The sequence below is a fragment of the Aythya ferina genome, assembly GCF_964211825.1.
Source record: "Aythya ferina genome assembly, chromosome: 14".
NCBI lineage: Eukaryota > Metazoa > Chordata > Aves > Anseriformes > Anatidae > Aythya > Aythya ferina.
The window spans coordinates 11719138-11951664 of NC_140312.1; the positions used below are offsets into that span (position 1 = coordinate 11719138).

The 232527-nt window shown below is 47.3% G+C and overlaps 2 protein-coding genes and 8 pseudogenes across 14 annotated transcripts; all 10 read left to right on the plus strand.

Moving 5' to 3' along the window:
* Positions 1 to 9330: 9330 nt before the first annotated feature.
* Positions 9331 to 13773, plus strand: LOC311444615 (protocadherin-10-like; the record flags this gene model as incomplete). Its single annotated transcript, XM_084535896.1, has 4 exons — positions 9331 to 11808; positions 12955 to 13013; positions 13103 to 13191; positions 13425 to 13773. The coding sequence occupies 4 exons, from the start codon at positions 9331 to 9333 to the stop codon at positions 13682 to 13684; spliced, it is 2886 nt and encodes a 961-aa protein (XP_084392022.1). The 3' UTR covers positions 13685 to 13773.
* A 17934-nt stretch (positions 13774 to 31707) lies between these two features.
* Positions 31708 to 35019, plus strand: LOC311444622 (protocadherin alpha-2 pseudogene; annotated as a pseudogene). Its single transcript has one exon. The product of its transcript is annotated as a protocadherin alpha-2 pseudogene (transcript).
* Positions 35020 to 40829: 5810 nt separating this feature from the next.
* Positions 40830 to 45763, plus strand: LOC311444818 (protocadherin alpha-6 pseudogene; annotated as a pseudogene). The gene is made up of 2 exons: positions 40830 to 43398; positions 45680 to 45763. The product of its transcript is annotated as a protocadherin alpha-6 pseudogene (transcript).
* Positions 45764 to 49925: 4162 nt separating this feature from the next.
* Positions 49926 to 53212, plus strand: LOC311444380 (protocadherin alpha-2 pseudogene; annotated as a pseudogene). Its single transcript has 2 exons — positions 49926 to 52629; positions 53177 to 53212. The product of its transcript is annotated as a protocadherin alpha-2 pseudogene (transcript).
* Positions 53213 to 60582: 7370 nt separating this feature from the next.
* Positions 60583 to 208487, plus strand: LOC311444612 (protocadherin alpha-C2-like). 5 transcript variants are annotated; one of them, XM_084535894.1, is made up of 6 exons: positions 157800 to 160369; positions 160537 to 160566; positions 169054 to 169112; positions 171188 to 171276; positions 206089 to 206190; positions 206631 to 208487. In XM_084535894.1, exons 1-6 carry the CDS (start codon positions 157814 to 157816, stop codon positions 206699 to 206701), a joined length of 2907 nt encoding a protein of 968 aa, XP_084392020.1. In that variant the 5' UTR covers positions 157800 to 157813; the 3' UTR covers positions 206702 to 208487. The 5 variants fall into 5 exon arrangements, with proteins under 5 accessions (XP_084392019.1, XP_084392021.1, XP_084392020.1 ...); XM_084535891.1 differs by having other exon boundaries at positions 206089 to 208487; XM_084535893.1 differs by lacking the exons at positions 157800 to 160369; positions 160537 to 160566 and adding an exon at positions 60583 to 63118 and having other exon boundaries at positions 206089 to 208487.
* On the plus strand, positions 72018 to 74816 carry LOC311444620 (protocadherin alpha-2 pseudogene; annotated as a pseudogene). The gene has a single exon. The product of its transcript is annotated as a protocadherin alpha-2 pseudogene (transcript).
* LOC311444381 (protocadherin alpha-2 pseudogene) lies at positions 81455 to 85459 on the plus strand (annotated as a pseudogene). The gene is made up of 2 exons: positions 81455 to 83993; positions 85385 to 85459. The product of its transcript is annotated as a protocadherin alpha-2 pseudogene (transcript).
* Positions 91210 to 94252, plus strand: LOC311444617 (protocadherin alpha-6 pseudogene; annotated as a pseudogene). Its single transcript has one exon. The product of its transcript is annotated as a protocadherin alpha-6 pseudogene (transcript).
* LOC311444382 (protocadherin alpha-6 pseudogene) lies at positions 99093 to 101943 on the plus strand (annotated as a pseudogene). The gene has a single exon. The product of its transcript is annotated as a protocadherin alpha-6 pseudogene (transcript).
* Positions 107481 to 116975, plus strand: LOC311444383 (protocadherin alpha-3 pseudogene; annotated as a pseudogene). Its single transcript has 3 exons — positions 107481 to 110025; positions 110594 to 110638; positions 116850 to 116975. The product of its transcript is annotated as a protocadherin alpha-3 pseudogene (transcript).
* Positions 208488 to 232527: the final 24040 nt, after the last annotated feature.

The window sequence follows — 232527 nt, forward strand, 5'->3', positions numbered from 1 at the left end:
TGTTTTTCCTTGTGTTTTGTGCCATAACTTTGATATCTTTGATCCAAAGGAGAAATTCCTCCCCAGGACTGATCTAGGATAGAGCAAATAAAAAAAAAAAAAACTGTGTGCACAATTTGCCCAAAATAAACTGATAGTTTTAATTGGCCCGTTGGTGGGAGTTTTATTCCTTCCTTGTTTTGAGAGCTTCTGCCTCCATGTGAGAAAAGTTGCTGATGTCTCCTGAGGTGCACAGAGCTAGTGGTAGTTTTCTGGGGCCCTCAGAAGATGCAAAGGTAGGGCTTGTCTGCCCTCTCCCGAAGCAGGTACTTGCTTCCCTGTGCAGGCAGTTGCTGCCATTTTTTGCATTTTAAAGTAGTTCTGGAGAGGCATGTAAGAAACTGGGAGAGGGAAGGGAAGCGTGGACAACGCTGGGGACCTGCATTTCCATTAGGCAATCCAAGAGCAGACTGGGCTGCATTCCAGAATTTACCAGCCTTCATATATCAAGGGGCACTTTTACCCTGTCTACTGGCTTTCAGTGTCGTTTCACCTCTGCCCTCCCCTGAATCCACTTCATTTCTGCTTTTATTTACTTCAGTCAAGCCGTGTGTGACTCATTTCCGTCTCCAGTTAGGATTTACATTTTGCGTGGCTGGGTTTTCATAGCTCCGTCTCGCTCCCTCTCTCTTTTACGTATATTGATGAGATCCTTGTTCTTGCCCTTCTCTGTACTTTTATGAAATTTCTGACCCAAGGAAGGCTGAAGTGCGTTTAGCCTGCTCTTTCTAATACATCTAGAACAAATCCTGTAATGCTCTGCTGCTGTTTTAATTCCTTAATCTTAGACTGCTGACAGCTTCATTGCCTCGGGTCTTTCCACTTCAATTCAGATTATAATCCCCGTTGAAGATGCTATTGAAATGATATATAGCCACTCAGATACAACTGTCCTTGGAGATTTGACCCTTTTAACTCGGCAATCCTTTGACTTCAGCAAACACTCCCCAAGCACTCGAGCTGCGAGGTGACTTTCATTCTAGCCACGTACCCAGCGCTGCTCAGACTGCGGCACGTGGCTCCAGCTGAATGGGAGAGAGAAGACGCCTGTGCCTTTGTGCCCTCTGGGGCAGCAAAGGGACGCTGCCGCGGTTCCATTTCATACGCATTACAAGTTTAGGTTGTTTCAGACAAGGTTTAGTAGCAGCCATTTTATCCCAGCCACCAGCTCTGCAGAATCCAGACCCTTGGTGCAGCCTGAATTAAGTTTGGACAAATGCTGCTGAGCTCTGCTGTGGTCCCGTAGAGGGAAAGGGCAGAGGCTGCACCGCACCCTTCAGCTTTCCCAGCTTGTTGCCTTGGTTTCCCTATGGTGCATGCAGCCCCTGCAAGGGGTGAGGTGCTCCTGCATGCCTTCCTCTCCTCTCCTTGATTGTGCAGCTCCCTACGGCTGGGTCAGAGCCTGCCTGGAGCTGACTGAGCCTTTTGCACCCTCAGCTTGCCGCTGCCTGCAATTCACCACCCTGCCCCTTGCTTGGGAGAGGGAGAAGGAAATCCCTCTGCAGTACAGCAGCGTGGGAGAGGATTTTCTTTAAGAGATTCTTCCCAACCTTCTGCTAAAGCCTGATCCCTAAACTCAAGCCCAAGGCCATCTGCAGCCCCGGGCCGAGCACCCTCCTCCCGGTGCCATCATCTCCTCGCTGCCGCTGCGGCCCCGGCGCTGCCCCTGGGGAGCGCGGCTTTGTCCGCCCGCTTGCTGGGAGCACTGGCGTGTGCAGGAGCAGATACAAGCTCTTGCCGGATTCCCAGCAGCAGGAGCTGCCTCTAGCCAAGGATGAAAAGCTAGTTTCATGGGAGGAAATAATATTTAGAGGAGAGACAGATAGCATTCTCTGCGCGCTCTGGGTTAACCCTTTGCTCCCACCACTGCTCAGTGCTGCTGGGGACTCTTTAACACTTCGTTCGCTGCCCCCAGCACAGGAGCAGGATGGTCCTTGGCTCTTCGTTAGCACTTCTCATCTCTTGCTGGTGCTGCACATGCCCTTGTAGATCTTAGGGTTTTGTCTGGGTAGGTCTCAGCTCTGCAGCTCTCTGGCCTGCTTCCTGCCAGCAGCAAACGGTGCCCTGCTGCTCTGCGCCTGCTGCTTCCCACTTCACTCTTGCCCTACCCGCAGCCCCTTTTTGCTCTTCCCCAGCTTAAAACTGGGCCAACTGGGGGCTGGTGGAGGAAGGAGAGGCGATTCTTATGGCTCTCATACCCAACCTGCCATAACCTGTCTGATATCTCAGTGTTCAGAGCGTGGCTCTTGCTCTCAGCACCTGGCAGAGGGTGCAAGGCTCTGCCCTGGCCGTGGAGCAGTTGCTCACGGCGTGCAGGATCCCCCCAAACCTGCGTGCACCTCAGCCCCTGCCAGGCTGGGGGCTGCGGTCAGCCTCAGCCTGCCTATTACTGCTCCATCCAATTAAATATTGATGGCAGTGTTTGGAGAAGCGCTCAGGCGTCACAGCAGACTCCAGAGAAAACAAAAATCCATCTTGCTCTCACCATGTCTTCTCTCACAGATATCTTCTTCCCTGATCCCCTACTGGGGAAGGGGGGAGGGGGGACTGAAGCCCTATGGAGGGGCTGAGCACCACGTGCAGCATGAAGCTGCTTTCCCCCTTTCTTCCTACCTTCAGAGGCAACGGGGGGGCTGCTGTGCACCCTCCTCCCTCCCTTCTCTGCTACCACAGCCTGGGCAAGGCTGGCTCTGTTGCTATCTCCAGGCCGTGTTTAGGACCAGAGCAGCAGCAGCCAGATCCAGCCCCGCATCCCCACTATCCCAATAAAATGCCAGGGTTTGCCCCCGCATCAGGGAAACTGGGGAAGAGATTCAGATGAAGGGGGTCCCAGCCTGGCCCCATGCACTGACCAGCTGAGCCGTTCTGCTCCGACACCTCCCCACAGCACCTTGGTCTTTCTGCTTGCCCACAGCCCACCGGCTCTGTGGCCACCCTGTTCCCTAAATGCCACCTCCATCCTGGTGGGCCTGTGCCCTCTGTTCCATGGAGGCCACTGAGATGGCAGCTCGGCCACCAGTGTCCCCTCCCAGGCTCCATCCACCTGAGCCCAACCTGCCCCTGCTTTCCTCAGCCACGGGGAGGAGGTGTCCCTTGGGGGGACCTTAAATACCTGCAAGGTGGGGGTATTTAGGACCCCTGGCTGGGGCTGGTGTGTCCAGAGAAGGGACGGAAGACCGTGGTATGGGAAGGTAGAGACGTGGGGGGGCTTCACTGAGGTGGGAGGTGTTTGCTTCCCATCCAGCTTGGATGCCACCATTTTCCAGATGGGAAGCAGGGAGCAGCGGATGCCTACACCGAGGTCGTGCTTGTCCTGGAGACCCGAGCAAGCTGGGCCACCCTCCACACACTCAATGCTCAAGGCTGAGCCAGGTTAGGCCAAGAGGGAAGCGACGGTGCTCTTGAGTGCTCTAGAGGGGAGGAAGGAGGTGGCTCCAGTGGCTCCCCCATGCCACCAGATCTGCTCCTGCAGCTGCATGCGGCTGGTGGGCTCGGTGGAGGGGCTCGTGAGCAAAAGGGAGCTGCTGCTTTATTGCAAGCCAAGTAAAAATCTTCATCAGCTGGAGAACCAACAGCTCCAGGCTGAAGAAGGGCAGTGATGGGGAGCAGCAGGGGAGCACCAGGACTGGGCATCCACAGGACCTCTTCGGGGGATTTGTGCTCTCGGAGCAGATTTCTGCTGCTGGAAGCGTCCGCCCAGATCCCACGTGTGCTGGTGCTGCTCGGCTGTGCTGGGCACCTCGGGGAGCTGGAGCTCCTCTGCGGAGTGGGAATATGGTCCCTGCTCTCAGCAGCATGTGATCCACCAGGCAGCAGTGAGCCCAGGGGCACGGACATGCCTTTGTTCCTCCTTCTCTTTCTTTTCCGCCTCCAGATTTTCTCCTCTGCTTCCAGCCTGCTGTGTATGCATCACCCCCCTTCCTACCCACAGCTCCTGTCTGATTTTCCTTCCCCTCTACAAATATGTGCTCCCTCGTGCTGCTCTTCCTCCACAGGCTCCTTCCCGTCCTCTTTCCCTCGCCAGCTCTGCCTCCCCAACTCATTCTCCTCTCCCTTCCCTTTGCTCCCTGTTTCCCCGCGTGCCCTCCTCTTCCCTCCCTGCCTGCTCCTCTCCCCTTCCCCAGCCTCTCATTCTCTGTCTCCCCTTCCCTGACAGTTTGGGGGAATCTGTCTGTGTCAACGCACAAATTCCATTATTTATTGGCTGAATGAGGCAAGGTCCTACACTCATCTGTAATTGTCTGCAGATCAAAGCGCCTGCTGATGGCAGCTTCGCCTTCTCGCAGCATAACACCACCCCCAGCCTCCCGGGGGGGTCGCAGGCTGCGTGTCGTCGGCACCCTCAGAGACTGATCTCCCCGACAGGGAGGAAAGAAGTAGGGCTGGGGCGGGGGGAGAAAGATGTGGGGAGCTGCCTGGGGGCAGGCAGGGATGCTGGGGGCATCTCAGAGGGCCTGACAGGGGGTCGGGGGGAAGGTAGGGGTGGTCGCTGTCCTGGGAGCAGGGACACAAAAGGAACGAGGGGGGCACTTGGGAGCAGGAAACGTTCCCATGGGTGTCCAGCACTGGAAGAACTGCAATTTATTCTACAGAGATGCATCCCCAGAGATCCAGGATGGCTCCGTAGGAGCAGAAGGCTATGAAACAGAAGTGGGGACCGAGGAGAATGTGCTGTTTTCTGCCTTCCTTAAACCTCCAACCTAACCCAGAGAAACAGGGGGATGGGAGAGGAGAGGAGAGGAGAGGAGAGGAGAGGAGAGGAGAGGAGAGGAGAGGAGAGGAGAGGAGAGGAGAGGAGAGGAGAGGAGAGGAGAGGAGAGGAGAGGAGAGGAGAGGAGAGGAGAGGAGAGGAGAGGAGAGGAGAGGAGAGGAGAGGAGAGGAGAGGAGAGGAGAGGAGAGGAGAGGAGAGGAGAGGAGAGGAGAGGAGAGGAGAGGAGGATGAAGATGAAGGATGCGAGGTCTACCTGAACCCCTCTTCCCTGCAGCAATCTTTCCATTTCGTCATGATGCATTGGGGAACCTCGGCTTGATGAACCCAAATTTTCTGTTCTACAGACACCAAGAGACAGACACCATCATCAGTCCTGACAGCATGATCCCCTCACAGTGACCAATGCATGAAGTTGTCTGGCTCAGGCCATGGGTTTTTATGCCTTTAGCTATTCTCTTGTCCCCAGCATTTCCTCCTTGTAGCACCTCCCTGGCTCTACGATCAAACCTCCTCCTCCTTATTCCTGCACAGAGTTCAGGCAGTTTCACTTAAGCTTTTCCCTGTAAGTTAGTTTTTCCAAGCCTTTAATCTTTTTTTTTTTTTTTTTTTTTAAATCTTCTGACAAAACTTCAGACACAGGCAGTGTACAGTGTTCCAGGAATGGCCATGCTGCTGCCTGATAGAGCAGAGGCATCATCACCTCTTTCCCAAAGCCTCTTCCATTCTCCCATGCAAGCATCTTACCACTCTCCACCCTTACTTTTCTCCTCACTGACCACCCCTTCCTTCTCAGTCCTTCCCAGAGTCCCAGGAGAGGACATGTTCTCACAGGGCATTTTAGGGGAGACCTCTGAGAAGGTGTCCAGGAGAGGACCAGTGCCAGCCCCAGCACAATGGGGACCCAGCCCTGCTGATATGGATCTGATGTTCCAGAGGAGCAAAGCAAGGAACAAGCTCCTTGTGCGGGCTTGGGCTTGCAAGAAAATCTCCCTCTCTGAAGCAGGAGCAGAGACATTGGCTTTCTGAGTTGCCATGAAGTTTATGTCCCATATGGAGGACACAAGAAAACTCCACTGACACAGCCAGCGTCCCTCGCCTCGGTGGCCACGTCACCTCTGAGCAGGGTGGGCTGTTACAGACTGGGGCGTTCAGAACTCCGGTGTAATTCTGCTCACTCTGGACCTCCGGATGTCTTTTTTCCTAATACCTGACATGAATTTCCCTTGGCCATCCTGTGCTCATAGCTTCTCATTCTCTCCCTGAAAGGAGATAGACTCCATCTTTCCTTCAGGGAGCTGAGGGGGGCAATCAGCTCCTCAGCTGTGCTCTTTCCTCCAGCCTAACGAGGAAATTAGGCTCTCAGCCTCTCCTCACACCATGTGCACTCCAGACTCTGGCTGTATCAGTGACCTCCACTGCACTTGCTCCATTTTATCAGTGTCTTTCTCATACTGGGGAGACCAATATAGTCCTATCATGGTTTGATACCTGCTTAGTGCTTCATGTACCAGCACCCAAGGGCAGGCACGGTGCCCCACTAGCCCTGATAAACACATGGAGATGGCCACCATCCCCTTCAGGGCACTGTTTTTTCTCCCCAGGGGAAGTCAGGGAGCAAAAGCTTCAGCAGGGAGGGAGCCTTGTGGCTTCAGAGAGCTGAGCCTCTGGCATCTGACCCTGCTCAGGCAACGGGGGAGTGTTGTACAAGCTGCAGGGCCAGCAAACAACCGGGCTTGTTCTCATCTTCCAGTGGGAGCCCCCCCCTGCTGCGGTTTCCCTCGTGGGCAATGCGAACTATAGCTGCTCTCGCTTCCAGCAAGAAGGGAGCAACAAGCCCACATGCATGGCTGGGCACACGGGTGCCTTGGGGAGCTGGGGGAAGGGATATACGGTCAGACGGGGACGGCTTCACTTTCAGACCCTTCTTCTGCCCCACAACGCAGCGGAGAGGGCAACAGAGCGACAGCGGCGGCTGGGCACGGCTTGGTGCTGGCGGGCAGCTGGCTGCCTGCCCCCCCTTTGCTCTCTGCATGGCTTTTCCAAGGCGGCTCAACCTGCGGCACCTCCTGCTGCATCCCATCCCGATCTCCCTGGCCGGCCTGCCAAGGCACATCAGCGTTGACCTGCGGCAACTGGCCACCCACCCGCTGTGCCAAGACATCTCACAGCAAGCCAAGCCCCCCCCCCCTTCTCCCAGCTTCCAGTGTTTTCCAAAACCAAGCTTATAGCCCTGCTTCCTTACCCCAAGAGAGCAGGGGTGACAGCTGAATGCTGGCCTGGATGATAAGAGGAAATGTAAAATCCAAAGGATGGGAACTGGGTGTGAGGTGGGGTGCCGGGCTGTCCCCATGCCGTATCCCCCATCCAGCTGCCCTCTGCTATGAACCTCCCCCCCAACAGAAGGGTGATTTTTGGGTCCTCGTCCCTCTGCAGCACCCCCAGTCATCCCCAGCCTGTGCCATTCCCCCAGGATCCTCAGGACAGCTTATGCCCCCCCCTCCCCAGTTGTCCCTTTTGACCTTGGCCCACTGCAGTTCTGGACATGGGGGAGAGGAGGGTCCGGAGGGGCTGGGGCTGGGCAAGCAGCAGGAGTTTTGGTGGCTGGTAAAGCACGAACACTGGGGGGTCTCAGTGCAGGGGCTGGGCACGGATGGAGGATGGGGGGGCAGGAAGGGACCCCAAGGTTGGGGGCAGGTGAGGAAGAGGAGCAGGATGGCGCTGTCCCATTACTTCCATTAGGGGAGGGAATCAAGGGGGGAGAGGGACAGATTACCCCCCCCCCCCAAAGGAAGCAGTGATGAGCTGCACGGGGGGGCTTCACCCAGCAGAGCCGGAGAAGCACAGACAGGATTGAGTGGGGGAGATGGCGGGGGGGGGTGGCGGGGGGGGGCTGTCAGATCCTGCCGGGAGCAGATTGAACCCTTGGTGGGGAGAATGAATATTTAAATCTGAATTAAACAAAAGGGTGAGAACAGTTCTGAGGATTTCCCGGAACACACTTGGTTGGAGGTGGGAGAGGAGTGGAATGGAAGGAAGGAGACCCCCGTAAATCCCCCCTCTCCCCAGTACCTCCCTGTCCTGAGCACCCCTCAGAGCGCTCCCGGCGCAGCACCGGGAGGGCTGGGGGAAACACAGAGCAGCCACGGAGGGACAGAGCGGGGGGGGGGACGGATCGGAGATTGCAGGGGGAGCAGATCGAGGGTTGCGGGGTCACATCAGGGATGAGAAAGAAACAGATCGAAATGGGGAGGGGGGTGGCAACGGCGACGCCGGGGCTTGGAAGATGGTGCAGGGAACGGGCTGGCAGTGATCGGCGCCTCCGATACAGCTCGGGCTTCACTTACCGGGAGTCGTCCCGATTCTAGCGCTCCCACTCGAGACCGAACACACGCGTGACCCGGCGGCGCCTCTTGTCACCTGTCCGTCCCGTGGTGTCACCCCGCTGCCACCCCACCCCTCCCCACGTCTCTCCCTAAGCGGCAGCCCCACGAGCGGCACGTCCCGCGTGGGTCGCGCTGCGCTCCCAGGGGCCAAGCCCCCCCATCCCCGGCCCCATAACCCCCCCCAGCCCCGCTGCCGCCGGGCTCGCCCCCGCATCCTGCCGCCCACGCCGGGCTCTCGGGGGGCGGCCGGTGCCGGCGGTTCCCTTCCCCGGGAGCCCACTGGGGACCGGGAGGCAGAGACAAAGGCGGTAAAATATCCGTGCGCAGCTCCAGCCGCTCCGAGCCCCGCCGATCCCTTGACTAGATCGTGAGGGGATTATCCAGGACCTCATCATTGGGGTCGGAGCGTCCGCCCCGTCCCGATACCGGGCGCCTACGGACGGCGCCGGCGGAGCTACCGGAGAGCTGGGGGGGGCAGCGAGGAGCGTCCAGCGGCGGCACCGGGCCGGTACCGGGGCGGGGCGGGGGTCGCCCTGTGGGGGTCGGACGGGAAACGGGGCTCGGTCCGCGGCCGGCGGAAAGTTTCTGCCGGTGTCCCCCCCCCTCGCTGCGGGGGGAGCCCGGAGCCCGGTCCCCGGCGGGATCGCGGCCGAGGGCAGGAGGGGTCGGGGGCGGAGGCAGGCGGGGGCCGGGGGGAGTGTGGGGGGGGTCTCTCGGTGCGTCCGCGCTGCTGGGCTCAGCTTTATCCGGGGCTGTAATCCCCCCTGCTCCGGTAATTAAAAACTCCGCATTACAAGGGAAACGGTGTGCGGGGAAATGTAATCAAGTCCGGAGGGGCTTAACCATCTGCTGAAGGTTAGGACCGGCACGGCGGGGGGACGCAGCCGGGGGATTTGGCAGCCGCCGCGATCCGGGCTCCTCTTAATACACCGCGGGGACCAGCGCTGCATCCGCGGGGTAACACCGGCTCCCGGGGCTCAGGGGGCAGCTCTCGGTCCGCCGCGGGCTCCCCCCGCCTTTAACGCGGCTCCGGGGCCGCGGCGGGGAAGGGGTTAAGCGGCGGCCGCGGCTGGGGCCGGCACTGCGGTGCCGAAACCCCGGGGGCCCCCCCCCGCCGCCCCCAAAACTCCTTGGAAGTGCAAGGGGCTCGGAAGGACGAGCGCGGCGGGTGGGCGCCGAAGGGGGTCTGCGGGGCCATGGGGGCCGGGGCAGGCTGCGGGCGGGGGCAGCTCTTCCTCCCCTCCCTCCTCCTCCTCCTCTTCCTCCTGGCCGCTCCGCGCTCCGCGGGCGGGCAGCTGCGCTACGCCGTGCCCGAGGAGCTGGAGCACGGCGCCTTCGTGGCCAACCTCGGCGAGGACCTGGGGCTGGACGTGTCCACGCTGTCGGCGCGGCGGTTCCGCATCGTGGCCCGGGCCGGGGCCAGGCAGCACCTGGAGGTGAACCTGGAGAACGGGATCCTCTTCGTGAACGAGCGGATCGACCGGGAGGAGGTGTGCGAGGCGGGGGGCACCTGCCTGCTCCACCTGCAGCTGCTCGTCGAGAGCCCGCTGGAGCTGTACCGCGTGGAGGTGGAGGTGCTGGACATCAACGACCACGCGCCCACGTTCCCCTGGCAAGAGTACGTGCTGGAGGTGGCCGAGTCTGCCGTGCTCGGTGCCCGCTTCCCACTCGAGAGCGCCCAGGATCCTGACGTGGGTACCAACTCGGTGCACACCTACCAGCTCAGCCCCAACGGCTTCTTCTCACTCGAGGTGCAGACGCGCAGCGACGCCAGCAAGTTTGCAGAGCTGGTGCTGGAGCGCGCCCTGGACCGCGAGCAGCAACGCACGCACCGGGTGCTGCTCACTGCTCTCGATGGCGGCATCCCCAGGCGCTCAGGCACAGCCCACATCCTCATCACAGTGCTGGACGCTAATGACAACGTGCCTGCCTTCGATCAGCCCTCATACAGAGTGAGCCTGCCTGAGGATGCCCCTGCCGGTACCCTGGTCATCCAGCTGAATGCCACTGACCTGGATGAGGGTCCCAATGGGGAGATCGAGTACTCCTTCAGTGGGCACGCACCACCCCGCGTCCGGGAGCTCTTCCGTGTGGAGCCCCGCAGTGGGCAGGTGCTGCTGAAAGGACCCCTGGACTATGAGCGGGCAAGCCTCCATGAGCTCTACGTGCAAGCCAAGGACCGCGGACCCTCGGCTGTGGCTGTGCACTGTCGGGTGCTTGTGCACCTCCTTGACGTGAATGACAACGCGCCAGAGGTGACCCTCACCTCTGTGTCCACGCCTGTGCAGGAGGATGCCCCAACAGGCACCGTCATCGCGGTCATCAGCGTTCTGGACCGGGACTCTGGGGACAATGGGCGCGTGAGCTGTGAGATCAGCCCCAACGTGCCTTTCGAGCTCCGCTCCTCCTTCCGCAACTATTACACCCTGGTGACCACAGAGGCGTTGGACCGGGAGGTAGTGCCTGAGTATAATGTAAGCATCACAGCACGGGACATGGGCTCCCCTGCCCTGCTGACCCGCAGCACCCTCACCATCCCGGTGTCCGATGTGAATGACAACGCCCCACGCTTCCTCCAGCCCTCCTACAGCGTGTACGTGATGGAGAACAATGCACCAGGAGCCTCCATCTGCTCCGTCAGTGCCTTGGACCCCGACTGTCAACAGAACGCCTATCTGTCCTACTCCATCGCTGATGGGCACATCCATGGCATGCCAGTGGGCACCTATGTGTCCATCAACTCGGACAGCGGGCACATGTACGCCCTGCGCTCCCTGGATTATGAGCAAATCCGCAGCTTCCAGATCCAGGTGCAAGCGCAGGACGCAGGCTTCCCCCCGCTCAGTGCCAACGTCACTGTTCACATCTTCGTGCTGGACCAGAACGACAACGCTCCTGTCATTGTGTCCCCCATGCCACGCAACGGCTCTGTGGCTACCGAGCTGGTGCCGCGGTCAGCTGGGCCTGGCTACCTGGTGGGCACGGTGTCAGCAGTGGACGCGGATGCAGGGCTGAACTCCCGCCTCTCCTACCAGCTCCTCCAAGCCACCGACTTCACCCTCTTCAGCCTGGCGCCGGACACGGGCGAGCTGCGCACCCTCCGCTCCTTTCTGGAGCAGGACGCAGCCCGGCAGCGGCTGGTGGTGCAGGTGCGTGACGGGGGGCAGCCAGCGCTCTCAGCCACCATGTCCCTCCTGCTTTCTGTGGTGGAGACCATGCCTCAGACTCTCTCTGACTTCAGCAACTTCAGCCTCCCCCCAGAGGACTCTTCCTCCTCCCCACTCACACTCTACCTCCTTGTCTCCTTGGGCTCCATCTCCTTCACCTTCCTCCTGGCCATCCTCATCCTCACAGCCATTCGGTGCCGTGGAGAGCAGCACTCCTGGAGACGTGGCTGCCGCTGCTGTCCCAGGCCCAGGTCCTCCCCTGATAGCCTCAAGACATCCAACCTCACAGCACAGCCCACCGCAAACACAGCCGCCCACCTTGATGTCCCTGATGGTGGCCCCCCGGGCTACTGCTACAAGCTTTGCCTCGGTCCCGAGTCTGCCCAGAGCGACTTCATGTTCCTCAAACCCTGCAGCCTGCCCCGCAACAACGAGAAAGGCCCCGGGAACCTGCCGGCTGCTGGGAAGCAATCCTGTCCCGGCCAGCAATTCCATGTCTCCAAGCAGGTAAGGGGGGCATGCTGGGCTCACCGAACTCCTCTGGGACCCCTGGTCCCACCCCTGAGAGGTCTCATCCCTAAACCTGTGGGAGAAAACAGGCACTGATTTACCCAGAAGAAAACTGGTACCTTTGATCAGTGCAGGAATCAGGATTAGGCTGTGGGAACCCTCCACTGAGCCTTCCCCCATGGGTGCAACCACCAGGGGAAGCTAGGCTGGGGTGAGAGGAAATCTCCTCCCCACCACCTTTAGCATGCATGAGAGGCAATGGAGCTGCACTGGTGCCTGGGGATGGGATGGTGGAAGTGGCATCTCCTTTGTGTCAGCAATTTGCCGTGGGACACCTCTCTGCTTCCCCCATGCCAGTGAGGGGGCCATAGTGTCCCAGGGCAGGACCAGGGGCCAGTCCCAGCCCCACTGGCACTGATTGTGTCCCGATTCTGGCACCCAACCCCTGGGCCGTGCCACTGGGGAGGGAGTGGGCAGTTCGGGGAGAGATTTTGATGTCAACATTTGTTAGGTACTGAAATGAGGAATGTCTAATTTTCATGATGAGAAGCTCTTCCCAAAACACGATTACAAGGATGGAGTGATGAGGCATCTAATCCACTTATATCTGACTTAATAAAACAGCCCTTCCAAGGAGAGCACAGGACTCTGCCAACAGGCTCCCCCTGTGCTTCACCTTGCACTGCTGGACTCACTTGTCTTAACGTGTTAATGGGACTTTCCCCTGGTTGTTTTCAGCCCCCCAGGACACTGGGTGTGCAGACAATTTCTGAACCTCTCACCCTTTTGTGCCTGAGACCCAGGTTAAGCTGTCATCACACCTGCAGGAAAGGTTTTTAAAAGTAACAGAAATAGGAGAAGCCCTGCTCTCTTCTCAGAAGGACAGAACTTGGCAATTGAACTCCCACAGGTGGAGAGCAAGTGTCACCATCTGTGACAACCCCAGTGTCTCAGGAGGGCGGAGAAGCCTGGGAGCAAGCAGACTGGATCAGCTGTGCCTCAGTTTCCCTGTCTATAAAATGGGAGTGTGCTGCTGGCTTCCCCACAAAAAGAGGGCAGAGAAGAGACAGGGTCTTACCCCCCTGCTCACTGAAGATTAAGAGTTGTTCCCAGTAACGCATCTTCCCCCTCTGTGTTTTGCAGGTCAAGCAGCCCAACACGGACTGGCTGCCCCCCAGCATGCAGCGACCTGCCCTGAAGAGGTACCAAACCCAGCGGGTGTGGGTGGAAGGGGATGTGGGGACTGGGAGGTTCTCGCTGATGCAGCATTGAATTGGTCTCTTCCCTTTAGCTCCCAGAGCCTGGAGGACATGGGGGAAATCCGCAGAGCCCTGCAGAAGGAGCATGAGAGGCTGTGCACGTTGGTGACCCCTGTCTCCGGTTAGTGCTGGGGGTCTGGGGTGGGGAAGGCCAGACCCACTTGGTGTCCCTGGGCAGAGATGCAGTGGCCCACGCACATCCCTGCTCCTAGCAGTGTGCCCAGGGATGCCCAGGCCCCCGGGAAGGAGGGAGGGTGGTGACACATGGCTGTAGGCTTGCATCCTGGGACAGACGTGTCCTGAGCAGTGGCTGTGCCCTCCCCCAAGCCAGTCTCACCCACCCCTTTCTTCCAGAGTTTCAGAAGGCCTCGGCAGGTGCCAACAGCATCTGGGCACCCCAGCACAGCCCCTTGTACCCGGGGCACATCCCGGCCCTGGATTATCAGCACAACGTCTACATCCCCGGCACCCCCACTCTGCTTTCCAGCAAAGACGGGCCCCTTTTCCCAGGCCGGGAGAACAGAAACAGCTTCTCCACCTTTGGCAAGAGGAAGAAGATGACAACTTACTGCGACATGCCTGACAGCGTGGTCATCAACAACGACCTGAAATAGTGACCAGTGCTGGGCCTGGATCACCTGCATTGTTTCAGCTGCTGGGTCCATCTGCAGCACACAGCTCCACATGTGGAACACCTGGGAGTTTGCAGGGCTGCTGAGATGGTGGCTCACCAAGGTGTGGAGAAAGGAGCAAGAGACTGGGAGAGGGTAGGGCAGGGGGAGCGGGTGTGTTTCTCCCATCTCCTTCTGCAGAGCTGCTGGCAGCAGGTGCTGCTGGGGGTCCGGACAACCAGATTTCAGCAAATCTGCCTTGAGTTTTCCCATTCCTATCCATCTCTGTAAATGTTGTCACTTTTTGTCTTGTCTGGCTGTGTGAATATATTGAGCTGCATGCCTGTATTTCTGCCCCAGGAGGCACGGACAATTTGCACAGACCAAGCCTGGTCCAGGCAAGCCTGGTGCTACGAACGAGGGCAGCAACCACTGCTCTGCCCTGAGACCCAGCGGGATGCATTGCATGTCCAGAGCACAAGTTGGTGTCTGGCTTCTCCAGAAAGTGAGTGCAAGACCCAGCCATTACAGGGGCTTCCCTTTAAACCATGACCTGACACTAGCAGGGCTGGAGACCAGAAATCCAGGACACAGCCAAGCCTTGCTCTGAAAACAGCACGGGATGGCCAGAAGAGCTGTCAGTATAGGCAGCTGAGAGATGCACAAGATGAGGCTCTGCTGGGTAACTCTCTAGCCCAAGGCAACCCCATGTGAAAGGCAGAGTTTCCAGACATTGGAGGGGCCCAGCACAGCAATGGGTCCTCTCCCCTTCTTCTGCCTTCACCTGCAACTCGTTTTTCTGAGCGCCTCGGACAACCGCCTTGGGGCCCCACCTGCACAGGACACATGCCTCCCACTGCTCCCTGCTCCTCTTCAAGGTCTTCTACCAGGCTGCCAGGAGCCCTCAGGGGCCGGACTCCAGCCCCAGAACTGTCTCTCCCCCACCCTGCTCACCCCCCACCTGTCCACCCAGTCTGTCTGCCAGCGTTGCCAACCGCTCACCTGTCACCAACCCATCTGTGCAGAACATGACAGCTCTTTCTAGACCAAGTTTGTTTCACGGTGTCTGATTTGTACCAATAAATTGTATTTTAATAGCTCACCCTGGCTCCTGGCTGTCCCTGAGCCCCAGCTGCACCCCATGCAGGGGTCATGGCCGAGCTGTCGGAGCAGGGCTCTCAGCTCCAGCACACGTGTGTATCCCTCGGGCCCCCTTCACTGCTGGAGTGGCTCATGAGAGCTCATTTCATTCACTTCACCCAGAGGCTGGGGGCTTGAGGTCTCCTCTCTGTATTCAGGAGCACTTTGGGGTCACGGCCAGGCATGGGCGGAGAGTCATTAAAGGTAACAGAGATGCCTTGAACTGCTGGGGATAGGGGCTGGATCTGGTAATGGCTTATTGTTATTATTGTGCATTGCTTTCTATGGCTCATTTGAGCTTTCCCCTAGATGCTTGCCACCCACCAGCTTGCCACAAGAGCAGCAGGAATGCAGGAGGAGATGTGTGTCTGGGGTAGGCAACGAATGGGAACAGGCAAACCTGTATCTGCTGGGGGGCTCTTGGCTGGGTGGGGGAAGGAGCTCACCTTTGGATGAGGTCCTGAGAAGGTCACGCTGTGGCTGTCCTCCTCCTACCACCTGCTTGCTCAGTGTTGGGCTTGGGGAGGCTGCAGTGTGGCTTTTGGGATTAACCCAGAAAAGTCCTTGTCTGCAAGCAGGTAATGTGCTCTCTGGTGGCGGCGGGGGCGGGCAAGAACTTGTAAAGGGGCCCTTGGGAATCAGAGCGGCAGGAGGACCGGGCTTTGGACATGAAAGAGACAAGGCTGCTGCTGGTGGCTTCAGTCCCAGCTCACATCTGCCTGTCTGTGAGCAGACTGAAGATTCCCTGTCCCAGTTAGAAGGTAGAGTGAAGGATTTGATGCTGCCAAGTGGATTCTGCAATGGCCTCTGCAGTGTGTTAAGGATAAAAAAAGAACACAAAACAGCTACTGCCTGAGATCCTGTACTGCATTAGCCTGTTTCACTGCTTCAAAAGACAAGAGAATTATGCAAAGTGATACAATAAAATTAATAACAGCCTCAAGAAGTAATAAAAACATCAAATGGACTTGACTCCTTGAGGGAGCAGCAAGCATCTCCCTCTCCCAGATTAGCTCTGGTAATAACTTCCCTGCCATTTTCAGGTGGTGCTGGCTGGGTGTTAGGAGAGTACTGCAGCCCCTCTGCAACTCATGCAAACAATTTACTTGGTGTGTGAGCCCCACAGCACCCAGGATCTAAAAGAATGCATGGAGCCATTGAATTGGAGTCACAGGTGATGGTTCCCAAAGGGAGGTCTCAAAAGTTAGCACCTAAGCCATAGGCATTGGAAATGAACAGTTAGCACACCTGTCCTTGGGAATTCATAACCTTTGCCACCTCCCCAGGACTGTGTCACTCTCCAGAGCATTTCATTGGCATCTCTTTTACCCCTACCAAAGTTAAACCAACCATCAGGAAGTCGCCTCCCTCCGCTCTCCATTGCTCTGGGACATCCTCACCCAGGAGATGTCACAGGTACACATACACACACACATCTGTGCCTCTTGCTGATCCCTGGGTGGCACCACAGCTCGGGGCAAGTATCCTCCAAACAGTGTTTGGGGGTTAGCACACCCCTGGCCCAGGCCCCAGCACCCCTCTTCCCTAAGCATCTCTTGCTACTTTGTTGGAGGAAATCCTGCACTAACATTCTTCAATTTCAGTCTCTCTCCTGGATCAACATATCAATGAAAAGGACAATAAAAAGGGATTTGCTTTAGTGGAGGTAGCACTTAAACCTAACTACAACTGCACTGCTATGCCTTCCTCAGAGTGTATGCTTGGTCAGAATGGTCGCTCTAAAGCATCTTCCTCTGATGATCTTCCATAGGGACAGGTCGTCATTAAAAATGCAAGGTCTTTGCCCTGCAACCAGTTATTTTTACAACTTTTCCTGTGCTTACACTCCTGCACAGTTCATGAGCATTAGCTGATTTCTGCAGCCTGGTAATGCACTGGGCACGAGAGCTGCTTCAGAGACATGCTCAATGCTCTCTATATGCTCTACTCATACCTCCCAGCTCTCTCAGAGATCCAGAGGCAAATCTGGCTTTCAGGGGCCTGCCAACCTGCTTGAGCTTTGCTTCTACAACAGTGGGAAAGCTGCCATGTGGTGCAGTTGGCTGCAAAATGCTGCAGGCCATGTTAAGCAGGCACATCGTGCTTCTGGGCAACAGCACAAGTAGGGCTTTCTTTGTGCTCTTGCTATTGCTGAGTAGACTCTTAGGTAGGAAAGATTACTTACTTCTTTGTAATGACTTAAAAGTGTATAGCAGAGAGATGAATCTAGAGGCAGAGAGAAAAGTGGTCAGAAAGGACATGGAGAGGCTGGTGCTCAGCTCTGCCCAGATCTGCAGTGCACGGAGTCAAGCCACAAAGAGTAAAGCCCCAGGAAGCCCTCATGGAGATCCAGCACTCGGCTGGGTCAGGTGGGGTAGAGCCAGGAGCGTGTGTGGTCTCAGCTCCCCAGAGGGATCCGTGTCAGCAGGACAGACCTACAGTCCCCGAGGACCAGGGGGTGCACTGACCTTGGAGGGGTCTGGATCCAGTCGAAGTCCATGGCACTCAGTGGTTAATTCCAGGCTCTGGTGATGCTATGCCTTCATTTTCTTTTCTTCTGTTCTGACCTGGAGAAGATGCAGAACGATCATTCTTTAATTTAGTCAAGAATGGGTCCAGGCCCTTCCTGATTTCTTTTCAAATTGCCTCAGTGTCTTAAATATCTCCCTGGACTCATCCTACAGAGCAGCCCGCTGCTCTTGGCTGCACACACACACACACCTCTTTTTGTTTGCAGAAATAAACACCCTCTAGCTTTTGTCATAATAATTTAGCCTCTGCCACTCTGAAAAATCATCTGCATGATTGTCATGTGTTGATTTTCTCTGCTCCTTTGCACCTTTTCTTTCTTTCTTTTTTTTTTTTTCTTTCCTTTTTTTCTTTTCTTCTTTTTTTACTGCTCTGAAAACATCAATTTCTGCCTCCTCCGCAGAGATCAGATGAAGAAACCGGCCTGGGCTAAGTGAGGCTTTTGCCTCCCCAGCTTCTGTATAATGTGTTTTCAATCTAAGTGGTGGAAATGTCACTGACTCTGTTTGCAGCGTTCACTCAAGTGGAATTAATGTTTCTTGTTAGTGATAATATGACTTAATCATCTTAATCATTTTGAGACAGAAGCAGACACCTTTGTGTATTGAATAACTTATGACACACTGGACCAAAAAGCACAAAAGAAGGCTTTGAAAATAAATTAAATATGACCTCTAGTACAGCCTGCACTTCAACTAATGATTCCTCTCCCATGCAATTCAATGATTTACAAATCTTACATTTGAATAAATGATAGATTTTTGCATGTTTTAAACAATAGCAGCAATTTTTATTTCAGCATTTGGAATTCAAAGTGTTTCTCCAATGCCAGGAAGCAGGGTAAACATGTTCATGTTAAACGGATTGAAAAATAAAACATTTGTGCAGTCAACCATCAGAAATACATCAAGAGGATCTGGAGGCAATTGTGATGAGATATTTATTTTAATTCATTGCTAGGAATACCTACAAAAACAGGTGAAAAAAATGCATTGGAAGAAATGAAGTGAGAGCAAAGATTCTCAGAAGGGTCTCTAAGGTCTTCACATCAAATCTGTTCATTCCAGTAATGTCTACAACAGAAATGTCATCAAATAGCTCCAGAAATGTCTTATCATACATTTTGCCTGCACAGAAAATAAATCCTATTTATACAAAGGAAAGAGAAGAAGAAAAAGCAACCGTCAATCAAGAAAAACATAATGAGTATTAGCAGGATTTCAGATAGGCCAAGATGTAGAGAGTCTGTAACTGAGGGCTGCATGTGAAATACGAGAGTGGGGTTTAAATAGCTATGTGAACCCAGAGAAAAGATGAGCTGTCTAAATTGGTTCTGTTCTGCTGCAATGAATCATTGGATGTCTGTATCCAAATTTTTCCCTAAAAAGCACTGGAGTTCACTGTGGTGCAAACAATAAAGCAGATATCTCTAGGGGGATTTGTTTCAACCCAAGTCTATCTGCAATTCAGAGGTCAGTTTAGACTCTAGCATCACAGAGACATTTAAATTTCTTTCTGCAAGTTTCAGGGGATGGAGGGGGGGGAGAGGGAGGGGACGAGGACAGTTGCCTGAACTGCTAATTGGGTTAGGTTGAGTTAATGGTGTTAACAAAGCAAACTTTGCCATGAACTTTGCCCCTCTTGCTCCTGCAGTGCTCAGTGCTGTAGCGCCCCAGCAGGTTCAGGAGTGTCCCAGTTTGCAGCCTTCCTTCACCACAAGGATGCTCTGCTCCCTCCTGTTAATGAGGTATTTCCAGACAGGTCACTTGTTGCAGTCGGGGCTGCACTATCGCTAGCCTGTCCCAGGCCACTGGTTTTGTTCTGTGCTCCCTGCACACCATTTCCACATCTTCTGCACTTCCCTGGAAGCCTGTGACTTACTCTGTGGGACTATCCCACCTTTTTCTAAGCCCACATCAATTTATAATTTCATGAGTCTCCTCTTAGTTCTCATGTCCATTATTTCTTGGTGTTTTAGCTAAAAGAAAAATTTTGTTTTGGTTTGTTTTCCAAAATTTCAAGGACCCTAGGATTTATTTCTTGTGTCAAAGAGACATTCTTGTTTTTCATCCAGCTTATTGCAGCTCTTGCTCTTCAGTTGTTCACTCTGTATTGACTAAATCTCCAAATTTCCCCTGAGTGCAGATGGAACAACTCTACCCAGCTCACTTGAATACATACACTTTCAGTGATCCAAACATGCAGAGTTTGATCTGGGGCTGAATCTCATCCCTAGGATCCCACTTGTCCCCAGTCTCTTCCTTAACTATCATTTATCAGAAGTGGAGATAAAGCCCTGTGTGTACAGCACCTGTCTGTCACCAACATTTTAGCAGAGACCAGAGGAACAGATCTCCTATTTGCTTTGAGTCTCCCCTAGAAAACCAAACTTCAGGAATGCAATCGTGGAATCAGTTGCTAAAGGTAAAGCTTTGTTTTTCTGGTGCCAGGTGATGCAATGTTATACTCAGTTTGCTTTCCTAAACCTGCTTTCTTCCCTTTAATTTCCCTCTGTAAAGCTCTCTGAGAGTTGCCCCAGTATCTACAGAGCTCTTTAGCCAGCCCTGAATCCTTTTCCCACGTTCCCCAGGAGCTCTCTTGGCTGGTTATGCCACATGGAATGAGCCATTTGATGCCATCAGTGCCTGTCAGATGACATTCACCGTGACTGTCATGTTCCTTTGATGTCTGGACAGCCTTCAGCTTCATCCTCCCTTCACTGCTGGGTCCACACTCATCCCTGCTTTCCTGCCTCTCCTTTCTTTTGGCTCAAGTTTTACAGCTGCTGTTGTTTCCTAGTGAGGCTGGATCAAACCTAACTCTGCTTTGAGTAGGAGGCTGACCTAAAGGCTGCCAGACATCCCTTTCAGCTTCAGTAATCATGTGAATCCATGAAGACTCCTGCAACCTGCTAAATCCCTGGTGAAACTGTGCCACTCACATGTCACCCCCCTGCTGCACCCCACCACCAGCACCCAGTCAGGACAGACACATCCTATCTGCTATGCTTGTGTCTGATGACCCTCTCCTGGGCAGCACGGTGCTGTCTGCACATCTCCCTGAGGTGGGGGTCAGCTCCTCGTATATATTCTGTGGTTTCACAACTTTCCTTCACCAGTTCAGTGACTTACACCCCAGAAGTGTCACTACTCATGATAGCTGCTGGTGACCAGAACAGAGGCCTGGGGAGGGAGGCTTTGCCTTGGCACGGTCTGACGACCCTGAGCCATGCCACAGGGAGCTCTGTGCTGGGCATCACTGCTGACCAGCAAGATGCTTCCAATCTTGCAAGGCAGGAGCCAGAAATTCACTTTTGCTCCTCTTACCTTGGAAACCAGTAAGGGCAAGTTAAAGGCTTTGTGTTAGCTATGCATTCTTTACAAAGATTAAAAATAAATTAAAATCTGGGATCAGAATTGTGGGGTGGGACAGTCTGGAAACATGATGTAGACCCTCATGTCTTCCCCCAAGGAAGGGGAAGCAGTGTCTGCTGCAGGAACGAGGAGGGAAGACCACTCTGAGAGCCACTTGTAAAAGGGTCGATTTTGCTGGCATGGAGAAGTTTCTTTGCAAAAAGACCTCCCTGTACAGATAGTAAATGGAAATGGAGTGAGAAATGAGCACAGCAAAACATCACTAAAGTTTGCTGCTGCCTGCAGGGGAAATTCAAGTTAAAAAGATTAAAGCAAACAAACAACAAACAGACAACCTCCTTTCCACGTAGATTACATTGCTGGAGAAGCTCTGAGCCCTGCAAGGCATAAGAGTTGCCTGCCTTAAGGTTCCTTCCCTGGGGACTCTGCCTGGGATAGCTCCATCCATTTATCCCTGACTCCTGGCATCTACATAACACACTCACAGAGAGAGTTATTAGTTTAATTTTCTTGTGAATTACAACAGGGGCACAGAGAATTAGAAAGGACTTTTTTTTTTTTTTTTTTTTTTTTTTTTTTATTATCATTACTTTTTGTTTTCCAGTTGAGAGATTGTAAATGAGGCTATTCATCCTGCTAGCATCAGTAGGGACCCAAACCCAAGCCTTTCTGGAGTAATTGGTTTCTGATGAGCAATCGCTTGTAAAACCAATAGCAAAAGCAGGAAGCAAAATATAAATTCTCCCTCTACATGCCGAGCTTTTCATTAGGTTTGTGTGTCTGGCCTCTTTCTGGGATTCGGTGGAAAAGCCAAAAAGTGGTAAACAAGGCAGCAGCCTAAGCCTGAGAAGGATCTTGTACGAGCAAAAAACTGGGAGAACATCATTGTCCAGCGCCCCTGGGGACAGATAAAGCAGTCACAGAAACTCTCAAGCTACATCTTTCCAAGCCAGAGAGAACAGATCTCAGAAGCATGTTTCCACGTGGGGCAGACCTTGATGCAGTGCTGCCCAACAGAGAACAAAAGACTGAAGAAGGCAAAGAAAAATTAGAGACCAGGGACAGGTGTCTGAGCTGCACATGGAACCAAGGAGGGCTGTCTGGTGGAAATTTGCAGCCTTTGGTATCCTGCATATGCAAAATATAATGGACCTTGCTGTTTGGATTTGTTACAAGGGTTGAGACTGTGAGTCTGGCTTCAGTTATCTTTTTTTTTTTTTTCCTAGTTCCAACTGAGGAGGCTGCTAATCTGCCCTGGCTTTTGTTTCCCTGATGAATGCTATGGTGCTTAAAGCTTGATCTGTTTATTTATTTTGGTGGCAAATTACATATCAATCCAGAAGCAGCTTTCAGTGTTTTCTAGGTTGGGATTACGAGACTCTTGTTCATTGGCTTAACTGGATTGCTTGCTGCTTTATTATTCAGTAAAATCTGTTGGCACACATACAGCTGGTTGTTGCCTTAAAGACGAGTGGAGAATAGCAGGGCTGACAAAGACAGAACATTTTTAAACTCATGTACACAAAAAAATATTTCACATGCACCAAAAGAATGATGTAGGCATATTTTTAACAAAGCAAACAAATAAAACAAAACCCTCCAAACAAACACCTTTTTTCATGTTTCTGATGCTGAAAGCTGATCCCAAGGAAACCAACAACCAACAAGTAGTCAGATCACTGATTAGACCCAGACCTGGGCAGCCAGCTTAAAGCAAAGAGGAGTGGAGCAGGTGATGCCCAGCCATCTCTTCCCAACTCCATTCTGTGATTCTGTGATCACAACAGGTCAGCTTTTCACTTTTCTTCACCCTATAGTGATGGAGGTGTCATTGTGGCTGCAGCAAAAGCTCAGACAATACAGAGATTTCCATATTTCCATCTGATTTGCTTGCAACATGTATGCCAGTGCAACACTGTGGAGCAGTCAGATAAACCAGTCTCTGCTTATCCCATTTGCAGCCAAGCTCTACAGGAGTCCTGGATGTACCCAGTCCTAACCATGCCTTGCTACTTGTCTCACACCAGCAGGGCTCTGATGACTGCCCTGGTTTTTGATCTCCTTCCCTCAAACATCAGGCAACATTGTAATCTTGGTACTGTTTGAGCAAATGTTGTTCTGTGACAATACCCAGCATCAGTTACTCAAGCTTAACCACTGGGAGTTTGGGAATTACAAGACATAGAGAAGAGCAGAACATAGCTCAGAGCGTAGTGTGACCCAGGAGAGCTGGAAGAGGACAAGCCATTCCCAGCAGCTTTTCAAATGGCACAAGTCCCTGGAATTGCTGATCACCCAAGCCTTTTTGCCTGCTGTGCGGGCAGGGGCTGTACCAGATTTGTACCCTAGAGACCAAAGTGTGCGACGGGAGGCTTGTGCCTTCCTGCCAAACTGCACAAGGGCAACACCAGGGCATGACCCTGCACTGTTGGTACCTGTGTAGAAGTCTGCATGAACAGGAGAGTCTGCAGGCAAGGAAGCTTTTTCCCTACTCCAAACAGCTGGCCCATGAACCCTGCTTCCCTTTGCTTTCTCTCTTCCCCATACACTTCCAAGTGCCCTTACTCCTGTCAGAGCCGAAGTTCCCAAATGACTCTTACATGTACATGCAGGCTGAGCTTCTGAGCACACTCCCATTTGGTTTTTACTGGGATGTGTCTGTCCTGAGCTGATGGCTGATCCTTTCACTCTCAAGGTGATTATATGTGATGGTTTTACTCAGGTGGGCATAGAGATGAGGATGACAGTTGAGAGAAGTAACAGGCAAAACATGGACTGGATGTTTTTTATGAATGCAGCATTTGTGAAGAATTCAAGAAAGTAGTAATTATGAGGAATATGTTCCATACTAGTGTGGTGAAGGGACAAGGGGTGGAGTGTGTGTAAATTGTCCACTTTGTCGGTGTTGTGATGACATTATGTTTATTTTGGTGTGGGGAATTCTTTTTCTTTTTGATGTAATTGAACTTCGTGAAAACTGTGATGATTGTGACGAAAGAGTATATTGTGATTATTCTTAAATATGCTTATCACAGAGGCGAGGGGTGGAATGAAATGGGTTTACATGGCAAAGTTTTTGGAACTGGGGGACCATAGAGGTGGCTTCTGTGAGAAGAATCAAGAAGCTGCTCCATGTTAGATAAGGGCCCTGCTGATGGCCAGCACCAAGCCAGTAAGTGATGCTGTTTGCTCCTCTGTGGGAAAGGAAAGGAAAGGAAAGGAAAGGAAAGGAAAGGAAAGGAAAGGAAAGGAAAGGAAAGGAAAGGAAAGGAAAGGAAAGGAAAGGAAAGGAAAGGAAAGGAAAGGAAAGGAAAGGAAAGGAAAGGAAAGGAAAGGAAAGGAAAGGAAAGGAAAGGAAAGGAAAGGAAAGGAAAGGAAAGGAAAGGAAAGGAAAGGAAAGGAAAGGAAAGGGCTGCTGGGAAGCAACAGCTGGGAGAGAGAGACAATCTGGGAGTGAGAACAAGCCCTGAAGGCACCAAGGTCAGCAAAGAATCAGGAGGAGAGGTGCTCCAGGTGCCAGAACAGAAGTCCCCTGTGGCCTGTGGTGAGGACCCTGGTGAAGCAGGCTGCCCCTCTGCAGCCCATGGAGTACCACAGTGGAGCAGGTGGACCTGTACTGAAGGAGGCTGTAGCCTGTGGAGGACCCCCACCGGAGCAGGCCCCAGGCTGGATCTGTCGCCTGTGGAGAGGAGCCCACACAGGAGTCGGTGACCTGGCAGGAGCTGCTGCCTGTGGGGGACGCAGGTTGGAGCAGAGTGCTCCTGATGGATGGACCCCATGGTATGGACCCATATGGGAGCAGTTCTTGAAGAGCTGCTGCCTGTGTGAAGCCCACACAGGATCAGTTTGGGAAGGACGGCATCCCGTGGGAGGGATCCCACGTGGAGCAGGGACAGAGAGGGACTGAGAAGGAGCAGCAGAGACCAAGTGCTATAGACTTATCACAACCCCCATTCCCCTGTTCCCTTGTGCCACTCGGAGTGGATGGAGGGAAGGTGTTTTGGGTTTCTTTCCTTTGTTTCTCACTTCTCCAGCTTGTTTGTAATAGGCAATAAATTTTATTATCTCCCTACTCTGAGTCTGTTTTGCCCATCATGATAATTGTTGAGTGAGCTCCCTGTCCTTATCTCAGCCCTTGAGCCCCTTGCATTGTATTTTCTCCTCCTTTCCCTTTGAGGAGGGGGAGTGAGAGAATGGTTGTGGTGGAGCTCAGCTGCCCACCCAAGTAAACCCACCACATTATAATTAAAAAAAAAAAAAAAAAAAAAAAAAAGCAGAAAGCGAATCCTTCACACTTTGGTTTTGTTTTGTTTTTTCTTGTTTGTTTGTTTGCTTTGTTACTAGGTTCTACTTTGTAAGTTTCATTATTTTGGCTATGTCTCATATTTCCCTCTTTCCAAATTCAGCAATGAAGAGGTCAAGATTGAAAAATTCACGTAATAAGGGATCATATCATTATGCATTCCTTTTAAATGCATGTTATTTAAAAATATTTACTCACTGGTGACAATTTCTCAAAGGCTTGAAGTGGTGCATGAAAGAAAAACTTCTTTTATGAAGTCAGACAACATTTTTGTTGCTGTTGTTGGTTTTGCTCTTTTTGTGCTTTATGTTGTGACCTGGTCTAGGAAACTCAGTGAGGACATAGGTATTTGGGAAGTCAGTGAGAGGAAAAAGGAGATGGTGCTCATGGCTTGCAGAGCTTCTGCACAGAAAAGGAGAGTGGAAGAAAAAAAATAGTTGTGGTGAGAGATTTGTCTAAATGAACAGTCTATGAGAATTCCTGAACTGGGGGAATATTTGCAGTTGATGTTACAGAAAGATGGCAGAAAGATGGAGAAAATATGAGGGAAACTGAATAAAATACCCAGTGGGAACCCTTTACCAGTGTTGAAATTTCCCTCCACTCCCTTTTGGGTGGACTTTTGGGGGGATGTGTGGTACTAGGGGAACCTATAGATAGGAACTGAAGTTTCAGGGTGCAAGGCCTTCTACAGCTTCCTCCTGAAACTGCGGGGGGTTCTTCCGTACCATCTTAACACAACACCCCCAGCTTTTGCACCCCAATTTTCCTTTCTACAGCAAGCCCAGCTGGCATTATCTTGTCCAGTTGTTCTTTATTGCCGTAGAGCAAGGAGGAAAGAGGTGGGTTTTTTTGTTTTGTTTTGTTTTGTTTTGTTTCCCCCTGTAATTGCTTAATTCTCTCACTGCACTTAGAAAGGTTGAAATAAAGAAAATGCATCCCTGCACAAAGTATTTTGGGCATAGGGAGCACGGTGAAGGCAAGGAAGTGGAATTATACTGCAAATGTCAGGAGCTATGAAAAATGTAACAGACTTTAATATTCTTCTGCTGTTACTGCTGAGAGTGTCTCTTACCTGCATTCACAGTAAGTGAAATGCCTTTTATTGAGCCCAGCTGCCACTGAGCAGAAAAGATTTCTATGCTTCCTATATTTATTTTAAAGCTACACTGTGGCATGCACTCTGATAATAAATGTTTTTTCTCTACAAACTCTCACTTAGCCTTCAACTTTAAGATTAGTTTATGCCTTTAAGATTAACCCCTGCACCATGCTCCACTGAACTTCAGCCCCAAATGCCCGGCTACTTATACCTTAGAATGGATTTCTGCATTCCAAATTGTAACCACCTGTGATACCTAATGCTAACTGGTGCTGTGCCAGCAACTTGGATGCTGCTCTGAAGATGTAAAACATTAACCACGCATTTCTCTGTAGCTCACTTCCCCACGGGATTACTTTTCAAGGTAAGTGGTTTGTATAAGATCCCTCAGAGACCTGCATTTAGTTTATTCAGTAGTATAAACAACCTGCTGCTTTTGTGTTTCTCTCTGCAGACCAAAGAAAAACCCATTTTACACATTAAAATTGAAAGTAGCATTGCTGAAAGGGCCGTGATGGCTCAGAGCATCTTGTCTAGCTCTGGGAGGGGTCTCACGAGGTGCAAGCAGCCTCTCAACCCGCATCCCCCTCCTGTCTTGAGACCTTCTGCCTGGCGGAGATGGGGTCAGCAGCCTCCATTTCTGCCTGTCTCATTGCCCCTGCCCAAGGCAGGGGCACGGGGGCTGTATTGTTTTTCTTGATGGGCTGCTTAATTTCCCCTTGATAAAGCCATCCCCATGGCTTGGAAAACAGCTCCGGGAGGGTGGATCCTGTCTCCCTGCAACCCAATTAGCGAAACCCTGGGGAGTAACGGGCACGAACCCCAGCCCCCGTCGTTTTACCGGGAGTCGCTCCCTGCCGGCCACCGGCGAGGCGGGGAACCAACTGTGCTGGTGCGGCACAGACAGCAGCGGTGGGAGATAAACGAGCAGCTCCCCCGCGCCGGGATTTGAGCAATCAGGAAATATAATCCGGGCTGGAAAGTGCCCGAGCATCTGCTGGGTTATTAATAAATTGTATGCAATCTGTCCGCGGTGAACCCGGGGCGGAGGGAACCATCTGCTCCCGAGCTGTAGCTCTGATGGGATCTGGGGAATGAAGTCGGCGGGGTGCCTCGCCGCCGCCGGGGGCAGCGGAGCTGGCGGGGCCGCAGGTCCCCAAGCGGGGACGTGGCGGAGGGCGCGGGCTGAGCACCCCGGGGTGCCTGCTCCGCGCACCGCTTTCCTTGGGCCACGGCTAATTGCTCCCCTAGACCTTATTCTTCACGTTTTATTCTGCGCCAGCAGCCGAGGTCCAGCCCGCCGCCGGGTCCCCGTGCCCGTTTGCACCGGGGTATGTGGGGACTCGTGAGGTGCTGCTACAAACGTCGCCATGTGGTTTGCAGAAGGCTGGGGCGCGGAGAGGTTATTGCATGAGCTGTCTCCACAGATTGAGGAGCCAAAATGATAATGCCTGAAGGATGTCTCGGCATCGCCGCGGTCGTCCTGAGGAGGTGGGCTCTGACACGGGATGGGGTGGGCTTCCCCTGGAGCAAGAACCCGGGGCTGCACAGCGCATCCCTAAGATATTGGCACGTGACAAACACTGTCTTCCATTACAGCACTCGGTGCAGCGCTATCCTAAACAAAGGCGAGCTGTGGACAAAGCCTCCAGCGACAAGAGAGATGCAGAAAAAGAGCTGCTGCGGCTGGCCATGCGAAGCCAAACCCTTGCCGGACTCCAGCTCTCGGATCAAGGCACGGCCGCCGCCAGCCTCCGGCGCCTGCCCGGCGCCACTCCGTGCTCACGGTGTCGCTGTCGCCCGCTAGAAGCCGCCGCGGCGCTGCCGGGATATTTCCTGTGCTGGAGGAAGAGCGAAGAGGAAGAAAAAAGCAGATTTTCGTCTGCTCCCCCGCAAACGCTGCGGATCCCCGTTTGGGGGGAAGCCTACCCCGCCGAGGAGGAAGGGCTTAGAAGAGGCGGATTTTCCCCCAGCTCTCCGGCCGGGACCATTGCTCGGTGCCGGAGCGCAGCAGGGCGACAGCGGAAGGCTTTTGGCTGGCCCTGCGACACGTCCTGTCACCGCGCGAGTGACAGGCTGAGCGCCGGCAGCGACCACCCGGCGGCCGGGCACAAAGCAATGGACATCGCCGGCAGCTTCCCTAAAAATGCGGGGAGAGGAAGGCTCTGGATCTGCCAAGGTCCTGAAGACAGAGGCGGAAAGGGACGGATTTGTCGCCCGTTCCCCGCTCTGGGATCCTGGTTGCCGAAGGCGAAGCGCGGAGCAAACCCCGCAGTGCCTCCGGCCCCCGAGCGACCGCTCAGTGCCCGCCGTGCCCCCAGACCGCCGGATGGTTCCTTTCCCCGTGCTTAGGGCACTTCTGGATTTAAACGTTTTCGGTCTCGGGAAGGCTTTGAAACCCGATCTTCGCTTTTCTGGGCCGTGCTCGAGCATCCAGGCTGTGTCAAAGAGGCGTGAGGGACCCGCTCCGCGGGATGCGGCTGTGAGCGCTTTCTTCAGTGCTACTCGACTGCTCCACATCGTTTTCCAGACCGAACCACGAGGCTAATTAGCTCATGTTTGGAATCCTAATATTTTATACAGATCAACATCACTTCCAACCGACACAGACCCTCACCAGTTGACATACTCACGGAAATCAAAAATTTCTTTGTTTACTGGCCCTTCAGGAGGCAACAGGCTCTTCGTCCCGGATCCCCGTCGATGGGGACAGTCACCCTGTGCCGGCTGGTCCGGAGCTGCTGCTCGGCCCTTTCCATCTCGGTGATGGAAAAAGTCCTGGGTCACAGCACCGACTGCCGGAGCTGCGGCTTTTCTCCCTCCTCCAATTCTTCATCTCTTGTCTCAGAGCGTAATTAAAGTCACGCTTTGAGTTCAGTGGGGGCCGCCATAGGGCTCTCCAAATCTCCCTGGAAAAGTCTGTCCGTCTTCACTGACTAAAGGACAGGCAGAGGCGAACCTCCCAGCCAGTCTGAGCTGCTCCAAATCCCTGCCGTTGGGCTGTACTTGCTCTTCTAAAAATCCAGCGCTCACTCCGTGATCTCTGATGATGGATAAACTGAGCTTGGGAGGCCGAGACTCCTGGTTATTTCACACCCCTTTAGCGAGGCAGTCACCCCTTCTGTCTAATGCAGGAGGCTCGGAGAGCAACGCCCAAGCCCTCAGTCAGCCGTCGGGTCCTCAGGGCGAGCAACATTCCTCCCCTGATGCTCAGTCCGTGGCACAGCGCACATTCTGAGACTCAGCAGAGTCGGAAGAGGGAAACTAAGCTGTTAGACAATAGAAACTCCACCAGCTCGAGTGCTTTTTTTGCAGAATCTTCTCAGTTTCTCCCTATGAACTTGGTGGCTTCACATTACAGATACAGGTGTTGTAAAAGGCAAATTAGTTGTGCATCTGTGTTTACAATGCAATGCAATGCTACAGTGCTTGAGGATTTGCCTTAACCTCTGCAGAAGCTGGATTTAATCAGAAAGTGAGAATCCCACGTGGGCTGGATTTGAATAAGCACGAATCTCTTCCAACTTGTAGGTTATCTGGGATAGTTTGTTTCTTTGCTTCCAGAAACATCTTTATCCCTAGCAAAGCTCAGATCTCTGCAATCGTGGGACCATTTATTGGAGCTGCTTGGTGGATATAGAAATTATATAGAAATGATGCAGACGACTACTCATAACACAGGAGGAAGGACACCGTGTCCTCTGTTCTTGGTAGTAATGCATGTTTTCTCTTTAGCAATTGTCTTACCGATTAAAACATGCTACTACGTTTTTTAAAGCAGTCTTTTAGACCTTAGCACAGCTCTAAGATACTTGAAAGTAAACCAGTGCTGTTTTTGCCAACAACGGTATTATATACTCATCCCTATGAATATGGCAGGAAACTATTTGTCCAGAGGCGATCTACTTATTCCAGGTAAGTGGATGAATTTGGCAAGCGGGTAAGCAAGAAAAAATACATATATCCCGCTTAAACACATCTCGTCCTGGATTCACGTGGAATGATCTCGATGGCTTTGTTGATAGACAATCTGTCCCAGCATCTCTTTCTATGCACGAGTCAAGATGCTGATCTCCACCTAAACCCTTACTTCCTTTTACTACACGAAACTGAAACAAACAAACCAAAGACCAACTCTACATTTAGATCTTATTTTCCAGGAATTTCAGCAGTCGGGAACGTGTCTCTGGATTAATTTTGCAAAATCGTGCCTTGTACATTCTTACTCGTGGAATTCCTCTGTTTGATAACAGAGTAACCATCTGCCTTCGCCTGGAAAAGTCAACAAAACACATTTACACTGAACGGGATAGATTTTGTTTCCATCTGCGGTAGTAACAGAGTGAGCCGCAGAAAATACCTAAACTTGAAGAATGGAAAAAAAGGAAAAAACGTGCTGTGTTACATTCTGGGTGTGGCAGAAACGTGTCCATGGGTTTAGGGAGTCGCAGTCCCGGCTGCGGTAGTGTCTGCCAGAGGTCACGATTACCGTTCTCCCTGGGCTGCTCCGCTGGGGAGCAGCGCCGAAGGGAAAGACTTCTTCTTCGGGGGCTGAAAATCCACTGTGCTCCATGTGGAAGGATTTGGGATAGGAAACGTGGTGTCTCTGAGTGACTTCCTCGGGGCGATGAGTCTGTCGTGGGCAGGGATTAAAAAACAACAAAACAAAACAAAACAAAACAAAACAAAACAAAAAAAAAAAAAAAAACAGTAAAGGTGCTAAGACGCAGGAGGAAGAAGCATTCATCTTTTGCCTTTTGAGTTTCAACCGAATAAAGGCAAGACGGCATAAACCAAATACAGCGGGCATCAAGGACTGGATGCGGATCTGGACTCGAGACATGATTGCTGTTCCTAGAAAGCCTGACTACCTTCAGCGGTGGATTTCCGCATGCGTCTGCGAGAAGCCGGAGAGCAGAGAGGTCAGCAGGCACAGCCGTGGTCAGTGCTCCTGAACCAAGTTCTGTGTGCGGGATCTGCAGGGATAAGGCAGCGACTTGCCCCCGGCTTTAGCGCGGCTGCTGCCGGTGCGCGAGGCAGGTGACGGCGGATGCAAAGTTGGGCAGAGAAGAGCTATGTAGGCAGGTGGTGGGCTTTGCCCTGGAGCTTCAGAGGGTGGTCAAGAATCCTCTCAGTGCAGCGCACCGGGCTTTGCCGGGGACTGGGAGTGGGTACCGAGGGGTGACACTGAGCCGCCAGCGGCAGCATCCCGCCCCGCCGGCGTGCCTGCAGAAGACGGCGAGCACGAACGGCGAAGATACCCTTAAAAGCAGAAAATTTCAGCCCTGTCTCGTCTGAAGGAAGGATCTCGCCGGTAACACGACTCTTCCGCTTTCTCCCAAGGGACTGCAGCATCCACGCGTAATGTGCTTGTCTCCTCTCCCTTCTGCTCTCCTATGGCCCCCACTCCGAGAGGTTTAGAACTAGCGCTTGTGAGAGTTTGCTCTCACCTCGTGTCTCCTTTCCTTTGAGCGTTTCACAGCAAGGTTACTACGACCCTGCACTGTCAGCAGAGCGGGCAGGAAACGGGGAATCTCCCCCGGGAAGGAGCTGTCGCAGAACCTCACAGTTCCCACTGAAGGAAGCCGTGGAGAGGACCCAGCGACCGCGAGTGGAAGAAGGGGATCTGTTTCCCTGTTTCGACTTCGCCCCCTGCTCACAGTCCTTGTAAGAGTTACTCGATCAGTCTGAGAATCCGCTTCCGGGTGTTTTGTCTACAAGAGAGGTTTAGATTTATTTGGTTGTAAAGTATGAATAGAACGGCATTAAATAGAGCATGTTTTCAGAAACACTTCATTTAGACCTCAAGGTTTCTAACAGGAACACCGATCACGGTGATTTTGGGAGCTGTCAAATACATTCAGCACATTTCAGGGCATAATAGTGTCACTTGGAAAAGAACTGTGAATGATTAGTTAGCGTCACATTGTAAAGAAAACTATATGCACTTCTTCTGAACTAGTACAGTGAAAAGCGTTGCAGGTGAGTACTCGGCAACAACCTCAAACAGAAGTGCGTGGAATGGAAAATGGCAAAACCGGAGCTAATTAAGGGCGATATGCAGAGCACGGTAAGAGGCAATACCTACAGACTGCCACATGATGCCGCTCTGACATAATAAACGCATGATGAAAAAGGGGGAGGATGAGGGGAACACCTTCCGGTACCCGTGAGAAATAACGCAGATGACAGAAAGAGCTGCAAGGAAGAGGACGCGCAGCCATTGCAAGAAGATCCTGATACCGAGTGCAGCCAGAAACGATAAATATACACATCAGTAACTACATGGTGGAGAGAAGAGGAAATTGGTGACAGCAATGGGCGTTTGCAGACCAGCACGGCTGAGGTGGGGGCCTGTGGTGCGGGTGCTGGTGCTGCAGGCGGCCTGGGCGCTGGGCGGCGGGCAGGTGCGCTACTCGGTGCCGGAGGAAGCCAAGGGCGGCACGGTGGTGGGGCGGCTGGCGCAGGACCTGGGCCTGGAGGCGGGCGAGGCGGAGGCGCGGCGGCTGCGGCTGGTGGCGCAGGGCCGGCGGGCGAGCGTGGAGGTGAGCGGGGCGAGCGGGGCGCTGGTGGTGAGCTCGCGGCTGGACCGGGAGGAGCTGTGCGGGAAGAGCGCGCCCTGCGCCCTGCGCCTGGAGGTGCTGCTGGAGCGGCCGCTGCGCGTCTTCCACGTGGAGGTGGAGGTCACCGACATCAACGACAATGCCCCGATCTTCCCCGCCTCTCTGGTAAACCTCAGTTTACCGGAAAACTCGCCTCCCGATTCCCGCTTCCCGCTGGAGGGCGCTTCGGATGCGGACATCGGAGCCAACGCGCAGCTCTCCTATACCCTCAGCCCCAGCGAGCACTTCGCTTTGGACGTGAAATCTTCAGATGAAAATATGAAGTCGCTGTTCCTGGTGCTGACGAAAGGTCTGGACCGCGAGTCGTCGGCTGAGCACCGTCTGGTGCTGACGGCGATTGACGGGGGCAGGCCGGCACTGACAGGCACGGTGGAGCTGTTGGTGTTGGTGCTGGATGCGAACGACAACGCGCCCCAGTTCAACCAGTCCGTGTATAGAGTGCGGCTGCCGGAGAACGCGACAGAGGGAACGTTGGTGGCTCAAGTGGGAGCCACCGACCCGGACGAGGGAATTAATCACGACTTGTCTTTCAGCATCGTGAGTTTAGTTCCTGCTACCAAGAGAGATGTCTTTAGCATTGATCCGCAAACGGGGGAGATCCGTCTGCGGGGACCTTTGGACTTTGAAGAAGTGCGCTTTTATGAATTACAAATCGCGGCGAGAGACAAGGGCGTTCCGCCTTTATCAGGGCACTGCAGCGTGATGCTGGAGGTGCTGGACGTGAACGACAACGCGCCCGAGGTGTGGGTGACGTCGCTGTCGGTGCCGGTGCCCGAGGACGCGTCGGTGGGGACGGTGGTGGCGCTGCTGAGCGTGTCGGACCGGGACTCGGGGGCGAACGGGCGGGTGCGCTGCGCGGTGTGGCCGCCGGCGCCGTTCGGGCTGGTGGCGACGTTCGCGGGCTCGTACTCGCTGGTGCTGCGGGAGGCGCTGGACCGGGAGCGGGTGTCGGAGTACGAGGTGGAGGTGCGGGCGGAGGACGGCGGGGCGCCGCCGCTGCGCGCCAGCCGCGGGCTGCGGGTGCCGGTGTCGGACGTGAACGACAACGCGCCGGCGTTCGCGCAGGCCGTGTACACGGTGCTGGCGCGGGAGAACAACGCGGCGGGCGCGGAGCTGGCGCGGCTGTGGGCGCGGGACCCGGACGAGGCGGGCAACGGGCGCGTGAGCTACTCGGTGGCGGAGGGCGGCGCGGGGTCGGGGTCGGGGTCGGGGTGGCGTCCGGCGTCGAGCTACGTGTCGGTGGACGCGGAGAGCGGGCGGCTGTGGGCGCTGCGGCCCCTGGACTACGAGGAGCTGCAGGTGCTGCAGTTCGAGGTGCGTGCGGTGGACGCGGGCGAGCCGCCGCTGTGCGGCAACGCCACGGTGCAGCTGTTCGTGGTGGACGAGAACGACAACGCGCCGGCGCTGCTCCCGCCTGCCGGCGGCGGGCCGGGGCCCTGGGCTGCGGGCGAGGCGTCGGCGCCGGGGTCGGCGCCGGGGTCGCTGTGGGCGTGGGCGGCGTGGGGGGCGCCGGCGGGGCAGGTGGTGGCGAAGATCCGCGCGGTGGACGCGGACTCGGGCTACAACGCGTGGCTGCGCTACGAGCTGTGGGAGCCGCGGGGCAAGGGCCCGTTCCGCGTGGGGCTGTACAGCGGCGAGGTGAGCACGGCGCGGGCGCTGGAGGAGGCGGACGGCCCGCGGCAGAGGCTGCTGATCGTGGTGCGGGACCACGGGGAGCCGTCGCGCTCGGCCACGGCCACGCTGAGCGTGTCGCTGGTGGAGGGCGCCGAGGCGGCGCTGTCAGCATCGTCGTCGTCGGGGGCGGGGCTGCGGCCGGCGGCGGGCGCGGAGGGCGGCGCGGCGGCGGCGGCGGCGGCGGCGGCGACGAACGTGTGGCTGGTGGTGGCCATCTGCGCGGTGTCGAGCCTGTTCCTGCTGGCGGTGGTGCTGTACGGGGCGTCGCGCTGGGCGCCGCGGGCGGCCGTGCTGGCGGGGCCCGGGCCGGCGACGCTGGTGTGCGCCAGCGAGGTGGGCAGCTGGTCGTACTCGCAGCGCCAGAGCCGGAGCCTGTGCGTGGCGGACGGCGCGGGCAAGAGCGACCTGATGGTTTTCAGCCCCAACTGCCCGCCGCCGCCCGGCCCCGCGGCAGAAAACGGTTCTGCCGAGAAGGGACCTTCGCTCTCCCCGTACTCCTCAGGCACGGTAGGTTGCCCCTTGTTGTTGTTTTTTTTTTTTTTTTTTTTTTTTTTTCCCCACTTCTTCTGTTTTGTTTTCCAATGATATTTCACGGTACGTAGGTCATTGAAAAGATGTGGATGTGGAAGTAATTTTACTTGGATTTTCCTCACAACATGGTCTCTGCAAATCTTCTTGGTTACTGGTGTGTAGCATTTCTGTTTGAGACTGATGAAGGACTGTAGTCCAGGAAGGACCAACATGGTCTGGTTGTGACTGTGCACCCAGTACTATTGAAAGCTCAGTAAGTAGCTGAATGCTACGTCTACTGTAGTTGTTCTTTTGTTTTCTTCAGGGCTATTCTGGAAACCTATGTGTAGTTGGAAAAGCAGAACAATCTTGGCCTCATGTATTCGGATAAGTGATGCTGTGAAGTCCTCTATCCATGCAGGATGCTGCAAAGCTCTTGTACTGTCTGACACCGATGGCATGATGTTTGTGTCTCACTCCTTCCCCAACAGGGTTGTCATCTCTCAGAATGAAGTCAATACCCATTGATGTTAGCTGTCATTACATCTCTGTTTGAAAGAGGCACACTGGCCAATTTTGATGTTCTTTCAGTGAATCTGCAAGATGGTCCCTGTGCAAATGGGACCATTGGCAGGGTTTTGCAGGTTTCAGATCTGTCATTGCTGGGAAGGGTGTGTGAAAGTTGGAGTGAGCATTGTGTTGGGAAGGGAAAGTGTGTCACCTGGCAGAGGTGAATGTGGCAATGACACTGAATGGGACCTGGCCTTATTCTGAAGTGAACCGTGACCTTTGTGGGGAAGTCCCACTGCCTCAGGAAAAAGGAAATCAATAGTCTGCATTGCATGCCATAAGAGAATGAGGAGAGATGTCTACTTGTGTTGAAAACACACATTCGAGAAAGGGGGACCAAGGGTGCCTAAAGTGAATCCGTGAGCAGAGTGGTCTCAGAGTGTTCCTGGGCAAGACCCTTTTCCAGGCTTGAAGTGACATGATTTGAAGGTCCTGCCTATCTTGAGAAGAAAATCAGTGGTGATTGTGCTTAGAGGTTTCATGACATGGGTTCCATGAATGTTGCTTCTTACTGGTATGCAGTATTTCCACCTGAGATTTCTGAAGGACTGGTGATATGAACAGTGGTGGTGGTCCTGTAGGCACTACTCTTTCTCATTCAGTTCATACTTGAAACCTGTGTAGCAAAAATGGTTTTATAGTTTGTTTGTTATTTGATGGGTGGGGTGGTAATCTGCTAATCATGGTTTTTGAGATTCTCCGTCTGCGTTAGCATGCATCCAAGTGCTCCTCAATCCTGGTTTGGAAATTCTGTCGTAGATATCTGATTTCACAGGGTGAAGGATAGAGTATACCAGAGGACTACATGGAGAAGAAGCCTGGCACACTGTGCTCTTCAGCCAGGAGCCTCTCCGAATTCCCATAAATTCAGCTGTGAGCTCTTTCTGAGGATGAGAGGCAGTGTGTTATTCATGCTTCCACATGCCTTCCTTGTTCTGTGTTTCGAGTCTTTGCCTGGTATTTTCCCTGCGGATCCCCTTCTTGCCTGTGGATGAAGCTTGAGTAAGTTGAGAGCATGGCAGCATGGTTTATGTAGAATGGAACCTCAGGGGCCTCCAGTCAAGTGACTGGAGACAGCAAGGCCATATATGAAGAACGATGAGCTTCCTCAGGGTCCTGTGCAATAAAGTTCTGCTTGTTCTCACTCCCTGTTGTTGTGATGTTTCTGCTTGTGAAGGTATCTTCATGGGCACCTTTAATCATGTCTGTCTGAAGGTGGAGTGTTGTTGGTCAGGCAGGAGCTTTTCCCACTACTGATGATTCTTCCCGAGTTGTCAAAATGTCACTGCAGTCTTCCCTCTGGTTGTATTCTTGAGATAGACAGGAAGAAGTGCTGTCTGTATTCTCAATGTTGTCCAGAGCTTGTGTTTCAATGAAGTGGACTGGAATACTATAGTTTTCATCTCTCCTGCAATGAAAATGTCCGACTCCCTACTCTACTGTTTTTCGTCTCCCATATTGGAATTCCGTTGGTAACAGTGGATGAGATGTAGTCTGTTGAGTTGTGGCTGCTGACTGAGGGCAGACACTTGTGTAGTTGGCCGTGTGTGTGTTGGTGCTGTTTTTTGCACTGTTCAGAGTGGAGGTTGTTGTTGAGAGAATGTCATTGGCTTTCAGGTCTGCCTCTTGCTTCCCATGTGATAGGATCTTAAGGTACCTCATGTTGAAGGTGGCACATGGATGTCTGTGGTTTCCTTGCTGAGAGCAGGATGAACACTGCAGTTAGATGAGGCTGGTGAGGGCCTCATCCTGTGAAGGTCTGTGTGTCTCCAAGGAAGGCAATTTGTGTCAATTCCTGGCCTGATGTTCCAGGGCCTCGCCAGGTTCTACGTAGAGTTTTGTTTTTGTCTGTCCACTTGGTTTTCCTTCATCTCACTGTTCTGTACTATAGTCCAGCTTTTTCAGTGATCTGTCAGATGACCTTTGACTCCTGTGTTCCTGAGCATGAGGAGTGTCTGCTCCAGCAGAAGCTGCTGTAAATGTTGTTCATTGGGCCAGCTTTCTCCATTTCCATCTGAGATTTCTGAGCCAGTTTAATGCCTTTAGAGTGCCGTTTGTGCATCCTTGCTGTGGCGGGAGCAGGGAAGGCTGTGCAGAGGGTGATGTTCAGAGCTGGGTTTGGAGCTGGATTCTTTTGGTGGGGTGGAACAACATCCATCAGGTGTTGTGGCGGTAGTTTTGCAAGGAGCATGGAGTGTGGGTGGGCATTTGGCAATGGGCAGGATGGTGTTGAGTAGGAAAAGAGCCATGTGTGTGGGAAACGGAGATGCTGGATGGAAGCTGGAGTGTGGCCTTTGCCAAGAATGGAGAGGAGAGGAAGAAGCGATCACTGTCTTCATGTTGTTGGCAAAGCTCGTGTTTTGCTGAAGTGGGAATGGGATCCTTTGGTTTTCTTCTCTCCTACATGGTAGCTTCCTGTGTGATAGCTCCATGTCAGGAAGCACAGTGCACTCTCCCATGATTGGGGATCTTTTGCTAAACTTGATGATTTCTGTTCAGTCCAGCTTCCCTAGAAATCACTGAAAACTTTAAATGAAATTTTCCCTTTTATACAAATTCTCCATCCACAAGTCTATTCCTTTTTCTGAGCAAGCAACCACTGATGCTACTGGTAAGTTATTCATATGCAAAAAATATTTATTTGAGAGACAGATGTATGTTTTTTTTACTGTTTAGTTGTGTTCCCGTTATGTTGGATGGACTGACCAGTTCCTGGGGAATGCCTGTATGATTGGAACCTTCAGACAAGCATGTTGGTACCAATGGGGAGAACAGTTTCTCCCATGTGCAAGAGTCCCTTCCCCTGGTGTCTGCCTGGTATCAGAAATGTTGGACATTTCTAAGGAGACATGATGGGGTGCATGTAATCTTTGTGCATTTGACTTCCCCAGTCTGTGCTCTTGCATAGTTGGCCTTGGTCAAGATGGTGCGTCTCTTGTAGCATGGCTCATTCTAAAACATGAACATTGGTATGGGAGCAGTGCGTGGTGTCTAATGACTTCCAAGGTGTTACGTATCTGAAGGAAAATTTCCATCCATCTTCCCCAGAAATCTCTGATAGCTTTTAAAGAAATTGTGCTTTAGAAGCCATTCTCCTGTCATAGAAACTCTTCTTTTTCTAAGCAAGCAAGCACTGATCCTATAGGTAAGTGGCTCGTACTCCGAGAAGATGTTTTCAAGAGAGCTATACAAGATTTCTGCTATTCAACAGCAATAAGTTCGTGTTGGATGGATGGAATCTAGCCTAGGTTTGGAGGCTGTAGGCTGTAGGTTTGGAGCAGCAGAGTCCTGTTGCCTGATCTCATTCCTTTCCCTTTTCTTCGCAGCTCAGTGTGAGCAGGTGGCCAGAAAGACATGTAAAGGAGGGATCATACTGTATTTCTCTGTGGGGGAGGGGGGTGTTGGTGGTCAAGGTATTTTTTTTCAGAGAAAAAGCAGTGGTGTTACCTTTGTGGAGTTGTTGGGTTGTGTGATGGTTAGCTCACATTACAGATGAGATGTTTCTGGTGGGAGTAATTGCCCTGGGTCCAGAGGATCTTCCTGCTGGATTGTTCTGGCAGTGGATGTGTACCTGAAAAGGAAAGCAAGAGCTTACCACTCAGCATGTGGGTGGCAAGTGAGTGCCAACTAATGCATCTTCCCTGAGGTGTGTGGGAGTGCAAGCGAACTGTGGTTGCCCTGTGGTTTTTTTTTTTTTTTCATTTTTGGAGGATTTGTGAACTGGGGTGTGCTAGGTTTGAGTTGCCGAATGAAAGACGCACCTGAGCTGTGTGGAGTCCTTGGATCCTGTTTGCAGTGGGCATCCTGGTATCCTGGTCTGCAGTGGCCTATTGAGAGGAGGAGAGCGAATTCTCTGGAGGAGTAATTCCTGGGGGGATGTTGTCCTCATGAGTGCTGAGGAACACTGTACAGAGCTCAATGAAAGGCCATGACGAAGATGAAGAAGAGAGCTTGTCTGAGGTCATGTCTGTGCTTGATAGTGCGCTTGATATTGTAGGCATTTGGACAGCGTTTTGATTTAGGAGGGGAAAAACGTGAAGGAAGAAAAAAAAAGGGCAAGGAGGGAAATGGAAAGGTTATGAAGGCTAATATAAGGAAGGGAAACATGAGAAGTGAAGAGGAGAGCGAGAAAAGCAGATGGATAGGAGGAGTGAAGGAAAGAAGGAAACCAGGAATAAGTTGTAAGACTGAAAGAAGGAATTGAAAGACTGAAAGAAAATAAAAGAAAAAAAAAAAAGGAAGGAGCATAGAAAGAAAAAGAAAAAAGAAATCGAATTAGAAAATAATAATAATAAAAAAAGAATAACGATGGAAAAGAGAAAGAATGAAGGTATCTCAAGGAATGAAGTTTCAGAAAGAAGGAAAGTAATGAAAAAAGAAAAGAAGATGTCGAGAAGAACTCAGGCAAGGAAGAAGCAAGCAAGCGAGAGAATGGAGGAGAAGCAAAGGAGGAGAGAGACGAGAAAGAAAGGAAGGAAGCAAGCAAGCAAGTAAAGAATCAAGGAGGAGCCTCCATTGGCGTAATGCATGCAGGGCTGGCAGCCTGTCGATATGCAAGAGTGGCACACACACCACTCCAGACTGCAAGGAAGACTGAAAGGAAGTAAAAGAAAAAAGGAAATAATATAAGAATTTAAAAAGGAAGAAGAAATCGAATAAAAAAAAAAAAAAAAAAAAGGAGTAATAATGGAACAGAGAGAAAGAATGAAGATACATGAAGAAGGAAATAAGGTTCAGAAAGAAGGAAAGAAGTGAAAGAAGGAACAAAGTGAAAGAAGGAAAAAAGTGTGAGAAGGAAAGAAGTGGAAGAAGAAAATGGGAGAAAGAAGGAAAGAAGTATGCATGCAGAAGAAAGAATGCAAGCAAGAAGGAAGCAGGAAAGCAAGCAAGAGAGAGAATGGAGGAGAAGAAAAGGAGGAGGGAGACGTGAAAAGAAGCAAGCAAGGGCTGGGAGGAGTCGGTCGGTGTGCGGGGAGCGGCGTGTGGAGCGCGGCGCTGCGGGGCTGTTGCCCCCCGGTTGTCGCTGCTGTCTCGGGCTGTGCTGGGGTGGGTGTCGGTGTCGGCGCCGTGGGCGTGGCGTGTCCCGCGAGTGGCGGGGGTGTCGTGTCCCGCGCGGCGGTGTCGGTGTCGGTGTCGGTGTCGGTGTCGCTGGCGTGCTGTCGGCGGCGGGCGCGAGTGAGGCGTCGGAGCACACGGTGTCGCTGCAGGCTCAGGAACGGCGCGGGAGCGGCGGGAGGGCGGCTCCGCCCCGGGGCGGCGGGAAGGGCGGCTGTGCGCGCGGGGGGAGCGGCGCGGGGCGGGCAGGAGAGCGGCGGCGGCGGCGTTGGGAGCCGTGCGGGGCGCGGGCGGCGGCGGCGGCCATGGTGGTGTGCGTGCGGGCCGTGGTGCGGGTGCTGGTGCTGCAGGCGGCCTGGGCGCTGGGCGGCGGGCAGGTGCGCTACTCGGTGCCGGAGGAAGCCAAGGGCGGCACGGTGGTGGGGCGGCTGGCGCAGGACCTGGGCCTGGAGGCGGGCGAGGCGGAGGCGCGGCGGCTGCGGCTGGTGGCGCAGGGCCGGCGGGCGAGCGTGGAGGTGAGCGGGGCGAGCGGGGCGCTGGTGGTGAGCTCGCGGCTGGACCGGGAGGAGCTGTGCGGGAAGAGCGCGCCCTGCGCCCTGCGCCTGGAGGTGCTGCTGGAGCGGCCGCTGCGCGTCTTCCACGTGGAGGTGGAGGTCACCGACATCAACGACAATGCCCCGCTCTTCCCCGCCGCCACCAAAAACCTCAGCATAGCGGAATTGTCGCTGCCAGGATCCCGCTTCCCGCTGGAGGGCGCGTCGGATGCGGACATCGGAGCCAACGCGCAGCTCTCCTATATCCTCAGCCCCAGCGAGCACTTCGCTTTGGATATGAAATCTTCAGATGATAGGAAGTCGCTGTTCCTGGTGCTGACGAAAGGTCTGGACCGCGAGTCGCTGGCCGAGCACCGTCTGGTGCTGACGGCGACTGATGGGGGCAGTCCGGCTCTGACGGGCACGGTGGAGCTGTTGGTGTCGGTGCTGGATGCGAACGACAACGCGCCCCAGTTCAACCAGTCGGTGTATAAAGTGCAGGTGCGGGAGAGCGCAGTGGAAGGGACATTGGTGGCACGGGTGGGAGCCACCGACCCGGACGAGGGAATTAATCACGAGTTCTCGTTCAGCATCGTCAGTTTAGTTCCTGCTACCAAGAGAGATGTCTTCAGCATTGATCCGCAGACGGGGGAGATCCGTCTGCGGGGACCTCTGGACTTTGAAGAAGTGCGCTTATACGAGTTGCAAATCGAAGCGCAAGATAAGGGGACGCCCCCGCTGTCGGGTCACTGCGAGGTGGTGGTGGAGGTGCTGGACGTGAACGACAACGCGCCCGAGGTGTGGGTGACGTCGCTGTCGGTGCCGGTGCCCGAGGACGCGTCGGTGGGGACGGTGGTGGCGCTGCTGAGCGTGTCGGACCGGGACTCGGGGGCGAACGGGCGGGTGCGCTGCGCGGTGTGGCCGCCGGCGCCGTTCGGGCTGGTGGCGACGTTCGCGGGCTCGTACTCGCTGGTGCTGCGGGAGGCGCTGGACCGGGAGCGGGTGTCGGAGTACGAGGTGGAGGTGCGGGCGGAGGACGGCGGGGCGCCGCCGCTGCGCGCCAGCCGCGGGCTGCGGGTGCCGGTGTCGGACGTGAACGACAACGCGCCGGCGTTCGCGCAGGCCGTGTACACGGTGCTGGCGCGGGAGAACAACGCGGCGGGCGCGGAGCTGGCGCGGCTGTGGGCGCGGGACCCGGACGAGGCGGGCAACGGGCGCGTGAGCTACTCGGTGGCGGAGGGCGGCGCGGGGTCGGGCGCGGGGTCGGGCGCGGGGTCGGGCGCGGGGTCGGGCGGGGGGTCGGGGTCGGGGTGGCGTCCGGCGTCGAGCTACGTGTCGGTGGACGCGGAGAGCGGGCGGCTGTGGGCGCTGCGGCCCCTGGACTACGAGGAGCTGCAGGTGCTGCAGTTCGAGGTGCGTGCGGTGGACGCGGGCGAGCCGCCGCTGTGCGGCAACGCCACGGTGCAGCTGTTCGTGGTGGACGAGAACGACAACGCGCCGGCGCTGCTCCCGCCTGCCGGCGGCGGGCCGGGGCCCTGGGCTGCGGGCGAGGCGTCGGCGTCGGCGTCGGCGCCGGGGTCGCTGTGGGCGTGGGCGGCGTGGGGGGCGCCGGCGGGGCAGGTGGTGGCGAAGATCCGCGCGGTGGACGCGGACTCGGGCTACAACGCGTGGCTGCGCTACGAGCTGTGGGAGCCGCGGGGCAAGGGCCCGTTCCGCGTGGGGCTGTACAGCGGCGAGGTGAGCACGGCGCGGGCGCTGGAGGAGGCGGACGGCCCGCGGCAGAGGCTGCTGATCGTGGTGCGGGACCACGGGGAGCCGTCGCGCTCGGCCACGGCCACGCTGAGCGTGTCGCTGGTGGAGGGCGCCGAGGCGGCGCTGTCGGCGGCGGCGGCGGGGGCGGGGGCGGGGGCGTCGTCGTCGGGGGCGGGGCTGCGGCCGGCGGCGGGCGCGGAGGGCGGCGCGGCGGCGGCGGCGGCGGCGGCGGCGACGAACGTGTGGCTGGTGGTGGCCATCTGCGCGGTGTCGAGCCTGTTCCTGCTGGCGGTGGTGCTGTACGGGGCGTCGCGCTGGGCGCCGCGGGCGGCCGTGCTGGCGGGGCCCGGGCCGGCGACGCTGGTGTGCGCCAGCGAGGTGGGCAGCTGGTCGTACTCGCAGCGCCAGAGCCGGAGCCTGTGCGTGGCGGACGGCGCGGGCAAGAGCGACCTGATGGTTTTCAGCCCCAACTGCCCGCCGCCGCCCGGCCCCGCGGCAGAAAACGGTTCTGCCGAGAAGGGACCTTCGCTCTCCCCGTACTCCTCAGGCACGGTAGGTTGCCCCTTGTTGTTTTATTTTATTATTATTTTTGGTACTTCTGTTCTGTTTTCCGATGATATTTCATGGCACGTTGGTCATTGAAACGATGTTGTTGTGGAAGTAATTTTACTTGGATTTTCATCACAGCATGGTCTCTGCCAATCTTGTTTACTGATGTGTAACATTTCTGAATGTTACTGTTTCTGAATAAGGACTGCAGTCCAGGAAGACATGGTCTGGTTGTGACTGTGCAGCAGGCAATGTTGAAAGCCCTTTAAGTAGCTGACTGCTGGGCCTACTGTTGTTAGGTTGTTTTCTTCAGGGCCATTTAGGAAACACCTTGTGTAGCTGGAAAAGCGGAACAGTCTTGGCCTCATGTTTTCGGATAAGTGATGCTGTGAAGTCCTCTATCCATGCAGGATGCTGCAAAGCTATTGCAACGTCTGACACTGATGCCATGAAAGTGGCACACTGGCCTGTTTTGATGTTCTTTCATTGAATCTGCAAGTGAATCTGCAAGATGGTCCCTGTGCATATGGGGCCATTGGCAGGGTTTTGCAGGTTTCAGATCTGTCATTGCTGGGAAGGGTGTGTGAAAGTTGGAGTGAGCATTGTGCTGGGAAGGGAAAGTGTGTCACCTGGCGGAGGTGAATGTGGCAATGGCACTGAATGGGACCTGACCTTATTCTGAAGCTCTTTAATCTTGCCCTCTTTTCCTCCCTTTCCTTCCCTGCCCCATCTCCCGGCCGCCTCCTCGTAATCGGTTGTGGTAGCCAGGCACAGCCCCTGGGTCCATGGCGTCTCGGTGTTTGTCAGATGCTCGAGCTGCTAGTGCGAACAGCAGTAGGACATGAGTCTGGGGCCCAGTGCGGGTCCTGTCAATAGCTGTTGTGCTCGGAGCCCTGCTCCTGCTGTCGGGACAGGGCTCTTCTGAAAACCTCTGGTGTTCAGGAACACCTGAACACTTGCTGATGAATGTTTTCGTCGTGTTTTTTGGTCAAGATGTTGTTAAGGGGTCAGCTGTGACGTCTTCACTTCATGCGTGATGCTGGAAAGTCATTGTACTGTCAGATGCTGATGATACTATGACATTGGTGCCTTGCACCTTCACACACACTTTTAGAAATGGGATGTGGGGCAGGTGAACACTGTTGGTGCCTGTTTAACTTATTCTACTTGTGGCCATGTATGCCTGGTGCTATTTTGGGGTATTGTGTGTAATCAGGTGGTGAAGTTAATTTTCCTCTTGTGTAGATTTAGCACCTGGACACTTTTCTCCTGGTGTTTTTGTGAAAGATGCTTTCTGTGGCAGGGTTCAGCTCTGAAGTCTGCTCTCCATTTGTGATGTTGCTTAGTTGTAGTGGGTGATGTTATTGACACCATGCTGTTGGTGTCTTACTATTTCTCACAAAGGGTTGTTAATAGAACAAGTGTAAAAGATGAAGTGTGTTCTATGCCCCTTGAAAGTGTACAATATTTTTTACAATTAGATTGTTTTGGAAAGCCATAATGCAGTATGAAGCATGTTATACTTCCCCTTTTGTGAGTATGCCTTTTGGGTGCTTTGGAATACGGAGGTAGAAGAGCACACTGGGAGATCGGGGCAAGAAACAGAGAACTGTTTTTCTGCATCATCCAAAGCATTTTGTTCAAGGACAATTTCAGAAGATCTGACTCTAGGCTGCCTCCTCAGAAGCGGTTGTGGCAGCCGGGTGCAGGCCCTGGGCCCACGGCTGCTCAGTGCTCATCAGGTTCTTGAGCTGCGAGTGCCGACAGCGCTGTGGCCAGGGTCTGTGCCCCAGTGTGGGGCCTGGCAAGTGCCGGTATGCTTGTATTCCTGCTCCTGCTGCCAGGACAGGGCCTTTCTGTGGACCTCTCATGCTGTACAGGGTCTGCTGTGAAATCTTCTCTCCATGCATGATGGTAGAAAGTCATTCTCATGTCTAATTCCTATGGTACTTCAATATTGGTGTCTTATTCCTCTTACACACTGTTGCCAATGTGCCATGGGGCCGGTGAGCACCATTTGTGTCTGTTCAAGTTGTTCTAGTTGTGTCCATGTCTGCCTGGTCCTATTATTGTGCTACTGTCTGTAATCAGCTGATGGCGGCATTTGCATCTCTCTATTTGTGTCTCCAAGATCTCCTCATCTCTTGCTTTGGGACATCATATTGAAACCAGTTGTTCAGTTTTTCTCAGAGAGAATGAAATCAATGCCGATTTTCATTAGAGCTTTCACGACATGGTTTCCGTAAGTCCTGTTGGTTATTGATTTTTTGCATTTCTGCTCTAGAGTGTTGAAGGACTGCAGGCCAGGAAGAGTCGGTCAGGTGGTGACTCTCCAGCAGACACTACTGAAAGCCCTTTAAGTAGCTGAATGACAAGCCTGCTATTACCATTGTGCAGTGTTTTGTTTTTGTTCTTGTTGAGAACTTTGTTTTTGTGTGTTTTGATTGTCCTGTCAAGAAGAAGTGATGAAGGTGACATTTGGGTCTTTGGGCTTTTCTGACTGTGGATTTGTATTCCTTGTTAGGGAAGTGGCATTTCACACAGAGCCCTGCTTAGAAGTTATTATAAAGAGTCTGCCAGACATGATGGATTTGGTACCATTGGAATATATATATATTTTTGTAGCTGTGATTGATGGGAAGGGTCTGTGAAAGCTGCAGTGATGCATGGGGTGGGAAGGGAAATGATGTAATCAGGTGGGGATGAATGTGGCAATGGCAGTGAATGGGACCTGGCCATTCCCTGATGTGAGTGATGAAGTTGAAAAGGATCTGCATTGCTTGCCATAACAGAAGAAGAGATTCCGGTTTGTGTTAAGAACACGTGTCCCAGAATGGTGGATCATGGGTGTCTAAAGCAAAGCCTGAGGGAGAATGGTCCCAGAGTGTTGCTGTGGAAGACCCTTTCCCAGACTCCAAGACACAAGATTTGAAGGTCTTCAAGAACTTGAGGCAATAAGTGGTGTTGAAATGGTCTGGATGTCATTTGAGGCATATTGCCTTCCATCAGTTGTGAATCCCTCTTTCTCCTCTGGGACATGTTGAACGAGATGGAAAAAGTTCAGACATAGCAGAGAAATGGGCCAGGAAGTAGAGTGGGTGATTTCCCTTGAGGAGAATCCCTTGAGGTGTGTTGTCCTTGTGTGGAGGGCTGGAATTGTGTTAGATGAAATTGCAGAGGGCCTTGTCTTGTGCAGGTCAGAGTATGTCAGAGGAAGGCATTTTGACTCCCTCGCTATCCTGCTGTTGCATGGATTCTGTGTAGAGTTGTAATTGCTTGTGATCACCATTTCGCTGCTCTCTGCATGCTATTCTTGTGACCCCCATCTTTTTCTATGCTCTTTGAAGATACATCGACTTTTTCACTCTCTTTACCACCAGAAATCAGTTTTGAAAGAGAAGATGCATCTGAAACCATGTTATACTTTTTCCCTCTATGAGTATGCCACTAGCGTGCTTTGCAATACAGAGGTAGAAGAGCACAGCCAGAAGTCAGGAGAAGAAAGAAACTGGTTTGATGCACGAGCCAAGGTGTTTTGTTTGAGGATGGCTTCAGAGGATCTGACTGTGCCAGTTGTATGCATTCTCTGATGACTGGCCTGTCTTGTGTCCTCGGAGTACTGGTAAATGTAGCGTGATTGTTTCCTTGTGCCCAGCTCATGGTCATTGCAGCTGGGTGCAGTTGGTGGGTTGTCCAATGCTCATGATACAGCGATGTTGGAGTCTTGCTCCTTCACACACAGGCCTTGTAAAGAAACATGAGATAGGCGAGCACCGTTGATGTTTGTTCAACTCCTTCTTGTATGCTACTGCTGTTGGTTTTATGGACTTACAATCCCCTTATGTGTAATCCCCTTATTATTAGTATTTTTTCTTTTTTAATTTTCACGTCTCTGTTGGCGTGCATCTAGGAGGTCCTCAGCTCCTTGTTTGGAACATCTTGCTGAGGCTAGTTGTTCAGTATCTGAGGTTTTCTCTGACAGAATAAAACCAATACCGATTTAGCTTTGAGCTGTCAGGACATGAGGTCAACAAATGCTGTTTTATTTTGTTGTGCATCATTTACACCTGAGATTGCTGAAGGAGTGCAAGACACGACGGATGGTGATGGTGATCCTGAAGGCACTATTCTTTGTCATTCAGTGTGCCCTTGAAACCTTTCAAATGAAAATGTCTTTGGTTGTTTGGTTGTTTTTTTGGGTAGGGACCTTGTGAAATCTTCATGGTATGTGGGGTTCCAGAAGCATGCCTGAAACTGTAGAGCTGCTGGTGTTGTGATGTTGACACATAGCTCAGAAACGCATTCGACAGAGGCACATGAAACAATTGTGCTCTCGTCTTTGCCTAATTATGGCCTTTAGTTCCTGAGCAGAGAAATGGTTTGACATACGGTGTCCTGATTTCATGTGCTTTCAACATTGACAGTCACAACCACCTCTTCAAAAGCCCCAGAACTTTTCATTGAAAGATGTAACACATACATGCATAGAGTTGATGTTATCCATAAGAGTGCTTTGCTTGTCAACATCTGGGGTGTCCTTTCACAAAATGAAATGAGCACCCTTTGCCTTTTGGGCTGTCACACCATCACCTTTAGGAATACAGTTCCTTACACACCTGCAATGTTTGCATCTGAGATTGCTGAAGCACAGAGAAGTGGAAGGGTCAGCTGCAGAGGGTGTGCTGGAGACAGTGTCTATGTGATTCTATTTGTATGTTTCTTTGTGGTGCTTTCATTGATGGGAAGGTTCTGCAAAAGCTGGAGTCAGCCTTGGGTTGTGGTGAGCAAGTGTGGAATCTGGTGGAGGTGAACGTGTCAGTGGCACTGAGTAGGACTGGGCCATTTTGGATATTTTCAGGGTGATCTTGAGCAGGGCGATCTTGCCTTGTGTTTGCTTGCAACTTGCTAGAAGGTGGTGTTTTCCTGGGATGACCTCCCTTTTTGCAATGGAAGTGAATGACGAGGACCTTAAGGTACCTTGTGCTGAAGGTGACACGTGGACGTCCGTGGTTCCCTTGCTGAGAGTAGGACGAACACTGCAGTTAGATGAGGCTGGTCAGGGCCTCATCCTGTCAAGGTCTGTCTGTCTCCAAGGAAGGCAATTTAGTTTAACCCCTGGCCCAGTGTTCCAGGGCCTCCTCAGGTTCTGTGTAGAATTTTGTTTTTCTTTGCCCACTTGGTTTTCCTTCATCTCACTGTTCTGTACCATAGGCCTGGATTTGCAGCAGTCTGTCAGATGGCCTTTGACTCCTGTGTTCCTGAGCATGAGGAGTGGCTGCTCCAGCAGAAGCTGCTGTAAATGTTGTCTATCAGGTCAGCTTTCTCCATTTCCATCTGAGATTGCTGAACCAGTGCAAAACATTAAGAGTGCCGTTTGTGCAGGGGGGGAAGATCCTGACAGTGGTGGGAGAAGTTGAGGCTCTGCAGAGTCTTGTTATGTTGTTCATATGCAAAATATGTTTTTGAGAGAGAGATGTATGTATTTTTTGCTGTTAAAAAAATAACAAAATGAGTGAAAAACTTACCTAAGCTGTATGGAGGTCTTGGTGCCTGTTTGCAGTGGGCATCCAGGTCCTTTGGTGTGCAGTGGCTTATCAGGGAAATTCCTTGGGGGAACATGGCCATCTTGAGTGCTAAGGGATGATGTACATTGCAGAATGGAAGGCGGTGAGGAAGAGGAAGAAGAGGTCTTGCATTAGAGCAAGTCTTATCTTGATTGGAAGAGTGGTGTAGGCATTTGGAAAGCATTTTGAGAATGGAAAAAAAAAAAAAGGAAAAGTAAAGAGGAGAGGAAGAGAAGCAGATGGATTGAAGGAGTGAAGGAAAGAAAGGAAGCATGAAGATACTGTAGGGTGACTGAAAGAAGTAAGAGAAAAGGAAAGAAGGAACTGAAAGGATGAATCAAGTAAAAAGGAAGGACGTCACTGAAAGAATGAATGAACTGGAAGAGAGGTAGAGAATGAGTGAAGAAAGAACATGAGAGAAAGCAGGACAGAAGGAAGGAAGACATCGAGAAGAATGTAGGCAAGCAAGAAGCAACCAAGAGTGAGAATGGAAGAGAAACAAAAGAGGAAAGAGAATAGAAGGAAGGAAAGGAATCAAGAAAGAAATGAAAGGAAGGAAATTTAGGAAAATACGGAAAGGAAGGAAGCAAAGAAGCAAAGACGGAAGGAGGAAAGAAGTGAAAGATGGATAGTAGTGAAGGTTGGAAAGAAGACATTGAGAAGAAAATATGCAAGCAAAAGAAGCAAGCAAGACCGGGAATGGAGTAAAAGAAAAGGAGAAGAGAGATGGGAAAGATAGCAAGCACAGGCTGGGATTCGGTCGGTGTGCGGGGAGCGGCGTGTGGAGCGCGGCGCAGCGGGGCTGTTGCCCCCCGGTTGTCGCTGCTGTCTCGGGCTGTGCTGGGGTGGGTGTCGGTGTCGGCGCCGTGGGCGTGGCGTGTCCCGCGAGTGGCGGGGGTGTCGTGTCCCGCGCGGCGGTGTCGGTGTCGGTGTCGGTGTCGGTGTCGCTGGCGTGCTGTCGGCGGCGGGCGCGAGTGAGGCGTCGGAGCACACGGTGTCGCTGCAGGCTCAGGAACGGCGCGGGAGCGGCGGGAGGGCGGCTCCGCCCCGGGGCGGCGGGAAGGGCGGCTGTGCGCGCGGGGGGAGCGGCGCGGGGCGGGCAGGAGAGCGGCGGCGGCGGCGTTGGGAGCCGTGCGGGGCGCGGGCGGCGGCGGCGGCCATGGTGGTGTGCGTGCGGGCCGTGGTGCGGGTGCTGGTGCTGCAGGCGGCCTGGGCGCTGGGCGGCGGGCAGGTGCGCTACTCGGTGCCGGAGGAAGCCAAGGGCGGCACGGTGGTGGGGCGGCTGGCGCAGGACCTGGGCCTGGAGGCGGGCGAGGCGGAGGCGCGGCGGCTGCGGCTGGTGGCGCAGGGCCGGCGGGCGAGCGTGGAGGTGAGCGGGGCGAGCGGGGCGCTGGTGGTGAGCTCGCGGCTGGACCGGGAGGAGCTGTGCGGGAAGAGCGCGCCCTGCGCCCTGCGCCTGGAGGTGCTGCTGGAGCGGCCGCTGCGCGTCTTCCACGTGGAGGTGGAGGTCACCGACATCAACGACAATGCGCCGCTCTTCCCCGCCGCCACCAAAAACCTCAGCATAGCGGAATTGTCGCTGCCAGGATCCCGTTTCCCGCTGGAGGGCGCGTCGGATGCAGATATCGGAGCCAACGCACAGCTCTCCTATACCCTCAGCCCCAGCGAGCACTTCGCTCTGGAAATAGGAAAAGAGAATGAACGGAATATCATACCTTATCTTGTATTAAAGAAATCTCTGGACCGCGAGTCGTTGGCCGAGCACCGTCTGGTGCTGACGGCGAGCGATGGGGGCAGACCGTCGCTGACAGGCACGGTGGAGCTGTCGGTGTCGGTGCTGGATGCGAACGACAACGCGCCCCAGTTCAACCAGTCGGTGTATAAAGTGCAGGTACTGGAAAGCGCAGCGGAGGGTACGCTGGTGGCCCGAGTCGGCGCCACGGACCCAGACGAAGGAATTAACAGTGAAGTGACCTACAGCGCAAGCAACTTTATTCCCCCGAGTGGAAGAGATGTGATTTCGGTTAATCCGCAGACGGGCGAGATCCGACTAGTCGGTCCCCTGGACTTTGAGGAAGTCAGTGTATTTGACTTTAGCATTGAAGCGAAAGACAAGGGGACGCCCTCGTTATCAGGGCACTGCAGAGTGGAGCTGGAGGTGCTGGACGTGAACGACAACGCGCCCGAGGTGTGGGTGACGTCGCTGTCGGTGCCGGTGCCCGAGGACGCGTCGGTGGGGACGGTGGTGGCGCTGCTGAGCGTGTCGGACCGGGACTCGGGGGCGAACGGGCGGGTGCGCTGCGCGGTGTGGCCGCCGGCGCCGTTCGGGCTGGTGGCGACGTTCGCGGGCTCGTACTCGCTGGTGCTGCGGGAGGCGCTGGACCGGGAGCGGGTGTCGGAGTACGAGGTGGAGGTGCGGGCGGAGGACGGCGGGGCGCCGCCGCTGCGCGCCAGCCGCGGGCTGCGGGTGCCGGTGTCAGACGTGAACGACAACGCGCCGGCGTTCGCGCAGGCCGTGTACACGGTGCTGGCGCGGGAGAACAACGCGGCGGGCGCGGAGCTGGCGCGGCTGTGGGCGCGGGACCCGGACGAGGCGGGCAACGGGCGCGTGAGCTACTCGGTGGCGGAGGGCGGCGCGGGGTCGGGCGCGGGGTCGGGCGCGGGGTCGGGCGCGGGGTCGGGCGGGGGGTCGGGGTCGGGGTGGCGTCCGGCGTCGAGCTACGTGTCGGTGGACGCGGAGAGCGGGCGGCTGTGGGCGCTGCGGCCCCTGGACTACGAGGAGCTGCAGGTGCTGCAGTTCGAGGTGCGTGCGGTGGACGCGGGCGAGCCGCCGCTGTGCGGCAACGCCACGGTGCAGCTGTTCGTGGTGGACGAGAACGACAACGCGCCGGCGCTGCTCCCGCCTGCCGGCGGCGGGCCGGGGCCCTGGGCTGCGGGCGAGGCGTCGGCGTCGGCGTCGGCGCCGGGGTCGCTGTGGGCGTGGGCGGCGTGGGGGGCGCCGGCGGGGCAGGTGGTGGCGAAGATCCGCGCGGTGGACGCGGACTCGGGCTACAACGCGTGGCTGCGCTACGAGCTGTGGGAGCCGCGGGGCAAGGGCCCGTTCCGCGTGGGGCTGTACAGCGGCGAGGTGAGCACGGCGCGGGCGCTGGAGGAGGCGGACGGCCCGCGGCAGAGGCTGCTGATCGTGGTGCGGGACCACGGGGAGCCGTCGCGCTCGGCCACGGCCACGCTGAGCGTGTCGCTGGTGGAGGGCGCCGAGGCGGCGCTGTCGGCGGCGGCGTCGTCGTCGGGGGCGGGGCTGCGGCCGGCGGCGGGCGCGGAGGGCGGCGCGGCGGCGGCGGCGGCGGCGGCGACGAACGTGTGGCTGGTGGTGGCCATCTGCGCGGTGTCGAGCCTGTTCCTGCTGGCGGTGGTGCTGTACGGGGCGTCGCGCTGGGCGCCGCGGGCGGCCGTGCTGGCGGGGCCCGGGCCGGCGACGCTGGTGTGCGCCAGCGAGGTGGGCAGCTGGTCGTACTCGCAGCGCCAGAGCCGGAGCCTGTGCGTGGCGGACGGCGCGGGCAAGAGCGACCTGATGGTTTTCAGCCCCAACTGCCCGCCGCCGCTCGGCCCCGCGGCAGAAAACGGTTCTGCCGAGAAGGGACCTTCGCTCTCCCCGTACTCCTCAGGCACGGTAGGTTGCCCCTTGTTGTTTTATTTTATTATTATTTTTGGTACTTCTGTTCTGTTTTCCGATGATATTTCATGGCACGTTGGTCATTGAAACGATGTGCTTGTGGAAGTAATTTTACTTGGATTTTCATCACAACATGGTCTCTGCCAATCTTGTTGTTTACTGATGTGTAACATTTCTGAATGTTACTGTTTCTGAATAAGGACTGCAGTCCAGGAAGACATGGTCTGGTTGTGCCTGTGCAGCAGGCACTATTGCAAGCCCTTTAAGTAGCTGACTGCTGGGCCTACTGTTGTTACGTTGTTTTCTTAATGGCCATTTAGGAAACACCTTGTGTAGCTGGAAAAGCAGAACAGTCTTGGCCTCATGTTTTCGAATAAGTGATGCTGTGAAGCCCTCTATCCATGCAGGATGCTGCAAAGCTCTTGCACCGTCTGACACCGATGCCATGATGTTTGTGTCTCACTCCTTCCCCAACAGGGTTGTCATCTCTCAGAATGAAGTCAATACCCATTGACGTTAGCTGTCATTCCATCTCTTTTTGAAGGAGGCACACTGGCCTGTTTTAATGTTCGTCCTGTGAATCTGCAAGATGGTCTCTGTGCATATGGGACCATTGGCAGGGTTTTTCAGGTTTCAGATCTGTCATTGCTGGGAAGGGTGTGTGAAAGTTGGAGTGAGCATTGTGTTGGGAAGGGAAAGTGTGTCACCTGGCAGAGGTGAATATGGCAATGGCACTGAATGGGACCTGGCCTTATTCTGAAGTGAACCGTGACCTCTGGGGGGGAAGTCCCACTGCCTTAGGGAAAAGGAAATCAATAGTCTGCATTGCATGCCATAAGAGAAGAAGAGGTGCCTACTTGTGTTGAAAACACACATTCGAGAATGGGGGACCAAGGGTGCCTAAAATGAATCCGTAGGCAAAATTGTCTCAGAGTGTTCCTGGGCAGGGCCATTTGCCAGCCTCCAAGAGACACGATTTGAAAGTCTTGCCTATGTGGAGAATGGTATGTGGTATTGAAATGTCCAGAATATCATTTGAGGTATATGCCTTGTGAGAATTTTCACTGCATAGTTGTGAATCTCTCTCTCTCATCTGAGTTGTGTTGAACAAGATGGAAAAAAAATCACTCATTGCAGAGAAGTGGACCAGGAAGTGGAATGGGTGATTTCCCTTGACACAGGGATGTGTTTTGTGTGGAGGGCTGAAGTTGAGTTAGATGATGTTGTAGAGGGCCTTGTCTTGTGCAGGTCAGAATATGTGAAAGGAAGGCATTTTGAGTCCTTCCATATCCTGCTGTTACATGGATTCTGTGTAGATCTGCATTTGCTTGCGATCACTTTGTCTCTGCTCTCAGCAAGGCATGCCAGTTTCCCCTGTCTTTTCCCATGCTCCATGAAGCTAGATAAACTTTTCCACTCTGTTTACTTCCAGAAACTCATTGTTAAAAGGGAAGATGCAGCAAAAATCATATAATATTTATCCCATTTTGAGCATGCTATTTGTGTAGTTTGCAATAGAGAGGTAGAAGAGCTGAGCATGAGGACAGAGCAATAAACAGAGCAACAGAGAACCAATTTTTTTGCATCTGGCAAAGTGTTTTGTTTGAGGACAGCTTTAGAGGCTCTGACTGTGCCAGTTATATGCGTTCCGTGGTGACTGGCCTGTCCTGTGTCCTGGGAATGCTGGTAAATATGATCGGATGGTTTCCCTGTGCCCAGCTCATGCTCATTGCAGCTGGGTGCAGTTGGTGGGTTGTCTGATGCTCATGAGACAGCGGTGTTGGAGTCTTCGTACTTTTCACACAAGTCTTGTAATGGACTGGGAGATGGGAGAACACCTTTGGTGTTCTACTCATTCTACTTCCACTGCATTGCTGTTCCTTTTTATGGAATTGTTGTGTGTAGTCCCCTCACGATGTTTTTTTTTTTTAACTGTCGTAAATATGTTGATCTCCTCAGTTCCTGGTTTGGAATTTCTTATGGAGGCTAGCTGTTCAGTTTTTGATTTTTTATTTCTTCTGGTAGAATAAAATCAGTGCAGACTGCGCTTAGTGCTTTCACGACCTTCGCTCTCCCCGTACTCTTCAGGCACAGTAAGTTGCCCATTGTATTTTTATTTTTTTTCTTTACCAGTTTTTCTGTTCTGTTTTCTGATGATATTTCATGGCACGTAGGTAATTGAAACGATGTGGATGTGGAAGTAATTTTACTTGGATTTTCATCACCACATGGTCTCTGCAAATGTTGTTGGTTACTGGTGTGTAGCATTTCTGTTTGAGACTGATGAAGGACTGTAGTCCAGGAAGGACCAACATGGTCTGGTTGTGACTGTGCACCCAGTACTATTGAAAGCTCAGTAAGTAGCTGAATGCTACGTCTACTGTAGTTGTTCTTTTGTTTTCTTCAGGGCTATTCTGTAAACCTATGTGTAGTTGGAAAAGCAGAACAATCTTGGCCTCATGTGTTCGGATAAGTGATGCTGTGAAGTCCTCTATCCATGCAGGATTCTGCAAAGCTATTGCACCATCTGACACCGATGGCATGATGTTTGTGTCTCACTCCTTCCCCAACAGGGTTGTCGTCTCTCAGAATGAAGTCAATACCCATTGATGTTAGCTGTCATTACATCTCTGTTTGAAAGAGGCACACTGGCCAATTTTGATGTTCTTTCAGTGAATCTGCAAGATGGTCCCTGTGCAAATGGGACCATTGGCAGGGTTTTTCAGGTTTCAGATCTGTCATTGCTGGGAAGGGTGTGTGAAAGTTGGAGTGAGCATTGTGTTGGGAAGGGAAAGTGTGTCACCTGGCAGAGGTGAATATGGCAATGGCACTGAATGGGACCTGGCCTTATTCTGAAGTGAACCGTGACCTTTGTGGGGAAGTCCCACTGCTTCAGGAAAAAGGAAATCAATAGTCTGCATTGCATGCCATAAGAGAATGAGGAGAGATGTCTACTTGTGTTGAAAACACACATTCGAGAATGGGGGACCAAGGGTGCCTAAAGTGAATCCGTGAGCAGAGTGGTCTCAGAGTGTTCCTGGGCAAGACCCTTTTCCAGGCTTGAATTGACATGATTTGAAGGTCTTGCCCATCTTGAGAAGAAAATCAATGGTAATTGTGCTTAGAGGTTTCATGACATGGGTTCCATGAATGTTGCTTCTTACTGGTATGCAGTATTTCCACCTGAAATTTCTGAAGGACTGGTGATATGAACAGTGGTGGTGGTCCTGTAGGCACTACTCTTTCTCATTCAGTTCATACTTGAAACCTGTGTAGCAAAAATGGTTTTATAGTTTGTTTGTTATTTGGTGGGTGGGGTGGTAATCTGCTAATCATGATTTTTGAGATTCTCCGTCTGCGTTAGCATGCATCCAAGTGCTCCTCAATCCTGGTTTGGAAATTCTGTCGTAGATATCTGATTTCACAGGGTGAAGGATAGAGTATACCAGAGGACTACATGGAGAAGAAGCCTGGCACACTGTGCTCTTCAGCCAGGAGCCTCTCCGAATTCCCATAAATTCAGCTGTGAGCTCTTTCTGAGGATGAGAGGCAGTGTTTTATTCATGCTTCCACATGCCTTTCTTACTCTGTGTGTTTCGAGTCTTTGCCTGGTATTTTCCCTGCGGATCCCCTTCCTGCCTGTGGATGAAGCTTGAGTAAGTTGAGAGCATGGCAGCATGGTTTATGTAGAATGGAACCTCAGGGGCCTCCAGTCAAGTGACTGGAGACAGCAAGGCCATATATGAAGAACGATGAGCTTCCTGAGGGTCCTGTGCAATCAAGTTCTGCTTGTTCTCACTCCCTGTTGTTGTGATGTTTCTGCTTGTGAAGGTATCTTCATAGGCACCTTTAATCATGTCTGTCTGAAGGTGGAGTGTTGTTGCTCAGACAGGACCTTTTCCCACTATTGATGATTCTTCCCGAGTTGTCAAAATGTCACTGCAGTCTTCCCTCTGGTTGTATTCTTGAGATAGACAGGAAGAAGTGCTGTCTGTATTCTCAATGTTGTCCAGAGCTTGTGTTTCAATGAAGTGGACTGGAATACTATAGTTTTCATCTCTCCTGCAATGAAAATGTCCGACTCCCTACTCTACTGTTTTTCGTCTCTCATATTGGAAATCTGTTGGTAACGGTGGATGAGATGTAGTCTGTTGATTTGTAGCTGCTGACAGAGGGCAGACACTTGTGTAGTTGGCCGTGTGTGTGTTGATGCTGTTTTTTGCAATATTCAGAGCAGAGGTTGTCGTTGAGAGAATGTCATTGGCTTTCAGGTCTGCCTCTTGCTTCCCATGTGATAGGATCTTAAGGTACCTCATGTTGAAGGTGGCACATGGACGTCTGTGGTTTCCTTGCTGAGAGCAGGATGAACACTGCAGTTAGATGAGGCTGGTGAGGGCCTCATCCTGTGAAGGTCTGTGTGTCTCCAAGGAAGGCAATTTGTGTCAATTCCTGGCCTGATGTTCCAGGGCCTCGCCAGGTTCTACGTAGAGTTTTGTTTTTGTCTGTCCACTTGGTTTTCCTTCATCTCACTCTTCTGTACTACAGGCCAGCTTTTTCAGTGGTCTGTCAGATGGCCTTTGACTCCTGTGTTCCTGAGCATGAGGAGTGGCTGCTCCAGCAGAAGCTGTTGTAAATGTTGTTCATTGGGCCAGCTTTCACCATTTCCATCAGAGTTTGCTGAGCCAGTTTAATGCCTTGAGAGTGCCGTTTGTGGTGGGAGAACGTGAGGCTGTGTAGAGGGTGATGTTCAGAGTTGGGTTTGGAGCTGGATTCTGTTGGTGGGGTGGAACAACATCCAGGTGTTGTGGCAGTAATTTTGCGAGAAGCTTGGAGTGGTGGCGGGCATTTTGCAATGGGCAGGATGGTGTTGAGTAGGAAATGAGCCTTGTGCTTGTGGGAAACGGAGATGCTGGATGGAAGCTACAGTGTAGCCTTTGCCAAGAAATGGGGAGGAGAGGAAGAAGCCATCACTGTCTTCATGTTTTTGGCAAAGCTCGTGTTTTGCTGAAGTGGGAATGGGAATGGGATCCTTTCATTTTCTCCTCTCTTGCATGATAGCTTCTTTGTGATAGCTCCATGTCAGGAAGCACAGCTCACTCTCCCATGATTGGGGATCTTTTGCTAAACTTGATGATTTCTGTTCAGTCCAGCTTCCCTAGAAATCACTGAAAACTTTAAACGAAAATTTCCCTTTTATACAAACTCTCCATCCATGAATTTATTCCTTTTTCTGAGCAAGCAACCACTGATAGTACTGGTAAGTTATTCATACACAATAAATATGTGTTTGAGAGAGATGTATGGTTTTTTTACTGTTTAGTTGTGTTCCCGTTATGTTGGATGGACTGACCAGATCCTGGGGAATGCCTGTATGATTGGAGCCTTCAGACGAGCATGTTGGTTCCAATGGGGAGAACAGTTTCTCCCATGTGCAAGAGTCCCTTCCCCTGGTGTCTGCCTGGTATCAGAAATGTTGGACATTTCTAAAGAGACATGATGGGGTGCGTGTAATCTTTGTGCATTTGACTTTCCCAATCTGTGCTCTTGCATAGTTGGCCTTGGTCAAGATGGTGCGTCTCTTGTAGCATGGCTCATTCTAAAACATGAACATTGGTATGGGAGCAGTGCGTGGTGTCTAATGACTTCCAAGGTGTTACATATCTGAAGGAAAATTTCCATCCATCTTCCCCAGAAATCTCTGATAGCTTTTAAAGAAATTGTGCTTTAGAAGCCATTCTCCTGTCATAGAAACTCTTCTTTTTCTAAGCAAACAAGCACTGATCCTATAGGTAAGTGGCTCGTACTCCGAGAAGATGTTTTCAAGAGAGCTATGCAAGATTTCTGCTATTCAACAGCAATAAGTTCATGTTGGATGGATGGAATCTAGCCTAGGTTTGGAGGCTGTAGACTGTAGGTTTGGAGCAGCATTGTCCTGTTGCCTGATCTCAGTCCTTTCCCTTTTCTTCGCAGCTCAGTGTGAGTGGGTGGCTAGAAAGACATGTGAAGGAGGGATCATACTGTGTTTCTCTGGGGGGTGGAGGGGTGTTGGTGGTCAAGGTATTTTTTTCAGTGAAAAAGCAGTGGTGTTACCTTCGTGGAGTTGTTGGGTTGTGTGATGGTTAGCTCACATTACAGATGAGATGTTTCTGGTGGGAGTAATTGCCCTGGGTCCAGAGGATCTTCCTGCTGGATTGTTCTGGCAGTGGATGTGTACCTGAAAAGGAAAGCAAGAGCTTACCACTCAGCATGTGGGTGGCAAGTGAGTGCCAACTAATGCATCTTCCCTGAGGTGTGTGGGAGTGCAAGCGAACTGTGTTTGCCCTGTGTTTTTTTTTTTTTCCATTTTTGGAGGATTTGTGAGCTGGGGTGTGCTGGGTTTGAGTTGCCGAATGAAAGTCTCACCTGAGCTGTTTGGAGTCCTTGGAGCCTGTTTGCAGTGGGCATCCTGGTATCCTGGTCTGCAGTGGCCTATTGAGAGGAGGAGAGCGAGTTCTCTGGAAGAGTAGTTCCTGGGGGGATGTTGTCCTCATGAGTGCTGAGGAACACTGTACAGAGCTCAATGAAAGGCCATGAGGAAGCTGAAGAAGAGAGCTTGGCTGAGGTCATGTCTGTGCTTGATGGTGCGCTTGATATTGTAGGCATTTGGACGGCATTTTGATTTAGGAGGGGAAAAACGTGAAGGAAGAAAAAAAAGGGCAAGGAGTGAAATGGTTATGAAGGCTAATATAAGGAAGGGAAACATGAGAAGAGGAGAGGGAGAGAAGCAGATGGATAGGAGGAGTGAAGGAAAGAAGGAAGCCAGGAATAAGTTGTAAGACTGAAAGAAGGAATTGAAAGACTGAAAGAAAATAAAAGAAAAAAAAAAAGGAAGGAGCATAGAAAGAAAAAGAAAAAAGAAATCGAATTAGAAAATAATAATAATAAAAAAAGAATAACGATGGAAAAGAGAAAGAATGAAGGTATCTCAAGGAATGAAGTTTCAGAAAGAAGGAAAGTAATGAAAAAAGAAAAGAAGATGTCGAGAAGAACTCAGGCAAGGAAGAAGCAAGCAAGCGAGAGAATGGAGGAGAAGCAAAGGAGGAGAGAGACGAGAAAGAAAGGAAGGAAGCAAGCAAGCAAGTAAAGAATCAAGGAGGAGCCTCCGTTGGCGTAATGCATGCAGGGCTGGCAGCCTGTCGATATGCAAGGAGTGGCATGTGGAGCACACACGCCACTCCAGACTGCAAGGAAGACTGAAAGGAAGTAAAAGAAAAAAGGAAATAATATAAGAATTTAAAAAGGAAGAAGAAATCGAATTAAAAAAAAAAAAAGGAATAATAATGAAACAGAGAGAAAGAATGAAGATACATGAAGAAGGAAATAAGGTTCAGAAAGAAGGAAAGAAGTGAAAGAAGGAACAAAGTGAAAGAAGGAAAAAAGTGTGAGAAGGAAAGAAGTGGAAGAAGAAAATGGGAGAAAGAAGGAAAGAAGTATGCATGCAGAAGAAAGAATGCAAGCAAGAAGGAAGCAGGAAAGCAAGCAAGAGAGAGAATGGAGGAGAAGAAAAGGAGGAGGGAGACGTGAAAAGAAGCAAGCAAGGGCTGGGAGGAGTCGGTCGGTGTGCGGGGAGCGGCGTGTGGAGCGCGGCGCTGCGGGGCTGTTGCCCCCCGGTTGTCGCTGCTGTCTCGGGCTGTGCTGGGGTGGGTGTCGGTGTCGGCGCCGTGGGCGTGGCGTGTCCCGCGAGTGGCGGGGGTGTCGTGTCCCGCGCGGCGGTGTCGGTGTCGGTGTCGGTGTCGCTGGCGTGCTGTCGGCGGCGGGCGCGAGTGAGGCGTCGGAGCACACGGTGTCGCTGCAGGCTCAGGAACGGCGCGGGAGCGGCGGGAGGGCGGCTCCGCCCCGGGGCGGCGGGAAGGGCGGCTGTGCGCGCGGGGGGAGCGGCGCGGGGCGGGCAGGAGAGCGGCGGCGGCGGCGTTGGGAGCCGTGCGGGGCGCGGGCGGCGGCGGCGGCCATGGTGGTGTGCGTGCGGGCCGTGGTGCGGGTGCTGGTGCTGCAGGCGGCCTGGGCGCTGGGCGGCGGGCAGGTGCGCTACTCGGTGCCGGAGGAAGCCAAGGGCGGCACGGTGGTGGGGCGGCTGGCGCAGGACCTGGGCCTGGAGGCGGGCGAGGCGGAGGCGCGGCGGCTGCGGCTGGTGGCGCAGGGCCGGCGGGCGAGCGTGGAGGTGAGCGGGGCGAGCGGGGCGCTGGTGGTGAGCTCGCGGCTGGACCGGGAGGAGCTGTGCGGGAAGAGCGCGCCCTGCGCCCTGCGCCTGGAGGTGCTGCTGGAGCGGCCGCTGCGCGTCTTCCACGTGGAGGTGGAGGTCACCGACATCAATGACAATGCGCCCATCTTCCCCGCCGCTCAGGTAAACCTTAGTTTATCGGAAACCTCGCCTCCCGGTTCCCGTTTTCCGCTGGAGGGCGCGTCGGATGCGGATATCGGAGCCAACGCGCAGCTTTCCTATGCCCTCAGCCCTAGCGAGCACTTTGCTTTGGATTTGCAGAAAACGGAGGATGATACCGAGTCGTTATTCTTGGTGCTGAAGCGGCCGCTGGACCGCGAGTCGTTGGCCGAGCACCGTCTGGTGCTGACGGCGCTTGATGGGGGCAGGCCATCGCTGACGGGCACAGTGGTGCTGGTGGTGTCGGTGCTGGATGTTAACGACAACGTGCCCGAGTTCGACCTGTCGGTCTATAAAGTGCGGCTGCCAGAAAATAGTGAACGGGGCAGCTTTGTGCTCAGAGTAAATGCCACGGATTTAGATGATGGCTCCAATAAGAACATCTCGTATTCTCTTCAGAGCTTGTTTCCTCAGGATGGAAGAGACGTGTTTGAAATTCACAAAACGAGCGGAGAGATTCATCTGAGAGGTTCTTTAGATTTTGAGGACGTTAGACTGTATCGCCTACAAGTGGATGCAAAGGACATGGGAAACCCACCGCTGTCGGGTCACTGCAAGGTGGTGGTGGAGGTGCTGGACGTGAACGACAACGCGCCCGAGGTGTGGGTGACGTCGCTGTCGGTGCCGGTGCCCGAGGACGCGTCGGTGGGGACGGTGGTGGCGCTGCTGAGCGTGTCGGACCGGGACTCGGGGGCGAACGGGCGGGTGCGCTGCGCGGTGTGGCCGCCGGCGCCGTTCGGGCTGGTGGCGACGTTCGCGGGCTCGTACTCGCTGGTGCTGCGGGAGGCGCTGGACCGGGAGCGGGTGTCGGAGTACGAGGTGGAGGTGCGGGCGGAGGACGGCGGGGCGCCGCCGCTGCGCGCCAGCCGCGGGCTGCGGGTGCCGGTGTCGGACGTGAACGACAACGCGCCGGCGTTCGCGCAGGCCGTGTACACGGTGCTGGCGCGGGAGAACAACGCGGCGGGCGCGGAGCTGGCGCGGCTGTGGGCGCGGGACCCGGACGAGGCGGGCAACGGGCGCGTGAGCTACTCGGTGGCGGAGGGCGGCGCGGGCGCGGGGTCGGGCGCGGGGTCGGGCGCGGGGTCGGGCGCGGGGTGGCGTCCGGCGTCGAGCTACGTGTCGGTGGACGCGGAGAGCGGGCGGCTGTGGGCGCTGCGGCCCCTGGACTACGAGGAGCTGCAGGTGCTGCAGTTCGAGGTGCGTGCGGTGGACGCGGGCGAGCCGCCGCTGTGCGGCAACGCCACGGTGCAGCTGTTCGTGGTGGACGAGAACGACAACGCGCCGGCGCTGCTCCCGCCTGCCGGCGGCGGGCCGGGGCCCTGGGCTGCGGGCGAGGCGTCGGCGCCGGGGTCGGCGCCGGGGTCGCTGTGGGCGTGGGCGGCGTGGGGGGCGCCGGCGGGGCAGGTGGTGGCGAAGATCCGCGCGGTGGACGCGGACTCGGGCTACAACGCGTGGCTGCGCTACGAGCTGTGGGAGCCGCGGGGCAAGGGCCCGTTCCGCGTGGGGCTGTACAGCGGCGAGGTGAGCACGGCGCGGGCGCTGGAGGAGGCGGACGGCCCGCGGCAGAGGCTGCTGATCGTGGTGCGGGACCACGGGGAGCCGTCGCGCTCGGCCACGGCCACGCTGAGCGTGTCGCTGGTGGAGGGCGCCGAGGCGGCGCTGTCGGCGGCGGCGGCGGGGGCGGGGGCGGGGGCGTCGTCGTCGGGGGCGGGGCTGCGGCCGGCGGCGGGCGCGGAGGGCGGCGCGGCGGCGGCGGCGGCGGCGGCGACGAACGTGTGGCTGGTGGTGGCCATCTGCGCGGTGTCGAGCCTGTTCCTGCTGGCGGTGGTGCTGTACGGGGCGTCGCGCTGGGCGCCGCGGGCGGCCGTGCTGGCGGGGCCCGGGCCGGCGACGCTGGTGTGCGCCAGCGAGGTGGGCAGCTGGTCGTACTCGCAGCGCCAGAGCCGGAGCCTGTGCGTGGCGGACGGCGCGGGCAAGAGCGACCTGATGGTTTTCAGCCCCAACTGCCCGCCGCCGCTCGGCCCCGCGCCGAAGGAGACGCCGCAGGAGCCGCCCGGACTCCTGGACACGGTTAGTGCCACTCGCCCTCCTCTCGACCCTTAATCGTGCCCTCTTCGTCGCTGTCTTCCTCTCCCTCTTCATTGCCCGTGTCCTTGCTCTTTTATCTTGCCCTGTTCCTCACACTCTCCTTCCTAATAGTCCATTCCCACCCCGTCTCCTTTTTGCCCACTCATAGTTGGGGCAGCCTGGTGCAGTCCCCGAGTCCGCTGCTGCTTGCTGCTCATGACCTGCTTGAGCTGCAAGTGCCGACAGCACTATGGCTTGAGTCTGAGTCTGCTACCGGGACTGGGCCCTTCTTCTCGTGTAGCTGAAGTATCTGAATACTTGCTGATGAATGTTTTCCTCGTGTTTTTGGTCAAGATGAGGTTGTGGAAGGGTTAGGTACATGATGCTGGAAAGTCAATCTATCTGATGCTGATAACACCATGATGTTGGTGTCTTGCTCTTTCTCACCCATGGTTCGAAATGGGATGTTGGCCAGCTGAACACTATTAGTGCCTTTTCGACGAGCTCTAATTGTGGCCATATATCCTGCTCCTTTTATTGGATCCTTGTCTTTAATCCACTGATGGTGTTAATTGCCCTTTTACATCTCTTATTTTGTGACCAAAAGAGCCCCTTAATTCCTGATTTGGAAGATATTACTGAGCTTAACTGTTCAGCATTATTTTTTTTTTCTCAGAAAAAATGAACATGAAACTTCATTACAGCTGTTATGACATTGTCTCTGCAAATGTTGTTAGTTACCAGTGTGTAAAATTTTCAGTGAGATTGCTGAAGGAGCTGAAGACATGGAGAGGTTTCTGCCTGTCAGATTTCAACAGGCAATATTCACTTCCTTTGGGGCTACAGAGGTCAGACCGTGCTGATATCTGATGTGGTTTCATGCCCCAAAGTCTTTCTTCCTCTTGCCTGATTCTCCTGTGAAGGCAACATGATGCAAGGTGACAGTTGGGACTTGAGGGTTTTCTTTGCGCAATGTGTAATATTCTCCACTTTGGTTCTCATGTTGGAGTTACCATGAAAGGCAAAAAGGCAGTTTAGGCTTTCCCTGCTCCCTCTTATCCTGTTGAATACAGCTAGTGCTTGAAAGCTTTCTGATGAATGCATTGTGTGCAGGTTGTTGTGGAAGGGTAACGTGTCAAATCTTCTTGGTCTGTGTGGTTCCAGCAGGTGGTCTTAGTTCCTACATCTGTTGGTGTTGAGATTTATTTGCCTTGCTCAGAAATGCTTTCCGTGGAGGAATACAGAGTTATTATTTGTTTGACTTTGCCTGTTTGTGGACTTGTGTTGTTGGCCAGAGAAATGGTTTGACATACGGTGTCCTTTTTTGATGTCCTTTCAACATGTATATGAGTAGCAGCTAATGCCTCACAAAATCTTGGAAGTCTTCTTTGCAAAATAAGGTACCAAATCCTTCTATACAGTTGCTATTCTGGTAGCAACTGAGGTTGCTAACATCAGCTGAGTTTGCTGATTTTGCTATCATAGATAGGAACTCTCTCACGGAACTCTCTGTTTCTCACAGAATTAAATCAATGCCCCTTGCTGTTAGAGCTGTCATGACATCGCCGTTTGAAGGATGACATGCTCTTGTAGCATGTTGCACATTGTCCTGCTTTGATGTTCTTTCAAAGTGTCTGCCAGACACTCTGAGTATCGAAAACATAAAAACGTTTTCAGTCTCTTCAATAGCAGAAAGTAGTTTGTAAAGGGGAAGATGCAGCAAAAAATCATGTTATATTTATCCTATTTTGAGCATGCTATTTGTGTACTTTGCAATACAGAGGTAGAAGAGCACAGCCAGGGGTCAGGGCAAAGAGCAGTGCAACAGAGATCTGTTTTTCTCAATCAGGCAAGGTGTTTTATTCAAGGACTGCTTCAGAGGATCCGACTGTGCCAGTAGTATGTACTCTGCAGTGACTGGCCTCTCTTGTGTCCTGGGAGTGCTGGTAAATTTGGTGTGATTGTTGCCTTGTGCCCAGCTCATGCTCATTACAGGTGGGTGCAGTTGTTGGGTTGTATGATGCTTATGAGACAGCTTTGTTGGAGTCTTCCTCCTTCACACACAGGTCTTGTAATGGAACATGAGATAGGCGAGCACCTTTGGTATTTGTTTTACTTGTTCTTCTTGCATTGCCTTGGTGTTTGTTTTATGGACTTAAAGCATGTAAACCCCTTTTGATGGCTGAGGTTGTCCTTGAGTGATTGTCTTTGGCTTTCAGGTCTCTCTCTCACTTCCCGTGTGATAGCTGTGTGTCAGGGAGCACCGCCACTCTCCCATGTTTGGGGAGATTTTGCAAAGCTTGTTTTGTCCAGCTTCCTTAGAAATCACTGATAACTTCAAATGAGAATGCCCCCTTTAAACCACTTCTCCTGCTAAAAATTCAGTCCTGAGCAATCGATGACTGATGCTGCAGGTAAGTCTTTTATATGCAAATAATATGTGTTTGAGAGACAAATATATATTTACTTGCTGTTTATTTGTGCTCCTTTTTGTTGGGTGGACTGAATGTTGCCTGGGCAATGCCAGTAGGTTTGGAGCCTCTGGATGAGCATTTTGGTACGAACCAGGAGAGCAGTTCCTCCCACTGGCAACAGTCCCTTCCCTTGGTGGAAGAAGCCAGTACAGGAAATTTCTGAGGAGACATGATGGGGTGCATGTAATCTTTGTGTACTTGACTTTCCCCCTGTTTGTGCGCTTGCATAGTTGGCCTTGGTGGAGATGATGCGATCCTCCTTCTCACACAGAGCTTGTAATGGAACACAAGATAGGCAAGCACCTTTGATGTTTGTTCTACTCATTCTTCTTTCATTGCATCATTGCATCGCTGTTTGATTTATGGACTTATTGTGTGTAATCCCCTTATGATGTTTTTTAAACTTTCGCGTCTATGTCAGCATGCATCCAAGAGGTCCTCAGTTCATGCTTTGGAACATTTTCCTGAAATTTGCTCTTCAGTATCTGAAACAGGCCACTGCCTGTGTTTATGGGAAGGCCTTGTGTTTATGGGAAGGCCTTGTGTTTATGGGAAGGCCTTGTGTTTATGGGAAAGATTTTGAGTTGAGGGACTTTGAAGTCTTCTCTCTATATGTGATGCTGCTAAGTCGTAGTGTCTGATGACACAATGATGTTGGTGTCTTGCTCCTTCTCACACAGCGTTTTTAATGGAACATGTGTAAACAATCAGCAATGTTGTCCTCCTTGTTCTTTTTGCTTTACATTGTTGGTCTTTCTACAGGCTTAACGTGTGATTATGATCTATTTATTTATTTATTTTGACTTTCACACCTATTTTGGCATACATCTAAGATATCGTCAACTCCTTGTTTGGAACTTCTTGCTGAGGCTTGCTATTCAGTATCTGAGTTTTTCTCTGACAGAATAAAATCAGAGCTGATTGTTCTTAGAGCTGTCATGACATGGATTCCATAAATGCTCTTTCCTACTGGTGTGCAGCATTTCCACACAAGAGTGCTGAAGAAGTGCTAGAGGTGAGGGGTAGGTCCAGTGGTTGTATTCCTGCAGGCACTGTTCTTTGGCATTCTGTTAGCACTTGAAACCTTTCTAATGAAAAGTGTTTTCTTTCTCTCTCTCTCTCTTTCTCTCTCTCTTTCTCTCTCTCTTTCTCTCTCTCTTTCTCTCTCTCTTTCTCTCTCTCTTTCTCTCTCTCTTTCTCTCTCTCTTTCTCTCTCTCTTTCTCTCTCTCTTTCTCTCTCTCTTTCTCTCTCTCTTTCTCTCTCTCTTTCTCTCTCTCTTTCTCTCTCTCTTTCTCTCTCTCTTTCTCTCTCTCTTTCTCTCTCTCTTTCTCTCTCTCTTTCTCTCTCTTTCTCTCTCTTTCTCTCTCTCTTTCTCTCTCTTTCTCTCTCTCTTTCTCTCCTTCCTTCCTTCCTTCCTCTCCACTTCCTCCCTCCCTTATTCCCTCCCTTCCTTCTTTCCTCCCTCCCTTCCTTCCTTGAATTGTGATGGGGTGCATGTAATCTTTGTGCACTTGACTTCCCCCCAGTCTGTGCACTTGCATAGTTCGTGTCGGTAGAGATGGTCATCTCTTGTAGCTGTCTGGAAAATGGCCTTTAACTCACAGAATTGTAGGGCTTGGAAGGGACCTCAAGAGATCATTGGGTTCACCCGCCCTGCCGAAGCAGGTTCCCTAGAGCAGATTGCCCAGGTAGGTGTCCAGACAGGCCTTGAATATCTCCAGAGAAGGAGACTCCACAACCTCCCTGGGCAGCCTGTTGCAGCGCTCCGTCACCCTCACCATGAAGAATTTCTTTTGTATGTGTGTGTGGAACTTCCTGTGCTCCACTTTTTGGCCATTGCCCCTTGTCCTGTCCCCACAAACCACTGAAAAGAGTTTGGCCAAATCCCTCTGTCTGCCACACTTAAGATATTTGTAAACATTGATAAGATCCCTCCTTATCCCTCTTCTCAGGGCTGAACAGACCCAGGTCTCTCAGTCTTTCCTCACAGGGAAGATTCTCCAGGCTGCATATCATCTTTGTGGCCCTCCACTGGACTCTTTCCAGGAGCTCCCTGTCTTTTTTGTACCAGGGAGCCCAGAACTGGACACAGTACTCCAGGTGAGGCCTGACCAGGGCAGAGTAGAGGGGGAGAATCACCTCCCTTGACCTGCTGGCCATGCTCCTTTTAATGCATGCGACTCCTGTCTTCCTGAGCATGAGGAGTGGCTGCTCCAGCAGAAGCTGCTGTAAATGTTGTCCATCGGTCCAGCTTTCTCCATTTGCATCTGAGATTGCTGAGCCAGTTTAATGCCCTGAGAGTGTCATTTGTGCAGGGGGGAAGCTCCTGGCAGTGTGGGAGAAGGCGAGGCTCTGCAGAGGGTGATGTGCTCAGAGGTGAGTTTGGAGCTGGATTGTGTTGGTGGGCTGGAGCATCGTTCAAGTGTTGTGGCAGTGACTTTGTGAGTGGCACAGAGAAGTGGCAGGCATTTTGCAATAGCCAGGATGCTGTTGAGTGAGAAATAAGCCTTGTGTATGTGAAATGGTGATGCTGGATGCAAGGTGGAGTGTGGCATTGAGCAAGAAGTGGGGAGGAGGGTAAGAAGTGCTCTCCATGTTTACGCTATTGGCAAATCCTGTGTTTCAACAAGGTGGAATGGGATTCTTTGTTTTTCTTCTCTCCTACGTGACAGCTTCCTGTGTGATAGCTGTGTACCAGAGAGCACTGCACACTCTCACATGACTGGGACATCAAGCTTTTACTGAGCTTGATGTTTTCTTTTACAGTCCAGCTTCCCTAGAAATCACTGAAGACGTCAAATGAGAATTTCCCTTATAAACCAATTCTCCATGCATGAATCTATTCTTTTTTTCTGAGCTAGAAACCACTGGTGCTACTGGTAAGTTGTTCGTATGCAAAAAAATATGTTTGAGAGACAGATGTATTTTTTTTTTGCTGTTTTTTTTTTTTTTGTTGTTCGTTTGTTGTTTTGTTTTGTTTTGTTTTGTATTCCCTTTATGTTGGATGGACTGAACATTGGTTAGGCAATACCTGTAGGTTTGGAGCTTTCTGATGTGCATGTTGGTACCAATGGGGAGAACAGTTTCTCCCACTGGCAACTGTCCCTTCCCGTGGTGCCTGTGTGGAGTGAGAAATATAGGCAATTTCTAAGGAGACATGATGGGGTATGTGTAATCTCTGTGCACTTGGCTTCCCCCAGTCTTTGTACTTGCACGGTAGGTGTTGGTGGAAATGGAGCATCTCTTGTAGTATGGGTCATTCCAAAACATGAATGCACATATGGGAGCAGTGCATAGTGTCCAATGATTTCATAGGTGTCCCACATCTGAAGGAAATTTTTCCATCCAGCTTCCCCAGAAATCTCGGATAACTTGCAATGAAATTGCCCTTTACAAGCCATTCACCTGTCATGGAAATGCTTTTTTTTTTTTTTTTCCAAAGAAAGCAAGCACTGATCCTACAGGTAAGTGACTTGTACTCAGAGAAGATGTGTTCAAAACAGCAATGCATTATTTTTGCTGATTTAACTGCAATATGTTTATGTTGGATGGACAGAATGTAGCCTAGGTAATGGCTGTAGGTATGGACCAGCAGAGCCCCATTGCCTGATCTCGTTGCTTTCCTGGTGCTTTCCAGTTCACTGTGAGCGGGCAGCAGGAAGGACATACAGGGATGAGACATTTCTGTTGGGAGTAATTTCCCTGGGTCCTGAGGATCTTGCTGCTGGATTGTTCTGGCGGTGGATGTGTGCCTGAAAAGCAAAGCAAGAGCTCTCCATTCAGCATGTTGGTTGCAAGTGAGCCCCAACTAATGCATCTTCCTTGAGGTGTGTGAGAGTGTGACAGAGCTGTGGCTGCACTGTGCTTTTGCCCATTTTTGGAGGACTTGTGTGCTGGGGTGTGATGAGTTCAAGCTGCCAAATGAAAGACTCACCTGAGCTGTTTGGAGTCTTTGGAGCCTGTTTGCAGTGGGCATCCAAGTCTCCTGGTTTATAGCAGCCCATGCAGAGGAGAATGGGTTCTCTGGAAGAGTAATTCTCAAGGTGATGTTGCCTTGTGAGGTCTGAGGGATGCTGTACACGCCTTATGGCAATGAGGAAGAGTAAGGGAAGGTCTTGCCTAAGAACATATCAAAGCTTGATGGGACGAGTGGTGCAGGCATTTGGAGAGCATTTTGTCAAAGCAGGGAATAATTAAAAAGGAAGAAGGAAGAAGAACAGATGGGAAAGGAGGGAAAGGGTAAGGCTCTGAAGGCTAATGCAGGGAAGGGAAAAGTGAAAAGTGAAGTGGAGAGGAAGAGAAACTAATGGATAGAAGGAGAGGAGGAAAGAAAGGAAGCAGGAAGATATTGGCAGAATGAAAGAAGAAATTGGCAGAATGAAAGAAGGTACAAAGATATAGAAGGAAGGAAGGAAGAGAAAGAATGAAAGCAGGAACACATTGAATGAAATAAAAGCATAACAAAAATTAAGCTAGAAATAACTGAAAGAACTTTCAGAGAGAAGGAAAGAAATGAAAGAAGGAGAACGGAGACAGAAGGAAAGAAGTATGCATGCAGAAAAATGCATGCAAAAGAAGAATGCATGCAGAAGAATGTACGCAATAAAGAAACAAGCCAGAAAGCAAGCAAGACATAGAATGGAGTAGAAACAAAGCAGGAAAGAAGAAAGAAAGAAATGAATGAAGCAAAGAAGCAAACAGGAAGCTCTGTCCACGTGGTGTGTGCAGAGCTAGCAGCCCACCGGTGTGCAGGGAGTGCTGGTTGCAGTATAGTGAAAGTGAGTGAAAGACTCACCTGAGCAGTGTGGAGGTCTAGGAGCCTTGTTTGCAGCACGCATCCAAGTCCTCTGGTGTGCAGCAGGTCATCGAGAGGAGGAGAGTGATTTCTCTGGAAGAGTAATCGTTGTCATCAGTGCTACAAAGTACTCATGAGTGTACAAAGCTGAATGGAAGGGATTCTGAGTGAGTTCTGAGGGACACAGTACAGGACTCAACCGAAGGTGGTGAGGAAGAGGAAGAAGAGGTCTTGCCTCAGAGCATGTCTGAGCTTGATTGGAAGAGTGGTGGAGGCATTTGGAAAGCATTTTGATAAAGGAAGGAAAAAATGAAGAGGAGGAAGAAGAAAAGGCAAAGTAAAGAGGAGAGGAGGAGAAGCAGATAGGCAGGAGGAATGAAGGAAAGGAAGAATAAAGAAAATGTAGGATGGATGGAAGAATCACAGAATTGTCTAGGTTGGAAGAGACCTTAAGATCATTGAGTCCAATCTCTGACCTAGCACTAACAAGTTCTCCACTTAACCATATCACTAAGCTCAACATCTAAACGTCTCTTAAAGACCTCCAGGGATGGTGACTCCACCACTTCCCTGGGCAGCCCATTCCAATTCCTCACAACACTCTCAGTAAAGAAGTTCTAATATCCAACTTAAAACACCCCTGGTGCAACATTAGCCCATTCCCCATTGTCCTGTCACCAGGCACGTGGGAAACTAGACCAACCCCCACCTCTCTACAGCCTCCTTCAATGTACTTATAAAGAGTGATAAGGTTGCCCCGGAGCCTCCTTTTCTCCAGACTGAAAAAAAACAGCTTCCTCAGCCACTCCTCGTAGGACTTGTTCTCCAGACTCCTTGCCAGCTTCAAAAGAAGTAAGAGAAAAGGAAAGAAGGCACTGAAAGGATGAAAGAAGGAACTGGAAGAGAGGTAGAGTACAAATGAAGAAATTATCTGAGAGAAAGCACGACGGAAGAAGTCAAGAAGAATGCAGGCAAACAAGAAGCAACCAAGACTGAAAATGGAAGAGAAACAAAGGAGGAAGGAGAAATAGAAGGAAGGAAAGGAAGCAAGAAAGAAATGAAAGGAAGGCAATTTTGGAAAATACGTAAAGGAAGGAAGCAAAGAATCAAAGACAGAAGGAGGAAAGAAGTGAAAGATGGATAGTAGTGAAAGTAGGAAAGAAGACATTCAGAAGAAATTAGGCAAGCAAAAAAAGCAAGCGAGAGAGAGAATGGAGAGGAAACAAACGAGGAGAGAGACGTGAAAGGAAGCAAGCAAGGGCTGGGAAGAGCCGGTCTGTGTGCGGGGAGCGGCGTGTGGAGCGCGGCGCAGCGGGGCTTTCGGCTTTTTGGTTGTCGCTGCTGTCTCGGGCTGTGCTGGGCTCGGTGTCGGTGTCGGCGCCGTGGGCGTGGCGTGTCCCGCGAGTGGCGGGGGTGTCGTGTCCCGCGCGGCGGTGTCGGTGTCGGTGTCGGTGTCGCTGGCGTGCTGTCGGCGGCGGGCGCGAGTGAGGCGTCGGAGCACACGGTGTCGCTGCAGGCTCAGGAACGGCGCGGGAGCGGCGGGAGGGCGGCTCCGCCCCGGGGCGGCGGGAAGGGCGGCTGTGCGCGCGGGGGGAGCGGCGCGGGGCGGGCAGGAGAGCGGCGGCGGCGGCGTTGGGAGCCGTGCGGGGCGCGGGCGGCGGCGGCGGCCATGGTGGTGTGCGTGCGGGCCGTGGTGCGGGTGCTGGTGCTGCAGGCGGCCTGGGCGCTGGGCGGCGGGCAGGTGCGCTACTCGGTGCCGGAGGAAGCCAAGGGCGGCACGGTGGTGGGGCGGCTGGCGCAGGACCTGGGCCTGGAGGCGGGCGAGGCGGAGGCGCGGCGGCTGCGGCTGGTGGCGCAGGGCCGGCGGGCGAGCGTGGAGGTGAGCGGGGCGAGCGGGGCGCTGGTGGTGAGCTCGCGGCTGGACCGGGAGGAGCTGTGCGGGAAGAGCGCGCCCTGCGCCCTGCGCCTGGAGGTGCTGCTGGAGCGGCCGCTGCGCGTCTTCCACGTGGAGGTGGAGGTCACCGACATCAACGACAATGCGCCCACCTTCCCCGCCGCTATGGTGAACCTCAGCATCGTGGAATTTAATACGATGCCGGGATCCCGTTTCCCGCTGGAGGGCGCGTCGGATGCGGACATCGGAGCCAACGCGCAGCTTTCCTATACCCTCAGCCCCAGCGAGCACTTCGCTCTGGATTTACAGCGGAGTGAAGAACATCTTGAATCGCTGTTCCTGGTGCTGACGAAAGGTTTGGACCGCGAGTCGTTGGCCGAGCACCGTCTGGTGCTGACGGCGACTGACGGGGGCAGTCCGGCTCTGACGGGCACGGTGGAGCTGGTGGTGTCGGTGCTGGATGCGAACGACAACGCGCCCCAGTTCAACCAGTCGGTGTATAAAGTGCGGCTGCCCGAGGACTCGGTGGAGGGGACTCTCGTGGCGCACGTGGGTGCCACCGACCCGGACGAAGGAATTAATCACGAGTTCTCGTTCAGCATCGTCAGTTTAGTTCCTGCTACCAAGAGAGATGTCTTCAGCATTGATCCGCAGACGGGGGAGATTCGTCTGCGGGGACCTCTGGACTTTGAAGAAGTGCGCTTTTATGAATTACAAATCGCGGCGAGAGACAAGGGCGTTCCGCCGTTGTCGGGTCACTGCAAGGTGGTGGTGGAGGTGCTGGACGTGAACGACAACGCGCCCGAGGTGTGGGTGACGTCGCTGTCGGTGCCGGTGCCCGAGGACGCGTCGGTGGGGACGGTGGTGGCGCTGCTGAGCGTGTCGGACCGGGACTCGGGGGCGAACGGGCGGGTGCGCTGCGCGGTGTGGCCGCCGGCGCCGTTCGGGCTGGTGGCGACGTTCGCGGGCTCGTACTCGCTGGTGCTGCGGGAGGCGCTGGACCGGGAGCGGGTGTCGGAGTACGAGGTGGAGGTGCGGGCGGAGGACGGCGGGGCGCCGCCGCTGCGCGCCAGCCGCGGGCTGCGGGTGCCGGTGTCGGACGTGAACGACAACGCGCCGGCGTTCGCGCAGGCCGTGTACACGGTGCTGGCGCGGGAGAACAACGCGGCGGGTGCGGAGCTGGCGCGGCTGTGGGCGCGGGACCCGGACGAGGCGGGCAACGGGCGCGTGAGCTACTCGGTGGCGGAGGGCGGCGCGGGCGCGGGGTCGGGCGCGGGGTCGGGCGCGGGGTCGGGCGCGGGGTGGCGTCCGGCGTCGAGCTACGTGTCGGTGGACGCGGAGAGCGGGCGGCTGTGGGCGCTGCGGCCCCTGGACTACGAGGAGCTGCAGGTGCTGCAGTTCGAGGTGCGTGCGGTGGACGCGGGCGAGCCGCCGCTGTGCGGCAACGCCACGGTGCAGCTGTTCGTGGTGGACGAGAACGACAACGCGCCGGCGCTGCTCCCGCCTGCCGGCGGCGGGCCGGGGCCCCGGGCTGCGGGCGAGGCGTCGGCGTCGGCGCCGAGGTCGCTGTGGGCGTGGGCGGCGTGGGGGGCGCCGGCGGGGCAGGTGGTGGCGAAGATCCGCGCGGTGGACGCGGACTCGGGCTACAACGCGTGGCTGCGCTACGAGCTGTGGGAGCCGCGGGGCAAGGGCCCGTTCCGCGTGGGGCTGTACAGCGGCGAGGTGAGCACGGCGCGGGCGCTGGAGGAGGCGGACGGCCCGCGGCAGAGGCTGCTGATCGTGGTGCGGGACCACGGGGAGCCGTCGCGCTCGGCCACGGCCACGCTGAGCGTGTCGCTGGTGGAGGGCGCCGAGGCGGCGCTGTCGGCGGCGGGGGCGGGGGCGGGGGCGTCGTCGTCGGGGGCGGGGCTGCGGCCGGCGGCGGGCGCGGAGGGCGGCGCGGCGGCGGCGGCGGCGGCGGCGGCGGCGGCGGCGGCGACGAACGTGTGGCTGGTGGTGGCCATCTGCGCGGTGTCGAGCCTGTTCCTGCTGGCGGTGGTGCTGTACGGGGCGTCGCGCTGGGCGCCGCGGGCGGCCGTGCTGGCGGGGCCCGGGCCGGCGACGCTGGTGTGCGCCAGCGAGGTGGGCAGCTGGTCGTACTCGCAGCGCCAGAGCCGGAGCCTGTGCGTGGCGGACGGCGCGGGCAAGAGCGACCTGATGGTTTTCAGCCCCAACTGCCCGCCGCCGCCCGGCCCCGCGGCAGAAAACGGTTCTGCCGAGAAGGGACCTTCGCTCTCCCCGTACTCCTCAGGCACGGTAGGTTGCCCCTTGTTTTTCATTTTTATTCATTTATTTATTTTTCTTTACCAGTTCTTTTGTTTTCCGATGGTATTTCACGCCAGGATTGTCATTAATACAATGTGAATGTGGAAGTAATTTTACTTGGATTTTCCTCACCACATGGTCTCTGCAAATCTTGTTGGTTACTGGTGTGTAGCATTTCTGTTGGAGACAGTTGAAGGACTGCAGTCCAGGAAGACATGGTCTGGTTGTGACTGTGCAGCAGGCACTGTTGAAAGCCCTTTAAGTAGCTGAATGTTGGGCCTACTGTTGTTACGTTGTTTTCTTCAGGGCCATTCAGGAAACACCTTGTGTAGCTGGAAAAGCAGAACAGTCTTGGCCTCGTGTTTTCGGATAAGTGATGCTGTGAAGTACTCTATCCATGCAGGATTCTGCAGAGCTATTGCACCGTCTGATGCCATGATGTTTGTCTCTCACTCCTTCCCCAACAGGGTTGTCATCTCTCAGAATGAAGTCAATACCCATTGACGTTAGCTGTCATTCCATCTCTTTTTGAAGGAGGCAGACTGGCCTGTTTTGATGTTCTTCCAGGGAATCTTCAAGATGGTCCCTATGCATATGGGACCATTGGCAGGGATTTGCAGGTTTCAGATCTGTCATTGCTGGGAAGGGTGTGTGAAAGTTGGAGTGAGCATTGTGTTGGGAAGGGAAAGTGTGTCACCTGGCGGAGGTGAATGTGGCAATGGCACTGAATGGGACCTGGCCTTATTCTGAAGTGAACCGTTCCACTTCCTCAGGGAAAAGAAAATCAATAGTCTGCATTGCATGCCATAAGAGAAGAAGAGATGCCTACTTGTGTTGAAAACACACATTCGAGAACAGGGGATCAAGGGTGCCTAAAGTGAATCCGTAGGCAAAAGGGTCTCAGAGTGTTCCTGGGCAGGGCCATTTGCCAGCCTCCAAGACACATGATTTGAAAGTCTTGCCTATGTTGAGAATTGTATGTGGTGTTGAAATGCCCAGAATGCCAATTGAGTTTATATGCCTTGTGAGAATTTTCACTGCGTAGTTGTGAATCTCTCTCTCTCATCTGAGTTGTGTTGAACAAGATGGAGAAAAAATTACTTATTGTAGAGAAGTGGACCAGGAAGTGGAGTGGGTGATTTGTCTTGAAAAAGGGATTTGTCGTCGTTGGGTGGAGGGCTGATTTTGAGGTAAATGATGTTGTAGAGGGCCTTGTCTTGTGCTTGTCAAAAAATATCAGAGGAAGTGAGTTTGACTCCTTTCCTATCCTGCTGTTGCTTAGCTTCTGTGTAGAGCTGCAGTTGCTCGTGATCACTATGTCTCTGCTGTCAGCAAGGCATGCCGGTTTCCCCTGTCTTTTCCTATGCTCCTTGAAGATAGATTAACTTTTCCACTCTGTTTACTACCAGAAAGTCATTGTTAAAGGGGAAGATGAAGCAAAAATCATATAATATTTATCCCATTTTAAGCATGCTGTTTGTGTAGTTTGTAATAGAGAGGTAGAAGAGCAGAGCATAAGGACATAGCAATAAACAGAGCAACAGAGAACTGTTTTTTTTGCATCCGGCAAAGAGTTTTGTTTGAGGACAGCTTCAGAGGATCTGACTGTGCCAGTTATATGCATTCTGTGGTGACCGGCCTGTCCTGTGTCCTGGGTGTGCTGGTAAACGTGCTGTGATTGTTTCCCTGTGCCCAGCTCATGCTCATTGCAGCTGGGTGCAGTTGGTGGGTTGTCTGATGCTCATGAGACAGCGGTGTTGGAGTCTTCGTACTTTTCACACAAGCCTTGTAATGGAATGGGAGATGGGAGAACACTTTTGGTGTTCTACTCATTCTACTTCCACTGCATTGCTGTTCCTTTTTATGGAATTGTTGTGTGTAGTCCCCTTACGATTGTTTTTTTTTTTTTAACTGTTGCAAATATGTTGATCTTCTCACTTCCTGGTTTGGAACTTCTTATGGAGGCTAACTGTTCAGTTTTTGATTTTTTATTTCTTCTGATAGAATAAAATCAGTGCAGATTGTGCTTAGTGCTTTCACAATGTGGGCTCCCGAAATCCTGTTTCTTACTGGTGTACAACATTTCCACCTGAGATTGCTGAAGGAGTGGATGATATGAAAAGTGGTGGTGGTCCTGTAGGCATTATTCTTTCTCATTCAGTTCATACTTGAAACCTTTTGACTTAAAATGATTTTAATGTTTGTTTGTTTGTTATTTGATGGGTGGAGTGGTAATTCCCTAATGCTGTTTTTTGAAGCTTTCCATCTGTGCTGGCATGCATCTAAGAGCTCCTCAGCTCCTGGTTTGCAAATACTCTCCTGGAGATCTGATTTCCCAGGGTGCAGGACAGAATATGCCATTAGACAACATGGAGAAGAGGCCTGGCACACTGTGCTCCTCAGCTAGGAGCCTCTCCAAATTCCCAGATATTCATCTGTGAGCTCGTTCTGAGGATGAGAGGCAGTGTGTTGCTCATGCTGCCACACAACAGCCTTGGTCTGTGCTTGGAGGCTTTGCCTGATGTTTTCTCCGGGGATTCTCTTCCTGCATATGGATGAAGCTTGAGTAAGCTGAGAGCATGGCAGCATGGTTTATGTAGGATGGGACCTGGGGGGTCTCAAAGGAAGCAAATGGGGATGTGAAGGCCATGTGTGAAGAACGATGAACTTCCTGAGGGCCCTGTGCAGTCAAGTTCTGCATGTCCTCACTCCCTGTTGTTCTTGTGGCATTCCTGCTTGTGAAGACATCTGTCATTGGTGCCTTTAATCATGTTTGCCCGAATGTGGAGTATTGTTGCTCAGGCAGGACCTTTTCCCACTATTGACAATTCTTCCCGAGTTGTCGGAAGTTCCCCCAAGATATTCCTTCTGCTCTTATTGTTGGGAGGGACAGGAAGAAGTGCTGTTTGTATTCTCAGTGTTGTCCAGACCTTGTGGTCCAATGAAGTGGGATGGGATCCTTTGGTTTTCTTCTCTCCTGTAATGAAAATGTCCCACTCCCAACTCTACTGTTTTTCGTATCCCATATTGCAAATCTGTTGGCAATAATGGATGAGATGTAGTCTGCTGAGTTGAGGCTGCTGCCAGAGAAGAGACACTTGGACAGTTGGCTGTGAGTGTGGGTGCTGGCTTCTGCACTGTTCAGAGTGGAGGTTGTTGTTGAGAGAATGTCATTGGCTTTCAGGTCTGCCTCTTGCTTCCCATGTGATAGGATCTTAAGGTACCTTGTGCTGAAGGTGACACGTGGACGTCCGTGGTTTCCTTGCTGAGAGCAGGATGAACACTGCAGTTAGATGAGGCTGGTGAGGGCCTCATCCTGTGAAGGTCTGTGTGTCTCCAAGGAAGGCAATTTGTGTCAATTCCTGGCCTGATGTTCCAGGGCCTTGCCAGGCTCTACGTAGAGTTTTGTTTTTGTCTGTCCACTTGGTTTTCCTTCATCTTACTCTTCTGTACCATAGGCCTGGATTTGCATCAGTCTGTCAGATGACCTTTGACTCCTGAGTTCCTGAGCATGAGGAGTGGCTGCTCCAGCAGAAGCTGTTGTTGTCCTTCGGGTCAGCTTTCACTGTTTTCACCACAGATTGCTGAGCCAGTGCAAAGGCTTGAGATTGCCGTTTGCGCAGGGTTGAATATCCTGGCAGTGTGGGAGAAGGCGAGGCTGTGCAGAAGGTGATGCTCAGAGGTGGGTTTTGAGCTGTACTGTGTCTGTGGTCTGGAGCATCGTCCAGGTGTTGTGGCAGTGATTTTGTGAACTCCTTTTTGAGAAGGAGTGAGCGTTTGGCAATGGGCAGGATGGTGTTGAGTAGGAAAAGAACCGTGTTTGTGAGAAATGGAGATGCTGGGTGGAAGTTGTAGTGTGGGATTGAGCAAGAAGTGGGGAGGAGGGGAAGAAGTGCTCTCCATGTTTACTCTGTTGGCAAATCTTGTGTTTCAATGAGCTCGAATGGGATCCTTTGTTGTTTGTTTGCTTGTGTGTTTGTTTGTTTGTTTTTTTCTCTCCTGTATGATGGATTCCTATGTGACAGCTGTGTGTCAGGGAGTACATCACAGTCTCCTACGACTGGGGAGCTTTTGCTAAGCTTGATGATTTCTCTTGAGTCCAGCTTCCCTAGAAATCACTGAAGATTTGAAATGAAAATTTCTCTTTGAAACCAATTATCCATCCATGAATCTGTTACTTTTTCTGAGCATGCAATCGCATGCAGGTGCTGATGGTGCTGCGAAGTTGTTCATATGCAAAAATTATGTTTGGGAGACAGACAGGTGTATATATTTTTGCAGTTTAGTTGTGTTCCCTTTATGTTGGATGGACTGAACATTGCCTGGGGAATGCCTGTAGGTTTGGAGCCTTGTGATGTGCATGTTGGTACCAATGGGTTTCTCCCACTGGCAAGTGTCCCTTCCCATGGTGTCTTCGTTGAGTGAGAAACAGAGGAAATTTCTAAGGAGACATGATGGGGTGGGTGTATTCGTTGTGCACTTGACTTCCCCTCAGTCTTTGTACTTGCATAGTTTGCCCCAGTGGAGATGGTGCATCTCTTGTAAAACATCTCATTCCAAAAAGTGAACATGTGTAGGGGAGCAGTTTGTGGTGTCGAATGATTTTATAGGTGTCCCACATCTGAAGGGAATTTTTCCATGCAGCTTCCCTGGGAATCTGTAATAACATTTGATGAAATTGTCCTTTATAAGCAATTCTCCTGTCATGGAAGATCTTTTCCTAAATAAAGATAAGTGTCTCCTGCCCAACTAAGATGCTTTCAGGAGAGCAATGCACAATTTTTGCTATTTAACTGCAATATGTTCATGTTGGGTGGATGGAACGTATCCTCAGTAATGGCTGTAGTTTTAGAGCATCAGAGCCCTGCTGCCTGATCTTGTTCCTTTCCTGTTGCTTCCCAACCCAGTGTGAGCGTGTGGCAGGACAGCCATGAAAGGTTAGTTTGTGAAAGTGAGTGAAAGACTCACTTGAGCTGTATGGAGGTCTTGGTGCCTGTTTGCAGTGGGCATCCAGGTCCTCTGGTGTGCAGTGGCTCATGAGAGAAATTCCTGGGGGGACATGATCCTGCTGAGTGCTAAGGATGGTGTACAGAGCAGAATGGAAGGCGGTGAGGAAGAGGAAGAAGAGGTGTTGCCTCAGAGCATGTCTGAGTTTGATTGGAAGAGTGATGCAAGCATTTGGAAAGCATTTTGATAAAGCAGGAAAAAATGAATAGGAGGAAGAAGATAAAGCATAGTAAAGAGGAGAGGAAGAGAAACAGGTGGATAGAAGGAGTGAAGGAAAGAAAAGGAAAGGAAGGAAGCATGACGAAACTGTAGGAAGCATGAAGAAACTGTACCGAAGAAGTAATAGAAAAGGAAAGAAGGCACTGAAAGGATGAAAGAAGAAACAGGAAGACAATTAGAGAACAGATGAAGAAAATATGTAAGAGAAAGAGAGAGAGAGAGAGAAAGAAAAAGGAAGGAAGGAGGGAAGGTGGGAAGGAAGGAAGGAAGGAAGGAAGAAAGAAAGAAAGAAAGAAAGAAAGAAAGAAAGAAAGAAAGAAAGAAAGAAAATCATCGAGAAGAATGCAAGCAAGCAAGAACCAAGCAAGAACAACAATGGAAGAGAAAGGAGAAAAGCACCATGGAATGAAGGATAGGAAGGAATGAAAGAAGTGACAAAGAAATTTCCCAAAAGGAAGGGAAGGAAGCAAAGAGATAAAGACAGCAGAAGGAGAGACGTGAAAGAAGAGAAACAATAAATGTAAATGTAAACGTCCAGAATAATACATGCAAGCAAGAAGCAAGCAGGAAAGCAAGCAAGACAGAGAATGGAGGAGAAGCAAAGGAGGAGAGAGATAAGAAAGAAATGAAAGGTCTTGTCTAAGAACATATCAAAGGTTGATGGGAAGAGTGGTGCAGGCATTTGGAAAGCATTTTGATAAAGCAGGAAAATAACTAAAAAAAAACAAAACAAAACAAAAAAAAACAAAACAAAAAAAAAAAACAAAGGAAGAGAAGAAAGAAGAAAAGACGGGGAAGGAGGGAAAGGGAAAGGCTCTGAAGGCTAATGCAGGAAATGGACAAGTGACAAGTGAAGTGGGGAGGAAGAGAAACTAGTGGATAGAAGGAGATAAGGAAAGAAAGGAAGTAGCAAGATATTGCAAGAATGAAAAAAGGAATTGAAAGTACATAAGAAGGTAGAAAGGGATACAAGGAAGAAAGGAACAGAATGAAAGCAGGAACAAATTGAATGAAATAAGAAACATACGAAAAGAATTAAGGTAGAGCTAAATTGAAAGAAGATTCAGAGAGAAGGAAAGAAGTGAATGAAGGAAAGAATTCAAAGAAGGAAAAGGGAGACAGAAGGAAAGAAGTGAAAGAAGAATAAGAGAGAAACAGGGAAAGAAGAATTTATGCAGAAGAAAGCATGAAAGAAAAAAGGAAGCAGGACAAAAAAAGCAAGACAGAGAATGGAGGAGAAGCAAAGGAGGAGGGAGACAGCAAAGGAAGAAAGCAAGCGAGGAGGAGCGTCCTTCAGCGTGTTGCGCGCACGGCTGGGAGCCGGTCAGTGTGCGGGGGGCAGCATCTGGAGCGCGGCGCAGCGGGGCTCTTGCCGCCTGGTTGTCGCTGCTGTCTCGGGCTGTGCTGGGGTGGGTGTCGGTGTCGGCGCCGTGGGCGTGGGCGTGGTGTGTCCCGCGAGTGGCGGTGTCGCTGGCGTGCTGTCGGCGGCGGGCGCGAGTGAGGCGTCGGAGCACACGGTGTCGCTGCAGGCTCAGGAACGGCGCGGGAGCGGCGGGAGGGCGGCTCCGCCCCGGGGCGGCGGGAAGGGCGGCTGTGCGCGCGGGGGGAGCGGCGCGGGGCGGGCAGGAGAGCGGCGGCGGCGGCGTTGGGAGCCGTGCGGGGCGCGGGCGGCGGCGGCGGCCATGGTGGTGTGCGTGCGGGCCGTGGTGCGGGTGCTGGTGCTGCAGGCGGCCTGGGCGCTGGGCGGCGGGCAGGTGCGCTACTCGGTGCCGGAGGAAGCCAAGGGCGGCACGGTGGTGGGGCGGCTGGCGCAGGACCTGGGCCTGGAGGCGGGCGAGGCGGAGGCGCGGCGGCTGCGGCTGGTGGCGCAGGGCCGGCGGGCGAGCGTGGAGGTGAGCGGGGCGAGCGGGGCGCTGGTGGTGAGCTCGCGGCTGGACCGGGAGGAGCTGTGCGGGAAGAGCGCGCCCTGCGCCCTGCGCCTGGAGGTGCTGCTGGAGCGGCCGCTGCGCGTCTTCCACGTGGAGGTGGAGGTCACCGACATCAACGACAATGCCCCGATCTTCCCCGTGGAAGAGGAAGCATTTAATATCGCGGAATCTTCGCTGCCGGGGTCCCGTTTTCCGCTGGAGGGCGCGTCGGATGCGGATATCGGAGCCAACGCGCAGCTCTCCTATACCCTCAGCCCCAGCGAGCACTTCGCTCTGGAAATAGAGAAAGAGAATGAAAGAAATATCGTTCCTTACCTTGTATTAAGGAAATCTCTGGACCGCGAGTCGTTGGCCGAGCACCGTCTGGTGCTGACGGCGATTGATGGGGGTAGGCCGGCTTTGACGGGCACGGTGGAGCTGTTGGTGTCGGTGCTGGATGCGAACGACAACGCGCCCCAGTTCAACCAGTCGGTGTATAAAGTGCAGGCACTGGAGAACGCTGCGGAGGGTACACTACTGGCACGGGTGGGCGCAACAGACCCGGACGAGGGAAGTAACAGTGAAGTGACTTACACCGCGACGAAGTTCACTCCGCTGAGTGGAAAGGATTTGATTTCGGTTAATCCGCAGACGGGGGAGATCCGACTCGTCGGTCCCCTGGACTTTGAGGAAGTCAGTGTATTTGACTTTAGCATTGAAGCGAAAGACAAGGGGACGCCCTCGTTATCAGGGCACTGCAGAGTGGAGCTGGAGGTGCTGGACGTGAACGACAACGCGCCCGAGGTGTGGGTGACGTCGCTGTCGGTGCCGGTGCCCGAGGACGCGTCGGTGGGGACGGTGGTGGCGCTGCTGAGCGTGTCGGACCGGGACTCGGGGGCGAACGGGCGGGTGCGCTGCGCGGTGTGGCCGCCGGCGCCGTTCGGGCTGGTGGCGACGTTCGCGGGCTCGTACTCGCTGGTGCTGCGGGAGGCGCTGGACCGGGAGCGGGTGTCGGAGTACGAGGTGGAGGTGCGGGCGGAGGACGGCGGGGCGCCGCCGCTGCGCGCCAGCCGCGGGCTGCGGGTGCCGGTGTCGGACGTGAACGACAACGCGCCGGCGTTCGCGCAGGCCGTGTACACGGTGCTGGCGCGGGAGAACAACGCGGCGGGCGCGGAGCTGGCGCGGCTGTGGGCGCGGGACCCGGACGAGGCGGGCAACGGGCGCGTGAGCTACTCGGTGGCGGAGGGCGGCGCGGGCGCGGGCGCGGGGTCGGGCGCGGGGTCGGGCGCGGGGTCGGGGTCGGGGTGGCGTCCGGCGTCGAGCTACGTGTCGGTGGACGCGGAGAGCGGGCGGCTGTGGGCGCTGCGGCCCCTGGACTACGAGGAGCTGCAGGTGCTGCAGTTCGAGGTGCGTGCGGTGGACGCGGGCGAGCCGCCGCTGTGCGGCAACGCCACGGTGCAGCTGTTCGTGGTGGACGAGAACGACAACGCGCCGGCGCTGCTCCCGCCTGCCGGCGGCGGGCCGGGGCCCTGGGCTGCGGGCGAGGCGTCGGCGCCGGGGTCGGCGCCGGGGTCGCTGTGGGCGTGGGCGGCGTGGGGGGCGCCGGCGGGGCAGGTGGTGGCGAAGATCCGCGCGGTGGACGCGGACTCGGGCTACAACGCGTGGCTGCGCTACGAGCTGTGGGAGCCGCGGGGCAAGGGCCCGTTCCGCGTGGGGCTGTACAGCGGCGAGGTGAGCACGGCGCGGGCGCTGGAGGAGGCGGACGGCCCGCGGCAGAGGCTGCTGATCGTGGTGCGGGACCACGGGGAGCCGTCGCGCTCGGCCACGGCCACGCTGAGCGTGTCGCTGGTGGAGGGCGCCGAGGCGGCGCTGTCGGCGGCGGCGGCGTCGACGGGGGCGGGGCTGCGGCCGGCGGCGGGCGCGGAGGGCGGCGCGGCGGCGGCGGCGGCGGCGGCGGCGACGAACGTGTGGCTGGTGGTGGCCATCTGCGCGGTGTCGAGCCTGTTCCTGCTGGCGGTGGTGCTGTACGGGGCGTCGCGCTGGGCGCCGCGGGCGGCCGTGCTGGCGGGGCCCGGGCCGGCGACGCTGGTGTGCGCCAGCGAGGTGGGCAGCTGGTCGTACTCGCAGCGCCAGAGCCGGAGCCTGTGCGTGGCGGACGGCGCGGGCAAGAGCGACCTGATGGTTTTCAGCCCCAACTGCCCGCCGCCGCCCGGCCCCGCGGCAGAAAACGGTTCTGCCGAGAAGGGACCTTCGCTCTCCCCGTACTCCTCAGGCACGGTAGGTTGCCCGTTTTTTTTTTTTTTTATTTGTGGTACTTCTCTTCATTTTTCCGATGATATTAAACGGCACGTTGGTCATTGAAACGATGTGGATGTGGAAGTAATTTTACAAGGATTTTCCTCACCACATGGTCTCTGCAAATCTTGTTGGTTACTCATATGTAGCATTTCTGTTGGAGACTGTTGAAGGACTGCAGTCCAGGAAGACATGGTCTAGTTGTGACTGTGCAGCAGGCACTGTTGAAAGCCCTTTAAGTAGCTGAATGTTGGGCCTACTGTTGTTACGTTGTTTTCTTCAGGGCCATTCAGGAAACACCTTGTGTAGCTGGAAAAGCAGAACAGTCTTGGCCTCGTGTTTTCGGATAAGTGATGCTGTGAAGTACTCTATCCATGCAGGATTCTGCAGAGCTATTGCACCGTCTGATGCCATGATGTTTGTGTCTCACTCCTTCCCCAACAGGGTTGTCATCTCTCAGAATGAAGTCAATACCCATTGACGTTAGCTGTCATTCCATCTCTTTTTGAAGGAGGCAAAATGGCCTGTTTTAATGTTCGTCCTGTGAATCTGTAAGATGGTCCCTGTGCATATGGGGCCATTGGCAGGGTTTTGCAGGTTTCAGATCTGTCATTGCTGGGAAGGGTGTGTGAAAGTTGGAGTGAGCATTGTGTTGGGAAGGGAAAGTGTGTCACCTGGTGGAGGTGAATGTGGCAATGGCACTGAATGGGACCTGGCCTTATTCTGAAGTGAACCGTGACCTTTGTGGGGAAGTCCCACTGCCTCAGGGAAAAGGAAATCAATAGTCTGCATTGCATGCCTTAAGAGTAGAAGAAGGGGTGTCCACTTGTCGTGAAAACACACATTCGAGAATGGAGGATCAATGGTGCCTAAAGTGAATGCTGAGGCAAAATTGTCTCAGTATGTTCCTGGGCAAGACCCTTTTCCAGGCTTGAAGTGACATGATTTGAAGGTCTTGCCTATGTTGAGAATAGTATGTGGTGTCGAAATGCCCAGAATGCCAATTGAGTTTATATGCCTTGTGAGAATTTTCACTGCATCAGTTGTGAATCCCTCTCTCTCCTCTGGGTTGTGTTGAGCAAGACGGAAATAAAGCACTCATTGGAGAGAAGTGGACCAGGAAGTGGAGTGGGTGATTTGTCTTGAAAAAGGGATTTGTCGTCGTTGGGTGGAGGTCTGATGTTGAGTTAGATGATGTTGCAGAGGGCCTTGTCTTGTGCTTGTCAAAATGTATCAGAGGAAGTGAGTTTGACTTCTTCCCTATCCTGCTGTTGCTTAGCTTCTGTGTAGAGCTGCAGTTGCTCGTGATCACTATGCCTCTGCTGTCAGCAAGGCATGCCGGTTTCCCCTGTCTTTTCCTATGCTCCTTGAAGATAGATAAACTTTTCCACTCTGTTTACTACCAGAAAGTCATTGTTAAAGGGGAAGGTGCAACAAAAATCATATAATATTTATCCCATTTTGAGCATGCTATTTGTGTAGTTTGTAATAGAGAGGTAGAAGAGCAGAGCACGAGGAAAGAGCAATAAACAGAGCAACAGAGACCTGTTTTTCTGCATCTGGCAAAGTGTTTTGTTTGAGGACAGCTTCAGAGGATCTGACTGTGCCAGTTACATGCATTCTGTGGTGACCGGCCTGTCCTGTGTCCTGGGAGTGCTGGTAAATGTAATCGGATGGTTTCCTTGTGCCCAGCTCATGCTCATTGCAGCTGGGTGCAGTTGGTGGGTTGTCTGATGCTCATGAGACAGCGGTGTTGGAGTCTTCCTACTTTTCACACAAGCCTTGTAATGGAATGGGAGATGGGAGAACACTTTTGGTGTTCTACTCATTCTACTTCCACTGCATTGCTGTTCCTTTTTATGGAATTGTTGTGTGTAGTCCCCTTATGATGTTTTTTTTAACTGTTGCAAATATGTTGATCTGCTCAGTTCCTGTTTTGGAGCTTCTTATGGAGGCTAGCTGTTCAGTTTTTGATATATATATATATTTCTGATAGAATAAAATCAGTGCAGATTGTGCTTAGTGCTTTCACGACATAGGCTCCCAAAATCCTGTTTCTTACTGGTGTACAACATTTCCACCTGAGATTGCTGAAGGAGTGGATGATATGAAAAGTGGTGGTGGTCCTGTAGGCATTATTCTTTCTCATTCAGTTCATACTTGAAACCTTTTGACTTAAAATGGTTTTAATGTTTGTTATTTGATGGGTGGAGTGGTAATTCCCTAATGCTGTTTTTTGAAGCTTTCCATCTGTGCTGGCATGCATCTAAGAGCTCCTCAGCTCCTGGTTTGGAAATACTCTCCTGGAGATCTGATTTCCCGGGGTGCAGGACAGAATATGCCATTAGACGACATGGAGAAGAGGCCTGGCACACTGTGCTCCTCAGCTAGGAGCCTCTCTGAATTCCCAGAAATTCATCTGTGATCTCTTACTGAGGATGAGAGGCAGTGTGTTATTCATGCTGCCACATATCTGCCTTGGTCTGTGCTTGGAGGCTTTGCCTGATGTTTTCTCCGGGGATTCCCTTCCTGCATATGGATGAAGTTCGAGTAAGCTGAGAGCATGGCAGTGTGGTTTATGTAGGATGGGACCTGTGTGGCCTGAAAGGAAGCAAATGGGGATGTGAAGGCCATGTGTGAAGAACGATGAGCTTTCTGAGGGCCCTGTGCAGTCAAGTTCTGCATGTCCTCACTCCTCGTTGTTCTTGTGGTATTCCTGCTTGTGAACACATCTGTCATTGGTGCTTTTAATCCTAGCTGCCCGAATGTGGAGTATTGTTGCTCAGGCAGGAGCTTCTCCCACTACTGATAATTCTTCCCGAATTGTCGGAAGTTCCCCAAGATATTCCTTCTGCTCTTATTGTTGGGAGGGACAGGAAGAAGTGCTGTTTGTATTCTCAGTGTTGGCCAGACCTTGTGGTCCAATGAAGTGGGATGGGATCCTCTGGTTTTCTTCTCTCCTGTAATGAAAATGTCTCACTCACCATTCTGCTATTGTTCCTCTCTCATATTGGAAATCTGTTGGCAATAATGGATGAGATATAGCCTGCTGAGTCTCAATTGCCAGAGAAGAGACACTTGGACAGTTGTCTGTGAATGTGGGTGCTGGCTTCTGCACTGTTGAGAGTGGAGGTTGTCGTTGAGAGAATGTCATTGGCTTTCAGGTCTGCCTCTTGCTTCCCATGTGACAGGATCTTAAGCTACCTCGTGTTGAAGGTGGCACGTGGATGTCCGTGGTTTCCTTGCTGAGAGCATGACGAACACTGCAGTTAGATGAGGCTGGTGAGGGCCTCATCCTGTGAAGGTCTGTGTGTCTCCAAGGAAGGCAATTTGTGTCAATCCCTGGCCTGATGTTCCAGGGCCTACCCAGGTTCTGTGTAGAGTTTAGTTTTTGTTTGCCCACTTGGTTTTCCTTCATCTCACTGTCCTTTACCATAGGCCTGGATTTGCAGCAGTCTGTCAGATGGCCTTTGACACCTGAGTTCCTGAGCATGAGGAGTGGCTGCTCCAGGAGAAGTTGTATAAATGTCCATCAGGCCTGCTTTCACCATTTCCGTGTGAGATTGCTGAGCCAGTGTTAATTGTGGAGAGTGCCATTTTTGCAGGGTGGAAGATCCTGGCAGTGGTGGGAGAAGTCGAGGCTGTGCAGAAGGTGATGCTCAGAGTTGGATTTCGAGCTGGATTGTGTTGGTGGGGTGGAGCAACATCCAGGTGTTGTGGCAGTGATTTTTTTAACTCCTTTTTGAGAAGGAGTAGGCATTTGGCAATGGGCAGGATGGTGTTGAGTAGGAAAATAAGCGTGTTTGTGGGAAATGGAGATGCTGGGTGGAAGTTGTAGTGTGGCCTTTGCCAAGAAGTGGGGAGGAGGGGAAGAAGTGCTCTCCATGTTTACTCTGTTGGCAAATCTTGTGTTTCAATGAGCTTGAATGGGATACTTTGTGGTTTTTGTTATTGTTTTTTTGTTTGTTTGTTTGTTTTTCCTCTCCTGTATGATGGTTGCCTGTGTGACAACCATGTGTCAGGGAGTACGTCACACTCTCCCATGATTGGGGAGCTTTTGCTGAGCTCGATGATTTCTCTTCAGGCCAGCTTCCCTAGAAATCACTGAAGATTTGAAATGAAAATTTCTCTTTGAAACCAATTATCCATCCATGAATCTGTTACTTTTTCTGAGCATGCAATCGCATGCAACTGCTGATGCTACTGGTAAGTTGTTCACATGCAAAAAATATGTTTGAGACACTGGTGTCTATTGTTTTGTAGTTTAGTTGTGTTCCCTTTATGTTGGATGGACTGAACATTGCCTGGGGAATGCCTGTAGGTTTGGAGCCTTGTCGTGTACATGTTGGTACTGATGGGTTTCTCCCACTGGGAAGTGTCCGTTCCCATGGTGTCTTCGCGGAGTGAGAAATAGAGGAAATTTCTAAGGAGACTTGATCGTGTGGGTGTATTTGTTGTGCACTTGACTTCCCCTCAGTCTTTATACTCGCATAGTTGGCCACAGTGGAGATGGTACATCTCTTGTAATACGTCTCATTCCAAAAAGTGAACGTGTGTAGGGGAGCAGTTTGTGGTGTCAAATGATTTCGTAGGTGTTCCACATCAGAAGGAAATTTTTTCCATATAGCTTCCCTGGGAATCTGTAATGTTTGATGAAATAGTCATTTATAAGCAATTGTCCTGTCATTGAAGTTCCTCTTTTAATAAAGGTAAGTGTCTCCTGCCCAAATAAGATGCTTTCAAGAGAGCAATGCACAATTTTTGCTATTTAACTGCAATATGTTCATGTTGGGTGGATGGAAAGGATCCTGAGTAATGGCTGTAGTTTTAGAGCATCAGAGCCCTGCTGCCTGGTCTTGTTCGTTTCCTGTTGCTTCCCATCACAGAGTGAGCATGTGGCAGGACAGTCATGAAAGGCTGCAGTTTGTGAAAGTGAGTGAAAGACTCACCCGAGCTGTATGGAGGTCTTGGTGCCTGTTTGCAGTGGGCATCCAGGTCCTCTGGTGTGCAGTAGCTCATGAGAGAAATTCCTGGGGGAACATGATCCTCCTGAGTGCTAAGGATGCTGTACAGAGCAGAATGGAAGGCGGTGAGGAAGAGGAAGAAGAGGTCTTGCATTAGAGCAAGTCTTATCTTGATTGGAAAAGTGGTGTAGGCATTTGGAAAGCATTTTGAGAATGGAAAAAAAAAGGACAAGTAAAGAGTAGAGGAGAGGAAGAGAAGCGGATGGTTTGAAGGAGTGAAGGAAAGAAAGGAAGCATGAAGATACTGTAGGATGACTGAAAGAAGTAAGAGAAAAGGAAAGAAGGAACTGAAAGGATGAATCAAGTAAAAAGGAAGGACGTCACTGAAAGAATGAATGAACTGGAAGAGAGGTAGAGAATGAGTGAAGAAAGAACATGAGAGAAAGCAGGACAGAAGGAAGGAAGACATCGAGAAGAATGTAGGCAAGCAAGAAGCAACCAAGACTGAGAATGGAAGATAAACAAAGGAGGAAAGAGAAATAGAAGGAAGGAAAGGAAGCAAGAAAGAAATGAAAGGAAGGATGTTTTGGAAAATACGTAAAGGAAGGAAGCAAAGAAGCAAAGACGGAAGGAGGAAAGAAGTGAAAGATGGATAGTAGTGAAAGTAGGAAAGAAGACATTCAGAAGAAAATATGCAAGCAAAAGAAGCAATCAAGAGAGAGAATGGAGGAGAAGCAAAGGAGAAGAGAGATTGGAGGATGTTGTCCTCATGAGTGCTGAGGAACACTGTACAGAGCTCAATGAAAGGCCATGAGGAAGATGAAGAAGAGAGTTTGGCTGAGGTCATGGCTGTGCTTGATGGTGCGCTTGATGTTGTAGGCATTTGGACAGCGTTTTGATAAAGGAGGGGAAAAAAGTGAAGGAAGACGAAAAGGGCAAGGAGGGAAATAGAAAGGTTATGAAGGCTAATATAAAGAAAGGAAACATGACAAGTATAGAGGAAAGGAAGAGAAGCAAATGGATAGAAGGAGTAAAAGAAAGAAAGAAACCAGGAATAAGTTGTAAGACTGAAAGTAGGAATTGAAAGACTGAAAGAAAATAAAAGAAAAATAAGGAAGGAGCATGGAAAGAAAAAGGAAAAAGAAATCGAATTAGAAAATAAAAACAAAGGAATAACAATGGAAAAGAGAAAGAATGAAGGTATATCAAGAAGGAACGAAGTTGCAGAAAGAAGGAAAGAAGTGAAGAAATAAAAGAAGATGTCGAGAAGAACGCAGGCACGGAAGAAGCAAGCAGGAAAGCAAGCAAGAGAGAGAATGGAGGAGAAGCAAAGGAGGAGAGAGACGAGAAAGAAGGGAAGGAAGGAAGCAAGCAAGAAAAGAATCAAGGAGGAGCCTCCGTCGTTGTGATGCATGCAGGGCTGGCAGCCGGTCGATGTGCGGGGAGCAGTGTGTGGAGCGCACACTCCGCTCCAGACTGCAAGGAAGACTGAAAGGAAGTAAAAGAATAAAGGAAGTAACATAAGAATTAAAAAGGAAGAATAAATTGAATGAGAAAAATAATAAGAGAATAATGAAGGAACAGAGAGAAAGAATGAAGATATATGAAGAAGGAAATAAGGTTCAGAAAGAAGGAAAGAAGAGAAAAAAGGAACAAAGTGAAGAAAGTAATAGCGAGAATGAAGGAACAAAGTGAAAGAAGGAAAAAAGTGAGGGAAGGAAAGAAGTGGAAGAAGAAAAAGGGAGAAAGAAGGGAAGAAGTATGCGTGCAGAAGAAAGCATGCAAACAAGAAGGAAGCAGGAAAGCAAGCGACAGAGAGAATGGAGGAGAAGCAAAGCAGGAGAGAGACAGGAAAGGAAGCCAGCAAGGGTTGGGAGGAGCCGGTCGGTGTGCGGGGAGCGGCGTGTGGAGCGCGGCGCTGCGGGGCTATTGCCCCGTGGTTGTCGCTGCTGTCTCGGGCTGTGCTGGGCTCGGTGTCGGCGCCGTGGGCGTGGCGTGTCCCGCGAGTGGCGGGGGTGTCGTGTCCCGCGCGGCGGTGTCGGTGTCGGTGTCGGTGTCGCTGGCGTGCTGTCGGCGGCGGGCGCGAGTGAGGCGTCGGAGCACACGGTGTCGCTGCAGGCTCAGGAACGGCGCGGGAGCGGCGGGAGGGCGGCTCCGCCCCGGGGCGGCGGGAAGGGCGGCTGTGCGCGCGGGGGGAGCGGCGCGGGGCGGGCAGGAGAGCGGCGGCGGCGGCGTTGGGAGCCGTGCGGGGCGCGGGCGGCGGCGGCGGCCATGGTGGTGTGCGTGCGGGCCGTGGTGCGGGTGCTGGTGCTGCAGGCGGCCTGGGCGCTGGGCGGCGGGCAGGTGCGCTACTCGGTGCCGGAGGAAGCCAAGGGCGGCACGGTGGTGGGGCGGCTGGCGCAGGACCTGGGCCTGGAGGCGGGCGAGGCGGAGGCGCGGCGGCTGCGGCTGGTGGCGCAGGGCCGGCGGGCGAGCGTGGAGGTGAGCGGGGCGAGCGGGGCGCTGGTGGTGAGCTCGCGGCTGGACCGGGAGGAGCTGTGCGGGAAGAGCGCGCCCTGCGCCCTGCGCCTGGAGGTGCTGCTGGAGCGGCCGCTGCGCGTCTTCCACGTGGAGGTGGAGGTCACCGACATCAACGACAATGCGCCCATCTTCCCCGCCTCACTGGTAAACCTCAGTTTATCGGAAAACTCGCCTCCCGATTCCCGTTTCCCGCTGGAGGGCGCGTCGGATGCGGATATCGGAGCCAACGCGCAGCTCTCCTATACCCTCAGCCCCAGCGAGCACTTCGCTTTGGATTTGCAGAAATCGGAGGATGATACCGAGTCGTTATTCTTGGTGCTGAGGCGACCGCTGGACCGCGAGTCGTTGGCCGAGAACCGTCTGGTGCTGACGGCGATTGACGGGGGCAGGCCGTCGCTGACGGGCACGGTGGAGCTGTTGGTGTCGGTGCTGGATGTTAACGACAACGTGCCCCAGTTCGACCAGTCGGTCTATAAAGTGCGGCTGCCGGAAAATAGTGAACAGGGCAGTTTTGTGCTCAGAGTAAATGCCACCGATTTAGATGAAGGCTCCAATAAGAACATCTCGTATTCTCTTCAGAGCTTGTTTCCTCAGGATGGAAGAGACATGTTTGAAATTCACAAAACGAGCGGAGAGATTCATCTGAGAGGTTCTTTAGATTTTGAGGACGTTAGACTGTATCGCCTACAAGTGGATGCAAAGGACATGGGAAACCCACCGCTGTCGGGTCACTGCAAGGTGGTGGTGGAGGTGCTGGACGTGAACGACAACGCGCCCGAGGTGTGGGTGACGTCGCTGTCGGTGCCGGTGCCCGAGGACGCGTCGGTGGGGACGGTGGTGGCGCTGCTGAGCGTGTCGGACCGGGACTCGGGGGCGAACGGGCGGGTGCGCTGCGCGGTGTGGCCGCCGGCGCCGTTCGGGCTGGTGGCGACGTTCGCGGGCTCGTACTCGCTGGTGCTGCGGGAGGCGCTGGACCGGGAGCGGGTGTCGGAGTACGAGGTGGAGGTGCGGGCGGAGGACGGCGGGGCGCCGCCGCTGCGCGCCAGCCGCGGGCTGCGGGTGCCGGTGTCGGACGTGAACGACAACGCGCCGGCGTTCGCGCAGGCCGTGTACACGGTGCTGGCGCGGGAGAACAACGCGGCGGGCGCGGAGCTGGCGCGGCTGTGGGCGCGGGACCCGGACGAGGCGGGCAACGGGCGCGTGAGCTACTCGGTGGCGGAGGGCGGCGCGGGCGCGGGCGCGGGGTCGGGCGCGGGGTCGGGCGCGGGGTCGGGGTCGGGGTGGCGTCCGGCGTCGAGCTACGTGTCGGTGGACGCGGAGAGCGGGCGGCTGTGGGCGCTGCGGCCCCTGGACTACGAGGAGCTGCAGGTGCTGCAGTTCGAGGTGCGTGCGGTGGACGCGGGCGAGCCGCCGCTGTGCGGCAACGCCACGGTGCAGCTGTTCGTGGTGGACGAGAACGACAACGCGCCGGCGCTGCTCCCGCCTGCCGGCGGCGGGCCGGGGCCCTGGGCTGCGGGCGAGGCGTCGGCGCCGGGGTCGGCGCCGGGGTCGCTGTGGGCGTGGGCGGCGTGGGGGGCGCCGGCGGGGCAGGTGGTGGCGAAGATCCGCGCGGTGGACGCGGACTCGGGCTACAACGCGTGGCTGCGCTACGAGCTGTGGGAGCCGCGGGGCAAGGGCCCGTTCCGCGTGGGGCTGTACAGCGGCGAGGTGAGCACGGCGCGGGCGCTGGAGGAGGCGGACGGCCCGCGGCAGAGGCTGCTGATCGTGGTGCGGGACCACGGGGAGCCGTCGCGCTCGGCCACGGCCACGCTGAGCGTGTCGCTGGTGGAGGGCGCCGAGGCGGCGCTGTCGGCGGCGGCGGCGGGGGCGGGGGCGTCGTCGTCGGGGGCGGGGCTGCGGCCGGCGGCGGGCGCGGAGGGCGGCGCGGCGGCGGCGGCGGCGGCGGCGGCGACGAACGTGTGGCTGGTGGTGGCCATCTGCGCGGTGTCGAGCCTGTTCCTGCTGGCGGTGGTGCTGTACGGGGCGTCGCGCTGGGCGCCGCGGGCGGCCGTGCTGGCGGGGCCCGGGCCGGCGACGCTGGTGTGCGCCAGCGAGGTGGGCAGCTGGTCGTACTCGCAGCGCCAGAGCCGGAGCCTGTGCGTGGCGGACGGCGCGGGCAAGAGCGACCTGATGGTTTTCAGCCCCAACTGCCCGCCGCCGCCCGGCCCCGCGGCAGAAAACGGTTCTGCCGAGAAGGGACCTTCGCTCTCCCCGTACTCCTCAGGCACGGTAGGTTGCCCCTTGTTTTTCATTTTTATTCATTTATTTATTTTTCTTTACCAGTTCTTTTGTTTTCCGATGGTATTTCACGGCAGGATGGTCATTGAAACGATGTACTTTTGGAAGAAATTTTACTTGGATTTTCCTCACAACATGGTCTCTGCAAAAGAGGTGTCTACTTGTGTTGAAAACACACATTCGAGAATGGGGGATCAAGGGTGCCTAAAGTGAATGCTGAGGCAAAATGGTCTCAGAGTGTTCCTGGGCAAGACCCTTTTCCAGGCTTGAAGTGAGAAGATTTGAAGGTCTTGCCTGTGTTGAGAATAGTATGTGGTGTTGAAATGCCCAGAATGCCACTTGAGGTTATATGCCTTGTGAGAATTTTCACTGCATCAGTTGTGAATCCCTCTCTCTCCTCTGGGTTGTGTTGAGCAAGACGGAAATAAAGCACTCATTGGAGAGAAGTGGACCAGGAAGTGGAGTGGGTGATTTGTCTTGAAAAAGGGATTTGTCGTCGTTGGGTGGAGGTCTGATGTTGAGTTAGATGATGTTGCAGAGGGCCTTGTCTGTGCAGGTGAAAATGTATCAGAGGAAGTGAGTTTGACTTCTTTCCTATCCTGCTGTTGCTTAGCTTCTGTGTAGAGCTGCAGTTGCTCGTGATTACTATGCCTCTGCTCTCAGCAAGGCAGGCTGGTTTCCCCTGTCTTTTCCTATGCTTCTTGATGATAGATAACCTTTTTCACTCTGTTTACTGCCAGAAACTCATTGTTAAAGTGGAAGATACAGCAAAAATAATATATATTTATCCCATTTTGAGCATGCTTTTTCTGTAGTTTGCAATAGAGAGGTAGAAGAGCAGAGCAGGAGGATAGAGCAATAAACAGGGCAACAGAGAACTGTTTTTCTGCATCCTGCAAAGTGTTTTGTTTGAGGACAGCTTCAGAGGATCTGACTGTGCCAGTTACATGCATTCTGTGGTGACCGGCCTGTCCTGTGTCCTGGGAGTGCTGGTAAATATGATCGGATGGTTTCCTTGTGCCCAGCTCATGCTCATTGCAGCTGGGTGCAGTTGGTGGGTTGTCTGATGCTCATGAGACAGCGGTGTTGGAGTCTTCGTACTTTTCACACAAGCCTTGTAATGGAATGGGAGATGGGAGAACACTTTTGGTGTTCTACTCATTCTACTTCCACTGCACTGCTATTCGTTTTTTTGGAATTGTGTGTAATCCCTTTATGATGTTTTTTTAACTGTTGCAAATATGTTGATCCCATCAGTTCCTGGTTTGGAACTTCTTATGGAGGCTAGCTGTTCAGTTTTTGATATTTATTTATTTATTTATTTTCTGATAGAATAAAATCAGTGCCGATCTTGCTTCGTGGTTTCACAACATGGGCTCCCGAAATCCTGTTTCTTACTGGTGTACAACATTTCCACCTGAGATTGCTGAAGCAGTGGATGATATGAAAAGTGGTGGTGGTCCTGTAGGCATTATTCTTTCTCATTCCGTTCATACTTGAAACCTTTTGACTTAAAATGATTTTAATGTTTGTTTGTTATTTAGTGGGTGGAGTGGTAATACCCTAATGATGTTTTTTTGAAGTTTTCTATCTGTGCTGGCATGCATCTAAGAGCTCCTCATCTACTGGTTTGGAAATACTCTCCTGGAGATCTGATTTCCCAGGGTGCAGGACAGAATATGCCATTAGACGACATGGAGAAGAGGCCTGGCACACTGTGCTCCTCAGCTAGGAGCCTCTCTGAATTCCCAGAAATTCATCTGTGATCTCTTACTGAGGATGAGAGGCAGTGTGTTATTCATGCTGCCACACAACTGAGTTGCTCTTGTGTGTTTGGAGGCTTTGCCTGATGTTTTTTCTGGGGATCCCCTTCTTGCATATGGATTTAACTCGAGTAAGCTGAGAGCATGGCAGCATGGTTTATGTAGGATGGGACCTGGGGGGTCTCAAAGGAAGCAAATGGGGATGTGAAGGCCATGTGTGAAGAACGATAAGCTTCCTAAGGGCCCTGTGCAGTCAAGTTCTGCATGTCCTCAGTCCCTGTTGTTCTTGTGGCATTCCTGCTTGTGAACACATCTGTCATTGATGCCTTTAATCATGTCTGCCCGAATGTGGAGTATTGTTGCTCAGGCAGGAGCTTTTCCCACTATTGACAATTCTCCCCAAATTGTCGGAAGTTCCCCAAGATATCCCCTCTACTCGTATTGTTGGGAGGGACAGGAAGAAGTGCTGTTTGTATTCTCAGTGTTGTCCAGACCTTGTGGTCCAATGAAGTAGGATGGGATCCTTTGGTTTTCTTCTCTCCTGTAACGAAAATTTCCCACTCACCACTCTGCTATTGTTCCTCTCTCATATTGGAAATCTATTGGTAATAATGGATGAGATATAGTCTGCTGAGTCTCAACTGCCAGAGAAGACACTTGGACAGTTGGCTGTGAGTGTGGGTGCTGGCTTCTGCACTGTTGAGAGTGGAGGTTGTCGTTCAGAGCATGTCATTGGCTTTCAGGTCTGCCTCTTGTTTCCCATGTGATAGGATCTTAAGGTACCTTGTGCTGAAGGTGACACGTGGACGTCCGTGGTTTCCTTGCTGAGAGCAGGATGAACACTGCAGTTAGATGAGGCTGGTGAGGGCCTCATCCTGTGAAGGTCTGTGTGTCTCCAAGGAAGGCAATTTGTGTCAATCCCTGGCCTGATGTTCCAGGGCCTTCCCAGGCTCTACATAGAGTTTTGTTTTTGTCTTTCCAGTTGGTTTTCCTTCATCTCACTGTTCTGTACCATAGGCCTGGATTTGCATCAGTCTGTTAGATGGCCTTTGACTCCTGTGTTCCTGAGCATGAGGAGTGGCTGCTCCAGCAGAAGCTGTTGTTGTCCTTCGGGTCAGCTTTCACCATTTCCATGTGAGATTACTGAGCCAGTGTTAATCGTTGTGAGTGTCATTTGTGCAGTGTGGAAGATCCTGGCAGTGGTGGGAGAAGGCGAGGGTGATGCTCAGAGTTGGATTTGGAGCGGGATTGTATTGTTGGGGTGGAGCATCATCTAGGTGTTGTGGCAGTGATTTTGGAAGCGGCATGGAATGTGGGCGGGCATTTGGCAATGGGCAGGATGGTGTTGAGTGAGAAATGAGCCTTGTGCGTGTGAAATAGTGATGCTGGGTGGAAGCTGGAGTGTGGCCTTTGCCAAGAAGTGGGGAGGAGGGGAAGAAGTGCCCTCGCGTGTTTATGATGTTGGCGAAGGTTTTGTTTTGATGAGTTGGAATGAGATCCTTTGGTTTTCTTCTCTCCTGCATGAAAGCTTCCTTGTTTATTTCTGTTCAGCCCAGCTTCCCTAGAAACACACTGATAACTTTAAATGAGAATGTCTCTTTTAAACCAGTTCCCCATCCTATAATCTGTTCATTCTCCTGAGCAAGTAATCACTGATGCTGCAGGTCACTCATTCACCTGCAAAGAATATGTTTTTGAGAGACAAAAGTATGTATTTTCTGCTTTTCAGTTGTGTTCTCATTTGTTTGGATGGACTGAACATTGCCTGGGAAACACCTGTAGTCTTGGAGCCTTCTGGTGAATACATGGGTACCAATGGGGAGAACAGTTTCTCCCATGTGCAAGAGTCCCTTCCCCTGGTGTCTGCCTGGTATCAGAAATAGAGGACATTTCTAAGGAGACATGATGGGGTGTGTATTTTGTGCATTTGACTTCCTCAGTCTGTGCACTTGCATAGTTGGCCTTGGTCGAGATGGTGCATCTCTTGTAATACGGCTCATTCCAAAACATGAGCGTGTGAATTGGAAGCAGTGCATGGTGTCCAATGACTTCGAAGGTGTCACATAGCTGAAGGAAATTTTTCCATCCACTTTCCCCAGAAATCTGTGATAACGTTTAAAGAAATTGTGCTTTATAGGCCATTCTCTTCTCATGGAAATGCTTCTTTTTCTAAACAAGTAAGCACTGATCTTACAGGTAAGTGACTCGTACTCCGAGAAGATATGTTCAAGAGGGCAATGCATGAGTTCCTGCTATTTAACTGCAATATGTTTATGTTGGATGGACAGAAAGTAGCCTGGGTAATGTCTTCAGGTTTGGAGCAGCAGAGTCCTGTTGCTTGATCTCGTTCCTTTCCTATTGCTTCCCAGCTCAGTGTGAGCAGGTGTCAGGAAAGACATGTAGAGGAGGAATACTTCCGCTTTTCTCTGGGGGCATGTGTTGCTGGTTGAGGTATTTTGTTTCAGTGAAAAAGCAGTGGTGTTACCTTCATGGAGTTGCTGTGTTTTGTGATGGTTGGCTCTTGTTATGGAGGAGATGTTTCTGGTGGGAGTAATTGCTCTGTGTCCTGAGGTTCTTGCTGCTGGAATGTTCTGGCAGTGGATGTGTACCTGAAAAGCTAAGCAAGAGCTCACCGTTTGGCTTGCGGTTGGCAAGTGAGCTGCACCAAAGAGTCTTCCTTGGAGTGTGTGGTTGTGTGAGAGATCTGCATTTGCTTCATGCTTTTTCCCCTTCTTGGAGGATTTGCATGCTGGGTTATGATGGATCTGAGCTACTGAATGAAAGACTCACCTGAACTGAGTCCTTGGAACCTGCTTGCAGTGGGCATCCTGCTCTGCAGTAGCCTACTGAGAGGAGTAGAGCGAGTTCTCTCGAGGAGTAATTCCCGAGGGGATGTCATCCTCGTGAGTGCTGAGGGACACTATACAGAGCTGAATGGAAGGCTGTGAGGAAGATGAAGAGAGCTTGACTGAGGTCATGTCTGTGCTTGATGGTGATGCAGGCATTTGGACCGCGTTTTGATAAAGCAGGAAAAAAAAAAAAAAAAGTGAAGGAAGAAGAAAATAGGTCAAGGAGGCAAAGGGAAAGGTTAAGAAGGTTAATGCAGGGAAGGGAAACATGAATATTAAAGAGGAGAGGAAGAGAAACAGATGGATAGAAGGAGTGAAGGAAAGAAGAAAACCAGGAAGAAGTTGTAAGAATAAAAGAAGGAACTGAAAGACTGAAAGGAAGTAAAAGAAAAAAAGAAGTAACATAGGAAGTAAAAAGGAAGAAGAAATCGAATGAAAAAAAATACGAATTACGAAGGAACAGAGAAAAAGAATGAAAATATATGAAGAAGAAAATAAGGTTCAGAAAGAAGGAAAGAAGTGAAAGAGGCGTCGGAGCACACGGTGTCGCTGCAGGCTCAGGAACGGCGCGGGAGCGGCGGGAGGGCGGCTCCGCCCCGGGGCGGCGGGAAGGGCGGCTGTGCGCGCGGGGGGAGCGGCGCGGGGCGGGCAGGAGAGCGGCGGCGGCGGCGTTGGGAGCCGTGCGGGGCGCGGGCGGCGGCGGCGGCCATGGTGGTGTGCATGCGGGCCGTGGTGCGGGTGCTGGTGCTGCAGGCGGCCTGGGCGCTGGGCGGCGGGCAGGTGCGCTACTCGGTGCCGGAGGAAGCCAAGGGCGGCACGGTGGTGGGGCGGCTGGCGCAGGACCTGGGCCTGGAGGCGGGCGAGGCGGAGGCGCGGCGGCTGCGGCTGGTGGCGCAGGGCCGGCGGGCGAGCGTGGAGGTGAGCGGGGCGAGCGGGGCGCTGGTGGTGAGCTCGCGGCTGGACCGGGAGGAGCTGTGCGGGAAGAGCGCGCCCTGCGCCCTGCGCCTGGAGGTGCTGCTGGAGCGGCCGCTGCGCGTCTTCCACGTGGAGGTGGAGGTCACCGACATCAACGACAATGCGCCCATCTTCCCCGCCTCACTGGTAAACCTCAGTTTATCGGAAAACTCGCCTCCCGATTCCCGTTTCCCGCTGGAGGGCGCGTCGGATGCGGATATCGGAGCCAACGCGCAGCTCTCCTATACCCTCAGCCCCAGCGAGCACTTCGCTTTGGATTTGCAGAAATCGGAGGATGATACCGAGTCGTTATTCTTGGTGCTGAGGCGACCGCTGGACCGCGAGTCGTTGGCCGAGAACCGTCTGGTGCTGACGGCGATTGACGGGGGCAGGCCGTCGCTGACGGGCACGGTGGAGCTGTTGGTGTCGGTGCTGGATGTTAACGACAACGTGCCCCAGTTCGACCAGTCGGTCTATAAAGTGCGGCTGCCGGAAAATAGTGAACAGGGCAGTTTTGTGCTCAGAGTAAATGCCACCGATTTAGATGAAGGCTCCAATAAGAACATCTCGTATTCTCTTCAGAGCTTGTTTCCTCAGGATGGAAGAGACATGTTTGAAATTCACAAAACGAGCGGAGAGATTCATCTGAGAGGTTCTTTAGATTTTGAGGACGTTAGACTGTATCGCCTACAAGTGGATGCAAAGGACATGGGAAACCCACCGCTGTCGGGTCACTGCAAGGTGGTGGTGGAGGTGCTGGACGTGAACGACAACGCGCCCGAGGTGTGGGTGACGTCGCTGTCGGTGCCGGTGCCCGAGGACGCGTCGGTGGGGACGGTGGTGGCGCTGCTGAGCGTGTCGGACCGGGACTCGGGGGCGAACGGGCGGGTGCGCTGCGCGGTGTGGCCGCCGGCGCCGTTCGGGCTGGTGGCGACGTTCGCGGGCTCGTACTCGCTGGTGCTGCGGGAGGCGCTGGACCGGGAGCGGGTGTCGGAGTACGAGGTGGAGGTGCGGGCGGAGGACGGCGGGGCGCCGCCGCTGCGCGCCAGCCGCGGGCTGCGGGTGCCGGTGTCGGACGTGAACGACAACGCGCCGGCGTTCGCGCAGGCCGTGTACACGGTGCTGGCGCGGGAGAACAACGCGGCGGGCGCGGAGCTGGCGCGGCTGTGGGCGCGGGACCCGGACGAGGCGGGCAACGGGCGCGTGAGCTACTCGGTGGCGGAGGGCGGCGCGGGCGCGGGCGCGGGGTCGGGCGCGGGGTCGGGCGCGGGGTCGGGGTCGGGGTGGCGTCCGGCGTCGAGCTACGTGTCGGTGGACGCGGAGAGCGGGCGGCTGTGGGCGCTGCGGCCCCTGGACTACGAGGAGCTGCAGGTGCTGCAGTTCGAGGTGCGTGCGGTGGACGCGGGCGAGCCGCCGCTGTGCGGCAACGCCACGGTGCAGCTGTTCGTGGTGGACGAGAACGACAACGCGCCGGCGCTGCTCCCGCCTGCCGGCGGCGGGCCGGGGCCCTGGGCTGCGGGCGAGGCGTCGGCGTCGGCGCCGGGGTCGCTGTGGGCGTGGGCGGCGTGGGGGGCGCCGGCGGGGCAGGTGGTGGCGAAGATCCGCGCGGTGGACGCGGACTCGGGCTACAACGCGTGGCTGCGCTACGAGCTGTGGGAGCCGCGGGGCAAGGGCCCGTTCCGCGTGGGGCTGTACAGCGGCGAGGTGAGCACGGCGCGGGCGCTGGAGGAGGCGGACGGCCCGCGGCAGAGGCTGCTGATCGTGGTGCGGGACCACGGGGAGCCGTCGCGCTCGGCCACGGCCACGCTGAGCGTGTCGCTGGTGGAGGGCGCCGAGGCGGCGCTGTCGGCGGCGGGGGCGGGGGCGGGGGCGTCGTCGTCGGGGGCGGGGCTGCGGCCGGCGGCGGGCGCGGAGGGCGGCGCGGCGGCGGCGGCGGCGGCGACGAACGTGTGGCTGGTGGTGGCCATCTGCGCGGTGTCGAGCCTGTTCCTGCTGGCGGTGGTGCTGTACGGGGCGTCGCGCTGGGCGCCGCGGGCGGCCGTGCTGGCGGGGCCCGGGCCGGCGACGCTGGTGTGCGCCAGCGAGGTGGGCAGCTGGTCGTACTCGCAGCGCCAGAGCCGGAGCCTGTGCGTGGCGGACGGCGCGGGCAAGAGCGACCTGATGGTTTTCAGCCCCAACTGCCCGCCGCCGCCCGGCCCCGCGGCAGAAAACGGTTCTGCCGAGAAGGGACCTTCGCTCTCCCCGTACTCCTCAGGCACGGTAGGTTGCCCCTTGTTTTTTTTTTTTTTTTTTTTTTTTTTTTTTCCCGCTTCTTGTGTTTTGTTTTCCGATGATATTTCATGGCACGATGGTCATTGAAATGATGTGCTTGTGGAAGTAATTTTACTTGGATTTTCCTCACCACATGGTCTCTGCAAATCTTGTTGGTTCCTGGTGTGTAGCGTGTCTGCTGGAGACTGTTCAAGGACTGCGGTCCAGGAAGGACCAACATGGTCTGGTTGTGACTGTGCACCCAGTACTACTGAAAGCCCTTTAAGTAGCTGATTGCTACATCTACTGTAGTTGTTATTTTGTTTTCTTCAGGGCCATTTAGAAAATATCTTGTGTAGCTGGAAAACCTGAACAGTCCTCGCCTCATGTTTTCGGATAAGTGATGCTGTGAAGTCCTCTATCCATGCAGGATGCTGCAAAGCTCTTGCACCGTCTGACACCGATGCCATGATGTTCGTGTCTCACTCCTTCCCCAACAGGGTTGTCATCTCTCAGAATGAAGTCAATACTCATTGACGTTAGCTGTCATTACATCTCTTTTTGAAGGAGGCACACTGGCCTGTTTTGATGTTCTTTCAGTGAATCTGCAAGTGAATCTGCAAGATGGTCCCTGTGCAAATGGGACCATTGGTAGGGTTTTGCAGGTTTCAAATCTGTCATTGCTGGGAAGGGTGTGTGAAAGTTGGAGTGAGCATTGTGTTGGGAAGGGAAAGTGTGTCACCTGGTGGAGGTGAATGTGGCAATGGCACTGAATGGGACCTGGCCTTATTCTGAAGTGAACCGTGACCTCTGGGGGGGAAGTCCCACTGCCTCAGGGAAAAGGAAATCAATAGTCTGCATTGCATGCCATAAGAGAATGAGGAGAGATGTCTACTTGTGTTGAAAACACACATACGAGAATGGGGGATCAAGGGTGCCTAAAGCGATTCCGTGAGCAGAGTGGTCTCAGAGCGTTCCTGGGCAAGACGCTTTTCCAGGGTTGAAGTGACATGATGTGAAGGTCCTGCCTATCTTGAGAAGAAAATCAATGGTAATTGTGCTTAGAGCTTTCATGACATGGGTTCCATGAATGCTGCTTCTTACTGGCATGCAGTATTTCCACCTGAGATTTCTGAAGGACTGGTGATACAAACAGTGGTGGTGGTCCTGTAGGCACTATTCTTTCTCATTCAGTTCGTACTTGAAACCTGTGTAGTAAAAATGATTTTATAGTTTGTTTGTTATTTGATGGGTGGGGTGGTAATCTGCTTATCATGGTTTTTGAGATTTTCCATCTGCGTTAGCATGCATCCAAGTGCTCCTCAATCCTGGTTTGGAAATTCTGTCCTGGAGATCTGATTTCACAGGGTGAAGGATAGAGTATACCAGAGGACTACGTGGAGAAGAAGCCTGGCACACTGTGCTTTTTCAGCCAGGAGCCTCTCTGAATTCCTATAAATTCAGCTGTGAGCTCTTTCTGAGGATGAGAGGCAGTGTTTTATTCATGCTTCCACATGCCTTTCTTACTCTGTGTGTTTCGAGTCTTTGCCTGGTATTTTCCCTGCAGATCCCCTTCCTGCCTGTGGATGAAGCTTGAGTAAGTTGAGAGCATGGCAGCATGTTTTATGTAGAATGGAACCTCAGGGGCCTCCAGTCAAGTGACTGGAGACAGCAAGGCCATATATGAAGAACGATGAGCTTCCTGAGGGTCCTGTGCAATCAAGTTCTGCTTGTTCTCACTCCTTGATGTTGTGATGTTTCTGCTTGTGAAGGTATCTTCATAGGCACCTTTAATCATGTCTGTCTGAAGGTGGAGTGTTGTTGCTCAGACAGGACCTTTTCCCACTACTGATGATTCTTCCTGAGTTGTCAAAATGTCACTGGAGTCTTCCCTCTGGTTGTATTCTTGAGATAGACAGGACGAAGTGCTGTCTGTATTCTCAATGTTGTCCAGAGCTTGTGTTTCAATGAAGTGGACTGGAATACTATAGTTTTCATTTCTCCTGCAATGAAAATATCCGACTCCCCACTCTACTTTTTTTCATCTCCCATATTGGAAATCCGTTGGTAACGGTGGATGAGATGTAGTCTGTTGAGTTGTGGCTGCTGACAGAGGGCAGACGCTTGTGTAGTTGGCCGTGTGTGTGTTGGTGCTGTTCTTTGCAATGTTCAGAGCAGAGGTTGTCATTGAGAGAATGCCATTGGCTTTCAGGTCTGCCTCATGCTTCCCATGTGATAGGATCTTAAGGTACCTTGTGTTGAAGGTGACACGTGGACGTCCGTGGTTTCCTTGCTGAGAGCAGGATGAATACTGCAGTTAGATGAGGCTGGTGAGGGCCTCATCCTGTGAAGGTCTGTGTGTCTCCAAGGAAGGCAATTTGTGTCAATTCCTGGCCTGATGTTCCAGGGCCTTCCCAGGCTCTACGTAGAGTTTTGTTTTTGTCTTTCCACTTGGTTTTCCTTCATCTCACTCTTCTGTACTAGAGGCCAGCTCTTTCAGTGGTTTGTCAGATGGCCTTTGACTCCTGTGTTCCTGAGCACAAGGAGTGGCTGCTCCAGCAGAAGCTGCTGTAAATGTTGTTCATTGGGCAGCTTTCACCATTTCCATCAGAGTTTGCTGAGCCAGTTTAATGCCTTGAGAGTGCCGTTTGTGGTGGGAGAACGTGAGGCTGTGCAGAGGGTGATGCTCAGAGTTGGGTTTGGAGCTGGATTCTGTTGGTGGGGTGGAACAACATCCAGGTGTTGTGGCAGTAATTTTGCAAGCAGCTTGGAGTGGTGGCGGGCATTTTGCAATGGGCAGGATGGTGTTGAGTAGGAAATGAGCCTTGTGCTTGTGGGAAACGGAGATGCTGGATGGAAGCTGGAGTGTGGCCTTTGCCAAGAAATGGGGAGGAGAGGAAGAAGCGATCACTGTCTTCATGTTTTTGGTGAAGCTCGTGTTTTGCTGAAGTGGGAATGGGAATGGGATCCTTTCATTTTCTCCTCTCTTGCATCATATCTTCCTTTGTGATAGCTCCATGTCAGGAAGCACAGCTCACTCTCCCATGATTGGGGATCTTTTGCTAAACTTGATGATTTCTGTTCAGTCCAGCTTCCCTAGAAATCACTGAAAACTTTAAACGAAAATTTCCCTTTTATATAAATTCTCCATCCATGAATTTATTCCTTTTTCTGAGCAAGCAACCACTGATACTACTGGTAAGTTATTCATACACAATAAATATGTGTTTGAGAGAGATGTATGTTTTTTTTACTGTTTAGTCGTGTTCCCGTTATGTTGGATGGACTGACCAGATCCTGGGGAATGCCTGTATGATTGGAACCTTCAGACGAGCATGTTGGTTCCAATGGGGAGAACAGTTTCTCCCATGTGCAAGAGTCCCTTCCCCTGGTGTCTGCCTGGTATCAGAAATAGAGGACATTTCTAAGGAGACATGATGGGGTGCATGTAATCTTTGTGCATTTGACTTTCCCAATCTGCGCTCTTGCATAGTTGGCCTTGGTCAAGATGGTGCGTCTCTTGTAGCATGGCTCATTCTAAAACATGAACATTGGTATGGGAGCAGTGCGTGGTGTCTAATGACTTCCAAAGTGTTACATATCTGAAGGAAAATTTCCATCCATCTTCCCCAGAAATCTCTGATAGCTTTTAAAGAAATTGTGCTTTACAAGCCATTCTCCTGTCATAGAAACTCTTCTTTTTCTAAGCAAGCAAGCACTGATCCTATAGGGAAGTGACTCATACTCTGAGAGGATGTGTTCAAGAGAGCTATGCAATATTTTGCTATTTAACAGCAATAAATTCGTGTTGGATGGATGGAATGTAGTATGTGATTGGAGGCTCTAGACTGTAGATTTGGAGCAGCAGAGTCCTGTTGCCTGATCTCATTCCTTTCCTTTTTCTTCGCAGCTCAGTGTGAGTGGGTGGCCAGAAAGACATGTAAAGGAGGGATCGTACTGTGTTTCTCTGGGGGTGGGTGTTGGTGGTCAAGGTATTTTTTTCAGTGAAAAAGCAGTGGTGTTACCTTCATGGAGTTGTTGGGTTGTGTGATGGTTAGCTCACATTACAGATGAGATGTTTCTAGTGGGAGTAATTGCCCTGGGTCCAGAGGATCTTCCTGCTGGATTGTTCTGGCAGTGGATGTGTACCTGAAAAGGAAAGCAGGAGCTTACCACTCAGCATGTGGGTGGCAAGTGAGTGCCAACTAATGCATCTTCCCTGAGGTGTGTGGGAGTGCAAGCGAACTGTGGTTGCCCTGTGTTTTTTTTTTTTCCATTTTTGGAGGATTTGTGAGCTGGGGTGTGCTGGGTTTGAGTTGCCGAATGAAAGACTCACCTGAGCTGTTTGGAGTCCTTGGAGCCTGTTTGCAGTGGGCATCCTGGTATCCTGGTCTGCAGTGGCCTACTGAAAGGAGGAGAGTGAGTTCTCTGGAAGAGTAGTTCCTGGGGGGATGTTGTCCTCATGAGTGCTGAGGAACACTGTACAGAGCTCAATGAAAGGCCATGAGGAAGCTGAAGAAGAGAGCTTGGCTGAGGTCATGTCTGTGCTTGATGGTGCGCTTGATATTGTAGGCATTTGGACAGCGTTTTGATTTAGGAGGGGAAAAACGTGAAGGAAGAAAAAAAATGGCAAGGAGGGAAATGGTTATGCAGGCTAATACAGGGAAGGGAAACATGAGAAGTGAAGAGGAGAGGGAGAGAAGCAGATGGATAGAAGGAGTGAAGGAAAGAAGGAAGCCAGGAATAAGTTGTAAGACTGAAAGAAGGAATTGAAAGACTGAAAGAAAATAAAAGAAAAAAAGAAAGGAACATAGAAAGAAAAGGGAAAAATAAGATGTTTAATCGAATTAAGAAATAAACAAAGGAATAACGATGGAAAAGAGAAACAATGAAGGTATATCAAGAAGGGATGAAGTTGCAGAAAGAAGGAAAGAAGTGAAAAAAGAAAAGATGTCCAGAAGAACGCAGGCAAGGAAGAAGCAAGCAGGAAAGCAAGCAAGAGAGAGAATGGAGGAGAATCAAAGGAGGAGAGAGAAGAGAAAGAAAGGAAGGAAACAAGCAAGCAAGAAAAGAATCAAGGAGGAGCCTCCGTCGGCGTAATGCATGCAGGGCTGTCAGCCTGTCGATGTGCGAGGAGTGCCATGTGGAGCACACACGCTGCTCAAGACTGCAAGGAAGACTGAAAGGAAGTAAAAGAAAAAACGAAGCAACATAGGAATTAAAAAGGAAGAAATGAATCGAATTCGAAAATCGAATGAAAAAATAAAATAACGGAATAATATGGGAACAGAGAGAAATAATGAAGATACGTGAAGAAGGAAATAAGGTTCAGAAAGAAGGAAAGAAGTGAAAGAAGGAAAAAAGTGAGAGAAGGAAAAAAGTGCGAGAAGGAAAAGAGAGAAAGAAGGAATGAAGTATGCATGCAGAAGAAAGCATGCAAGCAAGAAGCAAGCAGAAAAACAAGCAAGAGGAGAAGCAATGGAGGAGAATTAAAGGAGGAGAAAGACGGGAAAGGAAACAAGCAAGGGCTGGGAGGAGCCAGTCGGTGTGCAGGGAGCGGCGTGTGGAGCGCGGCGCAGCGGGGCTCTTGCCCCCCGGTTGTCGCTGCTGTCTCGGGCTGTGCTGGGGTGGGTGTCGGTGTCGGCGCCGTGGGCGTGGCGTGTCCCGCGAGTGGCGGGGGTGTCGTGTCCCGCGCGGCGGTGTCGGTGTCGGTGTCGCTGGCGCGCTGTCGAAAAGGGGCGCGAGTGAGGCGTCGGAGCACACGGTGTCGCTGCAGGCTCAGGAACGGCGCGGGAGCGGCGGGAGGGCGGCTCCGCCCCGGGGCGGCGGGAAGGGCGGCTGTGCGCGCGGGGGGAGCGGCGCGGGGCGGGCAGGAGAGCGGCGGCGGCGGCGTTGGGAGCCGTGCGGGGCGCGGGCGGCGGCGGCGGCCATGGTGGTGTGCGTGCGGGCCGTGGTGCGGGTGCTGGTGCTGCAGGCGGCCTGGGCGCTGGGCGGCGGGCAGGTGCGCTACTCGGTGCCGGAGGAAGCCAAGGGCGGCACGGTGGTGGGGCGGCTGGCGCAGGACCTGGGCCTGGAGGCGGGCGAGGCGGAGGCGCGGCGGCTGCGGCTGGTGGCGCAGGGCCGGCGGGCGAGCGTGGAGGTGAGCGGGGCGAGCGGGGCGCTGGTGGTGAGCTCGCGGCTGGACCGGGAGGAGCTGTGCGGGAAGAGCGCGCCCTGCGCCCTGCGCCTGGAGGTGCTGCTGGAGCGGCCGCTGCGCGTCTTCCACGTGGAGGTGGAGGTCACCGACATCAACGACAATGCGCCGCTCTTCCCCACCGCCACCAAAAACCTCAGCATCGCGGAATCGTCGCTGCCAGGATCCCGTTTCCCGCTGGAGGGCGCGTCGGATGCGGACATCGGAGCCAACGCGCAGCTCTCCTATACCCTCAGTCCCAGCGAGCACTTCGCTTTGGATACGAAATCGTCAGATGAAAATATGAAGTCGCTGTTCCTGGTGCTGACGAAAGGTCTGGACCGCGAGTCGTTGGCCGAGCACCGTCTGGTGTTGACGGCGAGTGACGGGGGCAGGCCGTCGCTGACGGGCACGGTGGAGCTGGTGGTGTCGGTGCTAGATGCAAACGACAACGCGCCCCAGTTCAACCAGTCCGTGTATAAAGTGCGGCTGCCGGAGAACGCGGCAGAGGGAACATTAGTGACTCGGGTGGGCGCTACAGACCCGGACGAAGGAATTAATCAGGAGTTCTCGTTCAGCATCGTCAGTTCACTTCCTGCTGCCAAGAGAGATGTCTTCGGCATTGATCCGAGGACGGGAGAGATCCGTGTCCAGGGCCCCCTGGACTTTGAAGAAGTGCGCTTATACGAGTTGCAAATCGAAGCGAGAGACATGGGAGTTCCGCCTTTATCAGGGCACTGTGGCGTGATGCTAGAGGTGCTGGACGTGAACGACAACGCGCCCGAGGTGTGGGTGACGTCGCTGTCGGTGCCGGTGCCCGAGGACGCGTCGGTGGGGACGGTGGTGGCGCTGCTGAGCGTGTCGGACCGGGACTCGGGGGCGAACGGGCGGGTGCGCTGCGCGGTGTGGCCGCCGGCGCCGTTCGGGCTGGTGGCGACGTTCGCGGGCTCGTACTCGCTGGTGCTGCGGGAGGCGCTGGACCGGGAGCGGGTGTCGGAGTACGAGGTGGAGGTGCGGGCGGAGGACGGCGGGGCGCCGCCGCTGCGCGCCAGCCGCGGGCTGCGGGTGCCGGTGTCGGACGTGAACGACAACGCGCCGGCGTTCGCGCAGGCCGTGTACACGGTGCTGGCGCGGGAGAACAACGCGGCGGGCGCGGAGCTGGCGCGGCTGTGGGCGCGGGACCCGGACGAGGCGGGCAACGGGCGCGTGAGCTACTCGGTGGCGGAGGGCGGCGCGGGCGCGGGGTCGGGCGCGGGGTCGGGCGCGGGGTCGGGCGCGGGGTCGGGGTCGGGGTGGCGTCCGGCGTCGAGCTACGTGTCGGTGGACGCGGAGAGCGGGCGGCTGTGGGCGCTGCGGCCCCTGGACTACGAGGAGCTGCAGGTGCTGCAGTTCGAGGTGCGTGCGGTGGACGCGGGCGAACCGCCGCTGTGCGGCAACGCCACGGTGCAGCTGTTCGTGGTGGACGAGAACGACAACGCGCCGGCGCTGCTCCCGCCTGCCGGCGGCGGGCCGGGGCCCTGGGCTGCGGGCGAGGCGTCGGCGCCGGGGTCGGCGCCGGGGTCGCTGTGGGCGTGGGCGGCGTGGGGGGCGCCGGCGGGGCAGGTGGTGGCGAAGATCCGCGCGGTGGACGCGGACTCGGGCTACAACGCGTGGCTGCGCTACGAGCTGTGGGAGCCGCGGGGCAAGGGCCCGTTCCGCGTGGGGCTGTACAGCGGCGAGGTGAGCACGGCGCGGGCGCTGGAGGAGGCGGACGGCCCGCAGCAGAGGCTGCTGATCGTGGTGCGGGACCACGGGGAGCCGTCGCGCTCGGCCACGGCCACGCTGAGCGTGTCGCTGGTGGAGGGCGCCGAGGCGGCGCTGTCGGCGGCGGCGTCGTCGACGGGGGCGGGGCTGCGGCCGGCGGCGGGCGCGGAGGGCGGCGCGGCGGCGGCGGCGGCGGCGGCGGCGACGAACGTGTGGCTGGTGGTGGCCATCTGCGCGGTGTCGAGCCTGTTCCTGCTGGCGGTGGTGCTGTACGGGGCGTCGCGCTGGGCGCCGCGGGCGGCCGTGCTGGCGGGGCCCGGGCCGGCGACGCTGGTGTGCGCCAGCGAGGTGGGCAGCTGGTCGTACTCGCAGCGCCAGAGCCGGAGCCTGTGCGTGGCGGACGGCGCGGGCAAGAGCGACCTGATGGTTTTCAGCCCCAACTGCCCGCCGCCGCCCGGCCCCGCGGCAGAAAACGGTTCTGCCGAGAAGGGACCTTCGCTCTCCCCGTACTCCTCAGGCACGGTAGGTTGCCCCTTGTTTTTATTTTATTTTTGGTACTTCTCTTCATTTTTCCGATGATATTTCATGGCACGATGGTCATTGAAACGATGTGGATGTGGAAGGAATTTTACAAGGAGATTGCGAGCCATTTAGTGCTTCTGGATGTACCCTTGGATTTCGCTTTAGACGCGCGTATTTGTTGTTCTAAAATCGAGTGCTCGACTATTTTCCGTTCTGCTTATGCTTATGTGAATGCTTAGTAGAATTCGCATAGCTCTATTCTTTTTCCTGGGTGACTTTGTGCTGACGCGAATTCCTAGTTTTGTAAGATGTTTTTTGCCATTGTACGGAATCGAATGCTGATGGTATGAATTAGCCACTCTTTCATTTTCCCTGTATTAGAATTCTTTATCCTGCAGAAAGACCCGTTTGTGTGTGCCGAGGAGCTTGGTGGCTCCTCCGGATGAGTGCCATCAGAGTATTTCTTATTTTTAAAATCTGCTGGAATATAGTAGGTTTTATGAATATTGCAGCTGTATGCGCCAATGTGGTCTATGCCTTTTTTTTGTGTGTGTGGGTCTCTCACGAGGTGGTGTTCTTTGGTAATTTTAGGAAGCTGATCTACATGAACCCGGTAATATGCAGTGTGATGAGGGATAGAAAGGTTGGTAGAAGTGGCGGAGAATGTTCTGCCTCTGGAAGTGTGTTGAAAAGTAGGGAGAAATGAGACATTGGATGCTTTAATTCAGCCTGGAGAGCTGTTGGAGGGAAGGGTGCCTCCCAGCCCCACTGTACCTTTCTATCATTGTCTCGTTGCTCTTGTTTGCTGTCTTTTCTCTTCTGCCCTTTGTCTGTTCTTTCTCATTCTGCGAGTCATACAGGAATGTCTTTTCTTCCCCTTAATGTGGTTTCAGCGCTGTAGGTGGTTCTATGAAGCCCTTGTTTGTTTGGTCAGTTGCCATCGTATTAGTACCAGTATATGAATGCTCACATGATCGTTACTTCTGTTATTTCTGAGAAAGACATGGGTGCGCAAGGACGCTTTCCTTTTTCCTTTCCCAATTTTATTTTCTACAGAAGTCTGCTGTGAATGGGGAGAAGTAGAGGAAAATTTGTGATTGATGTGACAAGTGGAATCCTCAACTTGAGACCATCCTAAAAGACAGATATGTTGGAAGTTGCATGTGTTTTCTTGGGTTTGTTCTCCAGTCTAGTTCTTCATATCTTTGTTTCCTCTCATTCTTCATAGTTCTCCTGCTTTTGAATGCTTATTCCGTATGCCATTTCAGTGTTTTCTGTTTGAAAACAGGAAAGTGTCCCTCAAAGAGAACCTGCTTTGGTCATCATGTTGGCATTCTCTGAAAGTCTTCCTGGTCTTCTCATTTGTACAGAATTTAATTAGGGTGGAAATAGCTTACATACAATGTTGTATTTGAAAGTCAACTTGGCCTTTCTTTCAAGAGGAATGAAAGAGATTGTTTTGTTCTGTGTTATCATAAGTCTTACCCTTTTGATTGGCACTGAAGATAGAGTTGACATATCTATGTCACTGTTTTCTCTATGCAAAAGATGTCATTTCATACCCTTAAATGCTTGGTTGCAGTTTAAGCACAGTCACTTTTGGGGCAACATTGTTTTCCTCATCTGCTCGGCTTGGTGGTGTGGAAAAATGGAAAATGCAAAAAAATGGAAAATCTTCCATTTACCCACCCAGGTCGTCTGTGTCATAAACTCTGTCTGTAGTTCTTGGCAGGTGCCCTGTTTATTTACTCAGTTGCATGGGTTAATAGGTCTTGCAATGTTTGTAATATCACTTACCATGAGTTTTTGAGACCCCTGAAGGAGGCCTTAAGTGTCACATGTCCTGGCAGAATTCTCTTCCCATCTGCAGTATTGACCTTATCATCTTGGTCAAGCTCTCAGCTTTGGTCTTCCTGCCATCTGTGTAGTTAATCATAACTCTTAGAGCTTCCCTTCATCTTGTATGGAGTGTCTTCACTTGTATATGCTTTTCTGTCATGCTGGTATCCCAGTTCTAATGCCCCTTTTCTTCTGGCTGCTACAAAGTGCTGGTTTTAAGCCTTTTCTTGATCAGTACTCTGTCCTCCTCCTCTTGGATTCTCCTCTGTCTTAGTGATTATGCAAGGTGAGCATGGTTGTTACTCCAAGCTCTTCTTTGTTGGTCTTGTGTGGCATAATATATTGTGTTTACTTGGCAAGGTTTGGTACGGGAGGACTGCAGTGCTATCCTCTGTGAGAAGAATCCAGAAGCTGCCCCATGTTAGCTGGCTCAAAAGGGACCCACCACTGTCCAGATCTGAGCCAGTAAGGGATTGTGGAATAATTGCCTAAGGTGACTTGGAAATTAAACAGATATTCACATTTCAAAGAAAATGTACAGCACTGAAGAAGCTATAAACTTCTTCAGATGAAGAAGGATGGAGCGTAGCTGCACTACCTAAACGTTTACTAGGCCTCCCACCTTAGATGTTAATCACATTAGGGGACCTGGTGTGCTGACTCTAAGGAACAGTATGGAGTGTAAAGCAGAGTGAAGATGCTGCGGCTAGGCTCTGTGACAAGATGGGAACTTGGTTGTTCTTGTGCATGCTGAGACTGATAAACTGCACATTTGCTACCCTGAGCCAATGACCTGTTGTGTTTCTGACAAAGCGCTGTACTCTAGTGAACTTTGCTCATTGTAATATCATTATAATACCAAAACACATCTTCGTCTCAAAAGGTACCTGCCTCCAAAGTGCAACCACCCCTCACTGAGCATGCTCTCTGAATTTCTCAGAGTCTATACCTTTTGTTCATCGAAAGGAGCGTGGCCAGCAGGTCAAGGGAGGTGATCCTTCCTCTCTATTCTGCCCTGGTCAGGCCTCACCTGGAGTACTGTGTCCAGTTCTGGGCTCCCCAGTACCAAAAAGGCAGGTATCTTCTGGAAAGAGTCCAGTGGAGGACCACAAAGATGATGCGGGGCCTGGAGCATCTCCTCTATGAGGAAAGGCTGAGAGACCTGTCTGATCAGCCCTGAGAAGAGAAGACTGAGAGAGGATCTTATTAATGTTTACAAGTATCTTAAATGTGGGAGACAGAGGGATTTGGCCAACCTCTTTTCAGTGGTTTGTGGGGACAGGACAAGGGGCAATGGCCACAAAATGGATCACAGGAAGTTCTGCACCAACATGCGAAAGAACTTCATGGTGAGGGTGACAGGGCACTGGAACAGGCTGGCCAGGGAGGTTGTGGAGTCTCTTTCTCTGGAGATATTCAAGGCCCATCTGGACACCTACCTGGACAACCTGCTCTAGGGAACCTGCTTTGGCATGGGGGTTGGACCCAATGATCTCTTGAGGTTCCTTCCAACCCCTACAATTCTGCAATTCTGCGGTTTAAACAAAAGCAAGAAAACTTTCCACTAATCATAACCAATATATGCATGACCAGAGTCACTCAAGCTCCACCTAAAATATAGAAAATAATATAAACTGGTTTAAGAGAGAGGGGATGTGACGGAACATAACATTGTAACTTCTGGAATCAGTTGACAGGCTGAGTCCCTCTTCTGCCCTGCACTGGGACGCCTTTGGGTAAGATTTGAACAGTTGGTTATACCAAGTGCCTCCCTTGGAAACTTAGAAATCTCTATAGAGTCTTTGTGCTTTTTAATGCATTAATAACCAGGCTGTGTTACTCATACTTTTGGCATTTGAATGTGCTTTGAAGACAGTGAATTGATTGCAGGCAATCGAAAGAACCTATGTACCTGCTTCTTTAATAAATTGCACTAGATTGCATTGAACCTAGCTGTGATAGTTCTCATTGAACGCAACCTCATTCAATTCTTTAAGTGTGGATGTGGCTGTTCATAGAATGCGACTAGAGTGAGCATGTGCTACATTATTTGTGCATCCATAATTGTGATAGTTCAGTACCCTGAATATGACTGGACTTATAATGGCTTATTGGCTACACCCTTTAATGCAACAATGATGCTGTGTATGCCTCTGTGAGGGCAGATTTAAGAAACGGAAAAGAGCTGCTGTGCAACTGCGGCTTGGAGAGTGTGGAATGAGAAAAAGCCTTACAGACACCAAGGTCAGTGAAGAAGGAGGGGAAGAGGTGCTCCAGGTGCTGGAGCAGAAGTTCCCCTGTGGCCTGTGGAGCAGAAGTTCCCCTATGGTATGATGGAGCAGGTTGTTCCCCTTCAGCACATGGTGTACCACAGTGGAGCACATTTCCACACTGCAGCTCATGGAGGAGCCTACGGTGGAGCAAGTGGATATGACCTCATGAAGGCTGCGGCCCGTGAAGAAACCCCACCAGAGCGGACTTTGGGCCAGAGCTGTAGCACATGGAGAGGAGCCCATACAGGAGCAGCTGGTCTGGCAGGGGCTGCTGCCCGTGGGGGACCTATGTTGGAGCAGTGGTATGGACCCATACTTGGAGCAGTTTTTGAAGAGCTGCTTCCTGTGGGAAGCCCAGACAGGATCAGTTTGGGAAGAACCACATCCTGTGGGAAAGACCCCATGTTGGAGCAGGAGCAGAGAGTGACTGTGAAGGAGTGGTGGAGGCAAAGTACCATAGACTGACTGCAACCCCATTCTTTGCTCCCCTATGCTGCTTGAGGGGTGGCAAGAGGAATAGGGTAGAATGGTGAAAGAGGGTAGATGGGGGGAAGATGTTCTTAGTTTGTTTTCTTTGTTTCACATTTGTCCAACTTGCTGGTAATAGGTAATAAATTTCTCTAATCTCCCTATGCTGTTTTGCCCATGATAATTATTGAGTGGTGTCCCTATCCTTATCTCAGCCCTTGATCCCTTTCCATTTTGTTTTCCGCCCCTTAGCCTTTGGGGAGGGGGAGTGAGAGAGTGGTTGTGGTGTGGTGCAGCTGGATGAAGCCACCACACATAAATAGATTTATGAAATACTACAGATTTGTTGTGGACATGGAAAAGATAGGAGAAATGTTTCATGTTACCCCTTTGCAAGCAAGGGGTACATGCACTTTATAATACAAGGTACTTAAGGGCAGAAGAGCATGAACTATGGTAGGTGTGAAAAGCATGCAGTGATATAGCTCTGTTAGACAAGATGCACTGATGGAGGTCTGCATTTTGAGTGACTGAGTACATAAGTAAAAACAACTCAATAATTAGTCCTGACTCTGCAAATTCCGTCCACCTCGCAGAAGGAGCTTTTGTATTGCTTTCTTTTTTCTTCCCTGAGAATACTTTTTAAAAAAAGGATTATTTTGTGTTTCTGTGTGTATGTGTGCGTGTTATGGTGATCATATGAATAGGAACTGGAATGACACTTGAAACTCCCAATTCCCCCTAAACTTGCCTTTCTGAGATGTGTTGGGAATCGTAAGAGCCACTCCACCAAATATTGTTAACTGTTTGATTTCATAATTTGTGCCCCTTGGCATGACGATGGGTAGCTTTCCTGCAGTTGCTTAAGATAAGGTTTGCCTGGCAATTACACCATGAGGGTTCAAGTTTAATTTTTGTTTCCTTCTTCGTAGAAGTGGATACAAGAACACTGGCAATACAAGCTGTGATTTAAGCTTAAGGCTGGAGAAAACCTGCTTGTTTGTCTAGTTCCATTTCGCTGAAATCATGGTCAGTGGTCCCCCAAAATATCCCTTAAAACTCCTGAAAATGGAGACCCAGGAATGAATCAATAACTTTATACTAGCCATGTGGATACTGGTGTATTTAAAGATGGACTATCACAGACATGTTTGTCATAATTGGTAGCATTTGGTTAGCATTTGGCGTCTTTGTTTTGCTTTGATCTGATGTTATGACACTGGTGTTTCTGTGCTAGACCCAGCAGCTGGCTACTGTGTGAAATTCTGTTTCATGTTGCTGCTTGGCCTTTGTGGTAGGGATAGCAGCAAGCATCAGTAATTGTGTAGGGAATGGTCCCTGAAGTATTCATCTCAGTGGGTCGGTGGGGGCATGGGGATAGGATGTCAGACAAGCTATACCTTGAGAGAGCAGTGGTGAAACCCTTCTGTGTTGTCCTTTGTTCCACGATGTGTGGCTGAGTACTACTGAGGGGCATCCTGCAAGGGCTTGTTGCTATTGGTAACGGACTCATTGAAAGGCTGCCCTGTGAGCACCTGCCTGCCTAAAAAGGTAAGAACTTGCTATTTATTGTGCAGCTCCAAGTGAGAGACGAAACTCCCAGGGAATGCATTACTAAGGTACATAAAGAGTTGTAGAGAGCTCTGTTTCCTTGTGCTATTTCTCTTTTCTGGGAGGATTTATGCCATATGAGTTACATTTAGACTGGCATGGGGGACTGGGGAGTCAGCGATGGAGTTGGAAGTCTTCAGAATTTCTATGCATTGATGGATTCTTAGGTTGGACCTATATCTCAAAAGGCTGTCATAAAGCCTCGCCAAAGAAAGCATTATCTGCTTGTTTTCAGCGTTGCTGCACTAGTCAAAAAACTATTTCCATGTGAACATGTGTTCTTTCCATGGATGGAGACCTGAGACTATTGTCTTCTTCTGTAGAGGAAACAGCTGAACTCTCTTTGCAGAGAAAGCATGAAAGAAGGAGGCCGAGTTACACCTCATCAGAAACACGTAGGGAAAACCAAATCAGGAGACCAGAAGTGGAGGAGGAGGGTGTATTGAGTGAAGATCTTCCCAGGTGTGATTCCTGGGTTAATGGAGGCATTTAGGAAACATTTTGGTAAGTATAAGTCAATTACAGGGCCTTAAGGAAAAAGAAAACAAAAATACAAAAAGAAAAAAAGAAAGAAAAAGAAGACTGCCGTCAGAGACGTTTTCTGCGAAAACCTTCTGGTGGGAATTCCCGGAGCGTATTGGCCGGGCGGGAGCGGCCACGTCCCATCCTTCGGAGAGCTGCCGCGGGAGGAAAGCGCTGGCGGGAGAAGGAGCCGCGATCGGACACAAGGTGCCGCTGTCGGCCGAGAAGGCGGCGTGAGCCATCAAGAAGGCGGCGGCTCCACCCCGAGTGTGTGTCACGGCTACCGTCAGCGGGCGGGCGGCGGAGTGAGCCCGGATGAGAGGGATGCTCCGGACGGGCTAGGTCGGCGGAGCGCGAGTCGGCGGCGGGGCGGGGGACGGTGCCGGGCGGCGTTGGGAGTCGTGCGGGGCGCGGTCGGCGGCGGCGGCCATGGTGGTGTGCGTGCGGGCCGTGGTGCGGGTGCTGGTGCTGCAGGCGGCCTGGGCGCTGGGCGGCGGGCAGGTGCGCTACTCGGTGCCGGAGGAAGCCAAGGGCGGCACGGTGATGGGGCGGCTGGCGCAGGACCTGGGCCTGGAGGCGGGCGAGGCGGAGGCGCGGCGGCTGCGGCTGGTGGCGCAGGGCCGGCGGGCGAGCGTGGAGGTGAGGGGGGCGAGCGGGGCGCTGGTGGTGAGCTCGCGGCTGGACCGGGAGGAGCTGTGCGGGAAGAGCGCGCCCTGCGCCCTGCGCCTGGAGGTGCTGCTGGAGCGGCCGCTGCGCGTCTTCCACGTGGAGGTGGAGGTCACCGACATCAACGACAATGCGCCGCTCTTCCCCGCCGCCACCAAAAACCTCAGCATCGCGGAATCGTCGCTGCCGGGGTCCCGCTTCCCGCTGGAGGGCGCGTCGGATGCGGATATCGGAGCCAACGCGCAGCTCTCCTATACCCTCAGCCCCAGCGAGCACTTTGCTCTGGACGTGAAATCCAAAGGCGAGAACAAACATTCGGTAGCCCTCGTCTTAGTGAAATCTCTGGACCGCGAGTCGTTGGCCGAGCACCGTCTGGTGCTGACGGCGAGTGACGGGGGCAGGCCGTCGCTGACGGGCACGGTGGAGCTGTTGGTGTCGGTACTGGATGCAAACGACAATGCGCCCCAGTTCAACCAGTCAAACTATAAGGTTCGGCTCCTGGAGAGTGCACCGCCAGGAACTGTGTTTCTGCATCTAAAGGCGACAGATAAGGACGAGGGAATTAACCAGGAACTCTCTTATGGCTTTAGCGAGGCAGTTCCTGATAAATTAAAGGATTTGTTCATAATTGACAGACTATCAGGGGAAATGAGGACTGCAGGACAACTAGATTTCGAGGATGTTCAGTCGTACGACCTGGAGGTCGAGGCGAGAGACAAGGGCGTTCCGCCGTTGTCAGGACACTGCAGCGTGGAGCTGGAGGTGTTGGACGTGAACGACAACGCGCCCGAGGTGTGGGTGACGTCGCTGTCGGTGCCGGTGCCCGAGGACGCGTCGGTGGGGACGGTGGTGGCGCTGCTGAGCGTGTCGGACCGGGACTCGGGGGCGAACGGGCGGGTGCGCTGCGCGGTGTGGCCGCCGGCGCCGTTCGGGCTGGTGGCGACGTTCGCGGGCTCGTACTCGCTGGTGCTGCGGGAGGCGCTGGACCGGGAGCGGGTGTCGGAGTACGAGGTGGAGGTGCGGGCGGAGGACGGCGGGGCGCCGCCGCTGCGCGCCAGCCGCGGGCTGCGGGTGCCGGTGTCGGACGTGAACGACAACGCGCCGGCGTTCGCGCAGGCCGTGTACACGGTGCTGGCGCGGGAGAACAACGCGGCGGGCGCGGAGCTGGCGCGGCTGTGGGCGCGGGACCCGGACGAGGCGGGCAACGGGCGCGTGAGCTACTCGGTGGCGGAGGGCGGCGCGGGCGCGGGCGCGGGGTCGGGCGCGGGGTCGGGCGCGGGGTGGCGTCCGGCGTCGAGCTACGTGTCGGTGGACGCGGAGAGCGGGCGGCTGTGGGCGCTGCGGCCCCTGGACTACGAGGAGCTGCAGGTGCTGCAGTTCGAGGTGCGTGCGGTGGACGCGGGCGAGCCGCCGCTGTGCGGCAACGCCACGGTGCAGCTGTTCGTGGTGGACGAGAACGACAACGCGCCGGCGCTGCTCCCGCCTGCCGGCGGCGGGCCGGGGCCCTGGGCTGCGGGCGAGGCGTCGGCGCCGGGGTCGGCGCCGGGGTCGCTGTGGGCGTGGGCGGCGTGGGGGGCGCCGGCGGGGCAGGTGGTGGCGAAGATCCGCGCGGTGGACGCGGACTCGGGCTACAACGCGTGGCTGCGCTACGAGCTGTGGGAGCCGCGGGGCAAGGGCCCGTTCCGCGTGGGGCTGTACAGCGGCGAGGTGAGCACGGCGCGGGCGCTGGAGGAGGCGGACGGCCCGCGGCAGAGGCTGCTGATCGTGGTGCGGGACCACGGGGAGCCGTCGCGCTCGGCCACGGCCACGCTGAGCGTGTCGCTGGTGGAGGGCGCCGAGGCGGCGCTGTCAGCATCGTCGTCGTCGGGGGCGGGGCTGCGGCCGGCGGCGGGCGCGGAGGGCGGCGCGGCGGCGGCGGCGACGAACGTGTGGCTGGTGGTGGCCATCTGCGCGGTGTCGAGCCTGTTCCTGCTGGCGGTGGTGCTGTACGGGGCGTCGCGCTGGGCGCCGCGGGCGGCCGTGCTGGCGGGGCCCGGGCCGGCGACGCTGGTGTGCGCCAGCGAGGTGGGCAGCTGGTCGTACTCGCAGCGCCAGAGCCGGAGCCTGTGCGTGGCGGACGGCGCGGGCAAGAGCGACCTGATGGTTTTCAGCCCCAACTGCCCGCCGCCGCCCGGCCCCGCGGCAGAAAACGGTTCTGCCGAGAAGGGACCTTCGCTCTCCCCGTACTCCTCAGGCACGGTAGGTTGCCCCTTGTTGTGTTTTTTTTATTTATTTTTCTTTACCAGGTCTTCTGTTTTGTCTTCCGATGATATTTCATGGCACGATGGTCATTGAAACGATGTGGATGTGGAAGGAATTTTACAAGGAGATTGCGAGCCATTTAGTGCTTCTGGATGTAGCCTTGGTTTTCACTTTAGATACGCGTATTTCTTGTTCTAAAAGCGAGTGCTCGACTGTTTTGCGTTCTGTGTATGCTTATGTGAATGTTTAGTAGAATTCGCATAGCTCTATTCTTTTTCCTGGGTGACTTTGTGCTGACGCGTATTCCTTGTTTTGTAAGATGTTTTTTGCCATTGTACGGCATCAAATGCTGATGGTATGAAGTAGCCACTCTTTCATTTTCCCTGTATTAGAATTCTTTAACCTGCAGAAAGACCCATTTGTGTGTGCCGAGGAGCTTGGTGGCTCCTCCGGATGAGTGCCATCAGAGTATTTCTTATTTTTAAAATCTGCTGGAATATAGTAGGTTTTATGAATGTTGCAGCTGTATGCGGCAATGCGGTCTATGGCTTTTTTTTTTGTCTGTGAGTCTCTCACGAGGTGGTGTTCTTTGGTAATTTTAGGAAGCTGATCTACATGAACCCGGTAATATGCAGTGAGATGAGGGATAGAAAGGTTGGTAGAAGTGGCGGAGAATGTTCTGCCTCTGGAAGTGTGTTGAAAAGTAGGGAGAAATGAGACATTGGATGCTTTAATTCAGCCTGGAGAGCTGTTGGAGGGAAAGGTGCCTCCCAGCCCCACTGTACCTTTCTATCATTGTCTCGTTGCTCTTGTTGCTCTCTTTTCTTTCTGCCCTTTGTCTGTTCTTTCTCATTCTGCGAGTCATACAGGAATGTCTTTTCTTCCCCTTGATGTGGTTTCAGCGCTGTAGATGGTTCTATGAAGCCCTTGTTTGGTCAGTTGCCATCGTATTAGTACCAGTATATGAATGCTCACATGATCGTTACTTCTGTTATTTCTGAGAAAGACATGGGTGCGCAAGGGTGCTTTCCTTTTTCCTTTCCCAATTTTATTTTCTACAGAAGTCTGCTGTGAATGGGGAGAAGCAGAAGAAAATTTGTGATTGATGTGACAAGGGGAATCCTCCACTTGTCACATGGCCTTCTTCCATTCCTTCTCATTCTGCGAGTGGTACAGGAATACTTTTTCGTCCCCTTAATGTGGTTTCAGTGCTCTAGATGTTTCTGCGAAGCCTTTGTTTAAACATTTGCCATCGTGGTAGCACCTGTATGTGAATGAATGCTCGATGCTGATTAATTAGCCACTCTTATTTTCCTGTATTTGGATCCTTTAACCTGTAGAAAGACCCGTGTGGGCATGCTGAGGAGGTTGGTGGCTCCCTTGGGGTGACTGTAAGCTGAGTAGTCATTATTTTTTAAATCTGCTTTTTTGAAACTTGTTTTTATGAATTGCTGTATATGCACTGAGTTTTATTAAGTGTTCCATATGCATCAATGATTGGTAGGGATTTTTCGGACTTGGTATTTGCTGGTTGGTAAAGGTACGGCCTTGGTAACATTAGGGAGCTGAACTTCATGAACTGAGAAATATGGGGTGTGGTGCAGGACAGAAAAGTTTTTGGAAGTTCTGGATAGTGTTGGTGGATTTTGTTCTGCCCCCGAATATGCATTAAAAAGTAGGGAGAAATGAGAGATTGGATGCATGGAGAACTGTTCGAGGGAGTGCTTTTTTCTGGCCTCACCATGCCTCTCACTAGGACCTGACCCCACTCTCAGGGTGTTGTGGCCTCTGTTCTTCACTATGCTCCTCAGAAAAGCACCGTGAGAAATAAGGTCGAAAATCGTTCTGTTGCCATTGGTCAGAAAAGGAAGAGTGACTGAAGGAAAAGTTGAAGATCATGTTTCTATATGCAATATTAAGTAGTGGAGAGATGATAGGATGAAAAGTTTTGCTTTTCCCGACTATAGACTAGAAGAAGTTGGGAAACGCTGATAGAGCTAGAGAGAAGTTCTCTAGCAGTTTTGGAGATTGATTTCCCTATGTAGACAGTGATTGTTTACTTACCGTGTTGTTTTAATGTCATTATCAAAGCGATAATAATGTTATCCTGGCCGTTCACTGATGGCACTGGTCATTTGTCCTCATCCAGACCAGCTCCAAAACACTCTGTGTGATGAAATATTAGGGTTTCTTGGTTGATGTTAGAAACTGTATACAACTTCCATGGGGAAGCCTGTAGGTCTCTTATATCTGATTTAATTTTCATTTTAGTTTAAAAACATGGTCCGTTGGGCTGTCGGAGCAGTAAGAAGAAACAGTACTTTGGTATCATTCTTCTTGTTATGCATTCATTTTGCTGAAGACATGCATTTGGATAATTCCCATAGATATTGACAATTTCTTTTGATAACTCGTATTCTGTTGGGCTTTCTACTACTCGTAGGCAGAGGACTACAAAAAATAAAATTGCCGACCCTGGTGTGGAATTGACAAAAATGTTGCTGATAGGTGTACCGAAATCCAGTAAAGAAAGCTGAAAAGTTTGTGTCATTTAAAGAAACAGAAAATCGTAAGAGTGGCTTATCCATAAAAAATAAATCCATAAAAAATTGTGACCGAGTCCCTCAAATTTCTGTTTCCTTCCTGCATCTGTTTTAGATCTCTTAGTAGGGACTTCGAGTTCTGTGTGTATGTGATGGGGATTGTGTTTGTAAACTCCTTTGGTCACATCTGGAAGCTTATGCATATAAAGCAGAGAATGGATGGTATCATCTTGAGTATGTATGAGCTGCCTTCATTTGTTTATGAGCGAGGCTTATTCCAGGGCTGTACAACAGTCATTGTCTTTCCTTAAATTTTCTTTTATTCACACGGATGTGATAGAAAGCAGGAGAAGCAAACCGCGATCTCCTAGAGAAGAATCCTCTAGTTTAAATTGAATCAACTTGTTGAGTTGATTCAATCATTCATTGAGTCAACGGTGTAAAAGGATACAAAACCACAGCTCGTTTAACTATGGTTAAGGGCGATGTGGAATCTCTTAATGCCGATCATTTGGCTTTCGTATGGTTTCTCTTAATTTCTCTGACTGCATTAATGAAGATCTGAACGAGATTTGCTGTAGACATACACTGGCAGGAAATATGTCGGGATTTCTTTTATAAATATATATTAGTCTTAACTTCAGAAAGAAATGTCACGGATGCTTTTCCTTCGTAGCCTAGTCGGGGAAGGAGTCGTTAAGGGAAGGCACAAAAATATCCCGTCTGTTTCTTGAGTAAAAGGCTTGTCAGTCGCTGCAAGCCCAAGCTCTCATTCCTCATTCCCGGTGCACGTTGTCCTGGAACGTGGTGCAGATTAATCTCTCAGGCACGGCGCCGTCATGGTGGGCGAAGACCGTGGGTGTGCGAGGGGCAGCTGGGACAGAGCTCAGAGTTGGAGCTGGGCGCGCTGCACAGCGCGTCCGTGGGCGGCTCTGGGAGCGGAAGAGGGCGGTAGCACAGCAGCTGCCGCGCTCCGCTCTGCTGGAGGGAGGCGGCTTCGCAGACTTAGGTCCCTGCATTTTGCAGGCAGGGAAATGCCCGACAGAGCTGTAGGAGGAGCTGCGAGAGACACCGGGTTCTCGGCTCGGAGCTGCTCTGCCGCACACGCGGGTCCGATCCCTGGTAGCCGCCTCTCCCCACCCCCGGCATCTTCCTCCAAGCGCGGTCCGTGCCTGGGGAAACTAAATCAGACTCTGCCCTCGGATTCAGTAGACGAGTTCTTGTTTGCTATGTAGCGAATAGCACGTCGTGAGTCCGTGTTTCTGCAGCTTGATGTGGATGATGAGGATGTGGATAGTGAGGATTTTCCCGGGGTTCACCGAAATCTGGAAATCCTCTGTGTATGAGATTATTCTCCCCGGCTCATTTTAGCAATCGCCGCTCCCGCAGTACCCACGTAGCACCTGCGAGCTCCCTCGGCTTGCTGAAGGGCATCTCGACATTGCTGGCCGCTCAGGCAGCGGTCAGATCCTGCCTCCGCTGAGGGCGGTCAGCCCTGCGTTAACAAAAGCTGATCAGCGAGGGGCTGCAGCGCGTTGTGGAGTGGCTCTGCCCGGCCCGACCACCGGGGCAGGGAGCTTGCCGGGGGGGCGGAGAGGCTGCTGGACACGGGAATCCGATCAGTCCACGCGGGACAACGCGGGGTGCCCGCTATTTCAGGCCGAGGGGGGGCATCTCCATCCTTGCGTTTGTGCCTGCCCGGGGGAGCCTCCGTAAGAAAGGCGATAGCTGCGTCCCTGCCCCTCCGTCGGCAGCCGTTGTCTCCCTGCTCTGCCCCGGCACTTTGGGCTCGGTCCGAAGAGCTTCTCCTGGCTTCCAGCCCCGGTCTTCCTCAGTCCGCCGGCAGATCCTCTTCTCCGTTGGGCTACGAGCTCCTGTCCGGGCTGAGATGAAGGCTGCGGCTGCCTGTACGGGACAGCTGCCGGCGTGGCGAGCTTGCCCGTTCCCCGCTGAGGAGAAACCGCAGATCTGTCGGTCCTTCCATTTCCCCGGCGCCTTCGGTCCTTTCTGCTGTCTCCCGACTGGGACTCAGCTGCCTGGTCTGCGGCTAGCAGCAGACGGGCCCTTGATTCTGGTGGGCATCCCTGGGATTTCCCCACGGACCGAGAGGGCCGTGTCCGTGCTCTGCCAACCTCCCTCCTATTCGCCTTTATTTTTTGTCCTTGCTCGCTTAACGGTTTCTTCTGGCCGCTTCCATTGTCCCAGATACAACGTGCACGTCTGGTTGTATGACGTCTTCTTGCTGGAAAAGGAGGTGATTGGCTGAAAATATAGGGCAGGACGAAGAGAACGTAGGGGATGATCGGGGCTCTGAGGCGTGGTAAATGCAACGTTGCAGCCGCCTACAGGGAGGAGGGACGTGAGGGAAGCGCGCATCGGGGGCGGGAAGTGATGGGAGGGGTTATGGTGAGCGAGACCCCGGAGGTCCCGGACCATGCCCTCCGGGTGGCAAAAAGTTGAATTCTTCGGCGATTCGGGTCGCTCAGCTGTCAGGGGAGGGCAACAGAGAACGATTCAGAGGTGACAGATTGAAGGCAAACGTGAGAGCAGAGGTGAGGGATTTAAAACAGTGGTTACGTTATCCTCTGTGGTGCCAAGGGAGGTGTCTACGTTAAAAGGTATTTAGTCTGGCTGAAGTAATTAGGATAAGCGACCGGAGATGGAGAGGAGACCTTGAAATTAGGATTGATGAAAACCGTGAAAGGAGGTGTGTTAGGAGGACGAGTGGCCAAGCAAGCACCATGGCTGGCTGTTGAGACACGTGCCGATGAATGAAGCTGCCTTACTCCTGGGGACATCACTGTCCACAGCAGAGTACAATAGCACAACGGGTGCTGACATATTAAAGCAGGGCTGAAAGGTTTTTAAAAAAAATTAAAAAGGAGACTTGAAGGCAACACTTGAAGGCAAAATATTAGGCAACATTGAAAAGGACTTGAGACGTAGCAGAAAGCTGAAGAAATTACTTTGGATGGTAAAAGAACAGTAAATTAATGAATTAAAGCCAAAATCGATATAGGCTGCTAGATAGTTCTAAACAGGTGAGTATATCTTGGAAAGATGCAAATCTACAATTACTTTGACTGATTTTGTCCAGAGTTCATTAACCAGTTTATTCTTGCACTGATGGTATTTCAGGCACCAGTACACATAGCCACAGTTGGTTATTAAAATACTAGATTTTTTTTTTTTTTTTAATGTACCTTTGAGTGAGTCTGCCTGTTCAATGGGGGGCTCTTGGACCCAAAATTTTTGGGTTTGCAAAATCAGTCACAGACTGGTGACTACAGTCTGTGTTTTATCTGTGTGTGCAATTGGGACACCAACACCCATCTGGCCCAGCCCTCCCATGTAGATTGGTTTATCTTTGTCACTGGCCAACACTAAGGGAAGTATTTCCTTTATGTTTAATAGGTGTTAATCCATTGGGTCAGGGTATTTATAACGCTTGTGTATCACTACGGAACAATAAGAACATCTTTTTCATATATTGTAGAGGACATCATATCTTGACAGGCAAGATATCTAGGGAAAATTTGGGATGTGGAAGTCTTGATGATACTTTTAGGGTCACTAAGAGGGAATTGGGGATTTCTGCTGTTAGCAAGCAAAAAACAAACAAATAATAAAAAACAAACAAACAACAACAACAACAACAAAAACACAACAAGATAAATAGGGTATTATAGATATTTACATTATGTGCTGTATCCAGTAGTCACTTGACAAATTTACATGGTATGTAAAATAAGGTGGGTGCACACCAGCCTCACAATTCCTGCACTCAGGCCCCTGCAGCTGCAACAGGGGCTGTACAGTCAATGCAATGAAAGGAAAATGCAACATTCAGGCACTCCCAGGATCATCGGGAGTTAGAAAATGGTAATAACTACAGATACTTGTGCTGGTTCTGACCAAGGCTTGCTCTGGTGCTGACAGGATAAAAACCTCACTCTGGGAGTTTTTGCTGAGCTGTGAGGATTCACAGAGATCTATTGATTTTATTTATTTATTTATTTATTTATTTTTATTACTTAATATCTAGGTTCTGGCTGTGCTACCGATTTTCTATTTTTTTTTTTTAAAGGCTATATGTTCTGTGTAATAGAAATGCTCTTAGAATCATAGAGTCATAAAATATCCTGAGATGGAAGGGACTGACAAGGATCTAACTCCTGGATTCACACAGGACCATTCAAAAATCAGATCATGTGTCTGAGAGCGCTGTCTGAACACCTTTTGAACCCTGGCAGGCTGGGTGCCATGACCACTGCCCTGGGCATCTTGTTCCAGTGCCTGACAACCCTCTCGGTGAAGAACCTTTTCCTAACACCCAGCCTAACTCTCCCATCGCAGGTCCATGCCATTCCCTTGGGTCCTGTCACTGTCCTCAGAGAGCAGAGATCAGCACCTGCCTTTCTGCTCCACTTTCAAGGAAGCTGCTATGAGGCAGGCTGCTATGAGGCCTTCCTCCCCTCAGCCTCTTCTTCTCTGGTCTGAACAAACCTAGAGACCTCAGCTGCTCCTCATCTTCTCCTCCAGACCCTTCACCATCTTCTCCACTTGCACAGAAATTCTCAGCTGCATAAAGAAGCAGCGGATGCAGAAGGGTTAAGATCTTTCCTTGCTGCACGTTTATAGCCTCTTGCTTTTGATTGATCAGGATCTCATGTTAATAAGCTCTCAAGAAGGAAGCTGGAATCTCAGGAGACCAGAGGGTTTGTCAGGGTCGAAGCCGGGGTAAATTGCTGCTGAAGGTCACTCCAGGAAGGTATTTTGCAGTGCATTCTGCCTTCTCTCACCTGCTTAGTGGGTCGGGGGAGCAGACAGCTTTGATTTTCATGCCTGGTCTGTTACCTCTGTGTGATAGCAACTCGTCTTCCAACAGTTCCTGGGCTTGTCCTAAATATAAAAGCTTTCTGGCGCCGGTATTTACTTCTCTGCAAGTAATTTGCATGCTGCAGCCTCCCGGATCCCCCTGCCCAGCCGAGCTGTCCCATCCTGCTTTGGTGGGTTGGATGGGAGCTCGGCTGTGGCTGTGGGTGATCAGACTGGGACTGTCAGAGAAGAGACCCGCCTTCTATCCAATAACCCGAGTTAATTTACCGTGCCTAGAAGAAGAAACAGGAAAGTCTCTCTCTGTCTCTTTCATTTTCTTTTCCTCTTTTTTCCTCTTCTTTTTAGATTAACAAGGATAGAGCCGACTGCCTCCTTTAATTGTGCTCTTCAAACCCCTCTGGGAGATGTTGTTCTCAGCCAGAGCGTGCTGAGACTGTGCTGACCCATGTTTAGCCGATGCTTGTCACTTCTCATACGCGTTTCCTTTCCGCCCTGTTACTCTGATAGCGGGCGGCGGGCGCATCGTCTCGCTGGAGCAGAAAGGGGGAGGGAGCGGGGGCTTCTCCGCAGCTTTCCCTCACGGAAACCCGGCCCTGCCGCAGAGTCGGGGACCCAGAGCCACCTTCACCCCCCACCCCCCTACTCCCCGTCCCTTCTCCATGTCTCCATCGGGGCGTTTAAAAAAAAAAAAAAAAAAAAAAAAAAGAAGAAGAAAAGGGGGGGAACGGAGCGGCGGGGTGGCAGCGGCGGGGGGTCGCAGCCCCCTCCCTCGGCGGCGCAGGTGGTGCCGCGGCCTCTGGGTGGCGCCGCCGCCGCGGGCCGCCGCCGTGCGCCCGGTAAGAGCCGCGCGGGGCCGCCGGGCCGGCCACAGCGAGCGGCGGCGGCGGGGGCAGCGGAGCGCAGCGCAACGGAGCGGAGAGCAGCGGCCGCCTCTCCGCGCACGGCGGCAGCGGCGGAGCCGCGCGGGGCCGGGGCGCCTCCACGGCTGCAGGGAACTTCTCGCTTTCCCGTTGGTGCGTCCCGGTGCTCGCTCGCTGGGAACTTCGGGCGTCTGATGAAATACCGGATTATGTTCCTGCCGAACCGGGCTGCGGGGAGCTGATCAGGGGAGGAAGAATGCGGGTCTATTTAATGGTCTTGTGCCTTACTTGCTGCACCGCGAACGGGCAAGTAGCGTACTCCATCGCCGAGGGAACAGAGCGCGGAGCGTCTGTGGGGAACATAGCGGAGGATATAGGAATAGATGCGGCTGCACTTTCAGCCCGGAAATTTCGCATGATCACCGGTTCAAGTAAGCAATATTTTAATATAAATGCAAGCACAGGGGTTTTATCTATTAACGAGCCCATAGACAGAGAGCAGATTTGTGAATTAAAAACTGCCTGTCTTCTGAATTATGAACTTGTCCTAGAAAATCCTCTAGAGCTTTATAGGATGGAATTTAAAGTCCTGGACATAAATGACAACTCCCCCATCTTTCCCGTAAGTGAATATCATATAAATGTGCCTGAGTTCCTGTCACCCGGGGCACGGTTTGCACTCCCCAGTGCCCAAGATCTTGATGAAGGTATCAATGGTGTCCAGAATTACACCCTGAATCCCAGTGAACATTTCCACTTGGAAATACAGATGCGTGGGGAAGGGAGTAAGTATCCTGAATTGGTTCTGAAGAAAGCGTTAGACAGAGAGCAGCAAGCCACTCACAGACTTGTTCTTACAGCCAAAGATGGTGGGGATCCTCCAAAGTCTGGTGATGTTACGGTCGTTGTGACTGTGCTGGATACCAATGACAATGCACCAGAATTCGAACAATCGGTCTATAGGGCAAGTGTTTTGGAAAACTCCCCCAACGGCACTCTGGTAGTGCAAGTGCATGCTGCAGATTTGGATGAAGGTCCTAATGGAGAGGTCATGTATTCATTTAGCAATACTACTGCTGCAGACCTACAGCGAATGTTCTTAATTCACCCGCACACTGGGGAGGTGACAGTCAGTGACATTTCAGCTGTTCAGAGACCACTCCTCGAGATGTTTATTGAAGCAAGGGATAAAGGGGCATTTGCTATGTCCAGCACAGCTAAGCTGCTGGTGGAGATCACTGATGTGAACAATCATGGCCCAGAGATAACAATTGCATCCCTTTCCAGTCCCGTTCCTGAGGATGCTGTTCCTGGCACAGTGATAGCTCTGCTGAGTATTATGGATAAGGACCCTGGGGAGAACGGGAAAGTAACCTGCCAGATCCCTGATAACCTTCCCTTCCAGTTAAAACCTTCCCTGGAAAACTATTACAGCCTGGTCACCAGTGGGCTTCTGGACCGAGAGCTGATCAGTGGGTACAACATCACCATTACTGCTACAGACTTGGGCTCTCCTCCCATCACCACTCAGAAGACCCTCTGGGTGCAGATCTCTGATGTGAATGACAACCCCCCTGTCTTTGCTGCTGACACATTTGATGTGTTTGTGGAAGAAAACAATCCACTTGGTGCTTTTCTCTACCAGGTTTCAGCATCTGACTCTGATATAGGGGAGAATGGACAGATCTCTTATATGCTCAGGAATTCCACAGTTGCAGGCAGTGCCCTGGCCAGCTTTTTGTCTGTGAGCTTGGCCAATGGGAGCATCTATGCAAAATGTGCCTTTGACTTTGAGCAGCTTAGGAGCTTCTATTTCCAAGTGGAAGCCAAGGACAATGGGTCACCAGCTTTGAGTGCTGCCGTAACTGTGAATGTTTACATCTCAGACCAGAATGACAATGCCCCAGCCATTCTATATCCTGTCAGCCAGAATGGCTCAGTGGCAGTGGAAGTTGTGCCCCGCCTGGCTGATGAGGGTTACCTCGTGACCAAAGTGGTGGCAGACGATGAAGACAATGCAGAGAACGCCTGGCTCTCCTATCATCTTGTTCACTCCTCTGATTCCACCCTGTTCCACCTGGCACCACACTCTGGTGAGCTGCGCACCACACACTCCATGCGTACCACTGACTTCCTCAAGCACAAGGTGGTTGTGGTGGTGCGGGACCATGGGGACCCGCCACTCTCCTCTACGGTGACTGTGGGCATCCTGCTGGCTGACAGTCTGCCCCAGGCTCTGCCTGACTTTGATGACAATGGGGAGCCACCACCACTGCTCAACGCTACAAACCTCTACTTGATTGTTTCCCTTGCTTGTGTCTCCTGCATCTTCACAGTGTTCCTCCTCTTTCTTGCTCTTGCACGGCTGTGCCACTGCCGGGCTTGTCACCACCAAGGCTGCTGCAGCAGCAGCTGTTGCTGCCCAGCTGATGAGTATGAAAAGTATTGCTACAGTGTGCACATGCTTCCCAGCTCCCACCTCCCACCGGACATGCTGGAGGTCACTGGTGTGGGTAAACTGACTCACACCTACTTATACAGGGCATCTGTAGGCTTTGGGCATGGTAACAGCAGCATCCCAAATGGTGATGCTGGGAACGTTCCCAGTGGCTCAGGGTTACAGGTGCCAGGACCCTGCCTCCAAGTGCAGCAGGTCCAAAGTGATCGCTTGAGTGCTGTCTTCATGGTAAGTACTTCTTTCATTTTTTTTCTCCCAAGTATGTGGCCATCTAGAAGCTACTGAGCATATTTGCAGGAGAGCAAGTGTAATTTCATGGCACCTGGAGGAAACTTCAGGATCTTTTATATCTTTCGTAAAGCCAGGATCTGACTGAAAAGCTCTCTTAGGGTGGAACATGGTCATGGGATGATAAAAGAGAATTTCTGCCACAAACATTTAGGACATGCAGATATAGCTGAAGATAAAGAAATTGTAAATGAAAGGTAAATACCTTACAAGCTGTGCCATTCTATTCAGATAGCTAAGTAGTGTCATGATAAGAGTCCATGCAAGTTTCTGATTCATGTGAGGTTTTTACACTGTATGGAGTCATAGACTTCTTTTCTAATTCCTGAGATTTTTTCACTGAGAGGTGAGTGGTTTGCTAAGCCAAGATGCTGGTTTACAATGTGCAAGGTAGGCCTATGTTGTAATAGCAGGAATTCAATATGCAGCATCTCTTTAGAAAATGTCATTTTTAGCATTCATCTCTCTTTTAAAGCAATCCACATGTTTTGTGAAACTAAAATAATTCTCTTCTGGCCCTCTGACCAATCTGTTTTCTCCTCATTACTGTTATGTCTTATTGTCATCACAGTGTAAGGTTACAAGGTGGGATGTGTTGTAGGTTTAATCTTCTGAGCGTTACTGTGTCATTTTGTCCAAGATTCAGTGTTCTTATATGCAAAGTAACGTTGGTTATATTTTTAATCAGTGTTGTGCACCAACACATGAAGTATATTTTTGTGAAGTTTTGAGATGTTTTGCCTTCAGATCATCAACTTTCTCTATTATGTATGACAGCAACTTAGTTGTCTAGTTAGCAGCTATAGGCTGTAAAAGCATCATTGTGACTATGAACCAGATGCATTGCTCAGGTAGGCTCAGTCATTTAATTTGGTTTATACCAAAATTAAACGTATTATTAAAGAGCAATTTATTTTTTTCTTCAGTTAGGTCAGCTTTTGATACCTCAGTTTAAGCAACTGGGGGAACCCTTATCTTCAGGGAACAGTTTCTGAGACTCGGTGCTCCAGTATGTCTCATGTTCCAACATTAGGAGAAATCAGATGTCAGTTCTTTTAGGATCACAGAGTTGTGACCAGTGTTGGCTCCGTCCACACCAATGTTCTGTGGTAAGAGCGATTCCAGATGTTCCCAAGGCATATGTGAGAACCCTTGGTAGACAAACATGGTATAATATGCTACCCGCAGTTGTTTTTATCCAAGTTAACAATTATTAGAGATTGTACAAAGTCAGTAATCATGATATTTATTTTCAGTTCTGAAATCATTATTATACCTTTTAATACTTAGAAATGGCCAGTCCTGTTTTGAACCTAGATATATGGGTAGCTTCAGCAACTTCTTTAGCTAATCAAATACATATTCAGCTTTACTGTACCTGAAAAGAACTTCCTTTTATAACTTGAATTTCTGTGTAGTGATTTTAATGTCATCCCTTGTTCTAGAAAAGGTTCCTTATTTGCCCTTAACCAAGCAGTTAGTTAGATAATGCCTTCTCTTATTCACTTGCTGACAAAGTGATATATATATATTTCCCTATTTTCTGAATACTTTTCACACATAAATTCTACTCTCAAGGAAAGATCTTTTCTCAAATGTATGCTATTTGATTTATTCCTGATAGTCTACCTAGGATTTAACCAAGTCATAACCAGTTTTAAATCTCTATAGTGACATGTCTCACTATGCAAGGGGGTGGAATAACTAAATCTTGCAAAAGCGGACGTGTCAGTGCCTCCCAGTAAGAAACTGTAGTGTCCAAGAAAACAGTAATTGGCAGTATCAAAAGAAGGATTCGTACCTGAACATTTACTGCACTTTAGGAATGCTCTTGATTATTCTGAGGATCTGAGAAAAAAAAAAAAAAAGGTTAAGTTAGTACCTTTATAATGGAGTGTAAAACCTCTTTGGCAATTTCTTAAGTGAGTCTGTCTTCTGCTGGAACGCTAATATTGTCTTAGATCTATCTTTGTCTGGAAAGTAGATGATAATTGCAAAAACTTTCATAACAAAGGTGATATATATTGATTATTGTCTTTGTTCCTATTGAGCAAGATCTTGAAGCTCAGGTTACTAACATATTAGTAGACTGTGTAATAATAAAAATGTGAATGTATCCCTGATCTCTTTAACAGGAATAACCAAGTGCTTTACATTGCATCTTGCTGTATTTCAGTCATTCAGGTGAATTTTTAGACTTGAAATGTGATACACCTTTTTAGGAAATTTTCATAGTAGGGAAAATAAATTTTATTTTATTTTATTTTATTTTATTTTATTTTATTTTATTTTATTTTATTTTATTTTATTTTATTTTATTTTATTTTATTTTATTTTATTTTATTTTATTTTATTTTATTATTTTATTTTATGAAGGTGGTGGTGGTGGAGACAATTTTCTTTCCTTAGCTCCTATGTGCAGAAATGGGAAACTGTAGGTGTGACCCATGTAGGAGGTCCAAAGCCTATGCATTAACTGAGTGAGCAGAAGAGTAAGGGGCGGAGACTTTGAAAATTTATCTACCCTTAGAAACAAAATTTTGTCAGTTATTAAATTGGTGCTGATGAACATAGTGATTTGCTTACTGGATATTCAACTATATATATATATATATATATATACACACACACTCACACTGTCTTGGTTTCAGTTAGGATAGAGTTAATTTTCCTCCTAGTAGCTGGTAGGGTGCTATGTGTTGGATTAGGATGAGAAGAGTGCTGGTAACATGCTGATGTTTTAATTGTTGCAGAGCAGTGCTTACACCAAGCCAAGGACTTTTCAGCTTCTCACTCTGTCCTGCCAACAGGCAGGCTGGGGGTGTAGCAAGAGCTGGGAGGAGACAGACCCAGGACAGCTGACCCAAACTGGCCAAAGGGGTGTTCTATACCATCTGACGGCATGCTGAACAATATATAGGGGTGGCTAGCTGGGGTGGGGGGGGCGGCTGCTCGGGGTTAGGCTGGGCATTGGTCAGCAGATGGTGAGCAATTGCATTGTGCATCACTTGTTTCGTACACATTATTATTAGTAGTACTATTATTATTATTTATTTTCTTGTCTTAATAAACTGCCTTTATCTCAACTCACAAGCTTCACTTTCCTGTTCCTCTCCCCCATCCCAGAGAGGGAGGGAGAAGGGTGAGCAAACGGCTGTGTGGTGTTTAGCTGCCAACTGGGTTAAACCACGACACACACATACGTGCACATATATAATTTACATGTACTGCATTCAGCTCTGGGACCCCCAGCATAATAAGGACGTGGACCTTAGAGGCACCACAGAGTGGATCTAGAGGAGGACCATGAGGATAATCAGAGGGCTGTAACACCTCTCCTATGAAGACAGCCTGAGAGACCTGGAGAGGATTAAAGAAGAGAAGGCTCTGGGGAGATATTATACTGGGCTTCCAGTACTTAAAGGGGGCCTACGGGAAAGGTGGGGAGGGACTCTCTAGGACTCTATAGCAGGGAGCGTAGTGACAGGACAAGGGATAACAGTTTTAAACTAAAGAGGGTAGGTTTCAATTAGATATAAGGAAGAAAATCTTCCCTATGAGGGCAGTGAGGCATGGAACATGATGCCCAGAGAAGCTGTGGATGCCCAATCCCCAGAGGTGTTCAAGGCCAGGCTGGATGAGGCTTTGGGCAGCCTGGGCTGGTGGGAGGGGTCCCTGCCCATGGCAGAGGGCTTGGAACTAGATGAACTTTAAGGTCTCTTCCAACCCAGAACATTCTGTGGTTCTACATATTTCTTGTAAAAATGGTAAGTTACTAAAATCAGGTGTGAGTGGAAGCTGCAGTTTGTGTACTTTCATTTCTGTAGCTGCTTTAGTTTCACCAAGTTTTAAAATAAAATGGAGTTATGTTAAAGAGATACTTGAAAAATAGTTTCCAGCTATCTGAGGTGGAAAATAGAATTTCAACTCGTTCTTGAAAACTGTTCTTTATTCCAAATCCCTGTGGTCTTGAATATGATTTCTATGCAGAAATATCACAATCACTTTTTTAGTGATGAATATTTTACTCCTTATATATTAAAATAAGAGGATTTTTTTTTTTGTCATCAACCAATAGAAATTTCAATAATGAACAAATTGTAAGTTTGGGTGTTGACTGAATTTTGTGTTAAAGTGTTTTCAGACCAACTCATTTGGAGTTACAAATATAAATATTACATTATCCTCTGAAGTGAAAGGAGGCCGCATTCTGTTACTGCCTATGAATATAAATGTAACAAAAAGAAATCATCAAATACTTAAAAGACATTGGGAGCAACTCCTTTAGTTATAAATCAAGGCACCAAGAAAAATTCCAAAATTATAATTTAGGCAGAACTTAAATCACAAATTTAAAAAATATTTTTTTAGGATTATGAAATATACTTAATATTATAAAAACATTTTTTTAGTACTTGGAAGATAGAAAAATGTCTACATATGCTACAAGTTAGTTGCAGTTCCTGGAATTAAACGTATTTTCAAAATTTAGGTTTATTACTTTATTCTTAGTACTCTTTTGCTTCTGACTTAAATGACAGACTTGAATGCTTTTTACATATACAGAAGTGTGAGACCATTTTATGCTTTTATATCTTCTATTTAGGTTAAATCTAAAAATAGAACAATATATGGCTGTAATAGCAATACAGTGAACTATAACTGCATATCTTTCAGTATCTTGCTGTCTCTTTGTTCAATGTAGCATATATGACAGCTAAGTGAAAAGCATCTTACGCTGCAATGCTACTTTGCTGTGTTGGAGACAAAGGCATTGGTGGCTTTACTGAGTATAGGAAGCATTAGTTCATTGAGTGTTTTCAGGGTCATGATGTGGCCATGGATTTTTAGGTTTTTTGTCTGCTTGTTTTGTCCATTGTGTACATAAAAGGCCTGTAAGATATTTGCAGATTCAGAGTGGGGTAACTCCTCTGTGATTTTGCAATCAATATTTAGGTTACATTAAAAAATAGACACAACTTCAGCAATGGAGAATATTTCCTGGTAAACTGTAATGGCAGTGGAGTCATTTTACACAAGGTGTCATACATATCAAGTGACAAAAATGGATGCGCTTACTTTTTGACAGTGGCATGCAGAATGTGCCGAATTGCTACAGGCTAAGCATCAGTGGCTTACTCACACAAGTAAAGACCAGCCATGTGAGTTAATCACTCCCTGCATCTCATTCTGATGGGACCGTGCCTCATAACATGGCCAAATATAAAAGTAAAGCAATCTTACTTTTTTTTTTTTTTTTTTTCCTGTCTGAACATGTCCAGAAACAGCAGTCTTATTGCAACATTGTAAGAATTCTGTTATATAGGCAGATTTCTTGGCTACAGAAGTCAGGAGGCTTGGAGTCTGGCCAAGAAAATCCTAGAAACAGTGATAGTTAAAGAAAATTCAGCAATAGAAATTCAGTAGGTTTCCCTCTTCCTGACCACTCTAATTATCTTTCACAAAGAAGGATGCAGCTTCAAAGTTCAACAACAGTGTGTTCAGAAAAGGCTACAGATGCCTGAGCTGAACCTTTGCATGTCTGATGTTTGCCTTGCAGTTCTATTTTTAGAAGTAGTGGAAGGGAGAGTGACAGAAGGAGTAGCTTGAGACAAAGGCCTTGAGGAGATGTGAAGAGTAATGTGTCTGTATTTGGAGATGTTTAAAGGCAATGCTGACTGGGGAAGCCTAAATTATGAACTGGGCCGAGGGAGAGTGAATGTGAGTAGTACGTCTTGTATGAAAGCACAAGACAAGAAAACACCATTTGGATCAAGTCCAGTTCTTTTCTACATCAGGCATCATTTGATCTTAAATCTTCACATTTAAAAATTTAAATCTAACTTGTAAAAATACTCCTTTTAATTGCACAATTCACTATGTTGTGCTGACTATTCCTGTTGGAAAGTTATTCTTCTAAGGCCTTGAAAAACTCTCTTCTGACATCCTGTCAATAGTTATTTGCTATGAATTTGTAGATGCTTGTTCTTGTGCCACCAATATTCTTTTAATAAGTAATTGTTGTCCCTCTTTATGGCTTGTTTTCTTCATAGCTTAGAAAGCAACCACATTTTTCTTAGGCTTTACTTGATGACAGCTGAACCTCTTTTTTTTTTTTTTCTTTTTTTCCTGAGGTCATCTCTGTGCTTGTCTGATCATGCTAATATCCCATCTCTGTATCTGCTCTTTCCACGTGGATGTATATTTCTTGCAAAATTGTGTCCAGAATTATATATGTTTCTAGAAGGCCTTTTACAGAGTGATAGGAATATTTCCCTATCCAGGGGATAGAAAATACATTGCCTGATACTTCTTGAGATGGCAGTTATCTTCTTCATAATCGTAATGTGTTGATTGATTGGGCTGGAGCACCTCTTCAATGAAGGAAGGCTGAGAGAGCTGGGGATGTTCAGCCTTTAGAAGAGAAAGCTCTGGGGTAACCTTACTGGAACTTTTTAATACTTAGAGGTTGCTTATAAAAAAGATGGGGAGCAACTTTTTGCTCAGGCAGAAAATGACAGAACAAGGGGGAGTGGTTTTAAACTAAAAGAGGGGAGATTTAGATGAGATGTTAGGAATAAATTCTTTTCTTAGAGGTTGGTGAGGCACTGGAACAGGTTCCCCAGAGAGGATGTGGATGTCCCATCCCTGGAAGTGTTCAAGGCCAGCTTAGATGAGGCCCTTGGCAACCTAATCTAGTGGGTGGCATCTCTGCCCATGACAGGGAGGGGTTGGAACTAGATGATCTTTAAGGTCCCATTCTATGATTCTGTGATCGGTCAGGTAAAGTATTATCACAAGACTGTGATGGTGAAGTGGAGGGGGGAAGGTTGTTTCCCAAGATGGTGTTTCTTCTGCCTAACTTTGTCCATGTAAATGCTTGATGTTTGAGCCTTACACATTAGAAAGGCATAGCCACCTGCTGAGAGTATCTTATACTCCTAGACATCTTGTCTCTTTTTGTTGTGTTTAGACATAGTCTAATCCATCATACTGGGACAAGCCGAGGGAGGGATGGAAGAAATAAGCAATCAGAATAGATAATAATAATAATTAAAAAAAAAAAAATCATCCCATTGGAACAAGAAAGAATCCAAAGAACAAAAATATGTTCTTAGAGAGGCTGATCAAAGACTGGAGAGTAAAAATCTCTTTTCTCTTAATGTACCTTCTTTCTCCGATATTTATTGCCTACTTGCTACGTTTGTCAAATCTGCTTTTATTCTCCATATGCCTCTGATAGCATCAAGTCTTTGAGATTTTATCCTGCCTTTTTCTTTGTCTAAACACATGTCTAAACACAACAAATGTTGTTTCCATAATCATTCATCTTAAGATACAAAACCTACCAAAACCACAAAAGATCTGGCATTTAGTTAGAAAGAGCTACAGAATTTAAGGAGCTTTGTTTAGGAGAAAATGCAAAATTTAAGAATACTGGTTAAGCACCAGCACTTTGCTGCTCAGGGTAATTGATTAGTTGGTTGTTTCATGATAAAATCTGGTGAAAAGACAGATCTTGCAAAGAACACAAGAATTACTAAAGGTGCTGAAACAGGACTGATTTAACATTTTATATTGTAAACTCAAAAGACCCTTGCAGTGATGCAGGCTGAGATGTTTAATTTTTAAAAGGATTTCAGATTTTTAGCCAGAATCCCATTTGCTTGCAATTACCCATTCTTCCTCTATCCCTCAGTCTTCAGTCTCCCCCTCCTCCAAAAGGAAAAGAAAGTCTAGCCAAATTAATTCAAATAATCTTAATTCTGCTATTTATATTTATCAGCCTGCTATTTAGCTCATACAGGTTTACATTATGAAGAAATCCACAATGTTTCAGGAATCATTAAAATGTGATGTTGTGAATATACTTTCTCCTGTTCACTCATTTTTCTTCTTTGTAAAACCCTAGTCTCAGGCAGTTTGGCCTGTATCAGTTCTGTCATCAATATATCCCTTTAAGTGAATCCTTCATTTGTTTTTGTTTCTTTGTTTGTTTATGAGTTGGGCAATCATGGATACAGGGAAGATAATTGAACTCTGAAGTTATTTGTTTTCAATCAAATATTGCCAGGAAGGAAACCTGGTGATAAAAGAAGATTTCCTCCTTCCAGTAAGAGAAGAGATGACTGCCTCCTTCTCTCACTTTTTTTTTTTTTTTTTGAAGTAAAATCACACTAGTAAATGACTTGTCTAATCTGAGTTGTCAACTGGAATACCTTCAAAGGATTTAGGGTAGTTGGTTTTGGACTGCTGTTTGCACTTTCATCTTTGTTTGTTTTAATTATATTATATATTTGTCAAGGGATTAGAATTAGTGAGTTTCTGTCTCCTCTTTTACAACATCACGCTTCTCTACAAGGCATTCAATCTCTTTAATGCATCTCACCTTATTTGAAAAACTACAAGAAAAATTAACTTGAGTTAATGCAGAACATGGAAAGATGCCAGTTTGATCAGGGTCAGAGCATAAGTGTAGAATACACATACACACTGAAGAGTGTTATCATTTTGGAGCTCTTTGTCTGGTGAGGCCTTTTACTATTGCAATGATATGATTCAGGAAACATCTTTTCTTCATTCAGGCTGCTCAAAGAGGAACCAGATTATTCTGGAAAAAAAATAAAAAAAATAAAAGAACTCTGAACTGATGGGCCTGGAGCTGTAAGTCCGCACTGCATGAAAGAATAGTCCAAATCCAGTGGGTCCTCTTTTGTATTGTTTATATTGTCATCTAGGAAATGGGGCCAATGTTCTTTAATGTAGGTAATTTAGGTTCTTGTGAAACTTTGGAAACAGCCATTGTTGGAGTTTAACTTGATTTAAAAACAAGAAAAAACAAAAAATGTGCGAGAGGATCTAATAGTAGTCTTCCACTACCTAAAGGGTATTGCAGTGACAGAGAAAGAGGAAATAGTTACAAGTTGCAGGAAGGGAAATTCTTGCTGGACACGAAGAAGAAATTGCTTGTTGTGTGAAGGGTGCAACCCAGGGACAGGACCCAGAATGGTGCTGGGATCTCCATCCTTTGAGGTGCTCAAACCCTGATTGGGCAAAGGCCCTGGGCAACACAATCTACTCTGCTTAGAGTAGAAGATGGAAGTAGAGAGCTTCTGAGGTCCTTTCTAACCTTTTTTTTTCCTGTAATTCTCTGCAATGTGGCAAAATGTAAACATTCAGAAGTTGTTTTAGCCTTTCTGAAAATGATGCCATTTTAAAAATCTGCACTGAGTTTACAGGGGTTCCTGATGTCTGTATATTTCCCAACAGATGCTCAAACTGTGAAAGATCTGGAATTCATGCCAGGACATCTGAACTCCTGTCAGATGCACAGCCAGTGGCTTCTGCTGGGTTGCACTGAGCTGCCTCCAGCAGTGACTACAGTGAAAATTATAGTCAATAATACAAGTTTAGGAAGCTCTGCTTTGCCACACAGCCATGTGAACCAAAATACATGTACCTAGCTTGAGGCAAAGTTTCAGTATCTGAAAGTAGCTTTGTACTTTTGACTGCAATCTCAAGTTCTCTTTGTGGTGGTTTTACCCTGCTAGGCAGCTGATGTCCACCACAACAGCCCTCTCACTCCCCCTCCTCAAAGGGATAGAGGGAGAAAATATGATGAAAAGAGTTCAAGAGTTGAAATAAGGACAGGGAGATCACCCTACAATTATCATCATGGCCAAAACAGACTCAGCACAGGGAGATTAGAGAAATTATTACATATTACTAACAAGCTAGACAAGTGAGAAACTCAAACTAAAAACACCTTTACCCCCCATCCACCCTTTTCTACGTCTTTCCTCCAAGTGGCATGGGGAATGGTGAATGGGGACTGCAACCAGTTCCTCATGCTTTGTCTCTGTTGCTCCTTCATGGTCACTCTTTGCCCCTGCTCCACATGGGGTCCCTCCCGCGGGATGCTGTCCTTCCTGAACTGATCTTGCATGGGGTGCCCACAGCCAGCAGCTCTTCAAGAACCATATGGGTCCATACCTCAGGGTCCATCTATCAGGAGAAAACTGCTCCAGCACGGGTCCCCCATGGGTGGCAGCTCCCCCCAGGTCCCCTGCTCCTTTGTGGGCTCCTCTCCATGGGCTGCAGCTCTGGCCCAGGGCCTGCTCCTGCAGGGGCTCTCCATGGGCCACAGTCTCCTCCAGGCCACATCCACCTGCTCCACCAGGGGCTCCTCCACGGGCTGCAGCGTGGAGATCTGCGCCATGTGGGACCCATGGGCTGCAGGGGGACAGCCTGCTCCACCAGGGGCCTCTCCACAGGCCACAGGGGAACTGCTGCTGCCTGCCTGGAGCACTTCCTGCCTTCTTTCTGCACTGACCTTGGTGTCTGCAAGGCTGGTTTTCACTCTTCTATTCCAGCTGCTGTTGCACAGCAGTTTTTTTTTTTTTTCTTCCTTTTCTTAAATCTGCTCTCACAGAGACACAAACAAGCTCATTGGCTCATCTCTGGCCAGCAGCAGGTCATTTTGGAGCTGGCTGAAACTGGCTCTTATCTGACATGGGGCAGCTGCTGGGCTCTGCTGACAGAGGCCACCCCCGCATCCCTGCAACCAAAATGTTGCCATGTAAACTCAATAAGCGATTTTGATTTTTTTTTTTTTCCTACAGTATAACAAGCGTTTTCTAGAAAATAGAAAGCACTTATTTTAATAATTCAGTCCCCACAAGAAGTCTATATCTTACCTTTAAACTATTTTTTTTTCTCTCTCTTCTTATTAAATGGGAGTTCATAGGATAAATCAGCAGTATATAAATGATGAGCTTAATTATTTGAATAAGCTGATGGCCTTGTGCACTCAGGGTTCTAGGATTGCTGTAAGCAGGGAAGAGGAGAGATATTCTGTGGAGTGGTGTCCTTATTCAGTGAGGAGGTGTGGAAATGGCTTTACTGCAGCTACTAGTTTGTACTGTGTAGTATAAGAATTTATGGTGTATATGCTACATCTTATAAGGTAATACTACTCTTCCCTTTAAATGCTCTTTCTGCTGGCAAATCCACAGCTTCTGTTACTCTGTCTTGGACCTGTTGGTAACTCTAGCAGTTGGTTGTTGGTAACTTTATTCTAGTAAAGTTGATGGAAAGGGATTAGAAGCAATTATTGTAATCTGCGTCAGTTTGGGAAAAAAAAAAAAAAAAAAAACAATTACAAATTTCATCAGAAAGCTGGTGAAAGGAAATGTCAGTTTTCATACACGATACATGCTGAGTAATTTCATCCTTCTATGTATGGTATTGTTTGGGTATAATTCAAAAGGATACATTATGTGGTTTTCTCTCTCTCTCTTTTTTTTCTTTTTCTTCTTCTAAGTAACATTTTGTGAATTTGTTGAAACCAGCACATAAGAAGTAGACACGTTAATGTAGTAGAGATATCTGCCAGATTTGACATACCACTAAGATTAAAGAATAAGAGAGGGGGCTGGTTTGTAGTGCACTTAGTTTAAGTATCATTCTAATTTAATATAAAATTCAATTTACTGAAAATCATTGCTAATACTCCAAAATAAGCCTGTACCTACCTAGACCTATGCCTGCACTGTACTGTTAATACTAATTAAGAGGTAGCTTTATTTGTGATGGTGGCCACCACACCTGTCCATCCAAACTGAAGTCCTGTAAGTGAGCACCTGCAAGCATCTTTCACCTCACTTCACAGCCTGGGGTTTATTATCTGAGATTACACTATTGCAAAACTCATGGAAAAGTTTAAATTTTATAGGATTTTATAGTATTCAAGATTAGACAGCTTGCAGCTGTCAGTGATGCTTTTCTCACATTAGAGAAGGAAGATGTCCTTTTGTTTAATGAGACAGCACTTTTTTTTCTGGACCCAGAAGACTTAAGGAGTCATGATTGCCATTTCATGACAGTCCAAATCATTGAAAAAGACAAAGACATTCAATTTCCAAAACCTTTAAATGTCCTTATTTCCTCCTAACTGATTCAGTAGAACACAAGTCAAGATAGAGCCGGAGTGTCAAAGAAGTGAGTTAAAATAGCTATACTTTTTTTTTTTTTTTTCTCTGAAAACACTGCCACATTTCTTCTCATGTATATAAAATACATTGGATCTCTATAAATCACATTCTGGGAATAAGAGATTTTGGTGTGCATTCTGGAAGACTTCCATCGCTTGTGGCTATTTAAAATGCATCAAAATACCGAACAAATATATATTACACTGTCTCGTGATACACTTTGTCTTGCTGTACCAAGGGCTTCCAGCCACCTTTACACAGATAGGAGAAATATGATATTTATCATCCATGATGCTGTACAATTAGACTGTTCCTAGTGGATGTTTGGCTGCTGCTAATGCACAAGCCTGGCATGCTTCCAATAAAGCTGTGAGAATTTTATATATAAATAAAATTGTTATATAAACAATTATATAAAAATTATATATTATATAAATATTTATATAAATTATATAAAAATTATATAAAAATTGTTATTTATATATAAATAAAATATATAAATAAAATTTTATATATAAAATAAAATTGTTCTGTCTGAAAGAAACGCTTACTATTATAGTGTTGGGTTACTTAATACAGTGCATTTTTAATCTAATATTAATTCTTCTAAACAGAATGTTTTTCAAAATACTTTTACAGAGAGAGACTGCATAGTAGTAATTAGTGTATATATAGCATCTTGTGTTCAAGCTGCATTTGCTTGTAGCAGTAGACCTATTTTGTTTATATGGAGGACATTTTGTTCTAGTCATATATGTGTCACCTGAAGAGAACTCTGTTACTTCAGCAGCAGATGAAAGGAGATTCAGAAACGTGAGCAACTTTCTAATTATTGTTGTTTTGTGGTTGTTTGTTTGTTTAATGAAAGCGATTCAAATGACTAACTTGGAGTTAGGCACTTCTGTATTTCCGTCTCTTTCCATTATTGAGTGAAGGAAAACCTTTCAGAGTTTCAGGCTGTGTTCATACCACTGCTTAGTATAAAAGTGGTCTGGTGCTATTTATTATAAAACCCTCTAGGCCTCCTGAGTGGTGATACATGTGAACGAGGGGTTGCCTATTAGACAAGTTTGACTGAACAGTTTGGTCATTTCTCAGGCTGAGAGTGGTGAAAATGTAGCTGAACTTTCCATTAAAAACTTTAGCAAGGCATATTTTGGAAAAAAAGACTTGATATTTATTAAGAGATAATCTTTGTGTCATGTTAGGTAGCTGTTGAGGTCTCTCCTCAAGTTGGCTGAGTTCTAAGCTTTTGAGAAATTCTTGTTCACTGAACTTGTTAGACCCTTGCAAGAGCTGGAAAGCTCAGTTCCCTCCAAGTCCTGGCAACAAAGAGCCCTGTTTCAGCCAAGAGCTGGCAGGACCTTCTTGTAATTGCAGTTGTCTACTTGTGGTCCAGATCAAAGTTGGAGCTGGAACTGAGAAAGGAAACTGAGAACAGGAAGAGTGGGAGCAAAGGAAAAACGATGTCCAGGCCAGGACCAGGGAGTAGGGAAAGGGAGAGTCCCTAATGTCAGTGCAGAAGGTACAGGGATGCATTGCATAGGAGCCCAAATGATCCCATGACCATGTCCAAATGCCTTTTGAGTATTTATAAGGAGGGAGACTCCACAACCTCTCTGGACAACCTTTGCCAGGGCTTAGTCATCTGCACAGTAATGAAATGTTTCCTTATGCACAGGCAGAACCTGTGTTTCAGCTTGTGCCCCTTGACTCTTGTCCTTGTCACTTACACTAATTGGTAAGGATTTGGAGAGTGTAAGAATTTTTTTTTTAGTAAGACTATCTGACTAAAGACCTTTCCAAATTGGGATGATAAAGAAAGGTATGGAGTTAAACATACAGAGACATAAAACCTGACCAGTAAGCATTAATGAAGACAATAACCAGAAACAATGTCAGTCACAAGGATTGATGGGCAATCAAGAAAGTGCAGGCAAACTAGGATTTTGCAGCAGTTAAGGATGTAAACCTGAGGGTCCTACAGACAGTGGTTTGGGAGGCCATAGTGTGAACAGTGTGTCTTTGCAGCAAGCACCAAGCTTGACCGGCTGATGAACAGGGGACATGCGGGATGGGTTGGGGCTGGAATCCAGGCGTGGGTGCTGGAGGAGACAGAGGGACTGTTCTGGTCCTCAGGGGACCTGAGACCATGTGTGTGCTTGTGAACCTGGAGAGTGCTGTGTGTGTGCCTGCACCAGTGGCTTCTTGTCCCTTCAAGCCCCAGAGGAGGGGATGTCTATTGGAACTTGTGATTTATCTGGGTCCTGTGGGTGGGTGCTGTTCAAGGAAGAGCCATGTTTGTGGCAGTGTGTGTTACCAGCCCTGTATGTTTCTGTTTACCTCTGGGGTATGTGCTCAGCATTACTACTGGTTGAACTCGATAAGAGGAAAGTGGCAGCCACATTCCTTAGCCTGGGCAGAGACCCCAGGTCCATGGACACTGGGCTCCAGCAGCCAGGCAGGAGGGTCCTGGACTGGGGCTGTTGAAAGCATCAGCAACTCCTATTATCTCTTTATGAAATGCAAATTAATGTTGGAACAGAACTAAAACAATTTGTTTTAATGTAAGTGAGATTTTGTGAATAGACTGAGATGAGGAGGGAAGCTACCCAGAAGATGTGTCCATCAGTAAGAAAAATGTGTCTGAGGATCCATCAGTCAAATATGTAGTGGACCTGGGGGAATATTGAAAAGATGGTACTAAGACTATCAAGATCTGTTTTTTGCCACTTCTGTTCAAAAAAGATAGAAATTTTAAGAGATGTCGAGAAATGTTTGTGTGAGACTGAGCAAAGTAGAGTCTGTCACTTGGAATACATTAGAAGGGCTGGGTCTGTTTACGAAGTACTTTTTTATTCTCTAAGACAAGCTCCTTTAGCTACTGAAGCTAAAAGCCAGTGCCTCTCAACTACAAATGGGTCATGATGCATATAGACTGGTAAGAGAAGGAAGATCCTAATAATTAGGAAGAGCTTTTCACTGGTGTTCAGCACCTACCAACTGCTAAGACCAAGTTCAATAGGAAAGGTGCCGAACAAAGTGGTACCTGGTATGTCAGGAGATTCCCAGAAGAGTTTTCAGGTTATACTCTACAACTATTTGTTTTGAAATATGTAACCCCCTAATATAGGGTCCAGACTCAGTCTGCTGTTCCTATTGCGTCCTTTCCAGGAGGAAAGGCAGGCTGCCTTTCTTGATCTCATGAACCTAGACTTTGTTGGTTAGATATTGGCTCTGTTTCCGCAGAAGATAAAAACACTGCTTGCCCTGTCTACTCTGGTAATGGCTGGGGACATGTGACCTTCTTCTCTGTGGATTGTACTTCAAGATCTCTAAGTTTTGGCTGTTTGTGGAGAATGATGTTTTGACTAGTGCAAGGAAATGGTACTGATTTCAATGGATACATCTGATATCATCATCAGAGCTTATCATCAGAGCTCTGTCTTTTGTGTCCTGCTCTGGTATCTCTGTTCATGGATGGAAAAAATAAACTGAGCTCAGCTGAGTTGTTAAAAGCTGCATGTCTAGTGTCACTTGAAGTGTGCTAGGACTAACAGATGTATCCCTGTAAGGTTGGCAGATACAACCTGTGGGAACATGCTCTTCTGGAAGAGCAGCTGAGCACCAGGCAGGATACTCTGCATGCTGCCTCACAGCAGCCATTGCCTGCTGTTGCAGGAACAGATACATCCAGTATGGGTCTTCCCTCTGTACAAAATAATGAGTTTGCTGCATGAAAAATCTGTACAGAATGTGTAAGGCAAATCTGCATTAATACTGTAGTACTAGTTAGTGGTAAACACTAGATATAGTCTAGCTTTTGAAAGAATATTTTGTTTTGTCAGCCACTACAGCCTATTCAGTAAGGACTCTTGTGCTCAAGGAAAGGAATACTGAACTCTTACTAAAGTCAAAACACAAATATTTGGTGTCACAAAGGTTTTAAGAATCCCGAAGAGAAGTTTGAAAACATATATGCTTAGTATCTAGTTAAAAACAAACAAAAAACACCCAGTTTTCTCCCTTTGGCACCCATTACCAATAGTAAATTTTACATATGTATATGTACATACTTCCTTAAGAATATCCATGTATACTCTGCAGTAGTACTTTTAGCCTTTTAGTAGCCATTTGAGCCCAGATATTGCTGACATCTTAGGAACCAATTAAGAACTTTCCAGAAATCACAAAGCCCTTGATGTAACTGTCAACAGAACCCAGTTCTCCTGAATTCCTGCTTTTATAGCATGATCATGAGCTTCTGTCACCATCTCACTTTTTTCTTGTCTCATTTTCAAAACCCCCAACTCAGCTCCAGGGAACTTTTTTCCTCTTCTTCTTGCTGAGTGACAGCCAGCATTTTTAATTCCTTCCTCTGGGCTTCTGGTCATCATCTGCCCCATTCACGTACCTTGTATCTTCCCTTTTCTTTGCTTCCCCTTTTAAGTACTCTGTCTTGGATTCTGTTATTTACTGTAGATTGGAGGTGAGCTTGTTGCACTAGTAAATCTGAACAGTGCTATCTCAGCATTGCTGAAGCTTGGCTTAAATGCCCTGAACTGGGCAGGTATGTTCAGTAGTGTCATCTTCTTACTAACTTGATCACTGTTTCACCCAGGCTTGTCAATCTGTACAATGTTGTGCTGTCAAGCCCTGTGTTAATACTGTATGTGATATTACAGTACTTGTATTTTCTATGGTCTGTTCACCACTGCCTCTTTCTCTTCTGCTGTTCCCATCTGCAAGGTGCTGCTGACTGCTCCCATCTCATCTCCCTCTTGCTGGGCTCCTTGCAACTCCTCCAGCTACCTGGAGCTATTCCTAGTCCTGTTCTCCAGCAGCAATAGCAGCAGCAAGTGCTAGAGACTGTGAGGAACTCCAGAGAAGGGTGCAGGAGCTGGTTTTGATGTCTATATACATGTATGTGTGGGGAAGTAGATCTGGAGTTGGTACAACTGTGTCTTTAACCCTCTCTGGGTTGTAGAAGTTACTGTTCTTCTCTGAGCCTCTCCACATATTTTATTTTATGTTATTTTATGTTATTTTATGTTATTTTATGTTATTTTATGTTATTTTATGTTATTAATTTTCCCTTGGTTCCAGCAAGGTTTACATCATCTTCTGGCTATTGCTATGACTCAGCTTTTCAGATAGAACCTTTACCCTCTCAGGACCTGACCTCATGTGCAAACAAGGTTTCACAGAGAAGAATCTAGAATTTATGTGTAAGAAATTAATATAAGAGAACTGAATGCAAGATCTCAAAGAAGGAAAAGTGCTAAAATCCTGCAAAATCTTTGAAATTTCCAACTCTTACTCATTCTCTTACAGATTTTGTTCACTCACACTCTCATAACCTTGTACTTACTGGGATCAGCTCATGTACCTGCTGGTCACAGGTGACTAGGATCAGAATTTCTTGAATTTCACAGTTCTCTGTCATCTGTGTATTTTAAGGTTCCAGTTCTCTTCTCAGTCTTCTTGAGACCTTATCTTGGGTCATTTTGTTTGTCTTAATTCATTCAAATGAAATCTCCATATGGGGTACTCTGTAGCAATTAATGTATACTTTCCCTATCAGTCCTTCTTTTTGTATTTTGTGTGCTTTCACAAGTGCACACATTTTTTGTATTCATACCTCAGTCATATTAATCATTCATTTTTTAGTCAATTTTCTGCATTTAACAGAAAAGATAATAAATGATGAGAGGTAAAATCACATGAATTACAGAAAGGAAAACCTCACATTAGTTACAGGTAATGAACTCAAACTATTGATACAGTCTTCATAAGAAATGATAAAGCAAAATTTTTGCTGTTTTTATGCACAGAATTATTGGCAGATGATCTTTCGGCACATTATCAGGTACTACTTCTAAGTGCACAGTTAGAATCCAATTCTCTGTGCAGTTTTGGTAACCTTATTGTTAATCATGACTGAGATTGTAATGGTACAGTATAAAGTGCCTGGAACAAGTGAAGAGGGGAAAAAGAACCAACTTTTGCATGACTGTTCAGGAAGAAGGTGTGAGATCTTACAGTGTTCTAGGACCCCAAGGAGAAACAAAAATGTGAATCGAAGTCATTGGCAGAAGGTGTAAGTCAGGGTCAAATGCTGTTTCTGGTTCTGCTGAGTAAGAAAATCAATTGGTCTTGTGCTGGTGTGAGATAATTTCAGCAGCATCTGCAGTAATAGTATTTTGTTCATCATGGATGTGGCTATACATTAAAAATAGTCCAAGCACAACACAGTTTGGGCAGATGCTTTTCTTTTTAACAGGATTTGAGGTAAAATCTTCTAAGCTCAGAAATGCCTGCTGAGAACTTAGCAAACAAAACAAAATATCTCCCTGCCCTATTTTCTCTGCCCAGCCACTCCTGTGCAGACACATGAAATATGGAAAGCTGTGGAACAACAGACATTGGATTACTGGTCTCATAAAAGTCCTCACAGAGTCAATGTGTTTTTTGTTGCTGGTGATCTAATCTGCTCTTGCCTTTTTTATGGCTCTCAGCTGCTCTGTGAAATAGTTAATGGATTTTTATTTTCTGACAATATACTTAGGACCTTAGTACGTGTATCAGAACTGTAGGCCAAAACCTGCAGCTGAAAGCTCAATGACAAGGCTGAGGAGAGTGAAGGACTATTAGTTACTTGGCCGTGTTGCCAGGCAAAGTCTTTCCTATTTGTGCTAAAAGCTGGGTAAATTTTTGTGATGGAGCTTTTTCTCTATCATTTGATCACAGAGTGAAATTTATTCCTTCTTACCACATGGAGAACTGCAAATCTAAAAAAAATGACTAATGGTGAGGAAGCTGTGAAAGGCTGGAACCAGCCATGTAGAGGTTCACCCTACAAACATATCTGGGTGTTCTGTCATGGCAGCCACTAAATACAACCTGTACCCAACCTGCCTTTGTTGTAGCGAGCTCTGGAAGCTCAGAGAAATGCTTTTGTTATTCCTTTTGTTGCTCATCCATTCTGGAGTAAAGACCTTACCTCTTAGCTAAATAGTTCTGCGTGCTCTAGCTTGGAGACAGTACCACGGTAGTGACTGATCCTCTGGCTGTGGAAGACATGGGAGCTGTGTCTGAGTGCAACAGCCAAGGCTAGAGGCGATGATGTGCCTCACTTTTACAGTTTGAATTGTATAGCTCTAATGATTTAATTTCCTGGTAAATTTGACACTGACTTTTTCCAACATTAAAAATAAATAAATAAATAAACAGCAATCAAATAGTTAATCCTAGAATGAAGGCTTGAAAAGCAAGGTCATTCCAGACACTTTTAAACTCTGCTTAAGTATAATTTGTTCAATTAATTTGAGAAACTGCTGATGTTTAAGGCAGCTCTGCAGAATTCAGTACAGTAGCATTTGGGGTCTGATTTTAAATTGAGAAAATCTGTTCTTGACCACTTCAGTTCTGCTTTACATATTTAGCTTCAGGAGCAAGTTGTAGCTTGCTGCTGTGTAAGAATATGGTGGTTTGGGACAGACACTTGCAGCTGTGTTAACCTCCATGTAGCTTTGGAGTGTGTGCCAGAGAAGCTGAAAGGACTCTCAGCGGCTGGAAGAAATTTAGAGAAATGTGTACAATGCTTAATTGTAACTATTGGATAATCCAGCTTTACATCGTGCATGTTAGAGTATTTGTGTCTGCAGGCAGTATGTTGAATGCATATTGGAATGCATTCCTGTACAGGGAATAAACTCAAACCATTTAAGTCACATTTAAGTTGACAAGTTGAGACTGAAGTTACACATAGGTCTATTTTGCTAAGAAAATGTACTTGGTATTAGCAACCCAGTGGAATAGGTTAATGTATGCTTCACCTGGTGTTGTATATTTTTGGAAAACAGCAGGAAGCAGAGTAGCAGTGGATGTGAGGAGTGTCTTTTTTTTTTTTTTTTTTTTTTTTTGTCTTATTTTTTTTTTCCTTCTCTTATTTAGCTAGCAGAAGGTCTGCTACATTTTAGGTAACCTGAAAATGTGTTACTGATGGGTTAGGCAAGTCAATAGAAAAATGTTACAGTGAAAGAATCTTTGAATACCAACAATGTGAATTTAGTATCCTGTACAAGTAGTAATCCTGCTACTCAGTAGTTAGCAGAGTAACTTTGCTAAGGAAGAGATCTTCACAGTGGCTTTTTGTGCAGTTTTGTGTATCTGAAGTCAGTGTTATTACCCAGATATGGGGCTCAATAAATTAAACATTGAAAGTAAAGCTTAAGATATGCTTTTATATCTTGAATAGATAATTTCTGATTTGATATACTTTTGTGGATTAATGAAATTCATGGAGATGCTATTAGAAAATGCAGCAAACCTGGAAAAGATATTAGGTGAGCAATAGGCCAAGAATTAAAAGTGCAGATGAAGGAGAAAGCAATGACTTTCAGAAAAAGCGGAATCTGATCTAGCACAAGATGTACAGTTTATAGTTAGAGCATTGACAGTCAATACTTTTAACATGGTCAAAGACAAACTTAGGTCATCATTAAAACAGTGGGGAAACAAACCAACATTATTGCCAACTCCTTTTCAGATCCAAAGTAGGATGTTTCAGATTTAGATGGTTAACTACTCAGAGACAGTTAGGAGTAAGCAAGGAGCAGAAACAAATTTAATAGATGTAACTCACTATATGTTTTTATAGGAGTGAATACACAGCACTTGTGTAGTTTTTTGTCATTCAAACCAGAAATCCTTTGGTAATAAGTGAGAGGCATTGACAGGCTCTGGAGAAAATGCTGTCAGTCATTCTCAGCAGTCAATAAGGTGGCTGACTGTTCCTCATATTACTCCTTCCCTGTACTTTTTATCCTCACTCTCTATTTTTATACTAGGTCTCTATTTCCTTTGGTTCAGTGCCACTGTATGATGCTTAGCTTCCTACTTTACCTGAGGTTTGCAGACAAAAATGAAGGGAAAAAAAGAGACATCAGGAAAAAAAGAGATATCAGCATCCCTTATCAGCATCATTTTGGAATACAGTAAATTTCTCATATATCTAGAAGGAATATCATAAATGTCCTAGGACACTGAGGTGAATAATATGATAAATCAACGTAAAGAGAGAAGAAGAGTGGATAAGCCAGGAAAAATGAAGGAGGTAGGAGGACTGACAGAAGATGGAGTAGAAAATGACTGAATGGACTAGAGGTAGAAAATGGGAGGGGAAAAAAAAAAAAATAGAATAGAATAGAATATTTTCTGGAAAGAGACAAGATGGAGAAAGAGACCAAACCAAAAACAAACAAACAAAAAAAACAACAAAACAAAACAAACAACAACAACAACAAAAAACACAACACAGAGAACAAATATTTAAGAAGGAAAATAGACAGATAGGGAAAGACCAAAGAGAAAGATGTGTTTAAGAGACAGACTGAGAACAAGAAGACAACAGTTTTTGAGCTATCAGTCCAACTTGGATGAGTTAGGAGAGCTTAGGAATCATCAACAGAGACTTTGACTCTAAAAAGTTTTAAAATGTAGCAAAGAATAAAAGGTGTTATTGCAAAGGTAGTGAGATAGTTAGATTTGTACCAATATGGAAAATGGATTTATGGAAGCATATGAATGAACAGAATCAATCCAACTGAGCAGTTCGTCACAGTACCTTTTTCAAACAGGGGAGAGGCAAACTGAATGTAAAAAGGTGACTTGTCAGCAAGTAATCCAAGTGCAGAATATGAGTGGAACAAGGTAGCAAAGAAATTGGGTGTAGAAACAAGTTTACATTATCACGGGGAAGCATTTTGCAGTATTTTTAGAAAGAGGGAGAATCCCATGTCCTCAGAAAACCCCATGCAGAGAACACAGACCAGATCTGGTTCAGCTGCAGGGTTTGTTCAAGGGGTTGCTGCTCAAGTGGCTCTGTTCTCAGTGCAGAGCCTGCTCACTTGTATTCCAGGATCTCTGAGCTCATGTGGCTGAACTGTGACTGATGGAGGTTTATCAATCCACTGCAAGATATAAACCCTTTTCACTCCCATATTTATGCTGCCTTATCGCCTCTAGGTGGTATTTTTGTGATCAAATAGTACTTGAGGCATGGAGAGTCCCCAGAAACAATTTAAGGCCCTACACATACTCTCCTTCAGATGAGGTGTGGATGGGTGGGGTGCACAACTGATATTAGTGAGGTGCAGAAGAGTACAAGAATCCCAAGAGAGCCAACTGAAACATGGGGTTGGGCTGAAGAAGTAGTGTGTGTCCCTTCAGATTAGCAGGATATTCATTCCATAGATTTCTGGAGTACCCTTGAGCTAGAAGATGGTGCTGCAGTCCAGCACCTCACTGGAAAAACTGTAGGAAGTTTAAGTCATTCTCTTACTGTTTATAGGCATTGTTTTCAACTGTGGTTAATGTAATCTGGCCTGCGACTGATGGTTGCTTCTTTCCACATTACTTGATTTAGTTAAAAGTAAAGCAGACAATTCATAGGCACCACATACAAGTGGGCATATACAGAGAAAATCTATTTTTTTCCCTACAAAATAACAAAACTTACCTGCTTGTTAATGGTTGAATTTTGTGGATTCTCTATACTTTTCTCCATGTATTTTGCATATTGTTTCATCTGCAGGCAACAATTCTGTGTGCCAAGAGCATTTATATAATATTAATCTCCTTGTTGCTAAAATGTACATGCTGACAAAACTATATAATAAAATCTACAGCCTGATCCTCAGAGCTGTGACTTCCCACAGATTCAGAAAGGACATTAAGTCATTGGATGTCATATTTGAGGGATGTGTTTTACTGAAGGTGAAATTATTTACAAAGAAGCAAAATGTCTTCAGATGTCAAAATTCCTTGGAGTTCTTCAGTTAGCACCATGTACAGTCACATCTTCCTATTTTCTACTACTGCACTGAAGAAAATAGAACACAGATTTATTGCAGCTCAAACAAATTTAGGTGATTCTAGTTAGTATTATATAAAGATGTGCCTGGTACAGGTGAGATTTGAAATGGATGAACCGTTAAGGCTCTAAATACCTACAGAACTGTATCTGCATATAATTGTATCACTCCCAAGAGAAATATTTGCACTGAAATTTTTCTGTGGCATTGCATTACAGTGATACCAATTTAGGCATATCTATATGTAGTACTATTTCAAGAAAGGCTTGCATAGGAACGTGATGATTTTTTATACTGAAATAGTTATAGTGCTACAATCTCTAACACAGATAGATATATAGATGTTTTACTACCTGATCATATAACTTATAACTATCTTTTAACTTATTTTTCTTCTGAAGAACTTCATAAAATCAGTGTATTCTTTGCTACAACCCTGCACTGTACTCTCATTAAAGAACTCGTACCATTTAATTTAACCAAGCTAAATATGGTGGCACAATTTTCATATGTCAGAGAAGTCCAACAGGCCTGTGCATGCAGATATGGCATGCAGGTAGTATCAGTCACTGCAGGGGTTATCGAATTTGTCAGCAAATGGACATTTGGCCTAGGATTTTTTATCAGCTGTTTCTGCTGCAGGGACAGATTCTGATGCTCTTGCTTCTGTGAATTGATCTGAAGCCACAGAAAACACTTCTGTTAAGCAAGTTTTTAAGGTGTTTCAGAATTGGTGCTTAAATGAAGTTTCAAGAAATTAGTGGAAAACAAAACTCCAAGAAAAAGAAAACAAAAAAGCCTCTAAGCCACAATTCAGTTGAAACTGAAAGTATATTTTTCTGTTTCAATTTTTACTTTTCACTGTAAAAATCAATATTACTACAGACCAACCCCTGAAGTGTTTTCTCAATGGAAACTCTTCCTGAATTAAAACTCAAGGTCTGCAGGACTCAGTCAGCATTACCATTGAAGCTGATGAAAATAACTAAAATTATTTTGGCCATTGAAGAATCTTATGTATATTTAAAGTGACTCAGGGAACATTTAATTGGAACAGCACAAGTTTCAGTATATCAGTACAAAATTAGGTGTAGTCAGCATAAATGATATAAAGCTAAAATTTTCAGAAAGGCTGTTACATTTGTATAGTGCTACTGTGCATGAGCCAAGCTACAGTATTAATCTGTAAATCTGTAAATACAGTAAAATGGAAAGCAAACTACCTACTCTGCTGTTTCTGAAAGACTTACAAAAAGGCCAGATGATCATGAGACTTATTCTATAATTAGGAGGAAAAAAAAATCTAGGAACTTGATATTTTGATACATGTTTGAAGGGAATGAAGATATTGGGGATTATTTTCTAGAATGGCTCTATTATGTGTGTTATCTTTGTTCAGTTTTACATTCTGTGTTGTTTTACAAATCCTTGGATGTGCATGGTCCTAGCTGTCCACAGAGGAACAGGATATTAGAAGAGATGAGCCTATGCAGTATGCAAATAGTGAGGGGCAGGATTTAAGCAATCATCAGCTGTTCCTTGGTGAGGTACCCAGCTGGAATGCGCTAGAGAGGAGCCTCAGTGTGCACCAAAAGTAAATCATCAGTGTCTAGGAACAATGTGAAAGGGAAGCTTCCTCACAGGTATTACAATCCCCTAGATGTGTGCTTGGCATCTGGTTCACACACTGTAAGTAAAATAAACCTGCCAAAAAGGCAATACCTACAAGGTGGGTTTTGTTTTTCTGCTACCTCTTATCAAGGGCATTGTTCATTTTTAGGAGTATCTCTACCAATGTAGTCCTTTAGGCAGGGCCTGTGATGTTGCCAGTGTTGCTGGGGCTTTTGGTCTCTTTTATTGGTGTGACAAATGTTTCTTAGAAGACTTAATGGCTGTACACTTAAGAGATACTCTGTGGCCTGTCTGGATGAGGCCAGTATTTGATTGTCTGGAAAACTGAGGGTGTGTCCCTTCAGGCTTCTGTTTTATGTGTTGACTGCAAGCAATTTTGATGCACAGCCACATAATCCATGTCTGTTAGCCTCGTTATAGCTGTCCATTCCTAAACTTCAAAATGGCAAAAAAAGCAAATTAGGGCTTTTATTTTTTTTTCTTGTTTGTTTTTCATAAGTTTGTCAGGGCATTTTGTTCTGAATCTATAAACACTGTGATCTTGAAAAAGGGTAATTAGCCAAGACTTTGAAGCAGATTTTTTTAAGTGTTTGGCTCCTGTTTGGGCTACTGGATGAAACGGGCAGATTTCCAGATGTTCTAGGCAGTTGGCTTCTCCATCTGCCCTTCTCACTCTGCACAGACCAACATTTGTCCTGCTTAAAAAGATAAGTAGGGTTGGTGATTCCACCACTGTATTTGAAGACACTGGACTACTGGGCATGTTAGAATAAATATGAGGGTAAATATTTGGGCCACAAAAGTGGGCTGAGAAGTATATCAACACATCAGCCAAAACATAAATAGGTCATCATGCAGTTAATGTTGTTTCTTCTAATGTTCCTCTCTGATAATAGTGGCCATGGATAAATGTGATAGACTGGTGATCTTAGCAGTGCTGAGTCAGAACAATTGTTCTCTGGGGTTTGTGCATTGGGTACATCATAGTTTAAACCTTCGGGATTTACAGAATAAGATTGTGCTCTTAAAAGTCACCCTACATGGTGAGGCATGTCCAGGCCCACAAAAGGGCGTTGATAAAGGTTTTAGCTGAACATTCGGGTCAACAGATAGATTAGCCTTGATAGACCAGCCCAATACAGAAAAGATTCATTAGTCATTCCAAAAGACTTGGTGGGGTAAGAAAGGGAAAAACAGGAAGAGAAATCCTAAAAACAGTTTCTGCATTGGGTAATAGGTACAATTTAGACCCCTGTAGGACTATGACCTGAGGTTTGTCTCCACAAATACATCAGCATAGTAACTTAGGTGTTCTATGAATGGATGCTTAAGCTTATTGTCTTTGCTGGGATTTGTGGCATTACAGTAAAACTTACTGCAGATACAGCACGTTGCTGCCACCACCCCCCAACCCCCTGCTGAGTTTGTTCAATTTCACGGCCCTGTTTTTTGTCAGTCCTCCAACATGAGTGTAGAGGAGGAAAGAACAGTAACTGGAACACAGATCGTATTGCGCTTCTCTGCCTTCTTTCCAGCTGCACTTGATCACCTTGAGCCTGTCTGTTGCATTGGATGGAAAACTGAAGCCCACCTTAAATGCTCTGAACTCCTGGGTGTGACCTGCAGAGTTCTTCCAGCCAAGCTGCTGTCGGGCTGCAGCAGGGGCGAGAGGGAGCGGGGCAGAAGGAGGGTGGAATCAGGGCAAGGGGGCCCGCAGGGGCTGGGCAGGGAGACGGTGCTGCAGCAAAGATGAATCTCCGCGGGAGCAGAGGGGCAGGTCTTCGAGAAGGAGGTCGTCAAACCCACTGCAGCAGCACACAGCCGGCACCAGCCTTGGCTGGAGGCCCGTTTTTTTTTCGGCTCCCTGCGCTGATTTAACCCTCCCAGGCGGATGCATTTTAGCACTGCAGCAGCAGGTCCAGGAGTGCCGGCGGCTGGCGGCCCGCCCCGCGCCCCCGAGGCTTCAGCACCGAAACCGGGGCGGAGGCGAGGAGCGGCACGGCGATACCGCACCCCTCTCCTCCCGGCCCGGCGGCGGCCACCGGCACCGAAGGGCCCGACGCACCGAGGGGCGGCAACACGTGGGTGAGGCCGGTGCCGCGGGGGAAGCGGGGCCCAGCCTCACGCCCTCGGCCGCCGAAGCGGGGCGCGGGGGCGGCTCTGGGCGCGGCGGAGCGGCGGCGCCCGGCCCCGGGGTAGGCGCGCAGCGGCGGAGCCGGCCGCCGCCGAGGCGCTGTTACCGGCGCTGGTGCTGAGCCGGAGCCCGCCCCACCGCCGGCCGCCGCCGAAGCGCTGTTCCCGGCCCAGGTGCTGAACCGGAGCCAGCCGCGGCTTAGCGTCCTCCCCCGCCTCCGCCCGCGCGGCAGCTGGAGCAGAGAAAGCGGATCCGGCGAGTCCCGGTCCCTCCTCCTTCCTCCTCCTCCTCCGCCTCCTCCTCCTCCTCTTCTTCTTCCTCCCTGGAGCCGCCGGGAGGGAGAGAAGTCGGAGCCGCTCTCTGGGGCAGCCGGCGAGCATGGGCCGGGCAGCGGCGCTGCCGGCGGCGGGGCCGGCGGCGGAGCTGGGGGCGGCCGGCGGCTGCTGCTCGCCGCTTGCATGAGGCGGCCGGGCGGCGGGGCGTGAGGCCGGGCCAGGGCCGGGCGAGGCGGCTCCGGGCTCCGGCGGCTCCCCACCCCCCGGCCATGGCGGCGGCTGCTCGGCGGAGCCGCGGCGGGGCGGTGGCGCTGGGCCTGCCGTCGCCCCCGCCGCCGCCGCCGCCGCCGCTGCTGCTGCTGCTGCTGCTGCTGGGGCTGGGCGCCGGGCGGGCGGCGGGCGGGCCGCTCCGCTACTCGGTGCGGGAGGAGTTGCCGCACGGAGCCTTCGTGGGCAATGTGGCGAGCGACCTGGGCGTGGATCCGCGGCGGCTGGCGGCGCGGGGAGCGCGGCTCACCTCGGGCAGCGGCCGCCAGTACCTGGAACTGGAGCTGGGCCGCGGGGTGCTGCTGGTGCGGGAGCGCATGGACCGGGAGGAGCTCTGCGAGCTGAGCCCCACCTGCTTCCTCAGCCTGGAGTTGGTGATCGAGCAGCCCATTGAGGTGCACAACGTGGAGGTGGAGGTGCTGGACATCAACGACAACGCACCGCGCTTTCCCCGCCAGGATTACCGGCTGGAGATCAGTGAGTCTGCCGTGCCTGGGGCCCGCTTCCACATTGAGAGTGCCCAGGACCCCGATGTGGGCACCAACTCTGTGCAGAGCTACCAGCTCAGCCCCAGCCGCCACTTTGCCCTGGACCTTAAAGGCTTCCAGAGTGGCAGCAAGCTGCTGGAGCTGGTGCTGCAGCAGCCGTTGGACCGGGAGCAGAGTGCCCTGCAGCAGCTGGTGCTCACTGCTGTGGATGGTGGGGACCCCCCCAAGTCTGGTACAGCCCAGATCTCTGTTCGAGTTGTGGATACCAATGACAACCCCCCTGCCTTTGACCGCTCCACCTACACCGTGAACCTTCTGGAGAACTCCCCACCTGGCACCCTAGTCGTCAAACTCAATGCCTCAGACCCTGATGAGGGCTCCAATGGGGATGTGATCTATTCTTTTGGCAGCTACACCCCACAGAAGGTGAGGCAGCTGTTTAGTGTGGACCCACATTCAGGGGAGGTGCGGGTTAATGGTACCCTGGATTATGAAGAGGCATCCTCTTATGAGATCTATGTGCAAGCCACTGACCAGGGCCCCGTCTCTATGGCTGGGCACTGCAAGGTACTGGTCAACATTGTGGATGCCAATGATAATGTTCCTGAGGTGGTCCTGACCTCCTTGTACAGCCCAGTGCCAGAGGATGCAAAGTCAGGAACTGTGGTGGCCCTGATGAGTGTCACGGACCAGGACTCAGGGCTGAACAAGCAGGTCAGTCTGCGTATTCCCCCTGGCCTCCCCTTCATGCTCAACTCTTTCAAGAACTCCTACACCTTAGTGACCCAGGGCAAGCTGGACCATGAGAAAGCAGCAGCCTACAATATCACAGTTACAGCTACTGACTCTGGGAGCCCCCCTCTCTCCTCCCAGAAGGTTATCCATGTGGAGATCTCTGACATCAATGACAATCCTCCACGCTTTGAGGAACCTGTGTACTCAGTTTACATCCCTGAGAACAACCCCCTTGGAGTTTTGCTTTGCACTATCAAAGCCACTGACCCGGATGTTGCCGAAAATGCCTATGTGTCCTATTCTCTACTGGATGGGGAGATTGAAGGGCTACCTGTTACCTCCTACGTCTCCATTAAATCTGACAGTGGCAACATGTATGCTGTCAAATCATTTGACTATGAGACATTAAGGGAGTTCCAGGTGATTGTCCAGGCTCAGGATGCTGGGATCCCATCACTGAGCAGCACTGTCAGTGTCCACATCTATGTGGTAGACGAGAATGACCATGCTCCACAGATTCTGTATCCTACCTCAACCAACACTTCAGCAGCCCTGGAGATGATCCCACGCTTGGCAAATGCTGGATATTTGGTAACCAAAATTATAGCCATTGATGGGGACTCAGGACAAAATGCCTGGTTGTTCTACCACCTGGTTCAAACCTCAGATCCAGATTTGTTCAGGGTAGAGCTCCATACTGGGGAGATAAGGACTACTCGCAAACTGAGGGAGGAGAGCACACCCACTTACAACCTGACGGTGGAGGTGAGAGACAATGGAGAGCCACCGATGTCCTCATCAGTAGCTATCACTGTTGCTGTGGTGGACAGAGTTTCCAAAATCATCCCTGATACAAGAAGGCACATTAAAAGTCCGAGCAATTACTCAGAGATCACTCTTTATCTCATTATTGCTTTGTGCGCCATCTCCTTCGTTTTCCTTTTCACAATCATTGGGCTTACTGTTATCAAGTGCTACAGATACAGTTTGTATGGGGACTCCTGCTGTACAGGTTTCTGTGGGGTCAGAGAACGGTGCCCTGCTGAACTGTACAAGCAGGCCAACAACAACATTGATGCGAGGTTGCCGCACGGTTTAAAAGTGCAGCCCCATTTCATTGAAGTGAGGGGCAATGGGTCTCTGACTAAGACCTACTGCTATAAGGCATGCCTAACTGCAGGATCAGGAAGTGACACTTTTATGTTTTACAATACCTGTGGCCCAACAGGAACGGGTCCCTCTGCAGTGGTGACTGAGAGGCATCTGACAGGACAGAGTGGGCAGAGTGCACAAAACCTGATCATACTTAAAAATGACTCCATTACTCCTAACGAGGTGAGGCTATATTGATAAATGGTCATCACAGTGCGAATTTTTACTTAAGAAAAGGTTCAAACTAGAAAACTCAGATTATGTGAATTTATCTCCTTTTGGTCTTGCTGACACAGCTACAAGACATGGTTCTAAAGTATGCTAATGTGTGCAATGCATTTTGTTTCTAGGTAAATACTGGGTCTTTCAGGGTCCATTTGGTAAGTTCAGTATGTTTGTCTGTTTGAGATTCACTTCATTTCTGCAGCATATGCTGTGTAGAATATTGCGTCTGTCCCTTTTCTATTACACATCTAAAATTGCCTGCTGTCATTGAATGCTGAGGAATGACAGATGTGGTCTTAAATCTTTAATGCTAAGACTAATATTGCAGGAAAAAAAAAAAAGAAAAAAGAAAATAAAAAGATTAGCCTGGAAATCAATAGGTTACTTTGTGGCAATTATAGATGTTTGCTACTTCATTGATTTTATACCTATGCAAAGTTGTTGGATTTAGATCATTACAAAAACATGCTTTGCTTTCTGATGTGGACAGATTTTAGTTGTCTGAAAGCTGCAAGCCTTTCTTTAGTAGTATTTGTTCTACCCAGTGCTGCATTTTATGTTTTCTTGACAGTGACAATCCAGTGATATCTTTATAGAGGATTACAGCAAGTTACCATTGTTATGTTGCAATGTGACAACTTCCAACCTGCTGGGTTGATATTGAAAATTGTTTAACACCTATGGTTTGACCGGCAGTGTTATTAACCTTTTCAATATTTCCCCACAGTGAAGAATTAACGGTTGCTCTATGCTAGCATGCAGCCAGTCTGCAGTTAGTGTGTAGTTTGCATGCCCTGCACTTTCCTTAGTACAATTAATGGATTTAAACTGAGAAACACTGGAAACATTAATTCTGGTTCACAAAAGGAAAATTTTGTGATTATTGTGTGTTGCTTTTACCCTAGGATAGTGGCAGTCATAGGATTGATTAATGCATTAATGTATGGTATGCTTCTGGATGTGGGGAAGCTAGGGGTGTAATTGTGGTGGGATAGAAAGGAGCCTGACTTATGCAAAAATACAAGTTATTTCTTTATACTTATTCATATATGAAGATGTGAGCCTCTTTTGGAACTGGTGTTTAGTTACACAAAGATAAACAAATCTTAAGGACTAGAAAGTCTTCCATATAAGTGCTTTTAAAAAGTAGCAATCATCTATTTAAAATTAATCCATTTAAAGTTAAAGCAGTGTTCTTCTGTAAATCACAGTGGTGTGGTCTGGAGGATTTTTTTTTCCTTTTCTAAGCGTTTTTTGTACCTTAAAATCTCTCTGAGTATAATAAAATCTAGAATCAATTTGGTATAGGAGGGAACATGAAAGTGAAATATTCTGCAATATATACACCTTAAATCTGATTTCCTGAAAAAAAAAAAGAAAGGTAATTGAAAATGGCTTCACTTTGGATGCATGAGCAGTAGGTAGGAAATTGGTTTAACAGACAGATTCCTATCACATTTTAGGGAATCAATCCATTCAATGCAATGAATTAGCAAGTTTTGAAAACCAGTGCAGATCAGGCAAGGGCTGGACTTCGAGTACAGAAGACATTTAGAGAACAAGCTAGCAAAGGCCTTTCTATGTGTACTTATGATCCAGAAAAGGAATCGGTTATTACAGTAGTTCTGTGTGATTTAAACAGAAGTGAAATTCTGACAAATGCTACTTGTCACAAGTACTTTTCTTAGGTCTCCAGTTCTTAAACTGACCCATGGTAATACCTACCATGAAGACGTATCAGTGCCAGGTGTCATGAGAAAATTGGTGAATGTAACAGTTACTAATTCCTAGCTAATTGCATACTATAACATTATATGTCTTTCTCTTGTTTCAGTATATACACGGAAGATATCATCCATTGCTTAGTAACACCATATTCTACATTTCAAGCATAATATTCTTCATATTACTAGATCTTTGGAGAACTGTGTTTCTCTTTTAGTTAAAGTGAACTTTAATTAGTCTCTAAAGGTTGTCCTTTACTTGTGAAGCTCAGTGACAGGTATCATTGCCTCGTGACATTTTACAAAGTTAATTTCTGATGTGTGTGTTGCTTCTGGAGAATGTAAACATGTCTCCCTCTCTCCTTTTTTCCCTCCCTCCCTTCTCTCTCTCAGTCGTTCTCTCACTCTCAACAGGTTTTTGAAATGGATCTTCTATAAACTGTTCAGTGATAAGGATAGGACCAGCTGAATGGGTTTTGTATGCATGCATACCATGTATAGGGTTTCATGGAGACTAATGTTTTACAGTGGGATGACAAATATTTTGAAGTTATTCGGTATTAATCTCAGTGATACTTGACACAAATAGATCTTAGCCCTTTCATATCTACCAGTAATTTCAAAGATATTTGTAATTACTCTGTACTAAGTGGTGAATGACTTCACTGAGTCGTTACATGGATGCAACAGAGTGGAAAAACAAGTGTATTAAGGATATATAGGGGATTCTTTGTATCTGTTTGCACTGATACCTGACTATTCTGACTTGTACTGCTCATGTCGTAATAGTGTAATAAGAGCTCATTTCTGCAAGGTAGCCTCTGCTTCTGTGTTCACTCTGCTTTTATACCATTATAAGAATATCTCAAACCAAGTACGTTTAGTAACAGAAGAAATCTGCTACCACAGCAGCACTGAAAACCTTAGTTATTGCTAGAAGGAGTCTAGTGATAAGGACCAGAATGTGGGGTTAACAAGAATCACTCTCTCATCAGCTAGATCACTGCTACAGGGTGACCAAGCAGGTAATGCAGACAAAAATATAAATGGCAAAGTATTGTGGCTTCATTGCTGGAATCATGTGAGATTATGAATAGCCTGGATTCCTGTCTCTTGGTAGGGGGTGTATGCAGATGTGAAGGAGTGCATGAAGGTGTGATTTTGCTACAGGGCACTGCTGCAGTGATGATCTGTCATTTTCAGGGAAGATTTCAACGTTTTAGTCTTGTGTTCCTTTCCTTATACACCTGTGCAGATGCTGAGTAATGTCTGAGTGGTTTTTCTTTTCATCTCTCCTGTCTTGCTGTTATGGAAGAATAGAATAGAATAGAACAGAACAGAACAGAACAGAATAGGAGAACCTTCAAAGATCATCTAGTCCAGCTTCTGTGCAGTTCAACTTACTCCTTATGTCTTGTGTCTCACAGTAACCTTTTCCTTTCAATGCAGAGATGAACAATTAGACTGACACTCATTTTAGCTGAAGTTTTCTGCCCCAGAAGTACATTCCTAATGATGAGCAGGCAGTTTGAGGCCTTGGCAAAATTAATGCGAGTGCTTCTGATTATAGATTTTCTTTTACCTTTTGTGTGTGTGGTGGCACGTGACCGACAAAATATGATGATTCATGCAGTGTCCATAATTAAGTTTCCATGGTCTTCTGTGCATGCTTTTCAGAAAGAACAAAAGCTGTAAATCAGTGATGGTAAGATCTAGCAATTCATTGGGTTTTTACAGTTGTTTGAGCACATTGCTCTGCTTCTGGCATCCCCTCTGTATTTTGTTCTTCAAAGACAGCTTGCTAAGCGTGTGGGGGAAAAAAAAAAGCAGGCAACATTTGAACACATCTTGATACTACTTTTAAATAAAAGTGTGTTTTGAAGTGTCTAAATCTAGTAAACCCACGGCATTGTCTGGAGCAATCTTTCCAAGAGATTTCTCACAGAGGCTTTAAAGGTATTAATGGTGGAGTATTTTACAATCTCAGGTCAAGAACTTAAGCCTTTAAGAAATTCTCCAGCCCTACTGACATTGTAAAGGGTAGCTATAAATGTTTGTTCTTTTGTTTAGGGGCAGTGTCTGGACCTATTTTGCTAAGCAGTGACAATGCTCTGTGCTTGAGGGAAATCAAACTCCTAGTGGGATGCTTACTGTTGTGCCAGCAGAAATTTATATCCAGTATTTAACAGAGGAGTTTTCCTTGTCTTGAAACTCGTTACATATACTTTAGAGAAGTACTTGCCTGTTCCTTTCACCTTAGTTTTCTGAGAGTTAGAAATGCAAATCAAAAATGTCAGGAAGCAAATCTTTGGGCTATCTTCGTGACTTTTGCACTTTTACAGTTTCCGTTCTGATTTGTTTGTTTTTTTTTTATATATGATGAATGCAAGTTCAGACTATAAGTAGTTTGTATTCTACATTGAATTAATCTTAAGCATATTCTGAAGGGAATCAGTAATAGAAATCTGTGTTTTCTTACATCTGTCAGCATCATCTCAATGGAAAATAAGCAGAGCTATGAGTGGTCAGAGATTGTAAAAAGCCTTTTGTCATTTTTCCTTCAAAGAGCATATATTTGATAAATGTATCTTATGTCATTCAGTTGTGTGTTTGCATGGAAAGAGGAATGGAGTGGGATGCTTTTAGCAGTCTCATCAGCTGGTAACTGTTTGTAAATGTTTGGTTCACACTTCTCTACCTCAGGCAGGCCCTGTTCTAACACCCACAGAAATCAATGGGAGGCTTTGCACAGGTTTTCCTAAGTATGGGATTAGGACAACATTAAAATCTTTCAGAAGTTCCCTCTGTCCCAGGACAAATTCTTAGTGTGCTAATTCATTAGCTAAAAAAAATGACCAGGCAAAATTTTTGTAACAATTTATTCTCAGTTAAGCTTCTCTACGTGCCCATGAAATGCTTAAATTAACCCATACTGTGCAATTTAAGAACAGCTGTGTGAAATTTTGCATGAACTTTTTTTGCTGTTTTTCAGTTTGCTTATCTAACTTTCAGATAGGGTTGATTGATCACATTAATGCTTGTGGTTATGTGGTTGGTGGAATGTAACCCTGGTGCCTGGAAGAACCAGAAGAAGCAAACTATTGGCATGAGGTGATCACCTAGTGTGGTGGCAAGCACAGCTATAGGCGCCTCAACAGATTTTGACTCATCTTACAACTATGATGTTATGTGCTGTTACTAAATTGGAAAAAAGCAAGTGATAGGAGAAACTGGGAACGGTGTTGGATTGGGTGGTTTCTCTCACCTCAACTGTTGCATGGCAAGAACAAGACCACTAGATGTGGCACATGGCCTCCAAAAACCTCTAAGGGAGAAGGCAGGCTAAGAATACATTAAAGTTAGTAAAATGGACTTGTGTGTGACAGTGAGTGTCTTGTGACAAGGTGGGAGCTGCAGACATAAAGTGAACAGTATTATCTTCATCAGCAGTATGTGACATACTGACTGCATGGGGATTTACAAGTGGGAAGTATCTGGTCCACTTCAGATTCTGTGTTTCTCTTTACACTTCCTCTGTACTCATGCTTCCTGACCAGCTGAGCCCTGTCCCACTGTTGCTGACCTATAACATGGCAAAGTCTCTGACAGGGCTTTGCAGAGGAGCCAACTGACAGCATTCAGCCTTTAGTAATGTAGTCTCCTGTTTCATGGGACTGTACTGAAGACACTACTCTACTTTGAGGTTGGCCATATTGTGCCACATCACAGTGACTGCTAACAGTACAGTTCAGTATGCCAGGTTTCAGTTTGTGGTCTGGTAAAAATGAACTGTTTAGAACCAGAGATAAAGGCCAATCCAAGCATGCAGACTGGGAATGCCTGCTGGCTCTGTAAGAACATTACTAATGCATCTGAACTGGGAAATTAATGAACTGGTATGCTTCTCAACTACTATGCTGCCACTTAAATTATTGGTCATATTTTGCTTTTACATTTAAAACCAGATGATCTTAAGGAATTACTTTCTGTAACAGAACAAAAAGAAAAGCCAGTTACCTTGACAAAATTGGAATTTCACCAGTTTTGCAAAATGCAGGACATTTGTCTATGATAACAGAAGTGCAAGACAAACATGCATCTCTTGCTAAGGTCCAGCCATGCAGTACACACATGGTAAAATTGTGCCTAGACGAAGGCAGACTGCTGTCCAACTGCCTGCTTCTCCTGTTCTTACTGTGAAAAATTTACAGAGTAGGGAAGTCCTCAGACATTGAACTTTTCAATTAAAAAGCAGCCCCCCAGAGTGTCTGAAAGTCAAATGTGTTGTGCAGGATTTTGGTTGGGATAGAGTTACTTTTCATCCTAGTATGGTGCTATGTTTTGGAATTGTGATGAAAATAGTGATTTTCATGGTTATGTTTTTATTTTTCCTTCTGTTTCCTTTTTTTTTTTTTTTAATATTATCCCTCCCTCTCTCCAGTTTATTAATCTCTCTTTGGCTCAGTCCATGAGCTTTCTAACTTTTGCCCTTCCAATCTCTTCCCCCATTGTGCTGCAGGCATGGGGGAGTGAGCGAGGGAGTGTGTGAGGTTTAGCTGCCTATTGGGGTTAAAGCGTAACCCCACTAGATCTTCCTATCTCCAGAATACATGTGCCTGAGAAAATTCATTCTGACCTTCTGGGACCAGCACTACGGCCTTGCCTTAAGAGCAATAGCAAATAGAGAACTGATTGCCACAGCTTCTGGATAATAACCCTAGAAAATACCACAGTCTCATAGTTTCTGATACTTCTGTTATACTGACATGATGAGTCTTGGTTGATACCATGTGGAATGAGAATTTCTAACTTTTGAGATTCTCCTACCATCATCACCTGTTTATGATCTAATACCTGAAAGTTTCTACTGCAACAGAACGTAGATTTTTCCTTTTGTTGTTGTTGTTGTTGCTTTTTGTTTGTTTGTTTTCAGCTGAGAGCTTTCCAGCACTTGGCTAGAAAACAAAAAACTATGTACAGTGAGAGTGGATGTTTTTCTCTTTTCTACTCTTACCCGATTCATGTCAGACTTTTCCAGCTCTTTCTCATGTCAGTTCATCTGTGTTTTGCCTAAGACTGTGGTAAGACTTTTCCTCTTCATGCTGCCTATAAGCTTGTGCAAATTTATAACCTGCACCTTTCCTATTGCAAACAAGAGGATGGGGACTTCCATCCTCCCTCCCAGTCTAACAGTTCCCCTTCTGTAAGAAAATCCCCCGCAGAGGAAAAGACAAATCTTCTGGTGTCAGCACCCTTCATACATTAAGAAAGACAAACTCAGGAAAGGGTCTGATTAGTGTGTATTGTTTTCTGTCTTCTTTCACTGTGTAGTCCTATATGGTTGACTTTATAATTGCCTTGCCATCCCTGGGACTGGGGCCAAAATGGAATGAATAAGAAAATACTGGAACCATACATAATGGGTTCCTTGTCAAGCTGCTTTCTGCTCAACTCAGCAAAACCTGAGTGTGCCAGAGAACTGGGGGCTAAATGGGAAGGAAATTGCTAGTGCAGATGTTTAATGTGTGGTTGCAAATAGCAGTCTCCTCCCTTTTGTGTAATTCAGACCATAAAGAATACTAAGGATGCACATCATTGAAGAGCATCTCACTCTTGGGTGAAGCTGGACTCGGGAAGTGTGGTGATGGAGCGATGGTGGAAGTTGTAATTGCTCCATTTTTATTTGAATAAAAACTATTGATCCAGGGAAAAGCATGCCCCAAACCTCAAGAGGAAATACAGAGCTGGCTGTAAATAATTCAGAGCATTCAACACTTTCCTTTTCTGTTTCAAGTAATGGGGCCAAATTCATTTCTGATCTGCCTCCAATAGCTCGAACAGAATTAAACCATTACTATCATTTATTATTTGTGTGTTTGGCACTGTATGAGACACACCAGGAATGAGTCTAGTCCATTATATTTCTGGACAAAAGTTTTCTCCTTGGATTCAAGTGCCTGAAGTTAAGCACTGTCTGTAATATCACATACAGAATAATGTCTTGAGAAGCCTGAGAAATAGCCTTGTTATGTGCTTAGTGCTGTATAGAAGTGCGTAATTTCAAAGGACATCAGTTTGCAATTGTAGGCCATAACTGAGAATTCTTGTGATGGTCCCCTGACAACAAAAAAGAGATTTTTCTGGAACACATTCTGATTAGCAGAGGATTTCTTAGCTATCTCTTTATTTAGCAAGCCATTCTACAGCATGTTAGCATATGCTGAGGTTTGTTGGTCAAAGGGTATTGCTGTTTATTCTCCCCTTCCTTCCCCTATGCCCTCTGATGAATATGGAGAATGTAGTTGTTCTTGATATAAAAGAAAATGTCTGCCTTTAATAAAAGACTTGCTGCAGTCTGCAAATTTGATACAATCTAGTGCAGTCCTCTGCAGTATGCTAAATGCCAGCAGAAGCTTCATGGCAAACAGGAGCCCACATCTCCTTCACAGGGGGCTGCATTTTGTATGTCCTCAGACAGATACTATCCAGTGCAGCAGCTGGGTTTCCTTGACTCATCAAGTAGAATGTGTATTATGGTTTTATCATCCTTTTTTTTTTTTTTTTTTTTCCTATGCTCAGAATGTTTATGAATATGCAAAATAACTTTCCACCAGTTTCCAGCATTAAATGTGTTTCCACAAAGACCATCTCTAGCCAAAGGCCTTGGCATCCAAATGTTGTTTTGTTACAGAGATGATCTCTGTGTGTCCATTTGAAAGTTTAGATTTGTAGAAGAATTTGTTTGAAGAATTTGTTTGAAAAAATTGTTTAAAGAATTTGCCAGTTATGAATATTCACGAAAAGTGAGTAGTTCCATTCAGATTCTTTGACAACAAACACAAAATTAGCCAGATATACATGTTTTTCAGCATACTCAACACACACTAATAATGTTTTTTTGGGTTTCTGTTTCTACAGCCAAAACACCCCAATCCTGACTGGCGCTACTCTGCATCCCTAAGGGCAGGAATGCAAAGGTATGTAGTGTGCTTCTGGGCAAATGGGAATTCTGTCTTTGGCCTCTGTGAGAAGGACAAAGCTGTCTGGATTCTCTGATGTGCTAGACTGATGATATCTGTATGCTGAGATGGAAAGAAGGTTCTGCTGCTGTCACTTTCAATCTCCAAGTGTTACAAATATGATCTGACTACATATTCTGCTCTTACTGTACTACTACAGAGCTGTGCTTTTGTTGTGTTTGCCTCCTTCCTTTTTTATGTTGACTGTCAAGCCATAATTGCTCCAATTATTGAATTATTTAATTGTGATTCTACACTTCTTGTTTACTTTAAAGCTCCCTGTTATCATTAATGTTGATATGCTTCAATAGACTGTCTGCAGCATTGATGCATTTTCCATCTTGCTGTCTCTCATTACCATAGAAGTATTCAGCTCCTACAGCCCATTTATTACCCACATGGTACCCACAAGGTTATTACCATAGTTTAAAGGACATTTTAAAGATAAGAAACAGATTTTCAGATAAGGCAAAGTGAGGCTGGGTCCAAATTTCTTTTGACTGAAATTTCTCTGGTGAGCAGTCTCTGCTATAATTTACTACTCAGTACATCTGGAAAGAATTATAACAAAGCCTTCTTTTTGTAGAGCCTAGTTAAAATATATTTGCTTCTATTCCATGAACTGATTAGCAAACTGGTCTTATATTAAGGTGTAATCTGACATGCTACCTTACAGACTGAGATGCAAATATAGGGCTGTAATAATTCCTAGTGATACTGCAAGTGCAGGAATTTATACTTTTTCGAAAGCCGTTGATGGATGCAGTACGGCTGTGGCCATCGCCTTCTATCTATTATCCATAGTTTTGTAGTCTTAAGGGAGAAGTCCAAAACTCAGGTTCTGACTGGCCATCCCTGAGACTGTGCTTTACGTTGATGAGGGCAGTCAGGTGGCTGTGTTCTTGCTGTTTATCTAGTGGTGTTTTTTTTGGGTCTCCAACTACCTTCTGAAAAAGAAATGAACAGTCTGGGAAGAAGGATCCTGAAACAGGATTTTTCTCACCTACCTAGGAATCTCATTTACCGGTCCATGGATCCAGGTGTGCTCTTGCATATTCCCAATCTGACCCTGTGGATGCACATTCCTTTTTATACCAAGTTCAAGATTTTTCCTGAAGTTACTTGAATGATAAATGAAGAGTCAGAGCTCATATAAAGCAATTTGTCCCACATGCAGGGGAGCTAATTAAGCCTTTCTAAGAAACTGTGTGTGTTGCTCTGTTCTCTCACATCAGCAGCCCCATCCTTCTCAGTATCCAAGCCTGTGCGACCTACCCAACTGATGATTTTCATTAAATGCTCATTTTTTTATAAAACATGTAGAAATTTGGTAACCATATGACCTTTGGCATTTGTCCCATTTAGTTGAAATTGCCCATCAAGGTCAGTTGGAAGTGTAGAACGGAGCTGAGAGGCAGATGAGCAGAGACAGGTTCACAGTCACAGAATTGAGTTTTTCTAAAAATCATACACAGATAAGGGCCTAGTTTTGCATTAAATGTAGGAGATTTTTCATTTCCTTCCATATAAGGTGCTGGCTAATATGGAGCACTGATGCTTTCAAAGCCAAGTGCTCACCATATAACATGATAAAATTTAATGTGATGCAGTTTCCTTCTGAATTGTTCACAGTTGTTCACAATTCCTTCTGAATTGTTCACAAGAGTAGTGTACTTAGAGAAGCTCAGAACTAATTCAAGAAACTTTTTATTGTTTGCTTTAATGTTAATACATTATAACAGCAAAGAAGGTGCAACTTCCTTGTTAGCAACTTCCAACCATTGAAAGCAAAGTGTCCTGGAGGTATGTTTTTTTTTTTTTAATTATGCCACAACTGTGTTTTTTGATTATTTGTAGCAAGTCAGAATAGCTAGTTCTCCAGTGCTCCAGTAGAATTTGTTAGTGTGATGCAGTACTACAGCAGCACTTGCACAGTGACAAAAAGTTAGGACCTTTGAAGAGTAGCAGGGAAGGGGAATGTTATAAAGCCAGAGGTGTACTGTTTAATCTAACCATGCTATATACTTATTCAGTGCTGTGCATATGGAGGAGGCAGGAATCTTACGTGGAGGGCCAGGAGGGCCTGACCAGCAGTGGCCAACAGTCTCCAGTGCTACTCCCGGTAAGTGTAAAAGTCCAAAATATGTGTGGGGAATTAATGTTAAATGAAATAGACTTCTTAGTCTTGTTTTTTCTATTGTTTTGTGTCTCAGAGTGAAGTTCATGTAAATTACTTTTTGGATTCTAAATACAGTGGAGTAATTAAGTCAAAAAAAAAAAAAAAAGTCTTTTTCTTTACTGCCTTATATGACCTCTGGTGATGAGAGTCTTTGATCCCAGCTCTCACCCTACCTGTGGAGGTTATTGGTTTGTGTGACCAAAGGTTTCACTTCTGATGTTTGAATTCAGATTCAAAATACCCATGATTGGGTCTAGAGCTGATTGATGTGTCCTCCATTTCAAAAGAATAGCAAAACTGGGTTAGGATCTTATCAATTTTGCCGCATTATTTTTACAAACCCAAGTCTGTTTGAATGCCTCTTCTTATTTTCTGCAGTTAAATTGAATGATTTTGTTTGTTTGTTTGTTTGTTTTTCAAATTCTTCTTTTACCCACTGAGGCAAATTGAACTCACATTGGTGCTTAAATATAAAAATAAAATGTAACGAACAATGCATTGAACAGAGTCCTACCACCACAAGCAGTTCTACAAGGAGTCTGCAGAGATGCATCATGAGCTGATTCCTTATATACACTTGCCCCAGCATTCATCATGTAAGTGTAGGCATGGGACACTTTAGCCCATTGCTACAAGATTATACAGCAACTATCACCTTCTTATCACCTAGGGAAACTTCATTCCCTTACACAAAGTCATTCTGTCCCTGGCATTCCTGCTCCCAGACAGTTTAACCCTTTCTGCAATCAGGCCTTCTTGCCCTCCATGCTAGTTCACTCCTTGGTCATGAATCACCGTTGCTGAGCAGTTACAAGTTGAATTTCCCATTCATTTCCTAGCTGTTTTCATTGACTAGTACATAAAATTATAATTTTCTTAGCCACTGCCTGATGAGTTTACAGCAGTCAATAAGAGTCTAGATTGAGTTAGAAAAAATATTACCTATATCTTTGCAATGCAGGCAATAAAATATTCTCGCTTTTTATATTGTAACATATTTATTTTCACTGCAAAACTTTCCCTTTGGTTTAAATGTCATATTTACCTGGATAAAGGACTGAAGAGCAACTTCAGAATTTGTATTCACATCTACAACATATCCATGCACTAATGATGTCTAGCAGAATCTGTATTGGTATTGCAGAAGGCCTATGTGCAAAAATAGATTCGGAAATCAGATATAATGGGCCCCTAGGCTATAGTTATCTGGTTATCCTGTGGTTTTCCATCTGTTACAGGTTTTACAGGAAAACACAGCTCGTTCATGTTATGCAGGGTATGTAACTGTTTAGTTTACATTCAAAAATGTCACCACAAGTACACTCCAACCTTTACAGAGGGTTTCCCCAGGCCATCAGCTGCACTAGTCATCCTTCACTGAGTGCTTATTGCATTACCTTATTCCAAGGTCAATATGGATGCAAAAATTCACCCAGATGTTTGCTTGCTGTTAATCAAGATTTTTAATGCAGATTTTCTGAATGTAAATACAAAAGTAGGATGGTCCTACCTTCTGAGGAGGTCTGTTGGCATTTTGGTCACAGCGACCTGTCCGCTAACTGCCCTCTGGTTTTCTTTTGTGGTCTTATTGTTTTAGACTCACTTTGAGAACCTGAATATCTCTTAGTGTGAGGAGTAGCACTAACCCTTGGCTCCTGGTGTTCTTTCCCTTCATGACGACATAATAAGGCACTTGTACAATGACTGTAGATGTCACACATGCGTCCATAAGTGTCAGTGGCTGTGAAGAATGGAAGAAACTGTAAGGCGAGTGAGGGAAGAAGCTGGCAGGAGGCACTTTGGGGCTGGGCAACAGGAGAGGTGGCAGTCCAAGTGCAAAGGCTATTTACAGTGGTCCTTGGACTGGCATCATAAATCATTATTTCTCTGTGTTTTTTTATTTCTAAGTAACGTGTCCAAAGAAGTTGTAAGAAATACCATCAGCCCCTGGAAATATTTTTGCTATACAGAAAAGCATGACTAATTAAAAAGGCATGATAGAGTATCCACACAAATTACAGCTCCTTTTTAATCCAGTTTTTGTGAATTAGGTTCCTTGTGAAAGAATATCTTTTCCTGCACAGCAAAGACTCTCTTTTCATCTTTGTCTGTTCCCAAGAGATTACTGACCCTGACATGAGCCCTTTTTTAGCAAGTTTAAAGTAGTATCCTTCTCTACTCTGTAAGCAAAAGCTACAAGTATCTCTGGTCCTTCATAGCAAACAGATGATTCATAGGGAAAGCTCACTTAGGATTAATAAAAATTACTAAGTTAATTCATAGTTTTAGTACACGATCATGCATCATATTTTCAGCAATTTACTACACTCTTTTAGTTGTTAGCTACATCTGCAGTTTCCCACAAATACTTCTTTCAATACTCTTTTTTTTTTTTTTTTACTGCTGAGGCTCGAGACTTGTGATATTTTTCATCAGGTTAACATAAACAACAGATGCAAAGATGTAACTCATTCTGATCAATTACACTTGATTAAGCCAACAAATAAATTTGCTCCTGAAACATCATTTGAATAAGTGGTGTACACCTGTGTCCAGATAAGCTGCTAGATAGGCTATTTATTATCTCTCTTACCATCAGCATATAGTGGCAGCTGCAGATCTTGGCTTCTAATTACTATAAACCACTTCCAAGCCTGTTCTGTGCATACATGCTCCATGCAGTTGTTTTAGTCAATTGATTAATCTCAATCAGGTTGTCACTAAACCATTAATTATTTAACAATCCTCAGTAGTCATGGATAAGATGCCTCACAGACACTCTTCAGAGAGTTAATCAATGAGAGCATTCAAAGATGATGTCATTGAAATGCTTTAAGAAGGGTGAACAAGTCAAGTGTTAAATCAGTAAATCCTTAATTCCCAAGACATCGCTGCACTGAAACATCACATGATCTTTCAGCAAATATGTTATTTAAACAAAACCAGGCCCTCATTTGCATGAACAGCACATTTATTGACTTTACGGTATATTACGCTCATGCAGGGGATAGCAAATCTTGATTTAGTATTTTTTAATTGTCTACATTTTCTTATGCATTAATCCAATGGTTTGTAGGTTTGTGGTCAGGATCCTTCCCAATGAGGAGGGACAAGAAGGCTCAAAATCTCCCTAGGTGAAAGATAGCATTGGGTTTAGCTCCCTGTGGCATCTCATTTGGTCCCCACAAGCAACACAGTGAGCCTATGAAACACAGACAGATTTCTGTCTCCTGCTCTATGTCCTTTGACAGATTTGGCAATTATACCAGACTTCTTACAGGTGGTCACTAATCTGAGTGAACTTTATTTTTTAGATGCCTAGCTCTGAATATAACACTGCAGATGTCTGAAGAAGTCAGGCTAATGCATAATTCAGAGCTCAGACTTACTGGGCATAGACAAATCTGTTTGTATTTCTGTGTGCTCCATACTCTAATCTATAAAACAGAATTGGTAATACAAGTTGCTTTACAAAAAAGTCTAAAGATGCATTAATAGCACATGTAAGAACCGGGAGAATGATAAGGTTTTGCAATGAAAAATAACCAGGAAGAATTTTAAATCCTCTGTTCAATGTGGGCTTTGTATATATGCAGTAAATAAGACACTGGACCGCACACTGCATATATTTGGGAGAGGAGGGAGGAAGACTTGCAATCAGAGAATGGTGTGAACAAAAGACAAATGGACCTCATGGGAAAAAAAAAAATAAAAAACAAAAACAACTGAAATTTGTAAGCATGGTGCTGAAGACTGTGAGTCTTACTGGAATCTCTGAAGTCCATGACAAACAGCCCACTGACCTTTCAAGGAAGCTGTGATTTTGGTGTCTGTCCTTAAGAGTATGTGCAAGGGAGTAAATTAAGTTGCATAAGCAAATGCAATCTTAAGATTTGTCAATTTTATGCTTCTGATTTTGCAGTGGACACATTCTTCTAATTTCTGTCATTTTTGTTTCCTTTTCCAAGGTAATAATCTGGGCAAGGGGGTTGTAGCCTTGCTTTTTAAAGTACTCTTATGAAGAAAAAAAAAAAAGAACTTATATTGCATGGGAATCTACTGACCTCAGCATGGCAGTCTTCCATGCTTGGGGCACATGTTTATTCCTTGAACTGGCCAAGTAAACAGCAGTAGCGGTACTGGCTGCTGTTGCTTGACAGAAATAAAAAGGAGAGTGAGAAAGGTTAGCTGTGGGTTTCACAGCTACTTTAAAAGGCAGTGGAGTATTATAACCAAGAAAATCAGAGTTCAAGTCTGGTTATTGAGAGAACTGTATAATAGATACATATGTGTGCATGTGTATATATAAAGTCTTTATATAAAGATGTGTAACTCCTTGTGTTCCAACACCCTAAGCCTGATTCTTTCAGTATTTGTCATCTGAAGATCATCTCTCTCATAGTTTTCCTCTCTCTGTTGTTTTTCCGGATGTTCCTTACATCTTGCCCGATTCAATCTTTTCCACTTTTTCCATGCTGGTTAGGGATCTTCGATGCCTGTGAATGCTCAGACTGTCCTAAGGGACTCCATGTGCTCTTAGGTTTTAAGTTGGAAGCTGCAGCTGTTCTAGAATAGATTGCTGTTTCTCGCAGAGGACGGTTCATGTTCCAACCAGATGGAATGCAGAAGTCTGCAGATTAAGCATGGGCTGTAGAATAAGTGATGAATACTGATAATTAAATGAGAAACAATTAGAAATAAGGCAAATAAGCAAAATGATAGGAAAAGTAAAGTCAGACTTACTAGGGCGTTTTGTAGTGCTGGTTTGAGTTAGAGAACAGTGTTATGGAGGAATGACTGTGGGGAAGTTGTTAAAGGGAAAGGGGATGCTTAGGTGGATTCTAAGAAAAATTACCAAGAACAGTGGTGACAGAGTGAGTACCTTGATGGGAGAGGGAAATGTTACAGCTGCCTAGTGTACATTGTGGCATACACAGTTCTGTGTTTCAAGCAGATTAATTCTAGTTGAACAAGAACATTCTTTCAGGAGTAGACACTTACTTGCAGTGGAACTACATGAGAAGCGCAGGAAAGGAGGCATTCAAAGCTAGGCTGGATATGGCTCTGGGCAGCCTGCTCTATTGTTTGGCAACCCCACCCAGAGCAGGGGGGTTGAAACTAGATGATCTTTAAGGTCCTTTTCAACCCAGGCCATTCTGTGATTCTATGAATGAGAGCTGGGGCATGAAGTGTAAGCAGGAGAGACCTGTGAAGGGAAATCTAAGGGCATGGGATCGGGGACGGGGGGGGAATGGGAAAAAAATCAAGAATAGGAAGGTAAGCACAGAGGATCTGGGGGAGGGAAAAAATTGGAAAAACAGGGGGCAGATAGCATTGGGAATGGGGCAGAGTAGACCCTTAAGTGAGTACTGAGAATAGGTCACTGGAAAAAAGATTGGCATGCTGAGACTGGGTAATAAATTCTAGTGAAGGGGCCGGAAAGCCACACTTTCTGAACTGAGTTAGATTCTTCTTTTCATGGCGTAATCATTTGATCTCTCTGCACCTTAGCATCACTGCAGAAATGAATTACTATTTTTTTTTCTGTTTGACCCCCTCACTGTTATGACACTGTTCTTGAAATTCAGCAGGCATAACTCTCTAGTAAAAGCTCACAGGGGGCCACAAAACTGTTGCAAGGCTCTTGGCTTCTGAAGTATTTTTCTAAAAATTCAGTTTAAAGATCCTAATAACAGCTCTGACTGATATGAGACCTCAGCTGTAATGTATTTCGTACAATATAGCTTTGCATCATGGTCACAAATGGAGAACAATTTCTTCCTAAATGTCAATGAGTTTCTGTTCACTTTCATCAAATGACCTTCCTTACCTTCCATACCTACAGAAAAAGAGGCTAATTGAGATTCCTCAACCAGTTAAGCAGACAGTGCAAAGAATGTGTGGGGCCTAAAAGTATTGCTTTTCAGAGACTGATAAAGGTTAATTTACAAATAACAGCTCAGAGTATTGGTATGGCTTAGCTTTAGCAGCTTGTTGATTAAAGCTATAAACGATAATAACTAATTAGCAACCCAGAATACATAACTGGGATCTGGATTTTTTTTTTTTTTTTTTTTTGCAGAATGTTGCAGCTGTTTAAAATGGAAGTAGCTAGAAGATGCAGCTGTGCACACCTGTATACTATATATTATTTTCATTAATAACCCATTTTTCATCTAATTTCATAATTGCAAATTTCAAACCCAGAAATACCTATGTATCAAAATACCAGCTCTTAGAACCATTCCTTTGTTTTTTAAGAAAAACTGTGTGATGATGTGTAATATCTAAAGAAGTCAGTAAAGAAAATACAGAATAACCAAGTCATTCATATTTCTCTTGAAAATTTGCCTTTAAGTCGGTGATTTGATAAATCCCAAAAATAAAGGTCATAGGAAGTTTAACCAGTTCTTAACCCTACATGGTAAAGTATTATAGAGATTTGATTCAAACCTATTGTAATCATGGAAAAATCATCCCCATAAGCCATACTAAAATCATTATTCTAAAACTGTGGTATCCCTACCAGCTCAGTAGAGTTCAGGGAAGGAAATTGTGCCAGCTTTCTCATGTAGATGTGAAGCAGCAAGCTGTACAGAAATAGAAATAATCTGCTAGGACCATATAAGGCTAAACCCCTTTCTTTTATCTCATGTCAATGACCTTGGTCATTGAATTCTCAAATTAATTCCACCCATCCTTTGAGCCCTTCAAAGTGATGTACAGTCATCAGTTTTTCCCCTATATCCAGTGCACTTTACTCATGGGACACTCCCAGTGTACTTCTTACTCTTCTGCTTTTCACTATTTTCTCCATTTTCACACTTTTCACATCTAGTTTGCCAATTGTGTTTTTCTCTCTTCCTTATTTCTCTTCAACACTTCCACCTAATGACTCTGGTCACTTCATGCTCATCTCTCCACTATGTCTCCCTTCTGTATTGTTATTCCAGGTTTTCTGAAATGCAAGTATCTGACTTGGCCACACATGGCCTTTACAACATTTTGCAGTGAACTAAGAATTTATTGTGGTAAATGCTTCTAATTTCTGACAGCCTGATGGAAGCACAGAATTTCAAAATCTGCTTGGTCTGAAGAAAAGCATTTTGAAATCAGGGAGATTTTTTAAAAGAACATGTCAGAAAACTAAATTTCTGTGTGATAGATGCAGCTTGACATTCAGATTATTATTCTTAAAGAGATGATGACTGTTCAGAATAGGAACAATTCTGTTCAGCTGAGTGGGCAAAGAGGGAAAGATGTATTTAACAGAAACTACAGTCATGACATGGCTAATGTTAATTTTAATTTTCATAATTTTATATTTCTTCTCTTAGCTCCAAAAAAACATGACTGACCTGAAATTGCATATGTGATCTTTATCATGGGGTCTACTACTTTTCAGCATAAGGTAACTTAGGTGAGATGGATGAGAGATTTTATAGTGTGCAATACCTTAGTCAGTGAAGACTTGGTGTAAGAAAAAAAGGACTAATCAGAATTTGAAAAAAGCTCAAGGTCATTTGGTCTGTTTGTCTTGGCAAGATTTGATATATTTGACAAAGACTTAAATTTGTCCATGAAAAATAATGTGCTTGGAAGAGTTTATGCCTTCATAAACTGGAGAATTCTTGATTTCACCTGTTGCAAAGATTTAGGGCACAGGAATTAATCTTTATCATTAGCACCAGGCAACACAGAATGGATTTGTGCATCTCGTCATTTAGTCAAGTCCCTGTGCACATGCAGCTCTTCCATTTAGATCAGGTCCATAGTTCCAGACTGGAACCAGTTGTTGCATTTCCCAAATTGAAGAGAACCATGTCCAGCTTCTGGTCTCCACATGGGATGTGGAGTGTCTCCACTGGTCTTGTTCCAGACCAGTATTCTTAAAGGTCCATGTAACGATGCTAGCTCCAGCTGAGAAACTACAACACAGGAGACCTATAAAATTTCTAAAAGCTAAAATAAAATAGAGTAATAGAAAACAGGAGTCTACTGGTTTTCTGTGATAGAGTAATATGAAGCAGGTGTTTGAAGACAGTGGAGAAAAGCTGCTGCAGCTTATGACTTTGTCATTTTAAGGAGTGATGAAGTAAGAGATTTTGCAGAAGCAGTTACCAGCTGCTCTAGGAAGTGATAGTTTCAAGCCTGCTGTGGCTTGCAGGCTGGGAGCTGCATTTAGACTTGGGATGCTAAGTACCAGGAAGCAGGGGGCACAAGGCTGGTGTTAAGTGATGCAGAGCTGGGAAGAAGGCAAATGACAGTGGCATTCAGTAGTGAGACCTGGGCTTGCAGGATGGAGATGCAGAGTCAGATTCCAGGTCAACTGTGAGGTTTCTATCATGGGTTTCATGGGCAGAAATATCAGCACAAGAACTGATATTTGTACAGTGAGTCCAAAACATCTAGGAACTATCACACACTGCAAGCAAAGAGTGGGTTTGCTGCACACTAATTGAGTAACAACAAATTTCAGAATTGACATTCGGTGCAGATTTACATCGTTAACATTAGAGGGCTTGGCTCTGCTCTGGCATTGCCAAATAAGGTCTAGTTTGCTACAATTTTTATGTTTAGGTTCTAGAAGAAAGTTTATTGAGAGTAACTCCTTGGTGTACCTAATTTATCCTTTCCTATAGTATTTTTTGCTTCTTCAAAATGGATGTTCCAGTTGTGCTGACAAACATTTTTAATTCAACAGCTGCTACTAGCTCTGTTCTTCATTTTAAGAACAAAGGATTCTCTCTTGAAATGTTTGATTACAGTTAGTTTTCTTACGTCTGTAGTGGCCAGTAGCTTGTTAACTCCTTTAAATTAAAGGACAAAAATTCTAGCTAGTTCATCAGCTTTCTCAACTTGATTAACATACCATCTAGAAGTTTGTAGTACCGCAAATGATGCTGTAACTAAGCAAAAAGGGGGACAACAATTCTTGAAAATTTATCAGATTGATTCCTAGACATCTGGAAGGAAATTCTTATCTAATTAAAATCATGTCCAATTTTCAGATCTAAGCAACTTTTTCATTTGTCTGACTGTCCGTTGCTCCAGGCATGTGCTTCTTTCTGATCCTAGTAATAATATCAACAATAATACCAAAGCTTCTTGCATGCCTACTGATAAATTCTGTAGCTATGGAGAAGACATGGATTTTGATTTCCATCACTATTATTTTCCCAGAGGTTTCAATAAATAAAAAGAAAAATCACTCTCTTACAGCTGTACTACCTTGGTTTGTGATCTTGTCAGAATTTATAAGCTGAACAAGTGTTTATCTGGTCAGTACTTGGGGGAATTGATTGTAATCAAATTGCTTCCATGTGAGCTTACAGCTGCTTTATTTTGTTCCTGTTGTGCCTTCCTATTGCATTTTTTTAGAAATTATTTTATTTTTTTCCTTTGCTGATGTGTTTATTTGCTGTGGTCTCCATTTCTTTCTTTTTAAACTTTCTCTTTTTTAAGGAAAAAATACTAAAATAATTGTTAAATCAGTCTGTGATATTAATGATCTCGGAGGAATGTCTACCCTGTTATGTCTTGCATATGTATACAATTCAATAACTGATTGAAAATAAGTGGGTAAAACAAGCAAGGCTCTAAGCAGTTCAAAGAAATTTTGGTCTGTAATGTATTTCTATTGCAAGCAGTGGAAGAAAAAAAGAAGGCGAGGGAATACAGACCACTCTGTGACACTACATCTTCCACTAATGGATGTCTGCCTGTGTGCAGCACTTTGCTGTGCTCAGGGGTCATGAATGTATTTTTCATGTGTTTATTTTTGTAATCTGCACATCCAAAGAGATAAAACCAGACATTGCTTTGGCGCCTGTTATTAATATTGCAATGTGGCAGCGCCTCTCAGGTCAGATGGCGCTACACAAAGCCCACAGAAATAGCAAAAGACAAGTCTTGCCTTAAGGAACCTAAGGAAGCAGGACAAGGTCTGGGAAAACAAGAGAGAGGAAATGATCAGTATCCTGTTTTAAAAAGGAAAAGAGCCAAGGTGCAGAAAAATTAAAGTTATTTTTGTCAGAGTGCTCTATGGCAAAGGTAAGAATCAGCATTCACCCTGCCCCAAACACTCTCACTGCAACAGGGGTGAGCAAAGAACAGAGCTGTAAGCCTGCTGCAAGGCTGTCCTTCCCTGCTCCCCTCCAGCCTCCTGAGCCACAGAGCACCCATTAGGTCAGGACTTCCTGAACACCCTGTGATTTTTGGTTCAGCCTTTCTTTGCTGTGCTTGCAGGCCATTTGTGTGCAATGTCAGACCTTCAGCAGCTCATGAGCTCTACTTTTTAACAGGCAGGCAGGGGCTGCTTCACTTTCTCCTTGACCACTGCATTTCTCTCTTTTCCATCTCCCTGATCTCTTTGCCATATCCTTGCTTAACTGCCAGGGTAGAGCTGGGCTGCACAAAGCAGATCAAGCAGTATTGCAATACTGCATATTTTTCCAGCACGTATTCTGACTGTTTACAGAACATTGGCCTGAAGATGCTGAATATACTTTGAGAGCTAAAGTTTGAAATTATTCAGTCATTACTTGTGTGCACTCAGAGGGTATAATGAGAAGTGTAGAACAGCAACAGAAGCAGGCAGAGGCATCCCCTTCATTATGGGGTTTTAATTCTTATAAAATCAAGGTTCTGGCTGTGGAGGAAATGAATCTGAATACAGCTTCTCTGCTCTTACCTTGTATAATTACTGTCACCCATCCCTCAAAGCATCCCCTCTTAGCATATACACACAGCTAGCAAAATAAATGGCTTGATTAGGAAGAAAACAAACAAACACTTTGTGGTCTTGTGGAAATCACTGTGCTTTTCAATGTGCTTATGCCTTGAAAAGTAGTTTCTTCTTCTGCATGCACAGGTAGATGGGACAGGTTCAGAGAAGGCAAGGGAGCCTTGGAAGGTTGTTGAGGCTGTGGGACCTTGTGCCCCAGCTCAACATGCAGTGCCGGGAGGGTCAGCTGCTGAGAGATGACCAAAACCAAACTGTGAACAACAGGTGTTCATCGCACAGCCACCATCAAAGAGGCTGGAGCTAGAGCAGGCTTCACTGGCACTGGTCTGAATATAATGAAATTAAATTGCTTATATTTTGATCCAGATTTCTACTAGGAACAGAGGAAGTGCTTCATTTGTTGTTAGTGGAGCAGTAGTCTTGTGCCTGCTCCCATGACTTGTTTTTTTGACTAAGAAAAGGATCTGTTGAAAAAGCAAGTAAGATGTAGCAGCCAGCAAGCAAATTCTGTGCTGATGGATTCACAGGCTCTCTTGTGGTACTTGTGTGAGCCTGTTGCATACAGCAGGATGGGATTTGAGAGGCTGCAAAGAGAGTTCAATCTCCATGCAGAAGTTTCATTTCAGGAATATAATACTGAATTGCACACAAGACAGGCTGCTGCTTTGGTTGGGAGTGGCACTGATTAAATACCTAATTGTGCACTTAATCTCCTTAGGCTCACTTAGACAAGAGCAGGAGAGGTCCCCTCCTTCCTTCTTTCATTCCTCCCTGCAGTGATAGAGCTGGCCTCAGGTTATAGCTGCTTATCCTGTAATCACACCTCCTTGGCCTGTTGCCTGCTCAGCTAGGTTATTCAAATCTGGAAAAAGAAATACCTAGTTATTTCCAAGTGGCAAGCTCTGGTCTTCCAGTAATTTCAGCAGGTTTTTCACATTCAGATTTTTAACACATTGGGAAGCACTTAGAAATCAAGAAACCATGGAATGGGCTCAAAAACAATCAAGGAATGCCTGAACCTTCTCTAATTCTAATGATTTGATTTTCTGATATCTTTGTTACACATAATAACTTGAATATGATAGCTGGTTTTAACAAAAGAGCAGAAAGCTCTGACAATAAAATTAAAGGAGCTTTAACAAAGGCAGTAGTAGAAAAATGGAAAAACCTGAATTAAAATATTATCATAATAATGAAATATGCACAATGAAAACCTCCTCTCCCAGCTTTCCTTCAAACACAGCCTGCAGATCTTACAGGACTGCATTTAGTACACAAAATCAGACTGGATTTTTCATCACTAAGGAACATAACACATTAAACACATCTCAGCATCTGCAGTTGGAAATTACTTTCTCCTCCCTCCTGCCCTCAGTTTTTCACTATTTCATGCTGTATTACTTTCCCATGCTCTCAGCAGCAAGAGACCCTCATTTTGTTGGTGAATAAGGATGTGTGGCTCTGGTGGTGTTTAAGTAGTCATAATTAATGACTACAGTAACTAAATACTTTGCCTTCAGTGTTCACCACACCATTTCTGTTTCCCCTTGTCATCTCATACAGTGTAAGTGGATGGACTGTAACCATAGGCACTGTCCTTTCCAAATGCCTAAAATCAAATGTATTCAGTCTCATATGGAGGATAAGCCAAACAAAAAAAAATATCCTGCAGCTGTGTCATGCATAGGCCATCAGTGGAAATAGGGTAAGAGGAGGAGTGTGCTAGCACCACCATACTCAATAGGTTTCCAAGGTATTTATTCTCTCCAGTTATTGTGTGTAATCTCATCTCCATATGTCAAAAATTACCTGTTCTTGCTACAAATTTACGCCAGATAGGTAGCAGTCTCCCATGTATAGCTGGAAATGGAGGAATTATAATAATGAATAACATTAGTCTCAGATTATCTGCCTCAGTTATTCCAAGACTTTGCTGCAGTTGTAAGAAAAAAGCACCATGAACAAAATCACCTTTTGCTTTATTTTCTGCTTTAATTTAGTGTATTTTCTGTGGGGCAAGCAAGGTTAGAGAATTCCATGAAGAATGATGTGGTCCACTTCTGATCCCTGTCTTACTCTTATTTTCAGCAGTTAAGTCTGGAGACAGAACAAAATACATTTCTGTTTGTCCAACCTGTAAATCCATATATCCGTCTCAGTGTACAGACTTTTCAGACTGCAGCTTGATCTGTCTAGGAGAACTGTTAATAGGAAAGAGGACTACTCACCTCTGGGCTGACAGACAAAATAATTTGATGAGCCTAATCCAGTTCTTTGCTGGTGATTTACCCCATCAGAGGGAACAACATCACAGATGAACCTAATTGGCAGCCCTAGCAGGGAGGCTAGTGGGTCAGGCAGAGCAAATCCATGCAGATCAGTTTCTGATCTTGTCTGAAGCCATTTGTGAGACAGCGTGATGTGAAGCTCGGAACATTTCTGTCAACTTTGTAACTGTTCTCAGTGTAAAATATCTATCCAATAGCATATCAATGCTATGACTGCATATTTCTGGATGCATTTTTATGAATTTTCCAAATTATATAACAAATACTATTTTAAAAGCTTAATTTTCATCAAGGTTCACAATTAACCTCCTTTTTCTTGCTTGGTATTTCTCTCTGTGCCATTCCCTGATGTCAAGTTTTTGTAACAGACGTTGCAGAAACTGTATCTGGGGCCTTCATATCTGTGATGTGAGGTCAGTTCTGACTGGAGATCTTTAATAACTTCACTCTAATACTCAGATTTTCCTTCCATTTGTTCATTTCCCCTGGTTAATATGAAATGAACACTAGCTTAAGAACTCTTCACAGTTCCTTCATGTAGATGAAAAATCATCAGACGATAGGATGCAGGTAAAAGTGAAATGCAGGTGTTTCTGCCTGGGGCATGGTTTGCTTTCACTAATCTTCCAGGAGGGCCTTCAGGCACATTCCACTTTAATATTAAAGACGAGAGAAGGAGGTAGTAAAGAATCTAGAGCATCTATTTGAGAAGAGCAGCAACAACCCTATGTTAACTAGAGTTAAAATCGCTGCCAAATTGGCTTACAGAGTTGCTAGGAAACCAAACTAAAACCCTGTGCTTTGTGAAACACAGAGATATCTTGAGCATGACAGATTTTTGCTGCTATTCTTGTTATTTTTGTGGTAGGTGCTGCAGTATAGGGGAAGGAGGAGAGAAGCTACACAACGGAGCATTTGGAGGGAGGACAGGGAATCTGATCTGTTCCCATGTCTGTAGTACAACCTGCGTTACAGGCTTACTGCAAGTAATTTGTTATAATAGTCAGTTTTCAACCCTGGGACAATAGAATACTTCCCTGTTCTTACCCAGCTTGTATCCCATGAGGCATGAAGGCAACCAGCATGGAAGCAGGAAGGCTTAGAGCAGTGAAGAGCTCACCTGCATTTCAGGAAGGCAGTGTGAACCAAATAGATGGGCTTTGTGTACTCCCATATCAACTTACACCAGTCTGAGTCTGGGATTTTGAGTACTGCTTTTTCTTTTGGTTCTTGACATATATTCTAGTCTTCTCCCAGATCAGCATCATTTCTCTGACAGTAGAACTGGCTGGTTCAGGGAGTTGTTCTGCCTGAAAGGATTTGCGTAGGCTTGAGTTTCAATTCAATTAGCTGCTGCTGGGAACTAATACTGGCACAATGAGAGGGGTAGGGATACTGCAGACTAGCCTTGATTCAGCTGGGTGGAACTGCATCTTCAGAACAAAGGCCTATTATACTTGTAGAGGAAGAACCTTGTGAAAACAGGACAGGAAGAGGAAACTGATCTTGTAGAGAAAAGAGAAGATGAAGACTTTAATTTATCTGAGTATGAAGAACACAAAAAATGAAGGAGATAACTATGTACAAAATGAAGCTTTGATAATGAGTTTGAAAAGTATAGTAACCTCCTGACAGAGTTAATTCTGCTAAAATAAGTTATTTTTTGAAATACATTTATGAACTAGAATATTGAATAGATATCTGCATGAAGATCGAAGAACTCCAGCAGTGGAGACTATGGTCTCTGAAATTAGAGGGGAGATACAGGTGGATTACATCTACCCTGTACTTGAATGTACATGTATTGCCCCTGCATATTCCAGTAAACTTGGAAAAATACTGAACACTTCTCCCTATTGTGCTCCGTCGTTTGCTTGTGCATAGCCTAAAGTATGGATTAGCATTGCAGCAGTCAGCACATCTGGCTTTCTTGTTCAGCTTTGGGGCTACTCAAAAAAAAAACAAAAAAAAACCAACACCCAACCACAAGACAAAAATGACAATCCAAAGCCAGATAAAAACAGAAGAAAAGAGCAGATAAAATATTAGAGAAATGCAGGTAGACAATGAAGACCAAATTCTTGAAAAATTAAAAAAAATATAATCAGCAGAGTTCCTGCCTGCACCCCCTCTATTTACTGTGCTATTAATCCTTTCAGCTACACATTTTCTGATGATTTCTCAGTATAGAGAAGATGCTTGTATATTAGTCCCTCACATCTGGTGAATTCTCCATCTACATGTCCACAAAATTTCTTCTGTAATCCTGCTATTTACTTGAAAAAGTGGACAGAAGATCTGCATGGAGAGCACAGGACATAATTAGATTTTGTTCTCTCTGAACCAAAGATTTTGCTGCTTCTTCTCACCAAGCTGTAGTGGCCTTGTTACCCTCAGGGATTCCTTTCCAAGCATAGGGAATTTCAGTCCCAGCAGACAGATGACTGGCTCTTTATGGCTAGGTGTCTTAGCCTTGCCTTGGCATGCCCTTCTTGACTGTATCTGTGAACCACTGAACTCATCTAACACACAGTGTACCGCTACATCCTGTGCTCTAAGAGTAGTCCTAGACTAGGACTTATATGAGACCAGGACTTATGTGAAATCTCATTGTTTTCTGTTTGCACTGAAATGTACAGGTTATCCTGCCTCAAGTTCTCTTCCAAATCCTCAGAATGAGTGAAAACCTTAGGTGTATGTTCAGCCTGTGCTTTCTGTGGAAAGCAAAGGAATTGAGCTCACTGCTCAAGTGACTGTTCCCTCCTTATGTGGGTTGACCAATCATCTTCTTACCTGTTCCTGCTTGTGTTAACTAAAGCCCTGAGGCTGTGGTGAGGCAATTTAAATGCTGTTTGGAGAGTCCTAGTTACCCGTATTTTTTCTAACTCATCTATGGAGTGTGGGTTGCCCAGTATTGTCTTCCCTTAGAGATACAATCTGCCTAGATGTCCAAACTATTATTATTTTTTTCCAACATTTCAGCAGTCTTTGATACTACTGCCTGACATTTGGGTAATATTCTGATGGATTCTGGCAAAAGTGGAAAAGACTGCATTGGACTCGTCTTACAGTTCCATTTAAGGTACAGGATGGGGATCAAAGAAATGAGTAATTAAATCTATGCATTGCCTTTTGGGCTTAATGGCAATAGCCTTTCCTTTGAGCTGGGCAGAACATTTTAATTGAGAAGTTGCTTCAAAGCTAGTTATTACTAGTCCCATATACAGAGATAAATAGTTAAACATCCAAATATCGCTTGATTAAAAAAAGCAAAGCAAAACAAAAAACTCCTTGAACTCTTTGTTTAAATATTATTTTGTTTTTATTTCTTTTCCTTTGATTTTTAAAATTCTTTTCTTTTTCTTTTTTTTTTTGACTCACCTTATGGGTTAAAGGTCAGCTCAGATGCCAAGACTGTTAGTCTTGAAACTGGTGAAGACTTATTTATTGAAACTGGTGAGGAGGTATTCCAAGCAGAAAGAGCTTGCTTTCTGCTCTGCCAGATACTGAGTTTGTGGCCTTTGAGGCTCTGCATAAAGTACTTCTACTTTGACAGGGAAACTGAGGAGACAAGAAAGGCTTGTTTGTGTTCTAAATGGCCTTTATTCACTCTGAAAAGTGGCAAGTGTTGTATTTTTTTTTTTTACATACTGAACATGTGGTCTGAGGCTGTGTAATTTTTATGGTGAAAATGTGTAACACAGGAAAGTTACACAAAATAGGAGCAATATTTTAGTATTTCTGAAAAGTGACCAATGGTTGCACATGTTGGTGAGGTCTCCTGTTTACTTGCAGAGGACAAGTGCTGGCAGGAATTTGTCCCTCCTGTGCAGACCTACCCAGGCAGGTCATCTTTGACCTGGAAGAATCAAGTCTAGCAAGCCACTAGCTGCTTTGTATTTATGTGTTACTTATTTCTCTTCTGAGGTTGTTGTAAGGAAAAAAATCTCTGTTATTTGCAGTGTGGAAGTTAGTCCCACACAACTCTTCACACAGACCCATCATTTCAAGTCACATAGGCTGGGTGGTATAAGTTGCAGTGGAGTCTGGAGATGATAGCTCCCAAATTACAGTAATTACTGATGTTTTTGAGATGCAGAGAGCACATCCTAGCAAATGTTCAACTGGGATTTCAGAATAACTCGGGTACACCTTTATGCTAAGATAATAGTTCGTTATGTACAAATGGAGCTTCCAGATGAGAATGTCACTGCCTAATCGGGAGAAGCATATTCAGGTCAAGTGCCAGATACAGTTATGCAGCATAACAGAGTTGCTCCACACAGCCTTTAGGGAAGGAGCATAATACTGGAATGCTGAAAAAGAATCCAGAAACCAGTGCACAGATTTGAAAGAAGCCATCATAAGGTGTTTTTCTGCCTTGCAGACCGTGATTATTGATTACTCGGCTCTGTGATTCAGAGACATGAGCTCTTCATCGACAGGAATTAAATTTCTATAAGCAGTTTATTTCTCTTCAGCAGTTGCTCTACATGGCACGTTCTGTTTGCCACAGATGCCTGGGTACAGGAAAGCACCTGTTATTAAATGCATGATGTAGTAGAGGATACAATAAACAGACCATGAAATTGCATTGGGTCAGTCCTATGCTGACAATCCCAAACACTCAAAACATAAACCTCAAATAAAAATTGTATTAAAAAACATGATATTTTTTTGTAACACAAAGAATAAGTTTATTTTATTTGCTTTCTGTTTCATGAACAGGCAAAGCTAACCTTTTCATTGTGAAACCTGAGGTTCTCATATAATTGCAGAACTACTGATGTTTACATAGTGACAAATATTGTGAGAATAAGCAGGATAAACAGGCATGACAAGATTACATGGTGCAAAGACTGGAGACACACAAACCCCACACAGGCAGAAGAAGCTGTATGAGAAAGCTCAGGCTGCAGTTTATATTCTTACATAATTGAATTGCGATTACAACAGTCACAAGGGGACAAGCTTGACTCTATTCAGTGTGTGCAGATGACAGCAGTGCCACTTGCTTATAGTTTTTGTTAAGTAATGCAACTTCTGTGCTTTGCCCAGAGCAAAAAACCTGCAGGGAGACTAGTGATCGCTGCAGATGAGGTGAAAGGAAGTGTGATTCAGTTCAGCTTCTGCAAACAGACACTAAAACAAAGCTGGTTCTAAGGAGGAAGAAGTGGGAAGGATGTCTGGGAGGTGTATGAACGGATTCCGGAGTTATTATGGTTGGGGAAAATAGTTTTTATTGCCTTAAGAAAACTCTGCGGGTTTGGGTACAGGAACAGACATAGTTGTCCAAATAGGTGAATTTGAGTCCCTGTATGGATTGGGATCAGTGAGTTTATCTCAGCTTCCTCAGTATGGGAAAAATCATCCCAACTGGTACCATTTGGTATATGCTGGTGAGTGACTGAGGCCCTGTGAAAAGCAGCTGAGCAATTCACAGTTTCTTTTCAGTATTTATAATCAGTTATTTTGTTGTCAATTTGTTTGTCCCCCTTCTCACTTTTTCTTTCTTTTTTTTTTTTTTTTTTTTTTTTTTATAATTTGTATCTGCATCTCTAAAAATATTTATGTGTTAAAGGAAAAGCTTTCCCCAAAAGTAAGCCCATGATAATTCTTTTCTGCTATTTGTTCCAGACAGGGCCATATGAGTCACATCAGTATTTGCTACTGAACCTAAACTCTCCATATATTGTCCCCTTCTGAAGACTGACACATCAGCTGTTAATAACAGGCAGATTTGCTCATCCACAGAGAGATACAAATTTTTTTGCCTGTTCACTGAGTTGTTTCACTAAAGATACAAATTAGATAATTGCTGATGCAAAAACTGTCAATAGCTGCTTGCCTAAGATCTGAATGCAGGATTATGCTGCTTTTACAGGAAGAGGTATTAAAATTTAGTGCTAGTTTCAGTAAATATGCATACATGTTTATGAATATAAAATATGAAAGTAATAAACGTGTGCCTCTCTGATGAGTAGAATGAACTGTATCACACACAGCATTTTTAAGCATCTCTTTGCTGTCATTTCTCCTTCGTACATGATAGATGTGCTTTTACTGCACTTCCTCCAGTCTATAAACCACTGCAGAAATTTCAGCCACTGAGCAGCTACATGTACGCTTGAATAAAGTATTTGCTTTTCCATGTGTCAGCAAGAAGAGATATAAATAGAGCTTCTTCCTCCTTGTTGTCATATTCTGTGTTTCTGCTGTCTACCCCAAGCCATTTCTTCTTCAAGTCTGGTGTGAAGGGACTACATTTCACTTAAGTTCAGTGCTGCAGTCATGGATCATAGGACAATATGAAGAAATGTGAAGACTGCAGGCATTTACACCTAGTGCTTAGTGAGACAAAGCATATTAAGATTAACGAAAAACTTCTTTTGCTGCTGCCCAGGCACAATAGCCTTTTGCTGCAGAAGTTGCTTTTTTAAAAACAACAACAACAGCAACAACAATAACAACAAAACTTTCCTGTGAAGGAATATATTGATAGAACTGACAAAAATCCCATTTTATAGAACTGCAAGGTTCCCCTGCTGGTCTCACACCTTTGCAATAAAGAATTGCTGCTGCTGCCAGTTTGTACACCAAATGTAGTCAACTGATGTAGAGGTCTGTTTGGTGAGCTGGTTTACTTGGCACCTGAAATCCCTGAGTGGGAGAACAGTTTTCCCTGGTATGGCAGGAACATGCATTATGTGATCTGATGCATGAGCTTCATCGTGCATCAAACCCCGTGGACTTGAGTGGTCTGTATGGATTACAACATGTTGGGACACAATCCCCACCAAGCTACTATTCCAGATACAGACCTCATAATGCAATGAGCCCACATTCTGCCATGACCTGACCTGGTAGTGGTGAGACTGAGGAAAGATGCTGGGAAGGTCGAATTTGGCATGGGATGTTCTTTGTGTTGGGAGAGGGCTTGGTCCAGTCTGGGAAGTGCAAGGACTAGTACAGGAGGCCCTGGCTGCAGATGGTTCTCATAAAATTACAAATAGTGGTCTCACCTCATTTTTCCAATGAGAAATCAGTCTTTGAAGTGTTCCTGAGCTGTAAGCATCTGATTTGGCCTGGAGTTCCTGAAAGAACCATTCTCTCTGTATTTTGTATGTTCACCTTTGTCCAAAACTACTGTGGGTAGTAGCAAGCCACAATTTAGGCAGAGAATATATCAGTGCATGTACCATCATCACTAGTTTCTTTTCTGTAGAAGAGCCTTGCAGAGCCCTCAGTCTGCTAGTCAGAGACCAATTGCATATTCACATGTGTGTATATACACACAGTTACAATGGGAAAACAAAAGTTTAAAGGTTAATTCAGTGTTAAAGTGTTTCTATATGTAGATCCTAACAGATGGTAATTTAAAATTCCTTTTCATGTGAAGGATTCAATAATATCACCTTTTAGCCTCCACAACTGCTAAGAGCTGTTAAATGTCTCTATTCTTTGACTGCTTGTCCTAGTTACCCAGACATGTGACACATTTCCTGGAATGAAAGTAACCATGCTATCAATCAAAATACAGTCTGTGTTTAATTTTCTCCCTGCCTTCTGATTTAAAAGAATCACAGCTATAAGAAACATGAATATTCTCAAATTTAATCAGGACAAGATTATTATTTTTTTCAAATTCAGCCTCCTTTAGGAAATAATGTAGAAATAAAGTTCATTTTTCTTACTTTGCTCTCAGACAGCCATTACATTTAATGAATTCATTTCCCAGAGTTGATCATGTGCATTTCAAGCCAGTTCTTCCATTTTTACTGTTTCCTTCAGAAAAGTGAAATGGCAGGCATATTATACAAAAAAAAAAAAAAACTGATGTGTTACTAAAACTGTTTGAGCAGTGCCTTTCTTGAAAGAGAGTTAATTAACAAATGTGCAATTCATTAGCATCATTTTCAATGAGAAGAAAAGCCTGATCCATTTCTCCAGTTGTTCCACTGAAGGAACAATTCTTGGCTTAAACCATGATTGGGGCTATAAAATCAAAAACTAAACTAATAAAATACAAGGTAGGTCATTTATTAACTGGGATTGTGAGGACTATTCTGAAAAAAAGTTACAGGAATCAAACATTAACGGAGATGATTCTACTGACTCTACCCACTTTTATATACAGATTATTATTTACAGTATAAGTGTTAAGCCTCCGACACTTTATGTGACCATCTGATGAGCATTTGAGGAAGTGTAGTCCTAGAGACAGTGATGGAAGGGATCAGCAAGTTTTCTTAAAATGACTATTGCGATGTGCTGCCCTCCACTCCAATTCAAGTAACTGCCAACTTTGATCTCGCATTTACTTAGATAATTATATCTTAATATTCCATGCACGTAATTGTGCATTATTCCCCCCACAAGTAATCACTATTAAATATATTTTGGCCTTTACAGAACATCACCTATCAGTTTGTGATTTCATTGTATGTGATCACGTAGAATAAAGCATTGAACAAATTAGGAGGTTCATAGTTGCATTCAAATTGGCTGTCAACAGTCAGGCAGAGCAGAACTTCATGCAGATCTATTAAATTCAGAAGGATTATACAGATGCACATCTGTTGATGTGTTTATCATATGGTTCATCATATAGTTAAAGCAGGTACTTTCCTCTCAGTTAAGAGAGGACACCTTTGGCTGCAGGGAAGTGCAAACAAGTAGAAGGCTTGTAGCCACAACATGGTAGGTCCAGACTCCCAGCTCCCAGGGCAGTCAGTCTAGTTTATCTCATCAGTACAAAAATAATCTCCTCTAAAGGTTTAAAGCCCCAGAAGACCATAAATGATGATAATATCTGGATTTATTTACAGCCCAAGAAAAAGTACTTAAACTATAAGCTTTGCTTCTACTTGAAAGAGCCAAGCAGTAGGAGAATGAATGTAGGGAGCCTACACAAGGTCACTTCCATCTCTTGGAGAATGAATGATTCTGAAAAATAGAGAAATTTTGTAGTGTGCTTATCCAGGAGGCTTATCATATTGTATTAGCAGTTATCCATCACATTTAATTAAGATTCCTTTCTTGCTGGCATGAAATATTGTTAGCTCCATTCATCTCATATCAGTAAAACAGAACAAGCTATTTATGTGAGATACATACTGGGGAAAGGAATGAGTGCTGTGGCTGGCAGAGTCTGTTTTGAGGCCTGTAACATCTTCAGCTTCACAGGGAGAATGGAAGGTAACACCCCCCTCTTAGAGCAGGTTGCTGACCAACTGTTTAGTTAACTGCCTTTTGGAGGAGGACATAGTTTATAGAGATTCAGTGATAAACTAGTCAGAGTAGCTCAGCTAAATGTTTTTGTAGGTCTAAATAGATTTTATGCACCTGTATAGTGTAATCTGCTTTTGAAATGAAGAAATTCCTTGAGGATAACAAAACCAAACCAAACTAAACAGTAATAGTACCCTTTCTTTCCTTTAATGTCCAGCTAGAGAAATGGCCAGTTTCAAATGTAATCCACAAAATAGTAGTAAAATTATCTTTATTTGTGATGAGATCCATAGGGAGCCAGGGAACAGGTTCCAACTCTGATGTTCAGAGCATGGAGTCACCTCCAGCCTTTTAGAGACAAGACATTGCACTGTCCACTCTCTGAAGCTTTCCGTGGTTTCTGGAAGGAAGTTCCAAGCAGAGAGCTTCACACTGCAGTCATCTAGCTGGGGAATTACAATGCTTTGGGTTAGTGGGATGGGAACCAAGAGGAATGGTTGAGGTCTGTATCACAGAATGGCCGAGGTTTGAAGGAACCACTGAAGATCATCTGGTCCAAACCCCTTCCCAAGCAGGATCACCTAGAGCACATTGCGCAGGATGGCATCCAGGCGGGTTTTCAATATCTCCAGAGCAGGAGACTCCACAACCTCTCTGGGCAGCCTGTGCCAGTGCTCTGTCACCCTCACAGTAAGGAAATACCCTCTAATATTCAGCTGGAACTTCCTGTGCTTCATAGAATCATAGAATATCCCGAGTTGGAAGGGACCCACAAGGATAATGGAGTCCAACAAAGTTTGTGTCCATTGCTTCTCATCCTGTCACTGGGCACAACTGAAAAGAGACTGACTCCATTGTCTTGACATCCTCCCCTCAGATATTTATATGCATTGATGAGCAGTCTTCTCAATCTTCTGTTTCCCAGCCTAAACAGGCCCAGTTCTCCCAGGCTGTCCTCATACAACAGGTGCTCCAGTCCTCTGATCATCTTTGCAGCCCTCCTCTGGGCTCACTCCAGTAGTTCCATGTCCTTCTTGTGTTGGGGAGCCCAGAACTGGGCACAATACTCAAAAACTCAAAGTATGGCCTCACCAGGGCTTGAGAGAGGGGGAGGATCACCTCTCTTGACCTGTTGGCAACACTCTTCCAAATGTACCCCAGGATCCCGTTGGCCTTCTTGGCCACAAGGGCACATTGCTGTCTCATGGTCAGTCTGCTGTCCACCAGGACTCCCAGTTCCCTCTCTCCAGAGGTGCTCTCCATCAGGTCAGCCCTCAGCCTGTACTGGTACTTGGGGTTATTCCTCCCTAAGTGCAGGACCTTACACTTGCCTTTGTTGAACTTCATGAGGTTCCTCTCAGCCCAAGCCTCCAGCCTGTTGAGGTCCCTCTCAATGGCAGCACATCCCCCTGGGTTATCAGCCATTCCTCCCAGCTTTGTGTCATCAACAAACTTGCTGAGGGTACACTTCATTCCATTGTCCAGGTCATTGATGAATAAGTTGAACAACACTGGACCTGGTAGTGACCCCTGGGGGACACTGGCCTCTAACTAGACTCTGCACTGCTAAGCACAACCCTCTGAGCTCTGGCATCCATCCAGTTACGAATCCACTTCACTGCCCACTCACCTAGGCCACACTTCCTGAGCTTGTCTATGAGAATATTATGGGAGACAGTGTCAAAAGTCTTGCTGAAGTCAAGGTAGACCACATCCACTGCTGTCTCCTCATCTACCCAGCTAGTCATCTCATTGTAGAAGGCTATCTGTAGGCTAAATGTAGGTGATATGAAAAAGAAAGAAGTTATATTTTAAGACCACCTCTTAGGTGTCCATTACTATGCTATCCTTTGTAAGTGCTGAAGCTCACACATTCATTCATGTTTAAAATAGGTGCCTCTGAAAGTACTGAAATAAATGTGTCCCTTTTTCTCTCACTACCACTCCAATCATCCAATTACTTGACTAAAATTAGGTTCTGATTCAAAAGACTAAAACTGATGCTGCAGGTTTCCATAGTTACTGCCTTTTTATAAATTGTGTTCAGTTATAAAGTGGGATTTCTCTTTTACCTCCTAGCACTGGGCTTTGGCAGCTGTGCTGGGCTCTTTCTTCCTTCTGCACCAACAGGGATATGGACTGATAAAGTCAGTTTATCCGCAGGTTTTCACAGCTGTAAAGACTGGTATGTGGTCAACAGTTCTGTGGAAGGGAACCAAATTCAGCTGAATTTGCTTTCATTTGTGTTCATTTTGTAAGGTGGACACAATTCAAAACAAGCTATTCCTGACAAGGAGATCCAATGCCAAGAGAACATCTAATCCTGCCTTCAGATAACCTGAAGATCCCTGACCTGAAATTTTCCTTCTTTGGGGAAGCAATCACAGCCAGCCACAGAGGTAAAGGCTAAGGCAGAACATGGCTGTGGTGGCTGTAGTTCCATACTGTGTAACAGTCACCATCCCTGGAGGTCTTTAAAAGATGTTTAGATGTAGAGCTTAGTGATATGGTTTAGTGGAGGACTGGTTATTGTTAGGTCAGAGGTTGGACTAGGTGATCTTGGAGGTCTCTTCCAACCTAGACGATTCTGTGATTCTGTGATCACCCCATAGAAGCAGAGTAGTGGCCTCCAGTGGCAGGAGGTGACCATATGACCATTGTATCTGTGTTCTAGGCAGCAAACAGAAGTGGTGGTTGCCTGCAGATCTCAGTTACACGCTGCAGTACCAGCCAGCAAATGTGTCCTCCTTTTCACCTTCACAGCAGGATTTTGGATGCTCTGTGGACCTGTTGTATACAGAATAGGCAGTGCAAAGATCTGTTCCTGTTGTTTGGAGCTTTGTCTTCTGAAATGTCTTTTGTTCTCTTTGCAATATTTCAATTTTCTAAACAGAGCCAACACCCCCCCCCCCACTGTACCAGTCATCTGAAAACAGTCAGGATGCCACCTCTATCCTGGTCATATCCAGAGTGAGGTTTGAGCCACAATTCAGACATCACAGTTTTTACAGATTTGTCTTTAAGTCCAAATTTTTGGGATGTGTCACCTAGCAGTCCTAAAGTCAGCCATCAGCAGAGGCCTGGGCAGCTGTTTGCTGCTCTAATATGTTCAGTTCAGTGCATTTGAGGAGGCTACATAACATCAGGTTTGACAAGAAGGTGACAAAAAGCCATGAATCCCCATAGACAGCGGATTTTGTGCGGAGTTCCACATTTTTATAGGCCATCTGGAACTCTATCCATAGGACTCACAATTTTTTCCTCTTTGTGTTCACCTAAGGTGACTCTTTCTGTAGTGGAAGCTCAGTCCTCCTTTACTGAACTCCACCTATACAATTTTCTGGTTCTCCATTGATCTATAATGTGGAATGGAAGGTGGAAGGTCTTACATGTATATCTTCCTGTAGTAACACAGAACAAAGCTGAGCTTGCCTTGGTGCCTTTCCTGCCTCCACCTGTATGAATTACTTCCTGTCTGAGTTTCTCTTAGAGCAGAGAGAGTCGTGCTGGACTCATTTGCAATAAACTATGCAGGCCCATTGTGTCAATTCAATAAGCACGTGGTCACAGCAGGAAATGAAAAATACTTCAAAAGAAATTAGAGCTGATATGGGTAAATAGGAGTCTATACACAAAATTTAAGCTTTCCATTGCATTTCCTTTTCCAGATTTCTGGGTTGTTTTGTTTCAGATCCATGAACTGGTTTTATATTTGCATGTAGTGAAGGATGTATTTGCCCTTAATAGCTGCTAGGAAGCTGGTTTACTATCAGACCAATTACCAGAATTATAAACAATTCACAAGGTAAACTGTAACAGCTCTTAAGTATGATTGTGATCACACTGGAATCACTGCTGTATATAAGTGATAAACAACTGTGTGATCAAAATGCAGACACTAATATTGGTTTTACTCTTCAAGCTGAAGTCTGTATCACTTTCTTCTCAACAAGCATGTTAGAATACAATACTGGCTTTTCAACACAACAAATGTAGCAAAATAACTTCTTACCTGGAAGAGAGTGGCAACTTCAGATATTTTGGATTTTAAATTGTTGAGCCCATGATACTGAGAGCTCCACTGAGGTATCTGGGAAACGCTTTTGCAGAGGGGGATACAAGGAGCAGCCCCCGGCACCCTCTGGCTTCCCCTGGCAGGGCTCCAGGGGCAGTGGCTGGAGGAATAGGAGGGAGGGAGCTGGGGGAGTTGAGGGGGCAGAGAGGCGAAATAGGGGAAAGGGGCTGGGCTGGCCCTGGCTGCTGCCCCCACCACCTCAGCGCTCCCTTTCCAGGTATGCAGGGGCATGGCAGCCCCCCAGCACTGAGTGCGTTGTTCCTGCAGTACTCTCTCCCCTTTTACCTTAACGCATTAAAACAACGACAGGATGGCTGGTGCTCTGTCTGCCCATGTATATTTACAGTGCATTTATAAGATGAAAATAAACTTTTTTTATTATATTTTTTTTGGTCTGTTTTAAACTAAGAACTTTTAAAAGTTCAGAAAGCTAGCTGTGTCCTGGGCTATATCAGAAAAAGTGTAGCTAGCAGGCTGAGGGAGGCAATTCTCCTCATCTACTGCACTTCCGTGAGACCCCACCTGGTGCGCTGCATTCAGCTCTGGGGCCCCCAGCACAAGGACATGGACCATGGACCTATCAGAGTGTGTCCAGCGGAGGGCCGTGAAGATGATCAGAGGGCCGGAGCACCTCTTCTATGAAAAAAGGTTGAGAATAGAGAAGGCTAAATAATCCCAGCTTTCTCAGAAGGCTCTGGGAAGACCTTATAGTGGCCTTCCAACATTTAAAGGGGGCCAACAGGAAAGCTGGGGAGGGACTCTTTATCATGGATTTTAGTGACAGGACAAGGAGTAGCAATTTTAATCTAAAAGGGGATAGATTTAGATTGGATTAGGAAGAAATTCTTCACTATGAAAGCACTGGAACAGGTTGCTAAGAGAAGCTGTGGATGCCCCATCCCTGGAAGTGCTCAAGGCCAGGCTGGATGGGGCTTTGGGCAGCCTGGGCTGATGGGAGGTGTTCCTACCCATTGTAGGTGGGACAGAACGAGGTGATCTTTAAGCCTTTCTAACCCAATCCATTCTATGGTTTTGTGAAAAATGATCACTATTGGGCACAGATGTGTTGAAATGCTCAAATAAAAATCCATCTACTGTAGATTGCAGGCATTGTCTTACCCTAAAAATCTTTGCAATGCATCATAAACATTCATATGCTGTAACTCCCAGAGTCCAGCATCTGATTAGACTGGCAGAATGACATGGAGAAGCCTGGGCTTGTGTACATGCTGACGCAGTGATGCAGCAGACATGTGTAGTCCTCATTTTGGTGAGGAAAGCCTTAAAATGGGTCCTGAGCAAGGACAGCTAGCTGCTTTCTCAAACAGTTTCTATCTGTGGAAGCAAGACAGCACAGTTACAGCAGTAGAAGGATATTACCTAAGAAGGCTGATGTTTTCATAGGAGGAAAAGTCTTTTTTTTTGTGGTAAGAGAGTGAGAGGAGCTTGAGGCTGCTCTGTGTGTTGTGCTCTTGGCACAGGCTGTGTAGTCAGCAGATCAGTATTTGCTTTCACATATCTCGTAATATGCAGGGAGAGCTAATTGGTATCTGAGACAATTGTTTTAACACAAAGTGATGTAAGATTACTTTCTTATAATGAGACAGGTAATTTTACTTAAAATAAGTGTCACCATGGACAGTAACATGAGACTGAGCTGGAAGTCATCCCATGCCTACCCCCTGCTTTGCAGCTGGATGTTGGAGCAGTGGGGGGTTATGGATCTCCCACAGCATATGTGCTATAATTACCCTGTTTAATGTTACTGACTTTAAAGTCAAGCAGTGGACTAAAACTACAGTCCCCTCAGTGGGGAAAAGATTACCTTTTGTTCATTCCTCCCGTCTATGAGTCGTTAGTGCAGAACAGGTCAAACAGATGGGAGGGCAGAAAGTAAGAATTATTTATTTGCTTTTCCTTTAAGATTCCAAATTAGCATTGTCTTTAGAGATGGACAGGATTGTTTGCTGAACCGATAGTTAAAACAGTTCAAACTTTGTTCTGGCTGAATCATTTCCATTCCTTTTAGTTCAATATATAATTTTATCATGCTGCTGATGGATTTTTGCTTGCTTTATGTTGTTGTTGTTTGTTTGTTTGTTTGTTTGTTTAAAAAAAAAGATTAAATGGGCTTTTTAATCCCAAAAAGGCTTAGGGATGATCACTGAAGTCAAAATGTCTGCAGAGATTCTCCAAATGACACGGGGAGGGTTTTTCAGTGCACACTGTTTGCATTTGATGTGCTGCTTCAGAATCAGTGCAGAATGTCAGGCTCTTTATAACAATGAATATTCATTAAGCCTGCCAGAGGCAGAAAATGCAGCCAGTACAGCATCAGCAGAGGAGGCAGGGAAGGGAGAAATCAGGTTAATGACTAGCTTTCTCTGCAGTTTGCTTCCTGCTTATTGCCTGATCTCAATTTTAAATAAATTCATTTAATTAATGCGTGTTGCTACTTTGACCTGGGGACAGAAGGGTCTGTGATTAATGATGGACTATTCCTCTATTCCTAGTCTCGCAGCAGCTTTAGTTGACATGTTCTGGTAGCTAGGAAAGAAAAAAAAAATCTAAAAGGTTTCCTTTGAATTTAATAATAATTGATGGTTTAATTGAAAGCTTTTGTCTAATGATTTTCTATGTCCATGAGCCACCAAAATTTTTAAGACAGAGACAAAGCAGTGAACACAAAGCAAGCTGCTGTCTTGGCCGAGGACATCACACAGTCAAAAATGTCTCTGCAGAGAGACAGAGCTGCACAAAATTCTTTTCGTTCCTTCCCCTTGAGCAGGGCACATCTGTTCTAACACAAGCTGGCCTTCTGACAACGGTTCTTTAAGAAAGAAGCAGAGGCATAGGAGGTAGAGACGATGTACATGACACTCAGGATATGTGGCCAGCTCACATTATGGGAGTGAACACCACCTGTTTCTAATAAACACCAGATTGTAGCTGTGGGGCTATGCAAGGACAGGAGGAAAACACATGCACTCCCCACAAAGGAGAGAAAAAAGTTAGTGAGATAGAAACTGCAGTTTTTGTCTAGGCTTGATGGGCTATTGATTTGTGAGCTAAGAGATGCCATGTCCTGTGAACAGGCGTTTTACCCCTACATTTAGAAGACATCTCAATTTCAGGCTGTTTGTACCCATCACTCAGCATTTCAACATTGTTCCACTTACATATGAGCTTGAGTGGTTTTACAAGCTGGTATATGCCAACCCTTCAATTGAGTGAATTCACAAATGCTGCCTTTGGAAAGACAGCACTGTAAATCTCAGTGACAGACCTGTACTTTGGAATTTTGCAGCAGAGTGTCACTTAAGAACTAAGCTGTACCTGTGCCATTGCAGTCATAACTAAAACAGTCTTCTAAGAGGTGGAAATGGTGCCACCATCACAACATGGCAGATCTTTCTCTGGTATTTCTAAACAGAGGATGCCTATGCCTGCGAGCATGAGAATCCTATGGATGGATTAGGGCTGAGAAAGTGGTCTTATCTTGCAGATAGTTGTGCAGGATTTTTTTTGTGGCTGTCACTGTTAAAGAGATTAGTTTCAAACTTTTTTTTTTTTTTTTTTTTTTTTTTTTTTAACACTCTGGCATTGTCATTAGTACAACATGCCCTGAGCCATGCTTAGCTTGCTTCCAAGCATGGAATTAATCTCATTTTGCATTAGCTACCCAGAACACAACTGTCTAGTTTATACTGGCTGTCCAGTCTTTATCTGTAGTTAAGGAAGCAAAGGTATGACAACTCCAGCAGAAAGAGGAAAGGAGCAAAGAAAATTCAATGCAGCTACAAATAGGTGTTTAAGATGAGTTGAACTGCCTTCTGAGTATGTCTGTCTCTCTTTATAGTGAAAAGTATATTAGCCAGTTTAGACTGGATCCCTACTGTTTTGGTGGCAAAAGTTAGGAAGAGGATCACATCTAAGAAAAAAAAGAAAAAAGAAAAAAAGAAGAAGAAGAAAAAAAGATGCCTACAGTGTCCATGGGCTCACTTTTGGAGACCCCATGCTTTGTAGTAGGTACATGGGCTCCCTGCCCAGGGCACTGGGAGAATTAGGTACCTCTGACAAACCTGCCTGCTGAGACCAGGACTGCCTGGAGCACACAAGATGCTCCGTGCTCAGTGGGTTGACATATCTCACCTGCAGCCTGTTTCCTTTCTGGGACCATAAAGCCTATACCACCTGCATGATGCTTTCTATCAGTGTGTAGGAAATCAGGTGGTTTCAGAGCAAATAGGACTTGAACACCTGTTTATTGACTGTGATTGTATGTTTTTCAAGCCCTGTGAGAGGTGGAGGGCTACCGTATATGACCTGTAATTGACTCTGGAAAAGAAAAAACTAGCTAGACACCATATTCTAATGGTTCAAGCTTTCAGCTGTGTGATTTTAGGATTTGGGTTTTTCTTTTTCTTTTTCTTTTTCTTTTTTCTTTTTCTTTTTCTTTTTCTTTTTCTTTTTCTTTTTCTTTTTCTTTTTCTTTTTCTTTTTCTTTTTCTTTTTCTTTTTCTTTTTCTTTTTCTTTTTCTTTTTCTTTTTCTTTTTCTTTTTCTTTTGCATCCAGGTCTGTCTGTGCATTTCAGGTAACAGTTACTGGACAGAAAAAGAAGTATTTTGAAAGACAACCTAAAAATCCTTTCCCCACAACTGAATTCATGGACTACAATGAGATTCATATTCCTCAATCTCAGAAGTTGTAGATTCCATTTAAAGTCCACTGAGACATTTTTATTTCGATAGTATGAAAAAATGGAAGGGGTGAAAAGTTCATTTTCCATTTTAGTGTGCATACACACAGGCAAGGAAGCATCAGGAGGTGCAGGTGCAGCCTAGATTTTGAGTTCTGCTACATGCACTCATTTTAAAAATTAATCATTTGGTTATTCAACATGAAGACTGCGGTATTCCTTGAGAAAAAGGCAAAGAGGTGAAGGGGAAAGTCTCCAAAGTAATCCTTTGATTTATGCCAAGAAATGGCCAGTCTTTGCACTTTTATGTAAGCCATGTGGTAAAATAAAACAACCACCTATGTAGCTGTCAGAAGAAATTTAATGTTTTAAATTCAGTGGCTGGGGAATTTGCTTTATTTAGATATTCCTCTAAATTTAGTAACTTTAAAGCATTTAATAAGATCCAGAAAACATGCAAGAGAAGCACAATTAATCTAGTTAAATGCAAAGTAGCATCCAAGTGGAAAGTTTTTTGTTGTTAAATTCCTGCTGATAGGAAACAGAAGAGATGCTTAAGGGAGCTTGGGAAACTAGGTAGTACATGACATTCATTCTTGATCTGAAATACCTAAACATACAGCACTCTTAGGACAGCTGAACTGTGACCTTCCAGCCTGTCAATCCAGATAAAAGCACATGTTGCCAGGTAAATCGAGCAGAAGTGAAATTTCCTGAGGAGGCTGTTGAAGCCCCATTGCTAGGAAATGATGGCTATTAACTCATTACGTTCTGTCTCATTCTTTTTGTATGTGAGCGCTCCACACTGCTGTAAGGATAATTGGTTTCCTTTGGCTTAGTGAGTATTAAGGAGTATTAATATGCTTACTTTGTATGGCAACAAACATTCAAGGGCTGGGGAGAAAAAAACACACAGAAATGCAGGCAAGCCCTTAGTCTTCAGGTGAACAGAATCCTGATTGCGGGGTTGATATCATGGGTTTGTTGTGGTTGTATGCATTATACCAGATGGATTTGTGATAAATGTTTCTGACTTCATCTGGTGAGTGGATTTGTCTGGGCAGAACCAGATTAAAGGGTCAATATCCTGTTCTGAATTAGATTTCAGTAATGCAGGAGTGTACGTGCAGCCCGTTAGCCTGGCAAGGATTTTCATTCAAGGAAAAAAAAAAAGGTAATGCACTGTGAGGATATCCTCTATTCTTAAATGCTTTTTGCAGGTTACCATAATTGTGTAGTAAATTGGGTAATATTAAGTAAATATTGCATAATATTAAGCCACTATCATTGCTTCATGTTGTATATCCAACTGAATATGGTCACATAAAAATAACACTGGCACACGTTAAAACAAAAAATGTTTTTTGGCTGTGCAGTGGTGGCAATGAGGTACATTGAGTGCTGTTGTAACGCTAAAACTTAAAAACAGTTTTTAGGCTACTCACTGTTCCAGGGCTTCTACTGGCCACAGCAAGGATGGTTCAAAAATGGTTTGAAGTCACCTTCAGTGTTTTGTTTGTTTGTTTTGTTTGATTGTGGCTTTGTTTTGTTCTGTTCTGTTTTTCCAGACAGGAACAGAAAAAGAGAATTGGGTCTGGGCCAATGTTGTTTGAAATGAATGCGGATGGGCTTTTTGGGAAGGAAGAAGTGATTATTTGTCAAATAGGCCTTAATCTATTGTGTGTGATGTGAAAGCTCAAGTTTTTTATATTGCTGAAGAGACAAATGAATAATAATTTGGAAATAGACCAAGACACACGATGTTCACCTTTGTAATTTATGGTCTCAAAGAAACAAAAGCAATCTGAAAGGTACTTGACCAAAATACTCTATTAAGCAGAAATGAAAGCTGTTTCATATTAATGTGTTTAGTAAGTAAGGACTTGTTAGGACATTTCCATTATCAAAAAGAAACATAAAAAAAAACCACCCTGAAGCTGAAAGTTAAGGTCGTAGGAAATTTTCAGAAAAGCTACAATTGATAAAATAGAGGAAATTTCACATTAATAATAACTTCAAAAAAGATATTTTACACTAGGGATATTAGGTTAAGGTTACTAAAATACTTCTGCATTCCTGGAGAAATGCAGAAATACTTCTGCATTTCCTTTATTTGACATAAAGTCAAATCCTCATCATCAAATGCAGTCTTAGAGAAAAAAGAATTGTAGAAGCTCTTGTAAATCTTGATTAAACATCAGATTGCAAAAACAATCATATCACCTCTGTTAAAAAGATTGCCTATGACAAACCTATTACACAGACAGTCTCAGAGACAGTGCTGATGTATCAAGTATACAAATTCCTTTGGCTCTGTAACATGGACATACTGCATAAGTATGAAATAAATGATAAGAATCATGCTTTTCAGAACTGTATTTCTCTGCTAGGCAGGAGAAAAAGATTGTCAAGCAGTAAAATGTGTCTTTTAGCTTTTGAATCAAGAGTCTTATGTCTACACACAACATACACTTTATTTCATGACATAGAAAATTCTATGAATACCATTACAGAAGATGAAGGGTCTTGAAAGAATCAGAAATACAGGAGATACTGCTCATTTCATTAAGTGGTTGCTAAAGGAAGTGCAACATTTTTCATTGCTATTACAGGGGTGCAGAACGGTCAGCAGCTGAGGTTTACTGAATAGCATCCTCTGGTCTCGCAAAACACTGGAGATCTCCACCTAGATTTTCTGATTTGTTTCCTCTTCCCCCATCTCTCACTAGTGTGAGACCTAGGATTTCTCTGTTTCTTCTTCTTTCCGTGTCCAGCCTTCTCTTCTAAGGGATATGCAGTCTTCCTGTGACAGTTTCCCAACCCTTCCTTGCAGCAATGCTGATCCCACTCCCTTCTTACCCACTCGATATCTTCACCTGTTCAGCTGGACAGCTCTGATGCAGAGCACAATATCGAGACTTAACCAGATCCATGGGATTGGCATTGTTTGTGTGGTATTGCAAGAATTTATGTATGGCTAGTAGTGTTACAAATGGACAGGTCAATGCTGCACTTTTAGGATGTAGATAAGAACATTTTCATCAGATTGGAGGGCTTTAGGATCAATGCACAAGCATTGAGCTTTCACCTGGTCAGAATCCTTGTTACTTAAGTACTTAAAATAATATATTAAAGTGAATATTTTGGTACAATTCAAATTTTGGAGTTATGTAAATTACAAATAATTTTCAGAGTTTAAGAAGAAAGAAAGCAAGCAGGTTTTAAGACTATTGAAGAGCCTGATTTGTGTTGCATCTCTTTGTGCTATATACTCAATATATATCTTTGCCAGAGAAACACACATAAAAATGTCTATCTCACTGGGTCAATCATGGCAAAATCATGGAGGCAAAATTAAAAATTTGCTTCATAGTGCAAGCCTAAAGCTGGGGATAGAACTTCACTTTATCTTTGCCTGTATGAAATAGTGATCTCTTATTTCAAGCACTTCAAATTCAAAAAAAACACTGAGAACAGTTGTACTTCAAGGCACAACATGGGATCCAAAGCAATATGTGGGGAGAATCTGCACATGCTAGCACTGAGCAGCCTGGACATGAACCAGCCAGTAACACCCAGATGAGCAGCCAGGCCACCAAGAGTCAGCATAGACCCAGGCTAAAGCCATAGCTTTCAAACGTGAAGCTGATACTCACTGAGTGCTTGTATGTACTGATGTTTTAAGCTTTTCTTGCTGTTTTTTGACTTTTTCAGAACCTGAGGCAGGAGAGGTGTCCCCCCCCGTGGGAGCTGGTGTGAACAGCAACAGCTGGACCTTTAAGTTTGGACCGGGCAATCCCAAACAAGGTGGTCCTGGTGAGTTGCCAGACAAATTCATTATCCCAGGATCTCCTGCAATCATCTCCATCCGGCAGGAGCCACCAAACAGCCAAATTGACAAAAGTGACTTCATAACCTTTGGCAAGAAGGAAGAGACCAAGAAAAAGAAGAAAAAGAAGAAGGGAAACAAGACTCAGGAGAAAAAAGAAAAGGGCAACAGCACTACTGAGAACAGTGATCAGTGAGGGGTTTATACTGAAAGAACCCACTTAGCCAGTTTTTGTAATAATGGCAGATTTCTCCTATGTAGCAACTCCCAATTTCTTCCTACTGTTAACAAATTTCCTGTATGTACAGACTTCAGAAAATCAGCAGGAAATTCAGAGTGTCTGTCTAAATTTCTTAACAGGTTTTGTCTTAAAAAGCTTTATTAAGTCTGGTGTTAACTCTTTTTCTCCACTCTGGCTTGTTTTCAGAATCTAAAAAGCAGACACAAGTTTCCTTTCTCCTACGCCGAAAAGGAGAATCTTCACAGTACAGCCAGTGAGAGGTTGGAATCTCTGCACTGTGGTTCCTGTGCTCCTGTCTTGATGACACTTACAGGACAGGTTTAAAAGTTTTAATATGGTGCACCCTATATCTGATTGGAAATCTTTGTGTGCAGATGTCAGCTAGGTGATATGAGACCAGGTTATAAGACGCAAGAAGAGCTGGTAAATATGCAACAAAGTAAACACCTAATGAACATACATGTTCAAAGATGTTCAGGCTGGGGAGGAAATGTCTGAAAGATGACCAGACTTTTCAAACCTTAGGAAATCACTGTGTGGGAATACTGAGCCCTATACATGATGTATTTTACACACTCCTGAAAATAAAACTTCACATTTACAGCTCTTTAAGATGACATAAATTTTATGTCTCTACCAAGCAAGCCATTGGGAAAATCGTCCTTTAAAGCCCTACATTACCCTGGCAAGGCTAGCCCTGTGAGAATAAGAAGGGCTGGGCTGACATCCCAGGAATGTAACTGACTGTGATGCTCTGTGTCCCTGTTGCAACTCTAACATTATTTTGCACATAATGTCTCTGAAAAAGTCAGAGTTTTTCCACGACACTTATGCAAAAGAGAGGAAAAAATAAATGTTAACTATGCTATTTGTTATTTGAGATATTTATTTATAAAGAAATATAGCTGTAAATGTTAAAGAAATATGATGCCCTTTAACCCAAACAGAAGTCAGTCTAGAGCCATTATAAATTATGATTGCTGCTATTAAAGTGCTTTAGAAAAATTGCCTGAAACATCTGTATTATATCGGCCACTTGCCAATAACAGCTTTATTCTGTCGGGTCACTTGGGGGCTGCCTCTTGCATGTATTAATAAATACAGTAATATTTTATTTTTTTTTTGCATTAATCTGCACTTTGAATACACCTTTGCAAAGAAACTGTCCTAATATGAAGGAGAAGAAAACTCCTCACACAAGTGGATTTATATAACCTGCTAGTTCTGTGCAGTACCTTGGTGTTACCTCCCACACAACCTTTTCTGATTTTAATTTTACTTTTTCTATGCGGTTATGAATTTCTGACCCTACTAACACTCTTATGTAAAATTCAAGTACTGTATGTATGCTGTATGCTCTTATAAGAATCCTGAAATATTTATTCTGTGCTTGTGTATGTGAATGTCAATGCAACTATTATTAGAGTGGACTTTAAGCTTTACCGTTGAATGTAAATTCATTATTTCTTTTTTTGTACACTTGTGAAAAAGTGAAGTAGTGTTAATTTTTTAAGCCACTGTTGATTATCAGGTTTTTTTTTTTTGTGTGTGTGTGTATGAAACACAAGTAAAATATCTTTCTTAAATCAATCCATGCATGCATTTTGGGATTTATTGGTAATAACCTGTGAAGCTAAAGCTCTGTGAATTACAAAACCTAAGGATAGGATGGAGTTCTGAATGTGATTGAAGATGTTGATCTAAAACTAATACATGTATTTTTAAAAAGAATATAGCAGATGAGGGAATTCCAAAGAGTTTTCTACATCATTGTACATTCACAGAATAAAGCTCAAGTGTCGCATTAATTGGAGCCATGTGAAAACTACATAGCTCTAAAATTTCAAACAGTCCTTTTAATCTAGGATCAAAGAGAGTAACTGGATTCCTTGAGACATGTCCTGGATGTTTTAAGTTTCCAAACTGCTGACAGTTCAGAACAGGTCAATTCCTATTCATTTAAAAGTCTGCTGCAAGTCTTAAAACATCACGGATGGTAAAGCACTAATAAAAGAATTAATACCTCAAAATGTGAACCAGCAATGGCCTCATGTGGTCTATCTAGTTTTCTGTTGCTACCACTCTTGTTTTAATGGCAATAAAAAAGATGCTGCTTGAGAAAGAGGATCCCTAAGTTTTAAAGGCTTGCTGAGAGGGAAGAGCTTAAGATTTGGGGAGGGAGCTGTTCTTTAATTTGGCCTTGAAAAGGATATGCAACTGTGCTATGCATGTAAATTTAGACTTAGGGTGGTGTTTTTGTTTTTTAGTGTGTGTGCGTATGTTTTTTTTGTTTGTTTGTTTTTGTTTTTGTTTTTTACATTTGGTGATTAATAAAACAGTTCCCAAAATGTTTTTAAACTGGAGTTACAGTGATAACTTCAAAACACAGGATACTGTTGTACTTAAGTGTAGGTCATAAAGCAGTTGTCCTCAACTCCTCTGGCAAAAATCCACCTCAAAGATTTAACTCGTACAGGAATCTATTGCATTTGATTATTTTTAGATTTTAATTGAATATATTTCTTTTGAGTACTTGTATTTTCCTCTATATAAGACAAAAGGATTCACTCATTTTTCATCCTTGGTCTTACCAAAATAGTTTCCAACACTTTCTTCTATCAGAAGAAATCAGGAGCTGCAGTATGCCTCTAACTTGCCTGTTCTTACACAAAAGTATATTCACCAATGCTGGCTTCATTGTGGGTGATTGGAATGGGCTGCCCAGGGAAGTGGTTGAGTCACTATTCCTGGAGGTTTTTAAAAGACATTTAGATTTAGAGCTTTGTGATATGGTTTAGTGGAGGACTTGTTAGTGTTAGGTAAGAAGTTGGACTATATGATCTTGGAGGTCTCTTCCAACCTATATGATTCTGTGATTACTGCAGGAGGACTGTATGCTAGCATAGCCTGGTAGAGAAAAACATGATGTCTGAATGCAAGGACCTCAGTATGAAGGTGTGATGGAACAGAGAAAAAAATTGTCAGGGAATAAGAAAGTAGATGTTCTTGCTGGAAAGGTTTAAAAAGAGGCTGGATTGCAAAAGTGGAATGTGCATTGCACAGATGTGCTCTGTGCTTTCAGAAGATGGAATCAAGTGCTTCGCTAGATTTTTTTAAAGATTTTTCCATGTATGAACCCTCCAGTGCAACTGGAATACTGAGATGTCTTAAGTGACATTTGTATATTTCAAAACCAGCATGCAAATGATACCATTGTCATCCTTGATTTTGGATGTCCAGGAAGAGGACGAACACATGGCATGAAGTGCCTTTGGAGGACTATGGGTTACACATCATAATGAGGGTAATACATTTGGCTGAGCATCAGGCATTACTGTTTCAATAACACTCAATAAGAAATGAGGAACAGAGGTGGCCATAGCCTACAAGAATCAAGAAACTAAAGTTTCTTTTATCCTTCTACTGTCAATAAAGTTAGCAAACCAAAATACATTGCAGACTTTGTTAACATTTTGGACTTTTTTTTTTTTAATCACTTGAACAATTGATTCCTCTCAGAATCTACATGTTATCTGTGAGCATGTTGTCTTCAGAAGTCTGTTTTTATGCATACAAAATTGGTGGCCAAAACCATTGGGCTTTTATAATGATTAAGTTTGACATATGTTTCATATTAATTACATGCTGTTGTTGAGAAGATACCTCATTTTACATTAGGCATCTAAGACATAGTCTTGTGCAGTTTCTTGAGCAGAAGCTCAGAATTTGGGTCATAGAACATCAGAGGATGAGGCTCCAATTAAAGTTTTCCAATGATCTTACATAAGGGAAAGAATGTAGAACCCAAAGTATATTTTCCAAGTTTCAGACATAAAAATCTACTATGGAATTAATTGAAGTCATCTGTGATATCCTTTAGGGTCGTCATTAGTTCCCCTCTCCTCTTCAGTCACTTGATGTGTTTCAAGAAATACTTCTATTTTTGTAAAAAGTCCTTGTATAGTTAATTGACCTTTTCCCGGGGGAATTGTGAGTAAGATACCTTTATAGAATGGTGGTTATTACTACATGACACAGTGACCACAATTTATATAATTCATGTTGGATGGTCAAAAATTTGATCTGCCCATTCTGGTGCATGAAAATCTCAAAATTCCAATAAATAATATTTCCTCCAGGAAAACTCATATTATTATCTCCCTTATACATACAACATACAACATATTTAGGTACAAAATGACTCCAGCTTCAGGAATTCTTCCAGCTTCATTCCAGCAAACAATTCAGTTAGAACTTTCTGTCTCTCTGAAATCACCCATTCTTAAACTGTAATTGCATTTTTAAAACGTAAAGTCAATCACTGCCTTTTACATAATTGGTCTTGCTTATCTTAATCTACTTTCATGCCAAGTTTGTGTCAACATCTGAGTAAAATAAACCATATGCAATCTTTCTTCCCTTATCCAATTCTCCCCTAGCAGCAGTTTTGTGGCTCCTTAAGACAGGCCCTCATGAAGGCACTCATCTGAGTCCTAAAGAAGGAACTGGTTCCTCAGCTTTGCTGTTACTTAGTCATTTGAGAACTACTGCCTGTTCCTTGACTCAGATACTTTTTTTCTAAGATAGTGCCAAGAGTCCCACATTCTCTTAAAGTCCCTGTAAATGTGCAGAAGTATCACTTTCATCAGAAGTTTGTCTTTGGTGAATAAGTGTATACTGAAATCCTTTGCTTTCTTCCTTCAAATGTCTTTGAAGGAGAAATGAGTGAACAACTGAACAATATTTTTGGTATCATCACATAGAGGATTATCTGTATAAAGCAGTTATGTGCCCTGGAAAGGACAGGCTGAGGACTCCAAGCAATGCAATAATAAATTGTGTATATGAAGGGCTTGATAGGGTGGCTAGAATGTATTAGGCCCTGTGTGATGCTTGAATATGCCTGAGTCGCTGACTTTGCACAGTACTCAAAGAGCTGGACATGCTAAGAGTCTAAGAGTACAAAGAACAGCTGTAGCAAAACACCTGCTGTGACAACAACCTTGTGCTGCTTAAACCAACATACTAGGAAATCAATATCACTACCATCAAAATTATTTTTCCATTAGCTTTTGATATGAGGTAGCTGTACTTTCTACTCATGAGTTCTTTCTCCCCTCTATGGTCTCCATCCCTCACTAGAGGGTCCAGCAGCTGCACTTGCATATATATATATGTATGTGCAAACATTTTTATATGTGTGTATATTATATATAAAAATCTGAGACCTGCCTATGTTGCTATGCAGGATGCTGCAACATCTACTGTCAGTGGTAATGCCATGTACGTAAAACCTATTGTTCAAATCTGTCTGATTTTTCACAGTGATGCTATTATGGTGACATTACATGCCTATTTCTGTCTTGTTCAGGTGCCTTTGGCTGGCTTACAGAACTAATGAAAGGAGTCCTCCAGCATGAAGTACTACGTAATTGCTTCTGCCACACTGAAAAGTCTACTTTACCCTGTACTGTGAATTCCCTTTCATATCCCAAGAGCATTTGATGCAATACTCTGACACTGAGGTTTTAACATCAAAAGATGATAGAGATGTAGGAAAGTAAACATCTCTCATAACCCATACAGCCTGACAACTATTAAAAATGCTTCCCGGTAGTAGTACCCAGAGCTATATAACTGTTGTCTGAATAAAGACAGCAAGTAACTCATCAACATTTAAGAATTGATGTCTGGAGTGTATTGTAAAACAATTGTGCTAGGCTTGAAAACTGTATTTCAAAACCAGGACCTTGAGTGACAAATTGTTGGAAGCGTTAAACTGGTCTTCATACCACGTACAACAGCCATAAGCTTGCTGTCACTCCCACCATTAAATACACTTGTCCCTCAATATGAACTGCATGGTGGTGGTGGGATGAATGGGACATGTGATGAAAAGACACCTCCATGTAGGGAAAGGTTACCCTACAGTGATAGCATTATGATAAGGCACATAAATGAGGTGTTGGGCATACCCACTGGACTTTGTGTTATCCGTGAAAGCCCTTTTTACCAGCGTGCCATTCCATCAGGAACGAAATCTGAATCTCCTACTGAATGTGAGACCTTGAAGGGCTGCCCTGTGAGTTCATCAGTGAGTATTGCACAAGTAGTAGAGCACTGAGATGGGATAATGTTAGAACTGGCCCTGGCAGCCCTATTCCATCTCCTCTGGTGATATTTATTGAAGCTTCAAGTGTTTTGGCAGCATTTGAGCAGCACCAAGAAAGTTCTTGTCCATTAATTACAGGAAGCCTGATAAAACATATTTGTTATTACAACACATTTATCACAGCCACTCTAGACTTTTAAACCTACAATAGTTTTACAGTTAGGTAAATACTTCTTTTTCTCAAAGTCCACTGAGTGAGGTGAGAAATGTGTGTGTTCATGAGCAAATGAGAATGAAAGTTCACATAGATATAATGCTATACCCTAATTAAGCCCCTGGTGTATCAGAACCCTACTTTGGGAAGATGTGTATCACTCCCTGCCTTGAAGAACTTCTTTCCTTCAGTGTTTAAAGAATCCTACTTAAAGTCTCTCTATCCGTGAAATGCGGTGCTGAGCAGCTTTGAATTGAATCAATTCTGTGCAATAGGGCTGATGGGTTTTCAGACACCACCTGCCATGGTGGCAAATCTGACCAGGAATTAGTGAAATGCAGCACAACCACTGCACTCCCAGGATTATCTACACTATAAAAGCCATTTCTGTCTGGTACTTACCTTCCTGTTTATCACCTGTGATGTAAACAGTGAGGATCCAAGACCTCAATCTTTTGGGCTGGGACAGCAGGCTCAGGCTCTGCATGGACAAACTATGCCAACCTGGCAGTTCCCAGGTTCTGTGAAGTCCAACTGTGGGCAGCTTCAGCTGGCACCATGGCCCTGTGATGATGGGATGAAGAGGCTCACCTTTACTAAGCTCAAGTCCCTACCTAAGTGTGGAAATTAACTGGGGTGCAACTAATTACTGCATATTCAGAGAAGCTTAAAAATATTAAATTCTACTTGTCTTCTTAGACGCCTGAAAGGGGATTAGGAAATATTTAGGCAATGACATTTGAGAAAGTGATCCAGAAAACTGGAGACAGAAAAATGAATGGAGAGGGGCTGCCTAAACCAATGGCTGTGTAAATTCTGTTAGACCCTCTACCTGTAGATTCAAAAACCTCCTGATATGACTGAACTTAAGCAGTCTGTAAGCATCTCAAAAACTACCTTGATCTTTACACAATGACATCTAACAACCTTTTGTTAATCTACTTCAGCGCAGTTATATAAATATATATATTATATACATACATAGTTATATAAATACAATCCTGAAGGTAAGCTGCATATTACCCTGAAGGGTGACTGCACTGAGCACTGGCAGAAACAAGCACCTAACTCTCTTCTTAGGGAGGACATGGCACAAAATTGTGAAACGGTTTGATTTTATCCTCAGTCTTCCTTCACAGGCACAAGGGGAGGTCTCAGATGGTTACCTAGGGTGAGATTCTGGACAGCAATACAAGCAAGTAGGACAGCAAGTCTAAAGTATTTATTAGCAAGAAACTGTGGGGATGTTGTGTAGGTGAATTCTTCCACAATGTTAGAAGATGCAAGAGACTCAAAGTGTGACAGGTCAACCCAGGGCACTAAATACATTTCCTTGCAGTCAGAGGGAGGGCCTGTTCTGCCTATTGATCTTGCTAATGGCCCCCTGGGTCAAACAAGCTTTCACAAATGCTTGCTGTCTGCAAAGCTGTCAAATGTCAACACTGTCTGATGGCAGGAACTGCTGACCTATGAGTTATATTGCTCCAGTTGTTTGTAGCTAAATTTCTGGCAAGTATCATTACTTACTTCCTTATGTGCACTGCTGGGCTTCCCCTATGAATCTACAAAGCCAAATTACATAGGTGCTGGCATTCATTACTGTGCATACAGCTAATGCAAAGAAAACTGGAAGCAACATGATATCGCAGTTCCTATAACAAAAAAGCCTTCATAACCCAATCAATGTTGATGGTGCAGTTAATTTTGCATTGATTAACTTTAAATGTGAAACCCCTACAGCAAGTGAGTTCATAGTGAAGCACTCAGTACTGCAGTGTTTACCAGAATTGTGCAACTGTATAAAATCTTAGAATTATAGAATGGCTTGAGATGGAAGGGACCTCAAATACCATCTAGTTCCAACCCCTCTGCCATGGGCCAGGATGTCATCACAAACCAGATGAGGTTGCTCAGGGCCTCATCCAACCTCAGCTTGAATACCTCCAGGGATGGGGCATCCACATCCTCTCTGGGCAACCTCTTCCAGTGCCTCACCACCCTCTGAGTGAAGAATTTCCTCCTAATATCTAAACTAAGTCTCCTCTCTTTTAGTTTAAAACCATTCCCCATTGTCCTGTCAATATCTGATTGAGCAAAAAGTTGCTCTCCATCTTTTTTATAAGCCCCCTTTAAGTACTGAAAAGCTGCAGTGAAGTCACCCTGGAGCCTTCTCTTCTTTAAGCTGAACAGCCCCAGCTCTCTCAGCCTTTTTTCATAGGAGAGGTTCTCCAGCCTTCTGATCATCAAAATAATAAGTAGGACACAGACAAACAGTAAATGTAAGCACATACAGCCCAATTTTATGCTGTGCTATGAACACTTGTAGGCCTGCTGCACACCCTGGAGGATAGGCTGTGGAAAAGTGCTGTATTGTGCTAAGTCTTGTCCCTCTCCAACACAAAGATATGTACTAAAATTTCCTGTACACGGAGGTTCTTTCCCACGCTCCCTGACCTCACTCTACAAGGTCATATACATGTATATGTTCCACCAAACATGTCTATACTGTTGACTGTAGATGCCTGTGGGCTTTGGGTTGGTGTTACCTGCTCTGTGTAAAGACATATGGCTGGCTGCAAGAATCCATCCATGCTGCTTATCAATGGTGGGATTATGGTGGAGAACAGCCCAGATGCCCTCATACTCACTCACCCACAGGGCAAACTGTGATTTGCTGGTACTTGCCCTGAGAGCTTACACACCTTCTGCTCCCCTTTTCACCCCTTCCAAATAGTCTTCATTCTCGTGTAGGCTTCCAGGTGCACTGGTAGGAGCTGCACAAGTCCTATCTCCTCTCTAAAACTCATAGGAGGTGTTTTACTTCTTCCTGCATTTTCTATACACTGTCAAAACAAAACAAAACAAAGGATTTAGTGGTGAAAACCGTGCAATTCACCCCTCATAGCCTCCTCCAACTTGTTTGAAAATGCAGAATTGGGCAAGTCCAGCAAGACTGTATTTGTATCCATGTCTGGGCACACCTTCAAGCTGAAGAGACCATCCAAATTCTTCCTGCCTGGGTCTATCATGTCCATTTCTCTTCTGTTCTCCTACCCAACCACCTAATTCAAGCTCTGTTTGAGAAAATTGTTTTGAAAAACTGTTAACCTTCTTTTCTGGCAACTGATGGCTCACAGGTTTTTAGCCTTCTATAAAGGTGAGTGGACCAAGGAGTGACACAGAGTTAGAAAGGAAATAAATTCAACCTCCTTCAACCAACTGTCCCAGTCCATCTCTGATGTGCATGGCCAGCATTTATACATCCAGAGACAATCCTAGCTGACACATGGAGTGCTAGCTACTAGTGGAAGTTCATTTATTGACCCAAAGCTCTTTTCAGTACATGGCAGTTACACATATGACAACTCTAGTCAGTCAGACACGACTTAAACTCATGATGATGTAAAATCACATCTTTGGATATAGCAAAAGAAATACATTTCAGTTGCTTTCCACCTTCCAAAACAGTTCAGATCAATCTGAGTAACTGAACTCAGTGCCTTATTTTCTACCACATTTTCTATTTTTTCCTTAGATAATATTATATTTTCTTCTACATCATTATTTTAACAGCATTTGGTGAAGAAGAAACCCTTTAGATGCTCCCAGAGAAAGATCCTTCATGGATGAAAGGTTTCTCTTTACACTTACTTGCTTTATTTTCTCTGTTGTAAAGGATTTCATAAAGAGTTTACAGCTTTATTATATATGATCAGTGTTATGTAAGACTAAGGCATACAAATTATTATTTAGCACCATATTTTAGCACCGTTCTCTTTACAAATCAGGTTGATCCATTAAAATTGTATTTCATTTATGTGACAAGACTTATTTTTCATAAATCCATAGCTATATTCTTTCTTATTTGCACACAATACTTTCCCCAATTTTTTCCTGGCACAAATTTCAGGCTCCTTGCCCCATATTCTGTCTCATACCACTTGGCTCTCAAATGAAAATATCTGTCTCACCTGCCATCAACTCCCGGTCAATTTACGCATGCAAAAATATAAATACATGTTAACTCATGCTCACTTATTTCAATTTGTATGTTTGAGTGTAATCTTATCACAGTAGGGATTTATTTTGTAATTAACATAGTAGAACAACCATTTCAGGTGAAGCTTCTAGGCCAAAATGTTAAAAAATACCAGTAGTTAGTGAAAATCCATACACATTAAAAACCTGCCTATCAGTGTTATCATTGTTAGTTTTTGACAGATGCTTATCTAACAATATCTGATCCCCTTCAAGGCTCTCTAGAATGAAGCTCTCACAGCCTCTCAGGGCTTTTTATCTTACACGCAATTACCCTTATATTGACAGTAGGGTGTAGAAGTTCTAATTCTACTGAAATTTTCAGGCAGGTCACTATGAAGTGTGATACTCAATATCATGCCTCTGTCTAATGCAGTTTGGTGGATATAGGGAAATGTCACAATAGTCAAGTCCACATATATGTTGCTGCAAATGTGATCCTAAATCCTTTCAAGTATCTCAAGTCCCTGGTGCAAAAGACCAGTAAATTTGCAATGGCTTCATTTTCAATTACTTATATAATCAGTACATTGCTTCTGAACAGTTTGTTTTAATATTAGATTATATACATGACATACTTTTTTCCTCTCCCCAAGAGCTCTGATCATCCTGTTCACAGAAAATAGCCTCATAGAAAGAAACCATGTTACTGAAACCTGCAATATTCACAGTTAACTGTTCTCAGACTTCAGAGTAGTTTTTTTCCATTTCTGTAATGATTCCTTTTATCACACAGTAAGTTTTTATGCTTATGAAAATGCAAACATACGAGTCTCACTGAAAAATTCTGTATGCTTAATTCAAACAGAACAGTGTGAAAGATGAAGTCATGTGAACTGTGAAAAGGCTACTAATTCTTCCTTAATGTAATAAGTTTTTTTTTTTTTTTTTGACAGAGCAGATGAGGCAGCTCTTTATAGAGAAGATGACGCTTTCAAAATGTGGCCTGTCAGAGGCCAGTTGCACTCTTGGAAGTAGGTACTCAATAAATAGGATACCAACTTGTTTTGAATTCAAATATAAACACACTAGTGTTTATATTTTTATATGTTTTTATATTAGTGTTTATTGCATAGCTAGTTAAAAAAAAAAAAAAAAAAAGTATAACAATTTTCCTAGCCAATGTCCTAGCAAAAGTAGTTTTGTCATTTCTAGGAAGAGGCCACAGGCTTTATGCTAAATCTGCCAGGCTGTAGTCTTATCTGTGAGGCTTGTTGCAAGAACTTCCTGGGTGAATACAAGCTTGATCTAGCATCTCTTGTTATATAAACAATTTGAACATGGGATAGCAGTGAAGTCTTTGAAAATATGGGTGCATGTTGAAACAGAGCCCCTAGAACTAAGTCAGCAATGTGTTGACCACTCACTGGTGATCAGTACTGGGCACTAAAAAGATGTATATGGGAGAGCTGTGAAAAGACTGCTTTTGCTCCAGGGATGTGGGGTAGGGGGGGGGGAGGAAACAGCAGCCTCTTCAAGAGAGTTTAAAGAAAAATAAACCTAAAAATAACAAAATAAAAATCCACAAAACAAAAAGCAGCAGACCACAATGAAAGTAGCAGCCCCATGGCATCCTGCAGTGCAGAAGTTAATGGATAAGAATTCTCTAGATACCAAAATATTTTATAAAAGACAACATGGAACATAAAGGTCATAAAGAATGAATTTTCCCCCTTTGATTCCAGCTTCCTCTGAAGAATTCTCAAAACTGGCCTTCTGGCCACCTTTTTTGCCTCAAGGGCTAGGATTATTAAGGACAGGACCCTTGGCCCTAACTACATGTTGCTATGTGGTAAAGCACATTTAAAGCTATTTAGAGGAATATTGTTAAAAGAATCCATTTGACTATGTGGTGATGGTTATTAGTAAGTACCAGAAAAACAAACAACAAAGCCAGCTGTGTGTGGTGTTAACATCAGACAAGCCACTTAACATCAGACAGGTCATAGAATTCTACAAAATCTGTAAGGCATGTGGGGTTAGAATTTAAGTCTGCCCTTATTCATGTGTGTTCTAAAAACTCCCATCACAGCAGTCTCTAGTTCTCTGATTAGTACAGGAGTACAGTTGCAACATAGTAAGGAGTCCAGTAAGGTGTTTTATGCTCAGTAGTGAAAGAAGCAAATATTTTGTTTAATATACCTAGTGTTTATGTATTTCATGTTACAAGACAACTTAGGAATGCATGGGAAAGACTTAGAAAATATAATGGAAATTCTCACCTGATCTGAGAAGTCTGCAATATAAATATCTGCATCTAGTCTAAGTTTTGAGCCTCCTTTTGTATTCAGCAGAATGAAATAAACTCTTTTGAAAGTCTAGTCATATGTACTATTTTTGAGTGTGATTAAAGTGACCCTTGAAAGCCCTATTTTTTGTCTCTTTGTAAAGAGAGCCCAGTCAACTAGCTCAAAGGTGACAGTATGAATTGTGAACATTCCCAGTTTGACAGGGCAATCTTGCCCTTTAGCTGTTAGATATATTTGGTCCTGAAAGCTCAGTTCACCAGAAGTACCTCTTCTCTGTCTTCTCCAGGGAAGTTCCTAGAATCTTGTTTTAAACAACAAAAGAAATCTCTCTAAGATGACTCCTATTTGCTACTCTTTATTCTTAAATAAGAGTTTCTTATTCTTCTCCAGGCAATCCAGTTTTTGGGAGCAAGTTGATTAGTTATGCATAAGTTCACAGTAAAGGTGTTATGCAAAGGTATTTCGTTTTGTTTTGTTTTTCTGCTAAAAGTAGTGTTCCGTTTCCCTCCTCTTTAAGCCTTTTTTTTCCATTTGGATCCCACCTGAGCTCAGTATGATTGTATGTGGTGCAAGGTTCTATGTAAATTGAGAAGAAACTCTGGGGTCAAAGGTCTGGCAGTGTGAGGCCAGATGCATGCTCTTGTCTAGTATCATTGCATGTAGAGTATGTGCAGTGGTAAAATTATATCAAAGATGCAAGAGATTATCAAAATTTCTTCTACCTCACTTGAAATATGAACTGTAGGTATCTCCAGTCCCTGTCATATCAGCCAACACTGTTCTCAAATCTTTGTATTAAAGGAATCCTATCACCTCCCTAGATAGCCTGATTCAGATCTTAACTGCCCCAAGTAGCAAGTTTTTTCTAACATGTAAACTAAATCCTCTTTGTTGCAAGTTAATCCGATTACTTCTTGCCCTCCTCCAGAGGACATGTAGAATAACCAATCACTGTCTTCACATTGATAAACTGGAAGATTTTTCTGCCCATCTCTCAACCTCCTTATTTATTTAGCAACATCATTCCAGTTCTTAAATTACTTCTTTAAATACTGTGGCTTTTTGAAGAATCTTGTTTTTCTTGCTGTCAGGTTATTCTCCATTATTTCCAGGCTTCTTTACATGCTGTGCCGAAAGCAGGAGGCTCTTACTAGTAACAAGAAAAGCAGAATTGCATAGTTTGTCTTACATACAACATTTCTGATAATATATCCCAGAATGAAATAATAAAATTTCCTTTTTTTTTCTTTTTTTTTAATGAAAGTGGTATTTCATAGTCTGTGAATCACTATAACCCCAGATATTTTCTGCAGCACTGCCTACCCATTTATTTCCCCATTTTGCTCTGCTACATTTACTCTCATCTTCCAGACCTTACAGTTTTGAACAACTTGTTATGAAATTTTGTCTTATTTCAGGCTCCTTCCCAAAATGTTCAGGTTCTTTTGAATGCCCCAAAACTTCACTTTTTCCCTTTTCTAGTTTGGCATTAGTTAAGATTTAGTGTGCATTACTGAAACAGGCACAGTGCTAATGAAGCAGTTTTATGGAGTTGGACCCATGATAGACTTCTGTAGGAGTATATATATGAAATGTCATCACAGACTGACAGTAAACCTTAGTTTAAATGCTGAATTTCTCCTTGGTCAATCACTTATGGATTTAATCTAAGTAATTTCTAGGGTGTAACCAGGTTGATTTATGAAGTTTGTCTGTAATTTCAAGCATAAAAAGTCAAGTATCAGGTTGAAAGTTGGGGGGAGAGGGAGAGAAACAGAAGAGGAAGGAGTTGGAATTGGACCAATGGGTCAATAAAAGTTACTGTTGGTCCATATGGCATCAGGAAAAGAAAGTATACTGGGGAATAAGAAGATAACACCAGGCACAAATCTTCACAAAGATTTTTTTTGGAGGAAAAGGAGCAGAAGAAAGCTAACAGAGACATAATGTAGTTTGGGAAGTATATGTGAAAAGATGCATTTTTCTTTAGCCAGAAATGGACCAGATTTGAAGTACAAAAATAATTTGGAACGTAACAAGACCATATCAGCTAGAGCCTTCTCTCAGAATTGTAACATGTAACCAAGAAAAAACAGCAGAAGCATGTCTGGGAAATAGGTCCCAGCTCTTTCTCATGGAAACAACTACCCTTAGAGGGAATACCCTTTAAGGTCAACAGAGAAAACAGGTCAGAAAACTTAACAGTATAACACAGGGAAGGCACACTGTGATAGGAGATTGAAGGTGTGGATGACAGCTGAACAGGTGGATGAAAGGAAATAACAGTAAGAGATAACAGATCCCTGTTTATCTCCTCAGAAACAACAACAACAAAAAATCCCTCACCATAACAAACATAGGAATTGGAATGGATTACATACAGTGAAAGCTTAAGATCACATAGCCATTTTCAAAGCTGGTTTGCTAAACCAGAGAGATTTTAAGTAGTTTAACCCATGCAGTAATTGTATAAGATTTCCCTTTTTTGTTTGCTAACTGTAAATGCCAAGAGTCAAATCAGGATCATTAAGAGCAGGAGATGGTATTAAGAGTTATACTTCTTTGTGAAGGAAAGAAAATGTAATGGGTAACCACTTTTTACAACACAAGCCCCTACTTTATGTGCCCCCTTTCTTTGTCAGAGCAGTCTGGGATTTCCCTATACATTCACTGTAACTTCATTTCCTTGTAATCACAGGTTACAGCACAGTGGAATAAGGCAGGAGCAATGGTGCTTGTGTAATTGGATGCTCCTGTGCACGATAAGCACCTTTTACTGCACAGTTCACAGTGTCTGTCATGTGTGAATCATTCTGTTCTGCTGATGACTACTTCACATCATTTTGTTGCTCAAGGGTATTTTGTTCTTAATCAAAGAAGCCTACATCTCCCTTACTTTGGATTCTTCATGGTAGTTTTAGTCTCCTTTAAGTAAAGGAGAAGAAGGAAGTAGTTTTATAAATGTTTTGGATAGTCAGCTGAGACATCAAGGTATATTGGACAAGTGAAATGTCCTGATTGCAATTGTTCTGGGCATAGGCCCCTGTAGAGAACAGTAGTATGACGGATATCAAGTTGACTATTCAAGAAGAGATGATGTGTTCAGATGCGTTTTTTTCACATCTGCATTTTAACTCCACAGTGTATGTCAAAACACAGATGTGTTGTCAGGAAGAGCAGTAATGAGAAGGATCCAGAAATTATGAGGATACGAGGAACTACATATACATATATATATATATGTATATATACACACACATGCTTCTGAGCAGAGTTTAAAAGGTATAACTTTGGGATGGGGTGGTGCTGACTTGTTTGACATTTCTGAAGATAAGCCTGAGAAAGAACCCTATGCTGGGTCCCCAGGGGAGCCCTGGCTTGTCTTGGTAAAACTATTCTAGTGTTAACTGAGTTGAGTCTGTACTCCAGGACTTTACCAGAACAGCATATGCTGCAGTGAGCTATCAAATGGGGCAGATTTACAAAGCTTATAAAGTGCTCAGAGATGCTGAAATACCAGCAGAACTGAGAGGTACTATACTATCCAGCTGAGAGATGAATCTTTCTTTGGGGATTAGACCTGAGGGAAAAAAATAATCTGCTTGTTTTATATTCACAGCCTATATTCAATATATCCCCCTCCCAATCAACAGTTCTTTTCAGAGCTTAGGACTCAGGTTTGTTGCACTAGAGCAACTAGAAAGCTGACTGAATGATTTCCCTTGGGGGGAAAGGGGTGAATGATTACTCCCCTGATGGGGAGTAATATGGTCCATGGTAGACATGAAGGAAAACATGTCCAGATTGGTGTCTTTGGCACCATGGCACCAAGCAATTTTGTGATTTGCTTTTCAACTTTTTCTGAGTACTGCACAATCTCCTCTTCAGGTCAGTTGAGCAATAGCTATACTTTTATACATATAGACAAGGACTAATCATCAGCTGGACGCATTTGTGGTCCTCTGGTTTCCTCCATCATTCACAAATCTATTCAAAAAGGGGATTTATGCATTTTCTTCCCTTAGGAAAAATAGTGGGCAGGGTTATATGATGCAGCTATGTGGTGCAATGCAGCTTTCCTACATACGTATCCCACAAAGCATATAATTAAATGAGACACTATAATTTGTTTTTAAAAATGTGTTACTGTATATATGGGGAAAGTATATGTATATACACTTTCCAAGCATTACTTTAAGTATGTACATTGTTATTCCATTTTCTTAATAAGGAACCTGATATCTTCCTTTTTGTCTACAAGATGGCCACAATACCAGTCTGACAGAGATGAACATTGCTTTCTTGCTGCCAGACTGAAAGTTTTAATTCTGCATTTTGAGCTCAGAATGTTATTACAGAGAATCAATGTGGCCCCAGCTCTTATCTTCAGAACAGATAACTGTCAAAGCCTGAATTTAATTTCCTTCAAAATATTAGGCTATTTCAAAATGATCTATGTAACAGATTATGTTGTTGTAAACATTACTATTGGTAAAATAAATCATATTCTTTAACTTTAATACTTTTTGTTATGTGGTTGATGTTATCTAGGTTGACTGCCTCTGTTTCTTTAACCTTAACACACTTTAACTTTATCTAGATACACTTTTTGGACTAGTACAAATAACTTCAGTGTTGGCTAAAGTACAGCTTTGTGGCAAACCCTGACAAATTTTAGAATATAATATTTTGGTTGGAAGGTACCTACAAAGATCATGTAGTCTAACTGACTGAGCACTTCGGGGCAAACCAAAAGTTAAAGCATTTTATCAAGGATGTTATCCAAATGTCTCTTGAACACTGACAGACATAGGGCATCAACCATCTCACTAGAAAGCCTGTTCCAGTGTTTGATCACCCTCATGGTAAAGAAACTTTTCCCTATTATCTAGTCTGAACCTCCCCGGCACAGCTTTGTTTTGTTCCCTCATGTCCTGTCATGGGTTTCCACAGAGAAGAGACTGGAAGCTCCCTTTCCATTTCACCACCTGTGGAAATTGTAGAAAGAAATGAGGTTGACTCTTGACCTCTTTTTCTCCAAACTAGAAAAACCCGGTGTCCTCAACCTCTAATAGAGCATGCTCCCCAGTTCTTTTACCAGCTTTCTTGATGTCCTCTGGATGCATTCAAGTATGTTAATATCCTTTTTATACTATGGAGTTCAGAACTACACACAATATACAAAGTGAGGCTGCACCACCACTAAATATAGCAGAAGAATCACTTCTCTTGACCATCTGGCTATGCTCTGTTTAATGCTCCTCAAAATGTTGTGTGCCCTCTTGGTTGCCAGGGCACACCACTGGCTCATGTTGAGCCTGCTGTTGACCAGCATCCCCAGATCCCTTCTTGCTGATCTGCTCTCCAGCTACTCATCTCCCAGTCTGTGCTTTTGTCTGACATTACTCTGCCCCAGGTGCAGCACATGGCATTTACTTCTGTTGAATTTCATGCCACTGCTGACTGCCTAATGCTTCAATCTATCCAGATCCCTCTGCAAGGCCTCTCATCCCTCCAGGGAGTCAACAGCACCTCCCACATTAGTATCATCAAAGAACCTGCTAAGTGAACAAAGCGAATTTTGTCTGTCTTAAGCATACAGAGACGAGCTTTAGAAATGGATAGCGTTGGCTGAATATATTTTTGTAACAAAAAATGACCCTGACTTCCTCTAGAACTACTTTCCATGTAGTACAACAGCCTCAACTGACATAATCCATGAAAGGGGTGCATAAGAAAATTAGCAGTCTTTTAGTTTGAAATTAAGTCCTTACATTCAGCTGAGTGTGGGGTGCATATCCTCCTGCATATCCCTGGCACATTCGCCATCCTAAAAAAATAAATGAAATATAAGGATTTAGTTTTTCTTTCTGACACACAAGAGAACTGCAAAGACAGAGCAGAAAGATTTTTCATTGTATGTGGTTTTATTGAAGAAATTGTGCTTCTCCGACTAATGACTACTATATTCCCATTGTAGTAGTGCATTGTTGTATGTCCTTTCCCCCCAGCCGGAACATGATGGTACTTGACTAAGGCATAAGGAACAATATCCAGAAAAAAGTAACATTTAAGCTCATCAATTTCTTGGGGGGGTGTTGATCCTCTCTGTTATTTCCTAGAAAGGCAGCAGAACAAGATACAAGCAAACCAGGATGTCTCTGGACTGCACTAGTTGCCTGATACAGGTGATCGAGGAAAGGAAGTTCTTTGCTGGACTGGATACTTACAAACTAGTAAGAACTGGTCGGGGGTGTGAAGGCAGTCATCTCTTAGCTTTAGGGATGACACAATGGTGGAGTCAAGGATTCTGAGAGGAGGGAACCGGTCAGGTAGCAGGCTCTCAACCCTAGTTTTCAGCAGGGCAGGCTTTGGCCTGTTCAGAGACTGGTTGTAACACTCCCATAGAATATGGCCCTGCAAAGTTGTGCAGGAGGTTTCCAAGTTTTATATTCTCCAGGCTCCAGAATGGTACACCCCTATGTTTAGATAATCAAACAGGTAGTGGAAGGCTTACATGGGCCTGGCTGGGAAGGAGTTAACTTTCTCTGCAGCAGCTCATACAGTGCTGTGCTCTGCACTTGTAGCTTTGGTATCACACCAGTGCTTTGTCTACTGCTGAGCAATACTAGCACAGCATCCCTCCAGCCTCCTCCCCACCAAGAGCCAGCAGGCTGGGGATGGGTAAGAGATGGAGAGGGGACACCACCAGGGCAGCTGATCTAAAACAACCAAAGGTATATTCCATATCATATAATGTCACACTCAGCAATAAAATGTGGAAAAAGGGAAGGAGATGTGAGGGGTTGTCCTCATTATGAAAAATTCTGTCCTTCCAAACAACAGCTACGCATATTGAGGCCCTGATTCAAAGATGTGGCCAAGCGTTGCTTGTTGGTGGGAAGTAGAGAGTAATTTATTTCCTCTCTCTCTGTGCTTCCACGTGGATTTTTTTTCTTCCCTTTAGTTAATTTATTTAATTTTCCCTTAATAGTATTTTTACCTTAATAATTACTTTTCCTTTAATTTAATTATCCTTATCTTTTTTCTTCTCTTCTTCCCCTCCTCTTCTGAGGAAAGGGAGTGAGAGAATGGTTGTGGTGGAGTTCAGCTGCCTAGCATGCTTCTGCCATAACTCATAACATAAATAGGAAGCATACAAAAGGTGAAAGAAGGAACAGGTTGTCCCAGAGGAAGGCAGAGACACTGTCCAAGTGTGCAAGGATGAAATTAGGAAAGCCAAAGCTCATCTGGAATTGAATGTTGTAAGAGATGAGAAAGGCAACAGTCTTTTATGGTATATCATCAGCAAAAGGAATACTAGAAAAATGTGTATCTGCTGCTGAATGACATGTAGAGATGGTGACAAAGAACACGGAGAAGGCCAAGGTGCTCAATTCTTTCTTTGCCTTGGTCTTTACGAGTAAGATTTGCCCTTAGGAATTTCATGTCTTTGACACTGGTAGGAAAGTCCAGAGCAATAAAGACTTACCCTTGTTGGAAGAGGATTGGGCTAGGGAACATTATATAAATCCCTAAACAGGATATGCACAGGTTCATAGAATGGGCTGGGAAACACCTGCAAGTGTTAAGAGAGCTGGCTCATGTTACTGCAAGGCTATTCTCATTCTTTGGAAAGTCATGGTGTTTGACAGAGGTTCCCAAGAACCATAAGAAAACAAATATCACCAGTGTATTTGAGGCAGGCAAGAAGGAGGAGCTACAGAACTACAGCCTGTCAGACTCTCCTCAACCCCTTGGGACACGGTATAGCAAGGACTCCTGGAAACCATTTTGAAATGTATTAAGGGCAAGAAGGTGACCGGGAGTAGTAAACATGGATTTGTGAAGAGGAAAACATGCCTGGCCATCCTGATAACCTTCTATAATAAGATGACTAGCTCACTGAATGAGGAAAGAACAGCGGGTGTTGTTTACCTTGACTTTAATAAGGCTTTCAGCACTATCTCCTATAACATTCTTATAAACTGATAAAGTATGGCCTGAATAAGTGGACACTGAATTGGACTGAAAACTGACTGCACTGCCAAGATCAAAGGGTTTTGTCCAGAGTTAGGAAGACCCACTGGAGACCAGTATGACGAGAGGCTCCGAATGCTGACAGAACTCATCCTGGAAAGGAGAAGGCTTAGAAAATCTATTCTAAGCATAACAAAAAACTTTTCTATGCTCTAAGGGTAATTGGCCACTGGAATAGGTTGATCAGAGAGATTGTGAAGTCTTCATTCCTGGAGATACTCAAAAGCCACTCTCTGAGAGCCTGAGCAACCTGCTTTAGCTGACCCTGCTTTGAGGAGGGATGAGATTGAAAGGGATGATCTCCAGAGGGTACCTTCCAACCTTATTAATTCTGTGGCTCTGGGAATGATGGGAAAACTGGTTTCTGATGAAGTAGCTTGACAGTGGGCTCCCAGGAAGAAAAGACAACTCTGGAATCAAATAAAGAATGTCATATTTAGATAGTGTATATTTCATACCCTCTTAAGTAGAATATGAGGCAGGAAAAACATGAATTTGGTTAAAATGAGTAAAAAGGGTGTATTATGCTTCTGTGAGTAGTTGATCAAAAGATATTGGAGATAGGCAGATACACCTAATTGATGAAATTGAACAAATTAAAAATTGATTTACATTTTATCTTTTGATTTCATATACTTAATTTCAAAGCCAGATTTTTCCTTTTGCAAGCTTTTCCTGCTCTATACTCTTAATCATTGTATTTTCTAATTTAACAGTGTACAGTAATATGTCAAATCAATTTTATGTCCATAGTTTCCTTCTGTGATATTTGTTACCACCGTGAAATATTCTGTCAGATTTGATTGGAGTAATCCCCCAAGTGTGAATCCCACAGAGTCAAACTCTCCTTAATTAAATCATAACAGTCCAGCTGGCCTGCTCCATCTAGGCTTAACAGTGTCCTCTGTTACCCTTCCTGTCTTAAATCTGCATTTTATTTTTATTTTTTAGTCTTGTATTTTCCTTAATATAAAAGACATGTGTTATATTAGAATCTTTCTAAATGTCTCCTTGCTTCCAGAAGTGTACTGAATATATATGCTAATATTGGCCCAGTTTTTCTAGCAGTTGCCTCAGGATTCTGGGAGACTTTCACATTTTATACAGTCACTTAATCTTCAAATGCACTACTTGTTTTATTTCTTTATTGTTGTTTATTTTCCAAGTATCAGATCTGGCAACACATCAGTTTCTTTCAACAGGCTTTATTTTCTAAAATAACATTATTTTAGAAAATACCAATTCTTGGGAAAGTGGCTTGCTTTAGTGATTGTACATTTTTTAGTAGTTCCCATGTATGTTCTTTGCCATGTAACTGAGATATTGTTGTCTGTTGTTAACTGGTGATTGATATCATGCTTACTGCTGAACAGTCAGGCCATGAGTTCTTTGTCAAAAAAAAAAAAAAAAAAAAAAAAGTACAGTCTACACAAAAACAAACTTGTTCAAAAATATTGTATATCTGTTGTGATAAAAATAAGGTGGTGGTGCAAACTCTGTTTGCCTTATGATGATGATTTAATAAGTACTACAACTAATAGAAGGTGTAAGTATGGTGAAAAGGTGAAACAATTTCTTTCTCACGCATTTCATTATCTTTGTATAGCTGGGTTAACGTAAAGCTGAGGTTAAATATAGAATTTTGATAGTAGGAATGCTAATTTGTTTCAGTAAATGCAGCACATCCTCTTAAATTTTAGGTAGTTCTGTGTAAACTTCTATTTTTCTCTTATATAATTTACATTTGGAGAAGAGCTATTAGAAGGCAAATGATCTAGTAGGTCAAAAATATTGCTTGTTCTCTTTCCTGGTTTCTATTTCTCAGTTTTACTCCAGAATATTCACAAATATCTGCTATAACCAACTTCTAAGTGTGATTTTAGATGGAAATTATGTTTGGATTTACAAGGATCAATATGTAAATAAACCCCAACTGTTCCTCTGTTCCTCATTGTATAGCCTACTTCTTCCCCTAGGCCATTCCAGTCACTAGTGGCGTCCCCCAGGGCTCGGTGCTGGGGCCGGTCCTCTTTAATATCTTCATCGATGATCTGGACAAGGGCATCGAGTGCACCCTCAGTAAGTTCGTAGATGACACCAAGTTAGGTGCATGTGTCGATCTGCTTGAGGGTAGGAATGCTCTGCAGGAGGATCTGCATAGGCTGCACCGATGGGCTGAGGTCAACTGCATGAAGTTTAACAAGGCCAAGTGCCGGGTCCTGCACCTGGGGCGCAATAACCCCAAGCAGAGCTACAGGCTGGGAGAGGAATGGTTGGAAAGCTGCCAGGCAGAGAAGGACCTGGGAGTGATGGTGGACAGTCGGCTGAATATGAGCCAGCAGTGTGCTCAGGTGGCCAAGAAGGCCAACGGCATCCTGGCTTGTATTAGGAACAGCGTGACCAGCAGGGCTAGGGAGGTGATCGTCCCCCTGTACTCAGCTCTGGTGAGGCCGCACCTCGAGTACTGTGTTCAGTTTTGGGCCCCTCGCTACAAGAAGGACATCGAGGTGCTTGAGCGGGTGCAGAGAAGGGCGACGAAGCTGGTGAGGGGCCTGGAGAACAAGTCCTACGAGGAGCGGCTGAGGGAGCTGGGCTTGTTCAGCCTGGAGAAAAGGAGGCTCAGGGGCGACCTTATTGCTCTTTTTAGGTACCTCAAGGGAGGCTGTAGCGAGGTGGGGGTTGGCCTGTTCTCCCACGTGCCTGGTGACAGGACGAGGGGGAATGGGTTTAAGTTGAGCCAGGGGAGTTTTAGGCTAGATGTTAGGAAGAACTTCTTCACTGAAAGGGTTGTGAGGCACTGGAACAGGCTGCCCAGGGAAGTGGTGGAGTCACCATCCTTGGAAGTCTTCAAAAGACGTTTAGATGTAGAGCTTAGGGATATGGTTTAGTGGAGGGCTGTTAGCGTTAGGTTGGAGGTTGGACTCGATGACCTTGAGGTCTCTTCCAACCTAGAAAATTCTGTGATTCTGTGATTCTGTGATTTTGTGCACATGGTTAGTTTCGTAGCCCTGTGCCTCTGCTATTTCTTGCTTCATTGTTGACTTTTTTTTTTTTTTTGGTAGACTTTTATCTCACCTCCTCATCTTCTTCTCTCTAAGCTATACATTTTTAGCTCTGTTTCCTCACATTTAATTTCCTTCAAGACTTTTATCAGTTGACAATATTTCCTTGGATTGGCTGAGTTTATGAACACATAACATTTGATGTGTTCTGTGTGATGTGGCCATCCATTTATTTTAATACGGATATCATAGAAACAGAGAGAATATAAATCAGTCGGAATTATACATGGACCTGGGAACTGCAGTTTATTAAAAATATTACAAAAGCTTCATGTCTGCTGTTTAGAAAATAGGAAACTTACTGAACGTTCATTGTATTAAACAAAGTACAGAGATATAGGAACGTATTTGAACTTGTCTTTCTAATTTATGGTGGATTGTATGAAGAACTATATGAACAAAACAGAAAACAAAAACGTGGGAAATGGCCAAAATACACAGTTGTCTTGCTGTGACAGATACGCTCTGCTCCTGTACTTGGCATATGTCTTGCTCAGGCTTATGAACCACAGTAGGCCTCAATTTGACCATTCCCTGAACTGGACAACACCAGGTGGGTGTTCACGACCACAAACAAAGAGAGTACAGCTATAGAACAGGTGATCCATTCAAATCCCTCACAGAGAAATAATGAATTGCATCAAGAGGTAGAAAGCAATGTGGTGACATTACAAGTTTGACTATGAGCCAATCACCTTATCTTATAGATATAGCCATCAGAGAAAACCTAATCTGAACTATCTTTCCCGAAGCAGTGGGCTGCATGGCAGTGATCTCCCCTTGGGCTGGGGCACCTCTCAGGGTTATTCCTCAAGGTCAAAAGATCCTTATTAATTATGCTTATTGGTGAGTGAAACCTTAATTTTTAAAGGAACCTGATTTACATGTATGTTAAGATTTAGCAACATAGAACATAGATTTGGCCAAACAGCTGGCATTCCAACTACTAACTAATAATGCATGGGAAATCTGAGATCCCCAAAGTTCATCTGTCTTTAGTGATAATATGCTTCCCCGACACAACATGTATGTTGTCAGAACTCAAAACAGCTTTTATCATAATAAATGTGACTTATAAAACTTCAGGCAAGGAAGTTTCCTGAGGAATACTGATTTTACCTCAGATCCTCTTTGTGAACCACACTGTTTAAACCAAACAGCATTTTTGCACCAGACATTCTCTTTTCTAGGTATGTCAAAAACTGCTACCTGTGTGGTCTGCTCTTTCACTTCTTCTGGAACTTTTTATCTTCAAATACAGTGAATTTACCTTATTGTACTCTCAGGCTGAACTGGAACAGTGATACAATTGCAGTGGCAAACTTCTGAATTTTCAGAAACAAAGGAACTTGTACAGTCTAGGGTTTGGAAGATGGCTGATTTAGAAAGAACAGAACAGAACTGAACGGAACAGAATAGAATAGCTCAGTTGGAAGTGACCTACAAAGATCGTCTAACATGCTGACCACTTCAGAGTTAGCCAAAAGTTAAATCATATTATTGAGGCCATTGTCCAGATATCTCTTGGACATTGATGGGCATGGGGCATCAACCAGCTCTCTAGGAAGTGTGTTTCAGAGAGGTGAAATTATGTCCTCACCATAAAGAATTTTTTCCTAACGTCCAGTCTAACGCCACAGAGGAGAGGGGGAGTGAGAGAGTGGTTGTGGTGGAGCTCGGCTGCCCACCTGAGTAAAACCACCACAAAAATCTATGACTGTTTCCTGGCAATAAATAAAGCTCTGATTAAGTAAGGAAATATAGTGTGATCAAGAAGCTCCACAATAAGAATCAAGAGTTATGGGGAAATTAAAAACAAAATTAAAAAATAAAAAAGCATAAATGTGAATTCCTCCAGTACTTGGAGGAACCCAGTGCCACAGGGAAAGGGAAACAAGCAGACTTCTAATCCCTTGAACTCAGTTCTGCTCTACAGGAGTCTTCTTGAAAGATAATTACTAACATGATGAAACTGAATCTTTCTCAGTAGGTATATTACAGGGAGGAGCAGCCATGGAGCAGGTTAAATTGCCAGTTTAAATCACTGGGCTTCAGAAAAGCAGATTTTGCTGATTCAGGGAGCTTTTTGGCAGGATCTTATGGGAAACAGAAGTGAAAGGCAAAAGAAACAAAGACAGACCACCGAGTTTCAAGGACAGACTCCTAAAGCACAAGAATGGGCTATTCCAACACATGGGAAGTCACAAACAGAAAAATCCTGTTTGAGCTCAAATGCCAAATGGAGGTACTTATAGACTGAGAGTGAAGACAGGCTATTCAAAAGGAGTATCAAGACCTGACTTGATTCTGCAGAGGTGAGTGGGATAACCTGACTTGATTCTGAGCAGGAGTGGGATGTAGTGAGAGA

Bases quoted from the DNA above. Each gene is read 5' to 3' on its own strand.
- LOC311444612 (XM_084535891.1), top strand. From the start codon at position 157,814: ATGGCGGCGGCTGCTCGGCGGAGCCGCGGCGGGGCGGTGGCGCTGGGC. The intron at 169,113-171,187 runs GTATGTAGTGTG...ATACTTATTCAG, and splicing joins CTAAGGGCAGGAATGCAAAG to TGCTGTGCATATGGAGGAGG. The intron at 171,277-206,088 runs GTAAGTGTAAAA...TGACTTTTTCAG, and splicing joins AGTCTCCAGTGCTACTCCCG to AACCTGAGGCAGGAGAGGTG.